This window comes from Grus americana, chromosome 4 (assembly GCF_028858705.1).
Source record: "Grus americana isolate bGruAme1 chromosome 4, bGruAme1.mat, whole genome shotgun sequence".
Lineage (NCBI taxonomy): Eukaryota > Metazoa > Chordata > Aves > Gruiformes > Gruidae > Grus > Grus americana.
This window is the reverse complement of record NC_072855.1, coordinates 75,018,708-75,307,065: the sequence shown is the minus strand read 5'-3', so window position 1 is coordinate 75,307,065 and position 288,358 is coordinate 75,018,708. Positions and strand designations below refer to the sequence as shown.

Sequence of the window (288,358 nt, the reverse complement as noted above, 5' to 3'; positions counted from 1 at the left end):
TGTGTGTGTGCGCGCTGGTTTAGTACTTTGCATCTCAATGTCCCCATTAGTAAAAGAAGAAAAAGGGGCATCTAAGGGCCACGTAAGGAAGGAGACATGTAGCCACCAGACTCTGAATCGTGGGGGGAGTTCTGCTTTTGTTTCCACTGGCACTGGCAGCGTTCCTGGCCCAATAGACTCTGTAAGAAAATGCCTTCAAAGAGCAATTCTGTTGCTGCTTGGCTGCGCTCGTCTCTGGGTTTTTTTTGGTCGTCACTGAAGCATTGACTTAAGACTGAAAACTACCATCAATTTCTAATGAGTAAGACTTTACCAAGCAGGTATTTAAACAAAGAATAACAAACCCCACTTTTCTCTCCGCCCCAGCTGCTTTTGATCCCATTGAATACTGTCAAATGGGTTAGAGTCGTGCGTGAAGTTTGTCGCTTCTCAGTTGCTGACAGTACCTACCTCAATGTCCTACATGCTATGAATTTTAAATGATTTTATTGAAGTAACCCAAAATTTATTGAAGTATCGCCATCTGGTATGTAGCACAATTCTTCTCACTGGCAACTGGGAAAACCAAGACAAAGTGGCTGCATTTTGCCATTGGAATTTTCATTTCTAGGAAACAGGAGCATTTCCGTTGCCGAATAGCAGCAGTCACTGTGTTCAGCCCATCTATTCCAGCACAAGTTTGATACTAAACCACGGCGTCCCACTTAGGGCTGGCTGTGCTTTTACATACATAAATACGAGAGGAATACATTTTCTGTAGGCTCGTAGTGATATAAAAACTTCACGGCGTCCTGCCTTCCAGCTTTCTAAAGGACACTCCTCAGCGTCGGTGTGCCCTCTCCGTTCCTCGCTGGGTTCCCACCAGCACTGACGGACCGCGCACGAAGCCTGTTGCACATCGGACCCACCCGTGGGTCCACACGGCGTATGGACGTATAACGTATCCACATATAACGTATCCACATATAACGTATCCACATATAACGTCTCGCTCGGCGATTCCTGCAGTGTCCAAAAGAGTCCTCAGGATTTATTTGGGGTTGTACTGAAGATTTTTTCCGAGATATCTCTTCCATAGAGGAGAATAATCAAGCAAAACATAGATCTCTCGGCAAAGATCAAGTTTGAGTATCAGAAATGTCTTTATTGCTTACTGTGAAGAACACTTCTTATAAAATAACCACCCCAAGCCCCACAGTACCACTATTTCATCATATGTTTTAGACCATTTTTCCAAGAGCCATATGTAAGAAGATGTGCCCATGGGGAATGGCATCCCTGTAGTACGATATTAAATGAAGTTATTTTGCGTTTTGTTTTTAACCTTCAAAGCCATTGCAAATTAGGGCATCATATGAAGTGGTGAAATGGAGAAGGTCCTTTTTAACTTAGTCTCTCTGCCTGATCCACACTATAAAGCAGGGTTATTTTCTCAGGAGACCAATTCTTCGATGAGATCTGTCTGTACCCAACTATCTGATAAGCTGAGAACTAGAGATCCAATGTCACCTTTTATTTTATTTACTTATCTATCTGTCAGTGGTGCAGGGATCTGGGGATACAGTCACTCCAAAGTTTTCAGAATATTTTCTTAGCCATAATTCATAGATTAAATCCCCAAATAATTTTTTTTTCCCTTTAAAATCACAAATGAAATACAATTTTCTGAAAGGGGGGGGAAAAAAAGGTTTAAAAAGGTTTAAAAGCTGTAAATCATATCTCCTAGGGATATCTCTTAGCATCTGTTGTCCAAATCAGAAGGCTTTGCCATTACTATTCAGAGGCCGCCTGTGTTGTACTGGCCTAGCATTTTGACTACTTAGCTTGTTAAAACATTAACCAGGCTAAAAAGCAGTTCTTAACTCCGTATAAATGGGTAATTACCTTTTTCGCTCGTAACCAAATTTTGTGTGAAAGACCTTGGGCTAGGATTTTGAGATGCACCTGTTCCCGGGCTTTGTATTTTGAGCTGTCCACCCGACTGCGTTTTAACGTTTAACGCTCTGTTTTGAAATTCGGGCTCGCTACTTCAAAAGAAAATGGCCTGGAAAGATGATTTAAATAAATAATGATCAGTCATTTATTATTATTCAAGGGAGACTGCAACCTAATGTATATTTTAACACCAGTGGGGTTTAGATAATGAAATTATTGCACTAGTGATGTAATTACGACAAAACCACAGTTTGGGGCTATTCGTTTATTTTTGTTGCTGTGTGTGTATAGAATGCAAGGCTTTCCACAGATCCTCCGTGTGCCTTTTTAATGCTCCGATGTGACCGTATCTTGCTTTCCCTGATTAACCCGCCTCGATGCGCAACTCCGCCTACCGCGTTTGAGCTTTAACTTTAAAAAGGCTGCCTGGCGTCTCTGCGAGCGTGCCCGCTCCGTGCCTTTTTATCAGACAAAATCATCACGAAGAAGGAATCGCAGGAATCCCGCCCTGGGCTCTGCTCGCCGTTAAAGCTTGACCCGTGACTCTGGCATTGCTCACGTTTCCTGCGCAGCCATCCCTTTGCTGCTGCAGAAACTCCCAGTTGCTGCGGGGAGCAATGGCCAGCTGCTGCCGTCACCCGCCTTGCAGGGCACGCTGTGCTGGCACAGCTACAGAAGTAAAAATTAGTGTTTTCCTCAGCTTCTTCCTAAGTCAGTGGTCCCTGAAATAAGAACACAAGAAGTTTAGGCGTTATTCTGACGATGTCTGCGGGGTGAGGAAGGTGCTCAGCTGGTAGGATTGCTTTAGAGGCGCGATGGCCGTGAGCAAAACGAGGATCTGCCTCGTCCCGTCTCGCCGGGGATCCCCCGCACGGTGTTACTACTGCCGCTTAGTCGATCATGGGAAAGGTCACAATTATTCCTTTTGCCTTAAACACTGAAAACAAAAATCTTTATTTCCATTCCTGAACTATCACCTTGTAGTGAATACATCAGCTTCAATTCAAGGGCTTATCCCCAAGCTCGTTCCTTATCTGCTACTAGACTTTTCGCATACTTGTACTTTAAACTTCTCATATCCTTTCTGTAGCTGCATGGATATTTACATAACCATACGATAATTTTTTTTTTCATACGCATTTTGTTTTCATAAATTTTTTTAAGTTGCTCTGGTGCTTCACTTTGTGAACACAGTCTTATAAACGCTACTGAGGAATAAACCAAAACAAATTACATAAGGAACAGAGTCTTTGTAGCGCCAAGATTTTATTTTCTGCATTGCACACGCAAAGTTTTTCTAGCTAATTAAGAACACACACACATGCACAGCACAACTAGCTCCTACGACATGAATTTCATTTCCTTGAAGCTAAATAAAGACCAAACAAAACCATTCTTGTTACAATTCCGATCTTCAAAGGAGTTTATTTATTTCCTTTTATAGGTCCAGACAGCCTTGAGCTCTCTGTGTTTAGATTAAATCAGCTCCAGAATCCTCCTGTCCCTCTCAGCTGTAAACAACGCCGAAACGGGCACGGTACCTCAGGATTAAAGCTGAAATCAGCGGGACGAAGTGGCAAGAGGTTGCCAAGAAGCAAGAGTCGCCCTGGCCTGAACTCCCGCAGGTCTGCGGCGCTGGGCGAACGGCTGGGAACACCGCCACCGTCCCCCGTCTGTTTCCTGGAAGGGGGATCTGTTCGAAACACAGCAGCCGGCGTTATTAGAAGTAACGCTTTAACACGCTTGAATGTCGGTGAGTCCGTGTGATCCCTTCAATAACCTTCTTCATTTTCTCTTTGTCTTAAAACTGAGAGCTGCACCTCCAAATTACAAAATTTAAACTATTTTTGTCCACTACATTCTCATTTGTAAAGGGTTTACATCCCCTGCAGAATACTAAAACACAAATCAGGGCATCAAGTCTAAATTTTTGACTAGCCACAAGTATTCCTAGTTTTTTCTTCGCGGCATTAAAAAGAAATTTGTTGAACCTGTAAGCTGCCCGTGACGAAAGAAAATATTGTCACTTTTTTCCCCCTAAAAGCTCAGTTTTGTTATGTTGCTGGTGGAGCTACACAGGAGCGATGAACGCTGGGCGTCTGGTGGAGCTGTGCTGGAGCACGTTGGCGTGAGGACACCGAAGGCAGCCTGGGGAGGGGGGCTCACCTGGAATGGATTTCTGGTTTGAGCACGGCAAAGATGTGTTCGGGATACTTTGGCATGCAGAAACTTTGCCTTGAATAGGTCAGGTGAGGACAGGCAGTTGTGTGAAGGCTAGAATAAAGGGCTATGGGAAAATTTATGTCAAAGCACGAGATCTTCCTGTTGTCTACTGGGATCGTGTAATCGTTTTCGATGTATATTTTAAAATAGTATGGTATGTGAAAAGTTCAGCTTTCATTGCAAGGTATAGTCTGTATAGAATGTACTGCAGCTGAGACAGAGGGTCCCTGAAACTTAATAGCCTTGGCCCCCCATCCTATAGCTCCCAGCGAGCACCAGAGCGCTCACTTCTATTGCCGCTAAAAGCTCAACTGTTCACCTAATGCAGACCATCTGGCTAGACTGCTTGTAAACTCAATTTTCATGATTTGATAGAAAACGTTACTCAAAATAATGCTATTTAGGAAGCCCTTTATTACATTCCGGTTGTTTCTGTGCTGTCACTTGAGAGACTAGCTGAGATTGTCTTTGATAGATGAGCAGCAGTTTATAATCCAGGGTCTACCTTCCCTCTCAGGTTTGAAAATGCCAGCAGTGAAATCTCCCTGGAAGCCGGTAGAGCCACTGCAGATTAATATTAGAAAGGCAATTACAGTATAATACCATATTTCAATATAATACCACATTCCAATAATGCCACATTACCACTGCTTATTCCTAGCATGTTGCCATTGCTGTTTCTTCCAGTGAGGAGCAATTGTGTGGACCAAGCTGCTGCCTCATTTCAGGTGGGAAACACCCACTGTGAGATCTCCCTTACTTAATCCTAGAGTTTTCCAGCCTGCTCCCTGGCTTCCGTCATTTTCCATGAACAATTCCCCAGTAAAACCGAACTGTTGAATGCTCATGGAAAGCAATCACTGTAGGGGTGTAAGCAGGACTGAGAGAAAATTGCTGTATCTTGGAGTGAGTTAATGAAAAGAGGAATTTACGCCTGTGTCCGTTGTCAGGACGGTGCATAGCGCTCAGACTGACACAGTATACGTGCACCATATATTAGCTCATATGGGGAAAATCCACCCTATGCATGAAAGAAATGCTGCATCGGGGGGGCAAACGAAGACCTCACTGTCTGCCCAGACCTGATGCCAGCTGGGGGGAAAAGTGCCATTTTGGGGACTTGTGTCCTTGTCCTCTCCATGGCTGTGCTGATCTGGGCAGGGAGACGTAACGGCAACCCACGTTGCCCCACCGCGCAGCTGTCTACGAGGCAGTGGACACAGCACGGGAGGTTTTTGACCTTGGACATCCCTGTCCTGCTCCCTCCCCCAGGGATTACAAGGAAGCCGGTCCCCACCGTTTCCCACCCGAGGTGCAGGTGAGTTTGCTGGCATGAGCACATGCAATATTGGTACCACCAAGCCTTAAAACCGCGGTTACAGTTCCTGGGTGGAGGCAGAGGTGAAGGTTGCACGGGGAGGGATGTCACCACAGCCTGCTGTCACACCGCACGGACCACTGCCAGCATCGTTTCTGCTGACAAGGGTTACGCCAGCAAATCGCCAGGCACCACGGTGGGTGCCAAAAATATTACTCTGACTTGGCTCTTGAGTTGAGTCTAAGCAGCAGGGACTGCTCCGTGCTCCCCAATCTCCTTTAAGGCTCTACACATCACCAAATACACTTCCCATGATCTGATCCTGACCTTGCAAACCCTCTGGGAAGTCCTGAGCCGAGCATTACTCAGGTCCGTCCTGGCCTTTTAATCGACAGGTCAATGAGACTGGTCGTGCGAGTACTCAGGTGGGTAAAAACAGCAGTTTTGAGTATTCGAGCAACACTAATTCTCCTTCTGATATATTAGGCAGAGATTCTTAAAATCCGATCAACAACATCTCCTGAAAAAAAGTAAAATGCAGTGGTTATGAAAATGTGGTCTGAGTACTGACATGGACTCAGTCTGCTCACTCGTAGGAACACGTGCTCATACGAACGCATACGAGCACATACAGCAGAACATACGGCACGTACGCAGCTGCTGTCTCAGCCTCGGCTGCTCGGAGGGACCCGCTCGGCATTCTGCAGCGGCTGCTGGCGCTGAACCAGCGTGAACAACCGCTGCCGTCACGTGAGGTGAGCCTCAAAATTTTCTCCCTTGCCATTAACAGGAAGAAAATAATCGAGTTTAAGTAATTCCCCGATAGAACACAGGTCACGCACAATGACCTGCTGGCATACTTTCATTAAACTGCTTTTTACACGATTGAAATAAACAAATAATAAACAAATTGGATTGCTAGTAGTAAATAGAAAGTAAACCCATGTTTATCAAGAAAATTATGATGGATTATTGTCTAAATTCCAGTTAGGAGGAAGAACCCCATGAAGAAAATGAGAATTTTATTTGAAATGAAGATCGGCTATAAATGTATTTTAATATTTTTGGAACCGGTTCTAGTAAACACAAGATTACCTGCATTAACTTACACCGGATAACTTTTCAGTTGTCAAAAATAAACTTTCCAATTAAAATAATATGAAGTATGGTGAAACCATGCTGTATGTAGATTGTATATGGAGCCCAATACCTTTGTGCCCCCTCGCTGAACAGGGAACCATGTCTGCCGTTGCTCTGTCACGAACACTGGCCAGAAGAAACAGAAAACTCATCAGGACAGTGCCGTGCCGAGATTGTCGCACTCAGAAGAACAGGAGGTTAATGCAATCCACGACGGTATTTTAGTACCTGAGAAGAATATACTACTCTCAGAAAACTTTTAAAGTTATTTGTAAAGTATGTTAAAAAGGGATTAATCCTCCGCACATTTTACAGTGTGCGAGGAATTCTGAGCCGTAAAAGCCAAAAGCAATTTCTTTTAATGAAGGTGATGCTTAATTTATATAGATAGAATAATTTTAATACACTTTCATTTCCATTTATCATTATTATTGTCATGAAGTATCTGATCTTCTGTAGTATTGAAAAGCCAGTAAAGGCAAACATCTCCACCAAGCTTGTCGCTAATTTACATCATCATACTGGGCATGTTTTGCAGGTTGTCAGCCTCTTAATCTCTTTTTATAATTGCAGAAGTAAATGTACTTGCCCTCCTTTGCACAGTACTTTCGGATCCGGAGGTGAAAGTACTATAAAAGCATTAAGTGTTATCTTACCAGTGGCAAGTATATTAAAAATTACTTCAAATCTTGCATGGAGAAAATGTTGCCAAACCTGAATGTAATTTTTATTACATCCTTTTCATATTACATGAGCAATAATGTATCCTTAATAAAGCTGAAACACATGACTTTTTTTTTTTTATTAGATGTAATTCTGCAATTAGTTCCACAGTATAGCTCAGGAGACAAATGAGACCGATAAAACTATTTAGCTGTTTCATCTTCAGAATGCATGACGGTTCGAACGTTACTGAACTGAATTTGCAGCCGTCCCCTGGGATTGCAGATCGGCCACGAGCTGCCGGTGTGGTCCACCTTCCCTGGAGAAGTCATCTGAGCTCCCCCACCACCACCCCCTGCCCCGCTCCGGGGGCTGTGAAAGCCACGTAACCCACCAGTGAAACGAGCTGCTTGTTTTTCTACTGCTGAAAAGCAGGAAAAGTCAGAGGTGGAGGGGAAACATTTCCAAAAGACAAAGTTAGTCACAAGGAAGGTTTCAGCGTGATAACCCAGAGGAGGAAATCCTATCAGTGTGAGCAAGAGCTAGAATAAACAAGTCACTACAAATACTTCTTTCCCCTTTAATAAATATTTGACTGAGGTCATCAACCTTGCCTGAACTGGACCCGTATTTGATAATGCAGACCATTCCTCCCTCTTACAGCTGGAAAGTGGTTTTGCTTGTTTTAGAAGTCAGAGTTTGCAAATCTGTTTGCACACAGGCTTTTCTGCCCTGTAAATCAGCAAGCAATCGAGAACTGTTATTACTCAGATATATTATCAGAATCTAGTGGCACCGTCTCTATTCTTTTTTATTAAAGCCGGTTAGTGAATACTTATTCTTTGTCCCTCTGTGCCAGCGCACCGCTCAAAATTGTTAATTCTGAAGAGTATTGCTGGCCACAGCACCCAGAGCCACGCGCCCACGAGGGACAGACGAACCAGCCCCCGGCAGCTTACAGCCATCCCACCACGCCGTGCTCATCACTAATGATTCAAAAGAGTCCAAGTCACGTATCCCTCCACTTTATTTGCCTCAAAGACACTGTTCAGTCCATAGGGAAGAAAGAATTCAAGTATTTCTCATGTGATGTTTAGGCACATTCAGTTTTATTGTGCTTAGGTACACAGGATGAAGAACAGGAACAAACCCGAGCAGCGCTGAAAACAGATATTGCCAGTTGCAGTGTATTCCCATTCACCTTTGCTTTCACCATAAATATCAGACCCCATCCTATGGGATCCTAAGTGCCTGGTATTGCAAAAGCTCTCTGGCCAGCAGAAAGCACTGGGATCTTTCCCCACCACGCTTGGCTTTGGAGTATTTTCACAGATATCAGCTGCTTTGGCATTTGCCGCAAGATGATTTCCTTGTACGACGTATCTGTAAGTACGTGGTTTCGCCGTGCAAATACACAAGTTACCAAAATATTTGAAGTCCCAAACAGACAGCGGCCATCACCTCGAGCTTGGAGGAAGATCCGTTTGATTTCAGAAAGAAGCATGGCAATTCCTTCTCCAATCCTGCAAGCTGACATCACAATTGCACAGAACGCGCTCCGCAGCCCTAAACCACAAAGCAGCTGATAGCTCGCAAGGAAACTGCCTGGATTCCCCGTAACCAGAAACTACAAGAGTCTCATTTTCTCATTGGTGCTGCCGGAGCACCGACTTCTAAAAAACATAGTGCTCCTATCTGCAACGCGGTGTTTCACGTAGCCAAATATTTCACAGAAATTGCAGCAAAGCTGTTGTAACTATGTGAGAGATTTGGTTAACTACGTCCTAAAGTCTAAAGAAAACATGGCACAAATTGCCCAGCTGTCTGAGCAACGAGTAATTGTCTTATCTCAAACTGCGTCCTGCGAGTTGGGCATTGCAAGGACTGGGACATCAGCAGAGCTTGCAGCTTACAATGCCACTGCCGTTTGTTGTAGCTGAGGAAAGGGCGTTCCAGGCTGGTGCTTCACAGGCAACCCGAGGGGAAAATTCCCAGGCCCCAAAACTTCGTGCATGCTGTCACATCTGCTACCTCACCGTACGCAGCAGTTCCCAAAGTCTTTGGCTTTGCTGGGGGTGTCGACGTTCACAAGTCTCCGTCTCCCTCGGACCAGTCACGGCAGCAGAGCAGGCAAGCTCCCAAAACGTGAAAGAATATCTGCAAATATACAACTGCAAACTTTCACTAAGTCACGCACACGCCAAGCGCCAATATTTTATGCGTAGGGTCTGGCCTCCTCCAAGTTGTGGCGGGATGCCCACGACTGCGCTGTTTTGCTACTCGAGCCACCGGTAATAGAAATACTGAAAAAAGAAATACCTGTATGTTCATATAGAGACACAGAGGCATGGACCCGGCTTTCTTTTTACTAAACTCAAAATACACGTCAGGGTTGACTTCCACAGCCTATGGCACACGTATAGATCTGGATGTTTAAGAGAAACGAGCTTTCTCAAGCATTTTTCCACTGCTATCTTTCTTCCAATATTATTTTAATCTGTTTCTCAGCGCGTTCCCGGTACATCCAAAGAACAAGAGCAAAGTCTTTCTGTGGCTAACCTAGCGAACGTAAATTCTCAGACCGTAGTGAAAGCTTGTGTGACCTCATGGATAAAGTGTTTGCTTCATATTTTGAAGGTCATAAATTCAAACCCTGTTAATAGTCCTCTTTTATTAAATGTCTCATAGCTTATTTTCAGCAGTATAATTACACACTAGGTCAGTTAATTATTACTGAATTCCTCCAGCAACAACAAAAAGGGCAAACTACCCACTAAAAGCAACTTACAAAGTAATACTTACAAAATGATTAGCAATTTAAATAGTCCAATTAAATGAGACAATTAAGGTTAAGTAGATTCCTCATTAGAGCAATTTTCTGTACTCATAACCGTACAAAAGTCCTATAAGGCTTTTTGGGAACTGGGGAGCTTGATGCATTTCCATGAACGTAAGCATGCCACGAGTGGGGCTCATACGTACCTATCTGATGAAAGAATTTGGCTGGGGGAATTAATAAACGCACATATGGGAGCTCTCGGTCAGAGAGGGAGATCTATTTTCTTTAACAGAATCTTGTTTAACTTATTGAAAGACATACCACAGGCCTTTCCTGAGGTCGTTGGGAAGAACGGCCTTATTCCATACTATAAGAGCAAATGACGCCTTGTTTTGAACCTGTATTTCTTGGAGACACGAGAACATAGTACAAATAAAACCAGCCTTCTGCGGGGCTTTGTGGTCACACATCAAAATTAACGTGCTGCTTCATTAAGTAGTTGCAACATTTTGCAAGGAAACACCTTGCCTTTCCTGACCTGGGAGAACGCACGTCTGTTTCTCAGGGTTCAGTGGCAATGCTCTTCATAGAATCACAGAACGGTTTGGGTTGGAAGGGACCTCAAAGCCCATCTAGTTCCACCCCCCCTGCCATGGGCAGGGACACCCTCCCCTAGCCCAGGTTGCCCAAAGCCCCATCCAGCCTGGCCTTGGACACTGCCAGGGATCCAGGGGCATCCACAGCTTCTCTGGGCAACCTTTGCCAGTGCCTCATCACCCTCACAGGGAAGATTTTCTTTCTAACACCTAATCTAAACCTCCCCTCCTTCAGCTTAAGCCCATTCCCCCTTGTCCTGTCACTACACTCCCTGACAAACAGTCCCTCTCCAGCTTTCCTGTAGGCCCTTCAGGTGCTGGAAGGCTGCTGTAAGGATTTGCTTACATTTGCTTACAAGGATTTAATGTTTTGCCTACATTGAATAACACTTGACAGAATAAATAAGCCAGGGAAAATGCTTGTGCTCTAAAGTACAGCCAGGTGTTAGAAAGCCAATCTGCATCTTTTAGCCATGTTTTAGGGTGTTAAAAAGATTTCTGATTATTAGTTGTGGTTTATTTCCTGATACCTTCTTTCTTTCTCAGGGTTGGATAAATGCAATGATGCCAGACAGTACAGAAACAACAAATTTTTCAGGCTGCTCCATAGGCAAGCGTGCTCAAAGTCAAGCCTGACCTGCTCACAAAATTTTGGGAGACCCAGACAAGACCCTAAGAGCTCTGCATTCACCTTCAGGCATGTGCCAAGAGACAAATACGAGGCTGGGGAGAAAAACTTGTCATTGCCCTGGAGGGGCTGGCAGCTCTGCCAGCAAGACGCAGGGCGGGAGGGCTGAGGCACCGCTCGCTGAAGGAAGGGAGCCTTCCAAGGCTGCAAGAGCCTGAAGCAAACCAGCCCTGAAGGGGTTTTTATACCTGTATAGAAGGGCACAGTTTTGTATTTAAACAGTAGGTTTTGATGTGACAATTTTATCTTCCCGTGTCAGAACTTTAAAAAAAAGTGGCATGAATAAGAAAACAAATGCGTTCTTCCCAGAGGTCTTTCAAACTAAAGCCAGGACCATTTGTCTTGAAGCTCATTTCACATTAGGATGTGTTTTTTACAATATGTTAAGCCCTAAGGGGATGCTAAGATGAAAAATGTGTTTTAATTATTTTGTATGGGTTAAATAAAGAGACTCGAAACTTTATCTCTGCTTTCTACAGCCATCGATGCATGAAATGGAGAATTCTATAATACACGGCGAGAGAAATAGAGCACCAACAGCGCAACGAGGTTCAAATCCAGCACAGACCTCAACACTGGGGGAAGAGGGCAGCCGCTTTTCTGTGGAAAAATAATCCCACAAAATTCCTTGGAACGGTTCGTGTACAAGACATACATGTACCTTTGCAGATAGATTCATCTTTAATTTACAAGACAACCTATGAGAGCAAGCGGAAGTTATCAGTGGTAACACACAGTGTTATTGATTGGTCCACAGGTGAGGATTTACTTTCCCTATCTATGGTATCATATAAAAATATTAAGCTACTCCCACCACGTGGAACCATGTCTGAGGTAGGAAAAGAGGCGCCATGAGGTAACCTCACGTGAGCTTTCCTTCTCTGGGGCAAAAAGGATCCACTGCTGTAATCTCAGTTTATCCTCCTGCGTGGCTGCAGCCAAAGGAACGAAATATTTCCTTCTTCCAGCCTGCTGGCCAGCTCGGCAGGCAGGATTGACCTTATGCATGCAGCAGAGGATGAAATAACACTCGAAAAGTGTTCGGTGATGAAGAATTCATCATGCTGGGCTATGCTATGGAGACTGAGGTCTTGATTTGAGATCTAGAGATACTAGGAAAGAAACACCGATGAGCTGAGGATAGCGAATGACCCTTCAGAGCGCTCTCCTGGAAGAGAGGAGCTACTTCCACACATCCCTCTGCTGCCATACACAAATCTGCAGTCAAAGGTGACCTTAATGTTGTATTTTCATTGCAAGTTTGAAAAACACCCATTTTATCCCAGAGGTATTGGACACAGCCCGTGTATTTGATGAATATTTATTTAGTTTGTGCACTAACGCGCTTTCTGATATTTTCAACTTAATTAAAATGCAACTTTATCAATGACTAACTTACAAAATCTACTGCCACAAATTTTAATTTGCAGCATGCTACTTATCAAAGAAATTTTCTTTGGTGCTTACTTGATTGAGTGCCAAGTGATTGCTCTTTAGTTGCCAGAAGACATTTTTGAATGGAAGAAATTAGAGGTGATAGTCAAACTGCTAAATAGTGCTCATGAGTAACAAGAAACCAGAATTGTGCGTTAGAATACAAGCCAGGAAAATTATTCATGTAGCTATTTTATTGAACATTCAATTAAGAAAACTAGATAATATTAATTTTTGTTCCTATGTTTTATTTCTCATTTCTTTTTTTTTTTTTAAGTTCTCTAAACCATAATTCAAAAAGCCTGAAAGTTCCATAAAATTGGTACGCAAGCATATTATACAGAAACATTTTTAAATTCCTCTGGGTTTCTTTAGTCTTGGCTTGGATGATCTTGACTGAGGTTATAGAATATATTAGCCACTGCCAAAAAAGAATCCTAAACACTGTAAACTGAGAAAATGGCATTCTGCCCTTTTCCCAGCTCCAGAAAACCCAGGTACACTTTAAAGCAGCCATATTGTATTACGAAGCAAAATCTGAATATTGGTCCTATCCAAATCAATGATTATACTCCTCTGTCAAACTGTAGCCATGATTTTAGCTCCCTGAGAAGAAATTTATTTGCAGTTTTACATAATCTCTGTTTATTTTTTAATTCAGTGTGAATTTGATGAATGGTTTCAAAGACATGAAAAAATAATGAAAAATGAGCCCAAGCAGGGGAGAAGAGCAATGAGCGCTCCACAGCTCCCTGCAAAAAGACAGTGCATTTTTGGAAAATACAGGAAAAATAGCAGCAAATCGGGGTTTCCGGCATATTTACCATATGAGGAAAAAGCACACTAAAAAAAATATTAATGTAATTGAAAGAATCTTTGCATTAGGCTTGGAAGCGGTCGCTCTTTATTGTCGATGTTATTTACTCTGCACCCACTAGTGCTGTTGCCAGTCACAGCAAGATGCAGAGACCAAAGCTAGCGGGTTGCGTGGGACGCGATGGATGGAAGCAAAGAAAAAACCATCCGAGGAGAACAGGAGCAGTTGGCTTTACTGCACTTGCACGAGAACAGGTAGACACACGCGCATGCAAGTTTGGGCCCAGATACGTGCATTGCGTTAAAAACCCTCGGGTGAATGAATACAAGGAGTTAATAATGCCAATTACTGGCCAACGAAGAGAGGTTTGCTCGGGATCGAGACTTCCAGTATTTGAAAAGCCTCGCAAATGCCTGCCATTAGGTTAAGAGTCTATCTGTAGACAATCCTTAGTACTGAACGTATTTGAACTGTTTATTTGTTTTCTGTTCTGTTTGCACGCTCGCTTTTGCTGCTGTGCCGCCCCCAAAGAACAAACAGCGCAGCAAAGTAAATGCGTAACATGAGAGGGGAAAATACAGAACTGGGAGAGGCCACAGACGTATTCGATATGACAAAAAAGGGAGCATGAGCTGAATTCCGATTCGGCACGAGCGCTGCTTGCCTGGTCACTACCTCTGCGCTACCGCATCGCGTTTTCGGTTTGAGTGTGCCGCGTTTTAGATAAACCATACTCAGCAGTACGCTTGGAGGTATCGTGCAACACAGAAGTGAACTATATGGGAAAAGAGTTTGCCTCAAATAAGAAAAAGGACCGAAGTGTGCAAAACAAGTGAGAGGCGCAGAGACGTGGGAAAACCAAGTTGCTGTGCGTGCTGGACACCAAAAACTGCAGGTGAAGGTTTCCGAAACAGCCAGAGACGTTTGGAGGGATTTGTACCGTGTCAGCTAAGGCTGCCCACACGGACGCCTGTTCCCCAAACCTTCCTGCCATCAAACTCCCAGCAGTGTCTCTAGAGGTTTCCACGGCAAGGAAACGGGCTCGGCCGGCTCAGGATGCCGGAGCAGATGACACTGAGCGCAGGCTCTCTGCTAGCCTGCTGACAGAAAAAACTGGAACAGGCAAAGCGCTCACATAAATGGACCCTAGGAACAGGATAAACCCCTGCTCCTGCTGAAGTCCACGGGGCCACTGACTGCTCTTCGGACAGACTCTGCTACTAGGACAAGGGGGTCCAATCCTCTTATTGACATGCAGAACCATCTTCCATCGCGTTGGCCTTCAAGGGACTATTTATAGAAATAAGGCATTTCAGATAGCTTTAATTAATGTCATTCATAATCAGTGTCCTAACACTGCCTAGAAACTCACAGTCCAGAACTATTTAAATCAACAGGAGTCTTTAATTGCAACAGAGTTCTCCACAGCTTCCAGGGAGGGAAGATGTAAGTATGCAGCAGAAACCAGTATTGACATGTTGTCATCACTGCATTATAGCATTCAGTAACGGGCAAATAACAGAAATCAGGGTAAACAAGAGCGTGCATTCGGAGAGGTACGTACAGTATGCCTCAGGGTGCCGCAAGCACAGAAACAAAGTCCAAGTGACTCAGCATCCAAGACAAGCACATTTATCTTTGGGACCACACACACGTTCATTGTGCTACCTGCACAAGGGCATATTATGTTAAGAACAGAGTATTAGAGTAGAAATGTTTACACGCTTTTAATGCATACGGCCCTTTTGTGTAACAAGCATCGCACGGTTTTCGTGTCACGGCGTACACAGTTACTCTGTCAGTATAGTTATTCCTCTCTGTGGTGATGTATAATTCTGTTCAGAGTTTCCGTGTACTTTTTATACGGTGATTGCAGTCAGAAGTATAACCAGCTTCTTTATAACTCCTTCATTAACTTTTAACCTTCGGTTTCCCATTTCCCAGGTAGCTGTCACAAAATAAATATCAAATCCACGGCCACTTGTACGCGACAATCCTGGAGCCCTTTGGTGCGCACTGCGCAGGAAAAAGGAAATGGGTTTTTGACTCCTTGAGAGCTGGCTCATCACCAGCCTATGAGCGTGTAAACAGTGGTAAGCAGAGAGGAAGAGCAAAAATGAAAAACAAGTTTGTGGAAACAGAGGAGTCAGTACTGCAAAGCAACGAAGCCACTCCAGAGAGGAGAGAACCTGGGAAGACTCACATGCCCGGAGGTGATGTTAAAACAACACCATGAACCAGGGCGTACGAAAGGAAAACCAAACCAATTAAACCCAGTATTTTATATTTTGGCCTTCCTTTAATCCAGTAACATGCCAATTACAGTCACCATTGTTTTTAAAAGACTGCTTTACTCAGGAAAACTTTAAAACCTGATGTGCTTTGATAAGAAACAATCTTTTAAAGTAAACCTGAACTAACAGTTTAAAGCTAAATAATAGAGGCCTGAATTAAAATTCTGCAAAGGTTGTAGCTTAGGTCAATGAGCTTACTAGCACCTAGAAAACAAGTGCTGCCTTCAGGTATCTAATGCAACAGAATAAGCATGACCGTAGCTTATGATAGGACATTCTCCTAGGAAATAAAAAATGAGGCTTGCAGACCCTCCTCTGCAAGCTTTAAGATGTTTTATTTAGTGATGATTTCTTGCAAAACAGATGAAAAACTCATATGAACAGGTTTTTCCCTCTAAGGGCCAGGGCCTAGACACTAACATGTAAATTCATCTGCCTGTTTGCTTCCTTTCTAGACAAAGGGGTCTTGGGGACAGAACCAGGAGAGGGGCTGTTGTTCCTATTAGGGTTTTCTTACCTTTATTAGAGCTGCTTTGACAAAAGGAGCAGCACTCTTCTGAGGTTTTGGAAGCCTTCAGTGCTTTCTTCTGTAGCCCTGCTTCTTCACACCAGTCTAGAAGTCTAGAGAAGATTTAGAGCCAGCTCTAAACAGAAGAGGGACTTGAGCCCAAGGTTGTGATGAAGAATGCTCTGATCACAGCATCCAACTGCCCGCAGGTACCAGGGACTGCTTCTGCATCCCTCCCTGCAGGTACACCCTGCCTCACAGCCCAGCTGCAGCTAGCCCAGAAAGTCAAAACAAAGCCTTCTATACCAAAGCTACCTTTTATTTGTTGTTTTAGGGTTGGGGTTTTTTTAAGTATCCCAAACTCTATTAAAGAAAAACAAAACAAAAAGATAGCCTTTGTCAGCAACGAGACTATTAACTACTGAGAATCAATAGAGTCCCACTACCTGAGAGGTTCCTCCCTAGCCACTAACAAGAGGGGGGGGAAGAAAAAAAAAACAAACAAACAAAAAAAAACCCCCAAAAACCCAGAAGTTTGTTGTCCCCTGAACTCTCCTTTTAAGGATTTTGCCTGCCCCGGGCTCCACCCACCACCCAGGTGAAGGGCATAAGCTCTGGAGTAACGGCGTGGGTGTCCTGGGGTGTAAATTGTGCACCTGGGGCACACGGGAAGGAGGCAGCACCCCCCTCGGAGGGGGAGCCTTTAGCAGGGGAGGGCTTAACCTGTAGTGATCTGCGGGAGACTGAGGGAGAAGGTGAGTTCATTCTGCTTTAGTAAGAAAGTAAAGGAAAATAGAGAACATGTGCAATTACTTATTTTAATCTGCTGCTTCTTGTGGGAGTAAATTCTGGTACTAGAAGAGGAATTTTAGGTTTCCTAATGTGATATAGGAGTGAGTGCTTAGTGGGACTGAAGGGAGCTTTATATACTGAGGGATGCCTTTGTGACTGGTTTTTGAGGAAAAACAACAGATAAGGAGCAGTGGTAGTAGGAGGGTGAGATGAGTAATTTTGTTACAGGCTTGTGCTAATGGGTAAGGATGGCCTGGTGCAGGGTCTGAAGACTGTGTTCTGCAGATCCATTCAATATTTGATTAATCCACCATAATGACTCTTGGGCTATGCAATAACCTTTAAGGTTGCAGCCAAAATGTAAAAAAGGAAATACAGGATTTCACTGATACAGAGGAAGGTGTACTGCTTCTTCACTGTTCTGCTGCTGATTCCAATGTCTCTTGACCTCATAATATTAAGCCATGAAACAGTTTCTGTAAACCAAGATCTAGACTTAAAGCAATGCAACTAAAGCCCTTATTGTAAATGTAAATATCTGAGGCTTAGGTTCTGTGTGCAAATGGTAATCTTCTTATGATCCAAAAGATGTATAAAAATAAAAGACAATTATGAGAAGGGACTAGGCTATTAAAGCCATATTTCTGCAATAAAGCATTTGCATAAACGTGCTGGAAATTCAGTGGTGTTCAAATACAGTATGATCATGAACAGCATAATTAAATTACAATTTAAAATATGTGAACCATCTGCACTGCAATGTGAATCACAGTGCCACAGTGGGAATATTGATGATGAGTTTTGTATTATGTAGTAAAATAAAAATCTACCAAAGCTCTGCCTATCTTCCAGTCCCTTCAATGTTTGCTATTAGCAGAGCATTCCCCTTGGCCTTGTCTAACTTATTACCGAGTGTTACACTTCTATGGCTCCATAATTGCTTCAAAGACCTTGCAAAAGCTGAATCTAATGTGTTTTATCTTGTGTATGCCTCCCCTAAGTTCACAGCCCAAAAAAAGGGAATAAGAAAGACACCAAGTGTTCTTGGTGAACTTGCAGGAGAAAGCTTTAAGTGAAGACATTAAAGCAGGCTGGAGAGTATCCAAAATAAAAATTCTTGCTGGATTGTTGTTTTTATGCTAGTACAAATATATGAAAGGGTAGCAGCTGAACTTAATTTAGAAGTCTGCTGGGGACATGAGTCTGTCTCTGATACTTTTGCTTTTGGTGGTTTTTGACCTTGAAAGAAAGCCATAGGACATGTTACCAGGAAAAGACAGCTGATCTACCAAGTTCACAGGCATTTTTAGCTACTGAAAAGCAGCACTAGCTGGTTTAATGTAGCTTTTTATTAAAGGCAATGTACAGGAGCAATTCTGTTGCCCCTGGCTTCGAGATTGAAACCCCTGTGAAAGCTAGTGGGGCTGTGAGGGGATGTTTGGAGGCTATGGGGTGTGTGCTGCGGGCACCCCTCCTCCTAGAGGCTGCTTTCCAGAAGCAACCAGGAAGGACATCCCCCCACCCTGTGTGAGCCTGAGCCCTTTGTCCCCAGCCCTTCCACACCTGCACTGAGGACCTGCTGGCCTTCAGCTGTCACTAATGGGCTGCAAAACTTCACTATCAGGTGAAGGACCTTTCTTTGATTTGCTGCTTTGTTGGTTAACGGCATGCTTCCCTTCCCGGTTCTACTCGGGTGCCAGGATGGAGGACCGAAATGGGATGTAATGGGTCTAGCAGCATGTTGCCAGGCAATGATCTACGGTAGCCTCCTGCTGCCACTTGATCCTGCTGCAATCTCCCCAGCTGATGGCTTTCAGTGGGATGTCAGGCTAATTTGAGGAGCCCGGGCTTCGAATGGAGGCAAACAAAAGGACCATTAGGGGCTCTTTTAGAGAGGGAGAAGAAATTGAATGGAAGCATTCTCTGAAGGGAATGATACAGAAGTGGTGGGAAATGTCTGTTAAATATTTTGAGAAAGAAGTAAAAGGGGTAGAAGTAATTAGTTAAGCAGACTGGGTTTGTACAGTTGGATAACCTGTTAAATCCGAAGTGAAAAATAAATTGGTATTTTGCAGGATAGTGCAATGCAATTTCTTTCCCTTTAAGAATGACTGTAGGAAGACTTTGCTTCTTTACTGACCAAGGTAAAGGGAGGAAAAGTCCTGTTTTGTATTGTGTGTCTTTTGGTGAGATGGTGTTTCTTCCTGGACTGTGACGTGAACTATTTGTGTATTTTACCTCTCTCATTCCTGAAAATCTGAGTAATTTTAGGACTGGATTTGCCAACCCATGCAGACTGAAACAAGGGGAAGGATTAAAAGCTGGGAGGAGGGGGTAAGCACACATGGTTTTCAATGGTTTTCATAAAGAAAGAAGCAAGAGTGAAGAGTTGGCGTCATTTTGATATTTGATGCCACCTAATTTTAAAAATTAAGATAATAACAGGTCAGGACTCTAGAGAACACTTCACAGCAAAGCATGGTAGGAAAGGAAAATCAACTAGGCTTATGCAGGAGTGAGGATTTTGGGTTGTTTCATATTGTTTAGATGTGTTTGTAAACTTGTTTTTTAAGACCTAAGTTACCTTACAGATGCAAGGGAAACTTGAACCATGCTTTATGAACATATAATCTTTTCCAGTCACTCCCATCCAAAAGACACCAAAACTAACCTGGAGAGATCCCTACTGCTATGGCCAACAGGACTCCTCTTCCTGACCCCTCTCAAAAGGGAGGAAGGGAAGAGTTTTTATAGACAAACTCTATGTCAAACTGTAACCAAAGTGGGTTAATCTAAAAAAAAAAAAGGGCATTGGAAGCTGGTGCAGAATTGATATTGCCTCAGATATCCCTATAGGTTATACAATAATGTTGCAGGGAAGTCTTGGTGCATCAAGAAATTTCATACCAAATTTAATAACCGATTCTCTCAGCTGTGGAGACTGCATCTGGGTTAAAACTTTATTTTGATTCAAAACCTATGCAAAAGCTAAGTGATACACTAGCCAACTTTCTTCCAGTAGGTTTTGAGTACGCTGAGTAAAATTAGTCATGAGCAGAGTCTCACTAAAGCAAGAAAATTGCTATAAGATACTGCAGGTCCATAAAATCCATTAACAGTGATGTGCTGCTACTCTGGTTCCTGCAGCGTGTTACCGATAACTGGCACCTGAGCACTGCTCACTGAGGGGACTCCTGTTCTCTGTATCAGCTGGGGACTGTGATCTGATGTGGCCAGATAGCTGTGGTGCTCCTCAAGCCGAGGATGTTCATGAAGAGTACCTTGGACTGGGTCTGTAAAACACTCATGTGCTTTACAGTCTGATCCCGTTGTATTGAAAATCTCAGGTAGATACCTTCCTTTTTATAATCAAACCAACAAATTATGTAGACAGATGTAAGTTGTTAAAAGGAATATAATAGTTATTGCTTCCTACTTCCTGTAGAGTAGCATGTGGGCATGAGAGTGTAGTTTTGGATTTTAGTTCGTTGCACCTGATGTTTCATCCTTTTTTATGCATTTAGAAATGTGTGAAGTGACAACTTCCTTGCACCTAAATGATCCTATTTTTCTTGAATAAATATTTCCTAGGAGTGTAGAGTAAATCCCATTCATGTTTCTTTTGCTGCAACAAACCTAAATCTGTGTTTTTATCAATTCTTAAACATAGGTCACAGGCTATTTATCATTCTTAACTTGAGAACATTAAAAAAAACAAACCCCAAATATCAAACTGGCTGTTCTAAATCCTTCTTCCTATTTCACATGAATAAGAAAACTTGATGTCTTCAGTGTGAAATATGGTGATGTTAGACCACTTTTTAATTAAAAACTTATTGTTTGTCTGGAATAATTATACTTTCCATAGCTTATTGAGATTGTGTGATTTGCATGTCTAATAAATAATGCATACTCCAACTAGCCTCTATTGAGACCCCCAGAACAAAGACAAACTCCCAAAGGACTGTTGGCAGATAGAAATTTAACATAAAATATATATATAAACAGGTCTTAACTTACCTCTTTAGACTTTAATTGGGGTATCTGAACAAGGTTGCTACATGCTGTACTTCTCCCTACTGTTCAGATCTTGCCTTTTGATAGTTTTCTGAACTAAAGTAGCAATGCAATATAGCTTTACTTGATAGAAACCAGCTTTTAAAATTAGCACAAGCTGTTTGCTACACTTAATATTCAGGATTATATTAAATCATGTAAGATGTCATTATTGGTTTGGTAAAACTAAGAATGGAGGGGAGGGAAGAGAACTGGCATGGGATACTCCTGTGAACTGTATTCCAGCCACAAGCTTTCATTTTTCATCTCTGGGATGTGAACCTCCAAAAACTGCAAGGAGCAGGCAGTTGTAAATACCTGGCCTCCTGGGTGGGTCTAAAAGCATTTTCAGATCCTGAGTAAGTTTTCGTACATATGTTTGTTGTGTCACCCAGTCAGAGCTGGAACGCTCAGTTATAACGCAGCGCGCTCATACCTTTTTTACCAAGGCTGTTATTGCACCTGCATTGGGAGGCTGTGACATCAAAGGCAACACATGAAAGTGAAAACAGAAACATTAAATTTAGGGATTTGATTATTTGTGTAAATCATCATAGATATGGCATCTTTCTTTGATGTAGCCAGCAGAGCAAAAGGTTGGAAGGTCATACTTAAATATTAACTGCTTTCCAGCTCCTGCATTGGTCCTCTTCCAGAGCAAGATTTTGGTGCAACAGTTTCCCCCTTTTGTTTCCCCCTGCCCCTTCCATGGTTGCCGTGCGGAGCAACTGCTCATTCATTACTTGTGCAACTGCTGGAGGGAGCAGTACCAACAGATGTCAATGTGTAACCCAGTCTCCCTTGTGGTACAGCGATGTCTCCAAACTAGCCCTCCAAACATGGGTTAGAAGAGGATATGTCGCTGAAGCTGAAATCTGCCTGCTGAAGGCTGCTGGACACTGGGCTAGAAGCACCGTCGTAGAGTGGTGGTACTTGCAAAACCGGGCTCCTGCTGGAGACAGCCGTGGCAGGAAGGTGAAATCCTCACATTGCTGGTCCATGCCAAAATAGCATTGCCTGACTTGGCAAGTTCTGTGCAGCTATGTTTACGTGAGCCACAAGACTTCTGTCATGCGTGGTGTGCAATCCGCCAGGCAGGCGTGCCGTGGGAACCCTTGCAAGCAGTGATTTCTGGTTACAACTCGGGCGTGCTTTGGACTCACCCCTGTAAAGTCCTACTCATGAAAGAAATCTCAGTGAAGTCAGGAGGATCAATTTAGTGAAACATAGACATTTAACATCAGTACTTTTAAGGTCTGCTCCTGTTCTTGCATCTGAGTAATTTCTTATGCCACAAGACATCAGTCTTCCTGTGCTTCTAATGAAAAAACCTCTTTCAAATACAGAATTTCAAGGCTATTTCTCTCCTCAGTATAATGAGGAAAAGATTTCAGGACTGAACTCGAAGGAATAAAGATGTTCCTAAAGTGGAACTCTTTGCTACTTTGATGTCATTATTTTTCTATAGGTGTGGGTGAAGCAGCAATAATCACTTTGGGGAAGCAGCATGGCCAAGCTGAAGTCAAATTGTTTCTGTGAATTGGGCAGGCAATTGGAGAAAAGCATAGATGCACTGGCAAATTACCCACAGGATATCACAGTGATCTTATCCCATGGGGCTCTTGAGTGGATTAATTAGTAATGCTTGGTGAAATAGTCACAATTAATGTATTTTATTAGCTTGGATTTTTCCTTTTATTTTTCCCCCATGAAATCACCTGTGAGAATCCTATGGATTTTTAAAAATGCATGTAATCGGGATAACAATCCATCTGGATTTCAAACACTTATCCAGCAAAGCAACCTTCTTGTCTGCTCTGTCACATAGAGATCGTGCAGACTGCAGTCCCAAAATGATGCTGAAACTGTGTCCCCCCTGTTTCTTCCCCTGCCTTCTGAATTGGACACTGATGGGGGAGCTGGCTGACAATGACATCTCCAATCTGCCCAGCTCTAGGACATGCAGTGAGTATGGGTCTTGCTATGAGAGGATGGTTGTTTGCTCACCCTGCAGGTTGTTGTATAATGCTCCACTCCAAAAAAATTTTTGCCATGAGGTAAGGGTGACATCCTTCGATAGCTTGTGCATCAGAGACTGAACTTTGCTTTTAACCTCTTGGTGATAAGTCGCTGCTGGCAATGACCTACCCACTTAACACAATGGAGGTGGCTTGAAGAAAAAAATGCTAGTGGTGATGACTTGGGGAGGTAGCACATTGTTGGGGTAGTATTTGAACCTATCCTACTGAGGGGAACAGATGAGCTTTCAGATCAGACTAGTAGTGACTTAGAGATACTGTAATGTTTCAATCCAGAATTCCAGACAGCTCTGAGAGGAAACTGCTGTTTCCTATCCCATAATAATGCATTATTGCTTTAAAAATACTTCAAATGCATCCTGAGGCACAGAAAATTATCCTACATCTTGAATACAGATTATGCACAGAGTTTATAGAATAACACAGGACAAGTGTTCTTTGAAAAGCATGTTTCATATACATTTTTTTCTGAAAAAACCATGGATTTTTCTGCTCTTCTACATCAGTTTTAATTGTGCTGATCAATGTGGACTGAAATGCATATGGAAGCTTCTAGTGAGGCAGAGAAAAATATGCTGTATTTCTTTATATGCATGTGGCATTTTAAAGCACTATAATAAGAAAGCAATTACAGCTACATCATGTATCTTGTATTTCATACCAATAACTTGCACTTTAAGTCTCATGTGGTGGAGCAATGGATTAAGTAATATGCATGAAGGCAGACCAGTCACTATCATTTCAGAGAAAATATCCCTTGCTGATTTCAGAAGGAATCGGGCTGTAACACCTATAGGCGGGTGGTGTGTCGGGGAGGGGGATTAAAGTTCTCACGAGTCAATCGCTCAGGATTAACTTTTAAATTCCTTGAACGTTACATCTAGGAAAAGTGTGATACGGTGTTTGTTTATTTCTGGCAAAGCTGTTTATTCTCATGTGAACATCGCATTAAAGGTAAGATCCAGGTGTAATTCCCAGAGGATTGAAATGGAACCAGCAGCAAGTCAACTGCCTTGTGCACACATGCACACACTCTTCCCCAGGCCGGGGAAACAGCAATGGGGCACTGAGTGTACTGATGAAATTTGAAATTCTTCTTGCTTTCATCAAAACCCATCTGATTAGGTTCATCGTGGGATTAAGAGAACATGTTAAGAAAGCCTATCATAATATGAAAGTGATGAAGTCTCTCTTTGAACATCTGTGTGCCTAGCGAGAGCATCATTTCCCTGCAGCAGTCACGCCGAAGGAGCTAACCTCTCCGTGATCGCAGCTGCGGTGTTTATTCCAGCAGAGGCTTTGCCCTTCTGCGCAGGGATCCTTCGGATCTCGGCACGGTTTAAGTTAGCGGTGCTAATTGCGACGAGGTCCCCAAACCTTGGAGGGGGGATGCTGCTCCAGCGGATGGGTCTCCAAGTGCTGTGGGAGAAAGCGCTGGCTTTGAGATTGCAGTTCTACTGCACACTGCTTACGCTGATTAGTTTTGATGGATGAATTGCTTTGGAAATAGTATTATACATCAGTGTGCTCCAAGTGAGTCTTTCATTCCCTTACGGATGTGATTATCCTCATCCTCTTTTTGACAGCGTTTTGTCGGAGAGGAGAAAGGCAGCTTGTGCAGAAGGGGGGAAGCCGAACGCTCAGCCTGTGCCAGCCAGCGTGGCTGGAGCTGCTGCTGTTCACCATATTGTGCAAATCCGAGGGGGCTGACAACATCAACTAAAGTATTGCAAATTATGTTAACAGTACTCCAGGTAGCAGCTTTTGAAATATCTGGTGACTGATGCATATGAATGACTAAAACCATTAGCCTTTCCTACTAATATTTCCACTAATGATTTCCAATTGGTTTCTCTAATGAGGAAAGCCACAAAAGGGAAGTGAAAACAAACCCATTTGGTCTGTGCTAGGTAAAGCTCTTCAGCTGGAGAAAGCGGTACAGCTTTAATAATTGGATCTCTCTTCCTTTTTTCCCTGAAAGCATACAGGAAAATTGACAAAAGAACCCAACTAATAATTGGCTTGATGTCAATGTTTTGCATGTGGCACTGGGGAGACACGACCCTTCTCGAAAGCCCTAAGGCAAGCTGCAGGGACGGAGCGTGGCTGCTCGGGGGCTGCTCCTTCAGCCCCTGGGCTGGCACAGCAGCTGGTACCTTTTGCATCTCCCAAGAAGCCTTTCCCAGCTAATTGTTTTGCATAAACACAAAGGGCCTTTTCCCTCAAATCTCCCCTCCAAGGCAGCCTTTTCAGAGCTGGCAGGAAGCCTACCTCTCCACTGAGCAGGGCTTTTTGTGGGACCCCTTTCTGCTCTGCTGCAGATCTGCTTTTACAGCCCCACCACCCTGTGCTGCTTCTCTGCATGGGGTAAATTCAGCCAGGTGGCTCGGCTGCGAACATCTTTGTGTGTGTGGAACTCTGCTGACCTCAGCAAAATGGCTCGATCGTAGGTATGTCTGTAGGCAACGGCTCCATCCGGTATCTGTCTGACAGCCCTTCCCCGAGCATCTGCCCGCCGTCGGGTGAGCCCCTGCAGCCTGCTCTGCTGTGGCAGCTTCTAGGTGCGCGGTTTCGGAAACATCTGTGGGTGTAGCTGTGTCCAAAAACCTGTTCTTCTAAAGGCTGTTTTGTATTTATGCTTAACAGTATCTCAGACCAAGCCTTTTATTTATGCCTTGCATATATTTGCGTGCAATAAAGCTGTATCCAATTCCTTTCTTACGCATGTACAACAAAACTCAATTAGGATTAATCTGCCTGGTGCAACGCCTGCTTGCCGAGAGAGGAGGCACTGAGTTATTTTTGTGACTGTGTGTTCTCTTGACCCTGGAGAAGCCCCTGGCTCGTCTGGGTCACTCCGGGGGTTACGCTGTGGTCTGTGCTGCTGCCTCAACTGTGGGTGCTGTCAGGTGAACTGGGTGCTCTTTCCAAGTGATGCTGTTTGCCCCCACCTCTCTTCCCAGCTTGCCGCTTCCCCCAGCTGTGCTAGGGGTCCCTGGGGGGCAGCCCTGCGATGGTCTCCTGCAGACCTGCTGCTCCTCAGGGCTCCTCTCAGCACTAATGTGAAAAGGAGATATGTCCATTGCATTTTTTTCGGAGCTCTCCTTTCCAAAGAAGCCCAACCAAACAGAAAGTGATGTTTAAGCACCTTATGCCCACTAGAGTAAACGCTGAAATGCTGATGTTTTCAACAGAGCTGCAGTTTTGATTTCTCCACCAGCTGTACAGCACTGAGTGTATCGCCACCTCTTTGTAACCAGCACGCTGAATTCTAAACCTGGTGTCTCTTTGATCAGACCCTGTATTGCTCCGTGCCTTGTGGATTTTATTCCCTGTGGTTCCGGTACAGAGATCTCTCGGCTGCAGACAGCAAAATTGAAGATTGTCCTGTTTATGCCGTGAAGCGAGGCCGCTCAGCAGCGAGATAAAGGGGACCAGGTGGAGAAAGGTTAAAGTGGGTGGGCAGAAGCAGTGTCCTGTTGGGGTGGCGATGGCCTGTGTGCGTGATGGGCGTGCAGGACAGCAGGATGGGGGCATGGGATTTCCATCTCGCTGGTGGCTCCTGGCTTTGCCCTCGCCCAAGGCTTGCGATCGGGGAGGAGTGCTGCTGTTTCTTCAAACTCGGCTGTATAAAGGTAACAACCGATGTCCAGTGGTCTCGCTGCTCCTGCGGGCTCCTCCTCCTCTCGGCCTGTTTGGCGAGTCATTTAGTTCTGTCTCACAAGGCAAAGTTCGGCCTCTGGGCCCTCATTTGAACCCCGTAACGCAGGAGTTGGTGGTATTTCTCTTCGGAGCAGGAGGCGGTTAGCCAGGTGTGCTACCCCTACCCTAGCTTGTGGAATCGCATCTGCCTGCGTGTATGTAAAGCTGTCTCCATCCCTGTAAATGGCTGACTCTACGTTTCTGCTGTTCCTAAAGGTGCTGTGCAGCGTTCCTGGCTCAGGACGGAGGAGGTCGAACATCAGCGTGACTCAGGTACCCTACAGCTGGTACTGCACTCGCTTCAGGGAGGACAGTGCTGGATAACTACAAAATGATTATTTGCATGTCCGTGTAATGGGTTTAATGATCAGAATTCATCGCTGGCCCCTGTAGAGGGAGGTTGTTTTAAAGTTGCAGCTTATCAGACTTCAAAGGAAATTGGGGAAAGGGAAGGACACAGATCCACCCAAGAAGGGAGGGCTATGGCGAGTGTGGAAACGCCAAAGGCTGGGCCCTGGGAGCACGCAGCCCTCCAGCCCTGCCCCAGATCCAGCCCCGGCCGTACCCAGCATCAGCCCCCGGGCTCTGGCTGAAGGGCACTGGCCGTGCCCACTGCCCCGCTCGAGTGACCGGCTCCGGGCTCCCAGGGGCAGCTCCTTCCCCCCAGAATGAGCCACCGACTTCTCGAGTTACCCTATTTATGATCATGTCTCAGAGCCATAATTTAAAAAAAAGCTCAAGTAGACATATCCAGTTAATCTGATAAAATGTCAAAATACTTCTGTGTACAAGATAATGATCTGCAGGCTTCCTACGAGTGCTCGCTGAGAATAATGGCAGCCTTGTTCAGAGAAAATACCTGGATAAAACAGCACCTTTTGAGGCAGGTAATAATCAGGAAGATATTCTGATAAAACAACCCATGTATTAAAAGGAGCTCTTGCTGCAGAGGAACTCCCCACAAACAAATACCCACAAACCAGCATTGCAAAAATGAAATGAATGTCCAGCTCTTGTACGTAAAAACTGCTGTAGACCCCTTGCCTCCCGTGCAGCTATGTCTCCTTTCACCGGGCAGGCTGTGAACTGATGTAATGAGAATATGTGTCCCGAGAGGCAACTTCAGGCAGGGCAAAACAGGGGATGGCTGGCTGGACCGCCTCTTCTTACGTTTGCCAGGCACCTCTATGCTTATGGCTTTCATTTTTTCTAGGAATATCAAACCTTCATACTGAGCTGAAATTTTCCCTGTTGGAGGTTGGCTTTCTGGTGGTTTTATTTACTCCATAGAAACAGTCTGGTAATTCTGAGCAGGGGAAAATAGAGTATTTTAACTTATTAAATAATTCTGGTAATCCGCTTAAAAGAACCCAAATAGGATGAACTGTCCCCATTTTGAGGCACAGCATTAATATTTAAGGAAGGAGTGATCTCTGTATCACAAGAGTTTCCTGACATGATAAACTTAACTTTTGATATGACAGCATCAAGAGTAGTATAGTATTATTTTTCATATAACATTTAGAACAGTACAATAAATAGTATTACTTCACTTCCATTCAGGCTGTTTCTCTTCTCTCCTTTCGCCCCATAAGGACAAAGAGTTACAAGGCAACGGGGCACGTAAGAATTGGAAATTGGAAATGAATCCTTGCTGTAAGGCATGGCTTCAAACACAACTTTCTCCATTTCAACCTCAGACTAGCTTTTCATCCCACTTCTTCCCTGTGCAAATTGTTAACAGTGCAACAACAGTAAGGATTAAAAAAACAAAACCAAAAATGAGAGTTTCAAAAAGACATGAGTATTTTGCTCCAGGAACTCCCTCTAAATCAGAGACTGCCTTGCAGGCGTTTTGTAATTGCCTGTTGTAGGTTTTCCCGCACCTCCGTCTCCCATCAGGGACAGGCTATGATTGATCAGAACCAGGAGGATGATTGTATTAACTCTATTTTGAAGTTCATTTTGAGCTGGAAGTGGAAACTCGAGACAATCCTCATGTTATTGAGAAAGTAGGGAGAGTTGTTTTATAAAACTCTGAATTGAATTTAAACTCTGGTCTCTTCTAAATTGTTTTTTTCCCACCACCTCCTCTTTTTTATGAACAAAAGCTTGTAAGGTGATCACTTTTAGTATGCCGTAATGATTCTGGAAGGAAGATATTTCAGTGTCAAATGTACCACTCAGAAGCAAAAAGCATACTCCAGTGAAGAAGCTTATTTTCAAATTAAATCCAAACCTTTCCCTAGGTGCTTGGGGAGTAACGGTTCAACTCTTCATACAGGAGAATAGCATCTATTTAGTGGTTTAGAGGTACTTATTAACAACAGATTACAAGCCTAAATCTTGTAGGATTCTCACATCTGTGTCATCAAAGATGAAATGCCTCAGACCAGAGGCAGCAAGTGAAGGCACTTTTCTATTTCTTGTGCACTGGAATTTTCGGATAGTCTGGCTTAGATGCAGTTTATTCTTTTTCTTTGCAAGAAGAGCTTTCAGGTTATGGGTGAGGGGGAAGAAAAAAAAGTTTTACATCTTTCCCATGTTGTTTTGGATTTTCTGTTTCCTTTTCATTACCACGGTCACCTAATTACTCCCTGTACATGTGTGTTTCCTCTCCCCGCCCCCCATCTCTCTGCTGCATCCTTTCTGGGTTTCCCTTTCCAGTTGTTTTCTGCCTCAGCCCCTCTTCTGGGCCTACTGAGCCCTATGGCCTTGTCCTAATTTCTTTTCCAGACTGAACTCATTTCCTTTCTTGGCCATATTTCTCCCGACCCAGTCCAAGCTTCCTTTACACCTGCCCAGAGCTATTTTCCTGCCAAACCCCAAATACAGTAATTGTGCTATGCAAGTCTCTTAAAAAGGCCAAACACTGGAAGATGCAGAAAATGGTTCTGCTGTATGCTGCGCTGCTCCGCACTTATGCACCTTCTGGTTGCCAGCGAAAACCCTATCGGGTATTGGGTGGCACGGATCCCAAGAATCATTTCTGAGCATAAAAGGACAGATGCAAAATTTCAGTAAATTTGTGTAGCTCAGTTGCAATAATAAAATGATATTTTATACCAGCTGTGGACTCGATCCCTGGAGGAGGAAGATACTAGAGATTATGAAATAAAGCACACTGGGTTTGCTGGTTTGTTTGTTTTCAGTGCAATAAACTTCCAGAGCTTTGTTTTGCATTATGATGACATTGCTGGCGTGTCTGTACTTTATCCTGCGGGGAAAAAAAAATTATCCCAGCCTGTTCTGTTTTGTTCTGAGCAAGAACTTCTCCATTTACAGTGCTCTTTTCTGTTTCCTGTCTCGCGGTAGGAACTTTGGTTTCTTTACTCGCTTTAATTTAAAAGTCCCCTTCAAGGCCGGGCAAGCAGTGAGCATTAACCCTGTTGAGATCTAGGCTTGACCAGAACTTGTAAAGTTTCACTCCCCACAGCCTCCCTTGCTTTAAAATTAGCTGGTGCAGCGTTTCCTACGTTAGCTCCGTGAAAAAAGCATCGTAGGAAGCAAGGTACTATCGGAAGTTACTTCATGGTATTCAAATTGTGAAAGGAGTCTGTAGTCAAAGATTAGATTTGTTTTAAATCTGGCTGAACTAACAGGAAAGACATACAGAAAAGGGCCCTCTACGCCCCCACATACTATGCTGTGTATGTAATCTCGGGAGCGGTGATGGCTGGAGATGGTAATGTATGTTGCAGCCATAGTGTCTCAGGCTGGGATCTTCCCACATCTTAAAGTAATGTAGCTTTCAGGGCTGGCCTGCCTTTGGGAGCCTTCCAAAGAAAACCAAAGTGTTATAATAAGTGACGCTGGTGATTTAAGAGGTGGCATTTTCCTTTCTGTATTAATCTTAAGTCAGTGCCCCAGCACGATGCTAAAGGGAATTATGTTTCTAGAGGTGCTCTGCTTGGGAGGAGATGTGGAATGGTGATCCGTTGCTCATGTCTTTATTTTCTGTCATTCCGTGATGCTCTAGGCAGAAGTTTTGTTCCTTAAAAGGCAGCTTTGAGACAACTGTATTTCTGCAATAATTTGTTTCACTCTTGTGTTAGGTCTTTGAAGCGCCTTAGTGCAATGTTATTTTCTTATGAGATGTCATATGTACTAAACGTGGGCTGTGGCCGCTGCTTCTTGGTGATCTTTAATGAAACAGGGAGAAGAGAAACGTCCGTAAGACTAATTTGCAGAATGTGACTAGTATGTAACCAACTACATTATATATAGCAAGCTGAAGTTTCGAACCTGAATTCTTGCATCATTTTCTCAAGCTATTCATATGCGCATAGGCAAACCGTGCTTCTGAATGCAGGTAGGTACTTCCTTGTGCAAGTAGTATTTTGACTTGACGCACTTAAATGGCCTTTTTGCTCAACTGTTTCAAGATGCATCTGATGGCTCTGTCTGGGAATGCATCCTAGCACGTGTGTGTATCGAGGGACAGATAATAAATAGTTGGGAAAAACACAGTCACTTGCATAAGGAGTCTAATAACTTCTCCCTGTTGGTGGTATCTATAAGATACAGATGTGGGAAACAGCAGGAGGTCCTAAGTGGTTGTGGTAGAGGGGTACTGACAGCGAGAGAAATAAAGGTAGTTATAAACCAAACATATTTTCCCCATCTGAAAGAACAGCTGTACTACTAGAAAATACGAAATGACAAAGTCAGGTAAACACTGATTTCACACTTATTTCCCGCTGTTACATAAGATCTAACAGGGTCATGTTGTCAGTATTCCCCCTCTCCCTGAAATGCACGTTGAATTCGATAGAACATCTCCCGCTGGACTAGGCATTGTCCTGTCTATTCCCTCCACTACATCAGCACCTCTCTGTGATGAAGATCAGCTGTACCATATCCCAGATGGTTATAGACTAGCCAACATCTCACTCAAAACTCATCCTTCTTCTTGGCACTTGAAGGTTGGGGGATGTTTTTGAAATTGCTTTCTCTCCCTCCAATTACAAATGACCAATTCTCTTCCAGCCCTTGGAAATCATCAGTTCCTCTGGGCTGCAAGTCCAGAAAGCTCTAGCAAAGAAAACCTTAAGGCATAAAACCTCTGGGGGATGAGGGATTTGTTTGCTTCGTATTGCAGACTTCACTCAGCGTCGGGGTTTCACCGGGTTAGGAGCTATGAGCACAGAGTCAGGCAGGTCAGGATGAGGAGCACTTGCAGAGGCAGCTGCAAGATTAAAAAAAAAACATGAAACCAAGAAAAAAAAGCAGTGCTTGAACAAAGATTAATCAATCAGCAGGCAGCAATCACAACTGTTATATATAAATGCAGTCTGTGTAAATCAGAGCCATGGCAATTAAGTTTGCAACTTTTTTTTTTTTAATATGGCTGGAGGAGAGGCTTTAAATTGTGGTGTTCCAAAAAAAGCCCACCCTCCTTCTGTTTTTAACACATTTTCTTTCTGAAACTTTTACTTCTTCTTCCAAAAATGAATTTGCCTCCATATGTCATAGCCATTCCCGCGGAAAGATGTCTGATGGTATTAAAACACATACGTGAAACATTTGGGCTGTGATACACATTTGAACATCATACGGTTTAATGCCCTCGGTCACCGCGCAAAACTGTCATGATATTTTGAGATGTGTATATGGCATCAGCCGTGGTTTTGCCAGAAACCCAAGGCGTAAACACCATTTTAGTACACTGCCCCAGGAGCAGAGGCCAAATCCTTGTCTAATTTCTTTGGTGAACTGCGTTGACTCTGCAGCTGGGATGCGCTATGGCACGCTGATGCAGGTCCGCTTTCTGGAGCGCTTGTGGAGGGGAGTAGAAGTCCGACCTTTGCCCAGCGCGCTCGCCCCTCTCCTGACTGTCCTTGTTTCTCTTACAATGCAAGAAGGAAATATAAGGTAAAAAAATGCAGTTTGCCAGACTACTATGATAGCAGATGGACAGACCACGGTTAGACACTAAAATAGGCATAGAACGTGTTATACTTAATAACTAAAAATGTTATGACACCTTCTTTTTTACCTTACCGCTTCAATAGTTTAGTTCACAAAAGCCTTTACACAGTGAACACGTATTTTTTTGAGTTCTAACCAGATCAAATAGCAACATTAACGGTTAATATAAACCAAAATGTGATATAAAAGGTTTTATTGCTTCCAAGATAACAGGGCTATATTTATAATAACAGAAAGAAAAATCAAAAAAAAGGAAAAGAATCCTACTTATAAACACATGGCTAAACCCAAGAAAATTCTTGATTGCTGCTAAGTCAATTCCAGATATTCACATGTCAACCTCCATTATCCTGTTTCTTAGGCTGTAGGAAATTCCACTTACATCATTGACTTCCTGCCGCTGTGGAAAATAGGTTTTGGTAATGGCTTAGAGTTAGAATTAGCCCTCATCTGCCTTGTTCTCCAGTTCTCGACCATGCCAGTTTAATTACCCAGAAATTATTAGTGCGGTCTTCTTTCTTTTTCCTCCTTTCATACCCCAGCATTTCCCCTCTATTAAACAAAATCAAATTTTTGCAAGCCAGAGCAAAAGTAGGACTTAAAGCAGTTAATGCCGCTCAGAGCAAAAATCTCTCTCAGTCTAAAAGCTATACCGGACACAGGGAATCCCAAAACTGGAGGGAAAATCATTGGTTTCTACCTCCGAGAAGAACTGCAATGCTCATTTGCAGAGCTTTAAAGGCCAGTAATAACACCTGCATTGCCTGAGCAGCGGGAAAGCTGCTGCTTCTCACAAATTAGTCCAAAACGCAGCCATGAACGTTAGGTTAGGGTGGCTGCCGCTGCCTGTCAGGGATGCCTGATAGGCGCTGCCCTTTTTGCTGACCGCCTTTTGACACTTTCCAGAGGTCATGGAGTAGCTGCCAGAGCAGTGGGAAGCCCCTGCTGGCTAAGGATGTGGCAATGACCTTCAACGAACTAGTTGGGGAGGGATTGTTACTGCTCGGAGGACGCACGCGGCTGAGGCGCTGGTGTGACTGAAGCATAATGAATTAATACCGGTGGGTTTGGGTCTTGTGCTTCATCCCCTCTTCTCACAACATCTATTTGTTGCTTGTGTCTGGCAAGCGTAAGATACAGAGGAAAGGAGATGATCCCTACGGTACTGGCAGAAATCTCTGCTTTTTGCTGCATTTCATATATTTATAATATTATCAGGGATAATATCTTAAGGCAACGCAACAGCAAGGGCAGCTGATCTTATCTCTTTGACTGCTGAAAAGAGATTCAGAGCCTAAAATAGTAAACATCTTTCCCTGAGAGTAATTGCTTTATTGGTTTTACATTCATACCCCTAATGATGTATTTCAGGGAGGTAATGGCTCCTTATTTTAGCTCTGGAATAAATATTTGTGGGGTTTTTAATGAGCATGTTGCAGCTCCCTCCCCATTCCCAAGTGAGGGCACTTCCACACGAGGAGGAGGTGTCACGTTCATCCATTCCCACCCCCAGTTTTGGGTTTGGTTTTCGTCTGATGCACTCGCTAGAAGCTCATTCCAAGAGCAGAGATTTCCAGCCCAGGGTATATTCTTGTTTATTCAGATTATTTTGCTGAGAGAAATGCCCTGCTGTGATATCAAATGAGAAGAAAACAAAGTGGGAGATTTGATTAATGAGCTGCCTGTTGACGTGGAGATGCGTGGGCAGATTAGGCACAAGAGCAAAATTAGCCGGCTAAGCCTGGGCGCTGAGAGGGCTTCTCAAAGCCTTAAGATATTTGCATGTGTTTCATTCTCTAGGCTGGCATCTTAATTCAAGCCCTTGGACGCAGCTTATTAATAGTGAAACTGGGAGGCTTTGCCATTTGTCAGCTTACATGGGTAGTAATTAGCCATTAGAGTGCAGTCCTATTTTTTGTAATTAACTTCGTGTCAAAATTTGTCTGTTAATTATTTACGGAAAACACTCACAAAACAATCAACATCCATTTTACTAGAAGTACTGTTGAATGCACTTGTTTTCTTCAAGCTATTACCTTCTGGTATCACCACACATCCCCCTATTTCTTGCTATCTCCTTCACTTTATCATGCTTTGGAGGGACTGAAGGAGGAGGGCATAACTTTGAGGGCTTTCTTTTTTTATAATCTCTTAAGAACACACCTGAATACTTAGCAACTCTCATTCAGTGCCAGTAAATACTACATACCTTTAATATTTGTGTTCCCAGTCATATGTAGAGGCTTAGCATATATCTATCTATACTTCATTAGTATCAATGACGGCAAAGCAAGAGAAATGCTGTAAACTAGCTATGTGGTTTAGCCCTACATGGATAGAAAGTTTGTTAGTGGTAACGTACAACTCTTTGGGGCCCGACGTACCCTGCCCTGAGAACGTGCCAGGGTTATCACCTTCAGAAGGTGAATTGTGAAGACGGCATGTGGATCGTGCATTGATCCAGACCACTCTCCTGGTTTAATTCCAGGGGAAATTAAGTTTTGGTTGCAAGGCAAGGCTGGGAAGGTTGGGGCTGATGCACTGCATGTTTGGGGGTTTTTTCCCCATACCCTTTGATTCTCATGGGAAAAGAACACACTAAATTCAGCTTTTCAGGCCTCTCTCTAAAAACAAAGGAGGAAGTGAGGTCTGTTAGACAGCATGATCACAGACAAATATTCATGGGAGCTGTCTCCTTCCAGTGAGCCCCTTTTCACGCCCTCGGGCATCATGTAGGTATTACATGCATTCAGGAATTCAGAAGACAACAGAACCTATCCCTCTCCCAAACATGATTCTTTTCACTCCCCCCTCGCCAGCTGGAAATAGGCAGCTCGCTAGCTTTGATGTCTAGGTGGTAGAAAAATATCCATCTCTGCAAATACAGGCAGGGACGGATCGTCATAGCAATAGACAGACATTCACCCTGCCACCAGCCAGGCCCGTCCTCTGAATGACCAGGGAAAGTCTAACTGACCTAAAGGACATTCTTTTTTTGCCAAATCTGAAGTGAGCTGACGGAAATCCCTCATGAGGAATTGCACGTCAGCCTTTATTGTCCCGGGGCTCCCCGACCCGCGCGTGCTCACTCTTAAGCCACCTACAAATGAAGAGCAGAGAGGTTCCTCCAAGGTGCCCGCCCTTCCAAGTCACTTGCTCAGCCCAGGGGTGGTCCCCAAACGCTTACATAGTCCCTGCAAACTGGGACGTAGCCTGGCACTCTCCTGGGCTTTCAGCTCTTTCCTTATAGCCTCCTGTTTTCCCTTTTCCCTTTTCATCCTAAGAGCAATTGAAAAAGGCAGAATATAGGGAATTTTTTTTTTCTTTCATGCAAATATATCACCTCTTTACGAAATCAAACCAGATCTTTAATAGAGCTCATCTCCCTTCATTTTAACAACAGGCAGCTACGAGGTATGGCATTACTACTGTCTGTAATTGTAAAAAAGCTGGCATAGTATAACACAAATTGGCTCCCAGGAGTCACAGGGACTAAACGTAATGGTCCATCAACTCTAATTTTCTTTAAAAGTGGTTGGTATGAACTGCATTAGAGGAGGGAGTTAAAGATCCTGCATCACACAGCTATTTGCTCGAACTACTCTCCCAAAGGACAATTTTTTCCTAGGTTTACACTCTGAAATGCAACAGTTCCCTTCCATACCTGTTATTTGCATGGATGGGGGGATGTATTTTTAAAACAAATGTTCTGGTCTTTCAGTAAAAATAAATGCTATTTTTTAAATCATGCTAAACTTCTCAAAATGTCTTGAGACAAGTTCCACCAGTCACCGAGTGAACACATATCTCTCTTAAAACACGGCAAACAAACCCCCCATTCACTAAATGCCCCTTGCCATTGTTTTTGTGTTTATAAGAACGGGCAAGCCTAGCTTACCTCGATTTCCTTCTATATTCCGCTCAGTCGCGTGTTTTGGTTTAGTCATTTCCTCCCAGAAGTAAGGAGGCCAGCCGTCCCTAACCCTGCGCACCCACGCGAGGGCCCTTTGCAGGCTGACCCGAAGGCACCCATCCTGCCGCAAGGTACGTTCCCATCTCCTTGCACCCCAAACGTGCAGCAATTCCTTTAAAATAAGAGTATCGCGTTTGCTTGCTTCAAAGGAGCAGCTTCTTGGCTTTCTCATTTCTATGCCCTGCTCTCCCAGCCAGCCTGACGTTTGAAAAGAGAAGAATCGCTTCACTTTAATTGTGGCTTTTTGAGGTGAATAACATGCAAGCTATTTTGTAAAATAGGACAGACCATAAAGCTTTAGAAAAAGGTTTCCCATTTATTGCAGAACACCTTGTTTTCCTGTTAGTGCAAAGACTAAAAGACACAAAGACCCTCTTTCCCTCTAATCAGGTTACAGCATCACAATATGGCTCTCTTTATAGGGGTCATTAGATCTTTTCTTTGGGGAAGAGAGTTCTTCCCATGGCTTTGGTGAATTAACTCTTTTGTCTCTAACAGAAGGTGCTTCCCTCAAGCAAGCTTTTTCAGGCTCTACAAAGCAATCTCTGCTGCCTGGAAGTTGCGTGTTTATTTTACTCCCTTTGTTTGCAGAAATACTTACTTTCTGAAGAAAACACTACACAAACTTCACTGCTACCTCGAGTGTCTGTCTTTACATACCGGCTTGTTGTTTACATGCCATTCGGTCTTTGAAGAAACTTGGAATAACTACCACGATATTCAAACAGCATAAAACTTTTCAGGAAGGCTGTCAATGAAAACTCTCTGGTGCTCATTACCTAGCCTGAATTCTGGACAGCAGAGGCAATGTGTTTGAATTTCTATCCACTAAAGGATCAATTTTAAAAAGGAATGCTTCTCAAATTAAAACAATTGTCTTCATCCAGACAAGCGGTGTATGTATCGGTTAATATCATCTGGGTACGTTTCTGATTTGCAACTTCTTTTCACATCGGACTAGTTGCCACAACCTGAGCTTCCACCTAAGAAGACAGCACCCTGTTGGCAGCACTCCACAACTGGGGTTAAGGTCTAAAGCAGATACAGATATTTACAGGTTAGAAAAGCCCTTTGCCACAGCTTTCCATTAGGGAAATCCATAACAGAAGGTTACTGTTACCAGGCTCTTATTTGCTAGCTTTTCATGTCTGAAGAACTCTTCTACAAAAAGCATCGTTGCATTGAAAAATGCTAAATGTTCTTCTGAGGTGGGATTTGCATATCTGCTACAATTAACAGTAGGAAAATAAAAACTCCGTGCTTTTTATCTTGGGACCCATTCATTACTGAAGCAGTTTCCCCGTGAAGCCCAAGTGCCACAGCGAAGCAACTCCTTTCCGAAAAGAGCGGAAAAAATGATATGATTACACAGGCAGAGGAGGTGTTTTGGGTGAGCGGCAGTGACCTTGGACTAGGCAGCAGTCTCCGGGAGGGAGGCAATGAAATCACCTTGCTAGCACGTGATTCTATGACAATTAACAGATTTTACCATAGCCCCAGATGTTATCTACAAGGGGAATAATATCTCATCATGTTATACCCAGAGGGTATAAAACTAGCTCGTGCCATCCATGTATATTCACTGTAGTGAACAAGGAGAGATCCAAGCCGTTAAATTCTTTGCCTGTGCTCTGCGGCTGCAGAATTGGTGGGCAAACCTGGATGGCCGCAGACGCTGAGGAAAAGGGATGCCTGGCGTGATGCGGGTGAGGGAGATCAGTCCCCCCACTGGCACCCCACGACTGACCCTACAAAGGTCCGAAGAGGAAGCCTGTCCTGGAAATGTGGGGTAGGAGAGGCAGGGCAGGTGTCTGCCCCCCCGGTACCCGAGCCAGGTCCCTGTGCAACATCTCCTCCCTCTGCACTAATAGCCCCAGCCACGTGCACTGGAACAGGTTGCCCAGTGGATGCCCCTGGATCCCTGGCAGTGTCCAAGGCCAGGCTGGATGGGGCTTTGGGCAACCTGGGCTAGTGGAGGGTGTCCCTGCCCATGGCCGGGGGGGTGGAACTAGATGGGCTTTGAGGTCCCTTCCAACCCAAACCAGTCTGTGATTCTATGATTCTATGCTTTTGGAGAGGAAATAGAAGGATCGTGGCTAGGGAACACCGCTCTCCTCATTCCCCTCCTTCTCTCTGCTCTGCCTGGCAGGAAACCCTTCTGCTGTCAGTCCCGGCTACCACGCGGGGGGTCCCACTGACCGCAGCCCACGCGTGATCAGGACGAGCAGCCTGGAGGGAGGAGACCTTCAACCACCAGGATGGGCAGGTTACGTTTCTGCAACCCCCACTACTTTTTCATCTGGGGCTTATCTGGCTCTGCTATTTTATTTTTGTTAGACTTTTTTTTTTTGATGTGGCTTTAGAAGTCAGTTACCATTTCGCGTCCATATCAAAGTGATTTTGGAAATTAGAAGAACAAGGATAATTAGAATCCCCTATTTTTGCTGGCAGTACTTAGCACAAGTGAAATCTGTTCTTTCTTTCCCTCTCATTCTTTTTTTCATAGGTATCTAATGCATTACAAAAAAAAAAATCACAATTTTAATAATAATTTGAAAAATAAAATAATTGCACAAATAATATGTTGCTTGAAAATTATTCCTGAGACATCATGAAATTCCAAAAATGTTTTAACCTTATAAAAAGTATTGGCTGCTACTCAATATTCTGTTCAACTTTGTTATCACAAGCAGAAATGCGTGATTTCTCTTCCTTGAAGCCACTCTAATTCTCCTTGCACATTATAAGGTCTCCTTCCTCCAGGAAATTAATCTTTGTTCCACTTGTGAAGGAAATTTTCACCTTCCTAGATTATACTGAAAAAATTTAGTGGTTTCTAGAGAATTTAGAGCTCCTGCTGCTGCACTTTAATTCCAGCAATTCTATGGGCTTTTCTTTTCTTTTTTTTTTTTTTAAAGGCTACAATGGCTTTCCTTGTTATTATTTTTTAAACTTGTTCAACTGAAACCTTAAAAACATTCTTTTAAGGATTTGAGAGAGCCTTTTTGTTATTTCTCTTTACCTTCAATTACACATACCTTCAGTACAGATCTTAGTGTTTCCTCTGCTCTTCCAGACTGGTGAGCTGCTTCAACCTTTGTGTTCCATTTGATTTATTTCCCACATACCTGAATTTGCTAACTAGTCTGCACAGCCTTGTCTTAATTAGCAGCTTCTGGGTCAAGCAGTCATATAATTTAATTTATTATTCCTTACATTTCAGGACTTTTATTCCTGCCTTTGCATGACATCTGAGCTGTGACTCTGCTGTCCACTTTTAAAATTGGGACAATGATGCTGTCGGGATTGCATTAAGAGGAGTAACACCAGTAACCCTCAGAAACTCCAGCTGAAGCTGGGATCCATTGCAGGTGGTGTTCACCATCTCCGAGATGTCTTCCGTGAAAAGTTAAGCGGACAAATCAGATGAGGGAACAACGGTAAAAAGAGGCGATGTCATCAGGTTTTATTATTGTTTCTGCAAGGAAGAAGATGCTGTTCTCCAGGCTCCTAATTTTGTACCAACCTTTTGATCACACTTCCTCCTGATAATGTGTTTTGCTAGCAAACAATATTAATTATTATATCATAAGCTGAACGACCCAAAGCAAACAGACCAAATCCACCCTGGCGGCAGAAAATAAACAAGAAAACCATGGCAACACAACTGAAAAAGTAGTGGGCTGCTCTTCAAAACTATTTTCAAAACTGATATTGCCACGTCGTGCTCATTCAGTAACCTTTAAAAGAACAATCCTCTTTTGCCAAATATTATTTTGGCACGAAAACTTAGGGAATAAGTTAATAAATCTAGCAACATCTAAGAGGCTTTTGAAGAGTATTTGCTTCCACTTACGTCTTACCCTGCTCTCTCAGTTTACACTCCTGGCTTTTGTTTGTTTCACATACTAAATAACAGGGTTAATAGGTAGTACGCTGGTAGTCAGAACCTGATACAGCACCAGGCTCACGTGAGATGCCGACTCCAACGTCTGTTGGATGGAGAATGACCTGCCTGGTTGCTGGAAGCTCATCAAAGCCTGTGTGGCATGTCCTCTCTTGGGGTGCAGGTGTGGTGACCAATGGAGGACCCTGGAGTGCACGCAGTGCAAAAATAAAACCGTACGCTGATCTCTTCTCCCCCCTTCAGCATGATTCACACTGTAGTGGCTTTTTCATCCGTGAAAATGTACCTGTATCATTTATTTATGGCATGTTTGACATATCAAAATATGTCAAACACAAGCCGCTGCATTTGGAGTCATCCAGGGACTTGAACTCGAGTGTGTAACTGCGTGCAGCAAATCAGCCAATGCAGAGGAATTGCACGAGCACCAGCTCAGAGACAGCGAGGGTCTGTTCCAGGTTCTGAACGAAGTCAAGACCAACGCGTCTTCCATTCTTAAACCTGCTGATCTTCACGATGGTTAAAAATACTGCTGCAGACATTAAGACGTACTGCTAACCTTTGTAAAGTAGATCTGAGCCTGATGGGGAGGGGAAGACAAGGAGGAAACTTCTGTCTGGCTCATCCTGGGTGTCATTTTAACACCAGCATTACTGAACAGCACCAAGCTGAACAGGATCGCTCCCACCTTGGTTCTGGGTGACGGCCATCGTTTTTTATGGCCTGCAATTTCTGAAGACAGAAATTATTTCAAGATTAATAGGTCTTCTTTCCACAGTCCTACTTCTTCTTGAGTCGCTGAGAACACAGAAAAAGGAGTGTATTCTACTTCTTAACCAGAAAAAAATCAATTCAAATCAAAGGGAAATGAACACTTTTTCCTTCACAGCTGCTGTCCTTTCTCAGTGAGACAGCTTTACTGTTCCAGTCTGCTGGGCTTATTATATTTACTTTTTTTCCTCAGATTCATTCATTATCACAGGTAACCTTAGATTTACCTCTCGATGATCTCAAAACAAGCTATCAGAATACCTGGGGAAAATGAATGCTCTGAAATTACAGTGCTGTTGGTGAAACTGTTGCTGGTGTTGCCTTTACTGTTCAGGTTTTTTTTGGAGGGGGGTGTTAGATAAAGCAACCACTCATACAAATCTTTATTTATCTACCCATCATTTGAGCTGAAGTAATAAAAATAAAATGATGATAGTGTTTAATGGTGGTGAAGCAACCTTTTAGCTAATGCGAATAGTCATGGATTCTGACTTATCTATAGCTGTCCCCTCTAAACCAGCTAAGGCACATGCTGAAGTCAAAGGGTTGGGTAGACCACTTGGGAACTCACGTTCTTCCGCTGACTTAATATCATCTGTCCTACCCTTGACCTCAGTTAAAACACCTAGGAAGAAGGAAATTCATCACCACCACATCAAAACTTCTGGCTCTGTAACTTATCCTATCCATATTTATTTTTCTGTGCTACTCATCTTTATACATCAGGCTTACTCTTTTTTTTCCCCGCCTTCTTCTGTATGTTACTCTAGAAGAAAATGCTTCTTTTTCAGGCCTGGGACAGTTGATTTTCCTTTTCTGGGGGAACTACAGATGTTGGTGACCTGAATTACGACAGAATAGCTGTAGCTACAAAAATGACAATTTCCGATAATGGCTTCTGCATTATCTTGTCTTCTGCAGCATGAATACAAGATCCATAGCTTCTGTTACAACAAGAGATGTGTTTGTTGATAGGCAAACAAAAAAATATCCTTAGTCTGGAAATAATATAATCTACTAGCAATTCAACAAAACGTTACACTGATGACAGACAAATAATCGATGCTTTGTCTATGATTTGCAAAACAAAGCAGTTGTATTAAAATAAGAACTCTATTTATTCAGATACTTTTGGTTTTTACATGTTCCTTCAGTATTTGGAGCCATGTACTTTAAAAACAAAAAAAAAAAAAAGGAAAGCTGTAAGCTTGCCAACAACTTCCCAGACCTCAACTTTAAAATCAGCTCTCCGCAACTAGGTGACAAATAATTTATTGTCTTACTAGATTACGCAGATGTTGAAAATATCATGAGGTTTTCTTGGTTCCATTAGGTCCTGCTAGGCTGCTTGGGCTCGCCTCCACAGTCCTGGGATTTGGCCAGCCTGGCTTTCCTGGACTCTTTGATGTTCATATGCTCTGTTGGGCTTCCTGGGATTTGCTCCTTCCTGATTAGAAAAAAAATAAGTACTTTCCCAAGCCCATCAATTCCTGGCACTTCTCTGAGCCGTGAGTCACAGGAGGCTAATTGAATCAGCGGTGCTCAATTCCCTCCATCCCCAGACCTGCCCCCAGCCTCCGGCAGCCGGCACCGACGTCGGGGAATTGCGGCTGGGAGCTGCTGATATGCCGGATACGTACAGAAGAAAAAAAAAAAAGAAAAGAAAAAAAGAAAAGAAAAAAAGAAAAGAAAAGAAAAAAGAGAATAGAGAAAAGCAAAAGAAGGATTCTGCATAAGGAGGAGTGACAGTTAAGTGGCACCTGAGTAAACGTTTACTGCAAAGGAGGGAATAACGCATGTTAATCATAGAATCACAGACTGGTTTGGGTTGGAAGGGACCTCAAAGCCCATCTCGTTCCACTCCCCCTGCCATGGGCAGGGACACCCTCCACTAGCCCAGGTTGCCCAAAGCCCCATCCAGCCTGGCCTTGGACACTGCCAGGGATGGGGCATCCACAACCTCTGTGGGCAACCTGTTCCAGTGCCTTACCGCTCTAACAGTAAAGATTTTCTTTCTAACACCTAATCTAAACCTCCCCTCCTTCAGCTTAAAGCCATTGCCCCTTGTCCTGTCACTACACTCCCTGACAAACAGTCCCTCACCATCTTTCCTGTAGGCCCCTTCAGGTGCTGGAAGGCCGCAATTAGATCTCCCCAGAGCCTTCTCTTCTCCAGGCCGAACAACCCCAGCTCTCTCAGCCTGTCCTCATAGGAGAGGTGCTCCAGCCCTCTGATCATCTTTGTGACCCTCCTCTGGATTCGCTCCAACAGCTCCATGTCTCTCCTGTACTGGGGCCCCCAGAGCTGGACGCAGTACTGCAGGTGGGGTCTCACCAGAGCAGAGCAGAGGGGCAGGATCACCTCCCTCGACCTGCTGGTCATGCCTCTTTGGATGCAGCCCAGGACACGGGTGGCTTTCTGAGCTGCAAGCGCACACTGCCGGCTCATGTTAAGCTTCTCATCAATCAATACCCCCAAGTCCTTCTCCTCAGGGCTGGAGACGGAGCCGTGCGGAGCCAGAGAGACGGAGGTCGGGCCGCGAGTCTCCACCTGCCAGGCAGCACCGCAGCCACGAGGGCAGGCAGTCGTGTTCCTTCTTGCACGCTCCCACCAAAGGGGGGAAGTACAGGCGGATTTCGCAACACCTTTGATTACAGTTTCTAAAGTTTACAGAGGAGCCAAAACACACAAACGATACAAAAGGAGGAGAGAAGCTGGATCCCTATGTTTAGCATGAGGTTTGCACCGGAGTCGTGTCTGGAAGGCAAACGAGACCTTCTGGAGGGTTTTGCTGGGATGTGTCCTTTTTGCACATGTCCTCTTTCTCCCAGTAGGCCGGATTGCACACACTCGCTAGTTCTCAGGTAGCGCCACGACTTCTTTACGCTGAAAAGCCTGGAGGAGAAAAATACGCCAGCTGTGACTATCTAAAGAAAAGCCCCATTGATTTACATTCAACCGCAGCTGTCACTCGCCGGTTATAGCCCGTACAGCAAAGGCAATAGGACACGGCGCTGAAACACTGCAGGGCGCTTGTACTTTTATGCGCTCGCAAAGCACCTCGCTCTGCTGCGATCTGAAGGAGAAAACGGGCGGCAATGAATGCCAACGCGCAGCAGCCCTGTCCTCCCAGCTTAACACGCTGCCGGTGAGGGGCACGAGCAAAATCCCGCTTAGCTCCGGGGGTGGGCTTGGGGGCTCCGATTGCTCGCGGGGAACGGGGGGGAATCGGGCTGCATGGCGGGAGCCGCAGCTGCTCTTCTCGCTGGCTCCTTCTCCTGGGGTCGTATGTCAGCGCTCGCACGCATAAAGCACTATTGTTCACGGCCGAAAAATTGCTAGGGGAGCACTGGACAGTATCGCCGCCTTATGGCATCAGAAAGCGCACGTGTTCCCTCTCCCACCCACACCAGCACACGTGCAAACAGTCACCCCAAGCGTCCCGCCGACAGGCGCGAAGGGGGGTAGGAGAAGCGCCGCTGACTTGAGGCTGTCCTTCAGCGCACCCCCCAGGGACCGCTCGATGCTCGGAGGGGTGGGAAGCCATGGATGTCCCCACTGGGTGGGCGCTTAGGTCCTCCAGCTGGCACGTCTGAGCTCAGCAGCCACCGTGAAGAAAACCCGTGTAAATAGCTGAATGAATATCTGGTATTAAACTGCGGAGCTAATTCACTAGTTTTTTGTGTCCCACTTGGGATGGAATATTTGATTTTTACATGGGATTCTGGGGGTTTTTGAGCCCTCTGAAACACTTCTGAGTGTAGAGTGACATGTACCAACGATAAAAGGGAATACTTCCCCAGCGCTAGTTTTTAATTCTGTATATAACAAACACTTCTTTCTTTAGCGTTTCTTTCAACTCCATTTTTGAAGTTGATTTATATCTGCCTCCTGTTTTGCTCCGGTTTCAATCTTCTGGCAGCGTTCCTTGCCAAGCCAGCCTAATGCCCACATGAGCCCCATTAAGCCGCGTGCTTCTGTATAGGCAGAAGTACATGTTTTTTTCTGGGCTGAGCTTTGTTTGCCAAATCTGGGCCTGTTTTCACAGATAATGACTTCCTTTTTGTCTCTTTCTCCGTCTGTGTGGTTTTTTTGCACGCACGGTCTTTTCAAAATGTAATGTGACCCTCATACATCATTTTTATCAGCCTTATAAACCCAGCATAGTACGGCGTATGATGTGTGTAAATTCATGCACCTAAAGGCAGTGAGGGAAAAAATCTTTTAGTTCTCTGTCAGGAAGAGAGGATACCGCTATGTCATTCGGAGTCAAGGTTTTTTCTATCTGAAACTATTAGCTACAACAGTCCTATATTTAGGATAAAAAATAGAAATATCTTCTTTTCAAGATGTCATAATTCATTTCTATGTTTTCTCAAATGGTAAGATTCTGACATTCTCTTTCAAAGTCACTTTTCATTTTGAAGTGTATTTTTATGCAGTACTGTAAACCCCTTTAAATCAAAATTTAAAAAAAAAGTGACTGACCAAATAAGATTTTGCAATTTTATTTCACAAAATACTTGGAAGCTTTAGCCTGTTTTTCTCACTGGTAATGAAAAAGTGTTCTGGAGAAATGCAAAAATATACTTTTGGAGTAGTATTCATCACGGTCATGTTTGTAGAGCTGCATCTGTGTGCTAGATAGGGAATCGCTACCAATGAGGTCTCTGTGAATGGAGCTTGGCCATAGGATCACAGAACGGTTTGGGTTGGAAAGGACCTTTAAGATCATCTAGTTCCATCTCCAAAGCACTCAGCTTTGCCCCGGTACCCAACCACGGTTTAAAGTTGGAAACCAATTATGCAAGAAGAGGGTTAGTTTAGCTAGGGGCACCCCAGGAAGGATGGGGAAGTTTTACCAAGTGTAAAAAACTTTTCCCATGTGCTGTTAGGAAGCCCACACTGGCCAGCAGCACCGCTGAAGAGCAAGCTGTGGGACACAACACGCTAGTGAAGGGTCCCCTATCGCCGGCAGGCCCGACAGTGCTGCGCAGAGGAAAATTCAGGTCGCGCTGTTACAAAAGCGCATGGGGCTATGAGGTTTCAGTTCGTTATGTTATACCCCTGTCTGTTGAGACTCCCTGATAGCATCTGGGGTTTCTGAGCACTACAGGGACTTCTGTAAATGAAGTCGCCTAAACGATGTTTGTCCTAGACTGAATACGCTGAGGCAGACAACTGATAAGGGACCTACAAGCTTGACATCAATACACAGTTGCGCTGTCATAACAAAACAACCTCAGCCTCTAGGTTACAACTTCTCTAGAAATAAGGAATGCTCATTAGGGGGAAAGATAATTGCGAGAGGTTTCCTCGAAAGGAAGGCCACTCCAGGCAGCCGCAGTGTCGAGGGCAGGCCTTCACAACGGCGGCATTGTTTAGGAGCCATTGATGTTTGCAAACAAAAATCTATTTAACTTAGTGTTACGGTCTAAGAAAAAAAAAAATCAGGAATCTGTTATCCTTCCGCTCCAAACAGTTGTCAGAGATTCATCAAAGCTACCTACTTCTGTAGATAAAACAGGGTTATGTTTCTGAAGGCGTTAATATGAATGCCACGGGTTTCCTTTGAGGTATTTTCTCCTCCTCCGGTAGACGTGTGACTAGGCTATCTGGGCAAATATCAGAAGTCATGTAGGGCCAGAGCAGTAGAAATATTTTTCAGCAGTGACTGTGGTGCAGAATACCGTGGTGTCTTTTCACTTTAAAATATTTATATTTAGGTTTCAGTGAAAACATTTCTTTGAAATCTCTAAATCATCATATGACTCTCAAATTCTTCAAATTTTACAGGCACAAGATGAAGCCATGTTTTTAAAGAAGAACTACCTAGAATTGAATAAGAATTGTTTAATGTACAGACAAGTACCTCTAATATACAGGTACAGAGACAGGTAATCTTTACCCTACCGCTCTTTATTTTAAATCTAAAAAGCAGAGTCTGAAATACCTGCAAGCCAAGCAAAAATATCTCAGATCTGTCAGTTTTATCAATAATTATTCTTTCCAACGCTACAGCAGAGACTGCAACCATGTTCTTTGGGCCTTATCCTGCACTTGCTTAATGTCTAGTGCAATTCCTCTTTGTTGACTTTTACACCACCCAGTATTTTAGATCCTTCAGTATGTGGAAGGTAGAGAACAATTTATATTTGGCTGATTGTGCGACAGACGGAACCCATTACAGCATGGCCTACATTCCTACAGACTGGATGAATCTGGGCGTTTGTGGCGGTACACTAAATCTGTGCCTGTGTGTCACAGCCCGGGTCAGTACTGACCAGTAATTAGCACCTCTGAGCGAAGATTCCACCAAGAGAGCAATTACAGGGACAGCAGCTCAGCCCTCCCTCCCTGATGACCCTCTCCGGAACCTGGAAAAAAAACATATTTGTGAGACCACACGTTAACTTTTTCAATGGCATTACTTATGTGGTATGCCATCTGTGATCACACAGACCTCCCAGAGCAAGGCAGCCCTTGTACCACCAAATTCATCTCCTCTGCCATCCCTGCTGTTTCGGTAGAGCAACTTTCTTGCCTTATTTCTCAACTCATGTCTGTGGAATTCCCATTGAAATCAAAACTCGCTCATGATTTTCTATGTATGCTAAATTAAATTGCTTGCCAAGAAATACCAAGACAAACAAAAGCTCTTCACGTGCAGAGGAGCGACTACAACTTGAGTTATGACACCAGTGTGTCTAACTACCTACATAGAGCGTGCATCTGTGTGGGTCTGCTTCATCTTTTTTAAGTTAAGGTGAAGTTGAATTTTCTTACCAAAAAAAAAAAAAAAGAGGAGGGAGGTTTTAAATGACCCAGTTATGTCTGGATTTGTTCTAACTCCTTTTTCCCCTCTTTCTCTCCCCTACGTTCAAGAGCCCCCTCCCTTACTGCCTCCCTCTCCCTCTCTCTGTAACATGCACCCATGCACACACATTACGGACAAAAATGAGAAGATAGAAGTGAAAGAAGCCATAGGAAACTTCTGCTTGTTTCAAACTGCAAAGTGAAGCAAATACAGTGCTACAGTGCCTTTGTGCCATCTTTTCCAGTTTTAAAATTATGAGATTTGCAGGTATGCACATGTTTGCTTGTCAGCAAGAAAAAATAGGTAGCTGGAAAAAAAATCCTTGATAGCCACCAGTTGCACATCAGTAGCTCCAGTATGCCTAACATTTGATGAACAGAGAGGTAGAAGTAAGGCATCCGTTGTTTTGTTTTTATGACAAATAACCATAATTATGAGAAGAAAAGGAATTATGATATTTAGATATTTTCTTTCCTTTTCTGTCCCTGAGGGATTTTTCAATGGCTGTTTCTGAAATGAAAAACAAAACAAAAAAAGAAAATGCAAAGGAAATCCTTTAATCCCATCCTTTTAATCCAATCTGTGTGACACAGAATACAGCATTTAAGGAAGAGGTTTGTAACTGAGATGGCACTTTTCAGTCCTTGGTTGGAGAGTTGCGCTGGCTGTGCTGACCGGGGGTGACATTTTCCTCCGCAGTGACAGAGCATGTGCCACGTCACTGCCTCACAAAGCCAGCCACAACAGTCAGACTAGATTCAGGGATGGCGAGATCTATGCCTGGAAAAACCTTTTTTTTTTTTTTTTTTCCATTCTTTCTGCTTCTATTCTATTAATTATGGAGTTTTATGGACTGCTGTAGACAAATCATGCTTCCGTTTATGACAATTTAGATTTTATCTTCTCTTTTTCCTTCTTGGGGAGTGTTGACGGGTACAAAATGGAAGGATTGCTGGTAGGTAACGCCGCACTGGGAAACCCTCACAGCATAAGTTTCTGAGCTGATCTGGATATTAAAGCAGCCCTTATCTCCTGGTGTTTCAATCCTGCCGGATTTATAACACGCTCCTCAGCCAACCATACGTTATTGAAGAGTTCTCTGGGTAAACACAGGCTACCGTGGTCTCTGGCTCCACAAGCGACGTTACCGAGCTGGAACCGCTGTGACAGCCCCCAACTCCTCTCATTTCCATTTCCCACCCCTGCCTGAATCCGAAGGAAGTGCCTTCACCGTCACTGCTGTAGTCACGGAGAATGCACCCTGCAGACTGCAAGAGACTTTTATCTGGGGTCCAGGAGCAGAACCTGTGTAAGGTTACCCATCTTTAATGATGGCTTTTACCTATCTTTGCTGGCCATAAATAAATTTAAGCTCGATATTACAATGCTGTTGCGCTCTTAAACAAGAACAGAGAATTTCTTAAATCACCTTTTAGTCACAAGAAAAAAGGTGAGGATGTGGAGCCCAGGAACTTATACAGTACCTGTGACTGATAGACAGAGATGGTGATAGGAGAAGCTCTCTAAACTTTAGATAGCCCACTCTTCAGCCTCAAAGCACGGCACAATGATTGAACATGATCACTGCATTTTGTGCGGCTTTTGAACCAGCAGTTGACGTCTCGGCACTGGATAAATCAATGTACCTGAGTGCCAGCCAGAGAGTGAAACCCCCACATCTGAACCATGAAGGAAAAAGGGCATGTAGGTGTAGCTGGCTACCCAGTGGGAACGAGGAGGGGAAACGAATAAGAGTACAAATACAAATAATCATGCATCGGTCTCTGCAAGACTGCTAAAACTGACTGAATTAAATCATTATCTATCGCTAAGTCATCGTGGACAGTGGGAAAATCGTCACAGAATGAACGTGACTGAAGGTGTGAGATGATATGAACGGCTCAGAGGATCAAGGCAACTCTAATTACAAGTGCTTGATCCCATCCAAAGATAATTCTTTCCTTCGGCCCCCCCGCTCAGGAGGTGGAGCAGTATGCACTCCAGGCTACATCGCTCTTCTACGTATGGTGTATGAGCTAAGTTTTGTCCAGTATTTGCATCAAACAAAGAGTAAACCATGCTGCTTGCTTATTAATTAGCATAGAAATTTAATACCGACTGGTTTACTGGTTTACAAATATATTTTGGCAATTATGAGAACCTTCTGGATACACCCACAAGATGAAATCCTGGGAATTTTTCCATTACTTTAAATAAAGCCAAGACTGACCTCAATTCACTAGAAGGAAGGTGAACATTTTATCTTCTTAGGCATCTCTCAGTATTTTGAAACCTTTCCTCTTACGTGTAGTATTTCACATATGAATATATACAACATTTTTTGGTAAGCTCTTGGTTTGTTTAATCTTATCTATATTTTTTTTTTAATGTACAGTAACTGGACATATGAAAATGCTTGGAAATAGATGAATTTGCATAAGGTCAGTGTTGTTTCAAATTTTCTTCACTTGAGAAATGATAGTAAATATGCCAGTGAAATTCATGCTCAAATAATCTCTGGTATTCTACTACACTGAAAAAATGCAATACTCCCGTTCCTTTCTGTTGACAGTACAGACATTGATTTCATGTTATCCTTACAGCCTTTATTGCCAAATATAATTTGTGTTCCAGATTCTGACGCCAGAAGCTATTATCTTGGAAAGCATTTGATATATGTAAGTGTAACAGCCAATTCTATAAAACATTTCATGGGTTCCCATGTTCCCACACAGCATTGACAACATTTTGTTAATCAGGAAAATCAGATTTGCCCAAGGAGGGAGAAGAGGTCATCAATATTAATAATGGCAAGATCTTTCCCTCATCATCTGAATCACACATTTCATAATAAGAATCACCAAATTATGTTCTTTGGAGGATAGGAAGAAAATCGGTTTTGCCAGGCATCCATTGAACAAGGATAGAGAGGTGCTCTGCAGACTCTGGTGAGCAAAGTATTTGTTGTCTGAAGCGGACATGTGGCAGCGCAAGCTTCCAGACACCATTTCAGGCTGTAAGAGGAAGGATGAGAAAGCTCTGCTCTGAAATACTCGTTAACGTGGACCTAGCAGTGACTGTAACAGGGCTTTTCATTTCTGCCATCCCGCATTCCCAAGAACATCAGAATCCAAGATGAAACTTGGCTCAAGGGGATTAACTTTAAATGTAAAAGGAAGATACAGATGTCCAGTTAGCAGACGCGCAGAGGAGAGAGCTCTGTGCAAGAATAAAAGTGCGGCTGCCCCACTGGCACCGAAGTGATGCCCGGAAGGACGGGGCGCACGAGCAAAGCGCTGCTCTGCAGGTCTAACGCGCAACGCCTCAGCGTTGTCCAGGGCAGGTGATGGTCATTGATGTCTTTTTTTTTTAAAAAGGAGGGTTGTCAGATGATATCAGCAAGGCTCTAAGGAAATACGCCGACTTGGAAAACAGAAAGGAATCAAGACTCATTGAAGGTACCGAGCACTGCCTTTACAAATGTTGTAGGAAAGGAGTGAATAGCGCAGGCGGACGATAAACGGGAGGAACCTTAGTGGAAGCAATTCAGAGAGCATTTCCTCGGTAGCACGAACAGATTGTGAAATGGATGTTGATAACAGCGCAAGGATCTGTGTTGTTTTTTACCTCGAGACTTCTTTGTTCAGGAACAAAGGGATGCGGGACCAGCCAGGCGACACGGGGGCCCGGCAGTACCTCCTGCGGGCACGGAGCGGGGAAAGCCTCGGCAGCCTTCCCGAAACTACAGGCACCTGTTTCAGTGCAGGAGGTGGCACGTCCACCCCAGCCGTTGCCGAGCAAAATACCCTTTCAACTTGCAGCATATCCCATTTACACCACAAATTTACTTTACGATGAAAAAACGCATCCGGACTACAGCGGCACTTCCTAGCAAGCAAGGAGTCAGTTTGCTCTAGAGCAAGCTACTCTAATCCAAAGATAATGGGAGGATCCTAATCAAGGACTGTAAGCTATTGTTCTAGTAATCGGTTATGAATTATTATTTTCCTACATTTAGTCATCATTCCATATCTATTATGTTTCCTCCAGAATATCCCGTTTGACACGGTGAGAAAGCTGGCGTACGTGGGTTTGGCTTGCTGCAGAGTTTAATTGTGCCTTATGGGGATTCCCTTCTGTCAATGATTAGTTGGATATTGATCCCCATAACTGGAGGACCTTTTTATTTTTATTTTTTTTTCAAATAATTTATCTATAAACAGACATTTGAAAGAAAACACACTAGGCAAGGAGAGCTTTCATCTTTCAAAATTTTGCCAATAAAAAGCCTCCTAAAAATCTGTAGATATCTTGGACCACGTCCTTTGCTGGTGTTGAAAATTGAATATTATTTCAGGGAGTGATTTCAGAGTCATCATTTGGGGTTTTTTGTTATTATTTTATAAGGCGTCCCATTATTTTCGTGGTGCACAACAGGTGCAGGGAAGATGATTCAGCCGAGGGCAGAAAGACCTAATCATAGGGCTGCTGTTTAGACGGTACCACCTTGATTATCCAAATGTCATGGGGACATGGAATATGTTTGCATAATTAAGGCCTTGGCTAATGGTAGTGCTTTAAAATGTAATTAATAGCTTTCTGGGGATACGATTATTTTGAAAAACAAGGCGATTGCGGTAATTGAGGTTCTGTGTAACTGTGGTAGAACTAACAAGAGCTAGCATGAGATGAGTGAAGAATTCTGTGAAATACTAATTAATGAAGAAATAGGAAGTTATTGTTCATTTTTGAGGATACTATCAAAACATATTAGCAGATGACTTCCAGTCACAATATGTATTAAATTGAACAGAAAGCATGAAAGCAAAATTACATTCACAAAATTAAAAAAAAAAAGTAATTGCTAGACTAGATTTAGAAAGGCAACTGACAAATTCATTTCATCATTTAATTAACAGTTTTCCTTCTTTCTTATTTGAGAGGCGGTCATTCTCATTCTGTTCAAGGTTCCTGCCTATATGTGTAACAGAGATAAGATACTTTCTTTCAGTACAATTTGCAATTTTTAAAATGCTGGCTATGATTCAAGCGAGCTTTTATTGCCTTTAAAAAAAAAAAAAAAAAGCTGGCTAAACTTAAGAATGATATGCAAATATAATGCAAATATGCAAAATGCAGCCCCCTCTTAGAAAAGCAAGGCTACACCTGCACCAAAGGCAAAGCAAGCATCGCACCACTTTCTTTTCGGGTTTCCCCAGGCACCGGGGGGCCAAGGGCGGCCCCCAGCGCGGGGACCGGGAGCTGGCTTTGTGTCCAGCGCCCTTTGGAAACAGAGTCCAGCTTTTCAGATGCTCGGATCTAGGCAGAGAGAGCGAAAAGGGATTTACATAGATGCTCCAAGAAAATACTAAGGGTATTAGATTTTGCAAAATCTTTAACTTTTTTTTTCACCACCCCCCCCCTTTTAAAAAATAACAGAGAGCTACTGTACCCTGCTGAGACCAACATCTGTGCAGACAATTAAACCCTTTTAGACTCGGAGCAGGGGAAACTCAGAGGAACTGGCCCTTTTCTACTACATCCTCTGAAGGATTACAGATAAATAAAAGATTTTGCAAGTAGCTAGGCACATGCATAATTACAAAGAGGTCCCGCTGATTTGCTTTTAAATAAATTTGGTTAACAATGAAGTTTTATTTACTGAAAAATACTTACCGATATTGGCACTTGGATCTGAAATGCAGCACTAACGTCTTTGTTGTGTCCCCCCTTTGGAAGGAAGCCAGATCTAAGACGACAGAATGAGCAGCTGAACAAGTCCTTGGGTTTTATTCCTCAAATTTCACAGGAAATGATTTATCAAAACTTGATTCACGATGATATAACACCAAAAGCTCATTATACCGCAATCTAGTTTTCTTCTTTAAGTGCCTTTTATTTTCCTTAACTTTTCCTGTCATTTAGCTAGGGTGGGGCAAGCGATGCAGAACACTTCTGCAAGGTATTTTCTCTAATTAAAGTTTATACCTGGGATGATAGTTCAGAAAGGGACTCCAAACAAGGAGGGATGTCCCTGCTCTGAAGGGCTTAAGATCTAAACGAACAAGGTGAGCGGTGAGAGAGGAAACCGAAATTAAAGAGTTCTGCGAAAGGAAGACGAATGGAAAAGACGGTATGGCAGATCCCATTTTAATGGCACTTTCTGCTGAAAAATGCTTCTCTGGAAATTATTCTGATCCTGGGCTGCGTATTAACGGCTCTCAGCGTTAATCACTGTATGTGCTTCCCTGTGCACACACCGTTCTGTAGAAACAGAAGTTCATACGTCTATCAAGTCACACTTGAAATGCCCACCACCGATTTCAGGTGTGCAGGCAAACAGGCGGGTTGGCCGTGGTTACTCCGAGGAGCAGGTGGGTGCTGTCCACACCGTGATTTTGGCAGTGCTGTCGTTCACTTTGATACCTAGAGGTAACACTAAGAAAAAGTAGCTGTGGGAAATACGTACCGCCTTCAACTGGAGATGACAGCGTGTGACGCTTCCTATCCTAGAGACGATGCCTTAACAAAATCTGACCTGCCGAGGTTTAGCCCCTTGCAGTGCAAGGTGCAGATGTTGCCTCTAACAACATCTTTAAAAAAAGAAAAATAAAATAAAAGCCGTGTTTTAATGGCACAATATCAGGAAATGAGTTTTACACTGCTTCTAAATTGTCAAACCTGGTACAATTCTCTACATACAACTTGTTCGTAACAGCCTGAGAAACTCTGCACAGATGGGATGCAAGAACGGTTTGCTTCCCGGGCTCTGAGCAGAGACTTTCAAAGCTGATTTCCCCTGCAAGGCTAGAAACATAACCATGGCAGTTCACTCTTAACACCAACGAAGCAAAATTACTCCTGCAGACTTCCAATAGAAAATGGAAAATGACAGATAGTAAGACAAGTCAGGCTATTTTTTGTGAATTTTACGAAAACGTGACCTACAGCAGGAACGGTTCAACGGTGAGAAACTCCAGGGCAAGGAAGGGAACTAGCTCATCGCTGCGGCACTGCGCCTGGCTCTCTGCCCCAGCAGCCTTTCATCCCTCTTCCCAGCACCCGCATTTCCATGCTACAGAAATCCGGGGGCAGAAGCTGGGCAAGAGGCCAGTGGCTGGGTGACTGCCGCAGCAAGGCCACCAGGTCCACTGCACGCCGGTCTCCTCCTCGAGACACCTTCGGCAAGGGCAAGGAAGCTGCGCCTAACCAAAGGCTTCCCTGCCTTCACGGGTCTTCTGCGTCCCTTCCGGACTTTGCTTCCTATCATTGCTCCATCAGGGAAGCTATAAAGTAAATTTGACGGTAGGAGATAAGGTAATTAATGTTTGGGCACGTCCACCATGCAGCCTGCGCTGTCACCTGCATGACATATATGCTGGGTACGGCGGGCTGCAAACCTCGCTGGCTGCAAACCTGAGCCGGGCTGACAGGAAAGCCCCGAGAGAGAATAGAAGCCCAGATAGGAAGAAAGGTTTGCTTATAAACACGGCGACAAACCTTCCTTTCCGAAAGCGTGATTTTGCTTTGTATTTAAACCTATAGCTCCAATCCAGCTTGGCGCGCAATATCGCTATGATATCAACAGTGATGGTTTCAAGGGGCACCGAAACTGCAGCGATGAAACTGTCTGTTTCGGCGTGAAAAAGATGAGTTTTCCTAATACTTAATGTGTGTTTAAATACTTGTTTCAAAATGTGGCTTAGATTATAAAGACAAATATTTTAAGAGCAAATAATTGTTTAATTCAGTTTGCACGCCGGGTTAATTTCATAACAGGATTTATAGAACATGTAATTCTGAGCGTTCGCCTAATAAATGATGGCGAGATGAAAGCGCACTCCTGCCAAAGCAGAAGTAGCGCCAACTTAGCTACACGCAGTGCCTCCCCACCGTTAGGCGTATGCTGTCCCTGCTCTGGGACAGGGCTCCGCTGGCCAAGGGACCCTCTGCCTTCAGGGGCACTGGGTGCGAAGGAATTAGTTATGGTTGTTTTCATGAAGGCGCTGGGACGTGTTGCACCTCTTCCCTACTCTGCCTTGAAACAGTCACTCTTAAACCGAGCACGAGCTTTCAGGTGTGGGGCGTGTTAGGAAGGGGGTTCTGGTAGGTTTGCTTTGTAAGGAACCCCATCCTTTTGGTTCCTCCACTGAAGTCCAAGCTCAGAGAGGCCAAATGAAAACGAAAACGTGTCTGTACGGCTCTGAGCGCCGCGCACAGGCCGGCCATCCATCGCTGTTGCAATGCCAGATTTACTGGGTTTTGCCAGCGCTTCACAGGAACGGAGGCAGCTTTGCTCTTTTCTCTCCGACTTGACTTCAGCGCAAGGTTTGTGTTACAATTCCTACCGACTCCCCAGCCTGGCAAAGTATAGCGGGGAGTAACGGAAAAAAATAATAATAACGGAAACATCCACAGAAACATTTTAATTGGGGATTTTCCTTCTCGTTATCTCAGAATTAAATGGAAGCAGCCAACTGCAAACCAGAGGGTAGCTCAAATGGAATGGACGGTGGCTCTTCCATATGGGTAGTAATTCCTCAAGAAAGCAAAGCAGTTTAGCCTCAAATACAGCTTGCGTACAAATAAATAAACCACTCACCCTCGCTAACATAGGTGAGCCTGTACTACTGCAAAAGCTTCAAGACAGCATTTATTCTGAAATAACGCAAGGAGTGTATACTGCGGTCTGTAAATAAAGTATTCCCTAAGGAAAATCAAGGCGGATATTTTAGTAATTCCCACTCCAAGAGCATTTCAAATAATGAAGAGGCGCAGCAGAAATACTTGCTGTGCTCGTTCTCCCTCTTCTGGCTTTCTGTTCCTGTCGCTATTTCATTCCTTGACAGAGACGGACACCTATATATATATACATCCATGAGAAGTTATGCGTACTACAGAGGGTTATTATTGCGGCATCCAACAACCTGAAACCTGGCACGTCAAAGAGTATGGGATGGACTTTGCTCTCTGTTCAGGGGAGTGCTCCGAGGGGAGGGTTCAGCTTCTCGCTGCGTTTGACAGCTATGCAAGAACACGTGCTTCCTCTGCGCGGACGCACACGGAGCGCTGGAAGAAGGCGTGAAGACAGAGGTACCCGAATGCATGAAATCAGCCCCAGTATAATTTGGTTATGCTTGATTGTAGCTGGGATGTAAGAGACACAGAACAAAAGATTGTCATTGTATATTTTATAAAAGTGAAAGGATCTTTGCTAGGTGTTCTGCCAGGTGATGTCGTACGAGGAATGCGCCTGCTGGGGTCCTCCTCAACGCAACAAACAAACAGGGTCATTCCTGACTGCTGTGGTGGAGGCTACAGCTATGGACTCAGCACGCAGAGAGAAAAAGTGGCTTATAAAGAGGACACAGACACAAAATCTACGTGCTTTCTTTATATTTTCTTGGCTCCGCATGCAACAGTTAATTCCAGATGATTGTGCCTTCTGAGCCCGTTTTATGCTCTGGTACCCTACAGAGGATGCACACTGCTTGCTCACGTTCCCACCGACGCAGAGCCCGTGAACGTGATGCGTGTCATCAGATCTCAGGCAGGAACGTCACGGTGGGAGTCTGAGCTGCCTTGGCCACTACCTGGGATTCAGTTGCCAAATCCTCAGAGCGTTTCAGGATTCCACTGATGGCTTTTCATCAGTGTTCACAAGTCACTCTTAATGCTTGCCACTGGATGCAAGATCACTGGATCCTCCCTTCGCGTGGGACTCGGTCACCCTTTTAAGGAAATGTTTCTTACCTTTTTCTCTTTGGTGAAGCCAGCCTTCAAAATGTGAGTGCCCAGGGTGTCGTGCGGCTCTTCCTCAGGAAGCCCGCTATTGTTCCAGGGACGTGAACTGCCCCGGGATCCCCAGTGGATATCATCTCCGCTATTGCAAAGCTCACAGCGTTGCTCCTGACATCCGGCACCGGTTTTCCCTGGGAGAGACGTTTGCAGCCCAGCGGGGAGACAAGGGAGCTGGCGCACCGCGGGGGGGACTCACACGGGGACACGGGGGCACACACAAGGACACGGGGGCACACACAGGGACACGCATGGGGACACGGGGGCACACACGGGGACATGGCTCTGCCGGCCGCATCCCCAGCGATGCCCGCCCATCTCCGCACTGCTGTCCTGTCCGCGGGGAGTCGGAGTGGCGGGGTGCCACAGAGGCGTTGCAGCTGCTTCTGCGGTGATAGGCAATTCATTTATTGTCACCGGACGTGAGTTCCAGCGTCCATTTACAACTCCCGTTCGGCACTTGGTTTGGTATATTTTACCTTAGAGTAATGAAGGTACTTCTTAGGATGACATTAAGCAGTGATACAAAGTGCCTCTGCCTTACCCTTAGGGTCCCTTCATAATAAGTTAGAATTTTAATATTACTGGCATTTTTTGTAAAAATAAAATTCTACCTTAGTTACTTAATCAGTGAAAGATGAAACGTTTAGTTAACATAAAACATGATGTGTTTTGCCTACTGTACAGCCTGAAGGCTCCAAGGTTTTTCCTTTTAGCATCAAAAAGCCTTCACAGTAAATCACCAGATGATACCAGAAGACATAAAAGTCTTGTGCCGTCCTATTCCGAGCCTGATTTAATTCTGAGATCTTTATTTTTTTATCGAGTGTGAAATACAGTAATTTGCTTTAAGGCGATGTAGGATAAGGCCTACGCACCACGTACATCTCGCACAACTCAGTACAGAGCTCTTTGCACTTAAATGCTTCACAGTTTTCCTAAGGTTCTTGAAAAAAAAATATTGAGGGACGTGTCTGGTTGGTTGGGGTTTCTTTCCCTATAGAGAGTACACATTTCAGAATGTTATGCAGATCCTGTCTCTTATTTAAGTTTAGTTTCTGCTGTTTCCTCACAGATTACTACCTAGTAGCAGCTTGGGTTGAGCAGGTAACGACAGAGTATCCCAGCGATGGGGCTGAGGAGATAATCAGCAGGGGCTGAGCCTTGTCAGCTGCATCAACAGCTCAATGTGAGCTCATTTATCTGGGTGTATAATTAAAGCCCTGCAGAAAGGGCTAGTGGGGAGGTTTGGGTTGTTTTAGGGTTTTTGTGGCTGTCTCTGCAGCATCAGGCTAGAGACTTGAGGGATGCTGCAAGGTGGGGGCTGCTTTTGGGTGATGCTTTCAGCTCTGCAGAGCAGCAGTGCACTGAGTGGTGGAGACAGCCCTTGCAAACATGTGAATTATGGTAATGTATGTGAAAAATCCTTCTAACCAGGCTTTTTCCTAGCTTTTTTGCTTTGACTTCTCATTGCATCCATGCTGAAATAGCTGCTATTGTAGGCCAAACTTATATCAAAGTTTTATTCTTCTGGGCTCCAAGTTATTTTGATATTAATGGCTCTGCTGCTTCAAATACTGCATTTGAAACACTATGGGTACTTTTTCTCTTCCTTGAACAAATGGCATCATGACAAGAGTCAGTAAAGCACCACTTAGCATCAGGAAGGCTATCAGTAAAGCTGTGGGACTCCAAAGAACAGCTTTAACTTTCAGATTTCTAGATTTGCAGAGCTGTTTTACTGGATAATAGGCTGTATTTCTGATTTAAAGATGGGGGGTTGGGGTTTTTTTTTAGTGAAGACTGAGTAAAAGCCCAGCAGCTTCACAGTAACTGATGTACTGAGCTCTCTTATGGCTCTACTGGGTTTAAGATAAATAGTCTGTATCCTCAATGTCTCGCTGTCAGGGGTTGCATCCCATTACTAAACACATCAGATGAGAGAACGCCATCTCAAGAGTACGGAATACAGATGCTTGAAGGAGTGATGAGATGCATTCATTTGCTTTCTTTCAAATAGATAACAAAGGCTAAGCAAGCAATGAAAAGCTCTCCAAATGTTTACACAGATTATGGGGGGGGGAAGGTTGTGATTGAGCTTCTGGGACATTAGCAAAATTAATTAGTAATTAGTTAACAATGCTACGTGTTCATAGTTCAGGCAATAGTAACTCAGGGTAGGCTATGCTACTTCTCAGCTGAACTATACCATCTTGTGGGTTCCCAGGAAATTACAGTTTCAGTATCAAAATCATCTTCAGTAAGTTTGTCAGTCTAAACCAGCTGAAAGCGTTGCTGTTTTTATGACTAAGGGGCACACTATGAACAGAACACTATTAAAGCTTTTCTGTAACTTGCATTTTCCATTTGTGATTTTTTTTTCAAGCCATAATATGTACACATCCCACTTATTCCAGTATTTCCCAGTTACGTTACAAACCTCTAACTTGATCTGTGGAAGTTTAACAGTGCAAATAGCAACAGAAGGTTTGCATCGTTCTCTTTTTCTATTTAGGCTTTTAAATTTTGTGACAAGGAAATCAGAACAACAAAACGTCAAAGAAAGAAGTGAACAAAAAAGCAGCATTAGCAATCGCTTTGAGAATCCCTTTCTTTTTCCTGGCCAGTTAAAGTGTCCTTAATAAGTGCTGGAGATCGGAACAGTTTTGTCTGGGAACTGTAGGATTTCTACTTGTTCAGGGGTTTTTTTGTGTGGTGTATTCTATTAATGTAGTTTCTCTTTTTTTTTTTTTTTTCTGTTCAGAATTGATGGGAATCTGAGGGGGAGTACTTTGATTATTTGATGGGAATCTGACTTTGAGTAGGATAATGCTGAATTTAGCACCTGAATTGTAGAGGATATCTTTAAAAACCTTAAAAATGGGGCAGCTGCTCGCTTCAGCAGGGTTTCACCAACAGCCAGGCCATGAGCTATTAAAAAAAACCCCCATAAAACCCCAACCCCCTTAATTTAAAACCAAAAATGCCACAGGTACGATACAGAGTTAAGAGCACTCCTGAGTACTCTAGCTGTTAAAGGAAAAAGAAAACATATTGTTGCAGGTAGGACTTGAAAAATAAAACTACTAAGTTCAGACCAGTATATTCCTAGGCTATGAAACATGGCTGGAAAAACATTTTAATGTTTGGTGGGTTTTTTTTTCCCAAGCACAGTGAGTATAAGTGCTAAATATCAAAAGACCAGTTCAGCTCTCATTAGTGTGACTGGGAAGGCAACTGAGAATTAGAGCTGATGGTGCTGTGCCTAGCTGGGATGACGTGATCCTCAGTAGCACATCACAACTAGCCCAGTCCAAAGTCTTTACCGTCAGAGCAGGTAAAGCTTGAATGGTCCGAGGACTAAACGTGGCGTATCCAGAACAGGGCTCCATGAGTTATTATCTATTTTGCTCTTTTTTTATTGACACGCTCTGCTTGCAGTGGCGTGCGAGCCATGGCAAGCTCCCTTGCAGCCTTGGTAGGAGACAAGGGAGCAGCCATGGCAAGGGAGGGAAGAAATAGCTGACTTTGGCCAGCTGCTTCTGCCACCAGTGAAAAGTGGGTGTGCATGTTGAAAATAACGCTGCCCATGCCTGCAGAGAGGATTTCCCATATCATATCAATTTCCAGAAAGACTTTCTGCGTTGAGGTCATAGCTCTGAGCCCCGTGACAGTGTTTATCAAAAGGTCCTGGGCAGCGCTGAGGATGATGATGCGAGTCCCAGGGACCCAACTCTCCCTCTTCTCCAGGAGTCCTAGCAATTGTGTATCTTCACATTTACACATTTTAAAATGTCTTTCAACCGATGACGTGTGGACCTCGGGACATGGTGAACGACTCCTGAAGGTCCCCATGGAAGGCAATTGTGGAAAAGCAACCCTCTTGCAGGAGGTTTAAGTTATCTGCAGTTATACCGCTGCCTCGCTTGCTCTTGGCTACAGGCTGCCTTGTGCTACTTCTAACTCGCCTGTCAACTCACCGTACTCAGACCTCCGTTTTATGCAGAATAAGAATGAAAAGGTTATCCTCAATACCTAAGGATTTAAATTGACATTTTTCTGCCTCGATGATGGCTAAACTGCATCCTGAGAAAAATGCTATAATATTTCATTCCTATAACACCAAAGAGAAAGCAATGGAGCAAAGGTGTTTTCCACTGTATCTGCCCCTCATTGAAATACAAAATTGCGTTACAACTTTGAAGTTAGTAAAAGAAGAAAAAGCTTGGTAGAAGAACCAGAGAGGATTAGATTTACTCAATCATCAAACAGATGCTGCACCTGCTTAAGAAAGAAATGTCTCAAATGAGGCAGAGGAATAAGACAAATAAATCCATTTTCAGGGAAAAAGCTAGGAAAATATTCTAAGAAATCAAGAAACCGAATGAAAAGGTGAGAAATTCTTATCCTTTGCAACTGTACGTTTAACAGAATGCAATTGATAAAACCCAGATTTGCCATCAAGTCTTGTACTGGGACAGTCACAATTTTATTACAAGCCCTAGACTTTCCCATTACCCTGCTAGTCTAGGGCCTGAAATAACACTTTGGGGGGAAGCAGATTCCAATCTGTGTCTGTGATAAACCAGTCTGAAGCCTGATCTCTTGGGCTGCTTTGAGGATGTTCACAATTCTCGAGCAATTTGGTTGTCATAGCACCTCCAATAAAGTCCTGCCAGAACATAGAAATGTCACCTCTGAGGGGTTTTATAGGCCAATAAAACAAGCTGGCTTGGACTGGCATCGAGACATGGAATATAGGATTTAACAACAAATAAAAAATTGTCAAATGTTGCTTTACATGAATAATGACAAGACTGGTCCTGTGGTAAAAGCTCCTGGAAAAACTCACACTAGTCCACTGATGAGGAAAACATTTGTTTTCTTCAAACACGCACACAAAAAAAGAGAGAAATATAACAAAAAGCAATATTTACTGTACAAGTCAAGAACCATAGCTCTCATCCTGGCTGCTGTAAAATGATACAGCTTCACAAAACCCTGGCGAGCTACGTAACTGGAAATCTACTCCATCCTGCCTGAAATCATTCCCTTCCCAAAACTGACACGCAAAAATGAAGTTAATTCCGCCAAGTAAAAGGAGGGTAGACAATTGACCTCAAACATGGACATCTACAAATGCAACTTAAACCCTAACCCTAGTATCAAGTGCTAGTTTAGACACCTATATCATATTTTGAGATACTGACTTACTGACTTTCTACTTAACGTTGAGACTACAAGGCAGGGTGGGTGGCTTGAAGAAATGACTGATATATGTTGATACAAGTATGTGCTTTCGATTTTGACGGAGGTATAATTCTTCCAGGAAAGCAAAGATTTTTGTTAACTGCTTTCAATGGTCTGAAAGGTCTCCTCTTATACAGTGTATAATTTGCCTCTTTTCCTGGCATCTGCTGGCTGGGTACAGTAATGTCAGCACAGCAGCTACAATGGATTCTGTGCATTAAACCCCCCCCCAAAAAACCAATATTAGAATAATTCTTGGCTTCCAGGACCTGGAATGCTCATTTTAAACAAATCCTTGAATATATCAATGAAATACTAAAAGACAGTCAAATATTACTACTACACATTTACACAGACTGGAGGGGACAGACTGGTTAGTCTGTCGTGTGTCGTACCATCACGGGAGGCTCCTGTGGTGCGCAAGCACAGAATTAAAGCAATGAATGCCAGGCTGGCTTGGAACGTATTTAAAAATAGGATTTCTCCAAGAAACAAACAAATCTAATAAAGTTGAGTTTGATATTGGTTTTGTGAGTAGCGATACTAGGGTTTTTTACAGTATTTAACTGAACGCCATAGGAATCCTGATGAAACACCCCCGCTCAGAGAGCAGTCTGTGCTCAATACACCAACACGAGGGGACTGATAGACCTAAAAAAATGACTTAATGAGTTAGCCGCATTCTGTTAAGGTGTTTTTAGTGGCTCTGCCAGGAACCACTTGGTCTTGGTCAAATACCATTCCAGATCTTTATCAATGGTCTAGAAGGATATAAAATTAGTTCTGATAAAAACATCGGCCGACAGCAAAACGTGTGGCGTAGCGAAACGATGAGCCAGTTGTTCAGAGGAATTTATGAATGCTTTTTGTCTGAGATACAGCACACACCATATGCAAACACAAAAATGAGGGGTAACGTCCCCAGCCAAGCTGCGTTATTGGTTGTCTTGACCTACCGGGAAGCTGAACTCAGACCACAGTGCATTTTAATACTGCATGAAGTTGCGTTATAGGAACACCGAGAGGGTAGCTGTTGGTGTAGCTCCACGACACGCTAAGATTTTTTTAAAAGATATCTGCCTAATTTCCTGACTACAAAGCTCTGCAGCGCAGTGCCGACGAGAAGTCAATGGATTTGATTGCTGCACGTAGGAGTACAGGAATATCTTCCTGGAGCCGTGTGGTGACATTTCCTTTATGTATCATGCTAGTGAAATTAGAAACTGCTTCCTGGGAAGACCTAGGAAGGCATCTTCTGAACAGCTTCCAGCTCCACCACGTGCCCTTGCTGGGATGACATTGGGCAGGTGAGAAGATCAAGTTCTTCCTGAAAGGACTCTGATGATTCTGTGATCACCTACAGAGCCCAGCTTCATTTAGGTTGGAAAAGACCTTGAAGATCATTGAGTCCAAGCGTAATGATGTAAGCGTGGGCAGGATTCCAGCTGCCTGCGAGGAATAATGAAGATGCCCAACGCCAAGCCCCGCGTTACTCAGGAGTACGGCGCATCAGACAGGGCTTTTGTGGTCTCGCCTTCAGCCCATCAAACGCAAAGCACCGAAACCTACCTGCCGGATCTGCTGGATTCGTAACCGGTTCCTATTCTGGCTGCAGAATAAAGTCATCTGCCTGTCGTACTATCTGATTATAAGCCTGGGACCTCTGAGGACTGTGTGAGATAACAAGTACGCATCCAATTTTCATTTAGCTTGCACAGGAAGAAAATGTGCTTCAAAACTAATTTTATTTCCTATAACACTTTTCATTTCATTCATCAGCCCTCCGCTTGCTTCTGTACTTTCCGTGCCTTCCGGCACAACATTTCAGCAGCATCGTTGGCCACTTTAGGCAAAACAGCATTGGAAACACATTAAACGTGACAGCCAGATGTGTCGATCTGTTGACGCTGGACACTATGAGGTCACTATTAAGACATTGCAGTGGAGTGTGAGCTGGACGGTGTTGGGATTAGATTGCTTTTTCTGTATCTGGAGGTGAAAGCCTGATGAAGTGTCGGGCTGTGTTATCAACAGAGCTGTAGGCAAGACGAAAAGTGCAAAATGACCTTTTCTTCGCTTTATTTCCGTTCTTACAAGTTATGAGTGGTGGAACACTTCCTAGCACAGCCTTAACCGTGTCTCAATGTATTTGCGTTAATCTAAAAGGGGTCAAAACTCTACCTGTGCTTATGCTGATGCAGCACCACAGTAATTCCACCGACACGAGCAGAGCTACTCCGGACTTAGGCTAAGGCAACGTGAAGTAGAAGCGGGCTTAGGATGTGTCTCTGCCGTGGTTTACTCACAGGCTCTGAGAACTGCAAAGAGGATACAGTTCTACATGTATAGTTTCAGGGAAGAATCTGGGGAGTTTCCCTGAGTTTTAAGACCTCTCTTCTTTTTTTTTCTTCTCTCTATTACCCTCATGCTAAGCAAAAAACCAGTGACACGTGACAAGCACATCTGAATCTTCATATAAACAAATTGTTTGCCTTTCAGGGAGCAAAATTAGGGGCAGTGACAGAGGAGAGAATGGATCCCGAGGGATTTACCACGCTGTTCCGTTAACTCATTTGAAACACATCTCGCTGACAGTACCAGTGACAGCACAGGGAGGTTTCTGTCGGTTTATATCTGCCATAGGTGCTTCAATTTCAATAGATTTTTTTTTCCTTAGCCATTAATTTTTTTTTTTCAAAAGCAAAAAGGAATAAAGTAAAATTGTTGTTCTTAAAACATCTCCTAACTTTGGCTAAGTTTGACAGAGAAGCTCACATTAAAAATATAATACAGCTGCAATAAGAATGTTATAAAAAAATTTTGCCCAAGATTGTTTTGGTAACTGAAAATTGGCTGTAAAATTTTATAGAATTTCCTGTAAACATTTTGATTAAAACCCCCCCACTTTCTGAATCCTATGAAATGGAATTTTGACATATCAAAATGCTTCAGGAATTTGAGAGTTGGGTTTGTTCTTTTGTGAGTGTCTTGTATCTGGAAATCCATGGAGGATAGCTTTACATCGATGGATACAACAGGCTTAAGTAAATTCCGTCTCTGAAACAACTTGCTGATATTTACAGTCATCATATTAGATCGGCGATATAATTCCAAATATTAAATTACAAGGCCTGTAAACGAGCACGGAGAGATCGTTTGCTTTATTATCATATGCGAGTTGCAAAGTTTTGCAGCGTATCATTCGTGTTAATACGGTGCAAGGGGTACGCATCACAGTTCGGGTATTTGATATTGGCAGGCGTTATTCGCGAGTGTCTCGAATAGTGTAAACCTGGTGCTCTAAAACCTGTTGTCTAGATAGTCTGATGTCTTCTGGGTATTCTCTTTTCCTGGATTTTATGCATTTTGCTTACCTCAGATGTACAGCATTTACAAGGCTGATGGTGAGGGTTTGTATATTTGAATTTCCCTACTTTTGTAGTAGCATTTTTAATTTTGACGTTTGTGAGAAGAGCCCAGAGGAAAGCGCCAAGTGTGGGCACAGAAAAGCTTGAACAAAGCTTTAACGCTTGCTTCTGACCAATTCATCACCGAATAGACCAAAGTCCTTCCGGGGGGTGTCGGAATGCCCACCGCGTTTCTCAGTGCTCCGTTTTCGACTTGGAGCTCAAATTTAGCTGGCAGATTTGAAAAATCTCAGGTGCTGAGAAAAAACTCCAGTGATTAAGCCGTGGCGAATGCTTGAGAAGTTATTCTAACTGAGGCTGACGTTAACTTACGTTGCTCATCCTCCGCCTCCACCCCATACACTCTTTTTTTCTTTCCCAACGCAGTATTACCGTTGTTTTCCGCTGACTCTAAACACCTCATTTAAACTGGGGGCATCTTTATAACACAAATAGAGAAGCCACCCAGACACGCAGGGCTGCCTTTCGAGAAGAGCCGGTGAATTGCTCGCTGCAGGCAAGGGTCGATGCACGCCTGTAGATGGAGTTAAATATCAAAGAACCCGTGCAGCCCTTAACAGCGTTACAGACGCGACCCACCATCCCTTCTCAGTCGTGGCATCGGTTTCCTGCCTTGCGCTACGAACGGTTTGTAGATAAATTTGCTATCTCCTGCCGAACCAACGAGCGCGGCTAGAAAAAGCAGAGCGCTTTCAGGCACAAAAGTCCTTCTCCGGGTCGGTAGCAGACACTGAGAAGCGCAAAACTAAATCCAGGCTGAGGACAGCTGCGTCTGAGAAGAGAGGTGCCCCGCGATAATGGCGCTGGCATGGGGTGGCCACGCAGGGAGCTGGGCACCGCGCTTCCCAACCGCACCGGCCCACGGTGTCGGGACCAGCCGTGGGTGTGCGGCTCCATTGCCTAAAGGAAAGGGGGATCTGCGGGGGCTAATGGCCTGAAGTCTCTCTTTGGGTTAGATGACACTAGCGTCCAAGGACGGGAACCACTGCTTCTTCCTTACTAACCGCTTCCAGGCAAGGCTCCGGCTCATGTTTATTTGATCTCCCTTTTTTCATCGTATCCTGGGGAAAAGGGGGGGAGCAAACCGCCTTTGACACCTTATGCTCACAGTTCTTCCAACTCCGCATTACTCATACACTCTCCTCATTTCTTTTCACCTAACTTCCCTCTTCTCTTACTTTTCCATGTTGGAAAAACGACTGCCAGGTTCACTAACGACCTCACAAGGATAAATAAACTCTGTATTTGCCGATTTGTGACACGGCTGCACTGGATTTACCTCGCCAGCTTAATTGCTGCCTACAGGTTGGTCGAGCGCCGTGTTTACATCCGTGCTTGCATTTAAAGGTTAACGAATTCAAAAATCAGACTTTTGCTTCCGCAGGCGGACGGGATGAGGGCTTCCCGGGTCGCTCAAAGGCGGCACTGCTGTTTCGGGACGAAGCCAGCTGCGGGCTCTCGGCCGGGCGCAGATCTCTGCCAGACCGAGGATGCAGTTCGCATCTGATGCTCCTGCATCCGTGGGGTGCTTCACCGTTCCCCCCGCCGCCCGGGGAGGCGAGGACCGGACCCCCCCCTCCCCAGCCGCCGGTTGCCGGGCCGGGCGGCGGGACGCGGGGCAGCAGAGGGCGCTCCCGGCCCGCGCGTGGAGCACGGCGGCGGGGCTGGCGGGGCGGGGGGCTGCCCACCCCCACGCTGCCCACCCCCGCGGTGCCCACCCCCGCGGTGCCCACCCCCGCGGTGCCGCGTCGCTACGCGTACGTGGAAGCGCATGGCCGCACAGCGGAGCATCTTCCCGGGGATAACGTGTCTCGGCCGCCGCGCAGCCGAGAAGTTCCTTCAAGAGCCGCTTTGAAAATAAGAGGCGGCGCAGCGCCCGCCGCCACGTCCCTCGGTGTGCGGGGCAGGCGCTCCGCTCCGCCCCGGCCCGACCGGGGGGGTCCCCGCCGCCCCGACTCCCTCCCCACCCCACGCAAGACCGAAAGCCTGTCGGCGGGGAGCCAAGCCTCCCTCCCGGGGCGGACGGACGGGCATCCCCCCCCACATCGGCGGCCTCCTCCCCCCGGTGCAGCGGCGGGGGGGGGGGGGTTACGGGGACCCCCAGGTGCGCGGGGCGGCGGGGCCCCCGCCGGGCGGGGCGGGGCGGTGGGCGGGGCGGCGGTGGGCGGGGCGGCCAATGGGAGGCCGAGGGGGGAGCCGGCCCCGGGCGTCAAGAGGGAAGGGAGCAATGAGCGCCGGGCAAAGTTGGGGCCGGGCGGCGGCAGAGCGCCGCGGCCGTGGATTACAAACCCGGCGGCGCCCCGCATCGCCGCTGAGCGCCCGGGCATGGTGGCGGGCCGGCGGCCGCTGAGGAGCGGCGGAGCGCGGGGCTCCCGGCGGTAGCGACGGCGGCTGCTGAGCGGCGATGCGGCGCGGCGCCCCCGGCCGCCCCCCAGCCCCGGAGCGGCGGCGGCGGCGGCAGGAGCGGCGGCGGCAGCGGCAGAGCGCCCCGTGAGCGCGGCGCGCCGGCGGGTCTGCTCCCGTCCGTGGCGGGGCAGGGCGAACGGAGCCTCCGCGGGTGAGGAGAGAGGGAGGGAAGCGGGGAGCGGTCGGGGCGGCTGCGGGGGGAGGTGGACCCCCGGGGGGCCCCGCCGAGAGCAGCGGCGCCGGCCCCCCCCCCCGCCTTCCCGCCTTGGGGCGCCGTCCCCCCGGGGCGCCATGGGCCGCCCCCCCGCCGTCCGCGGGGCCCCGCTGCTGCTGTCGCTGCTGCTGCTGCTGCTGCCGCTGGGCGCCGCCGCGGAGCCCCGCCAGGTCTTCCAGGTGCTGGAGGAGCAGCCGCCCGGCACCTGGGTGGGCACCATCGCCACCCGCCCCGGGTTCACCTACCGCCTGAGCGAGCACCATGCCCTCTTCGCCATCAACGCCACCTCGGGCGCCCTGCACACCCGCGCCACCATCGACCGCGAGAGCCTGGCCAGCGACGTGGTGGACCTGGTGGTGCTCTCCAGCCAGCCCACCTACCCCAGCGAGGTGCGGGTCCTGGTGCTCGACCTCAACGACAACGCGCCCGTCTTCCCTGACCCCTCCATCGTGGTGACTTTCAAGGAGGACACGGGCAGCGGGCGCCAGCTCATCCTGGACACAGCCACTGACGCCGACAGCGGCACTAACGGCGTAGACCATGGCTCCTATCGCATTGTGGCTGGCAACGAGGAGGGGCGTTTCCGGCTCAACATCACCCTCAACCCCAGCGGCGAAGGAGCTTTCTTGCACCTGGTTTCCCGGGGTGGGCTGGACCGGGAGGCCACCCCCACCTACCAGCTGTTGGTGCAAGTGGAGGACAAGGGCGAGCCCCGGCGGCAGGGGTACCTTCAGGTCAACGTCACCGTCCAGGATATCAACGACAACCCACCCATCTTCAGCCAGACTCTTTACCAGGCACGGGTGCCTGAGGATGCGCCTGTTGGGGCCAGCGTTCTCCAGGTGGCCGCGGCTGATGCTGATGAAGGCACCAATGCTGACATCCGCTACCGCCTGGAAGGAGGTGATGGCGGTGGCGGTGGTGGGGAGGGGGCTGGCAGCCTCCCGTTTGAGGTGGACCCTGAGAGCGGGGTGATCCGCATCCGGGAGCGCTTGGACTACGAGGTGCGCCAGCAGTACTCCCTGACGGTGCAGGCCATGGACCGAGGGGTGCCGGCGCTGAGCGGCCGGGCCGAGGCCCTCATCCGCCTGCTCGACGTCAATGACAACGAGCCCCGGGTGAAATTTCGCTATTTCCCGGCCACCTCACGCTTTGCCTCCGTGGATGAGAACGCGGCCCCTGGCACGGTGGTGGCCCTGCTGACGGTGAGCGACGCTGACTCGCCTGCAGCCAACGGGAACATCTCTGTGTCGATCCTGGCGGGAAATGAGCAGCGGCACTTTGAGGTGCACAGCAGTAAGGTACCCAACCTCAGCCTTATCAAGGTGGCAGCAGCGTTGGACCGGGAGCGCATCCCAGCCTATAACCTTACGGTGGCTGTGGCCGATAACTACGGGGCTCTGCCGCCACCCCCGGGCTCCCCAACTTCTTCCCTCTCCCCCGATGGGGCAGTGGCGGCTCCCGTGAGCCGCTCGTCGGTAGCTAGCCTGGTGATATTTGTGAATGACATTAACGACCACCCCCCAGTCTTCGGGCAGTCGGTCTACATGGTGAACATCAGTGAGGAGGTGCCGCTGGGCAGCTACGTGCGGGGCTTGAGTGCCACGGACCGTGACTCGGGCCTCAACGCCAACCTCAAATACAGCATCGTCTCCGGCAACGAGCTTGGCTGGTTTCGCATCAGTGAGCACAGCGGGCTGGTCACCACGGCCGGCCCCGAGGGTGGCTCCGCCGGGCATGCTGTGGGCACGTCCATCTCTAGCGGGCTGGACCGGGAGACTGCTTCTCAGGTGGTGCTCAACATCAGCGCCCGTGACCAGGGGGTGCAGCCCAAGTTCTCCTACGCACAGCTGGTGGTGACCATCCTGGATGTCAATGACAACAAACCTCGCTTCAGTCAGCCTGAGGGCTACCAGGTGTCCCTGGCTGAAAACTCCCCGTCAGGAACTGAGCTGCTGGTCCTGAGCGCCACTGATGGGGACCTGGGGGACAATGGGACCGTCCGCTTCTCCCTGCAGGAAGCTGAGCCGGCGCTGGCAGCGGTTGGCCCCTCCTCGGTGACCCCTCGACGGATCTTTCGCTTGGATCCCGTGTCAGGCAAGCTCAGCACCATCTCGCAGCTGGACCGGGAGGATCAGGCTCACTTCTCCCTGCAGGTCCTGGCCACTGATTTAGGCTCTCCTCCCCTTTCCTCGATAGCCCGAGTTAACGTGAGTCTCCTGGATGTGAACGACAATAGCCCCGTGTTTTACCCCGTTCAGTATTTTGCACATATCCAAGAGAACGAGCCAGCCGGAACCTACGTGACTACAGTGTCTGCCACGGACCCTGATCTGGGACCCAATGGGACGGTCAAGTACAGCATCTCAGCTGGAGACACCTCCAGATTTCAGGTCCATGGTCAGACAGGGGTCATCACGACCAAAATAGCCCTTGACAGGGAGGAGAAAACTGCTTACCAGTTGCAGATTGTGGCCACTGATGGTGGCCATCTTCAGTCGCAGAATCAAGCCATTGTCACCATCACTGTCTTGGACACCCAGGACAATCCCCCCGTTTTCAGCCAAGGCGTGTACAGTTTTGTTGTCTTTGAAAATGTTGCCCTAGGTTACCACGTAGGTACTGTTTTTGCTTCCACCATGGACCTCAACACCAACATCAGTTATCTTATTACGACGGGCGACCAAAGGGGCATGTTTGCCATCAACAGAGTGACGGGGCAGATCACCACAGCCAGCGTTATTGACAGGGAGGAACAAGCATTTTACCAGCTGAAGGTGGTCGCTAGTGGTGGGGCGATAACTGGAGATGCTGTGGTCAATATAACTGTCAAAGATTTAAATGACAATTCCCCACACTTTATTCAGGCGGTGGAAAGTGTAAATGTGGTTGAAAACTGGAAAGCTGGGCATACCATATTCCAGGCCAAAGCTCTTGATCCTGACGAAGGTGTTAATGGCGTGGTCCTTTACAGCCTTAAGCAAAACCCAAGGGGCTTGTTTTCAATAAATGAACAAACGGGGGCCATAAGCTTAACAGGGCCACTCGACATAAACGCTGGGTCTTACCAGGTTGAAATCCTGGCCTCGGATATGGGGGTGCCACAGCTGTCCTCTAACTTTATCCTGACTGTCTCTGTCCATGATGTAAATGATAACCCGCCTGTGTTCGACCAGCTTTCCTATGAAATTACTATTTTGGAGTCGGAGCCTGTGAATTCCAGGTTCTTTAGGGTGCAGGCTTCCGACAAAGACTCGGGAGTGAACGGTGAAATAGCTTATAGTATAATTGAAGGAAATACTGGGGATGCCTTTGGCATATTCCCAGATGGTCAGCTGTATATAAAAAGTGAACTGGACCGTGAACTTCAGGAAAGATATATTTTACTGGTTGTTGCCTCTGATAGGGCAGTAGAACCACTCAATGCTACTGTGAACGTTACCGTAATTCTGGAGGATGTAAATGATAATAGGCCCCTGTTCAACAGTACCAACTATGTATTTTATTTTGAAGAGGAGCAGAGAGGTGGATCGTACGTAGGTAAAATAAATGCTGTAGATAAAGACTTTGGGCCAAACGGGGAAGTCAGGTATTCATTTGAGCATATGCAGCCAGATTTTGAGCTGAACACGGTAACTGGGGAAATAAGAAGCACTCACCAGTTTGACAGAGAAGCTCTTATGAGGCAAAGGGGAGCTGCAGTGTTTAGTCTCACGGTGATAGCAACAGATCAGGGGTTGCCAAAGCCTCTAAAGGATCAGGCAACCGTACAAATCTACATGAAAGACATCAATGATAACGCCCCCAAATTTTTAAAAGATCTCTACCAAGCTACTATATCTGAATTGGCAGCGAATCTGACACAGGTTCTGAGAGTTTCCGCCTCAGATGTTGATGAAGGGGTTAATGGACTGATTCACTACTCTGTAATCAAGGGAAATGAAGAAAACCAGTTTGCAATAGATAGTAGCACAGGCCAAGTGACCTTAGTAGGCAAACTAGATCATGAAGCTACTGCGTTGTATTCACTTGTCATCCAAGCGGTAGACTCTGGAGTGGTTTCCCTAAGCTCAACTTGCATGTTGAGCATTGATGTATTGGATGAAAATGACAACAGTCCTTCCTTCCCTAAATCAACCTTGTTGGTGGATGTCTTGGAAAATATGAGAGTTGGTGAACTTGTGTCATCTGTCACTGCCACTGATTCTGATTCGGGTGACAATGCTGACCTCCACTATAGCATTACGGGGACAAACAATCACGGGACCTTTAGCATCAGTCCCAACACCGGTAGTATTTTTCTTGCAAAGAAACTGGACTTTGAGACGCAATCTCTGTATAAGCTAAATATAACAGCAAAAGACCAAGGAAGGCCACCACGGTCATCTACAATGTCAGTGGTCATACACGTTAGGGATTTTAATGACAACCCTCCTAATTTTCCTCCGGGGGACATCTTTAAATCTATTGTTGAGAACGTTCCTGTTGGTAGCTCTGTCATTTCTGTGACTGCTCATGATCCAGATGCGGATATTAATGGGCAGCTAACGTATGCAATCATTCAACAGATGCCGAGGGGTAATCATTTCCGTATAGATGAAGTGAGAGGGACGATATTTACCAATGCTGAAATAGATCGTGAGTTTGCTAATCTCTTTGAGTTAACAGTCAAAGCCACCGATCAGGCTGTTCCTGTGGAGTCCAGGCGATTTGCTTTGAAGAATGTGACCATTTTAGTGACGGATCAAAATGACAATGTTCCCGTGTTCATATCGCAAAATGCTCTCGCAGCTGACCCCTCGGTTTTGATCGGTTCGATCCTAACGACAATTGTTGCTGCAGATCCTGACGAGGGCGCCAACGGAGAAGTGGAATATGAAATAATCAACGGAGATACCGAAACCTTCATTGTGGATCGCTACAGCGGAGATTTAAGAGTAGCGTCAGCTTTGGTGCCTTCTCAGCTCATATACAATCTCATAGTTTCTGCCACGGATCTTGGCCCTGAAAGGAGAAAATCCACCACCGAGATGACTATAATCCTGCAAGGGGTTGACGGGCCTGTCTTCACTCAGCCAAAATACATCACCATCTTAAAAGAAGGCGAGCCTATCGGGACAAACGTGATCTCTATCGAAGCAGCGAGTCCACGGGGCTCCGAAGCTCAGGTGGAATATTACATCGTATCCGTCCGATGCGAAGATAAGCGCCTCGGGCGCCTCTTCACCATCGGGCGCCATACTGGTGTCATCCAGACCGCTGCCATTTTGGACAGGGAGCAAGGAGCGCGTCTCTACTTGGTGGATGTTTACGCCATTGAAAAGTCATCTGTTTTGCCCCGCACGCAAAGAGCAGAGGTAAAGCTTTTATTCAGTAACTATTTACCTGTTTGCATTCTAAAGGAGCCATTTTGTGTATTTGTTGTTAGCTGTTTTACGGAGGGTAGTGCACAGCAGAAGACCTGAGGGCTGAGTCTGCTGATTTGTTAAAGATAACCTTTCAGTTGGTGTACCTCAAACTGTTTTCCTCAAAGCTGCCTCTTAGAAATTTGAGAGGCTTACGCGTAGCACTTAAATTTGCATACCGTAGGCACAATGTTGGTCAAATTTTAGGTACTAAATACTTCGGGTGCTAAAAGCTTTAATCATGAGCATTTTGGAGTTTTGCATGCCTTCTTGTTTTAGCAGGTGTTAATTATTTTAAGTCTTTCTATTCCGATGTGGATTATAGCTGAACTTCTTTCACCACAGTCATCGTGTCAGATTTATTTGAGAACTGGCCAGCTCCAAACAGCTCATCTAGTGTCTCAAGTCTTGGATGTGCTTGGTGTCCCTGCCTGGTTAAGCACCTCAGATAGGTCTCCTCATGCATCTTCACTTTAGGTTACTTCTTTACCTTCACTGATGAGTACGAAAATGGTCTTGTTTCTGTTCTTGGATGTGACAGATGGTAAAAGTGTAACGTTGAAGCCGGCAGCTTTCCTTATCACAAAGCCGTTTGCCTTGGTGTTGGCTGAAGGGTCTTTAAATGTTCTCTGCATGACTAGCTTGAGGAGCAAAGGCTTTGAAACATTAACTGCGAAGCGCGAATGTTTTTTTGGCTCTGTCTAGTAATTGAGCCACAGAGCTGATCGTTTACACCGTTCTTGCTGTCTTCTGCGGGAAGACTGAGAAGCCTGGTGTGCGGGGTGCCTTGTGTTTGTTTTAAGTTGCACCATCTTCTGGAGCTGCCTTCTATGGGCCTTTTAACTCTCAGTTCCTGGAAGTTTGGGGCTGGCATCGCTGAGCGGGACAACCAGCAGAGGATGCTGGTAGCGTGTAGTGGTTCAGCCGTTTCCCTCACCAGCTAAGCGTATTACCTCAATACTGCGCAGCCCTGTGCATCCCAGGCGTTACCCCCAGCTATGCTCCCTCTTGGGAATTACGTCTTAGTTTTGATTCACCAAGGATACTGTGGTGGTTTGGGTTTTTTCTTTTGATTTTAGCAGCTGTGGTATTCCTAATTCTTACTTGGCAGCTGTAGCTCTTTCTCTTCATAGCCACTTTTTTGTTGTTTTACTGTAGTTTAAGGGTGATCTGTATAGGTATGTCATCTTACTCTCCTGTACTGGCAGTGACTGATGCTCTACAAGTAATTGTTAGGCAGGGAGTTTAAGCACTGTTCAGACTCAAAGATTTCTTAGCGTGTATACAAGAGCTCATCTTGGTGTGTGTGCTATGTGCTGTGGATTATCGTGTTTTGAAGAGCAAATAGGAAGGAGGATAACCTGTTCTAGTAGCTGCTGGTTTAAATAATGCGTGCTATTTTTATGAGAAGATTATGTTCTACAGGTCTTTGTTACCCCTGCTAGTAATCTGTAAAAGATTAAACCATTATAATTTTTTCTTTGATTATTATTACATCATATTTTGTCTTGATGGACAGTTACTTTGAGGGTTAAGCCTTTGTCAGTGACTGTTTGGATCACAGTCCTGCAACTTTGAGTCTGCCTGCATGACTGAAGAGTTTCTTGACTGGAGAAGGACTCATAGGAGACCCTGTGGCTGCAATAGGCTCGTACGTTGTAAAAGTATTTAATATGAATAGTTGGTGAGTGGGGAAGAGAACAACCATTGGAACTTTAAACAAATTTTACATTGTTGAATACGAACCGTTCCTGAAATTAAAAGCAAATGTTTTATTCTGTAAAGAACATTGAAAGCAATAGTTGGGAGCTAGGATTTCATATTACTGGTTGCATCTTTACAGCTTCTAAAATGCTTCTTATCCCAAATGTAATTAGCTTACTGTGCTTCTTTAGAAATATATTATAAATTACAATCAGCTATCAACTTTAAAAACCATAACCATATGCAGTCTCTCTCTTGACGGATTTAATTTCTCTGGAATGGCTTTTGCTGTCCCACGCTTGAACAAGAACTGCTACAGTAAGATTCTTTGTGCAAGCTGACCGTCAGTGGGCGCTGAATAAGCAACGCAGCTTTTTTCCGTGTTGCTTTTGGACGCTGACTTTTTTTGTTCACTGGGGTAGTGGTTTGATGGATCGAGTGCACGCAGTCCTGTCTTCTACTGCCAACCTTCTTTCATAAAAACCAGAAGAGCCAGCACCCAAGTGATGTGAGTGTTAGCTCTTATCTTTGGAAACCCACCTTAAAACATGCTCTGGTACTAAAATCTTTGTGCATCAAACATGCCATTCAGAAGCTTTAATGTTTTCATTCAATCCTGGTTTTTACGGTGATGGATTGAGGTTTGGTATAACCAGAACACTGAGGAGGGACGATGAATTTGCATGAGCCTGTAGAATATATAAAGCCACAAAACTTAAGTGTTCTTTTGCACACGATGTCTTCAACTTGTTTTTGGTATGTGGCATGAAGCCTGACTGATTTTTAGATCCCCTCCATGAGAAGTAAGTTGTAAAGCATTGATGCAGGCACGCAGACAAAACCTGATAGGTACCGCTATACCTGTCAGTTTTCTGAGCAAATAAGCTGTGTGGATATAAGTTCTGAGCAAATAAGCTGTGTGGATATAAGTCGTCTTTGTTTGTTTTCTGGGTTCTTCATGAGGAAAAAAAAAAAAGCTTGGGCTTTGTGTAATTATTATTTTTTTTGCTTCCTTCTCTTATGAAGAGTAATTTGGGTTTTGTTGCTGAATCTGGTTAAAGAAAAGGGGAAAAACCAGTAATGGGATATGCATAACAGTTTCTCCGTTCCTCTTCGCTGCCCTGATGCCAGGCATCATCTCGATTGCGCTGTGGCGCGCGGGAGAGCCACCGAGCGCTCCGAGCCACCCGGCGTTAAACTCGCTGGCTGAGACTGATGGAGAGAGCAGCCGTAGCGAGAAAGTGAATAATCTTTTGTCTGACGTAGGCTTTAGGAATGGTTTTGGGCGGCAGGTACCTGGTGTGAAATAGAGATATTTACAGCTTCGGAACAGTGACTAGGCTTTGTCTAGCCAGCAGGCAGCATAAAAGAAGAGCAGGCTGGCGTGAAACCACTTACTCTAGAAGTGAATCAAACCATGTCCTTGAGAAATGGTGTGATCCCCCCTCCCCTCCCCCCCCCCCCGAATTCTGTCACTAGACTCTACAACTCTATCTTTTTTTTTTTTCCTTTTTCCTTCCCCAATAATATCAACTACATTGAAAAGATCCACCCAGTGCTCCAACCGAAAGTCTCTTTCTCATCCATCCCTGGGGTTTTCCCTGTAGGCTCAGACTATAGATCCGCTGATCGCGTGGCTAGCAGGGCTGTACGCTAGCCCCCCCCCCCCAAAGAGAGGGGCCAAGGGAAGAGCCAGGCAACAGCAGGACTGTGGTGAACCCCCTTCTGAACCCAAAGCAGATGACATGTCTGGAGACTGGAGGTTTACGTTAGATTTTCAGTAAAGCAACAGCAGAGTTTAGAAAACAAAGAACAGCTTATTTACAGTTTTGTGGATTTGTTTATTTTTTTTTTAGCACCGTTTTTCATATTTGCGTACGTTTCTGTGCTTGTTTTTACTATGCGGAGAGGAAAGCGGGAGGGTTCAGAAAAGTGCAAGTTGTGCGGTAAAGCTTATGCCTCAAGTACCAAATACCTGGAGATCTGCAAAGAAAACCTTAGTGCTCGTTCCGTTGGACGTTGCAGCTACCTGGTGTGATTTTGGAGAGTTACTGAATTGGAAACCTTTATTTTGGACTTTTAGCCTATTTCTGTGTAATCTACAGTGGCAAAGCAGATGATTTGACATTGTGTGAACGCTTTCTGTGATCAGTCTTAGTTTTTCCCCTCTTGTAATACTCATTAGGTGTTGCGCTGCTCTTCTCAGATAAGACAAAAATAACGTAGCTGTCCTGAAGGGACACCTCTTTGTTCTGTTTGCTATTTTATGCCTTTTTATGTGTTTCTGCTGAAAGAAAAAAAAAAATTCAGCAATTGCTTAGCTCCTTTCCCTTGGTTCTCCAACGTAAAATGCCTTTTAACCTCGTCAGGCAGGACTGAGGGTTTCACCACCGTGATCTTGTGTTTAATATAGAATGACTAATGCCTGTTGGCATCGCTTGAAACCCGTGCGACCCTTCGGTCCTGCCTCCCAAAGCAGCGACTGTACGCTCCGGAATCTTCCGGGTTGGTCGCGTGTTGTACCCTGTTTTCGGCTGGCAGGAATAATAGGAGCCCGGGGACAATACCTCATCTTCTGCGCTGCGTTTCTAGGGATTAACCAGAATTAGACAGAGTCTCTAGTTTGTGTGTTTAACCCTTCAGCGGATGGTTTCCTTGGAAGGAGCAGCGGGTTTGCTAGGGACCAGCGAGGCAGAGGTGTGTATCGCGTGTGGCGAACGAGAGGGTAACAGTTTGGGAGGTGAGGCACGCGTGCGGTTAAACAGCTTTCGTGTACTTTAAATAGGTTCATAGTTTCCAAGGGAAGGAGAGGAGGGTGTAAATGAGGAAAGGGTATAAACTTCAAAGGAGAGATTTAGCGAGGGTGTCGATTTGAAAATGGAAATACTTGGAGAGGCAGATCGATGATCCTAGTAGCCCTTTTTACCTGCGGATGTTAACACCCTCTGAATAGAGGGGTGATTGTCTTCGTTTTCGGATGGGGAGACACGAGGCACCGGGTTTTCTTTTGCATTTGTGCATTCGTAGTTGCTTCTTGTGCTACGTTTCATGACTGGCGCTGTTGGGAAGCTTGGACTTCCAAGCTGGGAGAGGCTTTTATCTCCCAAATCCATAGTCTAGGAAAAAAGTGTTCTTTGATCGGGCTAGATTTTAGACAACGCTTACTGCTGCAGGATAGTAAAGATCTGGACGTTAATGAAGACAGGCAGAATGAACGGTCCTCTCCTGGAAAGAAAATCGTAGGACGTTTCACCTTGATGCAGCGTGAACTGCGGCCGTGGCCGTAACACCACGATGTAACTGGTTGATGCGGAGCTTTCTGACTCAGCCCAGCCTAGGTGCCGTGGCTTAGCCAGCTCTGTGTCGCTCCTGCACCCCGCGGGTCCTCGCTGGACCTAGGAGTGAGATGGAGGTACTCAAAACCCGTCTCCTCCGTTGCATGCATCTGCTGCAGAGCTCCGGAAACCCGGGCTAGGAAAGGGGAGATGCAGCCAAGCAGGAAGGACACAACACGTTGCAGGAGAGGCTGCCCGAGCCATAGGAGCGTGCTGCATCCCTTGTGCCGTTTGGGCTGGGTACCGCTTCAGGGATGTGACAGCCCTTCGAGAGAGGGAAAGGGGCGAAACATTGAAGGCGTTACTTTTCTAACCAAGCTGCCTGACGGTGCAGGGCTTTAAATTTAGTACGAGAATTTAAAACCCGCTTCAGAGAAGTCTTATCTGGCATGTCTCGTATTTACCAGTACAAATAAGAACAATGGGGTGCTCCTTGTATTCATACTATTTATAAATCGTTTTATTCTTTAGTGATACATGGCACATTAATTGTAGCTTGACAAAGGAAACTACTTATGAAACGTTTGAGTAAACAATGAAAGTCTGCCGCCTTGTCCCAGCTCCAGTTTTTTGGTTTTTTTTTTTTTTTTTTTGTTCCTGGTGCTGATATTACTGATTCTGAGAAATGTGGAATTATTTAAGTTGTTGCTGTCACTTGCACTGATCTGAAAAGGGATCTCTAAGTTCTCCTTGAACTAGAGTGGGAGATGAATGTGCCTTATGTTGAAAACCGTTCCAATCCAATTTGTGGGTTTCAGTTCAAAGGTGTCCCTTTTTTCATCCTCTTTCATTTCTTTAATGATTCTGCCCTGCTACATTTTCTTAATAGCTAGAATTTCTCATTTCTTTGCTATTTTAGCAGCCTCTGGGCATTTTTGCATGTGAGGTCACTTCACAATTTTTATGTCAAAAATCACTAGACTTTAAAAACAACATTCCTTATTATGGAAAATATTATTTTTCATGCGTCTCTAATGCAAACACTAGGAATAATAGCCAAAAACCAGAGCAAAACTTTCACGTGCTTATTTTTGCTAAGTGCTAAATTCTTCATAGAAATCTCTAAATGATTCTTGGGTTCTATCGATGTTAACAAGCGAGTCCTTTTCCACGTAAAGCGATAGCCGCCCCGTGCTGCTGGAGCGCGAGGTTTCTTTCCACACGTCAGTGCAAAGTGAAGCAATCGGTGGCTGTCCGCTTAGGAGAACTGCAGAAGTTGGTCACCAAAAGCCTGCCCGCCCTCTTGGCATCTCCAGCTCCCACCGCTGGCTTTACTTGGGTAAGACCTACGTCGTCGTTGGCTCCTGAAACCTTGGCTATTGTTTTCCCGTTTCCTGTGCATATCTTGAACCTCGCGACTGCATCTCATCGGAGGATGTTCGTACCCTTTTGACTGACGGAAGGAGGCTCCAGACGTTTCCATGGTCTCTCCTGAGTCTTTTCAGAGGTTGGATGTCGTTCAGCCACCGCTCCAAGGGCCACTTCCCACCCCTCCAAACAGCAAGGCGCCCGTTTAATTTGTATCAAAGCAAACCCTTAGCGTGCCGTAGTTATCCTGGTATGGTTTATTTTAACTGTGTCTGGACTAGGGAGCGGCACTGCTGTTAAGTCAGTTTGGTTTCTTACCCACGTAATTCTGTCTGTGCAAAACCTGCGTGTAGACAAACCCCAATACTCTGGGGTTCTAATTAGAAGAGAAAGTTACGGTGACTAAAATTGAAGTAAAACAAAGAGTTTTCCTAACGTATTCTCGTGGTCAGGAAAAGCGATGCCAGATCGGTATGGTACATCAGTACCGTACTGATTTGTTTCAGTAAATTTATAGCCTTGCTTCCCTTTGCCAAGAATAATACCAGATATGTTAGAGAAACTGTGTCTTTGTTTTACTATGAAGTTTCCCTCTATTCAAATAAATCTTATTTTTTAATTAGACGCTTAGTCTAGACTGTCACCCAGGTTTGTTGTTGTAGTGATCTGTCTTTGTTTACTTCCGCAGCGCAGTAACATACCAAAAGGACAGTAGGACAGATGGAAACCGATAGCGGTGCTTGCACTGCAAAATACATATAGTCGCCTTAGTTAATGCAAAAGAATTTCCAAGAGCCTATTATGAAGTGGTAATTTATGTGCCAACAGCTATGCAAAAAGTAACGAAAACAAGCGTTTGCCTTAGCGTTTCGTGTTCTGCAGTCTTTGCACACACGCACCGTTAATAGGCTGTTGCCTGTATTGACGTAGCGATCTTCAATTAGCGTATAAGGGTTCTATTATGTTTAACGCAGCCGTCCAGCTCTACAGGCAGAAAGGTGTGCTCGTGGTGAAAACATTCAGCAGCTCCTGAGGCTCAGACAGACAGAAGGAGCTTTGGGGGCTCCTTCTTTTGGAGAAGAGCATCTTCTCGCTGTACCTCGCGTTCCCCCCTCTCTGCCCTGGAGGTGACATCCCTTGGCCAGGTTTGGGTTCCCTGCGGTGAGGGAAGCTGACTCCTAAGAGCCCCGTGAAGTTGAGCTGGATCCCCTCCTAGAGCTGAAACACAAAGAAAGGGTCTTTCTCACAGCTCTTTAAGTGAGACAAGTGGGAAAAGCTTTGAGATGTGCCGTATGGCTAGTACGTGAAGTAGCACCAGTGTTAACGCAAAATCATAACTTGCTTGATTTCGTACATCTGCATTTTCCAGCCTCGTGGCTAGCTACGCTCTTCTCAATACACACGTACGCGTCAAAATAATTCTCTCTTCGGCCGCGCAGTTGGATGAGCTTGGGAAACACAACTGGGTCGAGCAGCGTTGTGGTTTTCTCTGTAGGATCTGCCCGTAGCGCCTTCGGTGCCCGTCGGGTGCCCGTCTGGACTGCCCCCAGCCAGGAGTCGAGCCCCAGCTTGCCATTGCGAGGAAAGCAGCGTGTGAAAGGCAAGGGAAGCGTGGCAGCGTGACTCTGTGTTAGGTTTTAGGAGATTCAGAAGGGGAACGAGAAGGGTGCGCTTGTTTCTTCCATAGTACCTGTGACGCAAGGTGGGCGATGAAGGTTCGGAGCAAAGCCGTCGCGTTCGGTGCGGTGTGCCTGTGCCGCACTGCAGTACGTTCACTAACCTGAACGCTGACGGTTTGATGGGGGGGGGTTATTTTATTCCTTTTTTTATGAATGTAAGGGAACGCGGAAGCTGCCGTTTCACAGGTGGCCGTTGGTAGGTGTCTCCTGTGCCTCTGCTGCACGCCGCCGCAGCGTGGCAGGATGCGAAGTCCTCCTGCCTGCCCCGGGAGCCGGGCGTTTGTACCGGTCCGTGCCCCGCGTCTGCGTGCGGGGCGCGTCATCCGCTTGTTTAATTCTGCGTGAGCGGCACTGAGCAGACTGATGAGCTGGAGACTTCGTGTCTTACGTGTTGCTGTTGACCCCGTCGCAGGCCCTTAGCTGGATATATCTTCTGCGGGGCGGCTTACCGGTACGGAGCGTGCTGCCGCTGGTGGGAACGGAGCGCGGGTTTGCGAGCCGTGCTATGAGAGCGACCGCTTTCGGAGGTCTCCATCGCAGCTTCACGACTCGGTCCTGTCCTCTGTCCCGGAGAGCGGAGCGGGACCAGCCCGCGGCAGCCGTGCGCCCATCCTGCCCGCGGGAGCAGGTCTGCGGTCCTGCGGCGGGCGTGGAGCTGCTCGGGGATGAGTCACAGCTCTGCTCTGACATCACCGCTGGCGCGAGTTTAACGCCCGCTATGAAGTGACCAAAGAGCAAACGGCCACTTTTCACGCTGTGGGTTAAGCTAGTGAGTGTCAGTTGGGAAATCACTGAAGTTTTTTCCTTAAGGATTCCTTTAGAAGTCTATTCAATTTTAACACTGCTGGAGCCTTTTCAAGATGTGTTTTTGTCTAGAATATGAATGAGTAAAATATTAACTTACAGTTTTAAGCAAGCACTTCATATCTAGTCCTCTTTGGGTTTTTAGGCAAAAAGTTTACTTTCGGTAGCTGCGGCGTTTCTTGAAATGCAACCCAGGAGAAGACTATTATTTCTAAGAATGTGTATGTGCTGTTTCACCCACCCAAATCCGTAGTCTTCTTTTTAAGCTGTGCTCAGAATTTATATCCCGCTTGGACCAAACGAATGTCAATAGCATCCAACGCTGGACAGTGCCGAAATAAATTCGGCAGTAGCAATTGGCTATTCAAACAAGAATTTGATGTGCAGCATCCTGAGGCAGCTGGGGAGAGAAACAGCACAAGTTTGCATCCCGGGGCACGTATGTATATTAAGATAGAAAAAGCACTACTTAAAGTTTTAAGCTGGAGGCGTGGGTTTGCCACAGGCACTGCGTATGGGGAAATACGCGGTTGGGTTTCCCTTGCAGCGTGCTAGGAGAGAAACGGCTGCTTGGAGAGCTAGAGAGGCAACTGAGTTGAGGGCTTTTCGTGTCAACTCCTCTTTGGATCGTTTTTGATAAATTAAGAGAATTCTACTGCAATAGTTCAGAGGAACGAATAAGATGCCTGAGCTATGGTACGCGCTTCTGTAGGATACGTGCTCAAAGCCTGAATTTTCCGTAGGGGTTTTCTTCTATAATATTACACTTCGGGTTTCCTGGTGCTTTTCTCCATGTCACATTCTTTATTCTTTTCAATACAACAAGTCTTTTGAATCCATCAAAACGTCATGCTGTCTGAAATATGAAGACATGTTGCAATTACAAGGCTGTTTAGAAACAGGTGAACTCAGTAGTTTGTTGCACTCTTATTCTTTTGAGACCCGTGTTTTTGTTTGTGTGTATTTAAATGATTTTTTTTTTTCTGAGCACAACTCTCTTCTCTGTGAAAGTTGCCTAATAAAGTTTTTATGCCTCTCTGCTTTGAGAAAAGCACTTGAGCCTTTATGATTTCAGTGAAAAAAAAATAATTACTGAAAATCCAGATTTTTAACCCCAGTTGGGTCATGTCAGATTGTCTGGAAACTAATTAATGGCGGTGGTGATCTTATATGAAGTAGAGGGTTTCTTTCTTTCCGCTATTTTCTCCCTCTAACAGCACTCAACTCCTGCGCTTCTAACTTTCAAGGAGTCAGCTTGTTTCATTTTATTTTTACGTATAAATTCCTTAACTCCAAATAATTTCTCTGGTCGGCACTGAAAGTTGCATGGGTTTTATCATCTGTTTATTTCTCCGCCTGTGTTATCACGCGGGGTTGCAGTTACTCAGAATAAGGTGAAATGGTCGCGTTGAGAGCGTAATTAATTAAACATAAGCGCCGATACCTTATGATTTCAAGTCCTGCAATCGGCAGACTGAGAACGCCGCTGGACCCGTGCGCCGGTGGAGAGGGGAGGAAGTGGGAGTGGACGTTTTCTTGCGGGGCAGGATGATATTGGGTAGGAGCAAGCTGCACGCACGCCTGCCAAAACCCTTGGATCAGACTAAAGGAACACAGATGGCTGAGGCTGATAAAGGTGTCTCTTATTGTTGTGGGTTGTGTGTTTTGGTTTGGTTTTTTTCTGCTCGGTACTGTTTTGAGTTTTTGTGTTAGAGAGGGGTAAGAGGGGAGGAAGACGACTGCATGAATATGTTTATTTTAATGCATTTGTGCAGTGTAGGAAAGAAGTTGTATAAATTCAATACTCCTGCATGTCCGTGCTCAGTAGGATGCCAAAGGCTGGAGCTAAGCCCTCCTTTTAGGTTTCTGTAACAAATGAACAATAACGCGTCCTCGGGGATTTATGTCGTGCCGTCTGACCTTCGCTTCTTATCTGCAAATAGAAAAATCCCGCTGCAATGCTGAAAGTAGCTCCTAAAAATTGGACTGAGAAGCCTTAAAAGCACGTGGCTGCCGCTGCCCGTAACCAGCCCCAACGCTGGCTCGCCTCTTGCACGGCCCCTTCGTGCCTCCTTGTCTCATTTATTACCCTGATTATTGGTTTATTACCGTGCTTTATGTGATCTGCGTGTATGTCTAAACATGTATAGACGTGTATATACGCACATAAGTATAAATAATATCTTGTTGTCCGCGGAGGTAGTGCCGAAGTCTGTCTGCATTTTTTTGGCAGAGGAGGAAGCCAAGCCACCGCAGGACAGGGATGTGTAAGGGAAGAGCAAGTCCCACAGACTCCGAACCTGAGCAAAGGCCAGTCCTTAGCGTTTGTTATTTATTGTTGTAGAAATTAACCGGTCGTCCCTATCGAAGAATGGTATGGCTGAACTTTCAAGTTGCTTGCAGAAATAAATCATTGTCACCAGACATAGTGGTTGCTCCAAGTCTGTTGGATCTGTTACACCCATGAGCAACACCATCCATCATGGCAGGGCTGAGGAGAAGGGAGTAGAAGTGAGGCCCACTTTTTTCTTTTTTTTTCTTTTTTTTTTTTTTTTGTCTTAAAGAGGCAATTTCATTAGGAGGCTGCAGAAAGATTCTAGTTTTGTAAAATATGGTGGAAGTGTTCTCCCGCTTGTGACAGCTGGAAATCCACAGGATGCTCTTGCTGGTGAGCATGAAAGATGGTACTTGAGACTTCGTGCTAGGGCAAATAAATTTCATTTTGAAGATCTCTTTCAATTTGCAGTCGTTAAGTTGAGATATTGCAGTTGTGTTTTTCATAGAAACTGATATATTCAAAGCCTAGTTGCAAAGCCATACTCCTAATGGTATACTGTGAATAACTAAGACCAAACTTCATCCAAACCAGTGCTGGTTTGGTCTATTGTCTTCTAAATGCTCTGTCTCTCCTTCCTTGATCACCCCCTATGTATATGTTTTTAAAATAGACATTGAAATACTTTTTTTTTTTTTTTTTGGGGGGGGGAGGGAGGAGGAGGGCAGTAAAGTTGCTCAAAACTGATGGAGGGAAGACAGTGTTTCATTCTGAGATTGTGTTATAAAAATGAATGTGATTTTTTTGATGCCTTCAGGCATGTGCAACCAGTCTCCTCTATAAATACAGCATAATATTATGAATATTAATTGTAGCTACTACTATACAAACAGAAAAATAAACACAGCCCAGCTACATTCCCACTGAGGAAAAAAAAAAAAAAGCCCTTTATATGAGCAGGAAAATTCTACTTTTTTTCCGTGAAAATGTATCATTGTTATTACAGCTTTGGCTCTATAAAGGACGTATGAGCATGAGAATCTGGAGTTTATAAAAGAAATTATTACTAACAGTGGACTGGCTTTTCTTTGAGTGATGCTAATTTTCCATCACTGTAACTATATTTTATTTAATTAAATTACTCCTCATTTACATTGGTATAACCAAGCAGAAAATGAGGCCCCGGGTAAACGAGAAAGACCTTCTATTTGTGTAAATTAAAATCTATATTGAAAGTGACACAGGGTAAAGACTAAACATCTAACAAAAACCTTGCCTTTGCCAAGGAAATAAGGAAATCAAGACGTTCTGCAGTCTATAATTAGGCACTTTACATGGATGTAGCTCAGTTAAAAGGAATATAAGACAATGGTAGTAGCACAGTACTCCAATGAAAAGAACTAGTGATAAATTATAGCGCAAAGTAGGCTACAGGACAACTTAATGGAGAACAGCGTTGTAGGAGCCTCCGCCGAGAAGTCCATTAAACTCTAGAAATTCCTTTGTAATCATATGCGTTGCGCGCTGTTAATATCATTTAAAAACTAGCTTTATCTAGTATTAACTAACAGTTCTTTCTGTTGTAGTGTAGTTCTAAAAAGACAAAAATTAGCTGCTCCCCCCGCCCCGAGTCAGGGGGTACGGACTTGGTGGTTACGTAGGTTGGTAAAAAGAACGGAGAAGCTGTCTTAGGGAGTTGGGTGTGGGCATGTAAACAGCCTAAATATTGTACGTGCGCCACATCTATTCCAGCTACTACTAGCTGCTTGCGCTTAGGAAAAGCAAAGAACAGGAAAAGGAAAAAGAAAAGAAAGCAGCACTAAGAAGGGTTGTGTTGATAGGCCCCACCTACATAATCTTACTGGTTTTATCTTAATGAAAATATTATTTAAAGTAATATTTCTTGGGAATAAGAACTTTTTTTTTATGGAGAGAAGATGTAGGGTTAGAAAATGTAGCTGTTGAGAAACTTGAGTGTGGACGCACTCATAAAGACCCAACTACAAAATCCTGTTGTCTTCGCTCCTCTGGCTAGTTAGTTGGACACCAGAAGGACCACCACTGTAAAGCTAGCAGAATTTGACCTTCTGATAGCACCCAGACTTCTTGTAGGCCATCTCCCAATTTACAGGAAAGTCAAATATTTCTGATGTAAAATAAAATGGGCTGCTCACTAAAATGGGAAATCCTTGAGAAATGTTTACACGTGTGCTGTGGGGAAGGACTTCACCAAAGGTGGATCGAATGGAGCTGTTTTCCTCTCTTACTGCTGTCTGGACCAGCAGTCCTTTCAGTTGAAGTGATGGTGAGTTTTGGAGTCACTTGCAAGCTCTCCTCCTCTGCAACTTTTCTCTCTCAGTATTTGCTTAATGTGGGGACTATAGCGTTATGATTGAAGTATTTCTTCATTTGGCTCTCCAGATGCATCTAGCGCTTGTGGTGGAATTCAGAGCGTGTAACGTTAGCCCTGTAAGACTAATAAGACACTTGTTGAGGCTTCTGATATCTCCTCCAGGATGGACAATAGATCCCCCAGAGGCTGTCCTTCAGTGGCAATCAAGAAGGGGAACCTGCCCATCTATCGTGGGGTGGGAGACTCGCCGTCCCAAAGTGTGCGCTCTGCGACCTGCGTGCCTTGCTTAAAGTAAGCCGCTGTATTTGAGATTTGGCTAAATTTGGGTAGTGAATCCTACAGTAGATGCAGGTTTCTGTTTACATCAGGAAGAGTGACCAGCAAATGCTTGTAGCACGCTTGAGAGCAGGTTGGTGCTAGCAGGTCAACCTTCCTGTGGCCCCCAAGTTGACCTGCAGATGGAAGGCTAGGACATAGACTGTCTGTTCAGTGGTTCACAAACCATTGGTTTCACCAAGTTTATGTGGCAATCTCCTCTTTAGAAGCAATTCAGTTTATGAATAGTTTTTTAATTTTCATTCAGGAAAGTTGTATTGAAAAAAAGAATTGCTTTTAGTAGGCTGAAAGATACTGTCTTTCACCACCCCTCCAAATATTTATTTTAATATGATTATAACAAATACCTAGCTGTCTGTGTATTTCTTCATTTAAAACCCAGAAGTCTGGTGTTTAGAATAAAGGATTCTGAAACAGAAACAGTGCGTTTAGATTTCCTTCGCGACTCCCACAGACGTTGATTAATTGGGACGGTCAGCATGGCTTGCTTTTAGAAAGGAAAATGCTTCGTGATATAAGTTCTTTTTCTGTCGTCGTCCCCCCCCCCGAGCATATAAAATGCTTATAAAAGAATGTAGAAATCGGGCGGTTGGAGTTGTTGTTGTTGTTGTTGTGCACAATAGAAACACAGCTGAATATTTCACAATATACTATATATAGCCAGAAACATTAATTTCCATGTGATAGCTGTCAAGACCCGAATATAATAGTGCATGGTCCAAGTCATTCGGTGTGTTTTGGAGAGAAAAGCTGTCATTCTCTCTAGGTTGTAGATAAAGTAACACCTTTATTGAATGATTTACCCAACAGGGTTTTTTCACGTGTGTTGCAACACTGGAATGGAAAACCAGGTGTTTGATAAGTTGTTATCAATTCTAATGACCTTGCTCTGGCTTAACGTTTCTGTACGCCTAGTGAGAAGTAGTGAGAATCGAGACATGCCCTCTGTGAATGTGGGAATGTTTTCTTTGGTGTCATCGGGGGAAATGAGGGAACGGTAAGGCACCCTGTCTAACGCGGCTGGCGATGGCTGTCACGTTCCAGTTGCAATTCCATGTTGGTGGTGGCTGCCAGCAACGACTGCAGCACGCTGAAAGGTGTAATTAAGCATCTCTTGAATGAAGCCTACATAATATTCGCTATTTCTTCTACCAGGATCAAATTCAACTCGGCTGAAATTACATTTTCAAGCCAGCGTAACATATAAAATTTGGGCATATGCTTTTGGAAAACATGTTCTTGAGATTTGTTATATTAAAAGATTTATCTCTTTATTTGTCTCTCTAAACTGGGATTTGATTTTTGTCTAATGGGATAGTGGAATGACAGTGAGCTGCTTTTGTGCTTTAGGAAATTATTTGCTTTTACATCACACAAATCTCCTGAATTATTTAAGAATGCCTCCTTCGCACGTGGGAGCCTGCAGAGGGAGGGACCGGGACCGGGACCGTAAGAGGGTCGATCAAGCTGGCATGAGTTGGATTCAACAGGAGCAGCCCAATGTATGTCATAGATGCAAACTTTTTGGCGATACCACGATTGGTGAAGCATCACATTTTTTGCTCCTATTTAGTGATATCAGTTGCGTTTTTCGGTTCTTAACCTCTCTCAAGACCCCTAGTTTATTTTTTGGAAACTTGTATTAGCTGATAGTAATTGTAAATTGCTGTGATTTTTTTTTTTTTGCCTGTGAAGAAGAATAGTAGGATATAGCTGTACGATTCACCACAACTTTTAAAATACAAACGTTTATGTAACGTTGTGGTAATCTTGAATCCATTTAACAGATGTTATGTATAGACTGCTGTGCGAGTTGCAGCAGGGTAGTTTCAATGTGGTGACTTGAATTTATATATTTTGAAAGCTGTACCCTTTGTAAAACTACTTTACGAATACGGCTCGGTGGGTTTACACAGTCGATGCCTGTCAGTAGCTTCCAGCTCAATGGTCTCGTCTGAGACTCCTAAAAGTCATTTTCCCTCTAAGTTGTTACACTTAACCAACGCTGGTTTCACGAGTGCCAGCTTGCGCACACCTAAGCGTTTTAAATGTAGTTTTATCTTGATGGATGCTGGAATTCGGTCTCTTACAGCATGCGAATAGCGTCACCAGAACAATTTACAGCTTCAAGTCTGAGCTTAACGTATAGCTTTGAGGGAGTGTTTGTGTTACAGGCTGATAGGTTTTGTCTGGCTCCCCCGGCTTGCTCAGACATTGGTGGGATGGTGGCACGGTGGTGGGATGGTCTGGTGGTCTCTCATCTTGAGGATTTACTTTCTTTTGAGGAACCTAATTCTACTCCAGGCTGGTTTGTATTAATTTTTATTGCAAGAGTGCGTTTATTTTTCTGGAAGTGGCCTGCACTGGCCGTTAGTCTCGAAGCTTTCAATAGGTTTGGAGCATCCAGGCATCTCCTAGGACTTGGTTCCTTTCTTGCGTGCCTGTTTCGGATGGGAAGGGGTACCTCTGTGAGGCTGGACTTTGCTCTCAATGGGAAGGGCCACTGTACTGTATCCTTGACGTAACTGGAGCCACAGAATAACCCCATTTTTTTAGAATCCTCTCTGTACTGAGCCTTCATGTATTTGTTTTAGTTTTCTATAAAATTCTGTTATCTGTCCTTATGTCTTTTTTTAATAGAGGCGTATGTTTTTCTTTATCAAACAGAAAACCATGTTCTTCATTTCTGTGTTTAATAGCTATTATTTTGAAGCCAGAAATGTTGTAGCAGTCAGGTTTTAACTGCGTCTTGCAACAAGCCTGCCAAAAAATAAGGAATTTATCTAAGGATGTAGTTGGTCGTGCAACCGCTCCTTCCCTTCACATGCGGACCTGCCTGGGTGGGTGACGGCATCCGGGAATGAGTGGAATGAAGGAATGCAGCTGGATCCCAAGGCTCCAGGAGACGTCAAGGCTGTCCACAGCCAGGGCTTCGGTGGTCACTGGGGATGAGCGCTTGGCCCATTGCAAGGTGATTTTCCCCAGGCACAGAGCGCTCCTGGTTACGGAGGTGGATCAACACCTGGGTCCCTCTTGCAGAGCATAGGGAGCCTCACCCAGGAGAGCTGGAGAGAGGTGGTACGGGCAAGGTGTTAGAAAACGGGGAGACCTATCTATGGTGTCACCTTCCCTACGGAAAGAGGTGAAGTGGAGCCCCCGATCCAACTAACCGTCATCGCTCGCTCTGTTTATTATTTCTTTTCCCTGCCTTTGCCCTGGCTCCGAATCCTGTAGCCCACATCTCCAAAGCATCACCTTGGGAGGAAAGTCAGGCGGGCCACGAACTCACTGCACGCCTGTGCCGTGATGCCGGGGGGGAGCGGTCGCCCGAAGGGAAACCATTGCCCGGTCATTCCTTGCGTAAGAGCGCAGACCTTGACTCGAGAGGGTCGCTTAAAAACAGTGAGGGAACAAACCTTCCCTTTAGAAGCCGGGTGCTGGTTTGCCTTGCTGTCGTACTCTAGTTTTCTCTGTCGTCGATGGTACTCGTGGGTACTTTACTCCTCTGTTAATTTCCAAATGCTGATTGTGTGTGTGTGTGTTTATTTTAGTGTGCAGTCATTTGTATTTCTTGTTTTTATTTAACATTTCTTCCTGCTCTGCTACTGGCAGCAGCATTTGATTTATTTCTGTGATTAATTCTTATCCCTTTGAAATCCACGGAGCCTTTAAAAAAGAAGAAAGAAATCCTAACAATAATAGTAGCATTCAAGCTCCTTTATCTTCATTTTGTTCCAGTGCAGTGGTGGATATTCCAAATTCTCCATGGTAATAGAGAAGTATTTCAGAAGCAGATATCTTGCCAGATCTTTGCATTTTCATTACAATTATTGCTAAGGAGAAAGAGTACTTTATCAGCCATAGGCTTTGTAGCACCAGAACATGGATGTTTAAAGCTGATGCAAATGAGCGTTCTCTTTCCATTGTGAGTTTACTGCTGAAGTAGTGCAATTTTTTTAAGAACCAAAGATCTTTTCTTAGAAAAACTTTGCTGGCATCTCTTTGGTAAGCAAGCGGCGCAATGCATCCCTGCGGTTTCTTACAGGCAGAACAGAAAGATCGCCTTTACTCGGCCGATTTTGTTACTCGTGGATTATGTGCATTAGCTGTTATCCCATTATATGGTACATTCGTAACTGTTCTGTTCAAGGTCCGAAGTAACCAGGTTGGGACTGCGTATAGTCCCGCTGACACGAAAAGAACACGCACAAAAAAAAGACCTGAGCGTTTGGCTACTGCAAGGACGAGTAATTAACCACAGAGTTTTATTTATTTCAATCAGTTCAACATTTCGTTCTCCTTGTATGTTCCACCTGCCCGACTGCTAGTCTCGGGTGGGCATCTCCCCTCTGTGGCTCCACGTATCGCATCTGGTCTCAGCCGCCAACGGGGAAGTGATTTGCTCCTCCTGAAGGTTCTGCCCGGTCTTACAGCGGCGTGAGTGAGGGTTTGTTCCTACGCCGTAAATCTTACAAAAACAAGGGTTGGAAACAGCGCAGCTTCTCTGCATTAATCAAAACCACGGTCAAGTTGCAGTAACAAGTACATTTCTTTTCCACAATAATGTTGTGTTTTTATTTTGCTTCAGTCTCTTAATTTAATCCCATAACCGAGATCCTACTTTGGACTGGACTTAGAATTAGCGCTTGTAGCCTTAAATCATTTTAACATCCATTTATTCTACTTAGACAATTTACGGGACCAACACACTACCCTTTCAAAAGAAATAATTTCATGTTTTTAATCCAAGTTTTCTTAGACCAAAAATAGTTCTAGTTGAGCGAAGGGTAGGGCTGAATGCAGCACTGTCCTTGACTGGACTAATTACTGAATACTTCAAATTAAGGATATTCATCAAGTAAACCCACGAAAGAAGTGATCTAATAAAAAAAATAATGTTGGAAGACCTTTCATCTCCACTGAGATTACTTCCATGAGTCAGTTGAAAAACATTCACCTTTGTTCACTGACTTTTAAGAAATTAAGCAGCCTGGAGCTACTCGTTATGTCGTAGTTACTTAATACTTGCTTAACTACAGGCTGATGCATCTATAATGCAGAGGATTAATTCTGGATAAATTACATGTGATAGCTAATTCGATATTTAAGACTTCCTTAATTGCCGAACTAAATTATTATTAACAGTGCAATTTAAAAAAAATTAATCATAATAACTAGCATAGTAAACCCATATCCATTCCCTTTATGAATACGGTATAATAACTTATTAAAAATCTGTGCACCTAAAAAGTTTTGCCTGCAGGGCAACGGAGGTTTGTGAGACTTGGGCAGACGATGGGTCCAGCCACGCAGTTATGGCTGGGACAAGTATGATAAGGCAAGGCAGAGCGCATGGAATTGTCTGCGTTGGGCTTAATTTAAGTGCTGGTTTTTATTAGGCTGCTCTTTTCACCAGGGGCTGATGTGCATTCCTAGCAGCATAAGAATATGCACGTTGGTGGGAAGAAGATGGTGATAAACTGTTTCGTGCGATTGTGAGAGTTGAGCCTGGATGCCAGCATTGCAGTCGGGTCTGTATGTGTGTCCCTGTATCAGCTTAATACATGGAATAATAAATAAGTAAAGGAAAAGGAGTTGTTTTGCTCCTTACAGGCTTCGTGCACGTGATTTTTCGTGTTGACCGATTATTTTTTGAGACATCTTTATGTAGATAAACGTTTCAATCCAAATCGTGGTATCAGCTGCGGAAGATCTTAGACATAGCAGCACACATTATGTATTACGTAGAGGACAGCCAAGAAATGGATGTAATCATCCCGTCGTCACCTTTGAGAGACCTGGATGGCTCTGCTGCTGGAGCTGATGTCGCTACTATGCTCCTGACGAGGATGACGTCTGTCTCCATGGATAACGTACTGGTAACTCTTGGAGGTATTGCTGTCTATGCCTTAGAAAGTTATCCTGATAGCTTGCTGTCGCAGCCCGGGAAAATTAACAAAGCAGCAGAAACAGGCTCCCGTAGGGAAGGATAAACTTCTGGTTAAGGTCTACGGCACTGGGCATCAATCCCAACCCGGGCGCTAAGGAGGTTACTCAGTGTGTGCCATGAGAGCTCACCCAAAATGTGTCGGAAGTGTTAGTCACCCGTTAGTTTAAATTAATGAACTTTACAAATTTTGTATTTGGCAGGTTTGGATAGATGTTGCTAATTTTTTCCCGGTAGTTTGAGAGTCGCGTAGAAGCACGCCCCGTGGGGCAGTTATCCATACCAGCACTTGAAACCTCTGCATCTGCCCCGGTAGCTGGGGCCGGTCCCTGGAGGTCAGGGAGCCCCAGGTGGTGCCCATGGTCATGTCTGAAGGCAGTTTTCTGCCCCGCTGACTCTTAAATTGCTTTTCCCTGGTCCTCCTCAGTGCTTGAGCCCACCCTTTTATTTTCACAAATCCTGCCTTGCCGGTTCTCCGCTTTATTCACGGGCTCTCTTGGCAGTAGGAAAACTAATAGTTCTTATTAATTTCAATTCTTAATTTTGATTGATTCCAGTTTTTATTACTTTTAACCGAGGGGAATATTGGTACTAAAGGGTCCCTGGAGATGAGAACTCTGCCAGTTGGATACGGTGCTGCCGTGCTGCTTGGTGTAGTTAAAGAGCTCGCATCACTGGAATGTAATCTCCAAAAGGAGAGCGTTGGTGGGGTCAGTCTGTTTGTGCCACGCTACTTTTGAAGCCTAATGAAGACTTTTGAATAAACAAACTCAATCGTTGCTGCCTTCTAGATCTTCCTATTCAGGACTGAAAGCTACCCGCTTGGCGCTGATGCGGATTGCTGGCTTCTCAATCTGTTAAATCCATATTACAGGATGCTGTGCTATCAACTAGAGATTGTTTAGAACAGGTGGTTCCTACACCAAAAGGATTATAAACTGGTGTAAAAAACAGCAAACAAACCCAAAAGTCAGTAACATTGATCAAGGAGAACAGGGTAAGTGCCATTAACTGTAACGCCAGGGCTCTGTATCGCTGGGCGCTTGGACATCTTTTCAGAAGAAATCTTCAAGAAAACTGTAATCCTATGGTAGCGTTCACAGAGGTTTTTTGTATTTTTTTTCCTGCAGGAGTGAGGTGGTGTTTAGTTGAAAGCAAAATGTTATTTTCCAGATGATTTCTGTGAAGGGGGATGTTTAGTTTAGAGTAGGACACGGTATTTGTGGGTCCACAGCAGGTAGGGTTAAGTCCTGAGTTAAGACTGGGTAGAGGTAAGTCCGAAACGGTGCGGAACAACAGATGAAAGTATGAAAGTATACGTAGGTATGTTCACGCCATGCTGAATGCAACTGGATGGGTGACGGTGAAGTTAGCTCTCGCAGCGAAGAGATGCAACTGCATCAGCTTCTGCGCATCCGGAGCCTCAGTCTAGTGGGATCTTAGGTGTGCTTCAGGAGCAGCAGGACCTGCCCGTCTTCTCTTCTGCACTACCTGAACTCAGGTGTGCAAACAGCTATCTCCTGTAGCGACACACCTTTATTTTGCTACGTAGGGGTTTTTTCTAAGGTAGAAAAGTTTGTTTGCTTCAGTTAAAAAAAAAAAAAAACACCCAAAACCAAAAAACCCCCCAAAACAAAAAAACCCACAACCAACCAAAAAACCCATCAAAAAACCCTAACCGAGAAACAGTGGTAAAAATATTTTACTAGAAGCGGTTAGAAAGATTTGAACGTACAAAACCGAAGGAAGATGTGGTAGTTCAGATTCCAAAGGATGGTGCCCTTGAGAAGAATCCTTGCTACGTGAACCAAGAGCGCTGCAGGGTGTCGTACTGGGAGGAACACCGAGGCTGAGGCACGGAGCACCTGGTATAACTCTGGGGGCAAAACCGGATCGGAGATGATGCCTGCCTGGTAGTAGTGGTGGTGCCTCAGGTGAATGAATATATGAGGTGAGCTGCGATTCACGTAACCTTCTGATTGATGACAAAAGATGTCATGTGGATGTAACTTATTTTCAGTGATTTGTCAGTGTCTACCTGTGCCCCGGAACTGCTGATACGGATAAAGAGCGTTTCTTAATGAAACTTCTTAGGTATTTGTCCTCATCTCCATGTTTCATTACATGTGGGGGTTAACTTCAAATTAGTATTTCATACATTTCGTTTAAAGTTCGTCTTAAACTGTCACAAATAAAAGCAAGTGCTCGGTTGTCCTCGTAGTATAATATTTAAAGGTTTTGGAGGGTTTTTTGTCTTACACGAGCTGTTTTCAGACACATAGTTCAGTTGTGTTCCTGTGAGCTGCGTGGGATTACTCATTTCTTAGAGGCAATCAAGTTTTTCTTATTTAACTTGCTGTCGACAAGTGGGTTTCTTTAAAAGTAATGCTCTTAGAAGCTTATTTGACTTTTGAGGGTTATTCACTTTGTTAGCCCAAACACTAAAACCTTGTGTCCTTGGGTTCTGATTAGTGACACTTTAATAAAGTCATTTGAAGTTCAGTAGACTGAATTTTCCACCTTTTCTAATGTTTCTATGGTCACAGGGAAGCGACCTGTATTCAATCTTTTAAATGCAAATCTTCTTTTAAAAGTTACTGTGCAATTTTGTGTATCAGACTTCTTCATGGGTTACAAAAAGTGCCTTTTTTTTTTTTTTTAAACAGCTACAGCAGTGTCTTTTCTCTTCCTTTTCTGTTTTCCTCCTCTCTTTCTTTCTAGTGATGTGACAGCAATTGACTGAACTCGGGTCTTTTGGGATAACAAAAGATTGAGAAAAATCGTAAAGGTTTTTATTGCTGCACTTTTTTTTTTTTTTTTTTGGCTGGGCCAAGGCAGACAAAGGCCTTTCCACTTGATTAGATAATAAGGCTAACGTGGGCTTTGAGTGGAAAAATATCTTTGCATTCTGCTCTTCTCTTTCCTCCAACCAAAAATAAGAAAGGCGGGGAGTGGGGGGGAGGAGAAAACTATGCCTAATCGGCCACAATTAAATCTTTCACGGAGAACTCACTTTGGAGGAATTAATGCATTTTGTATTGCCTAACAACTCGAGTGAACATTAACAACACGTGAGAACTGAGGGGAAGAAAAATTATGGCCGTCTTTTTTTTTTTTTTTTTTTTTTTCTTCTCCCCCCCCTTTCTTTTTTGGTTCTCAAGGAACAGGGAAGGGCAGGTCATTGACTTGATTTTCATGGGAAGATTGACTCCGGAGCGCTCGCATATCCAGGAGCGGAGCGAGGGGGTATTGACAGCTGGGGTTTGGGGAGGGGAGAGTGCGGGAGCAGTGATTGCGCCACGGCTGCTTGGGGGAAAACAAGGGAGGATGGAAAACAAAGCCCGGAGAGGGAACAGTAGCTGCAGTGTCCCGGGGTCGAGGCGCTGCTTCTCCTCAGTGTGGTGGGTACGTGTTGCGCTTGGACTCGAGCGGTTGTGGTAGAGAAATTTTGGTGTAAGGAAAGGGGCTGCCCTGAAGTGAGAAATAGTTTGCTCTTGATGAAGCTGAAGAAGTTGCACCGTGCTCCTCCGCGCATGCCGTGAAAGGGTACGGGAGATGCTCTTTCAGCCCTTTCATCCCCCTCACTGCTGAAGAACAGCTTGTGCAAAAGAAATTTGGGAATCCAGATGTGCTTTCCCAAGATAGCCTGTAGGACTTGTTAGGAAAAGAACCGTAACTAAAGGCGTGTTTATTTTAAACATTTCTTTCTTCTGACACCTATTTTGTTTTGTATTCGGTGATTAAAAATAATCTGGATGCTGAGGTGTGCTCATATGAATACATCAGTCCACTTGTTTCCCCGTCACCCGCGTGGGTCCAGGGCTTTGTCTGACACAGGCATCCAGACTGACCCTGGGAACGTGGATATTCGTACGGTCTTCTGACCCCTTCTCCTCCCAGGGTAATGTGCACGCCCCGTCCTCCGCTCATTGTGCAACCCTACTGCCTCTGCCACGCACGTCCCAGACCTCCTCCTTCCTTCGCGCTCCTTCCTTCCTTCGCGCTCCTTCCTTCCTTCGCGCTCCTTCCTTCCTTCGCGCTCCTTCCTTCGCCTCCTTCCCACAGCGGTCACAGCCCTGCCTGCAAGACCTTGGCTCCTCGCTTGTCTCCTTCTACCCGACGAATCGCTCGTCTCTCTCGTCCCTCCCTCTACCTCTGCCATCGTTTCCCATTCCCAGCAGCCCTACCCCCAGCCAGGTTTCCTTCGAACGCAGTGGGTTTTCCAGCTTCTTCCCCAGGAAGGTTTTGGTCCCTTTAGAGCATCACATGCAGGATGCAAGATTGTTATTCAAAGTAAATATTTTTTAATTTTTTTCTCCTTTGAGAAGCCGGCACTTCAAGTGACGGTGCAATACGTTAAAGCCTAATCTTGCGAGCTATTACAATACCTTAAACCAAACATAAAAATGCAAATCGTATGTGGTTTTTCAGGTAAAGAAAACACGGCAAGAGCCAAACCAAACAAGTTTGGCCCTTAAATGCTGCATGAGAGAAGGCTCTTTGCCAGTCCTTAAGGCTTTTACCTTGGCGTCCAGGCTCTCATCTGGGCTCCAAAAGGTGGATGTACCCCTCGTAGCAGCCAAGCGAACCCCTCTCCTCGCTCAGGGTCCTACGCTGGGTTGTGTACCCTAGTCCTGAAGGTTTCACCACCGCATGCAGAAAAATCACCACCCAAAAGCTCGGAACCAAATCTTTTTTTTTTAAAGTACTTAGCCAAGTTTTGGCAGCAAAAGCCTTGACTGCTACATCAGAAGTTTCTTCAGTTCGCTCAACTCCTTCAGGTCGTTTAGAACTGGGAAACCGATTGGAAGCTGGAAAAACATGGAGAAAGCATACTTGCCTTATCCAAAAGTAATGACGAAACTGTGTGAGAGCATGAGATCTGCTAACTGTGGGCTTCTGGTGAGCGGGGTGACGAGGTGATGGCTGGGTGTTCCCTTCCAGTCCCTGAGGCCAGAGGAAAGGTACCGAGGTAACCAGCTCACTGCCCTCTGGTAGAAGCTTTTGTCTGGGTAGCAAACCAGTAACTGGATTTTTTTTTTTAAATATTTCTCTGTATTTATCAGTGGGATTACCACACTTTCAGTGGCTGTGACTTCATAGGTGACAACAAAAGTCAAGTACATCTTCATAGTCTCATCTTATAGCCAAATTTTCATTAATTCTTTTGAATTGCCTGTAGTGGGCTTGTGAATATATATCAAGATATGCAAACTTATGAAAGCTGTTTGGTTTATTTAGGTGTCTATATGGTGTTCCTCTGGGACGTGCTACCTCATTGTTCTCTCATTGCAATACTTAGCACTGGTTTAGGTTTTTTACTTGTGTTTTTCATGAACTGCTTAGCTGGTCCTGTATAGATACTTTTTTAAAAATCTTTTTTTAAAACTTCTGAAATTCATCAGCTGAATTTTCCTTTTTAGAAAGCCGAAGTTACCGTTCACGCATGTAGCTCTTTACATGGTTGCTCTGAGTGTGAACTGCTCTCTGCAATGGCATACAACAGCTCTCCAAAGCAAAGCCCCCAGTTTTTGATGACTGAAAGCAAACCGCCCCACACTCCCCAGCACCCAAAAAACCCTGGGGTTACTGGTGCACAAAGATCATACGAAGTGGCTAAGTTGTTGCGTGGGGGGGTTTTTTGGTTTGGTTGGGTTTTTTTTGGTTTTTTTTTTTTTTTTTTTTACCCCTGGCTTTTATCTGAATCCCTGCTTTGCTTGAGCTTTAGAAGTCAAACGAGCAGAAGAAATGCAGTAGCTGATGTGAGATGCGTGTGGGAAGAATGGAAGCTGAAAGATGGGCTTTCTGAAGTTCCTGCCTTCCCCGAGAGACCGCGGGGAGGTTATTCTTTCTGACTGCCTCGCTGAAGCAAAATAATTGCCTTCAGGATGGCCCTGTGGCAAAACACTTGTTTCAGATTATCTGTGTTTTAATAGAGGTTAAAAAAAAAAGAAAAGCAGAGGTAGGGAATTGGTTTGGCTACATTTTAGTGCGTTACGGATAATTTAATAATCATGAATGGCATCATTAAAATCAAACAGAAACGTGGATTCCTAAACATGATGGCTTTAACTAACATGCCGCGTTTCGCGCAGCGGCGGTTGTGAGCGCTGGAACGTAGCTGTGCTTCGCGAGCCCCTCGGTCCCGATGGAAATGGGGGGGTGTCTACGCTTTTCCGCGGTGGGGGCGAAACGATGCGAATGACGGAGGCGGATCAGGCGTTGGCGGGGTCTTGGTGCACCGGCAGCTCGAGGCAACCCGTCGGGCGCCGCAGAAGCGGACTCGAAGGCAGGCTCTGGCAGCAGGTGACTTCTGCCCGCCCGAGGTGCCTCTGCTGGGTATCTCCCGGGGCTCTGCTGGGAGCAAGCCCGCGTCCCGCGGAGGCACGTTGCGCTCTCCCTAGCACCCGCCGTGTCAAACGCCATCCTCAGCCCGGACCTGCGGTGCCTTAATCGATTAGTCCTGGGAAGCGCTTCCAACTGTAATTGGTCTGATCTGTAATCTTATCACCTCCGACGGCAGATTATCCGTTTTTAGCTGATTTGCGGGCCGGCAACCTGCACGTCCCAGCAAGTCGGGCGCTGTCGGGTCACTGCTGCTTGCGGCGTTTCTGTAGCTGTCTCTTTCCCTGCTGGCAGCTCAGCACCCCTCTAAACCGGGGCAAATAATTGACTGGAAGAGGAACATCAGGTCAGGAGAAGATGCCATTTGAGTGTTCAGAGAAAGCTATGTGTTATTGCTGCTCGTTCAAGCAAAAAAAAAAAAAAATCCGCTTTCATTGAATTCGGAGTGAGTGTATTAAGATGTCAAATCGTGGTGCCGTGTGTTGTAGATAAACAAATGTAATGTAGCGACGTTGCATTAAATACAGCAATAGCTGTAAAGAACCCAAGGCACAAAAAATGAAAAATTCATTCTTGCTAATTAGTGTTTCTGCAGGCAACTGCCGTTTTGATTCCAAAGCTGTTTCATAGCGTTATGGCTGTTATCCAGTGTATTTTTTTAACTTGTAGCCCTTTTGTCTGAAGTTAAATGAAAAATTTCAGATCCGACCCATTGTGCACATTTGATGAAATTTTTCCAACAGGAGAGCAGGGTGGAACGTCATTCCTAGACACGTGTCTGTATTTGTCAGGACGTCAGCAGGACTTCCAATTACTTGCCACACCTTCATTCTGCCCCAATACAAAAATGCGGTAGCCAAAGCATTTTCGTTGCCAGCCCCCTGGCTCTGGACCTTCCTGCACCCCGCACTCTCTGACTCTTTGGAAAGCCTGGGGGTTTTGTGTTTCTACCCCTTTCTAACCTCTTGAGCCCTGAAAGGATGGAATCTCTGATTTATCACTTCCATTGTTTGTATTAATCTAAGCCTTGAGTAGATCTATTCTCTATCTTCAGCTTTTATTACTGATAATTTTCCCAAGTTGCTTGGCATTTATTTTTTTTAGCGGTTATGTGGTTGGATGTTGCAGAAATGTAACGTGGTGTGTCTCCAATTTTTCTGAAGTTAGTAAAAATCCCATTGCCTGCAGTAGGATTACATGACCTCGAAGAGCAAGCTGATTCTCTGTGGAGTTTCTCACCTTTTCCTCTGTGCATTATGAGAACAAAGGCACATATTTCTACTTGCAGTTTTGGACAGACAATTTAGATGATGTAGTTCTTGTAAGTTAGACAGCTTTTATTTAAAATGTGTGTAACTGATTAAGTGGCTTTGGCAGCCAGTCAGAATGATTGCTTAAGTACTGCAGCTTCACAGTAACTTTAAAATGGAAAACGAGCCAGTCATTTAGTGATATCATTGAGAAACAACATTCTTTCAGAGCAAGCAAAGCCGTTATACACAAGGGACGGAGATCATCCCTGCTTTTGGCCATTGCTGGCTCAGACGTTCCCGTACGCTGCTTTGTTCCATGTTAAGCAAAAAATGAATGTTGAGTATTTTCTTTAATCTAGTGCAAACTTTCCGTTTGCTAGAGCCGTGCAAGACATCAGAGCGCGTCCACCCTAGAATTACAAACCCCCGCTTTGTGCTGCGTCAATAGGATTAAGTTGTTACGGAGAGGAGACAAGCTCGCTCTGGCAATGTTAGCGTGGGACAGCGTGTTTACGCGGAGGGGCTGTGCCTCGTTGCAATCGTTAGGAAGCTAACTAGCAATGCTGGCTTCCCTGCCGTGCTATGTCTCCCTGCCTGCAGAAAATAGTACAGATTGTGATCCAGAAATCCTTTCCGTTCACAAGACGAGCCGTAGCATGGGGAAGAGACAGGCACAGAGAAGGGAGTGTGCTGAGTCTCGCTCCGATGCTGTGCCCTAGGTTTCTATCACTTTACATTTCTATTAATTTTTTTACCGAAGGCACTGTGCAGACCCATGGAGTATGGTCCAGCGTGGACTGGGGAATTTCTGTTCCAGCTGCAAAAGCCACCTTGTAGTTTTGCAGTGTTGCTCTAACTGCCTACCGCTCATTTTCAAGACCAAAATGAATCACTGCCAGGCTTGCACGTAATTCCATGTTTGGTCTTAATGCAGAGCTTGCCTATAAACCACGCACTTGTTTATATCACGGGAAATGCATTTTCTTAAAAAACAAACAAGGGGAAGCTCACAAACCACGGCACGCTCCAATTTTCTTCACAGGAAGGCTTAGTTGTGTAAATGGTCTGTTAGCAGCTGCTGTGGGGGGGCACGCATCAGCGTCGCACACCTCGAGGAGGATGGCTGCGGGTCTGGCAGGAGCCGTGCCGGAGGCTGCTCGTGCTTTGGGAACGACGGCGTGCTGCGGCTTTCCTTATGAATCAAAGCGGCTTTTAGGTCTCGCCCAGCACAATTCTCGGGTCTCGTTATTCCCGCCAAGGTAAACCTGTCTAAAATTGGCACGGGTGAGCAGGCGAGAGTCGGGCTGCTGTGTGGAAGAGCTGCCTGCGTTGCAGCTGCATCCTGTGATTGACGCGGTCGCGTCCGGAGAGGAGCGGTCCCGCCGTTTGGATTCTGGGCTGGTTTCTGTCCGTGGTCCGTCTGACACGCTCTCCTCGGTGGGTGCCGCGGACCCCAGGTTGATAAGAGGCCACCTTGTCACCGTGTCCGTCTCTGAATTACTTGGGAGATGAACTGCGGTGGTGCTCCTGCCGGCGTGCAAGGCGGTTTTGTTTGTGCCCTCTCCTCCCCCGTACAGCGGTGCACGTCCCTAACTCGCGTCTCCACCGGCCGCTTGATCCAGCCACGACTGGAAATACCGATAACGGGATAATTTGGCTTCGCTTGAGGGAATCGCAGACGAGACTTGTGTGTGTGTTTAGCAGTGCTACAGCTTTAGGGGAGGGGATGCCGACAGCGAGAGGATCCATTTTAATGTGATTTTGGATCGGGGCTTGCTTTCTCTGCATGCTTACAGCTCCGTCCTTGCGCAAGGCTTTCGGGGACCCGGAGGTTGGGGATGCCCTCGCCCTCCCTGCCCAGCGGCCGTGGAGGTGGCCACCGGCGGGGGTGCTTGCGGCATCCCCCGGGGGCCGTACCTACCCTGGGAGCAGTGTGCCCGTGCTGAGGGCAGAGAGGAGCGACCAAGCCCAAGGGCTTTGGAAAATCCCACCCCGGAGTTCCTGTAAGTCAAGCAGCTTTCCATGGTCCCGAGAGCAGGAGTCTGGCTAAAGGCATGAGCAAGCCTGGGGTTTTACAAGCTGCCCGGCGTGTAATCCAACCCTCAAGCGTTACCAAATGCCGCTTGGTGTGGTTTTGGTCTGTGCGATGTGTGCTTCCTTAAATTACATGTGTCACGGGCATTAAGATAACTTTTTTTTTTTCCCCCCTCCCCGTAAATGAAGGTGTTTCCTGAGAGAGTGCCAAAAAAATTCCCCGTTTGTTTGATAGGAAGTGTTAGTGATGTTAGAGAAATTACAGCTTTAAGCATTCACTGCTTGTCAAGAACAGTTTGTTCTCAAGAAGATTCCTTTATGGGATAAACCGGTAAGACACACAAATGCCTGCCGTAATGACAAATTAGGAAAAATGCCCAAATCGCATAACTAGAAGACGATTTAGGCAGGACTCTGTTTCTTAAGCCCAGTTCTTCCAGCTAATGATTTGCCTGTAGTCGGGAATGTCAGGCAACCGCTACCAGGTGGCAACATCCCGAGATCTAAAGCTCCAAGGAAGGTGTTTTCCGTAGCGTGGCAGACCATATCTGCAGACCGTGTTGCTAATGTATCAGTGTTGAACTGAGCTGCGGGGTAATTTGTGTTCAGAAGAAAAATGTACCGTGTAACTGAGACAGAAATGGGGAAAAAAGCTAGTTTAATGAATGACACTTCATCCTCCGTCTCACGGGTCAAAAGTACTAACAGAATAATTGACTAAGTGTGGACCAAAAAGATCTTTTATAGTCACTTATATTGCAGAAAAATCATGGGATCGTACAATCTTTTTATTAATTTGCTTTTTTTTAAAAAACCCCTACCTTTCTTTCAGTCCTGAGCAGCACTGCAGCACTACTGTCATTCTTCTTCCCATTAGCAAAAGCAGATCTTTCGACCCTTCCCCCACCTAATGTTATTCCTCACATGGCGACATTCAAAAACCCATTGACAAGCTGCAAATGATGTGTGAAGCAAACTCCAGGATTAAGTTTATAACCTTTCCCCAGGGGGAAAGAATTTGGAGGCAGGAATGAACTCGGGATAGTAAAACAAAAGGGCACAACTGAGATGGATCAGGAAAACTCATATTCATATTTAGCTAAATGAAAAATACCAGCCAGTCCTAGTTTATGTGGTATCCCGGGGGTTTTCCGCACAGGTATGTAGGACGTTATTTTATAGCTCCTTCTCACAGGTTTTACTGCTCTCGCTAATGAGAAACTACATCTCTCTCTCTCTCTCTCTCCAGCTTTGCAGCTGGGATGTGAAAGCACAATAAATAAAATATAAACGGTAGAAGACGGAGGGCTTACGTCCCGTGGATATGTTTGCATCTTGGGTTTCGAAAGGCATATACCTTCCTCCTGGGGGGGTGTCATTTACTACCGAGTTTGTCGTCTGATGGGTGAGAATGGGCTTTGGGGGCCTTTAGCCACTGTTAAATCGCAGATGTTAATGAAGTGATGGAGCTAGGGACCTCCTTCCCCGCCGTAGTCAAAGAAACAGCTAGTTCCTTCACAGATCCATAAGATTATTTCCTTTCATCTGCTAGTATTAGTTTCTTTTGAAGTCATTTAATCTTTGCTCCGTATAAATTGAGAAAAGTTATTTTAAGCAGCTCAGTGGGCAAACGGGAGTCTCGTGACCGAGCACTCACAAAAAGAGGTCCGACCGCAGGAGTTAACCCCCGGCACTGAGGATGCTTCTAGTTAGTTGGCCCTGCCGTCAGCTGGATGCCAGCGTGAGCTGTGCCCGGACTGAAACGGGGCTTTACTCAAGGTGGGTAATTGAGGAGAACCACAATACAAAGGAGTTAAGGCTTGCCGGTACAGCCACTTCTTTAAAAATAAGTAAATAATAATAAAACCCCACAACTTGGGTTCTATATTCAATAACAGGTATAAATTGGGCCTTGGTTAATTCCTAGGAAAGCTGATGGTAAAGTCAGCCTGGTGGGGTTAACGTGGAGTTCAGCCGTGCCCATAAAGTGAACAGTGCACTTCAGTCACAGAAGCAGAGAATCACAGAACAGTCTGGGTTGGAAGGGACCTTTAAAGGTCATTTAGTCCAACCCCCCTGCCATGAGCAGGGACATCTTCAACCAGATCAGGTTGCTCAGAGCCCCGTCCAACCCGACCTTGAATGTTTCCAGGGATGGGGCATCTGCCACCTCTCTGGGCAACCTGTGCCAGTGTTTGACCATCCTCATCGTAAAAAATGTCTTCCTTATGTCTAGTCTGAATCGACCCTCTTTTACCTTAAAACCATTACCCCTTGTCCTACTGCTGCAGGCGCTACTAAAAAGCCTGTCCCCATCTGTTTTATAAGCCGCCTTTAAGTACTGAAAGGCCGCAATAAGGCGTGGTGGTCTGACCAGACCTGGCTTCCCAGCACTCTTCTGTGCGCGTACGTTACTCAACAAAATTTGACACTTGGGCTTTTGGCTTGTTTTTGTTTCCTGACAGCGTTCTTATGTAAATGAAAAATCATGATGACTTGCAAACGGTTGCCAAAAATGCAGAGAGCTCCTATATAAAGGTGAGTTCCATCAACAGGACCATACAACAGGACAAGTTCCAGTTGCCAAATTAAGACGTACGCTTGGAATGCGAGGTCAGGGCCCTGCCTTGTTACTCTGCTGATGCTGCGTTATCACCCATATGATAAATTAGTCCTCTTCATGGTTAGCTGTGGAGCAGCAGTGCTCTCCCTTCTAGATTTCAGAGCCGTGGATCGTCATAACGTGAAGGTGAAAGGCTGTGGGCTCCTCCCCAGCTGCCTGCTCTGCCTGGTCCTCTGGCAGGGATGCTTCGGTGGGGAAAAAGTGGTGGCAACCGGTGACATTTTACAGAGCTAAAGTAAAACTGGGGGGGAGGGACATTACCTCAAAGTGGGAAAACAGCTGAAGATTGTGTTTTTGTTTAGAAATCTGGAGCAGCCTGGTCCTACAGCCCAAATATTTTTCCTTGAGTCAGTATCCAGCCCTGAATGTGATGTTTTGGCCGCATTTACCAAACACCATGGTCAAAAAGTCTCGCCCCTGTTGAATAACATAACTTTTGCTTGTACATATTGTTGTGTTGGAAGGTTGTGTGTCAGCCTGTGGCTTTGAGCTGCAATATCCATCAAGTGCTTCCTTATTACTTAAACCTTTACACCAGAAAACATGCACATTCCTTAGGCCGTTTCGTTCGGGTTTCGGTGTTGTTGCACCTGTTGCTATTGTCTAAGCCAGAAGAAGGAGATGATGGTAAAAGCAGATGGAAGCCGCGGCCATCCGGAGACGTGGCAGCGGCCAGCTGTGAGATTCCCTCAAGTTTGGCCGAGAAGTTCATGCTGGATGTCAGGCCTTCTTGTTTTCAGTCAGGCTTTGGTTTTCCTTGCTGGTTTTTTTTTGGTTTTTTTTTTTTTTTTTTGTAGTCCTGTTTTATAGTAGAAATAAAAGACCAGATTATTGTTCTCCATCAGGAGAAACGAAGGGAAGAGGAGACCCTTGTGCAGATCTTCTTTGGAGATTCTCTCAGATGATTTTCAGATGATCATAGAAGGAGAGTGTGCCAAAAAGTTGACTCATTGCTATAGTGTCATACCAGAGGCTTGAGTTTTCCAGAATACTTTTGTGTCGCACATAATGCCCGCATCTTGGATGCTGAGCTCTGAAATGTTTCCTCGGTGATCCTGCAGTGCTTTGATGAGAAAAAGTCTTTTTGAATTACAGGGATTGGTTAGCTGTCTTTAAGAAAAATAAATTCCAAGTGGTCTTTGTTAACCACAGAATGATAGGTTATTGTAGCATAAAATAGAAGTTCACTTAGACTGCACATTTTTGTCCTGAAATCGGCAGGAGGAGGAAATGCTGATATGGGTGTATACAAGGGAGGAAGATTTATCAAAGAAGCATACATTCACACACCCTCTCTTTTTTAAAGTTATGGTCAGTAAATGATAGGCTTCCTTCCCTTGTTTTTGAATGCCAAATAGATTTCTAACGAAATTATTTATACACACATCCCTTTTAAAAATATAAAGCATCACCAGGTCAGCGCAAGGCCTCAGCATCCAGTTTGAAGTGGGAGATTAGGAAACTTCAGGCACAACCTCCAGCCTTTCCTGTCAGCACAGTTTCTCTCCGGGAAGGGACAGTGGATAATGTGAATTTAATATTTATTATCGATAGTTTTCTTGCTGCTTATTTTAATGTTTATCAATCGCAATGAACGCTCCTTGTGGTTGGCCGGCTTAAATCTTACTGCTGTAAATTTGAGCATCTTTATGGCTTTTTTTGCTGGTTCTGCGTTGAGTAAGGCTCCCGGTGTCCGTGGCCGCAGAGTTGGGTGTGTAGGAGCGCGGCGGCGATGCCGGTGCCCCAGCAGGTCAGTGCTGGCGGGGGGAGCGGGCAGCGTGGCGCCGGCTGGTACCCGCTCCCTTGCAGCTCAAACAGGTCTTCTCCGTCAGCATGGCACCTCGTGAGTTAATCAAACACAGAAAAAAGAAAATTATCCAACCTGCAATCCTAACCCACTAGATACCGGGGGAGGTATTTTTCCCCAGACCAAGCAAAAATACACATATAGAAAGTTAGTGCTTCATTGCTAGACCTACTAGACGTATTCTGTTTGTGGCGTTGAACTCGCTGAGACAGCCAGGATGTAGGTTTCACAGCAAATGAATGTGTATGTGTGCTTGCATAGCCTTCCTTCTTCAGGGACGTTCTTCCTGTTTCCTTTTCGGTGTTTCTCCTAAAATTAGCTGCTTTCTGACAGTAAGCACAATCGGGTACTTTTTTTATAAAAAACCCATGAGTAAAGGGGAAAAACGTTACTGGTTTTAATAGTCTTGCTGTGGGTCTGAGTGATGCTGGTAGCAATTAATTAGTACCACTTGTTGTTTTACTTGGTGGTGTTTAAGCTGTAGAAACCAAGGGCACGCTTTAACCATAAATGACCAAACCATCTCCTGAAAGGCTTTGTTTGCAACTGGGCTGAACCATCCGTAATTCTGCAGAAATGTTTCTTTCTTTAGACTTTGTTACCAATCTTTACATTTTAATGGACAACCGTAATTAGTTTTATGGTTACCATTTGTCTAAACATTTAAAACCTCTTCTTCCCTCCCTGCCGCCCCTCGTATGGGGTGGCCCCGCAGGGAGGGCATCCTTGCCAAGGCAGAAAGCCGGGCTCCACGTGAGCGTCATATTAGAAATGTGCCTGGCGCGGCAGCAGCCGGCGGAGGACGAGCAGCGGGTGTTTGCAAGTGCAGGTCCCTCGCACGTCCTCCGACCGGCTCCGCGTCCTTCCTCGCATGGCAGGGACACCTCAAGCCCCGGTGCATATCACCCATGCAGCTGGGCCAGAAGGATTTGGGGTTCTGAGAGGACTTTGGGGTCCTGGGAGGCTCAGACTCCCACTTGGGTCTGTTGTCTCAGAAATCACTTTGTTTAAAATGCGTCATGTTTGCATGCTTCGCTACTCTGTTTTAAACTCTCCTCCTCTTTAAAAAGAGAAAAGGGCAGAAAAATTAGTGAAATAGAACCAAGTGATTGGCAGAAAACGGAGCAATCTTTAGGTTCGATCAAGCTGCATTTTGCTGTGCTGCAGCGGGAGCAGCAGAGGGAGCACAAGTTAACACATAATTCCTCTACCAAGAGCTGTACTGTCATCACTGATGACATTTTGCTCGATGGATGAAGATCAAGAATGGAAAAAAACCCACCCCAGCCTAGTGAGTTTGCCATAGGACGGGAGGATAATGTCCTCTATATTAAATATGGAGGGGTAGCGAATGAAAATGTATCCTATTACGGCTTCTGTTTTAAATTTGAGGTTGTGCTCTCCATGCAGCTCCAGGTTGCATGATGTCAGCACAGTTTCATGCCAGGGTGCAACCAAGGGAAGATTGATGCTGCGCAGTTTCGGAGGGCCGTGGTGCCATCCTGCATCACACTGTTCTGCTGATAGACCTGGAGCAGCAGATTAATAACTGTAGGTATCGAAAGGGAAAACGACATCAGCAAACAACTGGCCAAGTTATCTGTGGTGGGTGAGAGCAGAGCCACGAGCTGGTCAGGCTCTCGCAGCAGCCTGACCTGGCCTCCAGGCAGTATTTAAAGCAGAGCTGCATTTTTCTTGAGTTTTCAATCATGCGCAAAACAGAAATTTTTTTTTTCCTTTGAAGTCCGTTGTGTTCTTTCAGACCTGGGCAGCGTGGGCTTTTGTCATCCGCGCTGCCCTTGCTGCCGTGCCAGGGCAGGCACGTGGGCTTTCAGAGCGGATGATTGCTGTCGCCGGTGTCACCAACGTCACCGAATCGTATTTGTCACTTATTTGTCATCTTAACCCTTAGGCTTGCAATTTTGTCAGCTGTTTTTCCCATAACCAGGACTTTGGACAGGACTGAATTTCCTCTTGTCAGTCCCCAAAGCAAAGTCCCGAATAGGGTCGAAGAGGAGAGATTTTTATTTTTTTCCCCCCTCTGGGAGTTCTAATAAGCAAAATGCAAGCTTTAAGGGTTGTGGGTTTTTTTCACATTAGAGATTGCCAATAGAGAATCTTTGCTTTGTTGAATTATTAAGCAGAAGTAAAGGTTACTGAAACGTGCACAGATAGAAGGCTGGAGACCCAGAGCGATAACTTTAAAAAGCCCTGGCAGCACTGGGGGCAGGAACCATTTTCAGTCTCAGAGAATAGAAAGAGTAGCAATTTCTTTGTGCGGAAAAAATAAACCGCTGGTGTACTTTCACAAATTCACCCTTTCCACCGTGCTGTTTTATTCAGCAGCCTACTTTGTTTCCGAGGCCAGCGCTCTGTGTACGGCAGAGATAGGCAGGGACCGCTGAGAAACGAAAGGTTATCTGAGCAGGTCAGGCAGCGAGTTCATTGTTCTCCAGGAACACTTGTTCAACACGTGATTGCGTAACGCTCACAGCCGCGGTGCACAAGTTGGACGCACGGACGGTGGCCTTTATTATTCATTGCCTGTGAAATTAATTACCACCTCCATAGATTTTTAATGTAATTTGCTTGATAGCTGCTTTTAAATACCTTCTGGAAGTGGCTATTCTCCTAGGTATTGATTTTTCGTGTTTCGGAGAAGCTTCCCTGGTGTACCTTTACTCGTAGTTGTCCCTTGAATCTCCACAAGGATCAGCTGGACTCTGAGCACGCAAGCTGCTCTTTCCAAACCTCTGTAGGGTTTTCTGTGCATCGCAGCACCGGGCCGCTGCCACCCAGGAGCCCGTCTCCCGTGGCCGTGAAGAAGGGACTAGTTGATGAATAGCTTCAAGACCAAAGAGACCACCGTGACACCCAGCCTGATCCCCAGCTTTCACAGGCCGCAGACCTTCTCTGCTTATTAAAATGCGTCTCAAAGATATCTAACTTTTTCTAAAAGGCTCTGTGGCTCCAGCACACAAAATTTGCCTGGTTTTACTCATTTCAGAAGTGTTGTTTTTCTTCTGGGCAGTCTCATAATAGGTTAGAACAAGGTTCTGACTGCAGTTACTGACTTATTTGCATGAAGAATCTCCTTATAAAAACATTTAAGGTCTAACGCAAGACCTCTGGCATTACGTATCTGATGCAAAACACAATTGCCTATTGTAGTCTATCTTTTTTTTAAATGACTCCCTTTCCTTTACCAGAAGCAGGGAACTAGAGATCAGAAGTACAAGTAGGTGTCACCATGGCCACCCTTGTTACCAACGATGGATGGCAAGGTGACTTTATCCGGTGTTGGTACTTTACCCATCTAATACTCTTAAATGCAATAGTTTTAAGGAAAACTTCCATATGCCAATATTGGAGATGTAGGGGTGGGTTTTTTTGTTCTCCTTTATGACGGTGTTGGCTATATTTCTGCCATGAATATGAATATCATTTATCACGTGCCTTGGTTTAGCTTCAGCCAGCTGCTTTTTATTGAAGAGCTGATCTTGTTTCAGCAGCAGGAGAGCTCAGAAGTGATAGAAGTAGCACCCAAAGTGCAAAATACAGAGTCCGGTGTCATCTGTAAACTTCCAGCACTGTCTGTTTTTACTTCTAACCCGTCCTGTTTGTTTGATATCGAAGTTGGAGATTGATCTGCGGCATTTTTGTGCGAGTGAGCTGTGAAGGTAGTTCTCTTCGTGTGTGCCTCTGTCTTACCAATATCCTGTGTGGGGAGAGAAAAATGTACATTTGCAATGGAAAACCAAAATCATTGTAATTTGTGACTAAGTTATTTTTTGAGGTAGACAGCACAAAAAGTAATGTATGAGCATATCCGCCTGTGCAGATGTAAAAAAAATTCAGAGCTTTGGGACTGGATTTACACAGCCGTTTTTGCAATTGAAAGACCTCTCTGCAAATAATGAGGCAAAGACAATCGGGTTTGTCACTTCTCATTTCTTTCCGTTCTTCTTTTTCTCCCCCGAGGAGCAGGGTTTGGCCTCCAGAGCTCTGCTTACGGTCGTTCCCCCCGCGCTGCTGCACCGGTGTTGGGTGTTGGTAGGTTTGTCTCTGTCAAGTCCTAGGCGGGATGCAGGTTGGTAGCTACTGCAAGAAACAGCGAAGTGAACGGTTGCACACCTGGTAGACTCATTTATTTTTTTCATTGTCTTAGATCTAGAGAACAGTTTGCTTTATCCTAATCCAGTATTCAGTTAATAAATTCTGTCGAGGCATTGACCCTGTTTCTGAAATAATCTTCCTGGGTCTTGAGGGACAGGCCATCAAGACCAGCGTAGGACTCTACGACTCTCTGGTCTATCAGAGCGGTACTTGCAACAGCACGCATCGTGTTGGATTACATACATAGACACCTCATCTTGCTCGAGAATCCTTGAACTGAAGGTGGCTGAAAGCTGAGGAAGTAGGGAGGAATTGTCCTTATAGGTGTCCTTTTTTTATTTCCATGGTTTTAGACTTGATTTTTCAGCCCCACGTTGGGGGCGGTGGGGGGTAGAGAACAGAACAGGGACAAAATCCCAGCAATAAAATACATTTTACTTAAGAAAATTTTCTATACGTGCTTTTCATAAAGCACATCTTTCACAAGTAATAACTGTGCGGAACTGAAGTTGGGCTCTTGCTTATGGCAGTGTTGAAGGCCTGAGCAGGTGAACCTTCGGTCTGACCAGTATGATCGTTCTCATGCTGTTACATAGCAGACGAGGCAATTAAAAGACAAGAAGGCACCCGGAGAGGTACAGCCTGACAAGACATTTAAATCAATCGCATTGCTTTGAGAGCATCTAGAAAGTCAACAAAAGGCCAAAGAGCTTTTGATCTTCATAGGTATTTAAGGTAAGAACCACGTCAGTGCTCTGCAAAGAGGATGCTCAAATAATTGTTGTTGGACTGGTTGTGTTGAAACAGAGATTATTTTCACGCCTCTTTGTGGAGGAAGACTGTTTCTGTGCCCATCACCTAAAGGATAGTGGACAAAAGAAGAGAGGAGATGTGCCAGCCCTCAAAAACACGGGTGGTTCCTGCAGCTCCATCTCTTTATTGGACAACAAAAAAAGCTATTTTTGACTTGCTGCATCAAAGGAGAGATTGCTTAGTCACTTGGAGAGTTTTTTAATAGCAAAGTTAGTAATGCCTTGTAAGGGCATGTCCAGGGAGTTTTTAAAATAGTTTTTAGGATAGATTTCTTAGAGTAGTTACAGAAGTGCCTGTCTGGGATACCGCAGGTACAGTTGGTCCTCTCTTTGGGCATGGGGATGAACCAACTAGTCGATTTCCAGATTTTTCCAGCCTTATTTTTTTGTGTTTGTAATGCAGGACGGAAGAACTTGGCATTGGTTTTAGGACTGCTAATCCTAGCAGGGTTGAATAACTCAAACGTACCCAAAATTTTAGGCCAAGCCGAAATATAGTACAATTAATAAATAGCAATTCAAGCTGCAGTGCCCCAAAATAGGAACAAATGTATTCTGAGCTGGAAAATTAAGATGTTTACAAATTAATTGCTGCCAATGGTAGCGATTTTTTGTATGGCGGCTTACCCTTCTACCTACTAATAACTGTTAGTCCTATAAACATTCTAGGCAGGTTTAAACAAAAAAAAGTTGCCTTTTTTTTCTTCTCTAGACAAGAAGCAATGGCTCACTTCCAACCATTCTCTTTCTGTAGCGAAATACCTACCTGAGATGTTCTGGTGGTCTGTTAAGGCACGTGCTTTCTCTGCAGCCCAGGGCATTGCATCGTTCTGGCGAGAGCAAGGACTGCCAAAACCAATACTGAGCTGAGCTTTCAGATTCATTTCTTATCCACTGTTGCCTTCTCGACGTGCATCCCTTTTGCAGTTAGGAGGATGTGTTTCACAGTGTCAGGAAGGTTTTTCCAGCCCCTGTGTTCATTTCTGCATCTTTTTTGGTCATAACTTCTGTTACTAATGAAAGCTGCACACAAATACGTATCTTGGGTTTAATTTACAATTCTTCAGCTGCTGTGTAGCGTATATGGAAAAAGGGTTTTGCCGTTTGCAGCGTTGTTGGGGGGGTACAACAGAAATCCGTTGTTTCAAAAACGCGGGCAGAAGCCAGTTAACTGGCTGCCTTTCTCAGAGCATCTTGAATGTAAAAGACACCAAGGGTTGCTAAAATATTCAGGTACTGCCGTAACTCTAGGGAGGAGGAGCGTACATCACCCAAAGAGGTCAAAGCTGGGATAAGTAAATAAATAATGCATGTTCAGAAGCCGTTGCCATTAAATAAAGGTTGAGCAAGCCACAGGTTTTGTTCAACTAATGTGAAGTTTCTTATAAAATCTGTGAAGTCTAAGGTGGGAGATCTTTGATCTTTTGCTGTCAGGTTTGCTCATATTGTATAAGGGCGTTAGGCCAATGCGTAGATGACAACTTTAACTCCGTGCTGTCAATATTTGCTTTTAAAGCACATGAGTTTTATATATATATACACGGGTATGTATACATATATATACACGGGTATGTATACGTACATTAGGTAAAGACAGCAAATAGATTTAGATGGCACAGAGAAAAACAACACCACTAAAACCCTGAGATAGTATTTAATTATTCTTTTTTAATTGTATTTTAGTCTCTGTTTCTTTGATTAGAAGTAGAAGAGGCTATCTTCCATCGTGTACTCTGCCACCTAAAGTAGTGTTAATAGTTTCAATCTTGAGTAAAGTAATAATTCGGAAGATTTGTATTTTTCTGAATGTTTTGTCATGTATGTAACTGAAGCTTGAAATTCTAGTGTGGTATGCCAAAATAGATGAATACCATTCTCTCAGCTTTACAGATGATAATCTGTCTACTGGGGACAAATTTCATTAGGAAAGCGATGGGGGTAATTAGAATGAAGGACAGACTTACAGAAATGGGAGACATTTGTTACTAAGAGCTCTATAAAAATATTTCCTTCTGTAAACACAGCTGCCGTATGAAATGTTGTTTTTAAAATATATTGTAAGTGTCATATAAATGTCTAATTGACAGCTGAGCCATTGCAGAGTGTAATCTGTGTGTATAGGTCGGGAAAAGAAAGTGATAATTCACTGACAAGATTGTTTTTGACACAGCAGTCGCGAATTCAAACTTTATGCATGCGTCTCGTTTACAGATTTACATCGTATGTACCTTTCCTTATGGGACTGAAATCTTCCAGGACATTCCTCCTCCCCGTAACGCTGGTTTCCATTTCATCGAGAGCCTGTTCAAAACACTATGTTAGTTGTTCGTGGAGGGGAGCGGAGCGGTGTATTTCCCTGCGTTTTCATGGCCAGACCTGGCAGAAAAGCCTTCAGTTGGCCATGTGTAGATGGCAGCATTTACCTACTGTACTTCCTTCTTAAATGACTTCAGGCGATGGGGATGATTAGTTCTCAGTGCTGGAATAAATCATCTTTCAGGGGGAAAGAAAAAAAAAAAAAGGAAAACCTAATTTTGTCCCTGCTCGTTTTTTAAAGTCAGCAGCAGGACTGAAATAACTGGGGTAGGTGAGCGGGGAAAGACACCTATGTGTCGCTGTCGGACTCCTTTTTACGTTCGCCAGAAAGTCAGTGATCCTGTGATGGGGATTGTGTTTTCTCTACAAGGAAGAAGTTTAAAGCGCCGTCTACCTTTGAGGGTTTGGCTATTTGGGCTAAGAAAGGGCAGCGCCGGGTGTTGGTGGGTCCCGATGGGAAGCGCTGCCTTCCCAAGGCTGCTTGCCTCTCGGCCATCAGCATTGCCGTAGGTTTGGGTCTCGCCCGTGTCTCTGCTGATTTTTCGCTGTGAAAAATCCGTATGAGTGCTCTCCAAACTGTTTTCGTGTATTTGAGGTTTGACTTTTTTATTGAATGGCTTATTTCCTGTTATTCAAGTTTAACTTGTATAACAAATGTAGTAATACAGACATTCTTAGAGAGCTCTCTGTAGGATTTTTCTTATTTATTTAAAAGCATTTTAAGTAATTGTGTGCAGAAGGATTAGACACCCCCACCCCCCCCCCCAAAAAAAAATCTTTCCATGAAGTCCAGCTTTTGGACAAGGAAGATACAGTTTTTGGAAGGTAAACAACATATGGCACAGAATTTGAACGGCTGACAAGCACCGTGCAATGCAACCCTCTTCATTTTGCAGCACTGGGAAGACTTTTAAAGGAAAATTTTCAAATCGTGTTGCTATTTGCTTTTGACCTCGTTTATTCCTCTACTCTAACATGGTTATCATCTGTTAAACTATTATTGTTATTCCTCCCATCTCCTTTACACTAAGCAATCCATTGCGGGCAGCTCACGAGCAGCAGCCCGTGTGCTCCTGAGCAGGCGAGTAGCTGGTACGTGAGTGATGGGAAATGCTCTGCGCTGGGAGTAGGGACACCTTTTACTCTGGTAGGCTGTGGGCTCAGCCTTAGTCTGGGACAACGTTTCGGTCAAATGATGAAGCAATGTTCAGCGTGTGCTAGCAAGGATCACAATTCAGTGTTCTACCTTCTTCTGTAAACTCAGATTAAGAACGTACGGTTCAGACTGCCTTCTGCCCCAAGGAGTTTGCAGAATAAATAAAATCGTCAGAGCAGAGTGCACTGGGGAAAGCAAAAAGGAAATACCTAAGACTGAAAAAAAAAATCTTCGGATTATTATTGTTGACTCATATTTCTGGCTATTATATTAAATATAAAATGAGATGAGAATAAAAACAATACCTGGAAACCCCATGGTGTCCAAAAGTAGGAGGAATCTCACTGTGCAGGGTTTTAGTATTATAAGATTTTTATAAGAGTCCATGACTTTGCAAGTTCTGTTGCCATAAGGGTTGGCAGTGAAGCATAGTAAAGTAATAAAAGGGCAAGGCGTGGAGCCAAATACTTCTGTTTGTAATTGTGGTGGTGATGTGCAGAGCAGCAGGAAGAGCAAATCAAATGCAGATGTTTTTTGTATGAAGTCTTGACTTTTATTGGTGATAGTGCTCAAGGTGGTGTTGACACCGAAATATCCCTGAATAAAGGCTTGCATTATGCAGCATTTAAGAGGGATGCAGACAAGTATCCTGCACGTCATGGACGGTGCCATGCTGCGGTCTGACGCTTCAGTCTGGTTGCCCTCTCAGTTTTCTCACTGAGGTCTCTACCAGGTTGGTCTTACCAATTGCTGGTAGTAACTGTTCAATCAAACTGTTCCTGAACTACTATGGGATCGCAGGCGAGAGGGGTGGGAGGAACCCGTGTGTTTTCCAGCCCAGAGGCAGGACCTGGTGTGCCTTTGTTGTTCCTGGCAGTGGCTTCTGCTGCTTCCTAGACTGTCCTCCCTTCCAGTGCTGCAGCATTTCCTCTCGTTTCTGACCTAAGTTGCTTTTATTACTGTTTAAGTCCTCTGGTTTTTAGACAGAACAATTTATTCTCTTTCTCTTCATGGTTTAAGGCTATTTCCATATCATTTCTCCCAGTCTTCTTTTTCTAGGCTGAACCTCAGCTCTTTCAATATTATCCAGTTGGTGGGTCACATTTAATGACTATGGTCATCGTTGCTCCTCTTTTCTGAGTTCTTTCCTTTGGATCCACACTGTTACTGGATTTCTGTACCGCCATTTGATCTGAGCGCTGTAGCTGAGGTGAGCCCACGAGTAGCAGAACGGAAGGATTATTTCTCGTGCCATACGCATGGCAGTCCTGGTTTTATGCCCTAGCATGTTGCTGCAGCTGGGTCACATTATTGGCGTGTGTTCAGGTGGGAAGACCCCCTCTAATAGAAAGATGTGACATCTATGGCTTTTCCCCTATACGCACGGTCTGTTGCTCCATCACTGAAGAAAATTAGGTCTGGTTTACGCAGTTGGCTTTCTGCTGGTTTTCATCTCTTTGTTGTCTTTTAGGTGCCTATGAACTTCCTTTGGTTGTCTAGGTGGCATTTCTCTCCTTTTGCGTTCCTCTAGAAAAAAGTCTACTTAAATTCTCATGCCAATGGATTGGGAATGAGCAGGTAATCTTTCCTCCTTCCCTCCCTTGCTTCTCCTTCCAGAGCGCTCCATCATGACACAGAAACAATGCTGGGACATAACTGCTCTCCAGAAGGGACGTATTGAACAGCTCGTACCTCCCTTGTCAGAGGCATGTGTTGGAAGGTCGCTTGTAAAACGTCAGAATATATTGACTACACGTAGCCGTCGTGCTGCGCTGCCCACAGCGTTGCCTGCTTGCTTAGGAAGGATATTGAAGCATGCAAAGAAGAGCAATAAAAATGATGAGAAGATTGCAGGTAGAGAATAAGACCAATGGAAAAAGCCTGAGGGAGCTAGTTAATTTTTCAATGGTTAGAAGACAGGCGCCTTAGCCGATATTTAATCTGCCTACTTACATAGAGAGAGAAACATATATATTAACAGCAGTGGAATAAAAGCAGCGAGGTTAGGGAAGGGGCAATGACCTGAGTCAACAGAAGGAAATAGGTAGATTTTTGGAAAACTGTACCTTCTGTGGCACCACCGCTGCCCCTAGCAACTAGAAGGGGAGGAGATGAATTGTGGGTGAAGTTGGGAGTGATAGCTCAGGTGATCTTTTCTGCTCCTTTCCCTAAGGAAGCAGCAGACCCTGCAAATCCCACATTCCAGTATGCAGGTAGGTGACTGCTCTGCCAAGGAAAGCACTATTAGACTCTTCCCAAATAAGTCAATTTTAATTAATACTGTTGCATTAATACACCCACAGTCGTGTTAGCTGAACCCATTTATAACTGTGCAGCTGCATTTTGAGCAAGCTACAAACAATGGAAGAGATCTCACAGCATTTTCCAAAAAATGGGATCTATTAGCAAGTAGAAGTTGCACCACAAAGGTGCGTACCGCCGCTGCTTCGGTAGGACGAGAACACAGTACAAATCGCACGTCTAGCAAAATATTTGGAACTCCTCCACTTGGTTCACGTGTACCTGGCAGAGCCAAGACTGAAACTGAGGTAAAGGCTCTCGTTTGCCAGCCCTGAAATAATCTCAGTAGCGGGCACCCAGGATGCCGCTCTGCGTGGGGCTGGCAACAGGGAAAAAACAGGCGATCTCTATTAAATACTGAATATATTTTACCTTCTGCTCTTTTCTGAGACTTTATGTAGGCTTTGAGGATATTCAGTAGCTTTCAGCTTTGAAGTATGTCACGTTTCAAGCTCCCACTGAAATTACTCGGTTATCCGTCCCTCCTACCGAGATGCCCCTGCAGCTGGTCAAGGCTTGCTCTGTTAATTTGATACCTTCAGAAACCTTCTTCTGAAAATATCAGGGAGGGTTAATGCTGACAGCTCCCTTTGCTTTAAAATGTGGTGCTTTGCTTTTCCCAACCGTAAACTTTTTGAGGAGATTTTTTACTAAAGTATATTTAACAGAACATTTTTATTAAATTCTTTGTTTGTAAACCACCATCGCCAGCCAATGAATACTTATGGTGAAGCTCTCCAATGGAGATTTTTCTTTTGCTAATACATTCCTGGAAGGTGGGTCTTCCAGTTTCATGCAAACCTTTTTGTACCTGAAAATATAAAGCCCGGTCCTGCTACACGCATCTTTTTTTTTTTTTTTTTTTAACTCAGCTTTTGTCCAGTGGATCGTTAGCTTAGTCCCATCAGTGGGTTCATACCTATTACATGAACTTAATATATTTTTTTCGCTTGACTTGAAGTTGTGAGATGATCTCTGGTTGTGTTTTTAAGGTTGTTGTTGACAGCGCTGAGCAGGTGTGCACAAGCCCACGCAAAGGCTTAAGAGCAGGTTCCGCAATTACAGAATTACAGACGTACTAATTTATTCTTGTTTTTAAGACGTGCATTGATAAATTGTAAGGAATTAAATTTACCTTTCCCCCCCACCTTTGTTTTTAAACTGTACCCTGTAAGCACAGGTGTATTTTCCTCTGCTGAGAGGATGGCTCACTCTGAATCCATTGGACTTTAAGGCTGTATCTGGTAGGAATTTCAGGAACAACCTGCTTTTTCCTCTTGTGCATCGACTCTGCAAAAGTTATCTAGGTTACCAGAGCATTTTGACGCTTGGCAAGCGTTGCGTGGCCCCATGCCAAATCAGACACACAACTCGTGTTGCTGTGGTGCATAAGTTGTACAAATAAAGAAGATTTTTTTTTTATGCCTACAGGAAAAAACATGTTGATTGAAATTCTCAGATGCTTTTTCTTAGTCATGTTTTAGAGAAACAAGATGGTATCGTAGCCATTGTCCAGGGTTACACAATTCGAAGGGGCGTGTGGTAAGAGTAAAATAAATCTTTTCAGTTGGCCTTAGTTACGTGATTGCTGTTTGCTGGTTTGTAGCAGATGACTAACATAATGGACCACTTCTGGCATGGTTATTGAAGTCAATAGGATTTACACCAGCAGGAATTTTGATGTAATTTAATTATGATTTCAATACCAGGAAATAAGCTCAAGTTTGGAAGAAAAAAAAATTAAAGTGCTGCTCTGTTTCTCTCTAGCTTGATGATGTTACTTGTCAAATTGAATTTTCGAATTTGTGCTGTTAATAGAGTTACTCTTCATAAGATGCACACATAAATGTACAAAGAAATCAAAGGAGCTGAGTTGTCTTTGTACTTAAATTAGCAAATTTGATAAACTACTGTGATATAAAGTAAGTGGGGTACAGAAGGCTTAATTAGGAAGTGCCAGTGAGGTCAGTGACTGTACAGTATAAAAATTAGTGCAGAATTTGATATGCTTTCTGTGATTTTATTAGTTCAGCAGTGTCTTTGTAATGTTGTAGCTGTGTTAAGTTAAAGAGCTACTTTTAAATACCGGAAATCATGGTTTGCAGCAGGCTTTCTAAATCTGCAAAGTACGAAGTTATTAAAACAACACTATATACTGAGGCCAAGAACTAAAAGTTTAAAGTTCATCAAGCTCTTGCTGAAATACAGTGGATAAATGAGTTTGAAGCTACTTGCATATTCTTAATGATCTTTTATGCAAAGTAAGTTATGATAATATGCTTCGTACGCTGCTTTCTAATGCTGTTCTGATGTCTGTGGTGTTTTACCGGGGACTGCTAGAAACCTAGAAAAAGACTTTTCTCTAACATTGATGGAAAAAGGATGTCTTCGTATGTGTCAAACTACTTTGGGTAATTATCTGTCAGTAGAAAATTGATTTAGGATTCCTATTTGCATTTCTGCTCTTCATTAAGTACATGTTCATCAGCCTGAGAAATAAGAAGTGAGAAGGATTTGTGGGAGCAGGTATGGATTCACCAGAGGTGCCAACAGGACTTGTGTGCCCCAGGCATGTAGCTTGTGGGGACATCCAGGCTGCCCGAGACCCCAAAACGCTGCCCGAAGGGGTGTCGGAGCACTTGGGCTCCTCCAGCGAGTTTTGGGGGTCACCTCTGCTTGGTTGTGCCGTGCCCTGGGTGCGGGCTTGCAAAGTCCCGTGGGGAAGCTCACTCCACTTTGTAAAGTTTTTCTTGACAGGCTGAGAGCTGGGGTTGTTCGGCCTGGAGAAGAGAAGGCTCTGGGGAGATCTAATTGCGGCCTTCCAGCACCTGAAGGGGCCTACAGGAAAGATGGAGAGGGACTGTTTGTCAGGGAGTGTAGTGACAGGACAAGGGGCAATGGGCTTAAGCTGAAGGAGGGGAGGTTTAGATTAGGTGTTAGAAAGAAAATCTTCCCTGTGAGGGCAGTGAGGCACTGGAACAGGTTGCCCAGAGAAGCTGTGGATGCCCCTGGATCCCTGGCAGTGTCCAAGGCCAGGCTGGATGGGGCTTTGGGCAACCTGGCCTAGTGGAGGGTGTCCCTGCCCATGGCGCGGGGGGGGGGTGTGGAACCAGATGGGCTTTGAAGTCCCTTCCAACCCAAACCAGTCTGTGATTCTATGATTCTTTGTAAGGTTGGTTTTTTTCTTTGCTTGTTTTTCTCTAAGGGCTACGATGGGAAAAGTTTTAAAACCAACACAGGGTATAATTATCATAGGCCTCAGCTGCGGCTTTGTCGCTATCCTACATGAAAGGTATTGGTGTCTGAAGCCTGCAGATCATTGCCTGGTCCCCTCCAGCTCTGGGCCCGACCCGTTTTGCAGCTGGACCTCTGTGGGCAGGATGGAGTCGGGAGGGGAGGAGCGGCCCTGCGGCTCAGCCACCGGCTGAGGAGGCACTTCGGAGCCGCAGTCCCATCCAAGTGTAATGTCGGTATCCAGCCCAGAAAAATAAAAGGATTCCCTATGCTTTTGTGGCCCCTCACACCAGGATGGCAGGGCAGCATCTGAAACGCAATGTCTTCTGCCACGCGCTGGCCAGACTACTCCCAGACGTGAGGTGGCATCACTTCAGTACGTACAGAAACGCTTTCTGGAAACCTCCTGCCTGCTGTGATCTGAAATTGTTGCACAAAATCAGCAAGATTAATGCAGCTATTAGTTACAAAGAAGGGCAGGAGGAATAACACTGGCTAAAAGTAACTGGACAAAATGAATACTGAAAAAATCTTAAACCTGCTTCTCACCCATCTTTAACAATGTTCAAAGAAACAATTTTGGACAGGAGGAAAGCTAATTTCACTAGGTATTCAACTACTAAGCATAAATACAGACAGTCATTGTTTATTCTGAATTTGTACAGGCCATTGTAATCATTAGTGATGTTAATGCTTGGCAAAGCACAGACTCCCCCTTATTTTACAATACCTGGTATTGTGGGTAGACAGTAAATTGCTTAAAGTATAGCCTATTAAAGAAAAGCACATTGCAAGCATTGTTGGTTTTCATTCACCTCATGAAAGCAAACTGTTTATAAACACTTTTCCTTGTTCGCCTTTATATAATGTCATCTTCCATACAGCTCTAGTAGTTTAAGTTGCCATGTAGTCTTTGGTGATGACTAGCTAGCAAGATAGATTTTTCTCCTCCTCTTTTTCACATTTGTCCAGCAGTAATTCAACAGACTTTGAGACTTACTACAAATTGGTAAATCAGATGTACTTTTTGTTTAGTTGCATTTATATATTGTTTGCACAAAATTATTGGTTATTTGGGTACTTTTTTTTTTCCTTTTCTGGTTGCATCACTAGGCATCCATGATTCTCCAGATTTTGCTCTTCATTAGAGAGATGCAAGGCAAATTTTCCTTAAAATGGAGAGAGTGGAAGAGGCATTGTTTAGCCATACTCTGCATAGTGTTTATTATCTCATTTAACTATGACCAGATGTGTTTCTACATGACCGTTTCCAGGTCCTGCATTTATTCTTCTTTCAAAGTTAGTTACAGCAGCTAAATTCTTCTCCCTAATAATATTAGGTGCAAGTATGCCAGTTAAAGGGGTATTATGCAGCTTTTCATTTGCAAGAATATTTTGTTCTCGGGGAGTTGTCTTCACAAATTGGAAGATAAAGTTAAAGTTTCCTTCCCTGGGGGGAAAAAAATTGCAGAAGGATCTGTATTTCTCAACTTGTGAATCATACAAGATTGTCTATTCACTAAATATTTCTCGAGGATGAAGGTGTTCTGTAAGGTTCTGGTCTGGATTGAACTTCTTGCAGTCTAATGCCTATTTTCTTCTGAAGGTCATTTTTTATAAAAGACAGGACAGTAGTCCTCCAAGGCTAAAAAGAGTTTTCTCAGCTGAAAGACCTTGACTAAATGTACAACCTCCCCCTTGGCGTTTGGTGTTTTACTGTTCTGATTCCAGCCCTGAATCTCTGGGGCGCTGGAAAGGCAGCTGTTAAATCTGGGAGCTGAGGAGCACAGACTAAAAAGGAGAAAGTTTGGCTACGCTGACCACAGGGTGCAGGAAGCTGGCACATCCTACTGAACATCAAAACGTTGAAAATGAAGAGACAGCTGTCATTGGAGATGAGAGAGGCGGTAAACCATCTCCTTATTCTAGTAATGTAGAAAAAAGGATAATTAGAATGATAGAATCACAGAATGGTTTGGGTTGGAAGGGACCTTAAAGCCCATCTAGTTCCAACCCCCCTGCTACGGGCAGGGACACCCTCCACCAGACCAGGTTGCCCAAAGCCCCATCCAACTTGGCCTTGAACACTGCCAGGGAGGGGGCATCCACAACTTGTCTGGGCAAAAAAATAATTAATAATGAATTAATTAACAGGCCAGATTTAATTCCCAGGGAATTCAAACTCCCGCTGTCCGAAGGAGATGTCATATTATGTCAGTGCTCTAAGTGTAAAGTAGGTAAATGTGTGTCGTGGTAGCTGGTTCTTCTCAGTTCCATTCACTTTGTCATTTTCAGTGTATAAAATGGGTTAGAAAGTGTACTGCGCTGCACTGCCCATTTGTGCGATTGCTGCTGGATTGTCATCCCAGAATATTAGCAAGTTGCAGGTGCTTTTTAGTAGTGGAGGAGGCTGGCAGAGCAGTAACTTCTCATGAAAACTTTCCGTTCACACTGAAGCATGTCTGTTCATCAGCCTTGCTTTCAGCAGTAAATGCCAGAGAAGGATATGCAATGATTTCAATAGAGTGTAAATGAATACATTCAAATATGGCAATACTGGTATATTTTTCTGGTTCTGAAATTTCTAGATTGTCAATATGTGTAGTGGTACAGAAAATTAAGATAAAGTAATATCAATCTTGAGCCTTCGTTTTTGACCAGTGCGCTGTGAGACATGCCATTGCTTACACAAGAGGTTTATTGGCTTTATTTGCCGATGCTTCCATAGACTAAAGATGCAGGATTCAGGGGGGTATGTTGTGGCGAGCCAAGTGCTGGAAAAATGAATTGTTAATGTCCCGGCTGTCTCCTTTCTTCTTCATACCTCCTGAGCGTCACGTCAGCCTTTCCCAGTGGGGAGAAACCACAAGAAGGAAGGGGATCATTCCAGTTGCGGTCAGCTCGGGTGAACTTGAGTTGTATATGCTAATGGGTATTTTGTATTTGCTTGGAGGTTCAAAGTTAAATTGACCTCTGGAGGCGTTCCCAATTTCTTTAAGGCACGTGGTGGAGACCTGGGGACTAATGGACAAAGGGGCCGTAACAGAACTGAGCTGTACAGGAAACAAGGCTGTGTGCCTTACCTGTAACTTTTCAAATTAGCACATTCTTTCCTTACTATGAGAACTTTTTTCCATGGTTTCATTGTCTTGAAATATCCATGACTGCTTTCTAGCAAGTAGAAAGTTTTGGCTGAATAAAGTTATCCAGTTTCTCGGCCCTGTCCTGACTCTCCTCTGAAGAAGAGCACCAAGCTGTGTGCTTGCTTGCCTGGTAGCAGCTCGGACCCCAATTTGGATGTTCATTACTTTTCTGTACGTTTCTGTGGGCTGCTCTTAACAGGTTTGGAGGTTTACTGTGGCCTCGAGAACATGGGTTAGCAAAGATGATTAAAAGGGTGGTGGATTCCATTGCTCAATGAAGTCCTCTCTGTTGTATTAAAGGGGTAACAGGCTGTGAAATATGAATACCACAGCTAGAAGAATAGATTTTCTATAGCATTTATTAACGTGAGGCAGACTGTAGGTTCTGGCGGTCTAGACGGGAGAACTGTAATGTTTCTTCTGGCCTTTCTCATTAATTTTGACAGATTTGAGGGGTTTGCATTTCTGCACAAAGAGGTTTCAATGAACCCTTTTAACTTTCCTGTATCATAGCCTCATTTTAATTCATCCAGCAGTGTTTACCAAGTAAGTTAGTCTGTGCAACATGTGCAAAGAAAGGCATTAACCTTGCTGGAGTCTCTCAGGTGTTTTTTGGGGGGATAACTGAAAACAGAATGTGAATCCAGTCATCAATTAGCATTGCTACAAATATTTCCCCTTCGTTTCTTTTTACTGTTGTTATTTTAACCTGAATTACTGTAATCATAACCTGTAACTTTCTCCCTGAAGCATAATGCAAATACTTACAGCATTTTGCATACCATCTCATGTTGGGGAATTACCGTGGCCCGGTTGGAGAGCATATGTGAATTACTGGGCTTCAAGAAGTAAGAAAGCTGTTGTGTGTTGTTTGGTGATGCCTGTGTAAGAAATATGTTGGAAAAAAATGCACAGATGATAGCTATCAGGAAGACGTTTTGAATATACAAGCAATCTATAATTCATAATTTTAAGAAATACTTTCTTTTGAGACAAAATATAACATGTCAGCAAATGGCACACAGCGGGGTATGTGTCATTGATTCATAAAGCATAAAGGAAAGGTAAAGATGCCTTCAAAGAGGCATTTAAATACTGTATTGAAAACTCTGTGAATAAGCAGCTAGAAACCACAAAGCAAGGTAATGTATCTGAAGTTATGAGAAGTTATATTATCCTTAATATTTGTAAGTCAGGATGGTAACATAAATCCATTTTTAATGTTAAAACACTGTATAACTCATGGAATTTCAAATGGCATCTTGCTAGGCAGGAGTAGTCCTTTTACTTCTATTGTACTGTTTGCAAGGCTCTGAGTATTACTGACGTGCCTGTAATTCAGGATTTATGGTTTTCAATGCCAGTTAAATGTCCAAGAATAAATGAAAGGCAACAGATGTGCTACTTTTTCTTTACTCTTTGAGGAGTTTAATAATTTCATTCAAATGTTTCAGGCTTTAATTCATCTGGTTTTGACAGCTAGGCTTGCAATATAGACCATGTTATAGAGCAGCGGTTTTAAGTCACTAAATGCTGAATTCACAAGGAATTTTCAAAAATGCTAATGTTCTCCCCCACTTCTTTTTTTGTTCCATAACACAGTGGTAACAGGTAGCAGTAATGGTATCTATGTTTGATCATTGCTACACAGCAGAATGATTCAGATCCCTTCAGATCCAGATGGAGGCACAGATTTAAGCTGTTGTGTGCTATTTGGTTCGTGGTGATATCAGTTAAGATGCTGGATATTGTTCAGGAAAGCACAAGTAAGTTTGCTAGTGGATTGACTGAGCCAGTTCGCAGTGGGTTTTTGCTTTGGCTTGCTTCTTCAAAGGGCGTTTGTCCGCATAAGAACTGAGTAAGTTGTGGAAAATTCTGCAAAACATTTAATATATTCTGAACTTGTACGTGCCTGTATGATACATATTTACTTAATAAATGGCATAAAAGTATAATAGGGTACATAAACTGGGCTTTTTTTTGTTCTATAAATAGAAAAGCTTGACAAACTTCTGTCCGCTCAGTTTTAGATATATATACACGCACACACACTTGGGGGATGGAGGGAACCGTAGCTAGGTTATTTCAGTGTTGTGGTCATCACTGTAGCAATAGATGGTGAATAAACTTTGTGTGGTAGTACATTTCCATGGTAGTTTTACAAATCCGAAGTTACTGTATGATTAATTTCTCATCTTTCTGCTGCTTGCAAACTGTGGATTTTCAAACTGCGGTATGTTTTTTTTAGACAATGTACCTTAGGATTCCAAAATGAGGATACTATTTATCTTACCACCTCTTGAAGTATTTTCTGTATTAACAGCAGCTTCTGCTTCTCCGTACTATAGTTTGGTCACAGAAATCACTGAAGGAATGACTGCGTTATACCCATACTTTTGGGGGCTTTTTTGGGGGCTGAGAGCAAGACAGAGATTTCTTGTGCGAGGTTTCCTTTCCTCCCTTCATCGTTAGTGTCCATTCAGCTTTTGGATAACGTCTCATTCTGACTGAAAATGAGGAATGATGAAGGCTTAGGCCGGCAGCCAGATCTGCCATGAACTGCACTATACCGATCATATCGCCTTATTTCTCTGTCCCTTATTTCCCCCACCCCCACCCCCGGAAGGCTAATACAGTAATCATTTTACTACCGCAAAGGTGCCTTTAGTCATGTTTGAGAAGTCTGCCGGAAGTTTGTAGTAGGCAGCTATTGATAAATGCAAAAATTGATGTTATTAATTTCTCACAAATGCTAATAGCGCTTTTCAAACAGTATGTTTCTAGGTAGGTATTTAAATTTTCAGTTATAGAATACTTTTAAACAGAGCATCTGCATCTTTAATTCCTATGCAATTACTTGCAGTAAGAGAAACAAAGCCCTGTAAAGCACACTACGATGTCTTTGAGGCATAATGCTTTCCCTGTTGCCCTATCACCAACTGTTCATTATGAAATTACATTGGCAATTATGTTGTTGTCACCATTAACGCTATGAGCTAGCGGAAGCTTCTGAGTTGTTGCCGTTGTTTTAATTATTCAGAACTCTTTGGCTGCCTTGTTTTCCTTCTTTGCACTGCTTGATTACTTTCTCAGAAAGCTTTCAGGATTATTATGTTCAGACCTAGAAAATAATTTTTTATATAAGAGTTTTGCTCTGGCATTCTATGTTGTGCTGAGGGGAGGGGAAAAAAAAAAAATCTGTGTCATGCTCGGTGGAACAATTAAACCGGGCTGAGATTTAGGAATTTTAGGTGGTGATGAGGAAAACAGTACAAAAAGCAGGGGGAAATGCAGCATGATTTTCTAGATCTCTCCATGATGCCCAGGTTTGCTGCTGTGGTTTTCTTACTAAGAGTCAATATATGACTTGCTGTGGTTTAATATCTTAATTTTTGCATACCCTCTGTTTCTGTTCTGTCCTTTAATATAATATAATTATTTCGCTGTAAACCATTCCATTTTTGTCCTCAAAATACTTTTTTCTTGATTGTTTATAAAACTATTGAAATGCTTCAATTGTGAACATACAATGAATGATCCTCCTCTAATTTGTTCCACATGGATAGTGGGCCAGTTTGTACATCCAGTGCTTCTTGATTCAGTTAAAACCAGCAAGACTGATGCTGTAGCAGTTGAACCTTGCAAAAATCACTTAGAAAAACCATACATTTCTTAAAAATCTTAAAAAACGCCCTATCGAAGACACGATGTAAGTTATCACCTATGAGGAATGGAGAAGGAAAACAAAAGATAACGCAAAGAAATTGAGCTTAGGTTCAATCTTCCAAAGAAAGAATTATATCTTTTAGTCATGTATTTAAGGGTGCTTAAACTCTGTGAAGTTACATTTGAACATTCATTCTGACTTTTTTTTTTTTTGTCCAAGTATGTTCCTCAGAAGGGAACTGGTGATTCTCAGCACTGCTAAAATTCTTCCCATACGTTTTTGAAAATCCAGCGGCTTGTAGTAATGACCAGTGGTGGTGAAATTTCAAAGGATCAAAGGTTTGGCATGATCAGGATAATAACCAAAAACCCCAAGTGCTATAATGCAATGGATAGCTGAGTCCCTTTAGTCAGGACATCAGACAGGGACCTGAGCAAGAAAAGTCTCTTTGGTTTCATTTGTGCTGGAAATATCATGAGAACTGTTCTCTTGTGGTATTTCTGCTTCCTGCCACACTAAAATTAAGATAGGCAGAAATGCCAGTATATTTCTTTATTCTTTTTTTTTCCCCCCCTTTAAAGTATACTAAGATTATCAAAACTCAAAATTAGTTTTGACTTGATTGAAGGGAGGCTTTGGTTTGGTCATTCTTTGTCTGGAGTAGTCCAACTGACCTTCCTAACAGCTGTGTTTGTGCTATAATTGTTCACTGCTGGTGATATTTCTGACTCAGTAATCAGGGCTTGCTTAGGACTATCCACAATAAAACCACGTTCTTCTCATGTCCTTTGGGAGGACAGGTGTCTCCAAGTCAGTTGTGGAGTGTCCCATAGAAGTGCTGCAGGACAGCATGAACCAACCATCAGGCGTTAACCCCTGTCCTCTCCTCCCAGGCAGCCTAGAAGTGTACTACACTAAAGCTAGAAAAAAAGAAAAAACTATCAGTTAACCCTTTGAGCAAGGAAGTAACCACAAAACTGTTACGTAAGTTCACTCTGCTCATGTGTTGTATATTCATATGTCTACAGTCTCTCTTTGCTCTTCCCTTATGGTGTCATCTTTGAACACGTTGAAGTCAATGAGAGATTGGCTGTGATGCAAAGTTGTTAGCATTGGGGGAGAGAGCTGTAATATAGTACTTGGATATTGATACAGGATTTGGACTGTTAAAAGTGTTCTCGTTATTGACTGTAGCGGCCAGAGAGCGTAACTTCGTAAGTTGATGTAGGTTCTACATGTAAGGAAAGATGTAGCAGATCTTTAGGAACCAATAAAAGTCAAATCTCTGAATTTATGCTCAAATAAAACACTTCATATTCTTTATTAAGGAAGATGACTGTAAGAATCCCACATAAGCATGCTGTTCCAGCTATTCCAGCTATATTTCTATGAATGCCTATTTTCTTTCACTTTATTTTTCTTCAGTGCGCAAGGTCACATATATATTTACAGAAGTGATGAAACATTAAGTTTGAAAGGTGCTTTTTAAAAAGTCTTTAATGCTTGATTTTCTAAATTCTTCTATGTCGAATCCAAAGTCTAACACCTGACTAAGAAAATTCAAAAGATAAATGTGGGAAACTAAAATTGTGGTTGGCTGACACAAAAAAAATTTATAAATTGAGTTTCAGCCACCTTCCACACTCCCAGGACAAAAAAAAATGTTATTCAGCTATTCAGAACATTTCTGGAGATCAAAGTTTGTATTTATATGTAAATTTGAATCTTCCCAGTTTGGTAAAGCTCTGATATAGTTGTCTTTATTCAGCTTCAGGAAGGGTCTTACTGCAAAACCTCATCACTAAAACCAGCAATTTCTAAAGGAGAGATAACATAGACCAGTTGAATGTTGTGGGGCAGAAAAATGAAGTTTGGAGGCATGTGGGACTTTCTTTTTTTGTTCAAGTATGTGAGTGGGTCTAATACGCACTGCAGCAGTCCACTGTTAGCAAGAAGGACTTTCTTGATAATTGTAGTAGAGGTGGTATGGTCATGATTGACCAAAAAGATCACTAGGGTAAGATTTGTGTGAAGATACAGCTGCCTAAACAAAGATTCTGATATATGGGAGAAAAATGGAGAAAGGAAGGCTGGTGGTGGCAGCTGGTTTACTTGCTGTCCTAGGCATTGTAAAGCTCCTGATCATGGACATTTGGGGGCTGCTGTCTGGGTCCCACAGATGAAAAACTCCACATTTTTCTAAATGTCCCCTAATCTGATGAGGCTGAAGCCTGGTCTCTCTCCTTGGCAAATTTCCTTGAGACTAAGGATGAAGCTGGATGTATCCAAGTTGAACCTGTTTTAGCCTTCCCAGGACTTGTATTTGCCCCCAAAATGTTCCAGAGAATATACAGTATTTTTGAAGTCCCATGTGACCTACGTTTGTTTGAGCAGACCTGCAGTGGCTTCTGCAGCCACGCAGAAGAGAGGAAAGGCAGGGGAGTACGAATCTGCAGTGTATAGCCAGGCGGCGCAGATCTGCTGGCACTAAGCGAACTCATCTTAAAAATCTCTTTGTGATCCTCTGAGTACCCAGAAACTTGCCCTGCTGGCAGGGGAGACCCCGCCACCATAGCCTTGATGGTCAGCTGGGTCTGCTGAGGACAGCCACAATGAGAAGCTCCATCTCTGGCCACATAAAAAAGCCTTTCTGGCCGCAAATGGCCCGTGGCCACAGGGAGAGAACCCCCCCACGCTGCACGAGCAGATGTGAAGCTGCTTCGGAAGACTGCAGTCTGCAAACGAGGAATTAGATGAGGAGGCATTTCCCTGAAATTTGTAGGAGGATGTGAAAATATTTGGAGTTTCTAGCCTTGCAGTTGCCTGCTGGCAGGCTGTCGGGGTTGTGGGGGAAAAGCTTTTAGGCATTTCTAGAAAATGACCCTGTTCTAAATGTGAAACTAGAAGGTAACACTTTGGCTTTGTGTGTTTTATTTGCTAAAATCTATTTAGCCTCCTATAGGGTTTCTTCTCAGAAAAGTGCCGCTATAAAACCCTCGTAACACTGCAAAACATCGGTCAGTATTCAGTCCTGTGTCTTTAATTCCCTTCCACTCCTAGAAAGAACCCTGTGGTTTCTTGAGTGACTATAGCAATGCTTTTTCTATCATGGCTCTGGGTAAAGAGCTTTGCTGCTGCTGCCTTCAGTGATAGGGTGGATTTATCCTATTGTCCTGATGATCAAATATATCTTAAATGTCACACCTGTAAGTTTAATTAGGTGATTTATTTAATTTAGAGTTGTGACATTCCCGTACTTGAGCTGCTAATGCTTGCTTTTCTGTCTTTATCCTTTTTTTTTTTTTTTTCTCTGACGTGGACAGAAGTGTTCTTACCAATTCAATCCATTTCTTATTACATGGCAGTGGACCTCATTTAATTAAATGCATAGTTATGAACTAAATGGTTCCCAAATGTATAATGCTTTGAGTATTTAGCAAAAAACCCCCCCCCCAAAACCCTAAACCAAAAAGAAAACCTCACTAGCAAGTGTTTGCCAAGTGTTTGTATTGGTTTGGCAGGTATTTGAATAGATTTTGTAACTAGAGGTGCTGCTAGATACAGAAGAATTAATGTCTTTGTGAGAAAATTGCCCCCTTTATCTGGGGAAATGACATAGGACCACATGTGTGTGCATGTCCCAGCATCCATGGGTAGGCAGTGAAAGGATGGGTGGAGGAGTTTTTCTGGTCCCTGCAGTGGCCAAGCAGTGCTGCTGACTCAGTGTTTGAGGAACGGGTGGAGCTGCTCTGCTCTCCCTGCCCTTGTCACCATGCACAGTGCCGTGATGGCAGAGCAAGAAGCAATTGCACCTCTTAACGTGTGCCATAGTAAATTGGTCTTTCTGGTACACGTAGTGGTTGCTGCGTACCCCCATGGTGCTCCCCAGGTCAGTGAGTTTTCACGTAGAGATTACGAGTTGGGCCATGTACGCACTCAAGGTCTCCTGGACTAACTTGTGCTGCAAACCTCTTTGAGATGTAGTTCTAGAGTAGACTGGAAAACTGATGCTTTCCATTTGTGGGAAGAGTCGCGGTTCATGTCAGCTTCTCCAGGGAAGGCGTGTTCATGCTCGCCTGCCCCAGCTGCCTGGGCTGTGCCGTTGGGACCAGCTTGGTGGGAGAGGACATGTGCAACAGCTCCACCATGTCCCTCTCCTTGTGCCTGCTCAGAGCATGGCAACCTGGTCTTTGTTATATGCATACATACATACATGCACGCGGGTGCCGTATGCGTTTAAAGCGGCTTATGGTCCTTAGTGCCAGCGCACCGATGTGTTGGTCCCATTTGTGGGCAGACCTGGGAGAGGTCCTAGTATGTTAGCTGGTCCTACTGAAATGGGTTCAAAATAACTTATTTGAACAATCAATCTCTTTTTTAAACTGTATGAATATTGACTGAGCTACACATGTTACTCGTTTACCAGTGCTGACAAAATAACCTGTATTTCATTATGGTTTTGGTGGTAAAGGGAGGGAAAAAAATGACTGCTTGTGGCATTTCTTATCATTTTTATTCCTTGTACCACTTTGATGCTTATCTCTCATTTATTGTGAAGTTGGATTATTTCAGGTTTCCATGTGTATGATTATGTATGTTTTGATGTGTGTTTTAAAGTCAACGTGCTGTTGCTTTCTTAAATTAGCCAAGGTTTGAGTAGCGCATTCCTTAACCCAGGCTTAATTCCCTCCGTTGCATGTGAGACCGTGCCTCTTTTTACAGAGCAGTAAATGATGTAGCACTTAAACGATTACTTAAAAATATTGATCTCAGGGAGAGTGGAAATGGTAACATGGCTTGCTTTGCCTCTAGAAAAGCATTTTTTTTTTCTGTTCTGGCTTTTCAAACAGCGGAGCCAGCCCCTAAAGCCCCGCTCGTTGTTATTGCACCCCATCCTCAGCAAGCCTTTGCAGGTGTTTGGGGACTGGGAGCGGAGGTACCGATGTCTGTTCTGGGTCTGCAGAAGTAGTCGTCTTGGCTGGAGGAATGCCATCAGTTGTGCCTGTGTGCATGTAATGCGCCCGAGCAATAAATCATCGGTAATTGAAACATAGCCTGAAGTGTTCTCGAGATTTGAATATCCAACCATTTCTTTCCCAGCGCCCCGGGGTGCATAACTCGACATCGTGACACATCTTTGCCTGGAGTGACCTCACAGGGTATCTGAACATGTCAATGGCGTGGAGGGAGTCAGCCTGGGGAGCCCAGAGAGCATCTTTGCTGCTGACTTCGGACCAGGGAACCGCTGAGCAGCAGGGCCGAGTGCCTGGCTCCAGCGCTTATTTCGTTAACGGCTCTGTCGGGATACCACTTGTGTGATTTATGGCATGCATGCGAGGAGTAAGTGCTCCAAATAACAGTTTCTGAAGTTAATTTCTGTATGCTGCTCTGGTGTTTATTCATCTGTTTCCCTGAGCGTGTAGAAGGACAGGATTTATCAGCCACGTGTGTTTACTCATGGCTGATAATGCCATTTCCCTGTTGCTGGTTTTAATGAATATTCTGCCCAGGTACTGATGGAGCGCTAGCGCGAATGGATAAATCATACTGCATGTCTGCTAAAAGTGGTATTTGCACCGCTCTCACAAAACCGAGCCATTTCTTTTCAGTGGCGGTATCATCCGGACTTTGCCGAAAAGTTCGATGTAACCGCAGTAGGTAACGTATTTCCAGACAATGCCTTATTGTCTGCACAGGCGAGCAAGGCTGGACGTGGAGCCCTTGCATACCTACTTAGAATCAAGATTAAATTACCAACCTTTTTGGCATATTTATGTAAAATGTTCTTTATTATGGTCTTCTCATAGCTAAAGCATGAGTCACTTGCAAGCCATAATAGATTTTGGCTATGCTGCATGATGAAGTGTTCTGGATGCAGTGAAACATTTAATCAAGACTCCAGGCAGTGCAACTCCCAGCGGTTACCTTAACAAAAAAAAAGGGGGGGGGTGGGAAGAAAGAAGAAACAAATTATGGCACCTTTTCTTTGCAGCACTAAGATGACTATTTGTTAGAGACAACACAAGACAGTGACATCTTTTCAATTTTAAATAGCGATGGAAGCAAATTTATACTTGATTTAGACTAGATATAAGGAAGAAATTTTTCACCACAGTTTGCCCAGAGAGGTGGCAGATGCCCCATCCCTGGGAACATTCAAGGTCAGGTTGGACGGGGCTCTGAGCAACCTGATCTGGTTGAAGATGTCCCTGCTCATGGCAGGGGGGTTGGACTAGATGACCTTTAAAGGTCCCTTCCGTCCCAAACCATTCTATGATTCTCTGCTTCTTCTGATAGTGTCAGTTAAATTACTGATTTTTTGAAAACACTCTGATCTCCTAGCATGTTTTAGAAAATATCGATGCTTTATGAGAGTGAGTTAGTTGCAAAACATCAGATTGCCTTATTAAACTGTACTTTACAATATGATTTTAACTCCAGGAAAGTTATGCGGTGTTAATATACTGGAATTAGAGCCCATGGATTAAAATTACCTGGGAAATTCCAGTATTGCATATAAATCTTATTAGTCTTGTTTCCATGAATGTTTATTTAAAGGAGAAAATGAAGCATGTTAACAAAATGCATTGAGCCCTAAGTTTCCAAAAAATTTCCAGGCGGGTAATCCATAGTAATTCCTGGTTTTGTGAGGGAAAAGGAAGTATTCCTATAATCCCTGCTCTAGATGGGCTCAAACTGTTGTCTTTTGCTGGGTCGATATTTGAATCTGTGATTGGAGCGGGCAGTCGCGTAGCCCAGGACAGCTTTCACATCCTCCCTTTTGTTAAGGTGCTCTTGAGCTCAGGCATCGAAATTAAGTCTTGTGCCCTGATCTCCTTCTGTGGAGAGATCCAAAGTGCCTAAGGACTAAGTGTATGGCTGACATCCATTTATTGCCTGAGCGCTTGCCACCATCACCTAAAATTAGGAACTTTGCCTGGAATGCAAGGAGGAGTTTGAATTATATTCGCTACATTGATTTTTTTTTTTTTCCCAAAGATGTTACCCCAAAACTCAAAGATCAAGTGATTACCGCTGCCCCTGGACATTCAAACTTTTTTTTTCTTTTTTTTTTTTTTTTTTCCAAACAGTGCCTTTTTAGAGGTTTGGTGGGGTTTTTTCCACATTTTCTCCCCAGCTGCAATCTTCCCACTGTTAATAGTGGGATTCTTAACAACTTAGTATTTCTATTTAACAGGTTTGCTGGCCTGCAGCACAATAGACTAATGCGATTTTTATTGTACTGGCATGCGCTGGGATTGTTTGACTCCTGGAAAATGGGATATTCAGATGCCTCATTCAGCCTCTGTCTAAGCAAAAGCTATTACCTCGTCCCAAGACATTTTCTTTATAAATGGGCTTTCCATCTTGTTGTAGAAATTGTAAATATGCATGGTCTGTAGTTCAGGTTTTCTACCTTCCTGAGCTCTGCTATTATTGGTTATTCAATTAATTTTAAAACATAAGTGTTTATTTTTTGCTCCCAAGCTTACTGTTTCCCAGTATTTTAGTAAGAGCAAGGTGGGAAACTGGTTCAGGATAGCCTATGGGCTTTTATCATTTAGAAACGTTATTTTAGATATTTTCTTGGACTATCAATATACATGTATATTTATTTAAAAAAAAATTTCTTCTTTTCTTTCTGGAAATACATTTTTGCTTGCTTGTACTCTGATACTTAATCTCTCTGTTCCCTTCCCTTCGCAGTTTGGAGGAAGCATGCATGCACTGGTCCTGCAAACACTTAATATAACCGTAACTTCGCTGTTGTGAGTAGCCAATATCATTACTCACAACAATAAAAAAGGAATCTACACGTACATGTGTGTTTTTCAGGATTAGTGAAGGATTGTTTGCTGGGTGAACAAAAAGGCTGAAGTCATGGAAGCAGGAGAAAAATGACTGGTGTTGGCCCAGTTCTTCAGTTAGTTACAGGGACGTAATAAATTAATAGTTGAATTTCTGTCTTTTATCATCGTGAATGACATTATTTAGACTATTTACTAGCAGATGGGGAATAGAATCCTTTCATTTTTATTCTGTTAAAATTGATAATGCACTGACATGGTTTCCAGCAAAGAAGCATAAGCTCCTTAACTTTTTTAAAATGAAGGATCATATAATGGTTTAAGCATAAATAAAAGGCTTCAGGGTGATGTGTGCCAGTGCTGCCTGTGGATTATTAGATGGTATCTCATGAGAGAGGCAGAGAACATCACGGCAGCAAGCAAAGGGGAAGAAGAATGACTCAACAACGTATAAATTGAAAGAAAAGCTGTTGCCTTTCCACTCTGTTTGATCTTTAATCAAATAGCTGTAGCGTTTGAAGAATATCGAACACGTGAGACATCTGGGAGTTCATTTCTTCTTAGATCGTGTTCTATCTATAGATCTCCAATCGAGTGTGTAACTTGGATAGGGTGGCTGGAAGCAAGAATTACTGCATGCGTTTTGGGACTCCTGGTGCTGCCACATGAGCTCATTCAGGTTTCCTGTGGCATCTTTTTTTCCCCTCATTTTCATTTGCTAGATGGAAGAACTTTAGAAAAGTGTTCTGTCTATAAACCTTCCTCACCTTGAAATAAAAGAAAAATGAATGTTAATAAGTGTAATAAAACAGAGGGATAGATTCTGGCCAAATGAGCCCATTGGTTTATGGAAGGTGTTATGATCGGTTAGAATTTGGCACGTTGCCTTCCAGTGCAATGTTTTATTTTACATACCTTTGTAGCTCATAAACCTAATAAGTTTGGTCACTAAAATAATATCTTGTTCCAGAATAAAACTCTCGTGTTAAGCTTTTTATGTTGAACATGGAATTTGTCTAGCCTGTTCAGTAATAATTGTCTGGGGTACCAGTATTTTTGAAGTGGATTGGTTCTTTTGCTCTAAGAAATGAAACTTCGTGGTTTAGAAACTGTTTCTTAATTCAGCAAATTATTTTGAATATGTATAAGAATAGGTTATTCAAATGCAAGCTCATATTCATTTTGGTGATCAGGGTTTTTTTTCTTGGTTTCCATCATGATTGAGTTTCTTCTTGCCTCCCCAGAATAAATTGTTTTCAGAACCATGTACAAAGTAGGAAGCTATTGAAGACTTTACACTGCAGCATGGCTCTTTGTAAAGAGTCTCTTTCACAGAGACTCCTCATAAATGCCATCAGTTAATTCAAAGGGGGTATTTTCTACTTTCCTCAAAGTGTAGGCAACAGTTTGAAATAACAGTGAGTTTCCCAGTGACTTCTTGTGCTCAGGTTCATGCCCTAAATGCTTAAATAGATGTTTAAATGTACGATTTATGAAGTGAGGTCCTGGTATGGTTCCTTAACATCTGTTAAGACCTGAGGTTGGTTTGCATGGAGAACTCTTATTTTTCTTACATCTATGTTTAAAGTAAATTGAGGCAAAACTGCTTGAGGTGAGTGCTGCCCTGCCTCGATCTGGTCTGAATTTCTCTATGGAGAAAAAACACAAGAGAGTGATATGAGCAGCAAGTAAGCATCTTAACAAGATCAAGGCAATTAATACTTTCTCTGCTCTGAAAATGTCCATGACAGCCGGCTGCAGCAATCAGGTTGTCGCAGATGAGGATGGGTGAACCATCCGTAACAGTGGCAGGGGCATGGCACTGTTGTGAGAACGTCTCTAAGCCTTCAGAATGAGAGACTGGATTCAGACACAGGGAAAATTTGTGATATTGACTCGCTACTCTTGCTAATCTCTCTGGTTTGTTCTATGTCTGTATTTTTGCATCTTAGTTTACTATAGGTTGAATCAAACATAAACCAAACACAAACAAACAAAAAACCCCACCCAAAGACGGTTTGCGTAGAAATTGATATGTAAAATTATTGTGTTTATTTTACAAGGCATAGTAAATAAGCAACACGTATTTTTCTGCAGAATAAACTGTGAGGGAAAGCTTTAATTTTCAGTCTTTTTTTCTAGATGCATGAAACATGTAAGGGAAAAGTGTTATATTAGAATTTGTAATACTGCCATGACCACCTTGTCTTGCTTTCATTAAGACTGAGACAGAATTGCACATAATTATTAATTGGTAGCGTATGATATTAATCAAACTGTGCGTTTCAGGAACCTAAGTGACACATATCGCTATCTTTATGCAAATGTAATGTGTGATTAGATAGAGGCAGTTCGTTGGGGAGAGATTGAGTTTGGATGTTTGATTAAAGCTTTGTGGATTTTTTTTTTTTCCACTTTTTCCTCCCCAGTAAAGATGTGATAAGACATCCTGAAATCTTCCAGTGCCCCGTGGCCACGAAAGACTTTGTGGTTGTCCTGTGAGTTTCTGCTTGGGGTCGGAACTTCTGAAATAATTTCAAAGTGAAATTAATTTCTGAATTCCTGAATAGAAGGCTGGACATTGAATTTACACCTGAACTCATTCAGGATGTGTATTTTCTTCAGTGAGGCCTTTGGCATAAAACTTAATGGACTTTGTTGTTTTGGGGACGATGTGAAGATTTTTCTCAAGTCTTTCTTAGAGATGTATTACTTGAGTGAAATTTCTGGAAACAGGCACATTCTGGGATCTTATTCCCTAGGTTTGAAGTACTGTGTGTAAGCTGAAGTAATAAGTTACAGCAGAAGTAAAAAGATAGCTTTTCACAGGGATGCTAATTAGACTTAGCTAAGAGTGAATTATGAAGCAATATGCGTTATCTAAGCCCTGTGGATAAATAGAAAATCATGGTGTAAATGCTCTTTAAAAATATTGTGGTCTCTTTCTAAAATATTCTCTTCCTTATTTGAGTATTTCTTATTTTTCCACCATCTAAAGCATGTCTTCAGCATAAAATACAGTGTCTTTGTTTACCTGTGAGCTGATTTTTCAGGATAAAATTACTACTTCTATTATTCTTCTCTTTCCCCCCCCCCCCCCAGTTTTCTGGTATCTGACTTTATAATTAATTTATTTTGTCCCACAGCCCTTAGCCATCTGTATTTTTGGATTCTGCCTCTTTTACATTATGCAAGCTGTAGGCAATGCACAGCTCCTAACCCCAAACCCCAGAAGCTGTCATATATTTTTCATACGATTTTTACAAAGGGCAATCTCTCATCGCGAAAATGGGTTCTGCTGGTGAAACGTCACCTGCGGCTGAAACATGAGCTGTGCGTGACATATACGGTATGAATAAATAAATTGCGGAGCCACGCAGCTGCTTTACCTTGAAACCGTATCTGAGGAATGCTATGCTTCGAGCAGAAGAGCGTACGCAGTTTGCTGTGCCAGTTCGTGGGGCAGGACCCGCTTGGCGAGGATAGCTGGCAAAATCCATCGTCTGTCACTTCTGCTGCGTCTCTCCCGTTTCTGTGAGTAGTTCTCACCCAGGCGCAGCAGTCGGCATGAAAACCAACACGGGCAGCTTTAGTTTCTGAAAGTTGCTGTCTGGATAGTTAGTTAGCAAATTATTGCTTGTGATGCTCCGGTCAGCTCTTCTTGTGCTTCGGTTGTTAGGGATTTAAAGTTAACGATAACACTTTCTGGGTTAATCTGTTTCAGGCCATGAAGTGTTTTGTGTACCATTTGTGAATGGTCAAAGGAGTTAAACAGAAATATAAATAAATATAAAAGGCCATGTAAGGCCTATAGGGCCAGTGTTTTGTCTGCACTTCCAGCAGATGTACCTATCATATTAATGTAATATTTCCTCTGCTTTTAATGACACTTCAGTTCTCTTTAATGCTGTGGAAAAGCTCTGGCAGGCTGACAGTAACCAACTGTGGGCATAAATACTGAACACAAACTGAAAAAAAAGTAAGGTAATTAAAAGAAAAAAGCTCACTTAGTTGAGGTGACTGAGGATGGCTTGGATCCCCAGGTGGAAGGTACGGCACATGTACTGACCAGAGACCGATGCAGCCATAATGCGTTCCCAATAGTCTCAATCTCTCCATCCTCTGAAGAAATACTGTTGGAGGAAAAATGCTTATCAGGGAAACAGCAGAGCTCCTTGCAGCCTTCTCTGTGTTAGAAACATCCTCTGAGGCAGAAGAGAAGACTGTGTGAGGATCAAATATACTCTCAGAAAATTTACATGTCTACAGCAATTTTTATTTTCAGGGTCTTTGATGAAGAACAGTAGCACGACACACCAGATCTGTTCTGTCACGAAGTCTAGCACTGGTGGAAATGTTAGGCTTTCTGAAACAGTTGCCTTTGGGAGGACAGGAGGATGGAGCATCCTTCAGGGTGCGGTCTCAGGAGGCCCACAGAGGACCGATGACCCTAGGGTGCAGCCCCTGAGAGCTTGGGAAAGATGCAGCAAGTGAGCCCCGGTGACTCGGTTGTTTTGCAGGGACAGCCAAGCTTCTGCCACTAAAGTGCTTATCTTTGGCATCGTCCCGGTGATCAAGTCGGAATGGCTTGGCAATTGGCAGCCTGTATGAAAAGAGAATGAAAAAAGAAAATATTAGGGCAAGTGACTAGGAATAGAAGAAAACATAGACTTCAGCTCACCAGAAAGGTCTGTGTTGATTACATCCAGAGCAGCCTAACCCATATATTTTCAGCTAAGTGTGGGGAGATCCCTTCTGGATGTTGGCATGGCAGGTACTGTAGTATACATAACATTTTGTCTGTCAGTCTAGGTATCTTCTTTAAGTCATCCATACCTTTGCCTCCCTCCTGTGCACCAGCCCTATCTACCTTCCTCTCTTCCCTGATGAGCACTAAAGACAGACTGACTTCAGCTACTTTCTCATTTCATGGGTCTTCAGAGTTTGGTGGCCATTTAATGGTTTGGGTCCAAAACAAGCCTTTTTTTTTTTTTCTCACAATAAATGTAAAGCAACTGTGTCCTCTCTTTCTTTCTTTCTGGAATATTACATGTCATACCTGGCAACAAGGGAAAACGTAGCTCTGAAGCTTTTTGAATTAGCATCAGCAGGGCAGCAATCTTGCTTGTGGAAAAACTAGGAGTAAAGAACACACAACAACCTTTCAGGAACTCTCATTACTACTTGGAAAAGCGTACAGATATCACATGTGAAAAGAACATTTGTTTAGGTGCACATAGGCAAGGAGAGTAGATGCTAGTGGGTGCTTCTAAAGTAACGTTTATGTTTGCAATTAGAGGAGAGCTTTGAGAGAGAGAAAAACAGATTATTTTTAAAAAAAAATATAAAGTGCAAGGGTGTTTTTTCCTCCCTCAGAACGAAGAGTTGCCAATATATAAACATTTCAGAGAGAATTTTACACCACCTCATCTTTATGTCAGGCAGCATTTAATGGTTGAGTGATCTCCTGCCCCGAGACTTGGCAGCTATTCTCCAGGGGCCGACTTTGAGGATTACAATGACAGTCTATCAGTGGATCTTTTCCAATATAAACTAGACTAGGACCATTTAAAATCAGTTGCTATCAACAAGTCAAATTAACTTTATTTATCTTAGAGGCTTTCCTATGAGTATTTTATAACAATGTGGAATTTTAATATCCAGAGGGGCTTTTCCTGTTGTTGGTGTGATTTGGGAATGTTCTAATTCACGTGATTAAGAACAATTTGCCTGATTTCTTTCAAAATTATGTGATTTGTAACATTCGGGTCCAATCAGTGTCTAACTCACAGTGCTCACACAACTTTTCCTGATTCCTGCTTTTTCCAGGTGGAAATAACGCTTCAGGATATCAACGACAACCCACCAGTATTCCCCACAGATATGCTCGATCTGACGGTAGAAGAGAATATAGGAGATGGATCTAAAATATTGCAGCTGACAGCCATGGATGCTGATGAGGTAGGAGCATGGTTTCGTGTTTGAATATCTGTGTTAAAAGTACTATTCTGGAAATACATGTTTTCACCCGTTCCCTTTGTGAGAGCATGGCTTTGGGAGTCTTTGCGGTCACGCTTTAAACTGTGTCTGGCCCATTCACAAAACTGTGTTCAGTATCATGGGGTCACACAAACACACACGAGCAGGTGAGACAAATACTCTAGTACTTGAAGACTGCTCACTGCTTTGAGTATAAGAAGTTAACTTTTTCGCTAACATCTCTTAACGAGTGGTTCCACTAATGGCAAAAAATGCCCCACATTTTGGTTTTAGGTGGTCTCGTTGGTATCGGCCTCATCATATGCTATACCCGATGACTTGGTGAAGGTGCTGGACTGCCCAGCAGTGATAAAGATTTATTGACATTGAGACCACAGCTTGAGATCTAAACTGACTTTGAAGCAGAGATGTGGTTGAGCCCAATTTCAAGGTGTGCATTAAAATTAATGTGAGATGAGCCTTGGAGAACAAGAAAACTTTTGATAATGCCTGCTTGCCCTTTGACTAGAACTACTTAATATTATCCTTTCCTAAAGAAGGTTTTATTTCACCAAAAGGAGGGGAAAAGAAATAATGCTAAAATACATGCTCTGTAAGTGAACCAGTTTGCAAAAACATTTTGCCTGCTTAGATTCATTACTGTGAGGATGCTGCAACTAAGGAGTTATTAAGAAATTAGCAAAAGCCTTTGAGCAACTGATGTTAAACATTTGGCCAGTTGGGTTAGTGAGGGGTATTGCAGTCATCTTGTATGCATCAGGCAAATAGATCCATGTATAATTTGATGTATTTGTTTCTTTTGTAATGAAAGTAAGTTATGAGAATGTTAATCATATTGTTTCATTCACTTGAACTGATTCTTTCCACTGGGGACAGGCCTAAAAAGTCAATATAAGCACGCAAAGAAGTTTGTGTTGTCATTAAAATATAGGGTTACACCTGACAACAACAAGCAATTCTTGCATTCAAATAATAAGGTAATTCAGTTCCCTCCAGAGAATTTTATTTCTGGCCTTTTATGTGTTAGCTTGGTTGGTTGTCCTGTGATGGTTAATTGATGTACTTAATCTTACATGGGGAACCAGCAGAGCACCCTCAGAAGTGGTACGAATGTGATTATGAACTTTTTGTTCTTTCCTTTATTTTCCGGTAGCAGCCTGACATACAGACAAAAAGTAGGATTTTGGAAAGGTGCATATCTGTAACAAAAACTGTAGCTGTTTGTCATGAGTTTGGGAAGAAGTAAATATTGACCTACAACTCTCTGCTGTGATATGGCAAACAGAGATCTAAGATTCTAGCAATATATTATGGTCCAGCCTCTCTTTGACCATTCCTAAACTGCACCTAATATGTCATCCATTCTGAAATGCTCCATCCAGCGGGAATTGAATTGTTGCCTTAGACAGAAATCAGTCAATCTTTTTATAAAAAGGGATGATTTCAATTTCCCTACCAGAACATTTGTAACTCAGACCCTTTACAAAGAGTCCAAAATTTTTTAGCAAAGCGCGGTTTGGGGTCGACATACTTGCCTTTCCCCCTCCCTCTCTGAAGCTGAAGGCACGCTCCTTGTTTTTCATACAATATTCCTGCGACATTACACTTTTCTGGCTTCTCTCTTTGCACGTGCAGCCTATATGTGCGGCTCAATAAAACAGCATGCTGCTTTGCTGCATGCACAGGTGCTTTCAGAATCAAAGTTTTAGATTAAAAGGGTAAGTGACAGAACCCTTAAAACTCACGGCTGAGTTGTGTACAAGAACCCCTCTTAGAAATATTTTAGAATGGTAATATGAAGGCAGCAAATTTCAAACCCTTGTCGGTTTGTAATGACATTGTAGAGATCTGAGAAAAGATGTAAAGACGTTCTCTAGGTACTAAGTGGTACCAAAGGCTTTAACAATTGTGACAGCTTCTAGCACTCTGCAACTTTTTAAAGTCAATTGTCAATGGGAAATTTCTATACAGCTTTTTAATAGGTTTGATATCTGTATTTTGTTTTGCATCTCACCTAACTCATGTAAAGTTACTAATTTGATTAAACCAGTATCACACGTGGCTGCGGTTTTAGCTGCACTCTCTTAGGGGGACGCTGGCTAGTCAAACAAGCAATGAGGCATGTGATGACCCCTGAAATCTTAAATTCTCATCAGATGTTTTTGCTAAGCTGCACAATGGCAGGAAAGCGTGTTACGTCCCCCAGGTACACCTAAGCATACAGATGCTGTGTACGCTGAAGCACTGCATGCAGCAATTCAGGGCTGGGCACCTGCAGAAGCTTGTTTTCTTTCTAAATTTCATTTTATCAGTTAGCTCAGTCCGCCTCTTTGAAGCAACATTCCAAAGAAAAAGTTTGGCACAAGGCACTCTCGTAAGGTCAGGTAACCAATGCTTGTCTCTCATCTCACAAATAGAGGCAGCCGTTTATCTCTGTTAATTTGCTTTTTTAGGCAAGAGTGTTTGAAACAGCTATAGAATTTTTTCTCCCTGATCTCTTTGATCTGTTGTTCACTGCAGAAGCGTAACCTGCGTGCCAGCTATGAAACCCACGCTCTGCTCTGGCACCGGGGGAGGACACCATAAATACCTGCTTGCCCACCAAAACACGTTGCGGGGCATAGTCAGAACCTGGGGTATAGGTACATCCGATGTGCGAGGTTACCAAACCCTCAGTGCCCTTAAGCCCGTCTTCGAAAAAGGAGGACGTCATCCCAGGATCTTAGGGCTCTTTCTGTTTTCCCTTAAAGACCAACGTCAGTCTGCTAAGAAGCAAAATTTATAGCTGAGTACTGGCTTTTGGAGGAAATGTCACCCAAGCTGGTGGCCCTGTAAGGCAGATTGATTCTGTTGCTAATAATCAGTGATACAGAGTGGACGCAGGTGACTTTTCTCAGTGTTTGTGATGGGGAAGGGCTGAGGCAAAATGCACTGTGGCAGTGGTTTTTGAATGGAAGTGTCTGTATTTTTTTCCTAAGTTTTAAGTTCAATCTTTAAGGTGAAAAAAAAAAGGCGATCTTTTTTCTATGTAAAGTTACTTTTCCTTCATTTTCCTTTTAACCAAAATGCTCAAAGTCCATATGAATCCTTTTTTTCCAAGAACAAATGAGATGCTTTGTTTGACCCAAAAGCAAATGCTTTTGACTTCCAGCACAACCCAAGGGATCAGAACTGTGACTTTAATGACACATGATTTGTCACTTTGGGGCTGTTTATTTACAGGGATAAATGTATTTCCGTGCAGAAACTGGCCTTTGAGGGGCTGCTGCAAGCATGGCTCCTCTGAGTTTCTCCTGATCGGGAGCTGCAGCTCTTGCTGTGCGTGCTGGCCGGCGGAGCTGCAGCGTGGCTGCCCCTGGTCCTCCCCCTTGCCTTCCTCCTCCTCCTCCTCCCTCCATCCCACCTCCAGAGAGCGAGAAAGGCAGAGCTGCTCCCACTGGCAGGGATTTAATTTAACCTTTGAACATAAAACAAGAAGAATAAACACTGATCTCTGTTAAGAGGGAAGATGTTACACTGCTCAGTGATGGTGGCTTGAAATTAAAACAGGTATCGGAGCTGTAGGGTATTGACTGGATGTGATCCTTTTATGAACAGTGGAGCAAAAAGTGTCTGGGTAATCTCGTCATTTCACGTCTCATAAATAAAAACTGCGTGCATATGCGTCTTTACTGGAGGACTGAAGCAGGGACTGGGGCAGGAAGGCTGTTTATTAAAGGAAACTGTTCTGAAAAATATTCACCAAGTGCAGTTACTGGAACGATTCTCGTCTTACTGAAAATTATGATGTGGTTTTCCTGGCAAATACCTTGATTTGACCACTTCTGTTTTCACTTAGGGAGCCAATGCCCTCGTCACATACACTATTATCAGCGGTGCGGATGATAGCTTCCACATTGACCCCGAGTCAGGAGACCTGATAGCCACCAAGCGCCTGGATCGGGAGCGCCGCTCCAAGTATTCCTTGCTGGTTCGTGCTGATGACGGCCTGCAGTCCTCAGACATGAGAATAAACATCACTGTTAGCGATGTTAATGACCATATCCCCAAATTCTCCAAGCCAGTGTATTCCTTCGACATCCCGGAAGATGCCACTCCAGGTAAATAGGAAAGAAGATGCTGAAGGCGTCTGTTGGATGGGGCGGAGAAACGGAGGGAGTCACATCATGCCGAAAGTGTGCTTGCTAGGAAATCTGTATCATTAGTGAGGTCAAATTTCATTTCAAGGGAAATAGAGAAATGTTTGCCACCCAAATAAATCATAGATGCAGGATAGGATGCCTGTATCTCAATGGAAGCCTCTGAATGTGACTACTTAAAAAATAGCAAACAGAAAAGTAGGAGGAGGAGGAACGACTTACGGGATACAAACAGTATAACCTACTGCTGGTGTTGATTTAGTGAGCCATCTTCAGTGAATGTGACTTAATTCATCAAGTGTAGGATCACAAAACGAGTGACCATTAAGCAGCTAGTAATACACTGATTCCTTAATAATATTCCCTACCCGCACTCAGTTACTAACCCGAACATCATATTTCCTTGATCTTACCTTTGACTTCTATTTTTGACAAGGTTTTTGTAGAAAATCTAGCCTTTAGATAATTAATTGTTTCCTAAATATGATCACTGACGTCTTAAGCCATTTTCTTCTTTAAAAGCTTGTTTTTTATGCAAGAAGGTTTGGATGTTTCAAAGTTAGGTCGTAAGCTAGAAAGTATTTAGACCAACAAAAAGTTTTCAAAAGCTGTGCTATATTATATGTCTCCAGATGAGAAATTAGTATTTCTCGCAATAAATAGTTTCCAGGATTTAATACAGAGCACTGGTATAAAAGCAGTATCTGCTGGAATTAGTTACTGAAGCATCTCAGAAACTTGTTCTAAAACATGAATAAACAAAGGAGATGTAAATGACACGGTGATAGCTTTCAAGCTTTTATTAATGCTTTGACTTAAAAGCGTGGGAGGCTGAGCTTGGGACAACCGATGCTACCCCACTGCCTCCAACCTTTGCACTCTGTCCCACAGTCCCAGTCCCAAAATTCAGTGGTGTTTTGAATTAAAGGATTACAGCGCAATCAGCTGTGCCTCAGGAATCTGATCTGGAAGTAATCGAGACATCTGTGCAGCACGGGGCGGTTTGGTTGCTGATCCCCAGCTCTGCTCTTCTCTTTTGACACTATCCCAGAGACCGATCCCTGTTCCCCTTGCAGTCTGGCGTTTGGGATGGGGAATTGTACCTTCCCAGGGCCTCAGCGAGGCTCTGTGCTGAGACTCCCTGACCCCGCTGTGCTGCAGGCTCGCTGGAGGGCTTCATAATGCCATCCGGCTTCGGGACAGCCCTCTGTAATGGTAATGGCACGAGGTAATCAAACAGATGTCAAAGACACCAGCGTGTTCAGCTGGATTAAAGGAAGTCGTAGCACTATTCTTCATTCCAATGATAAGCAGTTTTCGTTGTCACATAGCTCAAAAATAGTTAACTGTGCTGCAACACATGTAATTCATCTGGTTCCATGGAAAATAAATTAAATGATTTATTTTCTTGGAAACAAGCTGATCTTAATTATAATTAGTGTTCAAAATACTAAAAAGTGACACTTAATTTCCAAACTTTAGTAAGATAGGTCAGCCGTGCGAACGCAGCTATGCAGAAATGAAAACAATGGCACGAATTCACGAGGAGTTGAATTTCAGAAAACACTGAAGAATGGACCCCTATAAAGTTTCTAGTTTTCTAACCGCAGTTACCCTGCAAAGGCACTTTTTCAAAAAGTAGAGCTGGGATATTTGGTATGTACTGACATTTCGGTTTCTGCATTTGGAAAGAAATATCTAGAAGGTTTCAGAACTCGTATTTGTCTGCAGTAAGGAGAGGGTCCTTTGAGTCACAGAAAGAAGATACCTAGCAGGAGAAAAGGTATTTTTGCCCTAGTTGATATCTAATTGGGACATCTTCCCATTTAAAGATAAAACCAAATATTCCTGGCCATTTCCTGGGGTTTTTTTTTAGCAGCCCTTTAAAATAAACATCATACTGAATATTGTTCCTTTCAGCTTTGAAACACCTTTCACAGTAGTTAGTCATACAATATTCACGCTCGAACTTCTACTGGCAGATACCTCTTATTCTGCAGAGCTGCTTGATGACGCACTGGCTCTGACCACGCCAGTGAGCTGCCTTTTGCGAGTGCCTGATTTTGCTGTCCTGTCGTGCTGTGCAGGTTCCTTAGTGGCGGCCATTCTAGCCACTGACGATGACTCCGGTGTCAACGGGGAAATCACGTACACTGTAAGTGAAGATGATGAAGAGGGCATCTTCTTCCTGAACCCCGTTACCGGAGTCTTCAACCTGACTCGCGCGCTGGACTACGAAGCGCAGCAGTATTACATTCTTACCGTCCGCGCTGAAGATGGGGGAGGCCAATTTACGACCATCAGAGTGTACTTCAATATATTGGACATCAATGATAACCCGCCAGTGTTCAGCACAACCTCATACAGCACGTCTTTGATGGAGAACCTGTCTCCAGGATCTGCTATTCTCAACTTCAGTGTCACTGACGCGGATGACGGTAGGCATTTCCCCATATTCTGTGTCTCTGATGATAAATACATATTTCACCTTAACAACGTATCAGAAGACCTAGTAGAAAGGGCAAATTAGGGCTATCCTTAGGATGCTATCATATGCTTAAATTCACTGCATGCTGTGTGAATAGAAGTTATGTTTCTCATATTTCACACTAGGTTTAAGCGGGTGGTTTCTTCCTTATTTTTATTTGTGATAAATTAAAAATACAGTCAAATATTCCTTTTAACCGCTGTTGTGGAAATGAGTTGCAGAGCTGTGTTTTACCTAGAGTATGTTACAGCAGTTGAACACCACGATTTCTCCCCTGGTGCTTAGGTTGCACATTTAAATTAGACCTAAGTGTTCCTTCAGATTGCTTTTTTTTTTTTTCTTAAAGTTTATAATATATTCTAAATAAGGGTCTGGCCATATGAGATGTCATCTGCAATCATCTTAAATGTACTGTAACTTTTAAGTGTATCATGAAGAGAATTGTGATCTACAGGGTTTTGACAGTGGAGGTTAAAAAACTGATTAAAAGAGATCATGGGAAAATTTCTCTTTAAAATAAGATTTAATTTTAGGATTATTTATGGCATCTAGAAGGTGTTAATGTGTTGGAATGTAAAAGATACACTCTTCATAGCTTAAGCATTTTGCCATACAGTTTATGTCCAATCAAGAGTAATTATAGAACATGGCCATAAAATACATAAAAATCATTCTGTACTGTACTGCATTTTCTTAAGTGTCCACAGACATTAGTTAGGGTGGCTTAACATAAAGTTATTCATAACACTCGTACTGACTTTACAGGTGAAGGTTATTTTTGTGACATGTTAAGCAACCTTGTCTCCTCTCAACTTGACACTGGCTCGGCAAAGCCCATGGAAATGTCTTGTACTGAAATGTGTGCTGCAAGCCCAAAGCACCTACATGCTTCGACAAACCCCAGTTTATGCACGTAAAATGACTGAGCTGGTCAAAATTATTCCATAAAACAATTTTTCCTCAGGAAATGCTGGGTTGTTGAACTCAAACATTTTTGTGGGAACATAAATTTTGTGCTGATGGATAGAACTTTCCATGGTAAAAATTGTGCAACTGGTTTTGAGATCAAACTGAGAAAGCGAGTAAGAAGAGATTCCGTAAGATAAGCCACCAGGTCAGAAGTTATAACTTGGTGATATTGGCTATTCTTGCATGGATATCTCACCATCTTGTTAAAGCTTTTATTGGATGTAAACTAACTGTAAGTTGGAGGAGGAACTTGTGCTTGCATCATGCATATCCAGCAAAGGGATTGTTCCTTCAGACCTGCAGATAAATGGGTTTGCGTCTAATCTATCTCCTCTTTTAGTTTCCTGTTAGGAGTACAATGCTTGGTTTCAAATCTTTTTCGAAGTTAATTTTGCCTGACCATTATGGGTCTGTTTTCCTTTTCTCTTGCACCTCATACATTAATTTCCATCCGCATGCAGTGGATGTGAACTATATCATAGCACTGACATATCGTTTTACATTCATCAAGCACTCAATTAGGAAGGAAGCAAATGAGTATTTGAGGAGCCATGCAATGAAAAGTCAGATATCTTGCATTTTATATTTTCTGGCACACTTTTCTAACGGGCTGGTTTTAAAATTAAGAGGGCAGGAATTTCATTCCGAGAGCTTGCCAGGGTGAGTTCCCCCATAGGACTACAACTTCAGCAAATGTTACAATCTACTGGTGTTTCTGTTTCAAGCCCAAACTTGTTACCTTGCGTTGTCTTATATTTATCTAGAGTACAGAAATAGCTAGTACTATACTCCCCTGCATGTGGCTCGCAGATAATGCACTCAATGCACACAAATATAGGTTTGTTCATTATTTATGTTATATGAGCCCACAGTTTGAAGGAGCTCTGAAAAGACGTTTTATAATGAGGTATGCCTGTTGTTTTAGGATAAACACTGATAAGAGACAAAAACATGGTGATAGTGAAACTGCTCCCATTTTCATTTTCTTGTTCAACACACCCTTTGGGAAATAGTAGCTGTTTATCTCAGCTTGGACAGTTTCATATACGGATGCATAGTAAATATCAGCTACAGATCTTCATTATTTACAGAGCAATAAAGAACTCCGTTTCTGCAAACACACTCATTTTGAGATGCAGATTTTAATTTTTTCCACATCAAATTAACAGGAAAGATCTCAGGGCAAAGCACATGCTTGTCTATTTGTTAAAAAGTACAGCAAGATATTCCTCTAGGCAAAAACTAGAAAGAAGACCCTTAAACGAGCATCATCATGAAATTGGTGGCTCCACTTCTGAGCTCTCACTCAGAGTTTTATCAGATTAACCCTCAGATTAAATAAACCCAAAGCTGAGCAAAGAGGATGCCCCTGCATTCTCCCTAAGAAAAGCCCAGCTCCAAACCTGGGGAGGGGGCATGGATGAGGCACACAATGCCAGCTTGGCGTGCTGTGTTTAAAAATGAATAGTTCATTAAGTGGCAGTCCTGGCTCCACTGATATTTAGGGAACTCTCCTTCTGCTTCATAGTTTAATCTATATAAGCATTAGCAGCACCGAAACCTAGAGAATACAGGACAAGGAATGAAAAGGTACATGGAGGTGAAATAAAGAAGAACAAGCAGTAAGTTTTATAAGAACAAACACCACCAGAAAAAAACGCTGGGGGAAAAAAAAAAGAGTATTTTTAAAAATAACCTAATTCCTACCCATCTCCAAAGTCAATTGACAAAAATCTTGAATTGCCAGAAAGCACTTAACTGAAATCAGAAGACTTTCATCCATAGAATTAGTCATTTGAAGATACAGCTGAACAAAAAATAGACCAGCATTAAATTTTCAGTGCTTCACTTGATCAAAGTAATGTAGAAACACTAATATCTGGCATATAAATGTATTAATTTATTTAATTGCATTAAAATATTTTGTCTTTCATGTTTGGTCCTATTTATTTTCTAATTAGGTTCCTACAAGAGAAGAAGAGAGAGGGAAAGACGCCAATTAGAGTAGCCGCTGTGGGGTAGACAAGTAAGAGTAGAGTTCCCAAGTCTGAGCATAATCAACAGCAGAGATTAATAAATCTCACACAGGAATAATTTTATTATCAAAGCAATTCAGTCGGAGGGAAAAGAACTTCTGAGTAAAAATGACACAATGCACAGCAAAGTAATCAGCTACTTAAGCAGACAGCTTGGGTTCTTTGCATGAAAAAGTGAGTTTGAGGAGTAAATTAGTAGCGAACAATCTGTTAATCTATTAATCCTAAATCACAGTCTTTGACCCAAAACAAGAAAAAAGAATTTTAAAAATTATTTAAAATAGGAGTAAGACAGATGGATAGACACATATATATGAGAGAAGACTCATTTCAATTAGTTTTTCCCAAAAATTACTTGTTTAGAGTGAAGTCTGGAGCTGAAGCCATAACATACATTTGTTTCCTGTATGACATATTTAAGGTCATTTCACAGCCTTGTCAAGATTCAGAGTGCATTTCCCTTACCACAATTATAAATCTCTCCCTTGACCATAATTGCTAGTTATGTTTCGATCATGAGGGCTGTTCATGTGATATTTTGGAATACCATACCGTATATGGGAAGCATACCTCTCCCCAGTATTCACTCTTGGCTTGCTCCAGTTAGGCTTGGGAGTTTCTAGTTGTGGCTTTTTTTAATTGAGTGGAAGAATTCATGAAATAATTACATTAATAATAATGTTGCTTACTTGAACTGGGGAGAATGGAGGAAAACAGCTGTTCAATGAGCAGCAGAACTGTTGAGTCTTGGTTTCTGAAGGAAAACTCTTCAAATTCTTTGTCTCTAACCATTGCGGATGGGGAAAAATTCTGCATATTGCCACCATGCAGGTCCTGCTGAATGAAATGCAGAGACAAGCTCTGCCGGCCGTTCCTTCTGCAGCCGCTCCAATTAACATCCTTCCCTCTCTCTTTTATACTCTTGTCAGAAAATAATTATTTCAAAGGCTTCTGCTCCACTGTGAAACTTTCTGAAATTAGCTGATGCATTCAAAAATGGTGAGGAGGAGGCTGAGCAGGCAACGTGATCATACAGTCCTCGTTTCCATAGAAATGAGGCCAGAAACGTTTCTATCTAGGTCAGTGGGATGAAGTCATGTTCTCTACCTTTCTTCTCCCCACCCCACCAGGCTCCAACTCACAGCTGTCCTTCAGCATCGCGTCCGGGGACAGCGCGGGGCAGTTCAGCATCGACAACAGCGGGGTGCTGAGCATCAGGCAGCCTTTGGACCGGGAAAGCCAGTCTTTCTACAGCCTTGTCGTGCAAGTCCACGACATGGCCCCCATCCCAGCCTCCAGGTACACAAGCACAGCCCAAGTTTCCATTATTCTGCTGGATGTGAACGACAGCCCGCCGAGCTTTATCTCCCCAAAGCTGACCTACGTCCCAGAAAACACACCGATCGATACGATTGTGTTCAAAGCGCAAGCGACCGATCCCGACAGCGGTCCGAACAGCTACATCGAATACAGTCTGCTCCGGTCTCTGGGAAACAAATTCAGCATCGGCACTATTGATGGTGAAGTGAGGCTTACCGGGGAGCTCGACAGAGAAGCCGTGTCCAACTACACCTTGACTGTGGTAGCCACAGACAAGGGCCAGCCATCCCTTTCGTCATCTACAGATGTGGTGGTTATAGTCCTGGACATTAATGACAATAACCCGCTTTTTGCCCAAAAGCTTTATAAAGTAGAAGTGGGGGAAAATACTTTGACAGGCACGGATTTAATCCAGGTGTTTGCTACAGATGGAGACGAAGGTACAAACGGCCAGGTCCGCTATGCCATCGTGAGCGGAGATGCCAATAATGAGTTTCGGATTGATTCTGTGACGGGGGTGATAACAGTTGCCAAGCCTTTGGACAGAGAGAAAAAGCCCTCCTATACGTTGACTGTTCAGTCGGCCGACCGTGGGAGCAGCCCAAGGACCGATACCACGACAGTCAGTATTATTCTGAAGGATGTCAATGACTATATTCCCACATTTGAACTTTCACCCTACTCTGTGAATGTCCCTGAGAATTTAGAGACGCTCCCAAAGGTTATTCTTCAGGTGAGTATATTCAGCAAATAAACATGTATCTCCTACAATTATTAGCATGCCTCAGTATGTGGTATTGATATATAGTGTCATTCCTCCAACATTAAAAAGGTGCAAGACAATTTAAAAGTTGCCTCTTGGCTGTAATCTAACATGCAGTGGTTGTTGGCTTATTTTCCTTTTTATTTGTTTGGGTGGGTTGGGTTTTTTTGCTTGCTTTTTTTTTTTTTTTTTTTTTACCAAAAGTTTATATTATGCTTTGGAGTTTAGTTTTTGTTTTCCCTACCTATCTTCCCACCTACACTGGGACTTTAAGAGCTTGCTCTGTCTCTCATCTCAGTCTCTATTTTCCTGCAACAAATCTCTCAGTCTGATCGTTGCCTCCATGGGATGAGGCTCTGTGCCAAACACTGCAAGAGCACTAAATGGATTCAGTCGGCAGGACGTGCAATGCTTGCTTTGGTACAGAGCTTAGCCTATACCAGATCATCTCTGGTTTTCACCGAGCCGCAACACAATCTTTACTGTATTTCTGCTTGAGAAAAGTAAGCAATCAACTATTTAATATTTCCAAACTATGCTTTTAAGTCCATCACCGCTGTGGTAAGTCATTTTTACAATTACAGCGAATTTATACTAGCCCTTAAAGCATTTGGATTAACTCAATCCGTTAATTTGGATTATTCTCTATGACAATATTTCCTCTACGCCAGTAAACTTTTACAGACCCTGCGCTCATCAGTTCTTGATATTTCTTCCCACGTGTTTCCAATGCTTTTGTAGGTTGTAGCAAGGGACGATGATCAAGGCCTAAACAGCAAGCTTACTTATGTTCTGGTGGCTGGAAACGAAGAAGGAGCCTTTACGCTCTCGGAAAGCGGAGAGCTGCGCTTGGTGCAGAGCCTGGACCGGGAGGCAAAGGAGCAGTACGTACTACTGATCACAGCTGCTGATGCAGGTAAAGAAAACGGGCAGTCTCTGCTGGTGAAAACTCGTCGTCGCTTCAAAACATTGCGTTCTGGATAGAAAAGAAATATTTTTACGATGGTCTGAAACTTTAGTGGATGGGGATTGGTACCCTAGCTTCAGGTTAGAGCTCTCTGGGGAGAGCTGGGCTTACCTGATGTCGAAGGGAGCTTGGATTTTATCCTTATGTCTAGTTGCCTAGTGTTAGTACTCACTACAGATTTAGGGAGATTGATTTTTGCCCTGTAGTAGTAAATGGTCCTACGTAGGTCATAAGAGCCTGATGCATGACAATAAAAAAACAATATAAATGGCAATAAAACCCAATATAATGTTGTCAGAAATGTGCAGACAGGTCAAATCGATGGCCAGAAAACAGCTATGCACTGCTCAGTTAATCTTACCAAAATTTTACCCCTGAAAAGTAATGGAAATTTACATTTCAACATTTTAATTTTCTGCTTTGCTCAGCATCCAGTCATAGGTTTTCTTCAGCAAATTCCCTCAGTTTAAACAGGACGTGAATTCTTGTAATGAAGATTAATTACACTTTCACTTGAGGTGTCTGAGCACAAAATTTTGGTTTCAGATTTTGGTATGAATATTAGTAACAAAGACATCCTGCATCATATTCTGGACTGATCTCCGGTCCCTCCATGGTCTGATGGATTTAATTTACTGCAGAATAGTTCCTGCTTTCTAATAATAAAAATAGAAGCAAAGCCAACTTGTTGACAAGTGGATACAATTTTGTTTGCTGCCATATTGTGTGCAGTATCTTGTGTCACTGACACTATCTATGGCTTATATTTTCCTATTGCAGCAGTGCTCAGGTATTTCACAGTCTGAGCACAGCTGAAGCCGCGAAACACAATTTTAGGACTTGACGTACCATGTGTCTTGTACTTTGGCTAGAGATACTCTATGCTTTGTATTTTTTATGCTGGCTTTCCATTACTCTATAGCTGCAAATTGCTCACTTGTGACTCGGACTTGCTTGGGCTTGAACGTCCTCATGTTCCTTCAGAAGCTGAGGCTGGTCATGTAAGGGAAAGCAGATCCTTGATGTGTGTTTACTTTCTCTGTCCAAGTTGGCAGCGGTCAGTTAGGACTGTACAGAACCTATTAGCTCTACAAACAAAATACCCGAAGGCTGAACTGATAAGGGGTGTCACACAGCCAACAATTATTGTCCTCCTTGGAAAAAGGAGAGGAGCAAGAAGTCAGTCGCACCCTGCGCCTCGCACTGTAAGCCAAATGTCTGACAAGCGCACAATCTTCTCCTAGACTCTGGTTCATAAAAAATATGAAATCCAGGAGATTTACCCAGCCATTCCAAATGAAAATAGTTATTTGCACTGGGAGATGTCTGAGTTTCAGATAATCCAGGGGAGGCTTTAATACCTGAAGCGTGCGTGGGGCCTTTGCCGTAAGTGGCTGACAAAACCAGCAGCACATTTCATTAGTTCCCGTGTTTAAACATACAGATATTGTGCTGATTAAACACTCAAGCTCTTTTGTTTGTGGGGGTTTTTAATTTGCTATGTTCTTGTAAAGGTAACTAGCAAGTTATTCTTCCCTCCTATCTGTGTTAAAAAGTACTAGCAAAAGTGTTCAGAAGCAGATGTTAAGCAGCAACTTTAAGCTAAATTTAACTGTTCTACTGTGTTTAAGTTTACAATCTGACTAATGCACAGTTAGTGTGATTTGGTATAGTTTTCAACCAGCCTTATGAATAACAGTAGATAATAACTTCTGATTAGACTGGAGACTTGCTCTAAATTCTTACCATCAAAGTATACATTTAAAACTGTTAGTAATGATTTATCTAAACTAAAACATCACAGGAAAATGTCCAGCTTCTGTAGAAGTCAATGCCAAAACTTTACTTGATTTTGTGGAAGCAGGATGTGGACTGTAGTCATAATAGATACTTAATAACATTTAAAGTACTTGAATTCTAGGAGATCCCTGTTATGCTTGAATTAGTCATACTGAGTTCAAGCAGTCTAGATGGTAAAGAACACTGGCATATAATTTGTTGGAGACCTCTTAAAAAGCGGTGTTTGTCACAATAATGTGCAACAAACGGACCAAGTTACAGACTCTGGGATTTCTGTCGAGCTACATCTCAAATTTTATATTACTATAAATTACATTATTGTACACAGAACGCACGTGTACTTCTCTAGACATTTGGCAGCTGAGTTAGAAAAATATTATGTGGGAGGAAGCCTTTCTAAAAGAGTTGCAGCTTATCAGAAGAGGAATGTTATTACTTTAAACTATACAAAACAGTACAAAAGCTACCAGTATGAGTGTGTGATGGATATCCAGGTGGTAACACACTGACCTTTGGTAGCGGTGGTTCCCTGCTTCATTAAATCAGGTAGTTCTGGCTGTACTAGCAGAAAAATGGCAACGACAGAATCTTGAAATGGGTAAGAAAAGTGGTTTGAGTATTATGCTCTTGAGCAGCTGCTAAAGGTTTATAAAAGAAATTCTCACTGACATGTCCAGCTCTTTGCCTACTGCAACTGTTTCTTTGGAGTGTCTTAGTTTGTAATTGTTTGATAACGCTTACAAAGAAGGATTTTGCAAAGAGACAATTCAACCAGAAACACACACGCAAACCAGGTAGTGCTCCTCTGTAGGAAAGCGGTGCTTGCCAAAATGTTGAAGAAAGCAGACTTGTCTGAAATTATCCACATCCGTATTATCTTTGAAATAAATCAAGGGAGAGGTATTATACTCTGCACTTTGAGTTTGGCTTTTATTAGCTGTAATTAAACAGTCTTTTGGATTGTCTTTAGCAGCCCATACAACAGTCTTGCCATATATGGTGCATCTTATTTAGTTTGTTTTGTGGGGGTTTTTTACAGATTAAAAATCACGGTAGACATCCAGATGGAGTTAAGTCTGGAAATGTCTGGGTAGCACATGAAGGGCAAATTTCTGTCTGTCCAGCCCACTTCCCATTTTTCTTAGGATCTGCATCTCAATTTTTATAGGCTACACTGACTGGCTTAAAACATTAAAGGATGATATCCTGCTCCTATTGAAGTCTATGCCAACTCTTCCCTTTCTTTCAAGGAAACAGACACCATACATCCTTAGAAGCACCTTCAGACATAAGAACTGATGGATTCTCAACTTGGTTTTGGCTGTCTTCCCAATCTCCCTATGTATAATCAAGGATTTCTTACTTTTCTTATGTTTATTTTCACTTTGTCAACTTGTGACTGTGGTTCTTGCAGTGTTACCCTAGCCTGTGTACGGGGAAGTTGATGAAAGAAGAAGGATTTTTAATTTTTCATTATTTTTATCTAGAGGTGTCAGTACAACGTACGTGAAAGCAATCCGTGGACTCGGAAGGGGCAGCCACTTTGGTAATGGCTGTTATTTCTTCCTCGGTACCTTATGGGTTTTATAGCATGTTATTGGGAGCACGTACACTGAGTCTACTTGTAGCAGGTGAAGGATTAGGACATCGCGAAGCAGCAGCCCGCATACGTGGAGTGTTGAGCTGGCAAGGCTGCACAGGATGCACCAGTGATGGAAATTCAGGCAGTTGTTGAAAAAGTGCTTTCCTAAGCAAGGGCTCCCCGCAAGCCCAGAGAAATCAGTCGTGATATATGCGTCGTCCTGGCTCTGGCCCAGCTATTCCTTGGCCTTGCCTGCTAATCCTCCACCCAGTCCTCAGGGTAGATCGTGGGTCGGCAAAGAGTCTTCCCTCCGTTCTGGGGGAGGGAAAAGACTGATGAAATGTTTTCTGGCGCTTGGCGCAGTGATCTGTGGCCATGCAGCCTGCTTCATGCCCAGTTTCCACAAGAGAGTCTGCACAAAGGCTCTTGACTTCAGCCTTGTTGTATCATCACTCTTCCCTCACTTCTGCACTTCCACCCTGCTCTGAGTTCTGGGTCTCAGATCCCAGACCGCCGCTCTGGGCGGTGGGGGTTTACAAAGACACGCAAAGCGTCCATCGCTAGGAGCATTCAGCATCTTCCAGAGGGGCACACCTGTGGCTTTGGTTGAGAAATAAAACATAATTCAACTCCAAAGTTTACCCATCCCAATTTAGAGCCTCTCTTGCAGCACAAGCTGTAAGACCAGAGTGCGTGAATTATAAATATAATGACAGGCGAAATGATGGACTGTGGAATAACATGATAATGTTTAGATTGCAGATGCTCCCCTAAAATGTCTGCTAACATAAACGCCAAGAAACCTACATCCAACTATTTGAATGTGTCTTTATGGGTCTGTTTCTACGATATAAATCATTTGTTTTGCTTCTCTATACCCTTCTTCATGGCAAAATGGTTGGGAAAAGAGACTTTCTAAATGGTTTTTTTCACCCCATCTGGTGGGGACACAGCACTGGGTAAACATTCAGTTCTGGCACCATGACAAGAACTGGTGCAGCTGCTTTTATCATCCCTGTCTTTAACTCTTTGAGCAATTTTTCTGGAGCAAATGTTAGCATTCCAACAGTCCTCCTCCTTTTATTTATTGATTGCAGGGATGTCGAGTAGCACATCTGGAAACCTGCTAGCTGCCCAGGACTACTGTTTAAATAAACTGCAACCACCACCTCTTCATTTGGTTGGTCAGAATGGCACATTGCCACAATAAAAACAAGATCAAAATGTGATGTTTCTAATTAGAAGCTGTGTTCCTGTGGGTTTTTTTTTTTTTTAGATTTTTTCAAAATAATCTATTTACTGATTTAGATAAATAGTTCTGAAAGAAATGCATCAGTGGACCGATTATTATATTTAGTTAGCTGTTCTTTGTGTACGTCCCTGTCCTGTATGAAAAACAACCATATGTTTTTTCTTTAGAAAATATTGGCCCCCGACTTATACATTCTTTCCTTCAAGAATGCAGGAGGGCAACCAAGCAAGAGGGGTTACGTCCTCCTCAGGAATTCTCTTTTGAGATAGGCTTTTGCTTCCCTTCAATCCTAAAATCCAATGAAATCTGACAATGTGGTTGTGTTGGGTTTTAACACATTTTAAGATATTTCCCAGTTTGGGGTGACAACTAAAGGATGACTGTATTGTCTAGTAATGGTAAGAAGGAGTCTGGAGGGTTAACACTGTGTGAGATTTATGTGAGCAGGCTTAAAGACGTTTATACTCGTCCTGTTTTCTTAGCATACGCTGTATTTTTACTTAACAGGCAGGCTACAGTGTGAAAAGATGTTGCCTGAAAAGAATGAGTTGTGTTGTTAAAGCAAACTCGGCTGTTTTAAAATCTTGTTGCTGTCAAAACAAGCAAGCAACTCACAAGTTTCCATTAGAAATCTGGTGTTTTCTATACTTTCTGTGCTTTGTCTAAATATATACATCGCTTGAGGCTTCGGTGAGCTAAATGAAGCTGACGTATGCTTACCTTGGGGCTTAGCAGTTCACGTCACGATTGCTCTCTTCTTTGGTCTTGGTTTATGCCACAGCTGTTTCAAAATGAGTATTGGTTTCTGTCCCAGCTCCATTTATTTCCTGGCCCTTACAGAAGCTCTTCCTCGTGTCAATGCTGTCTATTTAAGTCTAGTGTTACTGGTTTACTATTTTACTAGTTTTATTATTTTTGCTCTTTTAATACTGGTATTAAAACTATCGTTTTAGTAGTTTTGTGTGGTTTTTTTTTATTTATTTCTAAATCACTCGGTGGGAGAACTGAAATGGTGACAGATTCAGTTCATAGTGTTCATTTTGTCTTGCCGTCATCTAAAAATCAGGAGAGAACTGAGAGTGGCTTTTTGTAGTTGTGGGAAGCTATAGCAGGCTCTTACCCTTCCACAGGCCCTACAAACTGTTAGCACTTTTTAATTTTTCTCTAGAAGGCAAAAGCTGAAAAAGCTATTTAGGAAGCGGGTTTACGGCAAAGTCAGTCTGATGTCCCCTGTGGAGTAATTGTCGAAGAAGAGAGCATATCCATGTCTATATGATGTGACACATTTACCCCCCAAAGGAGATGAGGGCTTTAGCCCATCCTTTCAGAGGACCGCTCCACGAGATGCGCCATCCAGCCCCAGAATACCATTTGATGGATTTAGTCTTCTGTTTGGAGTTAAACCTTCATTATTAGATGGCTGTTTTCAAAAGAGTTCAGCGAGAGCCTCTGGGCTAAATCCAAGCACCTCTGTTCTCTGGGGTGCGGTGCGGGAGAGACGTATATTCCGGTTGGCAAAGGGCTCGGGCTGGCCAGCGCCAGCTGAAATACCTGTGAAAACAATGACAATTTTTCACTCTGATTAAAATCATTGATGGAACTGCAGTTTTGAAACCAGCTCAAACTGATGATGGATTTTATTTGGACAAGGCAAGCAGAGTTAGAGATACATGTTAAAGATGTTTATTCTCTGTAGTTCAGACTTATTCGTGGACTTTCCTAAAAGTCCTGAGTTTAAGTGCATGCCTCTCCATTCAAACATTTCTTGCGTGTGTAATTCTCTTTCTGCTCTTTGTTGGGATTGTGGAGAATCCAGCGAGTAGTTGACGGGCTTATTTAGGATGGGATAAGCTGCTTCTAGCTGAGGTTTGTTGGGTGAGCTGTTCTCCATTTCACTGCATTCAACAAAAGAAAAAGAAGGGAAATTATTTTAAATAATGTAAGATGTTCTAATTTTTGGTTAATAATGTATATAAAAAAATCAACCAATTACTAACCTATAGCCTTTAGAAGTATTATTCTTTAGAAATAGGTCTTCAGAGATTTTTGTATTGGCAGAGGCACGAAGGTTCAGAAATTGGGGTGTTGGGAGAGCACCAGCTGTGGCAGAGCTGACATGGGAGGGGGACATTGCAATAGAAAAACCTGCAGACTATCCACACAAAAATATAGTAATGTTATTGAGGTCCAAGTGGTGTTGAGGAGAACTCCAGAGGTTCTACCTCAGTATGGATGCAAATCCTATATTTGTTTTATTGGCTGTTTGGGGTTTTTTTAATAGACGAGCAGAATCCTAATGAGGTTAATGTACTTCTCTTCTAGAGTCTAGGAAAGCATAAGATAAGATGTAGTAACACGGCCAAAAGTTTTAATCTCTTTACAGACATTCTTGGAATTATAGTTGAAAACATCAAGTTTTATTAGGTAGCTAAATATTTTGCCTCTTTGCATCTCTCATAAGTAAAAGAAATCCTGACTATTGGTAGAAACATCATTATTTATTATGAATTTTTGGTTAGTCGCAAATGTTGGTGAGAATAGTTGTTGTCTCTTTCAAGGAACATAGTTTTATGCCACCTGAAAAGATTGAGTGTAGGTGATGGTCTTTCTTATTCTATCAGATTACCTCATCACTCATGAGGTAAACAGGAATATCCGGTAACTCAATGATGTTTTGCATCATCCAGAGTTTCTTACAAGAACCTTGTAAAAATAACAAAGGAACAAAACAGAAATAAAGGGCTACAAATACCAGCTTTGCCAGGACGCTTGTGCCATGAACTGTCAAAGCTTTCTGCTCCTTCTTAAAGGGTTAATCTAAGAAAAAGCAATTAGCATCATCTATAATTAGGATTACAGATTTATCTGATTAAAGTTTGAAATATTTTCAGTCATAAATGATAGAAGTATTGATCTACGGTAAGCTGAGATCAGCTGTACTAGGTACTTTACTGGATGGAAGACACAGTTCAAAGAAGTTCTTACTGCTCTTTTTCAAGTAGCTTATCTGCTTGGTAAGGATTTTTTTTTCTCCTTTTTCCATCCATGTTGGGCTGGAAATTTCCATCGCACAGTTGGGAAAAAGTCCTTTCTTGCTTTGGCTGAAATACCATTGTTAAGTTCTTAAGTTGTGCGATTATATCTTGTGTTCATTTCTTGAATGTCACTCCCATGTTCACAAAAGACTTGTGGGCACTTACTGTAGCCAAGACGAATGGGATGCAGTCAGTCTAGGGGCCTTCTTAAAAGCTGGTACAGCTCTTTGAAAAAAAGTTTCAGGTAGATGTATTTAAACTGGGAAACAAGCTAGGATATAATGCTTAATATATAGGATTTAGTAGATGATCAAAAATTTTAAGGAAGAAAGAATTGTCAGTTTGTAAATTTTCAGGCTGTTACACTTCTCTTATCTCTTCATTCATCCATCTTGCTATGATTAGTTTGGAAGTTTTAAATGAAAATTAATTTAAAATTGTCGTCCTTCTGCTTTTTTCATCACTTTTATATGAAATTCTGCTCCAAATGTGCTAATGAGTTCGCTGAACGTAATCTGTTTTGCAGAAGATATAACTAGAGTAGTCATTATGCTGTGCAATTTCTCAGCCTTTAAGAAATACTGAGATTTTTCCAGTCTTTGTGATCTTAAACCATTTTTTTAAATTAAACATTACACCTTATAAAATGGAAGTCTGCTAGCTCATTCTTCAAATACAAAGCTACAATTTCAGGAAGCCTTAATTGCAAGCATAAAACAAGTAAAACATGCACATGTGGCCTGAACACTTATCCTGCTGGTTAATCTTCACTATTTATACAGGGTGTTTTTAAAGCATAATTCAAAATCATGCATTACAGGAATTTCACTGTGGGATATTCAGGAGTCACAAGCAGTCAAAAATTGCTTTAGTCAGCAGTCCCTGCAGGAGCCAGCTTCTCTATTTTTTTCTGTTTACGGCAATAACTTATAACAAGGAGAAGTAATTTGGTGGTTTTAAGAAAATATTTTTTTTAAGGTCTCCGCCTTTCTTTTGAACTGCAGTTCCACTCTCTTTAAATCTTACTTTGGCCACCAGAAGCCTTGGCAGTGCCTGTGGTCGTGCTGCCCTCCCAGCACCGCCCACAGCGCGGATACAGGACGTGCACCCTTAGGACCAGTCATCCTCCAGGTTTTGTATCAGCATTATATTCGGCTGCGAAAAATTTTCCTTAAAGATTTGTTTCCAGAAGCATATTTGGAAGAAGGCAACTTCTTGCTCTGAGATTAAGTGCAGTTCTGGCTAAGAAACCTGCGATACCATACCTGCGTCTTTTCTGAGCACTGTCTCCAGTGACCTATACCTTCGATGTTAATAGATGACAAGTGTATGTCAAGGGTTTATGGCGTATGGGATTAATGGTTGTGCCTTTTGTGGAAGGAGAATGAAACATGACAGCCACGAGTCGCTAAATGGCATCTGCTTATGTCAGCAACCCCGTATCCAGCTCACGCTGTGGGTGGTGGAGCAGGACTCTTTCAGCCTTTCTTTCATACAGTTTGAAATTTGCTGAACAAAAGCAGCAATGGGGAAAAATGCTAAACTGGAGGGATATATTATCTACTGTTTTTCAGATGTGTAAGTGATAAGTTTATGATAATGTGCGTGTGTATGTGTAGAACAAGATTGTTACGTGGAACAGCTTGAAGTTGTGTTAAATGCATTCTGTACTTTTGCTTTATTGCATGTGTTTTGGTCTCGGTCTGTATCTCTGTTCAAGCAGGTCCAGCTCTGTAATAGTACAACAGCTTTTTTTTTTTCTTTCCCTCTCTGGGTAAACAGCTGCAGGTAACTTGTTCAGATGAGCAGGTCAGAGGAAAAGAACAGGGATAGGGAAATGTATGTACACCAGAGAACTTAAAACTCTCTATATGTGCATACAAGTCCCGCCGTTTCAACAGCATAGTTAGATGTATTGCAGTGAAATTCTGGAAACTGCAAAGCTTAGTGAATTCATAGGATGCAGTCAGTCAGGAGTTTTGATAGGAAACTGTCCAAATTTAAAAATCATGTGGATAAAAACAGATGAGAGATCCCATCTTGCATCACTATTTGGGATAAGGATTTCTTTTGCACTGCCAAAACATGTGTGAGTGGGTGTGTTTGTGGACGTGCATCAGCCTAAGCATGTCCGGAGATGTCATTCCTTGAACAAGGTTGAACTCTTGTCTAGTGAATTTTTTTTTTTTTTTTACTTTTAATGCCTTATGTTTCCAAATTTAGGTCTGTTTGCTCTCAGCTTCTTTAGGCTAGTAGATGAGGGAGGATATTGAGTTTTCTAATATCTGTTTTTCTTGTCAGATAAACCTTGCACATGTACAGATCTATCCCAACAGTTCCCTTGTTTTTTGAAGTATGTGTTCTGTTAAATCAGCTTTGGGAACAACCACAACTTTGTACCTAACTATGACAAAAACTCAGATTTGACACGCTCAGAAATTTGGAAAATCTGTATTCCTGCATGGTCTCATTCACCAGTCACCTGCTGAACTGAATGAGAGGAGGGCTAGCTTCTAAGCTCTTTATTATGTTTGGTTTTTAACTACGTATTTCAGCTTTTGCCTCAAAATATACGAGGTTCACCAGTTTTTTAAGACTTAGTATGGAAGCCTGTAGTGAAAAATTGAGTAAGAGGAAAACAAAACACAATCAACATGTCCAGCCAGGACAAATATTTGTGGTGCAATCTTGTAAAATGAACTACTTATTTTTCTCATTTCGCATACGCACTTTCTTTTGTGTTCCTGGTAAATAAGTTAATTTAAGGTCATCCACGTTTCAAATCAAGCTCTGTGTATACTAGAACTCCAAAGTGTGATGCAAGCTAGTTGCATTTTAACTTATTCTAGCTCCATAGTTGTTTTAAAAGTCATCAGTTCTGTGAGGCTCAGCACACTCTGTCTGCATTTAAATGCTTTTAGAAAGATTGGCTGCTTTATTGTGAGAAAGGCCTTGTTTACTTGAGCGAAAAAGTTAATGCTCTGTAATAACACATACAGCTTCTAGTCCTGGGACTCATTCACTGAGTGTTTGACTGGAGAAGTGAAATCCGCTTTGTTGCAAAGCAACACATTTCAGGGAAGCAAAAATTCCATTTCTGTTAAATCGCTTTCCAATTTTCGGGATAATGATGTGTTTAATTTACCACAAAACATGGTAAACTGCCTGCAGTATGAGTTTCGATTAGTCATTTAGATTCATTTTATTTAAGTGTAATCCCTTTTTTCATTTTAGTGAAATGTATCTGTAGGGTTTTTTGCTTAAGTTTATTGTTAGTTTCCTAGCACTTAATTTCGATATTTTAATGCTGGCAAAAACTTTGAGTGCCTGGTTTCTGAAAGGAATGATAGTTTTGTTATCTGCTGTGCTAACTGTGGCACAGACCGGACCCAGAAGCCATTAAAGCTTCAAACAATAACGTGCTGAACACGTTCTCCTATTTCTAATTTTTACTGTGAGCCATACATTACCACACAGCTGAGATAATTTCCAATAGCATCATCTTTTCCTGAGCTTTCTTGAAGATGGTAAATGGCTTTGCAGGTTTCTTTCAGTAGGTTTCTTTTACTGCTCCAGTCCCCTAAGCACTCTGATCCTTCCCCGCTCGTCCTGGTGTCCAGCTATGGTGTGGAGACCTGAAGATGTGCTGGAGCAGATGGTGCCATGTGTTTGGGGATTACAGGGACCCGAGAGGGCTTACCTTCCCCGTTCTGCAGGACAAGGGTGGATGAAGATAGCAGGTGGCGCTTCCTTCTTCTGAAGGTGCATGAGTAGGCCAAGGCGAAAGTGAAAGCGGTCTTTAGATGCATCCCTTGTGGATGACTTTGTGGCTCGTAAGCATTAGCACAAATTAGGAGAATGAGTGACTTATGATGAGTTCACCCAGAAATGCCTATTGTCGTCTCGTTGCTGGTTATCCTGCATTTGGGAAGTAGAAATTGTCAGGTTAAATGTCACCATCCTGCATTTAGTTTCCTTTCTTCTATTTGTGTTGCTGCACATAGCCAGTATTTTTCTTCCCCCTTCTCCTGGATGAGGGGAGGAAAAATTTGAGAGGGCGCGTTAAACTTCTAAGCTGACGCATTTCCACTACCGTCACATTTTTGCGGCAATCAGCCGCAAACAAGCGTTGGCGAATGGGGCGAAAGACCAGCTTGTAGGTCTTTGCCGGTCCCACCTTGCTGGGAGAAGAGAGGTCCTGCCCCCATGCTGGTGCCTGCCCGCCCCACGGTCCCCCACGGCCATTTTTTCACGTCACCTCCTCCACGTCCCACGCAGAGAGGGGAGCCACAGCCCAGCACTGGCCAAGCCTGAGGTGGCCTCTTGTACCCACCCCGCCCCCCCGTAACGCATCCTCCACCATGGGCCTCCAAGGAGCAGGCTCCCAAGGTCTGCTCCTTCTCTTCGTCCCCAGACACATGTTTACTTGCAGATGTAAGCAAAAAGCTTAAATTTTTGGAAGAACATCCGTGGGAAGCAATTTTCTTCCTGAACTCAGCGTTACTATTTTGACACTATCCCAGGTTAATCTTTATGTCAGCTGTGACGTGTGGACGTTTGTGGGACTGTCTGCTTAATGTATATGTACAGCTGTCACCTAGAAAATAAACCCTTCGGTTCATAGAAACAGACCACTGCACACAGAGATGGGAAATTCAAAATAATAATAATAATAATAATATAATATTAATGTCATCATCTTTAAAATGTCAAAGATTTGATATTCACTGAACAGTCGATCCAATCTCTCCCATTTAGTTTGCATAGTTTACTTTACGTTTTCCAGTGATTAATCATTTCATGGTTCTTTCATTCCTCCGCCTTTCTAGAAAACTTTTTTTCAGCACGGATGTCCTAAGCCTCTGTGAGACATGGTGTTTTGGGATTTGAAAAAAAAAAAAAAAGTATTAGTAATATAGCACTAGAGAAATGCTCTAAATAAGAGGTGTCTGACAAAGAAATAGGTGCTGCTTCTACTGAAAAATAGTTCAGACTATTATGAAAAATTGGTAGAAATTTTAGTGTAAGTTCACTAAGGGAAAAGTGTATGTTTCTTTGTGGATCTGGCCCTCAGGGCTGTTTGTAGGAGTACTCCGAGGCTTGCGTGGCTGCGTACAGCAATTTTATACAGGTTGTAACATGCCTGGTTTATTAAAAACAGTTTAGGGGCATCTTGAGTGTTTGGCTAATATTGCAGAATTTACGCAGAATTTACACAGAATTTACTGCACTTATTTATGCAAAATATTAAGTTTGAAGAAAAAAAGGGATGATACTCTAGCATAATAAGAATAACCGACTTGGGGAAGATTTGCTATCGAAGCAAAACTAAGAAATCTGGGAACTCAGCCTGACCATGGAAACTACTTCTCTCACCACAAATATGACATGTACATTTTATGAAACCTACTTATTACCAGGGGCCAAATTTTGTGGTCCTTATGCAAGCACAACTTTCACTGAAAGTTCACTGAGGACGGTAGAATTTGGCCCCAAGCTATTTCTTTTCCATAGAAAATTACTTCATTTGTAATTTCCTCTTCTTATATTTCTCAGTAACTGCAGAAATGTGAGCTAGTCATTTAATTTCAAGTGAATAAAAGCTTTGAGGAGTCTCTGTGAAATTGCAACTTTATCTTTCAGTGTAATAGAATAAAGGAGTAAATTTGTGGACGTGATGTTTTACTTAGAGGGAAAAAAACCCATATTTGGATAACTGCATAGACAGGAAACCAATGTAAATACGTGAGTTTTTCCATCTAAGTAAAATGAGAAGGATTTTGGATTTTGAACTGAAGAGCAGTGACTTGGGATGTTGCAAACAGCTGAATTAATATTGGACTTCTGGGATGTTTCTGCGAGCACAACGCAGCCGCAAGCTAACGCTGAATGAGATCTGGGTTACTTACATTACCCTACCTAATTTTATTAGTATGGTGCTCAACCTTGGCTGGTATATTCACTTCTCTGAGGCTAATGTAAATACGTCCGTACTGCGCTGTGCACTGCCTTGTAGGCGCATCCAACGGGGAAGTGGAATCGGAGAATAATGGCGTGGAATATATAGGGGGCTGAGGCGAGAGCTGGGATTTGACCCTTGGAGAGTTCGTTTGGTACCCTGCAAATTCGGATTCCTCAGAGAGGAATGGGAGCTGGGGCTGCTTGGAGTCAAATGGCTGAGCTAAAAGCTGCTGCTATCAGTGTAATCCTGAGCAGGACAATATCCATAGCGCGCAAGCAGCTGTTACATCTGGCATCCCTTCTGACCATTCCCGTTATGTGACCAAAGATTTAATAGCCACGCAGGAGAAGGAACAAACCCATTGCTGTCAGCGTATGGCCACGCGGTGCTTTGCCCGCTGACGTGAACGCGTTCTTCCCGTTCTCCTCTCTCCAGCACAGCTAGCGCGGCACGGAGCCCGAGTTTGGTGCTCCCCGCCGGGACGGGCCAGCCTGCAGAGCCGCGCTGGAGCCAGTCCCATCGCCCCAGCGTCGGGTTGCCTCTAAAGGAGCGGTTTGGAGGAGCTGCTGCTGCAGGTCATTTGTGTGAATAAACTGATAGCGTGAATTTTCCGGCGTTGGCTCTTTGCGTTAGCAAATAAATCTAAAACAATGAGTTTCAGGTTTTAGCTGCGAGTTAGCTTTCTTTTCCAGGCTGAATTGCGTTACTGATGCTCTTTGAATGTGACTTACCCAAGATTAATTTCTGAATTATGTATAAATTGTTTAATCACCTGTGAAACTTAACAACTTTCAACTTTTCATTTCATTAGCTGCTAGATGAATGTCGATTAAATGTGTTTGGAAGGCCAGAGCTTGATGACACATGCAGCAAACACCATTGAGGACTCTGTTTCATTTAATGCAGTAATAATAAACACTCCGCGGGCAATATTTCAGCAATCAAGAACGCTTTTGCAGTCTTTTCTATCTATAAGTGTTTGGCTAAATGACAAAATCAGGGGGAGAGGATAAAAAATGAGTCAGGCTTATTGCCTTAATGTAACCTTCCTGGCTGAAAGTATATTAATTGGCAAAATGAATTACCTCAGACTAGAGCAGAGAAAGGCCTCCATTGTGCGAGGCCATGGCATGAAACCTATACTCTTTGGCTTGTACGTTCTTTCCTCGGCGTCGTGATCCGGCCCGTCCGATCAGCAGGCTTCAAAGTCAGCCTTGCGAGATTTATAGCGCCTTTCAATTGGAAGCTCTTTCCTTCAGCCCGTCTGCGCATTAAGCCAAGTTACTTTGAAGTATTTAATGGTGGAAAAACCTCCTTCCCATGTGCAAGCTGCTCCCAGCTTCTTCCCGCAATGCAGTGTGGTGGTACTTCAACCTGCAAGCGTTAACATGTGGGAAAATGGATCATTATTTCTTCTTTTATGCAAGAGCTCGGTGTCTGGAGCCCATGCTAGGACCACATAAGACCCAAGAGCAGAGCTTGCTTCCTTCCCAGCCCTAAGGTTGAGGTCCAGCAATAACCTAGGGGAGCAGCGACCCAATCGTCTGCTGAGTTGGAAGCACTGGGGCGGTCACACAAGGACTGACTGCCTTTCATCAAACGAAAGCCCTGTGTAAGACGCTTCCCTTGCGGCAAGGGCTCGAACCAGTTTCTGGCCCAAAGCATTTCATTATCATCGATTTTTCCCAGTCTAGCAAATGTTGAATAGTTCTATCTCTTTGGGGCTGAAGGGGAAAGTGATGCAATGCTGGGTAAAACAGGCATGGTTGTCATCTGTCTTTTCAGTAAAAGGGGCCATAACTCATGTGTTTTATGCTCTACTATCATTCTCTCATTATCCTTTGTGTTATGTATTCAAAGAAAGGAACGATACCATTTTTTTCAGGGAAGAATTTGGTTAGCAGAAGATGTCTTGCTGATTCTTGGCTAAAAATAAGTGTAATAGACTGGCAAAACTAACATGAACTTGTAAAACTCTTCATTGTCTTTTTTTGGACTTGACAAAGGAAAAGCTTAAGAGAATAAATGCTGAGAGATTGCACATGAATAAACATGCTGTTTCTGACTTGTTTCTGCTCATCGGAGTTAAGTATGAGAATAACAAGGAGGACGAAAGCCGTAGGTTGAATATGCTCAGTCCGATTTCCCATCCAAGCGAGCGTTATTTGCTGCTATAGACGGTTGCTTCTACGAAGAAATTGAGTCTGAATGGGGCTGCAGACTGTGCAACCTTCTCACCCGCTCAGAGAAGGTCTTCCCAGGTCAGGGGTGTGACCGGCAGTGGAAAAGTCGCGTGGAAAGCTGGGGTTTGCCACTGTTCCACTCTATTTGTTCTGCGGATAAATAAATTGAGGGCTGGAGTCTTCACGGCTGTCAGTGTGCCACCTTTAAACGTCTTCTCTGAGAGAAATAGGAAAGGCAACCGCATGTTCAAATTGGTCCTAATTGTTACAGGAAGGCTTCTGAGTGGTTCCAAGACCATCTTTTTCCACTGGGCTTGTATTACAAAATATTTCTGGAATTAGATGGAGCAAGAAAAATAACAACTTCTCTTTTTTTTTTTTTTTTTCTTTCACAAGTTGTACTTTCTGTTGGAGGTGCCTTTGAAACAAATCTGACCCTTTCCTGTATGCTGAATTGGTTTTCTTGTTCTGTGAACTGTGACATGCTGAAGCGCTAGGCTTTAAATCGGGGATGGCAGAGCTCGGATTAGCACGGTGGTATTTGTAACCTCTAGCATTTTGTATCCCACTTTCTCGCAGGATTTCCTGCCCTCACTGGCACTGGAACCATTGCTGTCACGGTGGATGATGTCAATGACAATGTCCCCACATTCGCCTTTAATGTGTATTCTGCCACTGTTCCGGAGGATGCTCCTACGGGGACAGATATTTTGCTCGTAAACTCCTCAGATGCTGATGCTTCTACAAATGCTGTTATTAGGTAGGTCGTTTACTGTTGCTGTATGTAATACTGCCTCATACCTTGCCTGAAGACTTTTTTCCCCAGTGTCCATCACCAACGAGCCATAAAGCTGTAAGACACAAAAGGATAGCTCTATATGTGCATCTAAATTACATCAACAAATCTGGTGCTTTCTCGTTGTTGTTGTTTATAAGCTTTTAGAATTATATTAAGGACAAGTAGAGTTGCAGTGTTATTTTAGGTTTTTTACAAAGTGAAAAGCAAACAAGTTTACTTTGCACCTGAGTGTAATTGTTAACAGGCTAGATTTATATTTCTCAATAAGTGCAAAGGTAGATGAATTAAAAAAAATAAAAACCAAAGAAACCCTGAAACTCCAAACAATATCATAAATGGATTAAGCACTTCAGCTTGCAGTCTTTATATATACATTCTCTGCATCAAGAAATACAAATGGTTTGCAGAGCTCAGTTGATGCAGCTTAACTGGGCACTGGGCTGAACGTGGGCCATTCCCAGTTTCGCAGACAAGAGTAATGAAGATGCTGAGTGGCAGTGACAAGCTGAAGATATCCACTGAGGACTAATTTATTGCGAATGAAGTACAAAGCAGATTCGGATTAGTTATTAACTGGAAGGACACGTGGGTAATCTCATCACATTTAACTATTGTGACTGCAAACACCTGTATCTCTGTTTCCAAACTTACAAAACAGGCTACGAAAGTAGCTTTGTTATTTATTTGTGTTAGTTCACCTCAGTCCATTCCTCAAAGTGCCTAAAAAGATCACTGTGGTTGTCACTTTTTTAAAAAAAGGAAGTAAAATAAAACAGAACTATGTTATGGCAAAGCAAGTGTGTATAAAGTACTGTAATATTTTCTTTCCAACTAGCTACAAGCCAAAAATAGAAAACTGATGTTTTGGCATCTTTAAATATTTGAAAAGCATCCAAAATTACCATTTATTAAATTGTGAAACAATGAAGCTTTTAGTTCTATTCGTTCTTACTCTAAGAAACTATTTCTGACTAGAAAAGAGAATTCCATACAAAGCATGAATGATTGTAATGATTGCATCCTATAATCAGAAATTATCAGGGTGCTCTCGGATTTCTTTATTGTGGCTGAATTGCTTTAATATCTCTGCCATTAGTCTTTGTCATTCACTCAGTACCTCATAGAATAGTTGACAAAAATATTTTTTTTGTTCGTTAGTAGCTATTTAAAAATTGTTTTCAGGTTTTGTTTTATACTTTTTAGACTCAGGAACATACTTTGTTTTTCTTGGACAGAATTTGTCCAGATTCAGCATTTAGAGTAATGCAAATCTTAAAATATGACTGATATTGCAAAACTGGTAAAATCTAGAGGGACCAGCACATGTCAGATCTCTTGTCAGAGGAGTTCTTCTCACAATTCCTTTTCAGTTTTGTTAGAGCCTGTTTCAAAATCAAATCTTTGGTTTCCAATGATGGTATGTAAAATCCTCTGCTAAAGTTTTCATGTAAGGTCAAAAATATGGACTGTGTTTTGCAAGAAGTAGATAAACTGCGAAACTGTTATATGTCCATACGTACCAACTCTTTTTCTCTTATTTCTGGTGATGACCTATGACATCGTTAAAGGAGGCTGATGAGGTTGTTAACGGCAATGCACACTTGAGCAGTCTTGTTAAAGATAGTATAGATAAGAGGGGTCAGCACAGACTAGTCGGAAGGCCAGATTTTAAGTGCTTCAGTCAAATCCCTTTTATGGGAGTTGTCACCATTAAAGTTTCAGGGGGTTTTGGCTTTAGTTTGGAATTTTTTGGTAACTGTGCTGAGACACACTTATACTGTCCCATTGGTTTTGCATGCAGTGGTACTCAGAATATCCTGTCACAAATGTAATTCGTCTTTATTCTCTTTTTATTAAAAAAAAAAAAATGTTTTCATAGCATCTTTCCAATGCTAAAGCTTGAGCTGTTCTATATATGTGGAAATGCAGAAGAGAAAGTCTCTGTTTTCTGCAACACCTCACACGGGGTTAAAACATTGCAAAGCACAGACGAAATTTGCTCGTGCTGCTGGTATTTAGGGAGATTTAAGTGGTGCATTAGGCTTTGTGCACATTCTTTCCACCCTAGATGCACATTGCTATGGCTGGAGAATAATTACATATGACCATCATATTATATCATAATTAAGCAATTAAAGTATGCTCATGGCATTCTGTAGAGATTAATGACTGAACAGGAGAAGGTGCCACAGCTTATTACACAGGCTGGCTATCAATCCCCGAGGTAAAGCTTCTGGCCTCTGTTATCATTTCTCTTCTGATTTTCAAAAGGTGAAGATAGGAATATTACTCTCGTTCATAAAAGCCATTTTCTTCTGAATCTTTTGTAGAATCATACACCTCAAAAAAGCCTCTATTGTGCTGTACCAGGCTTCTCTGAAGAAGCAATGCTAATCACGGCTGTGTTGGGTTTTGTCAGGGTAATAATACGGGAATTGTTCATTTTAGCCAGTTTTCGTTTCCTTTGTTTTGTAGAAAACCCATTGTCTGAATTAATAAAAAATGTAATAATAACCAATAACCTTTAAAAATACAGCCCAGTGCTCCACATATCTTTGAGATTCCTTTTGTACAAACACAAGCTGGGTGAGCATTCCAAGAGAAGGGACAAATTCACTGTGCTAGTAAGCCAGAGGTAGCCCGCATGACGCACTGCAGTAAGCACACGGTCAGTTCTTATCAAATCCCATTTTTGCACACACACGCAGATGTGTGCACATACATATACACCAATCAAGGGTCAAATTCTGGTCCCATTTAGTCTCTATCAATGTAGTTCTGTGGTTACTAATTTGCTATGAATTACTGTGAATTAACATCAAAACCTTGAATAACAAAACAGCTCAGTATCAGGAAACAATATGAATTAGAAATCCTCATATTATTTTGTAAAATCGGCATCCTTTTATTTCAAAAAATAGTATTTTTTCTAATTATATTCTGCACATTCAGTTAAGAGGTATGTCAGCCTTTTGGAGTAACACTTAATGCATTAGCCCAGGGAAATAAGCACCAGAGGATGCCCCCAGTAGGCAATTTTGAGAGTACGTCCGACTGTATCTCCAAATGTGCAAAGGCTCAGTTTGCTCCTTGTTTATTAGAAATCGATCTGTGTTAAGCAACTACACTTGGAAATCCTCAGAAATGTAATTTATGACAGGTCTCAAAATATGGAAGAGGAAAAAAAAGTGAAGACAGGTGGACAGTTAGAAGAAAATCTGTGTGTCGATACCCATCAGCATAGTGGCCTGAAGAGTATAGAAAATTGTCGTTATCTTAAGGCAGCAGGCTGCCTTATGAAATACTAATCGAATTTTTCTTTCTTTCAAACAGCTACAGGCTTACCGGTGGCAATTCACAGTTCACAATCAACCCATCAACAGGGCAAATCATCACCAGTGCTCTCCTCGATCGAGAGGCGAGGGAGAACTACACTTTGGTGGTGGTGGCCAGCGATGGGGGCTTCCCCAGGGCTCTCTCCAGTTCCACCAGCGTGCTCGTCTCCGTCGCTGATGTGAATGACAACCCACCCAAATTTCAACACCATCCCTACGTCACCCACGTCCCATCGCCTACCACTTCAGGTAACGTGATCAGTGGCAATGCTTGGGATGCTTCACATTGCATAAACGTCTTGCCAAATGCAAAGCTGTGCCACGAGAAGTGTTTCTGAGATGTTCCTCTGCAGCTATTTTCCAGGTTTTGTTATCTTTGTGTTGCATGGGAATGAATAGCAGCAAGGCTCAGTATATCACTCGCAATTCAGCAATTTCTTTTACTTTGTTCCTTCCATCCAAATTCAATTATTTTCTTGCAGTTATGTAAAGAAGACATAGTGTAAATGAACACCCACTCAAACAAGTGATTTAATTACTTTGCCAAGGTTGGGAAGGCAATGGCCTCTTTTTTCCTCTGAAATTCTTTTCCTGCATGTAGATGTTCTTTTTCCACCCTGAGCAGTTCTTAAAGAGGATTTTGTCAATCTCTTCCAAAAAGGCTGCGCCTATATCAGATGTTAACTATATTGCCTTTCCTTGAGACAAGTGGTGAAGTAAAATAAAATAAAAGTAAAGCCAAGCAGAAACCTTCCTTTTGTGTAACCTACACCCAAATTGAAGTGACTTCACTCAATGCAGGATTTAATTTCTGATTCAGTTTATGTTTAAACAAGCCTGATAAATAAATACATTAGAAATGGGTAAGTCCAAAATATTAATGTTTTCTATTTGCAGAATTGGCATTGCAAAGGGAAAGAAAGGAGAATATGTGTATTTGCATGAGGATGGAGATAATTTACTGAAAGATACTGCCATTCTGAGATTTTTTTTCCCAAGATTTAAAATGTGCTAATACCAGGACCTCTACTACCTCAAAACAGTAAAAGGATTTTATAACATGATCGCTGTATTACCACAGATCCACCAAACTGCAGTCAGCGTGGTTGGCTGTGAAAGTCAGCGACGCTGTGTGTTTCCGCATGCATACGCATACATGGATATGTGATGCCTCCAGAGAGGATTCAAAGACAAATGGTTTACAAAACAAATTTTCCTTTAAAAGAACAAAAAAAGGGCTTATTTCCATGTGTTGGGTTTTCTCTCTAATTTTTAAACAATTGCAAATACTTCTCCTTTTTATGGAAGAATGAATTTGTTTACATTTCTTCCCTGTTTCCAGAACGGCATTATGAAATTATTTTATTATTGCATTGGTGAATCTTTGTGTATTCTGACTAGGGCACAGTGCCTTTGTGTGGTTCTTTTTGGGGTCTTTCTTTAAATGGGTTTATGAGGAGTGCACATAGGTTTAACTGATGTTTTCTGGCAATATCTTTTTGGATACTTTTTGTATATAACCTGTTATAACTAGAAACATATAGAAAGCCTAAGCTATGTTTATTCTGTTTTTAACTTAGCAAAAACCTAGGGATGCATGCACTTTTTTATTTGCAACTTCCTCAGTTGATCGTTCACTTTCATTTGAAAGGAAATGTTAATATCTTTTCACATTATTTTGAAAGGCTGCTGACAATGATGCTACTAGCAGGCATGGTGTCCATTTAAAAAACAAAACAAACAAAAAACCCAACAAAAAACCTAAAAACACAAAACTCCATGACTTTATTGCAGTCCAATATAGTGTCTGAAATAATTTTTCCAAAAAAAAAAAAACCAAACCCTCACAACTTGATCAAGAATTCTGCTTTTATTCCAATCACAGTATATCTAGTGTACATTTTGAAAGAAAAGGCTTAATTTCCTTGCTATTCTTAAGAGGGAACTAGTAATAATAACAATTAATAATATAATTTGCTTAACTGAAGCAAAAAGCTTAATTTTTTCCTGTCCCAGTTCTCACAAGGATTTGAATACTGTCCGTGTCTAAATATTCCTCCCTCTGGAGTACAAATCATTGCACATGACAAATAGTGACATGAAGTATAGTTTTAAGGGGACACTGTCAAAGTCATTCCTGCCTGTAAATGATTTTGCCTTCAGAGGTTGAAAAACAACATGATTTTTATACAGGAGTGGGTATTTTTCTAAATTTCAGAACCAGTAAAACATCAGCAGAGTGTTCTGCAAATTGGTTGGACAGTGTCAAATTTGAAGGACGTGCCCTGCATTAGGTCTGTAAACTCCAGTGCAAAAGAACACCCTGGATTCTCTTTGCAGCTAGGCAAATACAGATGTTAATGCAAACGGTGCCTGGAAGGTCGAACTCGTTGTGAAGCGTGAATTCTGAAGACCTGAAACATAATATATTTGTGTTATTGCACTAGTATGCAATAGTTTTGTATTTCTATGTGATTTTACCCCTATCTCAGAGGACCGGCATGCTTTTAAAAATGCAGTCCTGTTAGTTACTGTGCTCAGAATACTCTTACAAAATCAGAAGCAAAAGGCTATTGGGGTTGGAGCGAGTCCAGAGGAGGGTCATGAAGATGATGAGAGGGCTGGAGCCCTCTTATTTTGATAGGCTGAGTTGGGGTTGTTCAGCCTGGAGAAGAGAAGGCTCCGGGGAGACCTTACAGCGCCTTCCAGTACCTAAAGGGCCTACAAGAAAGCTGGAGAGGGACTGTTTACAAGGGCATGGAGCGATAGGACAAGGGGTAATGGCCTTAAGCTGAAGGAGGGGAGATTTAGATATTAGGAAGAAATTCTTGCCTGTGAGGGTGGTGAGGCGCTGGAACAGGTTGCCCAGAGAAGCTGTGGATGCCCCTGGATCCCTGGCAGTGTCCAAGGCCAGGCTGGATGGGGCTTTGGGCAACCTGGTCTAGTGGAGGGTGTCCCTGCCTGTGGCGGGGGGTTGGAACTAGATGGGCTTTAAGGTCCCTTCCAACCCAAAGCATTTGATGATTCTATGATACGATTCTATGATGACAAAGGAGCAGCGTCTGGGGAATAGAAAGAAAAGGGGCTGCTAGGGAAGGTGGGTGTGTAGGGTAAATGTCCCTGGGTGCTGCCTGTTCACTTATGTAACCTTAATAGTTGCTGAAGCACAGGGTTGTTTTTTTCTTTTTTTTACATGGATAAATAAACTATGAGTAATTAAAAAAAAATCAAAATAACGTTCAATCTTATTAGATTTATGGCTTTCAGAATGTGAGTGTTCTAGAAATGGGATGCTAGGCTTCCAAAGAGTTGCAGGTCCATTTTCCAGTGCAGATGTATGTGCAGCCTTTGGCATCTGTACATGCATTTCTCTGAATGCAGTCACCTACTTTTCAAATCCACATTTTTTGGCTGCGTGCCTGTCTTGCGGGCTCACAAACTCACCTATCTTTTGTTGACCTTATCATCTGGTGAAAAAAGCAGTTCATTTTCAGAGCAGCGTAAGGAAGAGCATACTGCTCCAGGACATGCTTCTGAGTGAAAAGCTGTCATTGCGCTTCTCGCAATCAGTGCATTCATTAAAGAACTGCCCTGACTTTGTTCTCCATTTCAGGCTCGTTCGTGTTTGCTGTGACTGTCACCGATGCAGATGCTGGCTCCAACGCCGAGCTCCATTATTCTCTCATGGGGAAAAACTCCGAGAAATTCCACATTGATCCAGCGAGAGGGGCGATACTGGCTGCGAACCCACTGGCGGGAGAGTCTGAAGTCACCATTTCAGTTCACGTGAGGGACGGCGGCCGGTACCCCAAGACAGACTCTACAACTGTCACCGTGAGGTTTGTGAACAGAGCAGAATTTCCTCGTGTCCGGGCGGATCAGGAGACCTTCACGTTTCCTGAAAACCAAGCAGTCGGTACACTTGTCACCACTGTCTCCGGATCTTCAGCCAGAGGAGGCTCCTTGTCTTACTATATCGCCAGTGGCAACCTGGGCAGCACCTTCCTGGTTGACCAGGTGACAGGACAGCTTTCTGTCGGACGGGCTTTAGATTTCGAAGCCATACAGAAATACGTGGTTTGGATCGAGGCAAGAGATACGGGCTTTCCTCCCTTTTCCTCATATAAGAAACTGGAAGTAACGGTGATAGACGTCAATGATAATGCACCAGAGTTTGAGCAAGATCCATTCATTGCAGAAATAGTGGAGAACCTGTCCCCGCGGAAGATACTGACGGTGGCTGCTGTTGACAGGGACAGTGGTCTAAACGGACAGCTAAATTATGAAATAATTGAGGGTAATACGGAAAATAGTTTCAGTATCAATCGAGCCACTGGTGAGATCAGAAGTGTCAGGCCTTTGGACAGGGAGAAATTGTCTCAATACACACTAACCATAAAAGCTTCAGATAAAGGCATGCCACTCCAGAGCACGACCGTCAAAGTTATCATTAATATTTTAGATGAAAATGACAATGCTCCAAGGTTTTCCCAGATATTCAGTGCATCCGTGCCTGAAAATGCACCTCTGGGTTTTACAGTAACCCGAGTCACAACATCAGATGAAGACATTGGGGTGAACGCGGTCAGCAGGTACTCCATAAGGGATACGAGTCTCCCGTTTACCATAAATCCCAGCACCGGGGACATCACCATCAGCAGACCGCTCAACAGGGAGGACACAGACCGCTACAGAATCAGGGTCTCTGCACATGATTCTGGGTGGACGGTGAGCACAGATGTCACCATATTTGTCACAGATGTCAATGACAACGCCCCACGATTTACAAAGCCTTCCTATTACCTGGTGTGTCCCGAGCTTCCTGGGATCGGGTTGAAGGTCACCCAGGTTTCAGCCACCGATCCTGATGAAGGTTCAAATGGCCAAGTCTTCTATTTCATAAAATCCCAGTCTGAGTTCTTCCGGATTAATGCAACCACGGGGGAAATTTTCAACAAGCAGTATTTAAGGTACCAAAACTCCAGTGGTTCAAGCAATGTCAACATTAACAGGCATAGCTTCATCGTTACTTCTTCAGACCGAGGCAGTCCTCCGTTAATGAGCGAGACAACTGTCACCATTAACATAGTAGACAGCAACGACAATGCACCACTGTTCCTCGCTCGTAAATATTTTACTCCTGTTACTAAGAACGTGAGGGTTGGCACAAACTTAATTAAAGTTACGGCAGTGGATGACAAAGACTTTGGCTTGAATTCCGAAGTGGAGTACTTTATCTCCGATGAAAGCAAAACTAATAAATTCAGACTGGACAGGAGTACAGGCTGGATTTCTGTGTCATCTTCACTAATGGCTGATTTGAACAAAAACTTTCTGTTTAAAGTGAAAGCAAAGGATAAAGGTAATCCTCCGCTCTCATCCGAGGTAACTGTTGAAATAGTAGTAACAGAGGAAAATTACCATACACCCGAGTTTTCTCAAAGCCGTATGAGCGTTACTATCCCAGAGAGTCACTCTGTTGGAACAGTGGTCAGGACAGTTTCAGCCCGAGACAGAGATGCTGCCATGAACGGATTAATCAGATATAACATTTCCTCTGGAAATGAGGCTGGCATCTTTGCTATTAATACAACTACTGGTACGCTGACACTAGCAAAACCACTTGATTTTGAGTCACGCCAAAAGCATGAGCTAGTTGTTACTGCCACAGATGGAGGATGGGTGTCCAGAACAGGCTACTGCAGTGTCACTGTTAACGTCATTGATGTGAATGATAATTCTCCGGCATTCAGCCCTGAGGACTACTTTCCCAATGTGTTAGAAAATGCCCCCAGTGGAACAACTGTTATTCGTTTAAATGCCACTGATGCTGACTCTGGACCTAACGCCGTGATTGCATATGCTATTCAGTCCTCGGATAGTGACCTTTTTGTCATTGACCCCAACACAGGAACGATTACCACCCAGGGATTTTTAGATTATGAAACAAAGCAAAGTTACCATTTAACAGTAAAGGCTTTTAATGTTCCAGATGAAGAGAGGTGCAGCTTTGCTACTGTCAACATCCAGTTAGAAGGGACAAATGAATACGTGCCCCGTTTTGTGTCCAAGCTTTATTATTTTGAGGTTTCTGAGGCAGCCTTCAAAGGTACTGTTGTAGGTGAAGTTTTTGCAAGCGATCGTGATATGGGAACCGATGGAGAAGTCCACTACCTTATCTTTGGCAACAGCAGAAAGAAAGGCTTCCAGATAGATGAGAAAAGCGGCCAGATCTACGTTTCAGGACCTCTTGACAGAGAAAAGGAAGAACGAATCTCTCTGAAAGTCCTCGCAAAAAATTTTGGGAGCATTCGTGGTGCAGATATAGACGAAGTAACTGTTAATATCACTATACTGGATGCCAACGATCCTCCCGTTTTTACCTTAGGAACCTACAATGTACGAATCAGCGAGGGTGTTCCTCCAGGCACCCATGTCACGTTCGTGAGTGCCTTTGATTCAGATTCTGTCCCTAGCTGGAGCAGGTTTTCCTATTTCATTGGGTCTGGCAACAACAACAGTGCCTTTTCCATCAACCCACAGACAGGACAGGTGACGGTCACTGCAGAGCTGGACCGAGAAACGTTGCCTGTGTACAACCTGTCTATGCTGGCCATTGATTCGGGAACACCATCTGCTACAGGAAGTGCTTCTTTATTGGTAACTTTGGAAGATATCAATGACAACGGCCCTACCTTGTCCACCAGCCAAGGAGAAGTCATGGAGAATAATCGTGCAGGAACTCTTGTGATGACACTTCAATCATCAGATCCTGATCTCCCTCCAAACCAAGGTCCCTTTACATATTACTTGCTCAGCACTGGCCCTGCAACCAGCTACTTCAGCCTTAGCACTGCTGGCGTGCTGACAACAACGAGAGAGATCGACAGGGAGCAAATCAGCGATTTCTACCTGTCAGTGATTACAAGAGACTCTGGCGTTCCTCAGATGTCTTCCACAGGAACTGTGCAGATTAAGGTAATAGACCAAAACGACAACCCGTCTCAGCCCAGAACGGTAGAAATCTTTGTTCACTATTATGGCAACCTCTTCCCAGGTGGAATTTTGGGCAACGTAAAGCCACAGGATCCAGACGAACTAGACAGCTTCCAGTGCTCCCTCACATCAGGAGTCACCAGCCTCTTCAGCATTCCCGGGGGCACCTGCGAGCTGCTCTCGCAGGCGAGGTCCACGGATGGCACGTTTGACCTGGCTGTCCTCAGCAACGATGGGTTGCACAGTGCCGTCACCAGCAGCGTCCGGGTTTTCTTCGCCGGCTTCGGCAACGCCACCATTGACAACAGCATCCTCCTCCGCCTGAGCGCCCACAGCGTGCGGGATTTCCTGACGAATCACTATCTCCACTTCTTGCGCATCGCCAGCTCCCAGCTGACAGGTCTGGGCACCGCCATCCAGCTCTACGGGCTGTATGAGGAGAGCAACCACACCTTCCTAATGGCGGCCATCAAACGCGGCAACAACCAGTACGTGAATCCCAGTGGCGTGGCCACCTTCTTCGAGAGCATCAAAGATGTCCTCTTCCGCCAGAGCGGGGTGCGGATTGAGGCTGTGGACCACGACTGGTGCCTGCAGAGCCCCTGCCAGAACGGAGGCAGCTGCCTGAGGAGGTTGGCGGTGAGCCCAGCTCTGAAGAGCCACGAGAGCGTCCCAGTCATCATTGTGGCCAACGAGCCCCTCCGGCCCTTTGTGTGTAGGTGCATGCCGGGGTACGATGGGAGTCTGTGCGAGACAGACATCGACGAATGCCTCCCTTCCCCCTGCCACAACGACGGAACTTGCCACAACTTGGTGGGGGGCTTCTCGTGCAGTTGCCCGGAGGGCTTCACTGGCATGGCCTGCGAGAGGGACGTCAACGAGTGCCTTTCCAACCCCTGCAAAAACGGTGCCGCCTGCCAGAACTTCCCGGGAAGCTTCAACTGCGTCTGTAAAACTGGGTATACAGGTACGCTTTTACTTCTCTGTATCTTACAGTCCAGAAGAGATGGAAAGAGGGCAGAAACATACCTTTTTAGCACAAGCTTGTCTGAATCTGAGAATCTCCGCTAGGTGAAGAGGTCATGCAAAATGAGGTATTTGTAGTTATGAAAGCTCGGAAGACCAGGTGCCCACGGTATTATTTTATTTTAGCTCTGTCCTCAGGCAAATCTCACTTACCTGATTTGCATTAGAACAGACGGATTTTTGCAAGAGCTATTTTAATTTGTTAAATATGTAGAAACCATTTCCAACACTTAAGTATGATTTTTCTGTTCTTGTTATTGTTATGCATATTGTGGTAGCATTTCAAGTCTGCTAGGAGTGTGCCAAGCAAGAAAATCGGCCTCTGCCCCAAATTGCTTACAGTCATACAAGACAGAAAACAGATGAAGGATATGGGAAAAAACAGAATTCAGGCAAAATGATCAAGCATGTCTGTTCTGTATTTTGTCCCTTTTTTATTTATTTTTTTCATTAACGACAGAAATGTCTGCCACGTTCCTACCTCTTCTATTTTCTTTCTAATATTTATTACGCATTCAAACATAGCAGCATTTTATCCCTAGAAAAGCAGGCTGATGTTTGCTTCTGTCACGAGTATGATATTTAAGGTCTGATCCACTTTAACTATTGCTTATGGCTGCTTTTTACAGACATCATAAAAACATCTAACCAGAGAAGATTAGGTAAGGCTTTCATTACCTTCTCGAAGGAGTATTTCTGTATCGCAGATGCCCCGGGGTACCCAGGTCGGCACAGCCGTGCTCATTCTGGTGCGGGTACTCGGGCTTGCCACCGCTGCCACCAGAACTCACTTGCAACCAGTGGAGTGATCATTATTCTTTTTTTTTATTTTTTTTTTTTCTTAAACCAGATTAGTAGAGGAGATGTCATATGCTTTATTGCAAAGGAGAAGGTTAATTGATTTCAAAATAAAGGTTGCACTTTCATTTAAAGCACGCCTACAGAAGTGGATACACATGCAGTGTGAAAGATCTGTTGACACAAAGGACACTGATGGGATCTTTTGTGAACCTCACAAATGTACTACTTAGCCTTAAGTCAGCAGCAATTATTATTAATTGACAAGCAGTTCTAATTAAGTTAGCAGTCCAGGATTTTATTTCATGTGTTGTTAGTACATCAAATTATTTTGCCAACAGCATGGCAAAATAATTCTAGGGCACCTATCCCCTGTAACTCTTTAGGTCATTAGCAGCAGAGATTACACGGGCATATGTTTGCTGTTGCAATGAAGCAAAACACTTCATTAACTCTAGCAGCATTCTGCAGCATATGCCTCTAGCCTATAATTTGAAACATTAAAGAAACGTCCAGCTAATTTTTTTCTGGTATTAAAGTGCATATCTTAATGTTCAACCCTTATGTCAGCTAAAAATAAAGCTCTAGATGTGACAAGCTCAGAAAAAGAACGTTTTAACTAAGAAAATGTGATGAGAGACACTTACAGTTTGAAGTGTTGGATTTCTTTCACATTATGAATTAAATGTGGCATCTGATATGAGCTTTCTTAAACTCCTTGTCAACACAAATAACTTTAAAATAGACTACCACTGAGGCAGACGTTTCTATTTGGGAGTCAGATCTTTTTACATCGGATGGCCATTGCAGAATCCAGAATTATTTAAGTGTCTGGAGATTAATTGATCAAGACAGAAAACAAATGGTACCAAAGTATGTAATTAAAACCCAAAATATCTTCAGAGATGAATATTGGCAGAGCTTATTAGATAAGATCACCATTAATATTCAGTATATTTAGACATTTTATGTCTGCAAAAGCATATTTGAAATTCTGCAAATTTAATATTCAATAGGTTCTGCAAACAAATGTCAGAATACAGATTGTTTGAGAATGCTTGACATAGAGACTATTATGTCATTATTATACTGCCAACAGAAAGAGGACACAGCTGCTTGGGCGTTTAATCCTGATTCACGTATGATTAAAGATAGCCACAGTGAATATAAAAATAAAGCCTGAAACTGTTTCTTTATGAATATAAACCTTGAGTGCCTCAGAAAAAAAAAAACAAACCCACAAACAAAAAAGCCCATCCAAAATAGTGGATTTCTAATTCAGTTTACCATATACATAGCTTTGCTGCTTCTCTTGGAATGAAAATACAGTCTCATAATTGAATTTGCATGCTTGGTAAAAAAATAATATTTACACGGTACTGCATACAAGTAGAAATTAGTATTTTCTGAGACAGGCTCTCCGTTCACCGTAAATTAGAGTACATGAGCTGTAGACCTCTATAATGGCCTACCTGAAAACTGAGTCTTACTTTTCCTTGATTTATTATGTTTTGTCAGCTGCATTTCACTTCATCATACTGCAAAGGTAATGTCGTTCTTTTCACTGAATAGGATTATAAAGCCTGATTACCTCAGAGCAACATTAGGGTTTAAACAATCTGTTATAATTACATCTCTTAATGATGATCGGGTTTTGTTTTTAAAATAATCACTTTCTGGAGGGAATATACTTTGTGATTTACAGTAGTTGTCTGCCCTTCCTTTGAACCCTTTATTTCCTGTTTTCCAGGACTCATTAAGATGAAGGAATGTAGGTTTCTGAAATTGTTTCAAATGCAAGATTAAACTAGTAGAACAACCACTTTAAAAGATGGACACAGAGACCCACAAAAAGTAAAACTCTCGAATCGGCTGAAATCTAAGCCAAGAGCATTCAGCTGGTATCTGTTCCTGTTACATTTTTCAATTAAAAAAAATAATTCTCCCGAAGTTAGATTTTTGCATAAGCCCCTGCATGTGATATCATCAGGTTGCAGTGATGAATGATAAGTGCCGAAAGCTGTCTGTTAACAATTATCCAGCGTTATCCTCATTTTCGTGGTCTTCAGAGAAAGGTCTTTCTGCCACAAAATGAATACCCTGAATCTTTCGGTACTTCAGCTGAGAGACGACATCTATAAACTCAACTAACTGCAACGTTCCCCTGAACTGCAGTGTTACTGGGGACGGCTCTGGTTTGAGATCTTCTTGGTTCTCAAAACATTGGCTGAGGGGTGCCCTTCCCCTCGCTGGATTTGATACCCTCAAACACTAATCAAACACTAATTCTTCATGCTGTCCAAATAAAATTACTCCCCAGCTGAGATGTGCATAGTAGTCCGAATGTGTGAAAAAGCTTCTTGCAAATTGACTTGCTTACGCCATGAAAACGCATTCATCTCATTTTTTGAGGGACATTACTTAAGTGGGATAAAGGTCTATCAGAACGTTACTCTTAAACTCATGTTGTGAACCTTAAATTATCAGACCATTGTGGAAAATGACCTCTGAAAACCAAAACTACTCTACTTTTGTGAGGTTAAAATCATTGGTTTTATCTTTTTGGAAAGCAGTAAAACTGAGCACTTGGGCTCAGGTGAGGATGGCTTTATGCGTAGTGGCAAACAGTTTCTTATCCTCTTCAATCCAGTAAAGTTCCTTGAATGATTTGTTTTATCTGTGCAAGAGAGAATTTCAAAATAGCTAGTACTTGTGCAAATTCTTTACTCAAGAAAAACAGTCCTCTCTAAAACTTTTTCTTTTTTTTCTTTGCACAAAAAATAAATCTAAATATAAGAACAGTATCTTGGGCAGAACAGCAAAAACAATGGGTTTTCAAGCTATGTGGTAGGACAACCTGCTGCCATCTTGGGTGGCTCTACTTGCTAGAAGAATAAGGTGTTAAAAGAAAAAAGTCAAAGTTTAGTAGAAGTTGCAGGACCAAGAACAATGTAACTGGTACCACAGCAACATATCTGGAGGAATCTCCACAGTGAAGAAAAGACAAGCAAGAGAAAAACCCTGCTGGGAAAAGCCCTGAGCAGCCGGATCTAGCTTTGAAGGTTGCCTTGCTTTGAATGGGGGTTGGACATCATGACCTCCAAGGTCCCTCCAGCCTAACTTTTTCCGTCCACTTCTGCCGATCAAATCTGGGCAATAACAACAGAGGGAAAAAGTAGGAGCACAGGAGGAACATGGCTTAGATGAAAAGGGAAAAGTAAGGAGGTACAGTCTGAACATTGGTGGACCGTCCAAAAAACCAGGAGTTAATAGAAGCTCTGCAGATTTCGGCAGAGTAGCCAATGAAGGCTGTCAATAATAGCTTGAAATGCAGAGACCTTTTCTTAGAGGGTGGACGAGGAATGCACGAGAGTTTCTGTCTCAGAGGAGTCTAAGGAGAGACTGACCAAAGATCTGAAGGTAGCAGGAAATTAGGATGAATTGAAGAAGTTCAGGATCCTGCAGAAAAGAGGGAATGAAGCCTTGTAGCAGCAACTGTCTTCAGAAGAAGCTAATGTAAGATCATTTGTAGGTAAGGTTGCCTGGAGGGATACACATAGGAGAAGAAATTCAGGAAAGTTGGAATCTTTTAGAAGAAAAAGTATAACTAAAAATCATGTTAAAGCAGGGAAAAAAAAAAAGGATGTCTTTAAGAGTTTTAAGTTGTTATACCAGGATTTTTTTGTAATTGAAAATTAGTTATATACTACATAAAAATAACTTTCTGTTCTTTTTTCATGACATAATATTAAACTGTTTACCTACCTCTTTATTTACCAGTTTCTATTTTATAACTCTTAGCATCCATTTACCAGGTTTTTCTAATGATCTTGCTTTATCAAAGTAATTTATTTTAAATCCTTATACAGAACAGCCATAATGATAAACTAAAATAGTATTCTCAAGTTATACTTTTGTCCTGCTGATATCTGGCTAAAGGACTCTTGCTTTCTGGAGTATGCATGCTTAACATGCATTTAAAGAGGAAAAATAAGCTTCATAGACATCTTTTGTTGGATCTTTATTCCAAATGTAAATAGATATATTTTTCCCAGGTCTTTAGCACTTCAGTGAATGGCAAAAAATTTCTTCTTCATTTTAAATAAATATTAGTTTTAATAGCTCTGATGAATTGTTAAATCACAGTATTTGTCTTCTCCTGTGTCAAAATAGTTGGAATAAATGCAAACACACTTTTATTAGTTTCATGAATTACTCAAACAATTGTTAAATATGAAGAAGATGTTGTTATTCGCTGGTTAAAATATGTGCAGCTAAAATAAACATCCATATTCTGTTGCTGACTCAGCAGATATGCCAGCTTTAATGTTAGCTGAGAAAGAGAAGACTAGTTAGTTAGACTGAATTGCAAAAAACTGAGTAAGCCTTATTAGCTACACTTGAGTTTTGTGAAAACTAAGAAACCTTATTTAGCTATTTTAAGCATCTCTGCCTCACTCTTGCTATGTGTTCTCCTCGGTAAGTCAAAGATCTGTACTACGTACCATATTTTTAACATAAAGAAAACAGCAAAATCTAACATAAAGTTATCTCATCCTTCAGTCATGCCCATTAGAGATTAAAATATAAATAAATACCCCCAAAGCATAATTAGATTCAGACACTGGAAATGTTTCCTGGATTTATGGTGAATCTACAAGTTACGTATTAACCACAGGAATCCTCCAGCGCTCCGTTTCCATCCTGCTTGCAGTTGCACATGGAGGACTGCTGCTCACACAGAAGAACTGCCTGCAAATTTCTTTAGGTTAAACAGAAAAGTAGGGGCGGGGGGGGGGGGGGGGGGGGGGGGAGAAAAAAAGAAGGGGTTTTCTTAGTTAGGTGGCCGAAGTTGTGAAATTCTGAAAAAAGCAGAGTTAATATAGCACAGTCCTGATTTTCTGCAGTTTTAGTGACCAGCAGTCCCTAAGGACTGCACATTGTGCACTGCTGTCATGTGAGATGTAAGAATTATAAGATGTAGGTGACATGTATATATATATATAGTATTTTATATGGTGTGAGGAATAAAATAATTCATTAGCAGTGCAATAAGAAGCATTAAGGCAGTCTTAGCCTTTGTTATGTGTATATGTCCTGGTCTAGATGAAGTTGAAGGAGAGGTCTGGAAGAGCGTGGCTGGTTTTGCCAGTTTTTGCAGAGGAAGATGAGGGTCAAACATGACGGTTCTTCCAGCGTTTCGCTGGGCGGGCAGGGAAGGCTGGCACTGCTGGCAGAAGGCGGGCAGGTATCAAGAGCGGTATATAGTGGAAGTGTTGCTAAACTGATAAAAGCTAAGCATTTGAAAACTTAGAAGTGAAGACCAATACTTTTGTAGTAAATGTTTCCATACAAAGAAAATTTTAGTTTCATACAAAGAATCCCCTTGTCAGTATTCAGCATCTGTTAAAATCTTAACTTTCTGTCTTGGTTCCTTTCCTTGTTGAAATGAGTTATGTGATTTCAGTTTATTCTCTGGTGAATAATATTTACCACATGTGACAATCTCTGCTTAGAAAAGGACTATAGTCAGGGTAACTTGTTTTAGCTCCAGAGGACCGTGGTCCCCTCTGAGTCAGGAAGGAGGTTGTAATTGATGAGGAAAAATAAGAAAAAAATCATATAATGTACAATAGCAGCCTGTGTTCGGCATGCCATGTTCATACAGGGTCCAGCGAGGGCTGCCTGTATCTGCTTCACACTAATGAGTACATGGGGAAAAAAATGTTTGGGGTTTTTTTTTAGTTCAGCATCTTCTTTCATTTAATGATCTCTCTTTTACAGACACCAGTTAATAAAAAAAATAAAAAATAAAACCAAACCCAAAACAAAAAATACCAAACAAACAAACCAACCCACCAATACCTATATACGATTATTACAAGGTGAAGTTAATGTCTCCGGGCTGTGTAGTATGCCTGTGTCAGGGCTGGGAGCAGTCCAGCATCGTGTCTGTGTTTCCTCTCCGTCCCACAGCCGCAACTGGTCCCTGGCACGCTCCCCCCTGGCCGTGCCTTCCCCATTGGTTCATAAGCTCGTTACCTAAATACCCGCCCGACTTTCCTACTGACCTGAATACTCTGACCTGGAAATTGCCTTTTTTTTTTTTCCCCCCTAATCGCAGGGAAAACATGCGACTCCACTGTCAATTACTGCGAGTGCAACCCCTGTTTCAATGGTGGATCTTGCCAAAGCGGGGTGGAGGGGTATTACTGCCACTGCCCCTTCGGTGAGTAACCTTCTCCTCTCTGCTTGATCTTCCTTTTCCCTATTAATTTATTTTTACCTAGGTGAAACCAATGGATATGTATATGGATCCCAGTCCATGGTGTTGGTCATCTCCTGGCCTCGTCCTCTCCGTTTTTCCCTGGCTGCAGGAAGGAGAAGCCGATATTTCGGCCAGCCCGGCGGGAGATGGAAGCACGTGGCAGCGTGGGGGGGTCACTGTGGCTGCTGGGGGGGCACAGTGAGGGCTCCGAGCAGTGCTTGCTCTCCTGCCTAATAACAGACACTTGTAAGAGGGCCAAAGAGCAAGATCACTGTAAATTACATCAGTATTCTTGCATCCTACACGCTTGCAAAGTGCAAGGAGGTCGTCATAATGTTAAACTAGAAAAAGGGACTTTGGGATGATACTGAGCGGAGAGGGCTTGGTTTTCTTTTAAGAAATTTGCATAATTTGTCAAAATATCTGTAAAGCAAGAATTGGAGAGTACCCATATTTTTCTGCAAGTGAGGAGCACAGCATTGGATATTGGCACTTTTCTATTTAGTAGATTTGATAAAGAGAACCTGACCGAATCAAAACAGCTTTGTTAGCCCATACCAGTACTTGCCCATTCAATTTATTCTATGTTAAGAAAGTTCTAAGTTCCAAAACCAGAGTACTATTCCGAGAATCAGAGATGCATAGTACTGCCAAAATAGTTTAATAATTATTAGAACTTAATTATCCCAAATTAGGTTTGTGGAATGAACCCAATAAAGACACAAAACAACACAGATATTTTTAAGGTATCATGATATAATTGCAGCAAGGTTGGTTCTGAATGCAGATTAATCCAGAATTGTCATTGTTCGTACAGAAAAGCATGAAAGTAAATGCAAAAGATTAATCAAAAAACAGATAAACCTGAGAAAACATCTACAATGTTTTAAGGCTGCTGAAAACCCTCACAGAAAATGATGATTCTCAATACAGACTTGTAACTACCTCTGAATGCACTTTTCTACTAACAGGTGGATTAACTTCTTTATTCCGTTTTATTTCCTTTGTTTTACGTTTCCTCAGAGTTTATTAATTTCCTGTATAGTCGTAGTCCATTGTAAATGTAACTAATATTCATAAATTAAGTAAGTTTTTTCTCATTGTCGCTGCAATAAAAAAAATCAAGGGGAATTATGTGACAGATCTGAAAAGAAATACATAGAGTGCACCAAATTATTCAGATCCATTTTTAAGTTTAAATACATGTGCTTCAGCACCCACCTGTGGGTAATAGGATTCTGACGTTCAAGTTGCATAGTTTTCTATATCATACATTAGAGGTTTCTTAAAGAGCCTGTGTATCAGAGCCATGTCTAGAGAATATCAGTACTTTGTTTCTGGGAGAATGCAGAGTGAGGGGGGGGAAAATCTGATACCAGATTTTACTTTTCATTTTGCAGGTGTTTTTGGGAATCACTGTGAACTGAACAGTTACGGATTTGAAGAGTTGTCGTATATGGAGTTTCCCAGTATGGATCCAAACAATAATTACATCTATATAAAGTTTGCTACTATAAAAAGTAATGCCTTAATGTTGTATAACTATGATAACCAAACCGGAGAGCGGGCAGAATTTCTGGCCCTGGAAATAGCAGAAGAGAGGCTGAGATTCTCCTACAACCTTGGCAGTGGCACATACAAGCTTACCACAACTAAGAAGGTGTCTGATGGACAATTTCACACAGTTATTGCCCGGAGGGCTGGAATGGTAAGAAATGCTAAAATGAGAATTTAAGACAAGTGCAGCCAAGTCACTTTGGCTTCCACATGAACTCAGAGGAACGTAAAATTAGTAACGTCGTATTTGCTATAGCAGAACCTCCAACTTTGGAAAAAACCTCCCTCATTTCTGTCTTGTTCCAACTGACTCAAAGACCTATAATGGTTTGTTTAGTATGATGATGATAAAGAGTAATTTAAAAAACATGTGCTATACCCTGTACTCTAAATGTGAAAAATGAGAACCAGGAATAATTAACGCAATAAATTACTACACATGAGGCTAATTAACTGATGCAGATTACAGGGATGATTATCAGGGAAGGCTAATTAACCGTAGTAACTACAAAAAGCCTCAAAATAATTTTTCTCAACATTTGGAAAATAGAAGCAGACAAACTTAAAAGTCCAGGCATCCCTGATCTCCTTGAGCTAGTTCAGAGATTTTACCAATCTCATCGGACTGGAAGCCTAGTTTTCCTCTGTGTCATACATGTTAAAAATTCAAAGGTGCTACATTTAGAGGGGTTTTTTTGGGGGGAAGGAGGGGAGATACTCCTCTTTTTGTCCCCCAGAAAGCATCTGAGGGGAGGAATTCTGCCAAAAACTGGACTGGGACAACTTATTGCCATATGCCTGGTGCCCTGACCTCTCTCCTGCCTTCGGTTTTTTCCCAGTAAATGTTTTCTATTCCTCCTCTCTCATTTTTTAATAATATTTCCAAAGCAGAACATAAACCAAATGCTCTTTGAGTTCCAGCCAAGCTTTTTGACTCCACAGTGTTTGAGTTAGAGATGAAACCAAATCTATTTGCCATCCATAATCAGTAACTATTGCCCTTCTCAGGCAGAAATGGCCAGCATACATGGAATCCCATATTCTTCCCGTGTTTGAAATTAAAGTCATATAAGAATAATATATGGTTGAGGCTCCACATTTTGTTTTATATATTTCAAGCCAGAAGTGATGTAGGGAATAAAAGAATAAACTGTTTTACCCAGTGCGGCTCCCCCAAGTCCTTGGAGAGATTTCCCATCATGAAGCGCTGCGGAAGGCAGTGCTGCTGAGATACAGCCCTTTTCTAGTTTTAAGCTCCTCTTGTTCAGAGCACCCTGCTGAAGAGCTTCAGGTCCAGGGCGAGATGGCCATAGGCACAAATGTCCCAAGAGCAGCAGAGGGATGTATGAACTTCTGGTCCGGGGTTCTTTGTAGGTCCAGGGTTGTCTCCTGACCTTCCTAAGTGGTGCTTTTTTCTTCTCAGCGAGAATGAGCCTGAAACTGCATTTCAGTTGCACAGTGCAAGACCTGATTTCTCCATTTACTGAAGCGGGGGATGGCTTAGTGTTCAGCTGGATTTGCAAATCCAACTTGTGTGTGTTTGCAGGAGGTATATATCCAAATCAGATGAAGGACAATTGTGATGTTGAGTAATGACTTTGTTTTAACATACCTTAATATCATATACTTAATAATTTGCATCACAGCTTCCAAATGGTAAAGCCCAAAGTTGCAGCTAAATCTTGAAAGGCACCAGGTTCCCGTTTTAGCAACTAAATTAGTGTGACATTTCTATCAATAAGATTTAAATGGCTAAGCATAAGAGCACACATTAAAAATTGCAACAAATAAATGAAATACACTGAAGAAAAAAAATAGAGCAGGAAGGTGTTTTACTTGTAGATATGCCGGAAGGCTAGACTACAGAAGAGATAACATAAAAAGGACTAGTTACAGAAAATTTCAGTTATGAAAGCTTCAGGCTGAAAGCAAACTAAGACAACCTATACCTTTGTGTGATTATTTTTTTTATATATATGTTTAAACCATCTCAGTAACATCAGATGTTTACAAACACAGTTATGTGAAAAGAATCGCCTTTGTCTTAGATATTTCTGCTGCAGGAAAAATGTCTCCCAGGTGTCCAAAACTGTATAAAATAGCCCCCCTTCAGGATTCCAAATCTGTCATTTCCTACCGCACAGTGGGATTTTATCGGAAACTGGTAAAATCATTAAGTTGTCAGTCCTGAGCTATTGCAGAGTGACAGGATAGAAAGTCTCATAATGCGGCAAGGTAACCGTAGAGTAATGCTTAAGTAACAAGCAGGAACATTTGACTAACATTAGAAAATAAATTGTATGAACTCTGGTCCAAGTAAAATATATTCTCAAATATCTAGCCCTTCAGCTGGGGTTGTAGCTTGGCTTTCGCAGCGCATAGCAATGTAAGTTAGGGAGATTACGCTGATTGAGCTAAGAACAAAAAACTCATTTCATTTTTTGTTGTTGATATTCTGAAGGAAAAATATGTATGCGTGTGATGGCATACAGACCGGCCGGCTTATTATTCTTTCTATGAGTTGTTTCATTTATGCAGGGCTATAATCTGCTTTGGAACTGCAGGCTGATGTTTCTAGGGAGTAGGAGTTTGCTCATTATGTATGGAAAGAAATTTAAGATAAGCTTTCATTAAAAATAGCAAATTGAACAATTTAGGCGTGCTGTAGGGCATGATTTAGGGCTAAGAGCTGTGAATCTGTTTGGTCAATACAATGCCTCAGCTCACGGTATGTATTTGGAAATACATCTGTGGGGATTTCAACAGGACGTTGTTAGTGAACTTAGTTGCAGGAAGCAAACAAAGCCATTGCGGGGTAATGACGTACTGATGGCCATTGCTGTTTGCTCAGCTCCTGTAGAGTAATCTAAATCAAAATATAAACCAAAACATTTTTAAAAGTGACCTTTGATTTAAATTTGCCATAAAACTGTACCACACATCTAGTTGAAACATGAGAAGCTGATATGTACAATTTGGAGATTATGTTTATTTTTCTGAAAATTTGTTTTAAGGAATAACTATCCTTCAGGGTTTTTGTTTTTTTCACAGCGCATCTGTTATTAATGTATCGCTGTGGGGAAAATTCTTTGCTAAATAAGGAATAAAATAAAAATTCCTTTTTAAATCAGCAGGAATTATTTCATGATTTTAGTGAAAGCTTTGGTTAGACTTTTAGAGATCACAAATAAAAGTGCCGTGGTTCGCGTCAGTGTAAATGGCTGAGATGGCAATGAGGCAACTCCGTTGTCTGGGACTCGATGGCTTGGAGATAATAATAAAGAGGAAGACTGCTCTAAGTGCTGGTCATGCCTGGTACTTCTCTGATCATCAGCTTGGTCCCACTGTAGGTATCCACGTTACACCATTATCAACATGGGGCAAACATCCCTCATGACGTATCAGCCTAAGGGTTACCTTAATCAAGTCCGCTGGGTTACTCGTTGAGTGTTATTGAGTGGTTGGTTATTATTTTTAACTAGTAATCTCAGTGTTTGTACTCCCAGCTTTTGTAACGTGCTTTTTATCGAGTTCAAGCAGTATGTTTAATGTCACGGTCAAGCCCCTGAAGGAATGCCCTTTGTGTTTGGTTGGAGGGAGCAGCGCTCTGTTCAGATCAAGGATATGGTACGAGCCAAAATAACTGCAGTTTCGAGGAGTAAAGCAAACAAACATGAAAGAAACCCTACCCAAATCTGAAAACTTTGTGTTTAACTGATTCTCTGTATGAAGCAGTCAATTAGCTCACTCTCTGTTAGTATCCACACCTTGGTATGCCCTGTGTTGATGCAGAATGTAGCTGCTCGGTGGCTCTGAGGCACCCTGCGATCCCAAGTGACGTAGTAATATACAAGTGCTCCATTCTAGCCAAGTCTTTGATATAATATATTTAATCGTAAATATTTAATGTGGTTGGGGACTACAACCTTGTAATATTCAGCATATTTGTGTGTGTTGCTTTTGCAGGCAGCATCGCTGACGGTGGATTCCTGCTCTGAGGATCAGGAGCCAGGCTACTGCACTGTTAGCAATGTTGCTGTTTCTACTGACTGGTAAATCTTCATTTTATGGGGTTTTTTTGAAGTAAAATGAAAAAGACATCACCCTCTAAAGCCCAGGAGACTTGGAGTAATGATTACATGCCCAGCCTCAAGGAAGAGATATATACCTCAGCTGCGTTCCTTCAGAGGCGTGCAAAGGCAAGGCTCTCAAGTGTCATTGTCTCTCATCTTTGCAGCAGCAGCAAATTAAACTTCCTACATGTATGCACTGCTACTTGCTAACTCAGGTCACTACATTTCTGCTTGGAGTTTATTCGTGACAAGGAGTTTATTCAGAAATCCCCAATTCTCAGCTCCGTCTCTGTCCCCAGGCTCTGGTGGCACCCAAGAAATGTATGGCCATGGGTAGTCTGCACTGTGGTGTAAACGGGGATAAGACTTATTGCCTAATGCTATGAGATTTCACATCATAATCTAGAAAGAGCTAACAAATCAGAATAACAGATGCTCATGATTACTGACAACTTGTAAATCTTAGTTAGTAAAACACAAATGTATTTGTTATAATCAACTGGCTCTTAAATATACAGCACTACCCTTTGACAGTTTGAAGTTCTGCAATATTTAGTGCTACAAATCTTTAGTAAAGCCTCCTCCACTTCCACATTTTGAATCGTATCTATCTTGCCAAAACTAGGCTCAAAAAGCTATTACTGTAGTAGCACCTATATTTCACTCCAGTGTTGAGTTTTGGGCTTGCTTAGGGTCTTGTCTTTTTTCATTTATTTGTTTGTTTGTTTAAACTGCACTTCTCATTTCTTATAAAGGTATAAGAAATAACATCACCCAATTACTGCTTTCTTTTAAAAAAATATTAGGAGTAATTACTTTGACATTGTTTTCAGTAATTTCCAGATGTCATCTTTTGCAGTTTTCATTTCTTAAACATCGGCCAGTAAAGAGAATAAACTTTATTTCATGTGTTTGCCATAACTAACTCAGAAGCCTTTCTGCCGCATCTTTAGATCCTCTTTGGAGATAACAACTTTAATACAAATCACTTTGACTAATTTCTTACAATAGTCACAATCATATTTCCTGTCACACATGATTTCCCCACTAGCGAAGGTGTTATATCTTTGTAAAATAATGAATCCATCTTCCAGCTATTTAAATATCATCTACAATTGAAACGATAATTGAGAGAAAAGCCTTATTCATTATGATTTCAAGCATGCTGTTCAGTCAAGTGAATAGAAATTTTGACATGCAATAACTGAGTATGAATTTAGAGTCATACCCATTATAACTGTTAGTTCAAGCGCTACTGGCCTTCTGTCTCCCCTTCTAAATGTGAAATATGAATTTTGGAAGAGGAATTTTAGCCACAGACCGTAGATGATGGTTACAGTTCCTTTGCTGTCATTGCTACCTTAATGTCTGATACTGATAAATTATTTTTCTGACTCTTTTATAGGACTCTCGATGTACAACCAAATCGAGTTACTGTTGGTGGCATCAGGTCTGTAGAGCCCATCCTTCAAAGGAGAGGACAGGTGGAAAGCCATGATTTTGTGGGCTGTATAATGGAGTTTGCAGTCAACGGACGTCCCCTGGAGCCCAGCCAGGCTTTGGCAGCTCAAGGAATCTTAGATCAGTACGTCTGCTATATGTGGTATCGAATGGACCGCGTTTACAATAAAGGAAGCCATCATGAAAGTCAAATGCTATTCCATTCAGACACTGTCAGATATTTCTTGTAAAAAAATGACTGTAGAATTCATTGTAAAGTGTGAAAAATGTAGGAAGAGAGTGATTTTGGATGAAAGGTTCACAAAAGATTACAGAGGCTTCAAAAAAGCAACATCATTACCTTTCTATTGCCAATTATTATTAAGGTTGCTTTGCAGGCTGAAATAGAGTAGCCCTGTTCTTGGGTTGCTTTATAAATTCCACCTGGGTTTGACTGTAGTCATACTGTTTGCTAACCCTCTACTCCCTCTTATTTCTTTTTAATCCACAATGTCTGTTCTATCACTTTGCCTCTCAAGTATCACTGAATTTCCCTCATATCCTCCAAGCAGAAATGATGAACTATCTGATTCTGTTGGGTTTTTTCCATCTCAGTATTTGAAGTCACAGTTGTAGCAATAATGTTGATCTTCTGTCCAAATTTGCTAGCTCACTGTTCTTCTTTCAACCCCCAAGTTTGTGCTCTTTGTTGTGATGTGAAGTCTCTGGAAGTCTGCAGCGTGAAAAGCACCTAAAAGAGTTTCTTCTCTTGCGTAGCAGATAATAGGGGTTTCACTGTCTCTGAATTCTTTTCTCTTTCATAAGACTGTTACAATTTGACACTGAAAATTGGGATCTGTTTAGAAACGTGAGCTGTCTATGGAGAAGAGCCTCTCCATTTCTTCATCTCTGCGAGGGGGGAAGAAAGGGAGTATCGTTCAAACACAGGACACTTCCCAGCACATTTTCTCCGCTTATTTGTGTGCACATTCTTCAGCATCTACTTTTCTGTTTTATTTCAGGTGTCCCAGACTAGAAGGTGCTTGCACAACCAGCCCCTGCCAACATGGTGGCACCTGCGTTGATCACTGGTCATGGCAGCAGTGTCACTGCAAAGATGGACTGACGGGAAGGCACTGTGAAAAATGTATGGAGGGGGTTTTACTGTCTTCCTCTTTAATGTACACCCAACTGTGGTTTAACCAAATGCCATTAAGAGTTTCTTTTCAGGGGCGTGGGATAGTGAATTTTGTTAAAATACCAAGCAGCATACTTGCCTCTTAAATAATTTTGAAGGAAAAGTCCATAATGTGCTATTGTCCTTTCATGAGCTAAAAATAGCAACAAGTTAAATATATTATGTTTTCTGGTCTGTATATCACATTTCAGGTAACTTGCACTCATTTAAAACTACTGCTTCCCAATAATGTATAATCAGTAATTAAAATAAAGTTATCCCGTAGGAGGGATTTGTCTGCTATGGGGAGGTAAGAGGGTAAGAAAAAGCCCTTCCCTTCACATAAACATTGTGTGCATGTGCTTCTGGCCTTTTTATCAAATGACCATCAGATTATATGCAAGAAAATATGGTAAATGTAAATGAAAGCAAGCCATTTACACTCTGGGGTTATTAACTCGCATGTGGATGGCTCTGTAAATCAATATGGGATTGTCTAGGAGAGCAAAGTGATTTATTTCCGTGTAGTTGTAGTATAATGACTGGGCTTTGTTTTCTTACATGTCCCATTATTGTTTAGCTGATTTATATGCTTTTATTGCACCAGTTTACAAAAGAATTTAGCCATAATTTTAACAGCATTTGGTAGTCAATGCTCTCTATTTTTTATTCTTTTTTTTTTATGCCATAACAAATAGAAAGTCATTATCTCTGCCCTGAAGAGCTTAGAGTTCAATATATCATGAAACCCTGCTTGCAGTAATGGAAACAGTAACATCCTTGGGAAGGAATTACAGTTCTGAGAGCCAAATTTTTTCCCCTACTCCCTCACTTGTTCCCTAGTGAGTTTTAATTTACTATTGACTGATAGCAGCAGTAAATTACTAGCACACTCCCACTCTCAAACACACATTCTGGTTGAAGCCAAAGAATAGAGGGGCTGAAATTGCCATTCATTCCTGCTCTCCCCCCTGACCTGCTCTGAACTTGATCTCTGCTCTGAAAGAACACAGTCGTTATTAGGCAGATGATCACTGTGGCTGTAACACGCTGCCTACTCAGTACTTCCCCGTCCTTGTCCCAGATATTACTGCCGACACTGCCTTATCGCTCGAAGGCAAAGGACGACTTGACTACCACATGAGCCCGAACAAGAAGCGAGAATACATGATGAGACACGGCTCTCGAGGCGCTGGCCCGGGACCCCCGAACGCGGACCGCTTGGAAGTGAAGTTCAGGACAAGAAGTGAGAACGGCATTTTAGTTCACGTCCAGGAAAGCAGCAACTTCACTACCGTGAAGGTAAGATTACAGCTAATGCCGAGTTTGATTTGATTGGACTGCCTCATGCATAGTGATCAAGATCACTTTTTTCCATTACTCTTGCTGTTTCCTTTATAAAATATTAGGTCTTTAACTGAGGCTAGGCACTGCTCCAGTATCATTCATCTTCTCAACAATTCCCTTGTTATTTGCCAAGGTATCAGAAGATCTTGATGGTTTTGTATCTAATCAGTTTTGTCTAGACTCCAAATAGTGACTGTTTTAAGGCCACAGGAACAGTACTCATTGCCATATTTGTTATCATCAGTAAGTTACACTCTACAGAACAAATCATTTCGTTATTGGCCTTTTATCTTCTGATTTTTCAGGCCTCGAACCCAGACCCTCCTTAAGCCCAGCAAACAATTGCCAAAAAGTTTTCATTAATTCCTACTAGCGTAGCTCATGCTTATCAAACTAGGAAGTGAGGGATAACTTGAATTCATGAGGTTACTCATAGACCAGTGTCAATATCAAATTATTTTGAGATACGTAGCTGAATTAATGCTTCAAATGCCACACAGTTTTGGGGTTTAGTTTGTTGGGTTGTTTTTTTTTTTTTTCCCCAACGAGTTTATTGCAGCAGAAGTTACCTTTCTCAAGAGAAAGCGATGGTTCAGTTCCTGGCTATGACTCAGTCCATTTACTCATAACTCTAAATGAGTACAGCAGTGATGTTGGCAAGCCCCTTTATTGGGTTGGTGTAAGCTCCAAGTTTCCTTGACTGCTCTAAGGCTTTCCAAGTTAGTTTTTTTTTTTCCCCTGACTTTTAAAGAAACTCATACAGAAATTCACACTTTCTAAGCTTGAGCCCCATGGATATTCTCCACCTGCCTGGTCAGAGGTATAGAGCTTTCCTGACACACCGGCTGTGTTTAAGCAGCAAGTCTGCGTTACTTCCCTTGCATGCGCTTTTAGCACATCATTTGATAGGAAGTTTCTGCCTCACTCATATTAGCAGATAAGTTCTCATTATTTTGAGTTCTGGAGAGAGAGAAAAACAAAACCAAACCAAATAATACCACCTTCTCCTTAGAATTTGCTAGGTCAGCTCTACAAGCATTATTAGAAAAAAAAGAGTGTTGCCTTTCTTGGCTGAAAGCACTAGTGGTGTGTTTATGCAAACACTCTTATTATTGTTAATATTGGTGAAGTTATACAAGCAAGCAGAGGGTGTCAAGTCCCAGAGCCAGCTGTGCAAGGGCAAAGAGCAGAGGTTTGCCTAGTAACAGATGCAGGGGATTGAGGAAGGAGAGGTACCATCACCGTACCGATTATCGCCGAAAAGTTCCCGGATGATGCTAGTTAATAAAACTGTAATAATTTAACTGTAGTATGGCTTCTGCACCGCTCCTTATACCTGGAGTAGGTATCACAACGAGCACTTCCCTCAGCGGTGGCCCAAGATGACAGTGAAGCCAACTCATGCGAAGGTCTCCCTGGCATCTCAGTCCACTCCTGGTGCAGATGATGAGCTTTAGTGACTTGCCAACTCTCTCTTCAGTCATCTAAACAGACAATTTTATAACTTTTAATATGCTTCTTATCCAAAGTGTAAGCATTCAGAGAAAACATGCCATATATTTTTTTAATATTAAACTTTGCTAGGGAAAAGCTACAAGTCCTCTGGCTACTTCCATGCCTCCACATTTTTCCTCTTGTAGTTAACTGGTTTTGGTGTAGCTGGGATTGGGGTAAAATTAGACAGATGGTAATAAATCAGACCAACTGAGATTGCGAGCAGCTGATTCACTAAATGATGGATGTAAACTACCCCCAAAGAACCCAAGAGAGATCTTTGTGATATAAAGGGATCTTTAATCCCAGAAAGATACAAAACCTAGCAGATTAAATTAAACAATGGTCAAATTCAGATGGAAAATGCGCCCCCAAAAAAGCCACAAAAAGGAAGAGGGTAGGAGATTCCTTATTACTGAAGCTCTTTGTCACAGCTTATTTTCCTACAAATAATTCACATTGCAACTAATTCAGTTAGAAGTAATGGGATAAATACAGCAGGTTAAAGGTGAAATTGCTTGCCTTGTTTTAGCTGAAAGTCTCATCTGCAATTAGCATAACTGTAGCTCTAAGATCTATGCACTATACGGGTAGAGAATGTGAATTACATGTTACCTATATGAGCTAACGTATGCATATGTTAGGGTGGTGAGACGCTGGAACAGGTTGCCCAGAGAGGTTATGGCTGCCCGTGGATCCCTGGCAGTGTCCAAGGCCAGGCTGGATGGGGCTTTGGGCAGCCTGGGCTGGTGGAGGGTGTCCCTGCCCATGGCAGGGGGGGTGGAACGAGATGGGCTTTGAGGTCCCTTCCAACCCAAACCAGTCTGTGATTCTATGCACATGTCGAGTTGCAGGAATAAATCAGAACATAACTCATTTAAATGATACCTCGTCCAATGGGCTATAAATCTGTAAAGGCTAGTGCTCAGATTTAAGACAAATAAGAAGCAAGTTGTTCAGTAAAGGAGACTCAGAATGTTAGTGAAGTTGAATCATCCTTGTAGTTAGGAGTATGTTTACTCTAGTGGTTCATTCTTTTCATTATGTCCTACTTGTCAGTTGGTCTGCCATTTAAATAAAACCCAGAAATGGGTGTTACTCAATATTGTCAGCATCAGCATTTGTTTTGAATTTAGAAATATGTTGTGCTTCAAGGAGCTGAGAAGAACATTCCTTATTTTTTCCTGGTTGAAGAAGTCATGGACCGGTCTTGTCTCTGGAAATTTTATTTTTCCAAATGCCGCTAGTATAGTATTTATGAGTCTGTTAGCATTAGTCACATGCAATTTTAAAGAAACAGAAATAGAGCTAGAGAGTCATAAATGAGTATGGAAAATATCAGTTGCTGACAGGTAAATAATTCTACAATTCTTCTCTAATGTGGAATTAAATTTATGATGCTGTGCTTAGTCTTCCCATGAGCTTAGAGGATATTGTCTGATATGGTATATTTATTTTCATTTACATAAAGACCAAAATACAAGGCAGTATTTTCATGGAGCATAAAAGACAAAATAAGGCTAACAAACCAATTACAGGTTACAGACATAAATATATGTATATATTCGGCCCAGTTAATCTTTTTAGAAATACTTTTGATTGTGGCAAATGGTGTTTAATATGTTATAATAGTCTGTGTGACTGCATTTCCAAATGTGGCATTTTCTTTGGGCTGTGTGATAGATGAGATGTCTGTCGCCCGTGTTTGCCAGTAACAAAAGCATCCCACCTCTGAGGGGCAGCTTTATCAGAGTCCCTCAAACAATACATTTTCAAATAGTCCAAATTATTGCATTCATAAATGAAGTGCGTGCACATATTAACCATTGTATTTCTTGATCCAAATGGAATATGTGCTAGATACATTCGGTTCAGGCTGCTGCCAAGACATGAGCGTGGTCTTACAGCCACATTAAAGCTGTGATCTGTATGAACAAAGTCCTCAGCTTGCATCACTAAAGAAGTAAATCCAGAGCATTTAAGAGTTTCTGGAAACGAGAGCAGCATTCTTGTAGCTGGTGTGTCACCTCACAGTTCTTCCCAGGTGAACGTTATTTTTCCTGGAACAAAGCATGCAAGGCTTAGAGAGCTTTCGACAAACCTGGGGCTTTGACCTTTCCTGGACCACGCGTGTGCGTGTTCTGCACGCTCATGTTGCAGATCATGGACCAACCGAGCTGCCGCGAGGAACACGGGAGGGAAAAATAGTTGTCTTATTTAACATGCATGACCAAACGTGGAGAGCATGGAAGGAAACCTGCAACACGTGGCGGAGCCGCCCTATATGAGCTGTACATAAGTTTATATACCCTGAGGGGGTCAGCTGATGTACCCAACTCCTACACAGTATTTAAGAAGCTGGCAGGTTTGGCTGGTGTGGGGGTTTTTTTTAGTTCCTATATCTTAAAATCAGAATTTGCACAGATCTCATTTTGGGATCATTTAATATTGAGCTAATAAGACGTTGAAATCCTGCGTCTCATGATTCAGTAGAATTGCGAGGCGTCATTCCTAGAGGAAAAAACAAAAAATTTTTCATGGAATTTAATAGTACCTTTTTTTTTTTCTAACAGCTCACAAGTTTAAAAGCAGTTTGCTCAAGTAAGCAGAAAATTCACACAAAATCATGCACCTTGCAAATCTTCAGAAAGGTTTCTAAAACACAACTAATTTTCTGCAAAATGCAAATTAGCAGCAAAACGAGATAGGAAATGGGACTCTTGTTCAAGTCCTGCCATGCCATATATATTCCTACTGGGTCATAATGAAAACTAGATGCAAGTTTTTTGGGCAAGGACAACATCTGTTTACTCTGCAAAGCATTTTCCACGCTTGCATTGAAGGAGGAGGAAGAATTATTCTCTTATTGGTCAAAATGTTTTGTCATGTGCATGCCCTATTGCTGGCCTCAGTAGGATTTTCCCTGGGGAATGAGTGGATGGCAGCTCTAAGATTGCTACAGATGTAATGATGTATTTAATTGCAGCCAAATTTTTAGTACTAAATAATTAATGCATTTTTAGTACAAAAAAATTATTGGGGGGGAAAATACACCGAGGTTTCCTATTACAACCGAAGCCATGTATTACTGTAGCTATACTGAATAGGCATGTTGGTTATGCGTGTATCATTTTAAAATGATGCATTTTGCTGTTTTCTGATCAGATAAAAGGTGGAAAAGTACATTACGTATCTGATGCTGGAATTGCTGGGAAAGTGGAACGAAATATCCCAGAAGTGTACGCTGCGGATGGTCAATGGCATTCAGTGCTCATCGAGAAGAACGGGTCTGCTACTATCCTGTCGGTTGACAAGACTCATAGCCGAGACATCCTCCACGCCACGCAAGACTTCGGCGGACTAAATGTTCTTACAATTTCTTTGGGAGGAATCCCATCAAGCCAACATTTCAAGAGCACAGTTGCAGGTAATTTTTTTTTTTTTTATAGTGCACATAAGCATATTCGAACAAACCAGGGTTCTCTGTTTGCTTAAAGGATGCAGAAAGTACTGTAATTCTTTATCAGTAATGAGTATACCTCCATCCTTTGCCGGAAAAACTGCAATTTGAGTCAGTAAGAATTGCAGACTTTGTTCCTTCAACACATGTTGCAACCTTGTTGTTTCCAAAAGCAGGCGCTCCATCCGCAGGGCGTGTTGGAGGCAGGGGGTGAGTTTGCTTGCTTGTCTGTAAATCAGGTATTATAATTTTTGTTATGCTAATGGAGAAGAAAGGATCTATTCTTCACCTGGGTCAGAATCTGGAAAATCAAGGCAAATCTTTTACTTGGGCAAAAATGCTAAATGAGAACTTTGTCTCTGTAGGGGTTTGGCAAGTACTGCAGGATTTAGCCTGTTTTTAATATGATTAAAATATTTTCTGAAATTCCAACTTCCTCCTGCTTTATCCTGCTGTCAAATGGAGAATAGGATTTATTTCTGAGCAACAGAAACCATGGACAATAAGGAACCACCCTCTGACCGAAATCTAGCTGTTAAGAAGTAAATCAGTCTCCCTTAAGAGTTAAAGCAACTGTCTTAGACCCTGGCCAAAGAAGTAGATAACATATATTTGCTATCATTCCCCCAGTGATAAGTAGAGATGGAAGTGATTTTTAGCTACAAAGTGTGAGATACTCTAGACAATGCAGGCATAGGTTTCACAGAGGTTTTATATTGAAAAGTCTTCCTGACTTGGAGAATTGTGACCAGATAGAGGATCTCCGAGTAGAGCAAATTCACACTTCACACTTGCGTATTGTGAATTTGCATGAAATCATATGAATGCTATGCTTACCTTTACCATTTTTACGTGTATGTTTTATGAGTGGTGTATGCATGGAAAAGTCAGAGGCTTTTAGGAAAGCTGGAACAAAGAAAATTGAGGACGCTAAAATCTCACCACTGCCTGATGCTGTAGCAGACAAATTAGGAATGTCTGGCTTCCATTAGGAATACACAATCCAAAATCTCTTATTCATATGATTTTATTTTATTTTAATATTGGATTACATTGTGTACGACATACCAAGGATTTACAAGGGGGAGGTATAAAACTCTGCGTGAACTCAGACAGTCGAAAATATCTGCTGTACTGTTAAAGGCAGACAAAAACATACGCGGGTGACAATTCCAAGGCTGTGAAACTGGTATATCTAATAACATTCCCAAACCCGGGCAGACCCGACAAAATCCCGATTGCTGTTTATCACATCACTGCTGCAAGGGACCACCAAGCATGTGGCAAGGTAATCGTGCATTCTGCTTGGGCTCCCACCTGAACCTAAATCCTCAATTTCCTCTTTATTTGGGAATGTAAAAGCAGGAGAAAATGAAAATATAAGTAAAGCTGAAAGAAAATACACCTCTCTCTCAGAATGGAAATAATACAGAAATAGCATGCTTGCAAAACATAGAAGGCTCTTTCATGTCCCCTTACACCGCGTGACTTGCATCTCTCTGTGAAACGTATTTGATGTTGATACCCACTCATATTTCATTTCTGAGATCAGAGGGTGGTCAAATTTTAAAACAACATACTTTGAAGATTATAAATCTGTAATATCACCTCATACAACTTGAGTATATTTGCTATTTCATGACAGAGTAAATATTCGTAACATTTATCGGTGCGCTACCCATTTTTACAGAGATTTCCACAATTATTCACAGTTACTATTCATAGTGGCTGTTCTTCCATTCCAGCAATATGTTTGCAGAAATGAGCCTTTCCCTGGCACTACTAATGCATGGAAAATATGCTCCTGTTTATTATTTCACCCGAGGGCAATGCCTTAGAACTAAGCAGTGGCACTTTCTGTCTCCTTGTTGATTATTTTTATTGATAATAGCTGATAAATTTGCTCTTGAATAATATCCTCGGTAAACCCAGCACCGCGCACGGCATCCCAAGGACAATCCGTCAGAAGTTAAGGAGAAATAAACGTGGTTTTTGCAGCAATCGTGCGTGTGGACAGTGAGAGCACGACTTACAAACGCATCTCTGCGCCTTACAAATGCGTTTTGTTGCAGCTCTGAGTAGAGGTCAGCGTAAGGTTGCGCTATCCTAAAACCCTTGCAGAAAGGATTAAGTCTGGGGAACATGGAGAATTATTAGGCTGACAAAAGGCTGGATTTTCCTGCGACTTTCCACGCAACCACCGTACAAAGGCCGGGGATAATCCCATCTCCCTGGGTAGCACTACGACCAAGCTATGGGAAGTTTGGGAAGAGGCCGCTCGAGATTTGGAGCCGTAAAAGTGTTGCCGTGATTTTAGGAGACAGTTAGGCAGGAGGCGTCGCTGAAGCACGATGGGCAGCTTCAGCTCAGAAGATGGGAAAGTGGAGAGCACGCAAGCGGCGGGGAACAGAAGCTAATGTTCTGCACGCAGGTTTCTCTGTGTGGATGATAAGGCGTTTTAGAAATATGGGAAAGTTAGGAAACAAAAATGTTGCAGTATATTGAATGAACTCATTAGAAGGAATATTTGTTTGAATTCATGAGAATAGATGTTTCCCTATGGTAACCGTTTGAATTCCTGGCTTATTTGCTGAACAATGGAGCCTTTCATTTAGCTCCAGTGAAATGGGTCTATAAATTGAAAATTGAGTCAGTTTAACAATACATTTTTAGAAAATACAATGTTTCTGCAAAATCCAACCATTTGCTCATTGCTTAGTGTTTGGGCAAAATAATTTTGCTTTGAGGGGAAACTACATTATAATAAAGATCTGAGAATATAACCTTCAGACTTCCTTGGATGAGTCTATCTGTAAGATAAGCATGCTGCAATCACAAAAAGTATTCCTTTGCATTGCCAACCTCGGATCTGATCTGCTCAGTGAGCAGCAGAGTTGAGGCTATGTGTGAGCAACCTGGTTTTACCCAAAATGCATTTTTTCTTTTCATTTTATATTATGTTTTTTTCCTCAATTTGAGATTTATTCCCAGTCTTCAAGCATGAGGTAGATACTTCCTAATCAGACAGTAGTTCCATCTCCTGTGCAGCCTATAGAATTCTTAAAAGCCAGATCAACATTTCAAATTATATTGAGGTTTCTGCTTACAATTGCCTGGGGTTTTTTTTCAGGTTTAATGAAATCTTACAGGCCTTCTAGAAAATATATGTTAATTTCAGCATCTTAATTGCAGGGTTTGGTACATTTTATTTACTCACCTAAGAATATTTTTGTTGCTTTGAAATCTTAGTGTTGAAATTAAAACCCGTGGTCTGTTTCTGAATTCTTATTTGGCAGACTTGAACCAAGATACCTTGGTATCATTTATATAAGCGCCATGCATATATCTTCAGAAATTACTTAATTACTTTCTTGTCTCTAATCTCCATTTCTATGCATGGCTTAGAGGTGAAAATCTTTAGTTTTAAAAGGTGCATGTATAGAAGTTATGTGAGAAGCTCCGGGCATGACCAGCCTTTACTTAATCTTGTTCTGCTTAAAAGTAGATTTCAGTTCCTATCTAATATGAACCAAAAAAAATTATCAAAAGGTTATGAACAAAATAGTCATTACAATGTAAGAGGAAATATTTAACAGAAGCAACAAAATGTTCCTTACACCTGAGCCTAAATGATTCAGCGCAGATTGTCAGATACTGAAACATCCGTGAACGGGCCATCCTTCTAGCAAAATCAGCAGTTCCTTAAATCTTACACCGTTGTGGGGAAGCAGTCGTAAGCTCAGTACACGTAAGATTCACCCGTGCAAATATGGAGGCTTCATGTGCACAGCTGACAGCGTGATTTACCCCACTCTGCTTGAAACCACATCACGAGATAAGGCTGTCGCCTCCATTGCAGCATTGGGTTTTCCGTTTTGTTGCTTCTGTGTTTGTGTTTCCCCTTTGGTTTCAGGGGGCGAGAGGCACGCTGCGGATCTTGCCACCTGCTGATCAAAAGGGTTCCTCTTTAGTGTGATACCGATGCTCAGCGCGTCTTTGGCCTCTGTTGACATAATCGCTCTTCGGGTCCTGACGTCACTGTTGCTTTTCCTCCTAGGCTTCAACGGCTGCATTTCCTACATCAAGTACGGCGGGGAGAGCCTTCCCTTTGCCGGCAAGCACAGCCTCGCCACCCTCTCCAAAACAGACCCCTCGGTGAAGATCGGCTGCCGCGGCCCCGACGTCTGCGCCAGCGGTCCCTGCTGGGGCGACCTGATGTGCATCAACCAGTGGTACGCCTACCAGTGCGTCCCGCCGGGCGCCTGCGCCTCCAACCCCTGCCAAAACGGGGGCAGCTGCGAGCCCGCAGCACACGCCGGCTTCACCTGCAGCTGCCCCGAGGCGTACGCAGGACGGACGTGCGAGGCGGTGGTGGCGTGCCTGGGGGTCTCGTGCCCCCCGGGCCACGAGTGTAGAGTGGGGATCAGTGGTGGCCACGTCTGCCTCCCGTCCCCACACCCCGCCGAGCTGTCCTTGCCGCTCTGGGCCGTGCCAGCTATCGTGGGCAGCTGCGCGACGGTCCTGGCGCTGCTGGTCCTCAGCCTCATCCTCTGCAACCAGTGCCGAGGAAAGAAGTCGAAATCCCCGAAAGAGGAGAAGAAAACAAAGGAGAAGAAGAAAAAAGGCAGTGAGAATGTGGCGTTTGATGACCCTGACAACATCCCACCCTATGGTGATGACATGACCGTCAGGAAGCAGCCCGAAGGGAACCCAAAACCCGATATCATCGAAAGAGAAAACCCGTATCTCATCTACGATGAAACCGACATCCCACACGCCACGGAGACGATCCCCAGCGCCCCGCTGGCTTCCCCCGAGCCCGAGATCGAGCACTACGACATCGACAACGCCAGCAGCATTGCCCCCTCGGACGCTGACATCATCCAGCACTACAAGCAGTTTCGGAGCCACACGCCCAAGTTCTCCATCCAGAGGCACAGCCCGCTGGGCTTCGCGCGGCAGTCCCCCATGCCCCTGGGAGCCAGCAGCTTGACCTACCAGCCCGCTTATGGGCAGGGCTTGAGGACGACGTCATTAAGCCACTCAGCATGCCCTGCTCCCAACCCCCTGTCTCGGCACAGCCCCGCACCCTTCTCCAAATCGTCGACTTTCTACAGGCACAGTCCGGCGAGGGAGCTGCACCTCGCCATAAGGGAAGGGAGCCCGCTGGAGATGCACAACGATGTCTGTCAGCCCGGCATCTTTAACTACGCCACTCGGCTGGGGAGGAGAAGTAAGAGTCCGCAGACCATGGCGAGCCACGGTTCGCGACCAGGAAGCCGCCTGAAGCAGCCCATCGGGCAGATCCCTCTCGAGACTGCTCCTCCGGTGGGGCTGTCCATCGAAGAGGTGGAGAGACTGAACACCCCTCGCCCCAGAAACCCCAGCATCTGCAGCGCAGACCACGGCCGGTCCTCTTCTGAGGAGGACTGCAGAAGGCCTCTGTCCCGGACGAGGAACCCGGCCGATGGTATTCCCGCGCCCGAGTCCTCCTCCGACAGCGACTCCCACGAGTCCTTCACCTGCTCAGAGATGGAGTATGACAGGGATAAGCCCATAGCGTACACCTCCAGGATGCCCAAGTTATCCCAGGTCAATGAGTCCGACGCGGATGACGAGGACAACTACGGCGCCAGGCTGAAGCCCCGGCGGTACCCTGGCCGCCGAGGCGAGGGGGGGCCGGTGGGGGCACAGGCGACCGCCACCAGCGCCGGGGAGAGCTCCCTGCCCGTGAAGTTGGGGCAGCAAGCGGGAAGCTTCAACTGGGACAACCTCTTGAACTGGGGTCCGGGCTTTGGGCATTATGTGGATGTTTTCAAAGATTTGGCATCACTTCCTGAAAAAACAGCAGCAGCAGCAGCGAGCGAAGAGGGCAAAGGTGGTACAACGAAGCCTGCTTCCAAGGACGGGGAAGCAGAACAGTATGTATAGGCTTTATCTCCTGGTGTTGCCGCAGTGCAAAGCCACGGGGACCGGTCAAACCGTTATATGGTTGCAGAAAAGCAAAGGTCAGCATTTGAACCCCAGGCCAGTTTGGTTGGAGGAGACTTTAAAAATAATAACCATTATGCTGCTGAAAGAGACTTAAAACATTTTTAATTTAATTATGCTTGGATGAATTTATTTCTCCTGCATGCATTGTATTTGAAAACAAGATATTCGGCATGCAGCCTTGGAAAAGGGTTTCCTATTTACCATTGTTTGGTTTGTGATTCTTAAATTAATAATGCTTTGTTCTGAAAATGAACTAATTTTTTTTTTTAATTGTGAAGGATGTGCATATTGTCTCCAGCTACTAACATGTTTTGTGATGCAATAGTATTGAGGATTTAATTTTCCTTAAGAAGCGCATGGAAGAAGGATGGTGAATGAAGGAATTACGGTAGTAAGGTGTCTCAGAAAACGTAGTTACCATATCCTGCAGTTGCTCACATGTAACTTTATGGATGAAATCAGCTTGAATAATTGCTGGCAACAGTGCTGTAAGTCTTATTCCATACAAGAGGTGCTAGAAGCAGCTCAAGCCAGTCAGCACTTTAGGAGTTGTATTTCTTTTCAGCTTGTTTATTTGTTTTGGTTTTTTTTTTCCTTTTTTTCCCCCCTCTTTTTTTTTTTTTTTGTTTTTTTGGTTTGGTTTGGTTTGTTTTTTTGACAAAGTTGTGTGAGAGCTTCTGAATCTCTATGAACTATTTTGGGATGCTTAACCCCGGTCCCTACCCGCCCCCATCAGTGCTTCCCGTGGGATGGGAGCGATTGGCGTTGGTCAGCCTGGCTGGCAGCAGCACGATCAACGGGAGCGAGGGGAAAAAAAAAACCCCTCAATTTCCACATCTCTTGGCCTCTCATCTCGGCTGTGTGGCTGCTGCAGCCTGGGCTGCTCCCCAGATTTCATTTTTCCCATCTGTACTATGGAAAGGTAGGAAAAACACTTACTCACCTACCTCACAGGGGTGTTGTGAGGACTAATTAGTTAACTCATCTGAAGTGCTTAGACATTATAAAGCACTATAATAAGTATTAGCGTAATTATTATCAAAGCACTGCCTAGCCTTTGTGACCTTGGAGTGGCATTTTCTGCATTATATGATTTTCTATGATGGAAACTTTGAAGAATTATTTATTGTATAGGAAATTACTGCACTCTAGCATTTCGGAGTGGATATGAGGGAAAACTACTTGTAGATTCATTAATGTAGCTTACTGTTTGTCCCAAATTCCCTAAAGTTTTAGGTAAAGTAGAACCTCACAAAGTCCTTATTACATCTTCATGCAGATCTGATGATCCTATTGTACTGTGTAAAAACTTCAAGTGTTTTGGGTTTGTTTTTTTTTTTTTACCTAAGCTGTGTTTTTATATCAATATTTTCCTATGCTGAATAGTTTTCTTACTTTCAGGGAAGGTAAGAAAAATACTTTTTTTACATTTGTTACTTATGTAACATCCATATTTTTCACATTTTGATAAAATTGTAACATACTGTATGCTTTCTACCTGTAAATGCCAATAATAGAATTAAAATATTTATTTAAAATCTTTAGTGTGTGGTATTGGAAACCTTTCATCTTTTCTAATTTCCACTCCTCGATCTTTGCTTTTACTAGCTTTTTATTCAGCAAATGGGCTTCAGGAAGGAAGGTGATGATGTAAAGTTCATGCACAGCGACAGCAGCACTAGTGTCACTGTGGGAATTAAATTAATCTCCGTGCAGAGGGGCAGCACAAGCCCAGTGCGCTTCTTGAAGTCCCACCGAGTCCAGCGTGGTTGTCCCTTACAAAGGGATGAATTTCACCACGGGTGAGAGAAGCATTCAGCGTATCCCTCTTGTATTTCATGAGTGACCTTGGTACGATCGAAAAACAGTAGGCTTCACCCATCTTGGGGAGATGGAGAGAAGAGATGGTATTGTGATGTTGTTGAGCCTAAGATAATGTCAAAAAGTAGCAAATCTACTTTCAGATTTCTCATAACGTAGTAAAACTGTATTTTAGTCCATAGGAGTTTATCAGTAGCAACTGATTTTACTTTTGTTAACCAAGATTTCTACCTCTGCTCAAAGCTGAAGCTTGCTAGTTAGGAGTGTGAGAACAAGAGCTTGCTTTAATAAAGCAGCGGCTGAACAATAACTAACTGCATTCTTGTATATTTGCAAGAGAGTAAATCAAACTTAGACAACTTGTTGGAGAATGCAAAGAGTGAGAAAGTTAAGACTGTAGGCAAGAGGTGAGTTCTGAGGTTACGCTTTGAATCAGTGGTATTTTGTTTAAAGAACTTAGAAAAACAGTAACAATTCAAGGGTTTTTTATCAGTTACTCATTCGTTTTAGAATTTTTTGGTCAGTTTGTCTCGGAACCAGCAATGAGGAACCATCTCTTTTTGGCTAAAAATGTTGCCAAATTCATCTTACCCCACAACAGTGAAAAGATAATGGGCCAAAGTAGCCCACATTTGTATGTAAGTAGTTTCATCTGAAATAACAAGAGATCCACAAATTATTTCAGAGTTTGAGAAGCTGCTGTAATTAAACATCTGTTAAAAAGCTGTATGTTTACTTTGAATATTATCCTTTAATACGAACTGTACCACATCCAAGCAGTGACTTTAATAACACATGAAAACTTTAACAAATGAAATCTTTGAAATGTAACGCCAAACATATTGAGAACTGCATTTTGCCAGTTAAGAATTCTGAGATTATCAAAAAGTTTTGTTAAAGGAAAATAATATGCCATGTGGACTTACACAAAATTTATGTCATAACTTTAATGCAGTTTACAGTTTATCAAGTTGTAGTGGATTCCTCTAAATTTTGACAATTTCAATGATAGACAAAAGTATATTTTACTGATTTCCTTGTTTCCCTCTCTCTTGCACGACGAGGATCAGGAAAGGGCTCCAAGTGAATCACGTGATACAATCATCCAAAGTTACAAGAGTCGCGAGGAGTTAGCTGCAGAATTCCCCTGGTTCATCATCCGAAATGCACGGTCCTTTTTCAAGATCTGGGACGTATTATAAGTCACAAATGTGTGGAAAGGAAAACAGTGTGCACTGCTCGCTTCAGTGCACAAGAGCCTCCAAACACATCTCATGGCAGCAGTTTGACTTAGCGACCTATCTTTCTGCTTGCGCTCCTGTTCCTTTCCCGTGGGAGGAGGGAGGGAACTGTGCCACTGTCCACCTTCTCCTAGAGGGCTACAGCTGAGCTGTCACGGCCGTCTCACATGGGGATGTCTTCTCCGGATGACTAATCAGATGAAAATGGACAGGGATATGGCAGATTTACTCGGCATTCTCTTGTATGTAAAGGAAAACACAACAGGTTTGAAATACTGCAATTTCTGGTACGGGGATAAATTATTAAAGGAAGTGAAATCTAGATTTGTCTGATTCAAGACCTTCCAATGTTTTTCATCAAAGTTATATAATTTAAAACCCACAAAATTAATAGAAAGGCACACTACGTTAAAAAGTATCGTAAAGTCCCACGTTCTGGTGAAAACATCCCCCATCAACAAGCGGACTGCGAGTCTACGCTTGTAGACGTCCTGTGTTAAAGAGTGTGGGCTAGCGATGCAAAACCCGGCTGGAGCCGCGCGACACCAGTCTGAACATGAGAAGGCTTGGGGTGGGAAGGGGGTGCGGGATCTCAGTGATGCTTTCAAAATCAGAAGATGGAGCCAGACAGTCCCCAAAGGTGCACAGCAAAAGGACTGCAGCTGCCGGTGGTTGTCGGGTAAATTCCCGTTGGACATGATGGAAATTGTTGTGGCAGTGGGAGCGGTTAGGTGCTGGAGGAGATCGCCCAGCGGTGGTGCGGCATCCCTCTTCCTGGAAACATTCGAAAATTGCTCGGACAGCATACCGTTGAACCTCACCTAACTTCATAGCTGGCCTTGCTTTGAGCAGGGTGTGGGACCATGTGATCTCCAGTGGTCTCTCCCAACCGGAACGATCCTGTGATTCCAGGTATGTCCAGCACCCTCCCCTTCCTGGTGTTACAGAGAGAAAGGGGTGAGATGTCCCAGCCTGGGGCACCACTCCTCCAGCACCAGCACATTTGAAGATCTTTCCATCAGAGTCACAAATGAGGAATGCAACGAGCACCTTGAGCTGATATCAGCAAATTAATCTAGCTTCACTACAGCATTACTGTATTTCATTTATTTCTTCTGTGTAACGTTGACTGTAGTTGAATTTTGCCAGCCAGCTCCTATAGGTGATAATCTGAAGTGCCCCTGAGATGATGTATTGCGTGCTTTTAGTGATCACCTCCTGGGCCACTTTGAGAGTACCGTCTTTTTTATTGTATTGTAGGTTATATTTCTGAAGCATAAAATTCAAATGATAATAGTATCCTTCAGCGTATTTAATTTAAAAATGTTGCCATGTAAAAGGCACTTTCTTAACTGAAATCTGTAAGAGACGCCTAATTAATGACTTCTGTTGTGCATCGTCTTTTGAAATTTGGGGAGGAGAATGAGGAGAAAAAGATGGTTAAGAAAAAAGGTTGCTATTTTTTGAAGTAGGACTGAGGGAAGAAGAAAGTGAAAAGGTTGATCTCTCTGCTTTCTCATGCTAGTGTTTTACTGTTTGCTCTTTTATCCTTTCCCATGTCCGTCGACATATTCATTCGACAATCTTCCCTCTGCTCTGTGAAGTCAGTGCTTTGTCCATCCCAATGTGCTCGCTTTGGTTTTCTATAAATAGCGCTTAATGAGGATGACTGACAGCGTGTGTTCAGGTTGCATCACGACCTGTCTTTTTTGAAAATTTGGATATTTGCACTTAATTGGCCTTTCCTATATTTTTATGAACCTCACCTTTCTTTCAACCAAGCCGTACAAGAGCTTTTTCTAGCAAACAAATCCATTCTTAATCATTTTTACAGCCTTTTCTTTTTTCCAGTCACTTCCAGGTTTCATCATTCTTCTATGCTGACATGATCTGCAGCGAATAGAGTATTCCTAAGTTGGATTTTGTGTTTAAAAGTACCTCTATCTCTGGCCTTCAGAGTAAATTCTCAACAGAATCGCTCTTAGGTTTTATGGCCACATGTATTTCATTTAGAGGCACGTACGAAAAATAAATAAAAATAGAGTTGTAATAGTAGCAGGCAAATTTCTCAACAGCTTCTAAAGGTAAGGGGAAGAATCTACAAAAGCAGCGCCAGAAAGTTTGGCAACTTGCTGAAACAAAACCGCGGGGCATTTCAGTTGACTGCGTTCTCCATTGGGAAAAAAATACTGACAAGCGTGTCTACCGCTAACGGTGAAAACTGCTTGACATTTGAGCAGCTAACGACGAGACGCCCTCAGCAGAGACTGCACAGGAGCCATCTCGTGCGCGGTACCTGTCAGACCTGGCCACCTTGCAGGTCTCGGCTGGGACCCGCTTCTGACAGCACCCAAGGCCGGGAGCTCTTACAGCGTGCTTTGAGGTTTCCAAGAGCCCGAGCTGAGGGCAAGTTCAAAAGCTTTGCCTCGGGCCAAAGTGAAGGGCTGGTTTCCAGGGGCTGCTCTGAAGTCATTCCACACGAATGACCAAATCCGTTCCTCTAATTTGCCATTTACTGGTGGGGAAGAAAAAGGCTCTCGGTCTGTGGTTCTAAGGAAGTATTTCGTTTTGGGGGATGGATGCAATTTTCAGAAGTTTCCACCAACTTGGCTCGAGCTCCTCAAGCCCGTTTCAGCTGAGAACGCGGGAAGGGCTGGTTATGGGAAGACCCTGCACGGTGCCTTACGCCGGTCAAACGGCAGCACGCTCTGCCTGTTCTTTGTGGTTGTCATGGTTCATACTGTGGTGGCACGTAGCCCTACATCATCCCGTATCTTACACAATCTTCCTGCTTCTCTGCTTTCAGCGCAGGGCAAAACAAGGATCCAGTAAGGTGTTGCTTGCCCCCCGTCCCTTATAGCTGGAAAGCACAACTAACAATAGGTGGAGAATGAGTAGAAATGGCTCTTCCTAACCGCTGGTAAACAGGAATGCTAAAGTAAATGCATTTGACTTTAATTTAAATCCTTTTTAGAAGGAGCATTTTCAGGAAGTCATCAAACAGTGTCAGCTAGAAGAAAACAAAGACAAAAGCCCCGCATCCAAAAATTTGTTTCAGTTAGGACAAATCAACAACATAGCGATTGAAAGCTGAAATCATCACAGTCTTTCTAGACTTCCGGCTGAGCTCCAAGGACGATGCGTGAATTTCAGATAACTCACGTGCTGTGTCAACTACTGTGTTAAAATTGTCAGGAGAAGAAAGTGAGATAGCTTGAGGTGGAAATCATAAAGCAGATCAGAAACTCCAGTGTGAAAAGATGCACCAGACTGAAAAGCCAGGAGTAAAAGAGGAGATGGAGGGAGCAGCAGCAGAACACAGAAGGCCATGATGGAATGAAAATTTTATATATTTTTTCCCAGGGACCTCCACCCTCATCGAACACCCTCATTGCTACAGTCAGCATACACAAGGGGACAGTTCGGGAGTGTGTGACCAGCAACTGTTGTGTGGCCTGAAAAAATATACATCAACAGAAAGTCTCTTTACAAAGGAGTATGGATGTATGCACACATGCGTAAGTTGATGCGTACACATGGCAGCGTATGTTAGGTAGACATTCACGAACATGTTTTCCATAAGGCAATTAATGCCTTGCAAATTCCCTGGCAAGACTCCATGATTGGAAAACAGATTAGCAACCTCTCTTCCCCCCCAGTAATTAAAAAATAAGCCACTGTTCTGTATAATTCTGTGCGTTCTCTTAAAATACTGTGACTCTCTGTGCAGCCCATCGGGCAAGGAGTAGGGAAAATAAACAGGTCCCTGTCTTCCCGTTTGTTGGTTTATTTCCCCTGAGTCTTTTAAAAGCCAGAGTCTGATTTAGTAATTAGCGTTTGTTCTTGCATATCTTGTGCAATTAGCTAAAACAGCAAATTAGGGAATAAGAAATAAACATTAATTTAAAACCCAAACATTAATATTAAAGAACATATACCGGATGAGGAATGGATATTGTCAAGTCATTCGAAAAGCATACTTTGGTGTAATGGTCTAGAATACTTCCAAATATGCTTCATAATGTCCTTTAAAATATAACTCCCTCTAAATAATGTAAGTCTTTATTAAAGCAGTTTGTTAAACCTTGGCAAAGACTCTTAAGTGACAGCATTGTTTTATAACAATTCCTTGTAGTTTGTAGAAAGCTAAGTGAGAACTGGAATGGTTTGTCTCTCAAAACAACTGCTGGTAAGAGTATTAAAAAGCAAAAGGAACAATTTTTTACAATTTTTTTTTTTTACACCTGTAGAACTCATTGCAATCATCAAAACAGGCTGAACATTGCAGAACCGCATAACACCATGTGGCAGAGAATACCATTTTTGTAACGATGCAGAGTTGAGGCTGATGACACCTTCCTGCCACGATTACAAGGGGGTTCCAACTGACAGGACACGTTATTAGGAAGAAAGTTACTACACCATAGTACCAGAGGCAGGACGCTAGTTATCAGAACAAGCGGTGAGCTCTGATACAGAAAACCCACCCTCAGCTTCAGAACACTTGGACCAGGAGTGGTCCCAAACGCAGCCATTGCTTGTGGCATTGCCAGGACAGCATTCCTAACGGCCTGAGAATTTCTGCTGAAATGTTTATTTACAAGGGAGAAAATGCTTTTGCAATGAGGTGTTGATTGGCACTTCAGTCTGACCCCATTACTGTCACCAAGAAAAAGGATAGGCGCAAGCTTGTCATCTTCTCAGTGTTCCTCTCGCCTTTCATTGTTGTCCATGTTCTCCTTCAAAAGGTTTTTTGGCTGAACAGGTGAGCAAATAATACTTTGGGAGGGCAGGAAAGAAGCATGTTTTCTAATGATGGCTGCAGAAGTGATGATAATCAATAGCAAGTATTCCTTTTCTTTAGGAAACTCAACTTTAATGTCTTCTGAAGGAAGCGAAGGAGGCTCTGAGGAGAGCCAAAGACGGTTCTTGGCTGTTACACGCCTCTGTGCCAGAACTGCACCACTTCAGAACATGTTCTCCTTCCTGGAGCCAAGACCATGTCAGGACACATAACCACTCCTCTAGTTCTGTGCTAATTTTCCAGTGCGTGGGCTGGAAGGGAGTCACCGTGCCAGCTGGTTAGGTACTGACCCATCGTACAAGCAGAGGAGCACCCTGACAGCCCCGGCACTGCTGCGCTCAGAGACGCCGTCGTATGCTTTGACCCAGCTGCTGTTCCAGGTTTGAACTGGAACCTGTATAAGCAACGTAGAGTGGGAACTAGATTTTGTTTGAGATTTAGTCAAAGCTAGAAGCACTTAAAGATAACTGCATGTAAGAATGCAATCCTTTAAAAGCCAAAACTTAATGTACCCGATCTACAGGAGCACCCCAACGTTTGAGCAATTATATTATGAAATTGCGTAAATCTCTGGCTTCCCAGAAATGCCAAAGGAAAGCCAAGTAACCAGATTATTTTGTCCCTATCAAATATACTTCTATTAAAATTACCCACAGAGTCTACAGCAGGTATCTTAATGATCATGCGCTGGCTGCACTAGCAGCACCACCCAATCACTCAAAGCACAGCGAGTAGAAAACAGCTCCTGATGGAACAAATAGATCCTAGAGAATGGTAATTTTTCCCTGCTTCTCCTGAAGGAGATCGTTCCTGGTAAGTGCCAGTGATGCTGAAAACTTGTGGCCTCAGTTTAATTAGGAAATGACTTCAGCTACGGCAAATCATGCGCTATGGGTGTCGTCTGGGGCTTTTCTAATCCTGTTACGTTTATGGGTTTGATTCTTCTTTTTTTCCAAAGTAGTTTGCAGCTTGAGTCATGTGAAAGAGGTGAGAAATATTCTCATTATTTCAACAGAACTGATTTTTGTGATTGAAGTTTTTAATTGCAGTAAGGAGTAGTTTCTTATGAGGGAGATTACATTAAATGATATGCACCTTGCCGCCTTTTCCTAGTGTTAGCAGAGATTCAGTCGCTATTTGCCTTTCTGTGTTCCATTTGGTTTTCTCAATATTAGTTTTGTTCACCTGCCCTTAGCATTAAACCCTGCAGCAGTTTTTTTATTAAGCTAACGCCGCGGATAGCAATGCTTGTGAAACCTTTCGCTACTGCTCAGCAGTTTGCGGCGAAGGGGGCCCTTCTTTTTCATTGGTTTGAGTACCCTGACTCAATAATTGCGTCTGACAAGGTTCTGAAGCTTTGTCAAAGTTTCCTTTGCCTTCTGATTTCGGTTGCTTCTGTTTTGACTTTAAGATGTCCCTGGATGTTTGTCACGGGAAATGAACTTGGCTGTTTGTTTTGTTTTAAGTGACATTCAATACTCTGAAGAAAGATGTGGAGTATGACAAGTCTGTAATTGTGTCAATTTTCCTTTTTCCATCCATGAACTAGCCAGGCATGTACGTATCTGACTGTTCTGCTCGTGCAGTACATTATGTCCTGGATTTTTAATAGGACTTCTCGGTAGCCAGTTTAGGAGTCTAGAATTGGTTTTTTTTTTTTTACACTTATAAATGAACTGTATGACTTTTGTAGAGCACTGAGAGTTTTTAACCTGGCAAATGTCAGCGACAAGAGAAAAGCTGTGGTATAACAACTAAGGGAACCTTCTCCAATTTGTCTCATCAGCATTTCTCTGCCCTTTGGCAGGGGACACCGTCATTTTGTGAAAAACAAAGCTGCGGCGTCTATAGCGCCTGAAAAACAAAGGTAATAAGGAAAACCGTAGGCTTCATGCACAACAAGCAACAGGTTATGAAGCTAAAATCTGCCCCTACTAAATGTTTTTAATAAGATCAAATAGTGCAGATTCCTGGCTTTAACTGCCCCACGGCGGTTTTTGCTCTGAAGGGTTGATAGTCCTGGTGCAAAACTGGCCCCGCTTCACTGAGACCAAGGGCACTTTGCTGATTTACAGCAGCCGAAGAGCCGACTCTTCGTGGTTAAGAACAGCACAGGTCCCCAAACATCTGTGAGTAGATTTCTGTCCCCTCGGCGACACGCGTGCCAGTTCTGAATTGGCCGGTCTGGGTGAAGCGCAGTAGCCAAAAGAGATGCTCCTCCTATAGATACGTACGGGCTGGCTTCCTACCGACGCGCTGAGATACCGGCTGCACAAAGCGTTGACTCAAATGCATAAACTTCCCACGTTAGCCATTGTCATGGCAAAGTCGACGCACGGCAGGCACTTCCCTGCTAATTAACCAGCGCCATTAGCAACGCGCCCCCGTTCACCTTTGGCCGCAGCGATTGGACTGTCGCTGCGTTAACCGTAATTTGTAAGGGCTCGGTTGTACTTCTACAGGGGCAACCGGTGGGCTTACAAGTAAGCAGAGAAACAGCACGCCCAGGGAAATCTGCGTTTCAAACCCACGCGCTGACGCACGCGGTAACTGCTGGTTGGACGAGATGCTCCAGCTCCTTAAAAAGGCAGCTGATTTACAAACATTAGTGGTCCATAAATGCTGTCGTTTTTCAATGAGTGGCAAGGTGGTTATGTGGATGAAGAACTTGGCTTGGTTCTACGCTGCTGTGTGTCTCTTGACTGCCGTGGCATGACAATATCGTTTGAAGCAAACAAGGCTGCCACCTGTGAACCTCTTCTGCTACCTAATCAAGGTTTTGCTTCTCTAATAATTATTATTTAGCAGACTTCTTCTACATCTTTGACTTAAAAATATAATACGCAAGACGTCAAGGGATGAGACAAACGGTGTCTTAAGCCAACAGAGTCTCAGCTCTGGGTCCGATGTCCGGCTCGTGTGATAGTTGCTGTCTGATAACTCTTCCACAGCTCCACCGAACTGCCTCCTTAGTTGCGTAAGTATAAGGACGAGATTAATCCTTCCCCGCCGCCCCCAACCCTGCTCTGTATTTTATACACCTACAGCTGTAGGACATCTGCTGAGACAGAAGATTCTACATAAATAAGATGTTAATGTAAAAAATGTTATTTACATTACCTAAAATGAGAACTGTTAGGGAAACGTCCAAGAGGCTGTGTATCTTTCCTGTGACGGCTCGATGGAGGTTCCTAAACAAAAAGCAGCAGGCAACCTAATGTTTTCAAGGGGTCTTTTACATTTTTGTAAACTCTAAGAGTTCCGTGGAAAAAAAAACTTTTAAGGTTCCTTTTCCACAGATCTTTATGGCCTTAATTGCTCTGTTGTCCTTTCCTCTCCTCTTGTTCTAGCGGGTTCTTTTCCCTGCTTGTTGAGGCTGAAGAAATGTTCGGGAGGGTCACACACAACTTCTAGATGACCTTCCATACCGGATAAAACCCAGATGGAGGAGAGAAATCCCTGTCCGCCTTTGAAAGGCACCAGGCTTCAGCTTCCAGCGGGAGCCTTTTCTTTAGCTTTTCTTTCTTCTAGACTCAATTCGATGCCAAAATAGTCAACCACCACACAAACCTGGGTTTTGTTTAATCTTTTTACTTGATCCCAGGTAGAGCCTTGTTCTGCCCGGCACTGTGCTGTACACCCAGGGATTTGGGCCATACAGCCCCTGTTTTCAGAAGACGCAGGAACAACTATTTTAACGAGGTTACGCGGATCCCGCTGCCAGCAAAAGGACCTCAGCCAATTTCCCAGCTACAGGATCATTAAAGGCAACAGCTTCTGAGTTTTCACAGCCAGCACCGAGTCGTGAGGGTGCGAAAGGCAAGCAGCTCTGCGCTGCCACAGCCGCAGCTGCACCGAAGAGGCTGCACCGCTCTTTTCCTGCAGAAAACCGTACCAAAGTGACCTTGAGTTTCGGGGTCCCTTTTTCTTGATTATGCTGATCTCACACGTAGATGCAGGCAACACGCAAGGAGGTGCCTGTTGATTATAATCACTTGTCTTATGCAGAGAGCAGGCTCTAAGTTTGCCAGACGCCAGCGCTGATACGGCAAGCGCAGTCAGCAGGGAAAAACATGCCATGTCAGCAGCATAATATGAACAAATAAAACCATTGAATTATTTGTGGTTGGATGTTTATTTCATGACTCTTTTGTCACTCAGCCGCCCTTCTCTTCATCATGAGGTTTGGGTTTTTTGTTCTTTTTTCCTTTCCTGCTAAACTGCTTTGACACATTTTCCACTCTATACGTCACCGAAGATTGCTGCCCTGGGAGCGGCTGTGGTAGGACACATTCCTTCCTCTTTATCCCTGATTTCTGACATTTGTAGTGAAGGAAGGGCCCTTCAGAGCGTGACCGGGTGCTGCTGGGGCTCAGGGATCACCTCGCTGCTCCCTGGCATCTCTTCTGCAAACTAGTGCTCCGTACCTACTTGCTCACCACAGAATTAAAGCAAAATAAAAAGATAAGCGCAAGCAAAGCTGTGAGGTCTCCGGCTGGCGGGGTAAAATGTGAGGGTCTGGTGAGACCATGCTGTGCTGTGAGGATGTTCTGTTGCTCGTATAGTCTGATTGCTTCCAAATTATGTTGATCCTAAATGTTTAGATCTTTAAACTTCCATGAGGTATTCAGGTGTTTTAGGATATTCTGGACAGTTTGAGCCCAGCCACCGGTTACCCAGAGCCTCTGTGACGCTTTTTTGACGCAGGACTTTTTATGTTTACCTCAGCACGGGTAAGTGCAATCTCTCTGTTTCCCAGGAGCTAATCGAGCAGAGGAGGACCAACCCTGGCTTATTGAACCAGCGGTGCTCCTCATGACAGTCAGTGCCCGGACCAGGGCCAGTGCCCAGAGCCATCTCCCATCTCAAAGGGACACCGGTTTGGTGAAGAGAGGCAGGGTTTATTAGCATGAGAGCCACAGCACAGCAGGGACTTCGCTGCTGGTCACCCGAGTGACCAGAACGGAACAAGAAGAGAAATAAAGGAGAGGTGAGGCTGCTGCACGGTAAGGCAGTAAAGGTACACGATGGTCACAGAGGTGTGCGCGCGCGCACACACACACACAGACTCCACGGGGAGCTTGTTTGGTGCGAGAACCCGACACGACGTTCTTGCTCTGAACGGTTTGGCTCCTGCGCTAAGAGCTGCCGCAGGCCGGTTCTCTCCCGCCTCGGCGATGGGCTCAGGGCGCTGCTTTTGCAGGCTCATTCGGTCCCGCGATAAAGAGCGAGCCTTCCAGGGAAACAGCAGAAAGCTTATCAGCTCTGAAAGTGGTTTCTCGGCAGCTTTGGATCTGATAGCAGATGATCTGTGCTTTGGATAGGTTTGTCTTTAAAATGCTATAAACAGCAAATAAATTTCTCAGCAGTGTTGGAGAGTCATTAAGTACTTCAGTATTTGTTATTTACTTACTGTGCGCAGTTACGAGATATCTACTATCGTGAAATCTAAGCGCAGAGCGTGAAATTGTGTCACTTTGGAAGGACCTCCAGCGCTGGGAGTGACAGCAATCAAACTGGTGGTCTTCAGGCGCTTTAAGGAATGTGTGTTCATGGTAGCTGCTGAGCCTAGTTTTAATGTTTCCACCAGGCCTGGCTGAAAGACACGCCGTGTTTAGCAAACGTCTCCTTTGGACTCTCGGTCTTGCAGAACGGGCTAATGAATTTCTCTGTGCGCTACTTTTCATTTGGTATTTCATTCTCATTTTTCATTCTCCAGCAGCTGTTATAAAATGAGCTCTGTCAAATGCTGCACTCCGGGTTTGTATCCATACGAAAACACGCATGTGCAAAATGGACAGAGGAGAACTTTTATTGTGGCTTTTAAAAAAAAAAAAAAATCAGATGCTATTGCTTTTTACCTTACTGACGTTCTGATTATTCCACAAACCGGTCTCTTCAGCCCAGCCGCAGTTGGGTCTGCCTCTCTGGGACGCGGTGCGGTGTCTGGGGGTCGGGCAGCACGCAGCTGCAGCTCTAACCCACATCCCAGCTCCTGCGCACAGAAATCAGAGATGCCTGCACAGGACAGTGTTTTATACCCGGATTCAGGAGCCGAGAGACCCTCCTGAGGATAACAGCATCCACAAAGGTCGTAGGCTGAAATGGAAACACATGAGAAGCGACACTGAGTTAAGTGGTAGGGTGTAGCTCAAAACATCGAAACTTCCTTTTCTTCAAGTTATGCACAAAAACAGTGCAGTAGTCTTGACTAATATATCTAATGAGCTAGCTTTTCCCCGAGCCAGGGGGATTTGGGGTGAAGAATCAAGAACAAAGAGAAAAATATACATAAGCTATGTTTTACACCGTAATGCTCTGGTCACCCGCGAACCAAGAATGCTGAAATAGCTGAGTGAATGAACTCATGTGATGCAGAACCGCAGGAAAGGCTGTCGTACGGAGCTCCCCGCTGCAGACTTGCCACTCTCTGCTTTTTTCCCTGAGGACACCAGCTGCGGTTTATCCTCTCCTCCCCTCCTTTCCCCACTTAAAAAGTGCTGCATTCTCGCTGAAATCTCCATTCCCAAAGCAAAGAGAATCGTTAGTTACTGACACACGTAAAAAAACCCGCCAAATCTTCCTCGTCTGAACTTCACCTCAGCAATCTGTCAGGAGGATGCACCACCCTTCGCCAGAGCAAGTCTCACCTAAAAGAGCTCAGGCTATAGAGCCTGGTTGCTCCTCGAATAAAGGGTTATCCTCCAAACTCAGTGCTCCACATCCCAGATATAAGCAGTGATATTTGGGCAGCATTTAGGCCCGTTTCCTAGTTCCGCAGTCTGCAAAGAACCGGGGTAATTGATCTACATTTTGTTGTTCAGTCTTTCCTGGCTTTGGATGACTTTTTCCACTTGTTTATACTGCACTTCTTTTAGCAGTCTGTGTGATCTGTATATGGCTGATCAATTATAGCTAGAAGCTGTAAATCTAGGAAAAACTCCAGAGAAAATGTAGCACTTAGCAAAGCGCTGATGGAGGCACACCCGAGCAGAAATTTAACCCCCTCTCGCCCGTGGAAGATCCTCACGGTGCTCAGCGTTGCTTGACCGGGCAATGAGAAAAAGTTGTGTCGTGAAGAGACTGCGCTTCTCTTTGCGACCATTCCCCAGCCCCCCACCTTGCTAATTAAAGGCAGATTTATTTGGCTGCATTGATGCTAATGGGGGTTCGAGCCGTGTGGGGGTATGTGAATTTTGTGAGAGCTTCGTCACGTCTAAAGGAACGATGGCACAAGTGTGGCTTTGCCTGCTTGTGTCGAGGCACCCAAGGCTTTGGGAAGAAATCTCCTATGTGTTTTGGGAATAGTACTAGTCATAGTAACTGTTGGGCGTTTCATGCCGTGGAGTACAATTATTTGCTTCTCTGGCGCGCAGGTTCAACGCCATTAATCGCAAAACATTCCACATATTGTCCACGGTTTTGATGGTTGTAGCTGGGAGAGCTGTTATAGTCGGCTAACGAAACCTCCGCCTTGCTTGGAGGGATTGTTCTTTAAAGAGCAGATAGAGAGGGACCATCAAAAAAAGCGGGTTCGATCGCGTGCTCTGCAAGGAAAACGCGCCCGTGCTGGCCCCCTCCACTGCAGCCTGGTGCGAGCAGCCGCGATGCACCCCGGCCCTCCAGCAAGCCCAGGATCTACCTGCCCTCAGAACGCTGATTTCAGCCTATCGATTTTACGCTTGCTAACGGCAGTCTCAGGGCTCCGATCTACTGAGGTGACCTACGACTACAAGGAGGTAAGGATTGCCGTCTTTCGGGCTGTCGCAGCCCCGCGTCAGCCCCGCGCTTTGCCCGTACGGCCCCGGTGCAGTGTGATATAAAGCAGGGCCCGTCTGCGTCTTACCAGTTGTATAGCTCCCGGCGTAAACCTTTTTTATAAAGTCAAAAAGCTAAGCCAGCATCTAGTCATTCCAAAATATGGAGTTATCGACACCTAATTACTTTTCATTTGCTTTAATAATCACGGGGAGCATAGCAGAGTGCTGTCAAAAAGTGGCTTGTTTCTGGAGTTGCTGAAGAGTCTGCTGGCATTCGTATTGTGAACGACTTCATCGAAATAAAGATAGACTTATTACGCATTAACTGGGAGCAAACACTCGACCTTACAACAGCAAAAAAAAGCAATATTATTCCTGCTCTCTGCACATTGTCTTTACAAGAGCGCTCTTCTTTGTGTTGCTGGGTGGTTCTTTTTTTTGGAGAGGAAGGGTTGTTTTTAATACTCAATGATAAGAAGACCCTGAAAAAATAAATAAGCTGGGATTGAGGCGGGGGGGGTGGGGGGCGGAACGGACAACACTGCTCTCAGTAAACCATTGTGTTTCCAAAGCTTTACTCTTTCAACAGCCTGGCGCTGGAGTCACGACTCTGTATGTTTATTATTGTATTATCGTTGTATATATTGACGGTCTGACCAGTAAAACCCCACTAGCATCATTCCAAAGATGCTGAGAGAAAACAGTAACGAACCATCCGAACCAGTACTTGCTGAAGCTATTTTTGTCTGTCAAGGAACTAGCAAACTGCCGTGAGTTTGTTCATATGGCCCCTTTCTTTCCCCTTTTCCCCCTTCTATTTTGTGACTTTCTCCTCTCCCGCCCCCTTATTTTTTTATTTTTTTAAATTTTTTAATTTTTTTTATCTGCATGGCATCTGTTGGCATCACACCAGGCCACAGAATATTTGGTTGCATTTTTCAGGAGGGAGGGAGATAATCGAGCTAAAACCTCACCCCAAATTCACCAACAGACTGGATAACGGTCTGCGCTGGTGGCAGGGACGGGAACAGAAACTTGAAAGCAATTGCTTTCGAATTCCTGGTACTAAATTGTAGTCAGGCCACCTCTCAGGGTGCATTAATTAGCTGCCCCAATTTAACCATCTACAATAGCTTCAACATACTTTCTATATGGCCTGCCAGCCGTCAGAAGGTGAGGCAAAACACCCAGCCTGTTCCGGGCTGATGCCGCTCACACAGCCGGAAGGCTTTCCTCTACCTCCCTACCCCTCCTGCCTCACACCTTTTTTTTTGTTTGGTTTTTTTTTGGCATCCTTTTGTTTTCTTTCTTGACTAATTACAATCGGATTCCGGGGTAGTCAGAGCACCAAGTCGGTCAAAGTGCCTTGCATTTCTAGACTCTTGAAAGGCAAACAAGGGTGAAAAGGCCCTTTTCAGAGAGACAAACTGGTGTTAGCACCGAGGGAAGGGAACAATCGAGCACCTACCCAGCCGTCAGTGCTGTGGAAAACGTGTTTGCAGGTTTTCTTCCGAGGCTGAGCTCTCTGAGGTGGCATTGGCTGCTAGATGTTCCCCAGCCCATAGCAGGGACTGCTGGGGTGCCCGAGCAGAGCGGCTCCTGGCTACGGCGGCTGGCGCTGCAGAGACGGAGAGCAGCGGCGCTGGGCTGTGAAATCCTCCTCGGGCTCGGAGCCTCATAAGGAAAAATATGCCTTACTAGAATTCAGTAATTGGCAGAAAATAAGGGAGAGGGAGAACTCGGCCTGAGTGTCCGTTCTCATTAGTTTTAAATTAGGGGAACTCCATTGGCTCCGCGGGAGTTATTTCTGATTTACGCCGAGATAACCGAGATCAGAATCCGGTGCAAAAACGTACTGAAACCCTTTGCGTTTGCCGTCGCGTGACCGCCCTGCGACAACAAGTCGGATAACGCTGTATTGTGCCGGGCTGCCAGGAGGCCGGCGCCTGGTACCCTGCCCGCCAAAGCGAAGCCGAGCACGACGTCATTTTGTCGCCAGCCTCGCGTCACGCCGAGCGCCGCTGGTGTGCTGGGTAGCGCCGTCAAGCACATAATGCCTTTGTCACAGAGGTAAGGAAAAGCCATCAGCAGAATTAATCTCTGCTTTGAGAGGTGACCTCTCCACAACCGAAAAGGCTCGTTCAGTTACGTACGGGTCGCTGATAAATAGTTTATGACGGTGCTGAAGGCCGGCGTTGCCGTGATTATTTGTACTGTGTTGTAGCGTGTCTGCCACGGACAAACTGCGCTGCCGGTCCTTCAAGGCTTGTTTCTTAAAATGAAATGTTCACTCAGCAGCCAAGTTTGTTTTCGTAACTAATAACATTTAAAGCGACAGAGGCTTAGTTTCTCCCTACAACTTTTCTTTCACTGCTGTTTACACCGCGGAGATTCATTGCCTTCTCCCAGTCAGCACCGGTTAAAACATAACCTAATGTTTCTGAGGTTTGCTGTTCCTTGATTTCGGTTTTTTTTTTTTTTCCTGATACTTTGGTTACACTGATTGTGTTTTAATCGGATAGGAAATCAGCAGGGTCTGGAGGAGGCAGAAGAACTGAAAGCTGAGAAGGTCAGTGTGTTGCAGCAAGCCAGGCACACTCAGTGTCCTCCGTGACGGCCCCAAAATCTGCGTGCTCTCTGCTGACAGCCGAATTTTCATACCGTGGGCTTTGCTCGGGTTTACGGCTGCACCTCTGTAGTTTTAAGTATCTCGGGCTATGCTATCTCAGACGTGCACTGAGGCAACCAGGAGCAGAATCTGATTTGCAAATGAAACTTAGCAGTGAAACCAAAACAAAGACTCCGTAGTGGAGGCATGAACGTCATTCAAAAGCCTTTAGTATGCTATGGGTAAAATTTGGGCTGTTCCGCTTCCGTGCTCCTGCAATATCGTCAGAAGAAACGAGCCAACGTGAAGGAAATAAAAAGTGATATATATTTTTTTAAAACCAGAATACCAAATGTTACTCTTTTAGTTTGAAAACCTGCTTTTGCTAAATAGATGATCATATTATTAAAAAAAAACCAAAACTGTACGTTTACCTATCTGTATATACGTTCTGTACAGGCATGGGCTTGCTTCTCAACCGTTTGCAGTGATTTAAGGTTCTGGCAAGGGAGCATTACTGAACTACAGCGAGCAAAGCTGTGTTTTGGTAAAGCCCAAAGCTGTTGGGCCTTTCCAAGCAGAATAAGGTCTTAAAAGTACCAGAAATCCTTCATGAAAACATGCTCCGAAACTTACCTTTTAAGGAAGTTTATGATGATTCAGATAAGACTGGAAAGAATTTCCCAACTTCCAAGCACTTACCGATTTCTATAAACAAACGTAACACCTAAACTTCTGATAAATTACTCCAGGGGTTCCCCACGGCACGCTGCAGTACATCCAGACGCGGTGCCGATGGATTCCGCAGTTATTGGGCGGTGGAAATTAAGATGTGCCGCGGTGATTTCATGACCTGAACCATAGTTATTCATTTTGGTGTATCCCGTTGTATTTTTACCACAGTCTCTAACCACACGGCTATGATTCAGCTGGGAAAATAGAGGGTTTGTTTGCAGTGACATTTTGGGTAGCCTTAAAGCTGTCTTCCCCCAGCCTCAGCTGCATGAGCTCATTCGCAGCCTGCCTCGGCATTTGCGATACAGCTGTTCACCGTATGCGTCCTGACCCCCCCATTTCACTTAGTCCCGCTCCTCTTTCTAGGCTCCTCTTTGTCGATCAAAATTAGAGATGTGAAAAATAACATCATGACGTTATAGCCGAGTAAGAAGGAAAAAGGCAGGAAATCAGAGCGAGGGTTTGGTCTGATTGCTCCCGGCGGAGGGGCTCTGGTTTGGTGGGGGTTACGGATGGACGGGGACACTAGTGCCTCGTGTCTTCAGTATTGCCACCTTTCCAGGCTTGGGCAGAAATCTGCTCAGACTTAAGGTTTTTAGTGAGCTGATGAGCGTGAAGTTGATGATGATCTTAACATTGATGCTTAATTTAGATTTAGATTAGATATTAGGAAGAAGTTCTTCCCTGTGAGGGTGGTGAGGCGCTGGAACAGGTTGCCCAGAGAAGCTGTGGATGCCCCTGGATCCCTGGCAGTGTCCAAGGCCAGGCTGGATGGGGCTTTGGGCAACCTGGGCTAGTGGAGGGTGTCCCTGCCCATGGCAGGGGGGGTGGAACTAGATGGGCTTTGAGGTCCCTTCCAACCCAAACCAGTCTGTGATTCTATAAATTTCAGTTTGGACTGAGAGGCCTTACTGACTAATTCGGGGAAGGAGGGAGGGAAGGTTGTAATTAATCAGTCTGAAGGCAGTGAAACATTTGTTGAGGGCCACACTTCCAAGGTGCCACCATAAATCAAGCCTTGGCTTTGCAGTGCCACCACTGCACCCCGGGCAGGCGAGTGGGTACTTGACTGCCTCCAGCTCCAAAGGCAAAGCACCGAGTGACATCTTTACCTGGCTGCTGGGTTCTAATGGTCGTATTCTGCAATGCCTCCAGGATTACGTCCTCCTGGGTGGCTTAGGCACTTTCCCAAACTTGGGAAGTCCCTGCTTTGGAGTACCCATTCTGCAACAGGATCAGAGAGGTTGTGTAGCGTGGTGTTTGGTGGCCAATTCACAAATATTAAAGTGTTTTTCCTAGAAATGTGATTTTCTAGGAAGGCAGATGGAATTCCTGCTAACAGCGCCAAATACACTTCCAGATGGGCGCTCTTCTTGGGGGGGGGGGAAATCCGGAGTGAAGATTTCAGGGGGTTTTCCAAAGGATGGCCCAAGCCATTAACATCCATTCAGCTACTGATGCTTTGATCGTCTGCAGAAGGAGCTTTAAAGCGAGCAGGCAAAGAGGGAGAAAGGAGGAGAGAAGAAGAGACAAAACCTGTCAACAGTCCAAACGCTGCTAAGGCTTCTGCAATGTGTATGGTGGTAATTGCCTTTCCTGCTTCCAAGCCAGCTCATCATCATCTTCAACTGAGGTTTTCCACAGATCAGTGTAAAACAATTTTCTGTAAATCCCAAGCCTAACAAAAATAATCCTTTATTGTTTAGCACTTAATTATGGGTCACCAATTCTAAACAGAAAAAAATGACTGTACCCTGTAGGGGAAAATCAAAGCACACCCTACATGAAAGCTAGTAAGAGTCACTGAAGTACATAGGTAGATATTTTTCTGGTAATTAAAAGTCAGTTTGGCAATCGTTGGATGAAAGTCTCTGTGCTTGTCAACTTCAAAATGGGCTGAGATCACACTGAAGATTACTTACTCTTAAGTAACCTCGGATTAGCTGTGTCCTTCTGCCCTGGAAGACCAAGGCACTGTGGCAATACAGACAAAAAGATGCTTCCCTCATGGGATACATTCAATAAGTAACTAACTCTTAATATAAAAATATATGAAAAAAATGTTGACATTCGATGCCTGATTCCAGAAACCAAGCTGCTGCTGGATGTTTTGAGAACCTGGCAACTTTAAAAAGTATGTGGCAAATTCTTTCCTGCTGTGACTCTAGCAAGCCTATTGATTTCAGCCAAGCCAGGCTGGCTTCTGCTACGTGTGTGTGTAACTATGTGCCACCTCCTCAAACTGTGAGTGGGCTATCACAGGGCTGATATACTCCTACCCTTTTTTGAGCATGTCCAGCTCCATTTTAAAAGCAAGCGGTTGGGGGGGGGGGGGTTAACCACTGTTGTTTATTTACGCTGAGACAATTTAATGTGAAAATTGCTGGAAGATGTTAAATATGGACCTCCCCACTACCACTCCGACAGACGCTTCGGTAACGGCACAGCCGCGCTCGGATATTGCTTAAATGTTACTTGTTCTTTTTTTGTACGCTGATCTAATTCTTGTTTCCCCCTAATGGTCGAATAACACTGGTCTAATTAAAATCAGGCAAATATTTTGTGTCATGTGTAATAGGTAATATAAAGTGCGTATGTAATGATTTAACTGAACATCTAAGCTTTCGATAAAGTTTTAATCTGACATTAAGTTCCCAGTGACTGTTGCCAGACCTGTCGGAGCCCTCTGATAGATGCTCCGCAGGTAGCCCTCGCCTTTCTGTAGGAATTATTTAAGCACAGCAAGCTCAAGATTATTTTTTTTCTTTTTTTTCTTTTTTTTTTTTTCTTTTGGTAGCTTTCATTTGCATGGGAAAATTATCCTCAGTGATAACCGAAGAAGATAGAACAACAACAAATTTTTGTGATACTTCTGTGAGAGTGTCCCAATCTAATCTCCGTTTGGTTATGGTAGCTGGATTAGTATGAAACATTAGCAAATTGGGTCTCTGGCCTCACAAAACCAAACACAAATATTTAACCTGGCAAAGGATTTTTCAGGAACAACCCCCCAAAAGTCTAAAAGAAACTAGGCCTTGAAATATTTTTTAAACTGATAAAATACTCATGTGCCAGGCTTCAGCCACTGTTCAAAAATAGCAGAAAGGAATTCTCTCCAGCCAGGGACATCTATTCAGAAAGAACGACGTAAGTGGTGTAGTCCCTTGGGAACGTTGAGAAAAGAGCCCACCTAAATTCCTACTTTTTCTCTTTGGAATTTGAGAGGTGAAAAGTCAATGCAGGTAATTTTCTGTGGCTTTGACTATGTCCAGCGTACGCAAGTTTTGAAAGAGTGCAGCGAGAGGAGATGACTACACCAGTCAGCGGCCGTCCGCCGGAGGAACGGCTAAAGGGAGAAGCTATTCTGCTGCTGAAGAACCATACTAATATTTCCATTCCCTTCAAGGTTTGCCACTCTCTAAATTGCAGCATAAAGCTACAAATCCTTTCCCCTTGTTTTCCAAATTTATGTAGCAATGGTGTTTCTCCTAGTCTGTTTTTAAATAGCTGTTTGCTGCTGTTTCTATTTCTCTTGGCTTATTAAACAGAATCATTTACAAAACACGACAGAACTCAAAAAACTTAGAAAATACGCACACACAAACACATTCTTATTTGTATCAGCAGGTTATAACAAATATGTGAAACTTATTCTCAGAATTTATTACTGATAAAAAGGATCTGACAGGAATTGAGAACGTTTAGGCATTTATGTAAATTCACACCTGCATTACGCAGGATTAAAAAGTAGTGTAGGATTAAAAAGAGAAAAAGAATCGAAATCTTCATGCTTTGTGGCACAAGCCAACCCTTAATTCACAGTGCTCTCCATGGGGACCTTTTTTCTTACTTGTATTCTCTTTTTAGACCTCTCCCACTGGCTATTATCTGAGAGAAAGGATAAAGTGGATCTCTACTCTGAATCACGATGGAAATTTCTATGCTTGCATTTCAGCCGTGTCGCCCAGTCTCCTCCACTCTCCTGACTTGGATGAGGGTGGGAAAGCCCGCACCGGAGGCAGCACTGGCAAAAGTTCCCAGAGTCCGGTCCCGTTCGCTGCAATTCCTAAGGCATTGGGGTTTACATTAGGAATTGAAAAACATTAATTTGATGTTAAGGGGAGGAATTATTTCCTTAGATTCTTTTTTTTTTTTTGGGGGGGGGAGGGGGGTGTATTTTAAAAATTTAGATAGCTAAGCTGTTGAGAAAAACCCCACACCACCACTGTGAAATAAAACCTTTAACTCTCCTTAATTGGAATAATTTGCATAGACAGCATTTGGCAACACCAAAGAGAATTAATTGTGATTTTCTTTGATTGCATGGGTTTTTTTCTCCTCTAAACCTGTGGTCTTTACGCTCAGTCATCTCCCGTTCCTGCTTCACCGGCTGGGGAGGGACGAGGGGCGCGAGTCAGGCAGCGCAGCACCGGCCCCTCAGCAAAACCCGCTCCGACCCCTGGGGCAGAGGGGGCACAGCCTCTCTGCAGTCCTCGCTCCAGCCGCCCCCCACCGCAGCAAGGACACGCACTCGGGACCATCTATAACTGGGTCTCCTCGGATTCGGGGACGCGCTCACCTCCAGCAGCTCTGGGTACGGGCGGTGCCGCAGGCCCAGGCAGACCCCTGGGGGCAATACCGATTTCCCTCCTCCCCTCGCCCCGGAGCGCTTGTGCGACAGCGGGGTGCGAGCAAGCGGCGGGGACTTTGCTGTGAACCGCACGAGCCCCGGAGAAATACAGTTACCAAGAGCCCCGTTCTGTAAAGGCAAACATCTCTCTTTATTAAACGCTATGGACTTTTAACCCACCCTGAACAGAGTTTTGAAAGGTTCGTTTGACTTGCGGGGACTGTAAATTGCCTGGTTTTGTATTTAGCTCCAGTCCTTAATTCCCAGTATACCTGAAATCACGCTCGCAAGCGTGACCAGACACTCTAGTCCTAACAAGACACCCTGATTTTCTTCTTACGGCCAGTCAGGAATCGCTGTCTCGGCTCTCCCTGTCTCCTCAGCCTGTGCCTCCCACCCACGTGGTTGCTAATTGCACCTTCATTGAATTTTGATTTATTTTTACCTGGACTGATCGTGCTGTCATTGAATTGGGGCGAGAAGCTGAGCGGCCAAGCTGCTCGTAGCGAGCGCATTTTCCCAGGAGGAGAAAATCAGTGAATCCAAGGCTTGCTCTAATGAATTTTGAATATTAAAAAAAAATCAAAAAAATCACTGGAGTAAGGCATAGAAACCTAGATCTGCCCTCCAGGCATGACACCTGCTTTATAGAGCTGCACTCCATCCTCTGGTTGCATAATTAATTCCACGTAAAGTGGAAGGGCCTTCTTCTGTCCCAAATTCCAGTGGCTGAGTGTGAAAGCACCGCTGTCAGATGAACTCTTGGTGCTAAGCTTAGAGGGCTTTGGGAAGCGCATTGCGACGCGCGGTTTGTCGTGGCTGGTGACGTACACGTCCAGCTGGCTCCTGAAAATCTGTCATCGATTGCGCCGTTGCTGCTGACTGTGAAGGACCAAATTTGAAGGGCTGGGTGGGGGCTTCCACCCTATGATACCAAAATCAGGGGGTCCTGGAAAGAAAAGGGTAATTTTATCTGGGTGTTTCATATACTGGATGGGAGCTGCTTGGTTAGTGGGGCAGAGGGAAAGTGGCACAGCTGCCTTGGCTCCGTTCACCCCTCCAAGAGCCAGCCCAAGCCTACGAATTGTAACACGGTGGAAATATCTGTGCACTTTAACGAAGAGAGGATTTTGAGTCCTGGCCAGGCGGAGCGGCGTCGTGTCAGTGCCGTGGTGTGTCGGAGCTGATGTCGGAGAAGAGGACGTGTTACCCCAGGCGCTGCACATCTGGCTGTTAACATCGGCACTGGCCACATGAAGCCAGTTTTGAGCTCGGGCAGCACCGTGCGGCGCGGGGGTTCTCCCTACACCCCGTACGGGTGTAGCCTGGTGCTGGGGGCTCCTGGGGGTCCCGAGGGAGGTGCAGCCTTAGCTGGTTAGCTGACTGCCGCTCGCGAGGCTCTGCAAAGTCTGCGTACGGTGAGGAGACACCGACCTGCCAAAGGCATACGGCTGTGCAAGCGCCAGGCGGGGAGTTTCTGAGAACGGAGTTCTGGGGTTGGCAGCAGTGAGGCACCTCATGCCTCGTGCAGGACTTTTTCAAAACATCTGTAAAAGAGATGTCACAGCAAGGTAGATGCTACACGCGACTGAAGACAGTTTTATCATTTTGAAGCCCTGCTGCTAAGTAGAGGAGCATAAACACCGAATGGTAGCTCGCTTCCAGTTTCCATCTTCCCTTTTAGTGCTGCCCGGGTACGCGTGGCTTAGCTGGGGAAGCGTGGGTCAAGTTCCTTTACTAGCAGGATCTGGCAGGGGCAGGGTTAAAAGCCAAGCTCTTCCCAGGGAAACCCCCTTTGCCACAGCTGTCTGTTGCAGGGCAGGAGCCACCTGCAGCCCATCGCTTGGCGGGGCGTGATGAAGACCCGTGGCTCTCCGGCAGCAGCGTGTGAAAGGCACATCTCCCCGGGGATTAGAAAGCTGAGCCAGCAGGACCTTGGGAGGGTGATGCCCATGCTTAGAGTTTTGTAAGCAATGAAGCATTGGGGTTTTTTTTATGATTATGGTTGTTGTTATTCTTATTATTGCTACTACTATAATATCTTTTGCTTTTCTCCACGGTAGGAATTTTCTTGAACACCAGCACTTTTTTCTCGTCATTTCTTTCCCCTCTTCCAGAATTCCCTTTTGTTCCTTGTAGCAGATTAATAGAAAAGGGGTTTTTACCTCTGTAATTTGGACCAGGGGGTATTTGAAAGGGAGTATAACTCTCTAGGCTTGCGTGGTGGTTGACTTAAGCTAAGCTTGTTTTTAATCTTAGGTTGGTGTGTCTTTATCAGTCCAAACGAAAGAGCTGATAAGGCACGGTACTTAAGTCACTGGGATGTAGTTTACAAGCATATACCTTGCTCTGTGTTTCCCTCTGACACCTGTAAATAACAGACACCCTCCTCCTTCAAATTCAGCTAAGCTTTTAAAAACCGCGCAGATTTTCTGTCTGAGCCTGCATACTGCAGTTCATCTCATTTTATGTCTCTAGACTAAACCTAATGGCTGACTTGGCTTAGAACGAAGCGTTCCCACTCTCAGGAAACGTAGCTGTCGTTCAGAGCTGCAGATGGGGCCGTACCCGGGTGAGCCTCCTGCAGTAACCCATTTTAGCAGCTGAGCTATTCCCCTTCGATCCCAGCCCCATTCCTCCCCGTAGATGGGGGCGGGGGGGAAAGGGCTGCGTATAAGTGACCCGTGGGCAGTTCCTTTGGTGTTTCTGCCGATCTCACGCGGTGCGTTAGGTGCACCAGGCTCTTGCTTCGAAGTCAGCACCTTGAAGCACGTCTGAGGAGCAAGGCGGTGGAGGCAGAAATGCGCGAGGCTCGCCCCGACTACTGTTGTAGCGGTTGTGCCGGCTGTATCTAATCTGCTGTTAAGGGCTGTTGTAGCTGCCAGCACTGTTACTCCCTAGCTGGGAGCGAGCTAAACCATCCAAATACTGTTTGGGTAGACAAAGTAGTAAAAAACCGAACCCAAGAAAATGTTTGGCTGCCTTTCCTATTGCAAATAGCGTTGCCAGTCTGAGAGAGGACTTCTCTAGAGGAAGGAAACTAAACGTTTACTGATGCTGATTAGTTTCTGAAAAGACTTGAGAAATCTGTTTATACATGGGCTGGTGGTGATATCATTTTGTCTGATGTCTGGAAAGAACGAAGACTTCTTTAATTCGCTTATTCAGGCATTAAGGTCTGAGAGGTGAACAGAGAAAGCACCACGTTCGCAAAGAAAGCACAAGGCCACGTAGTCGAGATTCGACAAGAACGGCTGGCCTCAAAAGAGAGCAAAAACCTTATTTGTGGCTCTATTTGCAGGCAGGAGCCTTGGAGCAAGCTGGTGTGACGTGCCTGCCGGGCAGGACAAGGGATGCTCCGCAGCGCCTGCTGTGCTCCTGCCTGCCTGCCTCCCGCTCCCAATCCGCCGGGCTGCTGGGGAAGGGCTTTTCAAGCCAGTCCTTTACAGCGGGACGGCTGTGCTTCCCCAGGAGGCCGCGGCTGAGCTGGCAGAGCAGCGTGCTGAGGAGCGGGAGGGTCCCTGGGGCGCGCGAGGTGCGTGCCTCCTTACCCAGACCTCCCTCCGGCGCTCCCGGGGAGAGCGGCAGCCAAGGTGAGCTGCCGCGGGGCAGGCGGCTTGCAGAAATTATAATAATTATAATAATAATAATAATAATAATAATACCATTTCTTAGAGTAGGTATAAATTCTGGGAGAGTCTTAAGGTTCATATTTATAAAGAGTACGAGCTGAAGTATGTGTTTTACCCAGGAGAGCGAAGGCAGACGTGAGGGCTGCAGGAGGTAAGGCTTAGCTCAAGGTGAGGTTTTGATTAGCTCGGTAGCAGGTCAGAGCGCGGGATCGCTTGCTTTCCTGAGCCGAAAGCCAGACGCACCGCTCATCGCCATGGGGCACAGGACCACGCTGAAAGCGCGGGGAGGCGGCGGTCACAGCGTGGGTGGGAGAAAACCCGGGAGATCCAGGGGGGAATGAGAATTTATGGTTATGGTAGACTGCAAAACAGAGTCTGATGGTGAGATTTTAAAATTGACTTGCTAGGGTAGTTTAGTATTTACAGGTGCTGGGGACAATTAGGTGGCTCTGGTTTGCTCAGAAGGTAGAGTTAATGTTTCAACACTCAAAGTGTCAAGCCAATATGAGATACTAGCCAATACTGATGCAATAAATCGCTGATCAATAGGAACTGGAGGAGTTCAGGAAGGTGTTTAAGAATGCCAAGTACCATCTCCTTTGAACAGTAATGGATGTTGTCCCAGACAGCCTGCAGAAGGCTAAGCTAGGTTGTGGTTAAAACTAAAGAAGCTCCTCCTACAAACCTAATCTCAAAGACTATGGTTTCTGCTGTGGTATATGAAGGGAAACGTTTTTCCCACACGGTTGGGGTCAGAAGCTGATTGTTATTCTGCAAAGCAGAATCTACTTTGGCTTTCTAAGTCTTCGGGTTTGCTTGGTGTCTGTATTATACAGGTTATCTTTCTAAACTGTAGCACGAAAGCTGGGATGGAAATGCAAATTACTGTTCTGGGGACCCCTGACATCTAAACCACGCTCTACCTCCTACGCTTGTCTGTAATACCTCCTTTACTGCACGATCGTCCTGTTCGGCAGCTCTCCTTCAGGAATCTCAGGTAAGCAGTAGTGTGAAGAGAGCATAATGACCGATCAGATGTGGAAAATGCACCGCCAGTGTTTGGGAAATTTGAGACACAAGGATTGGATTTGGAGGGGGGGGGGGGAATGTGATCGAAGGAAGCCTAGGGCCTGAATGCTTTTAAAATGCTGGCTCGATGTCTACTGCGCTCTTAATTAAATCCTGATCCCTTCTAGCCTTACGCATATGGTTGTGCCACTGAAGCCAAAGGGGTTTAAGAATGTTCAGCACGTGACTTTTAGCCTTGCTCAAATTGCTGCCCGAGTTGCTTAAGCTACATATTATTAGTAAGGATCTGAGGAATTACATATTTCAATAGTTTCATTGTTTTATAGGGCTCTTCAGTGTCATGATGAAACTTATATCTTGCCGGGGGGGGGAAAAACACCTTATTCAAATTGACACCTTCCATCTCCAGAGGAGCATAGATATGGGAGGGAGTAAACAAAGAATGAGAAAGTTTCTTTTTTTTTTTTTTCTTGTTACAGAACCAAGAAGGTATTGAGCACTTAAAGCAAAAGTCCAATGCTAGCTTGCAGAAAGTAAATTACCAATGGAAATTAGTGATAACACATTGTCACTGATATTTTAAAAGTCTGCATTAATAATGGTGGCACTGATATGACTTTGAAACTGATAAATGATTTATGTATTTTACTGCTTTTGTATCCATTGTATCCATCTACTGCTTTTGTATCCATTTTTTAGCTTGTTTGTTGGAAATGATTTGTGTATTGAAGTGGGATACATGTGTAATGTATTGGGAAGACAGTGTTTCATCTTTGGTCAAACAAGTTAGGGGCTGTGGGCAAATCGCGACTTTGTAGAACAAAATTGAGTCCCCTGTTATTTTGGGTATGTGGAATCCTTTCGTTATTATTACTGTATGTCCAGGTGTGAGTTAGTATAAGGACACCTACCTTTGTCTTCCTTCCAACCTCCTCTTCCCGGGGAAAGCGTGGCTGTTGGTATTTTTCATCTTCCTTCCATCAGCTTGAGAGAGTGCAGAGAAAGAAAGATTCGGGGATCAAACAAGGAAAGGTCATTAGGTGAATGAAGAAGCCTCCTGCTCTTGAGCAGAGAGAGCACTCTGAAGACAATACCCTTTTTTCCGAATTAGACCCGGTATTGTACTGAGCATGTTCGTGCACTACGGACTCCTGCTCAAACGCTCTGGCAAATATTTGAGCTGTATGTGCAATAAATGCACAACAAAATCATGGCTAATTTGAAGGAAACATGCTTGACTGACTCGAAGTGCACTAACTTCCTTTAGTGGCTCCCATGCAAGCAAGATCTCTGTATTTTTATGGGTTTTTTACCTTTGATTCTGCACGTGTGTTTGCTTTGTATGCGTTTGCTGACTTGGGTCAAACACTCCTGTGCATCGATGTGAAAAGCACTAAAGGCCCAGCATCGGCGGTGTGCCGCGCAAATACCCCGCTCCGGGGTTCGGGTGTTGCTGGTTCTCAGAGGCAAGTTAGGTGAGCAGGGGCAATTCCCATCGTTTTGTCCGGCCTCTTTCAACGCTGCCGGGATTTTCTCTCCTGGATGCTATTTCTTCAGGCCGCGGCTATTCTTGCTGTCAGTACGAGCTGGGTAGCGCTTCCAAGGGCTCTGTAATATAAATAATATTCGTGCCTGTGCCAAAGCCTTGGAGACTTCACTGGATACCTATACAACTGCAAAGTTCGTTGCTCTAATAACAAGCTAGTGGTTCCTTACCTCGTGAAAGTACATATTCACCGTGATCTTTAAATTTAAAACATTTTACCAGACGAGTCTTTCAAGACTGATTTTTATTATTTTTTTTTTTTTTTCCTTAAAATGGTGTACTGGGAAAACAATGTTTTATAACCCCAGTGCATAATTTCCAAAACAGTATATTCATAGGACAAATGCCAATAAGCTAGAATGTTACACAAACAAGAACGCTATAAATTACGTGCGGACTATTTACATAAAAACTTCAGTTTGAGAATTTACACAATAATTCATTTTTAAGTATTCTACGGCATAATCAGTAGAAAAGAGGAAGGTAACAGAGTTAAACCATTTCTCTTGTAACTCCGAAGTTTAGAAAGGAAGATTTATCGGATGGTCAGTCAAATTTTGTGTAGTCATGAACGATAAACCCTAAAGTTACTACAGCTGTAGCTGACAGAAAAGACCATGCAGCCAGCACAAGCCAGAAACACTAATTGTCTAGTTGTCACTTTAGGCAGATGTTTACGCGTTAAACTCCAGCAACTAGAGGAAGTAATTTTGTAGGGTATCAGGTATTTCTTCCTTCATATTAGTGGTGTTATTCCCCTTTCTGACCATCATACTTACACACCTAAATCTGGATCTCTGCTATTAATGTTTCTCAAGCCTGGCAGAGCTGGAGAGCCAAAGTTGGCGTTGGAAGAGGGACGTGAAGGCTGTCCCCCCTTGCTGCCAGCCTTGCCCCTCAGTCAGAACTGCGCCGCCGGTCACGTAATGACCAAGCCTCCTTCATCACGGTGGGCGTTTTGACAGGATACTCCTCTTTAACAGGTTTTTGGGTTTTTTCCTTTGCATCAGCTAAAGTGAAAATTTTAACACAATTTATAATTGTTTTCTTAGTTTTAAAGAAAAATCTGAAGGGGTCAAAGGTGCGTGGGCAGAAAGCTGTGGGCTGAAGTTTAGCATCTGAGTTTCCCGGATGAATGAAGAATGTTTCTTGATTTCACTTCTCTCAGTGCTTAATATGTCGTTCTACAGAAAATTTCTTAATGTATATTACAGCTGAAACATAAACCCACTTTTGTGTACAAAACAGAGATGCTCTTTGTTTATCCTCTGTTGTCTTCTCTCCCCTGACACGGCAGGTTTAAGCAGGCTATAACAAAACAAGTTGAGTAGTGATCTGCTTAAACTTGCTATGTCAGGGGAGAGAAAAGAGCAAAGTTCCTTATTGCAATACTTTCATTTATGATTAAAACTTCAAAACTTGTGATGATCTGACAAGTTACAACACTCATTTTTCTTCAACCGAGTGGCCACAACAACCCAACAAAATGTGAATCTAAATGTTGCAGCCGGATACGCTGCTTGAATATTTTCAGAGGGAAATGCCATCTTCTTTCTTTCTTTTACAATGCAGTCTTTCTCTATTCCCTCTGTCTTCGTTTAACCTGAAAAAAACCCCAAAACTTCTGAGACTTATTATTCTACCATTTCCCAGCACTCGTGGTGTTAGGTGGTCTGAAATACTGCCTCCACCCTCGTACCCGCAAAAACTTTATCACCTGGCACTCCTGAAGGAGTGGTATATTCGTGGGCACTGCTCCTGTTCAACTCAGTTTTCACAGGTTCAACAAGAAAAGTAGAAATGTGTTTTTTGAGAGAACTCTTTACACTGAGGCCAAATCTAGCCTATATTTAAACAAAATCCTTTGGGGAATCTCCCTTCTTATATGGAAACAGGTGAATTCCCCAGCTGTGTAATTTCTAGCCTGGTTTTAGGCTTCCGTTGTCTTCATGGTAACCAACTTATCTGTTTGGTTGGCATTCAATAATTTCTGGTTTTGCAACTTGAGAAAAAAAAAAAGTGCTTCTGGGCAGCATGCCAATTTGGTTGGTTTCTTTGTGGGTAGCACCGCAATACTTGTGAGCAGCATTACGAACCAATTAGGGTGAAATGAATTCCAATAGTCAGAAGCATTTCTTTCATTTGGCTCCTTAGAAAGAGAATTTTGTTTGTTCTTTTGTTTCTTCTGTCACCTTTGTCAAAATGAAATGCGCAACTGAGTAGCATCAGTGAACCTGCAGTTGTATAAAGCTAGCATTTTGTGCAGCAGGGTAGGATTTTCTGTCTATATGTCTATATAAAAACGTATATGTGTAGTGAAAGTGGACCTAACAAATCGTTTTGAACATGCGACTGAGTAAAAATTGTTCATCCCTTTTGATCCTGCGAGTGTTTAGGTTTACGTACGTCAGACTGATGGAAAACTCACGAGAGCGGTGAGCTGAGTCTTGCTGAAGGCATGTGTGGGAAGGAGAGGCCAGCTGAACTCAGACACACACATTTTGTAATGTTAGGCAGAATTGATGGTCTAGTGATCCCTCAGCGCGTTTTTCTTCCAGAATGAATCCTGGTTTTGGCCACTCTTTTGTAGCATGCCATCTTGATTTAATGTACAAAGCGCTTGAGCTGTTGGATATGACCATAAAGCTTTTTACCTTGGTTTCAGGTTTTAAATTTTATCTCGGTAATAAGCACCTACATTTCATTACAAGTGAATGGGGCTGTCTGACCATAAATCACTGCAATTGGTTTTGCTTCCTTCGTAGATGAGCAGACCTCAGTTTCTTCCACGTAGCTCGAGTGCAGGGGCAGGCTGAGAGAGAAAACAGTTTACCTGAGTCTCAGATATAAATACAAAGTCATCCTCTTCAGGATAAACTTTAGTCAGGGTTAATCCAAATTTAAATTTAAGTCTGGCTTTGGCCAGTACTTCAGTGCAGTTTTAAGTATAGCAGCCATAAATAAAATTCCAGAAGAACAAATCACATTGAGCGACATCTCTCTTTGTTCCCTGGAGTTCATTGTCCCGGCTCTGAGGAAGTATAACCTCTGTGAACAGACTGATATGTTCATTTTAAAGAGGTAAGCATACCTAGGTACGGCTGTATTTACTCAGATCCCTGTTGGCACACCTTTCGGTGCGATGTCTGGGGTGAAACCTTACGGTATTGGCAGGCTCTGTCCGAAGAGCTCCTCTATGAGCCATGAGGACATCTCTCTTTGATTTACCATATTTCTGCTTTTTCTGTTTCTTCTGAGCTATGTGTTCTTTGTCCAAGATTTTTTCAGTGTTTTATGGCTGTGTCAGTCTAATAAAAAGATATTGCATCTTCTTACTAGTGATTCCTCTCCTATGGCCTTAGACCGTTACAGCTGCAACAATACTGCTGCTATTAAAATCTTTGCCTTAATCTCTTTCGTTGTTGTTGTTACTAGTTTTTCTATGGTAGCAATTGGAGTTTACTCTGGCAAATATCTTTTTCTTCAGGAAAGCAGCAATTCTGTGGATATGTGCTAACTTCATTATTACCATTTTATCCAGATTTAACTTTTTTCTTTTTTTTTACCTTTTTAGGAAAGGCTAATGAATTTCGTACTAATTTATGGAAGCAAAAGTAACAAAAAATTGGAGGAATCCAAGCGCAAGAGCTGACTTCTGGTATACCGTGTGTGTGACACCACTATGACAAACAAACTTTGGGTAGCGCAGACTTTCAAAGTGCTTCCAAATGCATCGGAGATTTGCCGGAATTCTCTTACATAACATAGAAGGTACCGTACACAGACTTTCTCTGTTTGGCTGGGATTTCAGAGTAGCCAGATTTACCCTTTGATGTAAAGACTATAGCTCTCCTGCTAGAAAGATGTGTATTACACTCTTGGATTACCCGCAGAGGTCAGGTTAGATGGTAGGCTTTTGTCTTGCGCAAAAAGAGAAACAGCAAGCAACTGCAAGACGGTCCCTTCTCATCACAGTTTGCAGTGAGGAAGGAACAGCTCGGTGTGTCAGGCTGCTGTTGAGCTGTGGTGTGACTGATGAGCGAGGGCTGGAGCTTCTTGTAAGGCTGCGAAGGCTTCCATGTCCGCAGAAATAACGCACAGAAAAAAAAAAAAAAAAAAAAAAAGAGTCAGTTGGCTGGAGTGACGGGTATCAAAAAGAATCTTGAATAATTAGCTTAATAGAAAAAAAAATCGTTAAGTACAATTATTATTTTTCATTTAGGTTTTCAAGACCACGCTAACGGAGTCTGTCAGCCACTAATGTCATACAAACTGGAGTCACAGAGTAATCAGACACAGAAGTGATCTTTGGGCAGCCAGGCTGAACTATACTTGAATAGAGAGGTAAGCTTTGAATTTTAGGTGTTCCATGCGAAGCTCCCATAATACATGTGTTTTAGTGGCTTGCTCTTATTTTATTCCAAACATTCTCTTTGTAGTTTCCTCCCTCTCCCTTCCTGGTCTCCTCGCCAAAACTCATCTGTATTTTTACACCTGATACTGTATTTTTGCACCTGATACTGTATTTTTACCTGCATTATTTGGACCTGTGGAAAAAATATGACTAAATACAGCTTAGGTCTCATCTTTAAAAATACGCTATGAGTTCAACATCACAGTTTATTTTCTCCTCATACCTGATCAGGCTTTAGTTTTACTTTAGACAACTAACTTACTTATGCATTAACGACGTAACTCCGTTTGGGTGAGAAACGCTCTGTGACCACTGCAATCTCGTACCCACCCAGCATGACCGGTGGCAGCAGTCAGACGTATGTTGCTTTGGGCACATGAGGGTCACGGCAACGGGAACCTGGCTGCCTCATCGCTGCTTCAGTTCACAGCTTGTAGTAACAGACGCTCGCTGTAATCTCCCGTGGTGATAAGCAGGATTATCTTCACTGTGGCGTTCAGCAAAACATTGCTGTCCCTCCTGGGTCAAAGAAGGAAAGAGGTATGCAGGAGAGGCAGCGCTGAAGGATGCCTGTGGAGACAGGCAGAGGAAGGTCTCACACAACAACCATGTTCCCACTCTCATTTGCGGCTCCCCAGCTAGTGTCCAACACCACGTCGTGTGAGGGGCGTGCTGCTTGGTGGGAGTTATGGCTGTGCCTACGCTAGCTGGTAAGACTGCGCCCGTTTCCTCAGGCATCTGAGCAGGGGATGTCTGTGGTCCAGCTCACAGCGAGCGTGGGGCTGGTTCACTGCCAAGGGCTGCGTCGGATCCACTTGCACGTTGTCCTGTGAGACAGGGTCATCCCAGCAGATCCCGAAATGCTCTGGCTTTTGTCCTCGCCCTTCAGTAAGGTGAAGTGCTGGATTAAATCCCCATGTTGCTCATGCAACTTGTTGCTTTCTCCTCCAGCGCTCTTTCTCGTGTGGGTCGCTTTAGCCATTTCGTGTGAATGCCGGACGTAACGTTGGTGAAGGACTAGTACCCCTGTCACCTAGGCTATTAGTGCTGGGATGACTAAGTGAGCAGCACCTGGCTGATCATATTATTTAACTGGTCTCCCAGCCACCCAAACCTGTCCCCTGGCGTAATTAATTTGTTAAAAAGAATATACGTCATTTTATGATTTGAAGATCCTGAGCAAACTTCTAAACGTGGCATCACGGCAAATGCGTGTGTCTGCAAGACTAACAGTATTCAGATGCACCCTTTATAGAATCTTTCTAATTAGTATCATTGGAAAAAAATGCTATCCATTCACTGTGGAGGGATGCATCTATACATATGTTATCACAAGTATTTTCTTTTTAGCAGGGAAAATATTAAGCTCAGACTCTTACGAACAACCTAATTTGTCTGGGCATGTGATATTCATGAGGAACAGATAAAAGAAAAGATTTAATAGTTGCAATCCTTGGCAGTATATTTTGTTCCAGTAACCACACAGAATTTAAGCTGTTTGTGTTAAACTTGAACAAAGCTAAACAGAAGAAAAGAGAGATCATGCTGCTTTTCACAGCCAGTCAGAAGAATCTTTTTGGAAACTTACAAAAGGATGAAATATTCCCTTCCCCAGAAAACTTTCTTTAGGATGAGTAAGCTCCCATCTGTGGGGTTCCTCTGAGGTTGTTCAGAACAAGAGGGTATCTTTCTTCTTGATCATTTGAGTGGTTGTCAGGTACTGAATGCCAGATACTCTAAAGCGAACATTATTATTATTATTATTATTATTATTATTATTAAGATTTAGATTTAGATTTAGATTTATTGAGAAGAACTATGCAATCTTGGACATGATTCTAACCGTGAGCATACAAACCAACACTCTAGTACCTCCTGAAAACCTGCGTTTCCTCGAAGTCGCTTTATAAACATTTTTCTACCATCTTTTGTGCACGTAGTAGATGGATTCCCAAAGTCAGCCTTTCTGGTGCATCAATCATGCTACATCTTTTGCCAAGTTTTTTAATCAGGCTGAGCACAAGTTATCTGCTAGTGAAGCAGAGAGAATAATAATTTGTGAAGGTATTGGCACCACTAGACCATAACTTAGAGGGTGCGTTAGGGCTTACGGAAGTACTCCGGAGTATAGAGGAAGAAAATGAGAGCACAATATTCTGGACAATCTGAAGAGAAATAATAGTTGAGCAGTAAGTTCATGCTGTCTTGAAACACCTTTACTTTGATAGCTGGATGTGGCCAACCACACAGGAAGAAGTAGTCTGAGCAGCTCTTTTTTCTCACTTGCTTTGTCTGACTTCCTTGGCTCTGCCTATACGTGTAACAAAATCAACATTTTGTGCAGAAAGGAACGGAGGAGAGGTTTTACAGTAACCGTATGATTGACCTACCATGCAAACGGGGAATAAAGAGCCAATTCGGTCTCGATCTTTCCTGTGCTTCCTGTTAGCAACCTACCCATTCTTCCTTGTCAGAGCTGGAAAAGCCATGAACCGTGGCAGAGATCCAGGTGAAGGATTTCCAGCAAAGAAGAAGAAATTAGTGAACAAATATAATATTCAGTCAAGTGTTGGTAAAGAAATATTTTGAGAGTTTGCTAAACTTCTCAGCTCCCATGCACTATTAAAGTCACTTGAAATTAATAACTCTTCAGTACTGGCTGGCAGCTGAAGAACTTCTCTAAAGATGAATTAACTAAGAAATGAGGGGAAAGCTCGCATCAGAACATAATGGCGTTATAATTTGCACAAGAACATTAGTCAGAGAGGAAATTATTACTAAATGCTACAAAAGAGTCCTATAACAAAGGAATCTTATGGGAGGAAATGTTCAGAGTTTTTTATGGTCTGTTCTCTGTTTCGGTGCCTGATGTAAGAACTAGCTCTAATGTGCACAGTCAAGGTCACTCAGTGGAACTTGAGCCAGCAGCCATTTGTTCCAAGAGTCCCTCTATTTCTTCCCAGGTCTTACTGAATTCCTGAAAGATTTTCTTCCCATTGTTTAACAGAGGCTGTGTGAGGTCTAGGAGTTGTCTCCTATTCTTTTCTTTTTATTGCCTTCTTTATAATTTCTTATTCTCTGTTTTCATTACCCTTACATACTTCCTTTTCTCCCACAGATGCTATGTGCGAATTCTCCATGTCCCGAGAGGTAAAAGCTGTAGGTATAGGTACAAAAATACTGTCTTTATTTTCACTGGTTTATGCATCTTCAAGATGTAGTGCTCCTGTTTTAATTTCTCTACTGTGTTCCAAAATCAGTGTAACTTTCTCTAGCTGGGAAATTTTCTCAAGCCAAGAAAGCTGGCTAGAAGTTGCGATGTATTTTGCCTCCTGCTTGTGTGTCTCCACGCCTGTGAGGTCTTACAGTGCTTTGTGAGCTCTGGTAACTGGAGTGTAGTTTAGGACGATTCAGCATTGCCACCTTGGTTAGAAAGGCTGAACCTTCAGACTGCGTTGTCTCATGTAAAAGATGAATCCCTGAGTTTTGTATGCATAAAGAATTCTAAGCGGTTCAAGATATTCGGATCAAATTAATTAATCCAAATCCTTTCACAGAGTGGATTGCACTAGAATAACACCATTCGCCCAGCAAAGTATCTATTTTCATTACTAGTTGCTATGATTATATATCGCCGGTGTTTTCCTGGTTATTTCCCGATTATAATATCGTTCTGATTGAGCTAAATTAAAGTGTGATATTTTCAACGTGGAGTTTGGAGTCCTAGCTAGAAAAATGATTAAAACTTTTCACATTTAATCAGATCAGCCCGATCCTTAATCCGGAATTTAAAACCGGATAATCCTCTGGTTCATTTTCACTTTCCCTCAGAAATGGCGGTGTAACGAAGGGATCTTTCCAGCCCCCGATGTTGCAAGCAACTACACATGGAAAATAGGTAGTTTATGAAAAGTCTCTCTCCCATCTCCAAAAATTAACTACACCTGTTCTTATTCAGGAAAGTAAGTGCCATTAAATCATGAAATTGCTTATGATAAAACCAAAGAAAGTGTGAGTGAAAAAGGTAAACACAATGAAGACGCGGTGGTGCCAAAATTAAAGCTTATATTACACCAGCTGATAGCTAGCTGGAAGTCAGAAATAAGATACATTAAAATAAACAGTTTGAGATTAATCTTCGGCTATCTGGCAGAGCATGAATTAGAGCAAATTTCAAATAATGTCAACATCAGTTTAATTCTCCTTCCCTTACGCCCTCTTCCCTTCCGCAGCCTTATACATGTGTTGTGAGTTGAACCACAAGGTAGGGGATGGACTTTGAGCCGCTAGCCGGTGGACCCACTTTCACATGCCCAGACGTCTGGGAGCGCAGTATTTTAACAGGAAATTCCCCGGGTCATCTGGAAAAGGAGCGGGACTCTCCATCATTTGCCAGCCAGGCAGCTTTCAGGATAGATCTCTGCAAGACCTTGGAGTTGTTTGGGTTTGTTATTTATCTCAGTTTCTAGAAAAAAAAAACCACCCGATGTTTGAAATTCAGGCTCTCATTACTGTATATTACCTACAAGAAAACGTTCTGGTTTTGTTGCAAAGAGCTGCATGCCAAGCAAAATTGAGTAGTGTTTGGATTTAATATTGGAGCAAGGCAGATCATACAGAAAATAAAAACCACTCCCCTGTTGTGCAAGATATACTTATATGGCTCTGTTCACTTGAAAATCTGTTCTCGTTGATCTTAGTCTGACTCTCTGCAGGGTTCCCTTGGTCAAGGAGGCTAAAATTGATTCAAGGCCCAAAGCTCTTCAGCTCAGTGTTGACAAAACCTAGAATCCAACGTCCTTGTGTCAACACGCTCTGACTTTCTTGGATCTTCAAACCACATTTCGCTCTATGACCAAAAATGGAAGGTGGATCACAATGAGAAACATATGGCTGGGAATGGAATTTCAAACTGGAGGAGAAGAGAGGAGGAGGACGGAGATTGAGAGGAAAAGAGCCGAGGAAAGTAGAAAATGAAAAGAGAAATTAAATTTGGGCTTCTCTATTAGGAAGAAGAAAAACAACACTCTAAACTGTTCTGGTGACCTTACATGGGAACCTCATAGAGCTTTGTTTTTATGACTTCTCCCTCTTGCATTTATTTCCTTTCACTGTTATTTCTATAATGTGCTAGACATTAGATTTGGGGATAAGCTGGAGAGCTACAAATTTTGAAATATTTACCTGCTTTCCAAAAGGGTGTGCAATATGTTTGAGTATAAAGGCAGGAGCAGCTTTTTAAATTAAGAAGTTTGGCTATGACTCTGTAGTTCAAGGCTATTCACAGAAATGTCTGAAACAAAAACTCATCCAATTAGTTCATAATTAGAGCTGACTGAAGGGCAACAACAATTCTGCTATGTGGCAACTTGTGAGGTCCAGAAATTTGGTTTTGCTCAAACATGGCTTTATCTACTGGGAATTTAAAAATGTCCACTTTTCATTCTGACATGGAACAAAGTTTGGGGCTTTTTGTTTGTTTTTGCAAAATACCGATGTATTTTTACAAGGAAGGGAAATGGACTTTCAGCGAGCTGTGCTTCATAAAGTTTAGTCAGAGCGCCTGCCTATACTTGCAAGGTGGCCCCGGCTGTCCCTGAAGACAGTGTTGGCCCTTGCTGGTGGCTGCAGAGGGGTTCCTCAAATGGGTCCCACCAAACCCACTGCCCTCTGGCCTTGGCGAAGCTGTGCAGCGTGACCGAGGACTCCTGCCAAACAGACACGAGATGCTGAACGCAGCCAAGCATAAGTCAGATCCGGGAAGGAGAAAAGGCGTGGGCTGCCAGCCACCCACCCTGTAAGGACCATATGGTCTGTTGGTCACCCTCGGGAGAAACCAGCCGGCAATGAAATGGCTGTGGCTGGGGGCAAAGGTAGGGCGGCTGCAGGAGCCAGGCGATGCCCTTTGTGGTCACACCGGTGAATTCCCGCCCCGTCCTGGTGGCTGGTGCCACCACATTGACTGGTGCCCGGTCCGGGGAGGCTGAGAGCAGGCTGGTGTTGGGGACACAACGGGGTGGGGGGTAAAGGGACTTGTCTCAGAGGCGGCCTCAGAGGAGCTGCCCGGTTTCTGTAGGTACGGGTTTCAGCTGAGGCTGCCGCCGTTGTGTGGGGGCACCTCTTGGGCACGGACACTGATTTCAAAAATTGCTCTGCACTTTTGGCCAGGTTGCAGGAGAGTCATGTCTCACAGCATCTAAACCAGCACAAGGTGCCCCGTGTTTAGACAGACAGATTTAGCCTGTGCTGTCCCTTGTCTTTTGAGTTACAGATGGTGGCTATTCAGAGCTGGGAAAGATCTCTTTGTATCACGTATAGCTGCTCTTATCACGTGTTAAGTAGTTGTCTTATTTCTATAAGGATCACAGAAACCAGGACTTTCCTGGCTGGATTGAGGCATGATGTCTCTTGCTGTAGCTTTCCAAACTGCATCACACAAAGAGAAAGGGAAAACCAATACCAAATGAGTGAAGCTCATGATTCACACCAAACTCCCCGATGATGCGGTGGAGATGCTACAATTACGCTGCTTCAGACCTAATAATCATGTCCCTTATTTTGGCAAATTTCTCTGTGACCATCGTGGGAACAATGGCTCGAGGTACCATTTTAAATGCAGCGGCTGGCGCCGGACCCTGCTTCTACATTGACTATACGCCGACCCTGCCGTCACCTAAATCGTTAACAAAGTTCCCATCGATTGCACTGAGTGGTAATAACTGAGCTGATTATAAGTGATTCTTGGTGCGTCAGCTGAGATTTTAGGGGTAGGACAGAAAACCAGGTTACTACTGACAGGTGCTTCTTTACATGATCTTGACAGTGTAAAGAGGTTTTTGTGCGGATAAAGAGCGTGGTTAACCACTGATGTGAGCGTCAATCTGTGCTCAGGTTTCTAATAGGGAACCAGATTCTATCTTTAATGAGTAGCCGTACTGCATGCAATAAACACACTTCAGATTTTGATTTATAAAATTAACTTGATATGACATTGGCCAAGGTTATGTGAATGTTAACTGGTTTATACAAATGGATATCTTGGAGCATTCTGAATTTGTTTGCTTTTCAAAAAAAAAAAATAAAATAACTCATCTGTTTTGGACAGCCTATTAAATACTACACAGTACAGACTGCTTTAAAAATAGCATAAGCTAAACATTGATGGTTTTTAATAAACCAGACTTAAACACTGAGTAAGTTTAATAAAGCGGATACTTAAGACAAGCATAATGAAAGGTGAAGGTCTGTTTTCTTTTTATTCCATTTCTTAACCTCTACTCTTCAATCCTATGTTTGGTTTGGGGTTTAAAATAAATTATTCTCTTAAATGAAGTAATAAGAGAACTAGAGTGAGGAGCTGACCTGTGCAAAGAAATTTATTGCAGAGTAACTAGCAGGCGGGGAGAAAAAAGTTCCTATATTAACTACAAAACAGTAAGTGCTAAGACTTTAATAACTTTATTGCAATGAAAATGTTTTTCATAGAGTCAAAACAGATTAGTTGCGAGAAAAAAATATTTAGTTCTTCTACTTGAAGCCAAATGGTGAAAATTTCAGTTAATCTAAATAGATTTATGGCTCTCATCGTAGTCTGTTCCCTCTGATGATTTGGCACCTTTTTTTCTGTAACCAACCCCCTTGGGACTGTACTCAGGCTGGAGAGCAAGGCGATGGCGCGGGCCCTGCTGCCCTTTCGTAGCCTCGTGTCTCTCATCTCCCCCGGGCTTCTCTGCGGTGCGCGTCTCCAAGCCCTGGCTTGGAGGAGGCGCGTGTAAATCACTGCCTCTTCTTCCCAACTTCTACGGTTTGAGGAGGTATTTGACTTCAGATTTTATGATGCGCTGTCCCATTTTGTATTGGCAATTTTTGCAGCTGCTCCTGATTTTTTTTTTTTTTTTGCCAGCGCTACCAGGCCTCGGTAAATGAAGAGAATTTCCCCCAAAGCTTCTCTCCGTATTGAAAACAGCCTTACGCTCCGAATATTTCAAGCAGAATTGTTTCTGCCAAAAAAAAAAAAAGTGGTTTCAACATAAAGTGAAGTAGAAAGGAATAATTTGCAGTTTTAATTTTCCTGTTTCCTGAAAGAAATACAGCGAGAGACAAATGCGCATGAAATCTAGTTTAAACTTATTTGTATGTGAACAGTGGCGAAAAGGGTTTATTAGTCATGTAGCAATATTAAGGTATTGCGTACAGAAATTTTTCTTTGGCGAAAGGTATCGCAAAGTCCTGAAGGCTGTAAACAATTCAAATTTGACACGTGAAGGAAAAGGAGAAGGTTTTTTGGTTTGTGTACTTGCGTACAGATGAGCATCCACTTACGTTTATTTATGACCTCTATCAATTTTATCGGGAGGGACCTCTCTATCTCACAGTTTCACATGTCATAATGTGCAACTGTCAGATGATAGCACTGTATTAACCTGTTGCTTTAACAGTATACTTCTTGTAACTCTTTTATTTGTTTCTCCAATTTGCGTTATACCTAGGGATGAAAACGAAAGTTTTCCTGCTGACAACATTCAAATTAGGGCCGCTGGCATTAACGGAAGGAGCTGATTACAGTGGGCTCAGGTGACTCTGAGCTGGCGACTGGAAAAGATGCTTAAGATGTTTATGTGGCTTTTGCTTTATTGAAGAGAAATTTTAGCATTTGAGTTTCTTTTCCAAGAATGTTTCAGAATTTAAGAAAGTTGTGCTGCTAAAACAAAGGGATGTCAGCGTAGGCAAGAAAGGGAATAACGTTGCTGATAAAGGTGTTGGTGAGGTTAATTAACAAAGTTACCCGACACCATTTTCTAATGGACACATTACTTGGGGATTCTCTTGAGTTTTCTCCTGCTTAGTCTGTTTATCAGATAAAACATTCTCGATGAAAACAAATCAGCTAATTCTGCAAGCTTTATGTGACATTCCCTAAAGAGGATCTCCTTTATGTGAGTTTAAAAGTTACAGACATACATTTAAAAAAAAAAAAAAAGATTTGTACATCCTTCTTGGTAAGGCAGTCCATATGTCATGACATTTTTAGTTGGTTTTGGTTTTTTTGCAAGTAGGTATATAACTCCCCTCTCAGCTGTCCTACACAAGCTTAGGGTTCAATGGCTGATGATCTGAGAACAAAGCTTATTCAAGCTTTTGAAAAAAATACAAGCAACAATTTGAAAGGTGGTTGCTTTTATTTATAGTAGTGTCAGTACTAATGTGACTGCAAGTTGCATTTTTTTTTTTCCTCTGTGTGTGGAAAACCATTTTCCTATGCTCCTACCGTTAACGACGCGCTCCACCTCTCCCCACATTTTAAGCAGGAACACGTGTTGTCCGAGAGACCGCATTGTCTTTCCCGAGACATTTCACCTGTTCACTGTCTTATTCTGAATTCATGAAAATAATTTACAGTTGCCGTTTGCACGAAACAGGAGGAGAACCTCGTTTTAAGGAAGATAAACACACCTGTCAGGCTGACGCAGATGGGAGAAGGGATGGCTTTCCTCTTGACAGGCGAGGTGAGCAGGGACGGACCGTTCCCAGAAAGCGCAGCCCTGAGCTGTGAACCAGAAACCGGCTTTCGCTCGCTTTAGAGGAGGAAAAGAAAAAAACTTTCATGTTTTTCCAGCCATGATGTTGACAGGTAACTCTGGGAAACTCCGGTTACAAGGCAGCAGCGGTTTGGGGAGTTTTGGGTTTTGGTTGGTTTTTTTTTTGTTTTGGTTTTTTTGGTTTTTTTTTTTTTTTTTTTTTAATTAGTTCACCGTGACAACGATCTTAATGCATTAGGGAGTGGGCTTTTTGGAACTGTGAAAATGTGAAAGTCCTGTATAATATCACTGTATTGGTTCAGACACCACTTCTGACAGGACTAACTGTGATAACATGCAGAGATGAATTTCAAGTGACTGTTTATACAAGATAATCTCGTCGCAGAACATCAGAAGAACGTGACGCCCTCCCCAGCCATGCGCGCCTTCCCGGCCTCGTCCCAGCGGGAGATCACGTATAATTTCATGTAAGCCTCGCTCTCTGCTGGGTGGATCAGTTATTTCTGCCACTTCAGCTGCATCTCCTGAATCTGGCATGTGGCACGTTAAGTAACTCCGCTCCCGACCCCAAAGTGGTTAACCGTTGAGAAGACTCTGTGCAGAACCGTAGATACTCTGAGAAACCAAATACCATCCATTTAATTGGGTTCCCAACTCCTCTGCACACGTGGGAAAGCTAAGATGCTTTTGACGGCGTACCCACTGCGTTTTTAACTCCGTGCTTGCCGTACCTGTGCTACCCTCCCACATCCTCCCTCTGGACCGTGTGAGATGCCATGTCCAGCGCGGTATCGCACAATACCCTTGCGTGAACCTGGCTGATGACTTCTATTCTCACGTGTGCCATGTTCCGCACTCGTAACCGCCTTGGCTGTCCCTCTTTCAGACCCCCACTCTGCAATTTTGCGGCGTGCGTGTCCACGTTTGTCCCTGCAGGGACCGTGGCTGTACTCAGCAGGCATCTCCAGGCGGAGCCACCGTAGGGGAGCTGAGACCCGAGCGTGGCACAAGCACGCGGACAACTTAACGCGTGTCATGCCATGTAAATTGTACACGAGTGGCATGAAGGATCCTGATCCTTCGGGTGTTGAAGAGGACGCAATTGGGTTGATCTAATTTAGGTATTTTTAATCTTTCTCTTGAGATGTTTTTACGCAGTCAGGACTGAGAAGCTGAGTTATTTTCTTCCTAGCAGTATGAGAAACCTACAGTTTGCAGTAAAACTTATGTTTAGTTGTTTGGGCTTTTTAACAAAATATTTTTAAACAAGAATTGTGTCTTAATGTTTAATGCCTTTGTAAAGCACTTGGTCGCGCAGCGAAATATGGAAGGAAGTACTGCAAATTCAGACTATTCGTACCACCTAGCAAATGCCTTGCACCCTTTGAAGGACCGCTCCGAGCTGCTCTGTGAGCTCCTGGGAAAGAAACACAACGGCTGTTCGCTGCAGCCGCACGTTTCCCTGGTCGTGACACTGGGACACTATTGGTACAGCTGGACCGTAGCTCAGCGGGAGGTGGAGCGCACAGCTGTGCTGGCTCCGCACCGGCGCGAGAGCCCAGCTGTGACGGTCACACCGTGCTTGCAGTTTCCTCCCCGCTGCCGGGGTGAGCGGTCACCTTGCAGGACGGCGTGGACGCCTCCCCCTCCCCGCGGTGCCTGTCCTGGGCAGGGGCAGCCGAAAGCCTCCATGAAGTCCCAGGATTTTGGACCCATTCACGCGGGAGGGGCGGCAGCATCCTGTGACAGGGTGGGCAGGCTCCTGAGATGGGGGATTTATCTGCCCCACGTAATGATGCTCGGAGAGGCTGGAGGCAGCTCCAGAGAAGGTTGCAGCCATACCCCGCAAGCACAGCCATACCGCTTCTACTCCACGCCTTTGGTTCTGCGGAAAGGCGTTGCGCGCAGTATGCGTGCTCTTTGGTAGCCCTATATGTTTTATACGCCAGCGTTGACACACTTGGCTCCCTGGCTCCTTCAGTTTTCTTCTCTGTCCACCCCCTTCCTTCAATCCCATGTTTTCTTTTCTCTCTCTTTTTTTTTTTTTTTTTTCTAGGCTAGGTTTGTGGTGGGCATAATGGAATGAGTTAAAAGGTGCCAAATTAAATTAGTTCACAAATTTGGAAGAAAGCCAGTCAGGAAATAGCAACTGCTTTTATAAGAAAGCATGAGAGAGGGAAAGGGAGGGAGACGGGGAGGATCTGTCTGCCTGTGTGCATGTGCAAATGGAAACCCCGTGCCCAAAACCGAAGGCAAATGATTGTGAATGTTTTGGATCGATGCAACACATTTGTGAGTGATTCCTAATAGTTCTTCCTGGAAAAATCCCTTGTTTGTTCATAGAAACAGCCAGATGTACGGCACTCATTGGGAACAGGATTAATTTCTGTGTTGGTTTCTTCGTATGTTTAAAAGTTACGTTGCTATGCTGATCAGTGACCGAGCTACCATCTCTACCTTATTAACTCGATGTAAGAGTGCACGACAGAAAATAAATGCGATGTGTTCGGCCCAGTAACTACATAGTAATGGTCTACACTGCCTTAGCTCTCCTCTGAGCTTAGTAACGCAGCAGCCATGAGGAAATCTTTCCAGCTACAGCTTGCCTTTGCTTTACAAGTTGATCTCATTTCATTTGCTCATGTGACTTCCAGCAAAGTTAAATCTGCGGAGGCTTCCTCTCACTTCATTTCATCCTGAACTTAAAATAGTCAAAAACCTTTTATATGGCTTGCAACAAAAAACAGCCGTGGTGGCTTTCAACCAATTACATCATGATTATGCGGTAATCTGTGTTTTCTCTGTGTTCAAAAATGTATTTTTTGCCACAAGTGCCTGTTGTAGTAGATTTATGGAAGAAAAAGGGGCACACTTTCTGCTTTGTAAACTGAATATTTTATTATATTATGGGCTTGCCAAAGTTCTCCTAATAGATTTTGTGTCAGACTGTTGTGGGAAACAGTACAAAATGGAATACATTTCTTACTTTCTCATGATTACTAATCTCTGAAGAAAAATATGGACCATACTCCGCCAGCTTATTCTTGGTGCAACACTAAATATCTATATGAGATTCTAACTCTGGGGTAAATTTACTGTATTCTTTTAATTCTCCGTTATCAATGGTGCACAATGTATTGAAATACATTGCTTGAAATATTGTGTTTCACACAATCAAAACACATTAAATGTGTTCTGAATTACTTGCATGTATATGCCTCTACTGAAAGTCTTCAGAGTTCTTTACAATGGTTACCTTGCACATTTACTTATTCTAAATTGATCAAATATCTAATGTATGCTACATTAGAAATATTATACATCTTACATCAGTATAAAGCATAAAGCTAGAAACCAGAAGAAACTAAGTAAATCGCCTGCCAAAGAGAACAACGGTGCGGCAATGTTAACGATGCAACGTTAACAATAAAAATCAGGAACTGTGATTCTTGGACCTTTATTCTAACCATTAAGCAGTAGGTTTCAATTCTACGTTGGCATTTTGTAAAGGCTTGCTGTTTTGGGGAGGAAATGCATCATGAAACTGCATTGAGGAAGTCTTCTTCAGCTTCCCAAATCTGAAGGACTTTGATTGAAAGTACCATATGACCACGGCTCAAGTGGCGGGTGGGAAAAGCCAGTATGCCTTCAGCACGGGAATAAATGGTAGCCAGACCAGGAGTTATCTTGCCGCTCTCTCCTTCCAGCTTTCAGCATCCCAACGATATTGATCACTGACCATAAGAAAAAAAAGAGAAAGTCACTTTCTTCATATAAAACTGGAAATGGTTGCAAAGGCTGAGATGAGGGGGAAAGGATAACTGGCTGTTCAGACTTTGCTCATCTTTGCTCCTAGTGTAATAGATCAAGTGACAAATTTCAGATATATTTCCAGTTCATCTCGTAACTAAATGGGTGAAGGTTGCTCAGTCCCAGAAACTGACTCCTAGACTGGCTGAGCAGTGGAGTGCAGATTGCTGAAAAGTCTCTCTGCTCTGAAAATAAAGAGGGTCCTAAACAAAATATTGGCAATTGGCTGGACGGGGGGGAGCACTTGTTCCACGGAGAGGAGGGATGAGAGTATCTTTCAAAAGAGAAGTACTCGTGGAGTTCAGTATGGGGCCTGACACCACTGGGTTCACTTTAGATCTTGGCTTTCTGCTCATGTTCCTCCTCATCTTCCTTCTCAGTCACTTTTAATTTTTGTGTGTGCAGATCACTAATAGAACTAAATGCTTAATAATTCCGTAACTCTAACTAAGCCTCTGGCCTAGCACTTATTTACAAGGATTGCAGCTAAAATCCTTTCACGAATGACTCCAGAGCTCATAGCTCCTGTACTTAAACAGGGAAGAGCCAGAAAATAGACCGTGTAAAGATATCAAACGTGACATCTTTGATGTGTTTGCTAACTGAGACTCCTTTCATCTACTTGGCTTTGAAACATCATTTACCTCTTTCGCGCCGCTGAATGACCAAATTCTGGGCACTTGGAGATGCTTTTCTGTTAACAGCACCTTTCCTCACTGAGATCAAAATGATAAAAGCAATTCATCTGTCTCACATGGCATTGATAAGGGGTTTGTTTAGCCACAGCAAAGTAATGTTTTGCGAACAGCATCTTGTGTTCCAGGTTTCCTTCCCGCCACGGTACCGCGGCCTCTAGTTAGATGCGCTCATCCAGAGGTGAGGGCTGTTTTGCAGTCTACGTCACCCATCTCACAAGTGTTTCTAAAGCAACCGAGAGATGTATTAGAGCATCTTGCTTCAGGTAGATCCCTTGAAGGTGTCCTAGTGGTGAATAAAAATCAGATTAAAATGTGATACAGCATGCATAGTGCATTTCTGAGAGGAAATTGAGCCCATGGGTTTTTGAGGCTGGGAGATAGATTGCATTTCATTTAAATGAATGCTTTGCCTCGTTACTTTAGTATACAACCTTGGGAAAACTTCATATTCTGAGCTTTATTTGAAGTTAAAGTTAATTATTCATATGATTAGTTTTCTTTCCTGGGTACCACCTTTCTCCATTCCATAGTCTGATAATAAGTAACATATCTAATCTGCCTGCATTTCTGGACCAAGGAAAATACACTCAACAGTGAATTTATTTTGTGTTTGGCAATCAAAGTTCAATAAATATAAAGAATTAATCTGTTTTTCATTTATACAAGCACAAAAATGTATTCAAGAAAATTCAGTTTCCTTTACATTTTGCACTCTTTAAACTCCAACTTGGCTTTAGTGACTTTTTTCCCAACTTAAAACCTTGTTTGCCAAGATTCAAACTGAGTGAATTTTTATTGCACAGTTATAAACCATTGAGGGGGGAGAATTATATAATGGAAAAAAGTTGAAATAGCCTTAACTCTAAAACTGCAAATAGCATACAGCACCCATTAGAGAGGAGAAAGAAAAAAAAAGGTCATCACTAATATTTTCATCGACACACTCCTATAATGCTTTAAAATGCACCCAGGGTGCATTTCACAGGTGGAATCAATGAACATAATTAAGGAGTAACGACCAATGGGGAGGGCATTTCCTGACAGCTAATGACTAGTTGGGGTAAAAGCTATGGTGAAACCACCAGGCTCGAGTTTCACAGGTCATTAACTGCCAGGAAATGCCAAACTCGAAGGTCATCATTGCAAATGCAAGCTGTGAAAGATCCAAAGATGTAAATGAAGCTAATTAATATTTTTATATATTGAAAACATTGCTATGGAACTATTCATTGCACCTGATATGTGTTTCTGTTTATGGGACAGGCCTTCTCCTTGTTGGGTGCAGATGGCTCAGGAGCCTGTAGAAAGGGAAGCGTGATGGTACCTGTCCCATCCTGTGGAGTTCACAGCATGGGGAGAGCCCCATGGGCGAGCTTGAGACTTGGCTTGTGGTCATCGTGAAAGAAGATACGCATCAGGTGAAGACATTAAGCGCAGGTAAATAAGTATGCTACATTTATTGTTAGGCTCAGAGCTATTTATAAGCAGAAAGATCATGTTAAAATATCTGAAGGTCAGCTTCCGGTCTTGAAGTCAAGCTCAAGTCTTATTTATCAGCACCCTGTTGATGCTCTCCTGCAAGTAAAAATATTTTACTGATTCCCCATCTGACCCTCCTTTCACCAAAGGTGGTGGGTGCAAGCAGAATGAGGACATTTTGGAGAAGAGAAAGGGGAATATTGGGGTCCTGATGATGTTCAGGGTGTGGTGCTTGGACTCTGGTGGCCAGCTGAGCATCCTGATGCTCCTAGCTGTAAGAGAGGAGGAAGAGAGGGCAGAAATACCCAGGGAGATATCAGCTTTATAATAACCACCCAAGGAAAGCTGGAAAATGTTCAGTCTCTGTTAACAATGGTTTGGATATGCTTCCAAATTTTTCTTTTTGAGCCTGGCGGCTGCCAAGACCTTCACTGGTTGTTACTTTGCGTACTGTGATGAAGGTCTCGGTGATTATTTATCCCAGCAGAGCACAGACTCCAGTATTTTTCAGCATAACCTGTATGGTCAAATCTTTGGCTAGTTCAATGATTTAAACTGAAGTGCCACCTGGCAGCAACATAATGTCCAGTGCAGTCACTCATGGAGCGAAAGGATCAGTAAAAAGAGATGACTGGGAAAAACTGGCTCTGTATCAGCAATGGTATCAGGGTACTGCTATTGTCAAAATACCGTCGGGATCGGTCTAAGAAATTCTACGGTATGTCTTCTTGGTTCTCTCTTCTGGTTAAGTTTTATGAGGGTACTGTTCATGAGAGGAAACACATAGCTTTGAGGAAAAGAACCAGGGTTCTCCTATCGTAGGAAACTATTTTCCTGTGGTGGAAGATGACTATTGCCATTTACAAATGCGCAATAATGAAGGGGAACAAATAACATTCATTATAATTCTCTTGAACCAACAATCAGAGTCTGTTTAAAAGTGTCTAGCAGTACATGAATTAACTTGACAGAATTAGGAAAATACTATGGAAACTGGAAAATGCACTACATAAAGCTGACTCTGTTTTCCCAATTCATACTCCAGTGCATTTGTATAATTTTTATACATAAATGAAGCATTGTGTAATCTGTGTAAATCATTTATAAGTACTGGGAGCTGTAGTATCTAGAGCATGAAGTGTATGGAGCCAGAGAAAAAGCTCTGAAGAAACAGTAATGTTAATGTGATGACTGAGAAGTAACCACGTATCTTAACTATCTGTAAAATAGAAAAATGTTAACTGTTATACAAGAGGCATAATTATCATAGTACAGCTTTTGAGGACAGTATATGTATCTTGACAATTGTGTGTAAATTCGTGCATCAATCTATGCATCAATTTGAGAGCAAACAAAACTTTTGACCTTTTTATTTTAACACCTATTTTTCTATTATTATTTTTCTATTATCATTCTATGAATGCGACAGAAAAATGTTCCCATCTCATGTAGTTTCATGTGACTCTTATTAACATTTGTTCTTTAATTTGGTGAAGCTCCACTTGTAATACATCTTTCTTGTGAACATAGTTTTAATGAATTTGTTCATGTTTCACAGACGTAATGTTTTAAATACGAGTTTCCTAATGGTTGTTGTGTTCTGAAAGACAGTGATCAGGACAATAGGAGCTTTAGGTCTTGTTCTTTAAATGAAGAAACCCTGTAGAGGCCTCAGCTGTTGAGCATGTTCAGAAAGCAAATATCCAAAGGCTCCATACTCAACACCTGGAGAAAAACCTCATGGCAAACTCACTCAAGAAACAATGCACAAAACCTTTTCCTTATTCAACAAAAATCTCCTAATTTTAAACAATGGTGTCTTTACATGCCTGCCATTCTCCAGTAACTCTGAATAACTCTTATTTGTTACAAAACTGATTTTTTTGCCAGGACATTCAAATACTATAACAGTAAAAAAATCAAATATGCATACAAAATCCCACATCACAACAGTAAGTTTCAACATAAGAATATCCAGAAATATAAAAATAAGTTGCTATTCAGTAAAGCAAACTAGTTTTGCAAGCTGCAGAAAGAGTGAGACTGAAAGTTTGGAGGAAAAAAAAAAAAGAAAGAATGAAATGGCTTTAAAAAGAGATGGGTGGGGCTCAACAGAAAAAAGAAGAAGAGATGGTCAGGGAGAAACTGATAACATTTCTATTAAAAGCCAACCAGAATGGAGAAGGAGTAAACCTTATGAATTGATTATTAACCAATTATCCTGCTTGAGGGCTTTCAGATGGTCCCACATAATACCGCATTTCTTTTGTTTTCCATGGATAACTGCAGTGCACTCTCCACAGGCTGCAATTCCTTGTATCTGAGATCCACGGCATAAGCAGAGGTCCAGATCTCCAGCACAAAACAACAGAATGGTCTGCGTGGGTAAGTAACTAGGGACACCTGAGCTGAATTTCCTTTAAGTGAGCTGACTTGTGAATTTTGTTCTGGCAATGTTATGGTACTTTAGTCTCTCGTATGGGTCACCAAAGGGTTCTTTGTTGGGTTTCAAGAACAAATTCATTCTAAAACCTCTTCTTCCTGGATATCTTCATAGTACATGCAAAGTCCAACCACTTCCCCCTGCTTTTGGCAAAGTATGAAGTACCACTATTCATTTCCAGGCCAGGGATATTTGAAACTTGGTTGTTAACAGCCTAATAAAAAGCTTTCTCTTGAAAAATATGGAATATCGATCCAAATTGTAATCCATATTTGTCCATTAAGCATGATTCCAAGATCATCATTTCGGTGCTCTGTCATGACTCTAAAAAGCTGCCTCACTGTGATGAAACTCTTGCTAGATTTTTCTAGGGTGTAGATATGAACCTGGCTTTCTCACTTGTTCCTTTTTAAGAGCATAAGGAACAAGGAAACTAATTTCACTGACTGATTTAGAGCTACGTTTTCCACAGTGGACAGCTGCTGGAAAAGCAACAATCCACTCATCTGCTGACACAGACATCAGATTAATCAAAGATTTGTGGGTTTTTTGTTTTTTTTTTTTTTTTTTCTTCCCCTGACATAAGGCTACACAAGCTCTGACTCCAAAAGTTAGATGGGTCAAAAGACTCCTTTTCTAGCTAAGCTTTTTGGTTGGAAATGGGATTACCATAGGACAGAGTGGTCCTACAGCAAGTAGGCAAAAACTTCAAAAGCAAACTTCTCGTTAGAGGTTTGGCAAGTAAAACACGAGAAGCCTCTGCCAAGTGTCCTATGTCCAACAGTGCCTAGCATCCTACGCAGAATGAAGTCTAGTGAAACTTTTGATACCTTAATGAGCTAAAGAGGCCATAAAAAAGTAGTGTTTATAACATGTACGTTGTGCCAGAGACCAAAATGAATCCACTTGTTCTCTCCCTGTGTAAAGGATAAAGAGGGAATTCATGGCAGAGAAATAAAAGAAATTATGTCAGGCTGACAAGATTTTTTTTTTTGTTTGAAACTTTTTTTATATGCCTTATCAATTAATTTCCATAAAGTAATGTTTATCTTTGTTGCATTTCAGTGACAGCTCTGACTCCTTATGATTTGTTTCCAAAGTAAATGTTTGAGCCTTTTCAACTGAAATGACAGAATATACCATTTCCATTAAAAAACAAAGTCGTAAGAGTCATGTAAACAGCTTTTACAGACTCTGTAGTTGCCTATCTACGTTTCTGCAAGCACACCAAAGGACGCAGAGCTCTGCCAGTGCAAAAAAATTAGCTGGTGATTTCAGCTGGCGACCGGCACCGCATCCCGGCGTGCGTGGGCAGGCGCCTGTGCCGCCGCCGTCAGCAGGGTGCCGGTGGCCAGGCAGCCAGGGTTCCAGCTCTTTCTTTTCTTTTTAACAGTATTTTAAATATATTTTTTTATATATATTATTTCATTATTTTGTATACATTCTTATTTTATATTTATTTATACCTATTTCTATTATGGAACATCACATGCAAAAAAGAACCCCTAGGAAACACAAATGTTGTTCTTCAACAGCTTGGAATATAGCTTGTATATGTGATTTAATATGTTTACATATATACTTGTTATACCATCTAACCACTATTTAGCTGTCATTCATAATGTCAGCAACGTGCCGGCTATGTCTTGAACTTCAGCCTCTACAGCAGATGACTAAAAGCCGCGTGCTTACATAGAGGAGGAAGTTGCTATATTATCTTGGAGTTTTTATTATAAGAGAGCATAAATTTTAAAACTCAGGCTGTCTTTTTGATTTACTGGGCTGAGACTAAGATGTTCACAACGGTTTTAAAGCTTTCTGTGGGAGGGTCTAATATCTATGTATAAAAGACCAATTCAAGCAAATCACCTTTACTGCTGTTAACTTGCGTAGATCCAGAAGGTAGCATGAAGCTTTCAAAACCAGCTGGTGGTTTAAATCTATATCCTTCTACCAGATCTCTTCTTTTGCATCAAGGAGCTTTAACAGAAGAGCACAGTGGATGCTTGTGCCTCAGAAGTCATCTCAAAATGAATCTCAAATTAGCTATCTCTCAGATTTTGTCTGCTTAGGGTTGAATTGCTTTGATGGAACTCCGTCTTGAAACACGCTGTATAAGCTATGCTCCAGTGGGACATCTAAATATATACTTTCTTAAAATGCGTTCATGGTATTTTGAAGTAAAGTCGTAGGGACGTGTTCAGTGGCCTCGCCAACTGTGTCCCATCTCTCCTTCCCCTTCTCCTCCCATTAACGCAATGCTAAAGGTCTGAAAACCTGAGCTTGCAACCTCCTTCAGGGGGATTAATTGTCCCACTGCAAGGGAAGTTGGGGGGGAAAAAAAAATATAAGTATAATCTTTTGTTGCTGTTTTTGCACTTTGTGTTACTTAAATTGCAAAACTGTTTTTATGCTGCTTGAATGGAAGCTCTTTCCCCACTGAAATAATGTCTATTCTGACCTCACCAGCTTAGTTCAGTTGATTGTTCCAGGCCTTTCCCTAATTTTCCTTTTCCATTCATCCCTGGTGCCCAACCAATAGCTGGAGGAAAAAACCTCCATTACTTTTGTTGTCCTTTTAGTTAAAAATTTATGCTGGAATGAGTGCGGCTGCTAAGAAACAAATCGCGGGCATTTGTCTGTATAGCCACTCACAATTGCTCATTATTACATCAGGAAGTTATCAGGGCAACTACTGAGCAGCGTCGCCCCTTTTGAGTCCAAAAAGTCATTCGCTGACGCAAGATGCATCATCGCCACGTCGGGATTTGCTCTGAGGAGTCACCAGCGCCGTGCAGACAACGGATTGCGCAGGGCGCGCGAATCGCAACAGGACAAAACTCTGGTGGTCTGAGTCTGTTTGAAGCCTTAGGTCAGAGTTTCCATCTATAAACATTCTCTCGTATGTTTATGTTTTTATACAGCTTGATTTATTGGAGGTGAAAAACACTGTATACTAACTTTTTTTAAGCTAACTGATTAATTATTGTTGATAGTAGAATGTGCTCATCAGTAATAACTCAGATGATCGGCGCATAGCACCACACTATGAGGTTCATCTGCGTGATGAGCTCTTTGGTTAGATGTCAGAAAAGCGAAAATCCACGGCCACACCTTTTGAAAAAATCAATTTCATAATTATAATATCACTGTTTTAAAATAAATGTCTTCGGAACAGATGAAATGTCTCTTAAATTTCTGTCTGGGTGAAATCACAGACCTCTGGTGCAGCCAATGGGTGTTTGTTCACAGATTTCCAGTGTGAAAAGCACTTTAAATTGGGAGCTGGGAGTCATTCCTGGGTCTGCACTCCAGACACGCAGACATACTTCGGGTTTAGGGTAAGACATGTAGACTTTGGGCTGTAGTTACAATGTCGGTAAAACAATACTTTACTTCTGCTTGTAAAGCACAATAAAAGCTCCACGTTTGTTTGTAAGTGAAATATATTACTATATAGGAAGATATTGTCCACACATGTACACTTAAAGCGTACCTCTGTGTCCCAGGCAGTTCAGAGCTATGCTACTGCAAGGACTATCAAGTGAGCTGGTCAGTGTGGTCCCAGCCGAGCGCTTTCTTCCCAAAATGAAGGGGGTTTGCACCGCTGCTGCTCAGATGCAGAAGGTATCTGCGCATCTGCCTTATGCTTGCCGCAGCCCTCCTGCCCCGCAGTCCCTCCTGCCCCACGGCGAGAAAAGGAGTTTGTCGGCACCGACATCCAGTGTGATCTTCTTGCAAGGCTGAATTTTTCAGTAGCAGCCTTCAGGAAAGGCAGTACGTCTTCCACTTTCTTTCTTTTGCCTTTTTTTTTTTAAATACCAAAGTTTAGTAATTTTTTGTGTATTCTTGCCTTATTATTGCTCACTACGAGAGCAGCACAAGCAAGAAACCTGTAGCCTTCCTGAGAGGTTTCTCCTTCGCTTCCATATCTATGGCATCAACTGCTCATATTTTGTAAATTATTCAATGTGTACTAAAATAGCTTTTTTGAAATCCAACTTTCCTTTTTTCTCCTAAGTCAGATTCACTTCCTTCAAATGCAGAACTTCCTAAGCTTGTAGCTCACTTGAAATGTGGAGCAGAGAGTACCACTGGTGCTGTTCTATCCTACACAGTTCAAGCTAAGCTCCGAGTACATAAATATAACAAAGTGATAATACAGGGATGAAAAAAAGATTTCTTTGGGTGTATCTAGCAACCCAGTGTTTGCTAGTAAAAATAAAATCGGCACGAAATGTTGATTTGAAACCCAAAATCAGTATTTGTTTTTTAATTGTTAACTTCCTATTTTTTTTTAAAAAAGGTGAGGTTTTTTTTTTTAATCTATTTGTAGGTAGAAGTGTGTGTGAGTTATTTTATGATGTGTGATCTGATCACAGGTATAAACAGTTTATGGCACTGCAGTCCTACGGAGGAACGATTCTACATCAAAAAGCAAACAGCCTCTCTGACTTTCGCTGTTACGCTGTTCGGAAGAAATTTAGTTCCTGGACCTGAAGTAGCAAGCAGGTGTGAAATGCGATATTGTTCAATGGTGAATTTCAAACCCTTCACAGGGGGAATCCAAGAGAAAAATGACCTCTGAGCAGCCAGAAATCACTAGCTGCCAACTGCTGACATCTGTACTTCTGGTGATGCTCTGAAATTCCTGACATATGAGGCTGAGCAAACAGAGTCAATTAATAAACCAATCATAACAACTCTGGATTTCAGCTCAGTTTCTTCATATTAAAAATAGTGAGCGGAAAGCCTCAGCGTGGCAACTGTTTCTGAAGAAAACACATCTTGTTTTGATATCACTCCCATCCCGATTCCGCTCTGTGTTTGAATCGGTTAATGCCTCCAGTTTCAACCTCGCATGCCATGGCGAGGAAGTGTTCCCTCGCTGACCTGATCCCGCATTCTTTCACTGTGAGATTTTTCTGAATCTTGAGATATTATTAGCAGCCCAGAAGTTAGGGGCTCAGATCAAAACTTTCAGCGCAGCCAGTCCAGCTCCAAATGTTATAGCTCAATTTCTTTTTGTTCATGACTTTCATACCGATACTCAAATAGCTACGGGGAAATACAGTATATAACCATCATTTTCCACTTTCTGCTACAAAGTTTTTATCTTTCTGCATTTGTTTTTATGGTAGGATAGTTTCTGGTTTGAATTTTATCTAGCATAAAAACTGCCTAAAGGAGCAGACCTAGATACTATTGTATTATTCCTTTCAGATTTTGGCTGAAACCGAAACATGGAGGAAAACCAATTGTCCTCCTTTTTCCTGTTCTAAAAGATAAGTGTGACATGAAGCACATGCCTCTCTTAAATGCTCTCGCATGTGCCTAGCATTTTAGGTCAATAAACCCAGCTCTGGAACAAGGCTGAGGCAAGCATTATGGATTAAGGGTTTGTCATGAGGGCCAGATTCCAGGCAGAGGTTTCTTTGTTCCTCCAGAAGAGTTTATTCATACACGGTATTCCTCATTTTATGTCTCTGCTTTTCTGCGCTTAGCCACTAGATGCTAAAAGGGTGCAGCCGTGCTTCCCCACTGCCCCCATGCCTTCCCCACGCGCTGCATCCCTTGCAGCGCAGATGTTCAAAGGATGTAGATATGGATGTCCATGTCAAGTCTCCCTTGGCAGACTGGAGGATGTCATCACTTCTGTGCTTCCAGGACTCCCAGCAGCCCAGAACTTGCAGCCTCTTTGCTGTTTTTTTCACATATGTTGACGTCAATAGGCATCTGAGTTTTTAAAAACTTCAGAGCTGTAGCACCTAGAAGCATTTCCCATCAGCGGAGATGCTAAACTTTTTCTTGGTGACGTTGCTTTGGGCCATTTCTCAGCTTGGGCCCAATGCCAACCATCTGTGTGACACCACGAAGCATGTCATTATGGGCTGAGTGACAAAACGGTTCGTACGCTACCAAACTCACTGAGTGTTACGAGACAGCAGCAAAGGGATGGTACCCCGTGCAGCCAGATTAGAATAATTTTTTTTTTTTTTTTTTTAAAAAGCTGTTCCAGTCAGCTTCTACTTCACGTCCTGAGAGAAAGCCGTGCATGGGCCTTTCAGCCCTTTCATACTTTAGCCACGCTCTTCACATTTTAAATCTCTGTTGTCTTGCTATGCCTCGGTGAAAACCTCTATCTTCTAGAAGAGGCTGAGTAAGAGTTTCTATTTGCTATGGCCTCTTGGAAAGCAGCCACTTCTTATTTGCAGTAAATCTAAGCAAATCTGTCTGGATAGCATTTACTCTTTTTCCTTTGTTACCTTCCTAAGGATACCAGGAATAGGTGTACCCAGACATTCATAGAGTCGATTAACAGTTAATGAATTCACCGTTGATCCAAGCCTTTCAAGAGAAGATCCACACAAAGTAGACCATGATTTCAGCCAGCTAAAGCAAATTAACTTTACTATCAGGCAGATGAGACTTCTTACGTGGCTTTTAAATTACATCCACTTTCTTCTGCTTTATTTTCAAGCTCCCCATTCTCTTTTTCTTCTGCTGGGGTGATTTCTGTCCCTGGAAGTGACGAGCAGAGAGCACCAGGGCAGGAAAACCGGGAATGCTTGGCTGAAGACAAGCTTCGTTTTGCCTTCCAGGGCCTCCACTCCTGGGGATCTTCTGTTACTAAATAATGTTCTTAATGAGATTTAGGTCTCCCGTAAAAATAATTAAATTAACTCTGTCGAAAGACTGTTTTCCTTTCTGACAGTAAGATGGGAGATTAATGATCAATTGATTGCCTGTTCCTTTCTCTCACCCCTTTATAAAAAAATGTTATAAATATAGATTTAAAAGGATATGAGAGAGGTGAGAAAGGAAAATTATGGAAAGACTGGGGCCTTATTATAGGTCTGAAGAGTCTCAAGCACAGCCTGTGGCTCACCATAGGAAAAGCTGAGTGACAGAGCCGATTGCCTTACGCACTTCCCTACGGTTTGGCTTAGCGCCTCTTCCCTCAGATTTTTTTACTTTCCTCAGCCTTGACATCTACATTCTTTTTACTTGTCCCTTACTGACATCTCGGTCAAAACTTTTCTCCTTGATTTCAGCCCCCCGAGCTGCTGGGAGGTGGCTGCGGATTAGTGTGCCGGAGGCAGGGACTTATGCGGCCTAATCCAAGCAGAGTTTGGAGAGTAAATAACCCTGGGTGAACCAGTCTGTGTTGGGTTTTGTGTGGCAAGGTTTTGGTAGCGGAGGGGCTACAGGGGTGGCTTCTGTGAGAAGTTGCTAGAAGCTTCCCCTGTGTCTGATAGAGCCAATGCCAGCCGGCTCCAAGATGGATCCGCCTCTGGCCAGGGCCAAGCCAATCAGCGCCTCTGTGATAACATATTTAAGAAGGAAAACAAAAGAGTTAAAGGAAGCTTTTGCAACCAGAGAGAGGAGTGAGAAGATGTAGGAAACTCTGCAGACACTAAGGTCAGTGAGGAAGGAGGGGGAGGAGGCGCTCCAGCACCGGAGCAGAGATCCCCCTGCAGCCCCTGGTGAAGGCCATGGTGAAGCAGGCTGTCCCCCTGCAGCCCATGGAGGAAGGATGAGGGGGTGTAGAGATTCCACCTGCAGCCCGTGGAGGCACCTGAAGGAGGCTGTGGCCCGTGGGAAGCCCACGCTGGAGCAAGTCCGGGCCGGACCGGTAGACCCGTGAAGAGGGGAGCCCACGCCAGGGCAGGTTTGCTGGCAGGACTTGTGACTCTGTGGGAGAGAGCCCACGCTGGAGCAGTTTGTTCCGGAAGGTCTGCACCCTGTGGGAGAGACCCCACGCTGGAGCAGTCTGCTCCTGAAGGTCTGCACCCTGTGGGAGAGACTACGCTGGAGCGGTTCGTGAAGGACTGTAGCCCGTGGGAGAGACTCCATGTTGGAGCGGGGGAATGTTGAGAGGAGTCCTCCCCCTGAGGACAAAGAAGCGGCAGAGACAATGTGTGCTGAACTGACCGCAACCCCCATTCCCCGCCCCCTTGTGCCGCTGAGGGGGGAGGAGGTTGAAGCCGGGAGTGAAGTTGAGCCCGAGAAGATGAGAGGGGTGGGGAGAGGTGTTTTAAGACTTGACTTGCTCTACTCTGTTTTGCTTAGTAATAAATTAGATGAATCTCCTCTCTACGTTCAGTCTGTTTTGCTCGTGACGGTAATTAGCGAGTGATCTCTCCCTGTCCTTATCTCGACCCAAGCCTTTTGTTATACTTCTCCTCTGCCATCCCGCTGGGGGAGGGGTGAGTGAGCGGCCGCATGGCACCCAGCTACCGGCTGGGCCTAAACCATGACACAGTCCTAGAGGGATCGAAAGGGAGAAACCTCCTCACACAAGGACAAGGAAAATGAAAGAAAATAATCTGAAAGAAAGTGGCTGGGGTAAGGCTTGGGTGCCAGCTTAACAGCCGGTCAATGAAATAAGCTTTCTAGCTATGGAGAAGATGTGTGCTTCCACATAAAGCATCATCAGTGTGCTGACCTCGTTGTCCCAGGAGAAACAGCCGAGTAGGAGAAAGAACAGAGTAGTCCAGTAGATACATGCCATCAGTGTGACAATGGTTTAATTTTATATCAATGGGACCAAACAGTGGACTTTAAGCTGCAACATGGATACCCTGGGAAATAAATTAAGCCTGCACATTTAGAATAGGTCACAAAAAGTGTGTTGGGGCAAAATTCCACATTTACTTTAAAAACTCCTATTATTGGCGGCATTGGGGCTGGTCTGAAAATATCTATCCATTGCTCCAACTTGAATCCTTCTCACTGCGGGTTCTGAGCAGGTCTTTCCTCCGCTGCATTGCTCTGCTGTGAGCAAAGGAGGGCTCAGTGCCATGGTCAGTGGAAAAGGGCAAACGTGCCTAACTGATATGCTCTTCTCCATGCACTGACCTCCATGCACTCACTATTTGGTGAGCAGGTAAAATATTTGTGCAGGTGAGGGGAAGTCATAGTAACAGGAAGCAGTAAATACAGTAAGCAAGCATCCTCCCCACTTGCCGTATTCCAGTAGTCAGAGTGGTGTCACTAAAAGTGGGAAAAAAAGAAGTAACAGTCCTATAAACCTCTGCAATCTAGATGTGCTTTGGTTTTAGAAGCTCAAGTTCTGATTTCACCTTGCAAGTATTTGATACCCGTGTTCTTTATATTATCCTGCCTGAGTGTGCAAATGTATACGTGCATATACAGGTGCATGTGCCATGTTAGACATCGTGTGAAATACAGCAACACTCATTGCTTTCCTTTAAAACATGTCCCAAAAAGAGGCGGCAGCGGTGCCCTACTAACACCTTTTACCCCATGGTGAAAGGTTCCCTGCTTCTACACTGTAGCTATGAGGTTCAGTGTAGGAAGTTGTACTTTAAGGAGACTCTTGCAAGCAGTGAGCAGCTGTGCAGAGATTCACATCAGAACATGCACAGCAGGTGGAATTCAGATACCAATGAAGCATTTCTCCTTTCTGATTTTTGAATACTACACAGGACCAGAAGTAAATGACCCAAGAAAACTAGCCTGATGTGGAATAGTGAGGCAATGGAAAGCCCCACCAGAGCAGAAGGAGGATGAGCTAAAAGGATGCAGCTGTGCTTCCCTTTATACTAGCAACTACAGCTACCAACGAAATGAAAACAACCAGCTTCCTAATGATAGTGTCTTCTGGAACACCTGGATTAGATCTAGGCATTTCCTGTTCCACGTTTAGTGGATAAAAGGAGCAAATAGAGCTTAGAACAGGGATTGAAGCTGAGGATGAGTTTCTCTGTCTCAGGTACTGTCCTAATATTGAAGCAAACCCTCTATTCTCTCTTGCTGACTTGCACCCTTAATGAAAAAGAGGTTATTATTTTAACTTCAGGACCTACGAATGTCTTTCTGTATGCCAAGTAGAAGGAGATATGGTTCCTGTTCTGTGCTTTGCTGTGTTCTTTGGTGGAGAGTTTGTGGTCAATAAATTCAAAAAGTTTAGAGTAAGGAGGTTGTCCACATGCCTGCATTAGCAATCTGGAAAAACTGAGAGTTCCAGAGGTGGCAGAGACTACCACCTTAAGTGTGAAGGAAAAACTGTTTGTGTGTTCTCTTACTCTGTGGTAATGTTTAGCAGAAGAGGTTTGTGTTGTCAGTGGTCCTATCCCAGCTGAAGGCATTCTTTCTTTCTCCTCTGTATTGCAAGATGTACAGGTCCTCGAGATGTAGAATTTAAATCTCACTCATATACTCAGTATTTCATGTTGAAAAGCTTTAGGCACTTGACTATTCTGTTGTTCTAGCATGCTATATTGAGGTAGCACCATTTAGATTATCTGCCTTTAAGGATCACAACCTGAGGCAAGTTACTCACAGCATGTATGCTTATAGTGTATAGGAGGCCTGGATGCTTAAGTGAAGGCTGTGAATCTTTATGTGGTGACCAGACAGCTGTAAGTTTAGTACAGTGGTAGTTGTGGCAGCCAAAATTACTCCGTATGCCTAGATCCGGATTCAGCAACATCTGCCCTCTCTGCTTAGCTAGAAACCTTTTCCTTCATGGGGAGAAATGATGAATTGTATGGCTTTAAACTGGTAAGAAACATTAAAGAATAGGAGTCCTTTTTTGCCTTTAAAAATAAAACAAAATCGTTTGGCCCTGAAGTTTCTTATATGTTTACTTTGGCCCTAATGTAAAGGAGTCAAATGAAATTCATTTCATAATGTTACTTCTGCTTAGAAGAAAGGAAGTTACATATACTCTAAGAAGCTTTCTGGAAGCTAATTATCTCAGCAATAATAACTACAGTCTTAATGGACAGGTCTTGCTTCTGGTCATTTAGGAGAAACCTTTAATAACACTGTACTTTGAAGAATCTTCCGTATAACTTTATTATCACGGTTGGGATTACCTTACTGATTGTTTTTAGCTGTCCTTTGAAGAGCTCCTATCTCTCTCCCATGCCATTTCCTAGGGCTGGGGAATTGCCTCATGGAGTGAACATACGAGTTCTGACACTAGTTTAATAAATGATTACAGATGCTGCAGGTACTTTTGCCAGCTGTTCTCTAAAAGTATCTCCTGGGAAAAAAAAAAAAAAATTCAGGGCTAATTCTGATTTTTCTTGTACCGATCACCTAGCGGCATGAGTCCATCAAAACCAGTCAATTTATTTCACTGATAGAGTCCAGAATAAAAACAGTAGTTTAATGCTTGCTTTTAATATTTCTGACAGAAATTTTTATGTTCAAAAATTTAATGTTCAAAAACTGAAGGTAAATTTCATTTAACCTAATTAATACCTCTAGAATTTCTCTGTGAATAAAGCAAGACAGTGAGTATGATATATTTAATAGTCCCTCTATTATTGCTGGCATTTTCAGATGACTATTTCCTAGAAAGTTCACGTCCTCTTCCTGGTAATGTCTGGTTTGCCCCAAGGTATTGGCTCTCTTGGTTATTAACGTATAAGGTCTGATTTCTAATTGCGGGCGTGCCAGAACGCGGTGTTTGCCTGGGCAGGCGGTTAGTCCTGCCTATAACCAGCCCTTTGCGTGTCTCAGTTACCCTCTGAAATAGCAGGAATGGCAGAGGCACAGAAATAACTTCGTGTCTACAGCTCTGAAAACCATACCAGCGCTCTGAAGAATGAACAATTGTATTTATTCCAGGTTTTCTTGTACCTGCCTGGAACCAGCTGAGCAAGCAGAAGTACCAAGAGGCACCACGCTCCCGTGTAAGTCAGCCTTGGGTATAAGACCTGGGAATAAGGCATGTTGTTTTGCTCTTTAGTAGTCTACTGAGCTTCAAATAAACAGAGAGGAATAAATCACATATAAATTATTCGGAAATATCTAAATATTAAGGTTTCAGCTCCTTTGGTTCTTGCATTTTTTTTATTCTCCTTCTATATTTTGAAATACATACTTAAACCATATACACTTTTAATTAATCTGGGCCAGTGATGGCAAACTTCTGGCTGGCACGTCAGCATTATCACGCAGAGCTGTAGCATGGCAGCAGACGCGGTCCCCACCGCTCTTCCTGCACCTCATCCTGGCCCTGCAGCTGGGGAGGATGAGGTGCCCCAGGGTCAGCTTCTTGGTACAGGTGTGAAATGACTGGTAGGAGCTGTGGGTTTGGTCATAGAGGTAAAATCCATCAGAGGAAGTTCTCTTAGCTGGAATCCTTCAAGAGGTGAGCCCCACGGTTCATTATCTTTCATGGCAGCAATAGCAGATATGTCCGTTCAGAAGGACTTCCTTCTCAAGCGAATATTTCTATGGGTGATGTAGACTTGTCCTAGTATTTTTTATTTATCTATAGCTGAAAAGAGGGTGTACTAAATTACTTGGTAGCAGCTAGGATAGATGGTCATTTTGTCTTTGCTAAATCACATGCCGCGGAAAGTTTAAACCGTTTGAGCGAAACAGTGAATCAAAGTTCAGAGCTGTTGCGAATGCCACTGATTTCAGCTGAGTTGTATAACTTTCACCAGGGTTGAATTATTTGTGAAAGCAAAAACCTTTCAAGGCTATTATTGTGGTAAAAGGAATGCAATACCACATTATTTTATATATGATATTTTATCTGTTTTTTTTCTACTTCAAGTCCTGTTCTTTACAAAAGTCTTCAGTTTAATTGGCTTCAAAGAAGAATTTGCCCACATTTAAGTTATCAAAACTTTAAGCAGACCAGATAGGAGTAAAGCCAATTATTTATACTTTATTTTTAGTGGACCAAAATTACGAGAATGAGGCAAAAAGCTTAACCCAAACTCTCTAACATTTTAAGGCCTCAAAAAAACAAGATTAGGACTTTGAAAAGCATCCAAGTAATAAATCCACAGAACCAAAACACAATTTTAGTAAGTTTATTACAAAGAAACATAAGAGCTGATGGGCACAGATGCTAAGCTATGTTGAAAAAACCCTAGCAGCCTTCTGTGTTTGTGGACTTTTAAAAATAAAGTGGTCAGATGCAATAAGCTGATGGTGCAGTTTGATTCTCTAATGCCAAAGCCCAGTGAGGTACTGGGGGAAGGGTCAAAGAGGGGTGGGAAGAAAAAAATGTGTGGAGAGATTGTACAACGTCCCTGGGGCAGGGGATGGAGAGGAGGAACTGGAGACGTACCCCACCTGCGAGGGGCTGTACCCCCACCGGCCCCGCTCGTGCTGCGGATGGGGTGCGCCTCAACGAACTGTAACTACCATTTTTCAGACACAAGTCTAGTCATAAAGGCAAACATCTTGAACTTTGCTGAGATCTTCTTCAGCAGATCTGTTCCTGGGTGGTGTTCAAAATCATAGCTGCTGGCTTCTTGGGGAAAGGGTTGTAACTTCTATTCTGATATAGCCTTGCAGATTTTGCTGAAAAACTGAGGAAATTATTCTAATTTTTCTGAATAGCATTAGAGCCATTTATGAATGTTGAATAAGCTATTCTTTTGTGAATCCACTAGAGGTTTAATTTAGTCTGCGCTCACCAGGGAAAATGAATTTAACTTTGAAATTTCTGGTTGCATCTCAGGACTGACAGAAAGTAATGCTCTAGAAATCAGCAATTTTGACATGGTAATGAATGGCAGATAAGAATAGTTTTGAGCGTAGTGCTTACTCCCAAGACACCACGTTTGCAGTTGCTTTTCAGAGTAGAATTATGTTTTACTTTTTTTTTAATCGGGCCTGGACGTGGTGAATCTTTTGTTTTCCTGTTTTGCCTCAAGCCACAGATCTCTAAGTTTATTTTGTGTAACGAAACAAAAGGAATCAGATCCCTTTCCATCTCTTTCTTGCAGCCTTTTGTTGTATTTCTTGCTGCCTCTGCGAATCCGGCCATGAGACTTACAGGTAGACAAAGGAGCTGTGTCCTTTTTCCTGTGGTTGCAAGCAACGAATGACAAAGGATATTTCTTTTTATCCTTCCTCCTACTCCTTCTCCCGTTTCTTCCTTTGTCATGTTCACATTTATTTGGGGAAGTAACTAGATGGAAGAGTTTAGAAAGAGGGAGCTATTCAGACCCAAGTGACACATCACTGAACGTGGCATCACATTTTCCTATAAATTTATATTTAGCCTCTGTACTTGAATATCCCACTTAAGTTATATGGGTAGCACAAACTGACAAAGGTGTTAACTGATTGATTGGCGCAGCAGAGTAACTTCTATTTCATCCACGTCCTCCACCAGCTCTACATTTTCCATTCAGCTGGCCTGCCAATTCTCACACCTAACGGGTGAGCCCTTCTATTTTGTCTTGCTCAAACAAAATTCCATCTGCGTTTCCAAACTGATGCTCGCACCCAGGCATTTCCTAGCTTGCTGGGCAAGGTAGTGGAAGGTGAAGGAGATCCCGTGCAGCATAGTCTCTCTTACCAATTATTCTTGGAGGTGCTTCTCGCAGCCTTTCTGGGCAGTCCCAGTCAGTGCTTCTTGATTGTCATAGCCTTCTGACGGCTCTATGTAGTTCCTACAGTTCTTCTTATAGCAACAGCAATGGCAAAGAAATGCAGCTTCCCTCTTCTAAGATGTCTCCAGCCTCATTGGGATGTCCTGCATGGGTTATTTCCAAGCACTGCTGCCAGCAGAGCATTTTGGATAATATTTTCATGATCAAAATTATTCGATGCAAATCCTGGAGGCATCTGGTATTACCTGCACCTGAAGTACCTTAGAGCTGACAGATGAAAATATAAATCCAATGCTATGATGGAGCTGAGGACAAGAATGGCTCCAAAGGAAGTGGAGGATATTCTGTCTGCTCCGGTTTGTTTCCGCAGCGCTAAGCGGTATGGTCTGGAGTAGGCACGGTTCTTCACTGGTCGTCCATGGGTATAGGATATGGTTGCAAATTATTAAGTTAGAATCTCTGGGGTTTGTGTTTGTGAAATTAATTTTCCACCCCAGCCTGCATATCCCATCATGGCTTTATGCTGCAGCAACAGCAGGGAAGGCACGCTTCAGGATCACTGCTGCACCATCCACTTGGCTTTTCCCATTGATCTGGGGAGAAGAAATGGGGCTGATCAGAGTCAGAGGAAGGGTGCAATGGGCCAGAGCGCTTGTAATTGTCTGATCTCAGTTGGACAGAGAAATCTGAGATACAAAATTGTAGGGTGCAAAGACAAAAAAAAAAAAGTTTGGCAAAGCCTGGAAAAGACAGAGAGGATGATGCATGATTGTACTAGGCTGTAGCTTTAAGTGGTTTTCAAGTATTGATGGAATTAAGGGGGAAAAAACCATGCATCCAGGTTTTTTGATATGTGAGAAGCACAGGATAAAAATTCTGCTGCTTTTATCCCCAATTTTGGTCTTTTGTCCTGTGCACCGAGAGGCAACTTTTACCTAAAATTACCTGCTCTGCACATGGTCTTTCCAAGTGTGAACTCCTATAGAGACTATAACATCGTACGATTTATGCAAAAATAATTTCTAAAATGGATTTTCCAGGTGCAAATTCAATCATCTGTTTAGCCAGGTGTGAGAATCTATCAGCTGTGCACACAGGTGTCAATGCTTGAAAAATGATCCAGTTTGCTCCTCTGTAAAGGGTTTGCAGGGGGACCTGTGTCACTTAAGTCTGTCTCAGGCTACATTTTGAGGATTTAAGTGGAATTTGAATGGTGCTTTCTGTGCTGAAGGCCCTCTGCACAGGGCAAAAGCTTCACAAAGTGTATGCACAGATGGGCAAATTTGGCGGCCCGTAAGTGAGGCTGGGCTGGAGGCCCAAATCGATAATCTTGCCCCAGATGTGCCTCCTAAAATGTGTCTAGCTCTTGTCAGGCTCGTTAGAGAGGGGTGGTTTTGGCTGGTTTGCCTTTTTTTTTTTTTAGTGAAAACATAGCATTTCTTAGTGTATTATCAATGTTCCCAAACTCAAATATTTAATAACCTCTGCTATCTAATACCTGACTTGGCTTTGCATTAGAAACAATTGCTTGCAAAGTGTTTATCTATTGAGTGAGAATGATTAAAAGAAAATATAAAGTTCTTCATATACTATTTTTGGGCAACAAAATGACCCTGCTGCTATTTTAAATATTTCAGTGTAATTTATATTAGCTATAATACCATCAATAAGGCTGCTTGAAAATTAAGTGTCATTCTTGGCTTGAGACACTGGGTGTGTTGTGGGACTGAATGCCATGTGCCAGAAAAAAAATTAAAACCAAAACCGTGGTCAAGTAGCTAAATTTATGGAGAGAGCAAGCAACGTGGGACCGAAGAGCACAGCCACTTTGGACAAATAGCAGTACCTCCACCTGGGGAAACCTTGAAGTCCCCCTCAAGCCCAATAGCTGGGAAGCCACGGTGGGGAGAACAGAGCAGGCTGACAAAGCTGAAGCTGGCCATGATCCTGTTGTTCTCCAGCTAGGCAAAGCAGCGGTGCTGGGAAGCTCTGGGGAGCGGATGCTGGTATTCACGCCCCCCAAGAACTGAAATATAGCGATCGTTTCCCCTCTGAGGGGGAGTTAAAGTGCTCAGCTCAGTCTTTTACTGACTTCTTCAGCAAAAGTCTCTCCTTTACCCAGTTAGCTCTTTCCTCTGGTCCTTCCTGTGCAAGCCAGTTTTCCTCCAACGTGGAGGACGTTAAGTATGCCATGCCAGATGAGGCCCCTCCAAGGCATTAATGCTTCCTTATCTCTGCTGGAAATCCCTCCCCTGTCACATCCCAGGAGAACATTTTGCCTTTTTCACAGCTGCATCACACTGATGGTTTCACGATCCTCCTGTGCTCCGCTAAGACGATGTGAATATTGTGGGATTTGGCAGTGCTTCCCGGCTTCTGGGTCCAAGTGCAGGTCCTGGACACGTCCCAGCTCTGGGATGGGATGGGATCTGGATGTACACTTGAGGTCTCTTCCTCCTACCTGTCCGTACCATAGTTTCCACGGAACTAAATGCAGAAATGCTGGCCAAAAGAGAGCCTCAGCGTACTACATTTTTGGCCTGGTCTCCTGTCTAGATAATCAGTGAACAGGATCTTGGAAAACACTGCAGCTTATATCAGTTGTTTAGACGCAGCCATATATACCTTTTTTTTTTTGCCTCAGGTGTTTAGAACATACTCCATTCTTCTCAGCTGATCCTATTTGACATGTCCTTTTCTCTCACTACACCTGCATGACATAAGAATATTTTGTTGTTGCTTTTTCTACAGAGCAGCAAAATCCTAATTTTTTCCTCTGTTTATCTCCTGGGCATCTCCTACTCTGATTGTGACCTTCTCTTCTCTGAGACTTCCTGAAGAACCATCTGCTAAAATTATTCTTTGTGCTTTCATGTAACCAGGTTGCTCCACATTTTGAATAAATCTACCAGCTCTTTCTTCACGCACTCTCAAATTTCAGCTACTTCTGTTGCTTAGTATGCAATCTAGACTGACATTGTATAGCTGACTGCCTTCCTTGTACAGTAACCTCTTTGTAATCCTCTGCAGGTGACGGTCTGCTTGAAATAATTTCAAAATCCAGTCCATTCACTGATTTCCCCTCTCTTTTAAGAGCATAGGCAGAAACTCTTACTACTTTTGTAGTATCTTCAAAGCCAGAGGCAATGAGGACACCAGGCAGTACAGTGGAGCTGCTAAAATGTTCATGTTCTCAGGGAGCAAATTGATTTGCTCTTTGAGCTGATCCATTTACACACTTAAAGTGTCAAGTCTAAAATTAAGATATAAATCCTTTGAGAGATGTATTGCATCATATTTGGAAGTGAGATACGTTTCGTTTCCAAAGGATCATTCTAACAAGCATACCTAATCACTTATAAATGTCTACTGCTAATGACAGTTGTTTTCTTGCAGACTTATCCCATCGAGCCGTAATTCTGTTGGCTGGGGTTTTTGTTTTGGTTTTTTTTTTCCCCAAAACAATCTCAGAAACAATCTGGTTTTGTAGCTTTGCAGTTGTGTGTATTTTCGCTGAGTTGGTGAACCTCTTTAATTTTTTAGTATGCACAAAAGACCCATGACACTGAGATTTATGGTACAAGCCAATAAAAAAATACCTTTGGTGGTATGCAAAATATTCAGAGGGGTTAGGAAAAAAAATAGCCTCTATCTATATGTGGCAAACTTGTATTAATAAGTTAAAATTCCCTCAAAGCTTTAATTTAAACAGTAGTATTGAATTTTTACCTTCAGAAACAGTCTGAGAAACATTTTTCTCTTGTGCTCACGTATTTGCTATCGTAAAGACTTGTGAAATACTGCAGGAGAATTTTCAGGACGCTTCAGACATGTGGAAATAAGACAGCATGTAAAACCTCATACAAAAGCTCTGGATTCACAGCATCACTAACCCAGTCAGACGCTCAAGAGTAACATAAGATCTGAGCTGTGCTGTCATGACATCACAGCTTTTTTCCATTAACTTGAGCCCCTCAAGACATTTTACTTCTCTAAAACTTTCTGTAGTGTGAGTGAACGTACAGATTACCAATACCCTGCAAAAAGGTCTTGTATCAAAACTCCCATTAAAGTCAATGGGAGTCCTGTGGCTAACCTGTCCGTATAATTCACTTAAAGGCTGGGGCGGAGTGGCTAACTGCTTAATATTATATGTGTAGGTCTTTTAAGAGCATTTTTTTAAAACAAAGCAACAATCTTTTGCCGGGAACATAAGAACTTCAACACACTAGGCTTTTTCTTTCTCGTTCAATGATCCTGCCGGGATCAAGCAGGCAACACTAGAGGGGTCTCAAGCTCACGCTGCTGGAAGGACTTAATTGCCCTAGGGGACAGAAAACAGAATCCAGCTACAAAGTTTTGGTCTCCATCCCAGATACTTAGTCTATTAAATGAGTCAGGAGGTTACGACTGAAAAGAAATAAGCCCCACAGCAGAAGTGTATTTTGCAATCTGCTCACTTAGGAAAGGTGCTGACGCAGAGTCAGAGTGCCCGCGTCGGAGAGGTACTGATTGCTATTGGACCAGATGGGTAGGGGCAAGGGGGGAAGGAGGGCGAAAACAGGCGTTTGCAGGCTTGTTGAAGAGGGCAAAAGTCGTGCTTTTCTACACCTTTAGATACTTACTACCCCCCTCCCAAACGTTAGCACAGAGTTTCAGCAGGACGTGACTTGAGGCAATACTGCTTTCCTAATGGCACGGGCTATTGAGTTTCTGCGTGAGGTGGCTGAGGAGCGTGGGAGGTCTAGTAGCTGGGAGCAGAGGTCTAGGAGCCACTCAGTCACTTTGTCACTTAGGGCAAGTTACTTGACCTTTCTCTGTGGGCTTGAGCCATGTCAGATAAAGAAAGTGGCTTGACACCAGAATTTCATGCAATACCAGAAACCTAACCTGAAATAAACTTCCTTTAGTTCACTGAAGAGGTCATCTCTGTCATCTTGAAATGTCATCCATGGCAGCTGGGTGAAAAGCTGAGAAAATCATCAGTCCACCTTCCAAAGTCTGCTCTATCCCTACGTTTGCATAGAAAATTAAGTGTTTATAAGATAAAAACTGTGGTTGTCGGCATAGAGTCAGTAACCGAATTGTGACTCGGCGCTTGGAATTGCTGTAATTCTTGGTATTTAAAATCTGGTGGCCTATAACCATGTAAATCTTAAATTAGAAGCTATTTCTGAAAGCACAGGCATCTGTATGTTTTTCAGATTAAATCAAGTAGTTTGTGAAGTTGGAAAAAGTATATCATTAAGAAGCGTCCTCCTTCCAGTTCACGCCATCATTATTAGACTGCATCAACAGGTAGTAAACAAAATATTGGAGTATTTGAATAATTCATAGGCATAAAAATACTGCAGTTCTTGTTTCTCTTTGCTTGCTTAGGTAGTAGAGCAAATCATACAATCCTTAAACATAATTTCTGCTTGCAGTGCTTTCCCTCTGGTCTGACTGAAAGGGCGGATTTTTACACACGGAAGCTTGTAGCTGAACCTGCTCACAGGAATCACACAGAAATTGTTTGAGGCCACTGAGTAGGTAGAAATAACTCTTGTAACTTCATGGACATCTTTGTGAAGAAGGAAAGGATATTGGGGGTTTTCACCTTGAATTGCAAAGTGCTGATTTAGGAGGGGGGGAAAAAAACCCCCAAATAAAAAGGATTAAACAATTTCAAAGAGAAAAGGGAAATTCATTAAATCTTTGGACTGGGGAAATAAAGTATATTTCCTGAGGTCCATACTAGATAAACTGCCCACTTTAAAAGTAATTTTCTTATTCACACAGAATGCATGCTTGGTGCTCACTTTGAGGAGCATAATCAAATGGTTGAGTTGATTAATGTACTTGCTGCTCCCAAATCCCTTAAAATCAAACCCCCTTATACTCAAATAAGTATAAAGAGCATACTATTTCAGTGTTTGAAACTGGTTCCATATGAATATGCTCATGTGCCAGCCCTTAAACCTACACTGCTTCTCTATTGGGGTTGCAACTGGAGCAGAGGAGATCATGCAAAAATATGTATGTTGCTATAGTGCAAATAAAAATCCTACATGTGTGGGTGTTTTTTTTTTTTTAAAAACACATGAAGAAGGGAAGGCGAAAGTTTTGTCTTCATTTTTAATTAATGGAAATTTATTAAAAAAAAAATCCCAGTTATTTATTTTACATCTTATTTGCTTATGTCAGTATAGCCTCCTCTTTGTATTTTATTCCAGTAAATGCACTGTAGTCATGCTTTGCAGTTGTAAAATGTAGAGCTGGCTTGACCTGTTTGATCACGGAGTCTGTTCTGATTCCTGCAAAAGCTTTTGCAGCTCTGCTCCTCCTGTCGCTGCTGCCCCTAGTTTGGTGACTGCGTTTAGTCCTGTTATTAACTTTAGGTTTTACTATCTGATCAGCACCGTGAGTTAAAGAACATGAGATGTTCATGCAACTTTGTTTAAATACATGGCATTTTCCATGAGCTTGAATAGTCGGCAATTACTGTGCAACCGAAGAACAGAGGTACTGTATACCTTGCAGTTACATAAAGCACTGCCTGTTTTATTTTTCAGTAATGATCCCCATGCTTCTTTCTTGGGTTCAAACTCTTTGTAAATATTGGAAAATTGTGTAGGTGATGTTTTCAAATTGCCTGAAGGCTCATAAAGCATAAGTGCCTGGGGTATTTCTGCTCACAGCACATAGGTCACTGGAGGAGGTGTGTGTTGGGGAGTCGATGGTTTTCATACCTCAATATTTGTTCCTTAGGCCAAAAAGAGATCACAAGATCAGCTAGTACAGACTTGTAAAACACACCATTATGCGCCTGTCAAGTATTCTGTGTCAAGACCAAAGACTTCAGTCAGTCTGTATATTAGCGCTCAAAAGCATAAAACATGACTCCGCAGGCAAAGACCCCTCTGGGAGGATGACTGGATGGCTAGATGGATCCCCTGGAGGGTTTCCTCCCACCCTCGTGCTGTAGAGAAAGCCGAAAGCCAGAAATGTCTCCCCACCTCTGGCTGGTGGGAAAATTTCTTCTCTTCCCCAAATAGGTAGAGCCCTGAGAATGATGTACTAAACATTCAGCAAACCAAAGGGGTTTCTCTGCGCTGGTACAGAGCCCTGTCCCCCCCCAGCTCAGCGCCTTGTCTCCTGCTGCGGTCAGTCTCTGATGCTGGGGAAGGAAGAACAAAGCAGACTTATTCCTCAAGCAAAACTAATTCTGCTCGACCTCACTAGAGAGCCTTCGGGAACAGGGTTCAGTTGCAGTTGTTGCACAAACGTGTAGCTGTTGCATGTGATAGCGCGTTGCAGGCAAAGATACTTTTCAGAGGGAAAGTGAACGAAGGTGATAAATGGAAAGGTCTTGTCCCAGTCTTAGTACATACAGAGGCTGAAGAAATTCTCCTGAAAACTGATCAAAGCATGCTTTAGCAAATTATCTGGTCTTATGTCAAAGCTCACCCATCTCCTCAGCAAGCAATTCTAATGTTTAACCTTCACAGCTTTGAAGGTGCCTGTTTCAAGGTTGCAGTAGCCTAACTTTAGCTCCCAGCCACTGTAGGGCTTTAATAGAGAAGTCCTAACAGCCTTCACCACCAAACCTCTGGTCCATGCATACTGTGTTGTCAAGGCAGTTCTTGCCTTCCTTTCATTGCTTAGAGTAAGCTGGGCTTCTTTGGCCTCACCTCAAAAAACCTTTTCCAGTTCTGAAATCTCTTAATTCTCACCGGTCCTGGCTACATCTTCCTGATGAGCAAGACCAAACCCGAACACGAGGTTCTGCAAGATTGCCCTATCACCGACATTCTCATTAATATTCCTCTTTGAAAAATATTTAGGGAAAAGAAGCCACATTTGCTGCAGCTTTGCATCAGGAGCTCATGTGGAGGTAATTATCCAGGATGACCTGTAAATCTTCTTCTGAGTCATATCTTGCCAAGACAGTCCACCATTCCATAAGTACAATCTGCGTCCCTGTTTCCCAAGTGTATTACATTGCATTTGGTTGATTCAATAGGTTGTGTTTTTAATATGTGATCGTATAACCCAATGAGCTAAACTGTTCCAAGTGGTAATCTGTACTCTTCTTTTGCTACCCGACTAATCTTCTTATCCGTTGCAAGTTTTACCAGCAATCGCTTTAGAACACTGTTCATCGCCTTCTATCAAATTTCTGAATAACAGACATCAATGATTAGGTTCTGACAAGCCTCTGAAAGAAATTAGTATCTCTATGGAATCTGTCGTAGTATCTTCCCATGGGTACATCTCACTACCAGTGACATTCAAAGCACATTAAGGATCCAGGTTTCCACAGAAGGACTATGGGTGAAACGTGGGTGAAAGAGTGGTGAGTCTTCCAGTTAGGAGCCCGTGATTAACAGGAGGGAGGGGAAGACGACTGTATTTGTATGTGTATATTCATGCGCCTTCTTTGGATGAAATTCCTTTTGCCTGTTGATGACTGAATCAAAGGTAGGGAGAGTGGATGTGCAAAGAGCATTAGTCATTTTTTCTCTTCTACGTGTATGGGGAGGAATCATCTTTTAGACTTCTAGTTTACCACCGTGTTAAGCAGCCCTCTTTGTGAATGCTGAGCAGCGGTGCCGCTGACTGTATACGTGTGCTTCCCCACCTCTTCAAGTGGATAACTATCAGGGTAATTTAATTTTCTGCCTTGCATATTCAATCGAGGGCTTTCAAGTGTACAAAACTGTTTCATATCTAGTTCTTCAGCTCCCGTGGTCAAAGTCTGAAGTTCTACTGCACAGGTATTTTTCCTTTTTCCTTTTAAAAACCTGCGATGAGTTTACTTTCTGTAGCTTTTTGCAATAGAAAGAATGAGAGGATTTTGACGTTGTTGCAATCCTTTCCTTACTCAGGTAATGGAATGTAAAGTATGAAAAAAACCCCCAAACCCAATCTGCTTCCCAGAACACTGAATAAGATTTCTAGGAACGGATTAAACAGAATAATTAAATATTTTGTAGCCTTTAACTTAGTTTGTTGCAATTGGGTCCCTGTGATAATGTGCACCAAGATCTGCGTATCCGCAGAGTTCAAGGCCAAAACATCACAATCACCTCACTGCTTGCTTCCTTTCCCCGCTGTGGCCTAGTGAAAATGAAAATTACTTTTATGCCAACGGTTTCACCCTTCGTCGCTGCGGTTTGCCCAGGGGCGCTTGCCTTCCTCTTGCTGCCTGGTGCTGTGCGTGGCCGGAGGCGGGCTGGGCGCTGATGGAGCAGTACGTGCAATGCAGTTTTCGGGGTCAGAAGAGCAACGGAGAGGGCTCGGGAGGCTCTGCGGGCAGGGGAGGAACCAGGTGGGGCAGGAGCTGCTGGTCATTTGGAAAAGGAAGGGTGCGGGGCACCATCTGGGGTGGCCACCTTCTCATCAGCTCCGACCCCGGCGTCCCGGCGCTGCCCCGGCACCGGTGGGAATCCCAGCCCAGCGTGGCTGGAGCCCGGAGGGTGCATTGGGACAGCGAGGGAAAGCAGGAATAGCGTTTCTACTTGCAGCGTTAAATTCAACACTTGGAAGACTCGGTGCTGTTAGCTGACAGGAAATAGTAGATGCTGGAAAATACTTCTGCAGCCAGACGAAGTGTTTAAATGCATGTTTGTCTCCAAACCAATGATGAATGTAGTTTAAATGAGGGAAACTTTTGGGACTGTAAACTTTTTTAGCTTACTGTAAAAATGTCCGCTTTACTGGGCTTTCTAATGACTTTAATGCATTTTGACTATTAAAACTGTAACTTATGTGAAGAGTATAAGGTTGTTTCTGGTCTAGTGGACTTACTTTCTGTTCCATGGACATTATAAATAACAATTCAAAAAAAGGCTCTTTTTTCTTCCGCTCTCATTAGGAATGGAAGTAGGAACTTATCAGCAACTCTAAACCACCAGGAAAAGCATAGCTAATTGTCTGTCTCGTGTGTTTTCTGGAAACCGTGCAAATATCACACATCAGTTGAAATTAGCTCCTTAAAAAGACAGTGTATGCGGTGAAATTTGTTGGATGCAATAGCTTAATAGTGAAGAGATGTGCAGGAAAAGCCCATTGAAAGTAGTTTGGTATCCAAGCAGAACTGATGACTAACAGCTGTCAGGTGACCATTTGGCGAAGGATTAATTTTCTGCCTTAGTTATCTCGCTCCAAAAGCTCCTTCCCAGGTTCCAGCACTTCCCGGAGACTCGGGGAAGAGGCACAGAAGGGCACGTGATGAGGAAAAAAACAGGGAAAGGTCAAAAATAGAACAGTCAAATATTTTATCTGTGGTCCTTATGCAAGTCATATGTCACTTCCAGGAAGAGGTTTGCTTTCATTGCTC

The 288,358-nt window shown here is 43.3% G+C and overlaps 1 protein-coding gene across 2 annotated transcripts; it reads left to right on the top strand.

Annotated features, from left to right (window-relative positions):
- The first annotated feature begins 69,535 nt into the window (after positions 1–69,535).
- On the top strand, positions 69,536–261,063 carry FAT4 (FAT atypical cadherin 4). 2 transcript variants are annotated; one of them, XR_008576942.1, is made up of 19 exons: positions 69,536–74,836; positions 143,070–143,201; positions 147,079–147,340; positions 149,467–149,817; positions 154,003–154,925; positions 155,697–155,871; positions 172,316–172,496; positions 175,869–176,119; positions 179,484–183,833; positions 190,815–190,919; positions 192,359–192,666; positions 196,482–196,567; positions 197,994–198,173; positions 199,051–199,175; positions 200,290–200,507; positions 205,212–205,473; positions 244,881–245,077; positions 245,529–245,650; positions 261,031–261,063. XR_008576942.1 is itself a non-coding variant. In XM_054824527.1 (17 exons), the coding sequence occupies exons 1-17, from the start codon at positions 69,557–69,559 to the stop codon at positions 211,435–211,437; spliced, it is 15,063 nt and encodes a 5,020-aa protein (XP_054680502.1). In that variant the 5' UTR covers positions 69,536–69,556; the 3' UTR covers positions 211,438–213,010. The 2 variants fall into 2 exon arrangements, 1 of the variants encoding a protein (XP_054680502.1); XM_054824527.1 differs by lacking the exons at positions 244,881–245,077; positions 245,529–245,650; positions 261,031–261,063 and adding an exon at positions 209,564–213,010.
- The last annotated feature ends 27,295 nt before the right edge of the window (positions 261,064–288,358 follow it).

Coding starts and splice junctions, on each gene's coding strand:
- FAT4 (XM_054824527.1), top strand. CDS start 69,557: ATGGGCCGCCCCCCCGCCGTCCGCGGGGCCCCGCTGCTGCTGTCGCTG. Junction 147,341..149,466: donor CCCGGAAGATGCCACTCCAG/GTAAATAGGAAA, acceptor CGTGCTGTGCAG/GTTCCTTAGTGGCGGCCATT. Junction 199,176..200,289: donor GGGAAGGCACTGTGAAAAAT/GTATGGAGGGGG, acceptor TCCTTGTCCCAG/ATATTACTGCCGACACTGCC.